Raw genomic sequence first — 239677 nt, forward strand, 5'->3', positions numbered from 1 at the left:
CACGCAGTACACTTTCAGGCCGTTCCGTCACCTCTGGGGCCCTGTCTCTGTCTTCCTAGAATGGAGGAGGCTGATTGGGGCTTCCAAGGCCCCTTTCCACTCTCATCTAAAATGTATGGAGGGAGCCCTGATTTCCATTCATAAGAATCTCATGGGAATGGAACTCTGGTTTTTCATGGTGAATTAAAAAAGGGGGCAAGAGATGGAAATGGTACCTGCAGCTCTAGGGCAATCCAGGCAACTCTCACCTCCTTTAATCTTAATACTCTCCTCTCACGATCACTTGTACCAGGACATTTGGGATACTGCTGCATCTGACAGTTAACATTTGTAAAGCACATAGAATTTGCTAAATGTTTACATGCACACTGGGGATGTAGTCAGTCTTACATTGTGATTAAGGGTTTGGGCTTTACATTTGAACAGTTCCAAAGTATAGAGGAGGAAGAAAAGGTGCCAAACCTGACTAAAATGCTGCAAACAGAAACAGCTGCCAATCTTGCTTACAGATATCAATCCAAAAGTCTATTGATGCATAGGTCTGGTATCATATTAAAAATACTACACCACTGACTGGGCGTAGTGGCTCACACGTGTAATCTCAGCACTTTGGGAGGTCAAGGTGGGTGGATCACCTGAGGTCAGGAGTTCGAGATCAGCCTGGCCAACATGGTGAAACGCCTCCTCTACTAAAAATACAAAAATTAGTGGGGCATGGTGGCACATGCCTGTAATTTCAGCTACTCAGGAGGCTGAGGCAGGAGAATTGCTTGAACCTGAGAGGTGGCAGCTGCAGTGAGCCAAGACCCTGGGTGACAGAGTGAGACTCCTTCTAAAAAAAAAGTTATACCACTAACACAGGAATCAGGAACTTAGCAGGGATGCAACACCAGGAAATTCATCTTAAGAAAACTCACCATATAAATACGATGGATACAAAATTACATAAATACAAACCATGCAAAATTGTATAAATACAATTTACAAATGCAATTTTGACATTACATGATAATCTCGTTTGTACAGAAAATGCTTTTGATAATATTTGACATCTATTCTTGATTTTTCTAACCCTTAGTGAAATAGAAATAGCTGAATATCTCTTTAGCCAACGAAAACATATCTCCCAAATTGTGCTTCTTTGTAAAAGCCTGGAAACATTCTCATTAATATCAAGAATAAGACACGACCGGCTCATGTCTGTAATCCCAGCACTTTGGGAGGCCGTGGCAGGTGGATCACCTGAAGTCAGGAGTTCGAGACTAGCCTGGCCAACATGGCAAAACCCTGTCTCCACTAAAAAAACAAAAAAATTTAGCCAGGCTTCGTGGCGGGGGCCTGTAGTCCCAGCTCCTTGGGAGGCTGAGGTGGGAGGATCGCTTGAGCCTGGGAGGTGGAGGTTGCTGTGAGCTCAGATCGTGCCACTGCGCACCAGCCTGGGCGACACAATGAAACCCCATGCCATAAATAAATAAATAAATAAATAAGACAAGGCTATTTACCATTACAGTATTGTTCAACTGGAATTAGAAAAAAGTAACAAGAAATAAAAAAACTTAAAAGATGGAAGCAAAAACTTTAGTTGCTATAATTGTACCTGAAAAACCCAAGAAAATTGACTTCCTACAGTCAATATGAATAAACCTCAGAATCAACAGATACCGTGCAAGGGCAGGTGACCTCATCGCCCCGAAGGTGGCAGCCGACAGGAGTCGGGGGAGGGGGCGCGGTGGAGTGCGGGAGAGAGGTGCGGGGGAGGCCCCTGCGCTGCCAAAGGTTTGAGGGCACTGGAGCGGCCCTGCAGCTGTCGCCTGAGCCCGGCCCAGTCTGGCGCCCGCCGCAGATGGTGAAACGCAAGATTCAGGCCCTACAGCAGCAGGCGGAAGAGGCAAAGACCGCGCGTAGGGCCTGCAGCGGCAGCTGGATGGCGGGCGCGAGCGAGCGACTCGAGGAAGCTGCAGGTGATGTGGCTGTCCTCAACCGACGCATCCAGCTCGTTGAGGAGGAGTTGGATGGGGCTCGGAACGAGTGGTTACGGCCCTGCAGAAGCTGGAGGAGGCGGGAACGGCTGCAGATGAGCGTGAGAGAGGAATGAAAATGACAGAAAACCGGGCCATGACGGATGAGGAGAAGATGGAGATTCAGGAGATGCAGCTCCAACAGGCCAGGCACACTCTGGAAGAGACTGACCGCAAGTACAAGGAGATAGCTCGAAAGCTGGCCATCCTGGAGGGCGAACTGGCCAGGGAAGAGGAGCGTGTGGAGCTGTGTGAATGAAAATGTGGTGACCTGGCAGAAGAACTCAAGAATGTCATTAACTATCTGAAATCCCCGGAGGCTGCATCTGAAAAGTATTCTGAGAAGGAGGACAAATATCAAGAAAAAATTAAACTTCTCTCTGGCCAACTGAAGGAGGCTGAGACCTGTGCTAAATTTGCAGAGAGAATGGTTGCAAAACTGGAAGAGACAATTGATGACCTGGAAGAGAAACTTGACCAGGCCAAAGAAGAGAGCATGGCCTTCTATCAGACACTGGCTCAGGAACAAAACGAACTTGACTGTATATAACCAAAATGGAAGAGTCTTGTTCCAGCAGAAACTCTGGAGCTCCATGTGTCTTTCTCTTCTCTTGTAAGAAGTTTCTTTGTTATTGCCATCTTCGCTTTGCTGGAAATGTCAAGCAAATTATGAATACATGACCAAATATTTTGTATCAGAGAAGCTTTGAGCACCAGTTAAATCTCATTCCTTCCTTGTTTTTCAAATGGCACCATTTTTTTCAGCTCTATTTTTTTCCTTTAGGTAGCATTTATTCCTAAGGTAGGCAGGGTATTTCCTTGTAAGCATACTCTCTTAAAATGGAGGGCGGCCGGGTGCGGTGACTTACGCCTGTAATCCCAGTACTTTGGGAGGCCGAGGCAGTGGATCACTTGAGGTCAGGAGTTCAGGAGTTCGAGACCAGCCTGGCCAACATGGTGAAATCCTGTCTCTACTAAAATACAAGAATTAGCCAGGCGTGGTGGCGCATACCTGTAATCCCAGCTACTTGGGAGGTTGAGGCAGGAGAATTGCTTGAACCTGGGAGGTGGAGGTTACAGTGAGCCGAGATTGTGCCATTGCACTCTAGCCTGGGCTACAAGAGTGAAACTCCATCTCAAAACAACAACAACAAAATGATAGAGGGTGTTTGGTTCCTGGGAGAACAAGCAACCCCACACTTTGAAGAGCAGAGACTCCAATATCTAGTAATGGATCTATTTAAAACACTGAAGAACATAAACATTTGGGTCCACCATTGGTTAGACTACAGGAGAGACCAGGGACCATCACATGGGTGGGGATTTTTCCATCCAGAGCCGGGAAAAAAAAAGGTGGGCGGGTTTGCTATTGCATAAACCACAGATATTAACCTAAGCATCCTGGCCCTTCTCCACAGCCCACCATGCGGAACCAACATCCTCTCAAGTAATCAGTGTGAGAATGCTTGGGAAATAGTCATAATTACCCACATATTTTCGGGATAGCTCCTTGATGTAATGTTCTTCTGCATATTTATTTCATTCTAAAGTTGTTCTCTGGCTAGGCACAGTGGCTCATGCCTGTAATCTCAACACTTTGGGAGGTCCCAGCAAGTGGATCACCTGAGGTCAGGAGTTTGAGATTGGCCTGGCCAAAATGGCAAAACCTTGTCTCTACTAAAAATACAAACATGAGCTGGGCATGGTGGCATGCACCTGTAGTCACAGCTACTAGGGAGGCTAAGATGGAAGGATTGCTTGAATTTGGGAGGTAGAGGTTGCCGTGAGCTGAGATGGCACCACTGCACTCCAGCCTGGGCGACAGAGTGAGATTTTGTCTCAGGAAAAAATAAAATCAAAATAAAGTTGTTCTCTGAGAAGCAAGTGTCTCATTCTAATAATGACCCATCCACTCAGCAGGAATATGGTGGAGTTCAGTCCAATTCAGGTCAGCCATATTCAGCAGACTACAAGGCATTAATAAATTGAGCAAAAGAGCTTTATTCTATTAGCAGAAAGGGCCTCTCTGGCAGCAGAGATTGAAAATTGGCCCAACTAGGGCATGGTGGCTCACGCCTGTAATCCCAGCACTTTGGGAGGCCGAGGAGGGCGGATCACTTGAGGCTAGGAGTTCGAGCCCAGCCTGGCCAACATGGTGAAACCTCATCTCTACTAAAAATACAAAAATTAGCCTTGAACCTCTGCCTCTCGGGTTCAAGCAATTCGCCTGCCTCGGCCTCCCGAGTAGCTGGGACTACAGACATGTGCCACCACGCCTAGTCAAGTTTTGTATTTTTAGTAGAGACAGGGTTTCACCCTGTTGGCCAGGTTGGTCTCGAACTCCTGACCTCAGGTGATCCACCAGCCCAGCCCTTGGCTATTTCCTAAGGCCACTTCCTGAAATTCTTTTATTTAAAAAAAATTTTTTTTATTTTAACCTTAATAGAATCACTCAGTTTGGTCTGAAATTCTTTAAGGAAAAGGCATGGTTCAACCATGATGTCATCAGTGAGGTAGTGGAGTAGGTTTTTTAATCAGTGGGGAGGCATGAAAGAATGCTCCAGTGGGGCAGGCTGAAGCCAAGCCCTGTTCCTATTCTCTCACTAGGAGTTTGTCCTTCATGTATGTTTCCCCCAAAGTAAGAATATTTATTACAGCAATATTTTTGATATTTGCTTTTTTCTTTTCTTTCTTGTATTTTTTGAGACGGAGTTTCGCTCTTTCACTCAGGCTGGAGTGCAATGGCACAATCTCAGTTCACTGCAACCTTGTAACCTCTGCCTCCTGGGTTTAAGTGAATCTCTGCCTCAGCCTCCCGAGTAGCTGGGATTACAGGTGCCTGACACCACGGCCAACTAATTATTGTATTTTTAGTAGAGATGGGGTTTCACCATGTTGGCCAGGCTGGTCTCGAACTCCTGACTGCAGGTGATCCAACTGCCTCCGCCTCCCAAAGTGCTGGGATTATAGGTGTGAGCCACAGTGCCCAGCTGGAAGACTTATTTTCACTTTTTACCCTTGAGTACATATTTTGATATTGTATATCGTGCAGGTATTACGAACTCTAATAATTGTACAAACAATGTTTAAGGAAATATAAAATGAAGTTAAAATGGAAAAAGGAAGCTTTCGCTTTAACAGGAGTGCCTTATGATCAGATAGAACTTAGTTTGAATTCTAACTATGCCACGTGACAAAAGCATAATTTCAAGCAAGGTATTTCTCCTTCTGAACCTTGGTTTTTCTCATTTGTACAGTGTGAAGAGCAACAACAAAAGCAGCTACTGGATATAGTTTATATGAGAATGAAGTGAGACTTATAAACAACTAGGCAGTGTGATACGATTTGGCTTTGTGTCCCCGTCCAAAGAACTGTGATCCCTATAATCCCCACTTGTCAAGGGAGAGACCAGGTGGAGGTAATTGGATCATGGGCGTGGTTTCCCCCATGCTGTTCTCGTGATAGTGAGTCTCACGAGATCTGATGGTTTTATAAGTACCTGGCACTTCCCCTGCTTGCACTCACCGCTCTGCTGCCCTGTGAGGAAGGTGTCTGCTTCTCTTTTGTCTTCTGCCATGACTAAGTGTTCTGAGGCCTCCCCAGCAATACAGAACTGTGAGTCAATTAAACCTCTTTCCTTTATAAATTACCCAGTCTTGGGCATTTCTTCATAGCAGTGTGAGAACGGGCTAATATACAGTGTCAGGCAAATGTAAAGCATCCAGTATTATTTAGTCACTTAAGCCTCACGAAAATTTTATGAGGCAAGGAGAAAAGCCAACTGTTGTCGTCATAATCATCATGGTTGTTACCCTACCCCAATTTACAAGCAAGGAAAGTAGAGTTTGAGTCAATAGAGTCAAGTTTCCAGATCTCGTTTTCTTTCATTCATACCTGAATCCAGGAAGAAAAAAAATTGTAAAAAAAAAGCTCTTACGATTTGAGGCAGCAATTCCAGTAAAGCTTCTTTCTAGACAGTATGGTTGCAAACTCCAGTTTTTCACAAGAATTCATTATTGCACATTGACATAATAATCTTCCTGCAGAGAACAATCTGATTACTAGATTAAAGCTATTGTATGATGGTGTGTGTAAAATAGCCATAAATTGAGAAAATCACTCACAGGCAGGCTTAAGAATGCTCAGTCCTATTAAATCCACTATAATTAAGAGTGTTGGCTGGGTGCAATGGCTCATGCCTACCAGCACTTTGAGAGGTTGAGGTGGCTAGATCTCTTGAGCTAAGAGTTCAAGACCAGCCTGGGCAACATGATGAAACCCTGTCTCTACAAAAAATACAAGGATTAGCTGGGCATGGCGGTGTTTGCCTGTACTTGGGGGGCTAAGGTGGGAAGATCATTTGAGCCTGGGAGGTCGAGGCCACAGTGAGCCAGACTGTACTCCAGTCTGGGCAACAGAGTGAGATCCTGTCTCAAAAAAAAAAAAAAAGTGTTATGTGGGGTGTGGTGGCTCATGCCTGTAATTCCAGCACTTTGAGAGGCCAAGGTGGAAGGATCACTTAAGCCCAGGAGTTCAAGGCTAGTCCTGGCAACATAGCAAGACCCTGTCTCTACAGAAAATAAAAATAAAAGACTTGGTCAGGCATGGTGGTGCATACCTGTAGTCCTGGCTGTTCAGGAGGCTGAGACAGGAAGATCATTGAGCCTGGAAGCTGGAGGCTGCAGTAAGCTGTGATTACACCACTGCGCTCCAGTCTGGGTGACAGAGTATAACCTGTCTCTTTTTTTAAAAAAAAGTGTTAGACTTGTTTATGAACCAAAAATAAGCAATAAGCATAATAAAGTGCCCCTGTGCCCTCCATTTCTTGGTTCCAGGGCACTACTGTGGTGCCATTATTGTCTCTGGTCTTGTTCAGTTAAAAGCAGTTTCCCAAAGTGTCCTGGGTCAAACTTAGGACATTTTCTGGATAAAAATGGCTGCTTCAAGAAGACAGATTACTTTGTGCCATTGTCCCTTGGTAAATACAAATAAACTCCTCTAGACCAACACCTGCACATTTTGGACAATTTCTTAGCTTTACTTAGTTGGTGGCATAATTAAGTAATCCACTGAGAATAGCAAAGGCAATCAAACTGTTATAAACTCCCAAATCTAGATGGAGCCATTTAAGTCTGTATACTAATAGAATCAGGCAAGTCATCCAAGGACTGATTTGTCATTTGGTAATTGAATATGACAGGTTTTAAAGAAACCAAAGCAAGTCAATCCAATTTGGATGTCACACATTACCAAATGACAAAGGGACCTGCTTTTGCAAACTTCTCTTTTTTGATCTATCCTTTGTAATACTGACTTTTCCAAAACAAAATGTACAGGTTTCTTTTCTTTGTTTTAAGTATTAACTGTTGTTAGTTTTCTGTTTCTTGGAGCCAGAGGCCATCAAAGATGCCTGGCCACTGCATCTTCCTTCTTCCCCTCTGAAGTTCAGAGCCTCACACGTCCCCACCTTTATACAAGAGTTGCTTGGCTCCAGTCATGATTTCCCAGAAGGTGGCAAAGATGATTTAGGATTGGCCAACACACATTTTTCCCCGTTATCTTATGCTTTGATTTGATTAGTATTTTCAAAAATAACATTTAATATGTTTTGTTTGTTTCTTTTGAGACGAGCTCTTGCTCTGTTGCCCAGGCTGGAGTGCAGTGGTGCAATCATAGTTCACTGTAACCTTAAACGCCTGGGCTCAAGGGATCCTCCCACCATAGCCTCCTGAGTAGCTAGGACTACCGATGTGGGCCACTATGCCCAGCAAATTTTTGTATTTTTTTGTAGACATGGGCTCTTGCTATGTTGCCCATCCCATGCTAGTCTCGAGCTCCTGGCCTCAAGCAATCTTCTCACCTCAGCCTCCCAAAGCACTAGGATTACATATGTGAGCCACTTTACCCAGCCAATATATTTTGTTTCTAATTGCAATAATAATAAATGTTCAATATAAAAAATGGAAAATGCAGAAAAGCAAAAAGAGAAAGAAGTTATCTGCAATTTTGCCTTACAGAGATAATCTGTTAATATTTTACTGTGTATATTTCAAAAGATTTCTATGTATTTTACAGTGGGTAGGTAGACACGAGCAGGGCAGAAGAGAGCCGCCCTCCCTCACCATCAGGTGATTGTCAGGCAGTTCTTAACTCTCTCTAAAATAATAATTGGTGGCAGCCAGCCCCAGGGAAAGGCAGTCTCCCAAAAGAAAACACCTGAAGCTGGTGAAGATCTCAGGAACTGGGTGAGTGGTCTCAACCATGCACACTAAGAAGCAAAATGGCTGAGTTTAACTAGCACATGACCACCGTTAGGGAAAACTCGGCAGGTAAGGGACCAGCACCTCAAGTGAGCATGCGCACAACTTCAGTAACCACACTCCGCATGTGGCCCCTCCCAACCGCTGGCAGGCTACTGCGAGCGTGCGGACAGCCCACTCCAAGGGAAGAGTCTGGGGAGAAGGGAGGCAATTCCCAGAAGCATGCCAGTGTATAAAACCCCAAGCCGAAAGTCACGCACTTGAATCTCTCAAGTCACTCACTTGGCCCTCTTTATCCCTGCTCTAAAAACTTTTTTTGTGTGTGTGAGATGGAGTCTCTCTCTCTTGCCAGGCTGCAGTGGCATGATCTCGGCTCACTGCAACCTCTACCTCCCGGGTTCAAGCGATTCTCCTGCCTCAGCCTCCTGAGTAGCTGGGACTACAGGCGTGTGCCACCACACCCGGCTAATTTTTGTATTTTTAGTAGAGACAGGGTTTCACCATGTTGGCCAGGATGGTCTCCATCTCTTGACCTCAAGATCTGCCCGCCCCGGTCTCCCAAAGTGCTGGGAATACTGGCGTGAGCCACAGAGCCCAGCCTAAACACTTTTTAAATAAACTTTCACTCCTGCTCTAAACTTGCCTGGGTCTCTTACTCTGCCTTATGTTCCTCTGTTGAATTCTTTCTTCTGAAGAGGTAAGGATTGAAATTGCTGCAGACCTGTATGAATTTGTCACTGCTAACAGGTATATATAATCTATATTTTTATTTTTACTTATCTAATTATTTTTTATAGACCGGGTCTTACTCTGCCACCCAGAGTGCTGTGGTGTGATCATGGCTCACTGAAGTCTAGCTGGAACTACAGGGGTGTGTCACCGTGCCTGGCTAATTTTTTGTTGTTGTTGTTTTTAGACAAGGTCTTGCTATATTGCCTAGGCTGGTTTTGTACTCCTGGGCTTAAGCGAGCTTCCCACTTTTGGCCTCACAATGTAATAGAAATACAAGTGTGAGACACCATGCCTGGCCCTTATAGTACATATTTTAAAAATAAAATTTGGTACATTATGTGTAATCTATTTGATAATCTACTTTTAGTTAGTGTATTGTGATAAAAGACAATCTATTGTATTAATCTTCCATATAGACATTTTTAGGTTACATTGTATGTTAGAGGCACAGTGATTCACAATCTATTACAGATAGATGTATAGGTTTCATCTAATTCATCAATATCATAAATAATGATGCAAGTGATATCCTCATAAGTAAATCTTTGTTTCTCATAGATAAATTGTCAGAAGGAGAATCACTGAAGAGTGAAAATTTCTTTAGAGTGTTTTGATGTATATTGACAAATACTCCTCTAGAAAAACTATACCGATTTGTGTCCTCCAGCAGTTTATGAGAATCCCTTTCTGATTAGTGTTTTCAATGGTTTTTAGGGCCATATCGTATTTGAACATGAAGAGAACTAATGGAAGTGTTTCTTCCTTCCAGGAAAGCTAGCCTGTGTTGGAGAGAGCCTGGCCCACGTGGAGCTGTTCCTATTTTTATTTTAAAATAAATTATTTGCTCTTTGTTGTTGGGACAGGATCTCCCTCTGTCACTCAGGCTGGAGTACAGCAGCACAGTCATGGCTCACTGCAGCCTCCACCTCTCTGACTCAATTGATCCTCCCACCTCAGCCTCCCGAGTAGCTGGGACTATAAATGTGTGCCACCACACCCCAGCTAATTTTCTTTTTCTTCTTTTTTTTTAGTAGAGATGAGGTTTCACTATGTTGCCAAAGCTGATATCGAACTTTTGGATTCAGTCCCACCTCAGCCTCACAAAGTGCTGGAATTACAGGCATGAGCCATCCCACCCGTCTCCTTTAAATCTTGAGTTATTGAATAGCAGTAAGAATCTAAGCCATAGGTCAATGTGGAAGCAACATGTAACCTCCAGCTCTCCTCCAGGCCCTTGTCTACACAGAGCTGTCTGGAGATCTGACCTTGTTCGTGAACCCTTGATTTTCTTGGAATTCCAGTCCCCTAAATCCAATCGTTTGACTCACTAGGAAACTGATGCCAGCAGGGGGTGCCCCTATACCCAGAGGTAATGACTCTTTAGAAAATTTCCAAAATGTACCTAGTACCAATAAATGACCTTGCCTGGTTCCCTGTCTTTCCCTTGCCACATAGAGGCTTCTGGATAATTTTGGTCCTCAGTTTATTATTGGGAATCTTCTGTAGTACCCACTCCAAGTTAAGGAGATTCTCACAGTGAACCTAAATTCATATGAAAATGCAAGGGACCTAGCGTAGTCAAAACAATCTTGAAAAAAGAACAAAATATAAAACTATAGTAATTAAAACCATGAGTTCCTTGCTAGTCTAGTGATTAGGGAAAAAACTCAAACAACTGTGTGATACTGGCATAAGGACAGACATATAGACCAAGTGTCCACAAATGGACCCTCACATTTATGATGAAGTGATTTTCAACAAGGGCATCAAGACAACTTTATGGGGAAAGAACAGTCCTTTCCACAAAGGTTCTGGGATAACTGTGTATCCACATTGCAGAAGAATAAAGTTGGACCTCTTCCTTAAACCAAATACAAAAATTAACTTCAAATGAATCATGGACGTAAATGCAAGCATTAAAACAATAACTCTCAGAAGATGTAATAGTCTGTTCTCATGCTTCAAATAAAGACATACATGAGACTGGGTAATTTATAAAGGAAAGAAGTTTCAGTGACTCACAATTCCACATGTGAGGAGGAGGCCTCACAATCATGGTGGAAGACAAAGGAGAAGCAAAGGCACGTCTTACATGGCAGCAGGCAAGAGAGCATGTGCAGGCAAACTCCCCTTTATAAAACCGTCAGATGCTATGAGACTTGGAGTTTATTAAAAACTAAGTGAGAAGACAACCCATAGAATGGGGGGATATATTTGCAAATCATATATCTGATAAGAAACTTGTATCCAAAATGTATAAAGAACTCTTGGGCTGAGCGTGGTGGCTCACACCTATAATCCCAGCACTTTGGGAGGCCAAGGCGGGTGGATCACAAGGTCAAGAGATCAAGACCATCCTGGTCAACATAATGAAACCCCGTCTCTATTAAAAATACAAAAATTAGCTGGGCGTGTGACGCACGCCTGTAGTCCTAGCTACTCGGGAGGCTGAGATAGGGGAATTGCTTGAACCCAGGAGGCGGAGGTTGCGGTGAGCCGAGATCATGCCATTCACTCCAGCCTGGGTAACAAGCAAAACTCCATCTCAAAAACAAACAAACAAACAAACAAAAATTCTTATAACTCAACAATAAAAAGATAACTCAATTTTTAAATGGGCAAAGGATTTGAATAGACATTTCCTGAAAGTAGATATACAAGTGACCAATAAATATATGAAAAGACTCTCTAGATCATTAATCATTAAGAAAACACAAATTAAAATCATGATGAAGTATCAGTTCATACCCACTAGGATGATTAAAATAAAAAAGATAATAAGTGTCAGCAAGAATGTGGAGAAATCAGAATCCTCATAAATTTCTGGTAGGGATGTAAAATGGCACAACTGCTTTCAGCAGTTCCTCAAAATTTTAAGCATAGAGTTACCAGATGAACCAGCAATTTTATTCACTTCCCCAGAGAAATGAAAATATATGTCCAGGCTGGGCATGGTGGTTCACACCTGTAATCTCAGGACTTTGGAACAGCGAGGTGGGCAGATTACTTGAGCCCAGGAGTTGGAGACCAGTCTGGGCAACATGGCAAAACCCTGTCTCTACTAAAAATATAAAAAAAATTAGCCAGGCATGGTGGCATGCACCTTGTATTCCCAGCTATGCAGGAGGCTGAGGTGGGATTATCCCTTGAAGCTGGGAGGTCAAAGCTGTAGTGAGCCATCATCATGCCACTGCACTTCAGCCTGGGTGGTAGATCAAGACCCTGTCTCAAAAATGTTCAGACAAAAAATTCCACAAAAATGTTCATAATGGTATTATTCATAATAATCAAAAAGTGGAAAAAACTCACATGTCCATCAACTAAAAAGTAGATAAATACAGTGTGGTAAATTGATATAATGGAATATCATTTGGCAAAAAAAAAAAAAAAAGAAGTACTGAGGCATGAACCTACAGTATGGATGAACCTTTAAAGCATGATGCTAGCCTGGCATGGTGGCTCATGCCTGTCATCACAGCACTTTGGGAGACTGAGGCAGGAGGATCATTTACGCCCAGAAGGTTGAGGTTGCAGTGAGCTGTGTTTATGCCACTGCATTCCAGCCTGGGTAACAAAGTGAGACCAAAAAAAAGAGAAGAAAACATGATGCTAAGTGAAAGAACCAAACACCAATATTGTATGATTCCATGTATATAAAATATCCGGAATAAGCAATTCCTTAGAAACAAAGTGGATAAATAGACACCTTGGGCTGGAAAGTGACTGCAGATGGATACAAAATTTTCCTGGGAAATGATGAAAATATTCTAAAATTAGATTGCTGTAGTGATTGCACAGTTCTGTATATTCTAAAAACCACTGAACTGTACACTTACATGGGTGAATTTTATATGAATTATATCTCAGTAAAGATTATTACTGATAACACCTATCTTCCAAGGCTAGGAGGTTGTAGATTAATGATAATATATGTACAGCATTTATATACAATAAGTATATATATCTTTATAATTCTTTATAAGCCATTCTGTTTAGTTCAGTTTGTGAAATTCCAGGCTTGGTCACTATTCAGTCAATTACAATTTGTTATTATATTTTTCTGGCATACTATTGACATGTTGGACTTCTCTTTTTCTCTGAATTTAAGATGTCATCTGTTTTAAGACACACTCCAGTTTCAGAGACATTAAAATGTGAAATAAGGAGTGCCTTAGAATCAATGAAATAGAGTTGCTCCTGCTACGTGTTGGCCCATAGCCCATTACTAACCCAGTTAATAGGGCTACTCAAAGTCTGATGTGTGGCAATCCCTCCATCCCAAGTGACCGGATCACTTACAGCCAGGCTCCTTTTTTCCAGTTCACCTTAGCTCTAATACCCTGTTATCCTTATTGATGTCATATCAGTAAACACACATCACATTAGGTTTTTTCTGAAAGCAGAGAGAACCACTTCACTCCTGACAAAGAGGATTACACAGGTGGGTGCAGGCTATTTGCAAATTAGGCAACACTGGTACACAGAATAGATTCAGAGTCCAAGCATATGTGCCTGCCATTGGCTAGAGGGCAATCTGAGTCAACATGTCACTGAACCAACGACTGCCCTGTTGGAAGGAGACTTAGTGGGAGCACGTGGAAGAGTCTAGGTTTCTGGAACTCCATGTAGTCATTTCCTGCCCTGTTCTAAAGTCAACAAAATATAAATGCAGAAGAGGCTTTATTCTTTGTTATTGCTTTTCAACATGAATACCTGTTATATGCCAGCTACAGACTAGGGACTGGGAATCCAGAAACAAATAAGATGTGGTCCCTGTCCTTAAGGACTGTATATTTTAATCAAGGAAGTCACAAGCCAAAAATTATAGCACAACGTAATGTTTGTGGAGACATATGCGCTGAGTTCTATGGAAATACAAGGGAAGGACACTGAAACCAGACACAGGGCAAGTGATGGGAAAGGGTTAGAGAAAACGAGGCCTGGATTTATTCTAAAACATGAAAAGGATCAGCTAACCTCCAAGTGGAGGGAGAGGAGATGTTACAAAACTCAGAGGCTTTTGAAAGACTGCACATTGTTGGGTATAACTAGGATGCAGGAGGGGTGCTGGAGAGGAGCAGGGCAGGCAATGCTGGGAAGGCGGGAAACATCAAGGCCTGGTGGGCCTTTGCCACGTGAGGAAGTGTGGGCTTAACTGAGCAGAATGGAGAAGCGATAAAGGCTCTAAACAATGGAAGGAAGGGGCGAGCAAGAGACAAGGTGTGCTTTACCATGAAGAAAGATCATGGTGGCGACTGCGTGATGTGTGCAATGGAAGGGTGTAGAAGATAAATGATGGGAGGCTGTTACCAAGATCTAGGCAAGAATGAGTGAAAGCAGAACTGAGGCCATGGCAGGAGAGGGGAAAAGCAAGGGGCAGCCATGAGTATCAACACAGAAAACTGAGGGCTTAGTGAATGAGTAATCCTGGAAAGTGAGAACGAAGAATTTAGAATGGCTCCTGTGTTTTTGACTTGGGCAATAGGTGGTGCCATTTCCCAAGAGGAGCAACTATGGGGGAAGAGACACTGTATTTAGATTCCAATGGGTTGCATTTGTAGTCCCTACAAAATAGGCAAATGGGGAAATTATCCAAGGCAATAAGAAGATAATAAATACAGTGAAACTATACATAGCACTCTACAGTTTATGCAGAACTTTTGTTGAAATATGAGACACGACTGAAGCGGTGTGTGGTAGAGATGTGGAAGAGGTGGTGGGTTTTAAGGGGAATTTATCTGGAGGGGAGGAGCAAGCCGTTTGCAGAGAACACTGAAAACCCAGCATGGGATGCCCGGTGCGGTGGCTCACGCCTGTAATCCCAGCCCTTTGGAAGGCCAAGGTGGATAGGTCACTTGAGGCCAGGAGTTTGAGACCAGCCTAGCCAACATGGTGAAACCTCTGTCTTACTAATAATACAAAATTAGCCGGGCATGATGGCACACGCCTGTAGTCCCAGTTAATCAGGAGGCTGAGGCATGAGAATTGCTTGAACCTGGGAGGCAGAGGTTGCAGTGAGCCAAGACTGTGCCACTGCACTTCAGCCTGGGCAACAGAATGAGACTCTGTCTCAAAACAAAAAGAAAAAAAACAACCAACTAGATGCAAAAAGTATGGGAAATCCCAGAAGGGTTTTACAAGGCTGTTTAGAGGAAGAAAACATGGGCCAGGAACGATAGGTCACATCTGTAATCTCAGCACTTTGGGAGGCCAAGGTGGGTAGATTACTTAAGCCTAGTAGTTGGAGACCAGCCTGGGCAATATAGTATGGCCCCATCTCTATGAAAAGTTTAATTCTGGCCAGGTGTAGTGGTGTGTACCTATAGCCCCAGCTACTCAGGAGGCTGAGGCAGGTGGATTGATTGAGCCTGGGAGGTAGAGGCCACAGTGAGCTGTGATTGTGCCACTGTACTCCAATCTGGATGACAGAGTGAGACTTTGTTTCAAAAAAAAAAAAACAACACGCGCAAGAATATTTACTCTGGCGGATTCGAGGTAAAGATAGTGGGAAAGGGGAATTTTGAATTCACTTCTAACTCTTGAAACCAACTGAAAACAAAGTGCAAAAAATAAAAAAGAAACACCTACTTTCAATAAACAGGGAAAAGGTTATAAAACAAAATCAAGGAGGGTGACTGCTGATGAACGAAATGAATTTTAATCCAAAATACGCAAGGATTCAAAGCCAACTCATCTTTGTAGAGACTCTAGGAAAGAGATCAATTTCCCTAAGATGAAGTGCCATGCTCCGAAAAATGCATCAAGGATCCTCTGTGGGTGGACTGACGAGGTCTAAGGTCTGACTAAGGGTGGGGCAGACATGGCCAATGTTCTATATCATTCACTCTTTTGTAATGGAACCTGTGATTTTTAGATGGGATAAAGACTGTATTTATCTGCTTCTCTTAAACACAGTCATGGCTGCACGAAAGTGGCATGTGAAATTGTGGAAAGTGTGCCCTTTTTTAACAGCTTTATTGAGATATAATTCACACACCACACGATTCCACCATTTAAAGTGTACAATTCAGTGGCTCTTAGTATATTCACGGAGTTATGCAACTATCACTACACTTTTAGATAATTTTTTATTATCCCAGAAAGAAACTTGGCACCCCTTATCTACCATCTCCCAAATCCCCCAGTGTCCCAATCCTGGGCATCCATGAATTTACTTTCTGTTTCTATAGATTTGCCTATGCTGAACATTTTCTATAAATAGAATCATATACTAAATGGTCTTTTGTGTCTGGCTTCTTGCACTTAGCATAATGTGTTTGAGGTTCATCCATGTTGTCACATGCATATTATTTTATGTCGTTTGGTTGTTAAATTATATTCTGCATTTTGAATAATGCTGCTACGAACATTTGTACAAGTCCTATGTGGACATATGTTTCCGTTTCTCTTTAGTATATACCTAGGAGTAAAATTTCTGTGTGATATGATTATGATATGGTTCGACGTTTAACATTTTAAAAATTGCCAGAACTGTTTTCCAAACTGGTCACACTATTTTATGTTCCTTCCAACAGATGTGTGAGGATGGGAATTTTTTTTTTTTTGAGATGGAGTTTCACTCTTATTGCCCAGGCTGTGGCACAATGGTGTGACCTCAGCTCACTGCAACCTCCATCTCCTGGGTTCAAGCATTTCTCCTGTCTCCACTTCCTGAGTAGCTGGGATTACAGGCACATGCCACCACTCCCAGCTAATTTTTGTATTTTTCATAGAGACAGGTTTTCATCATATTGGTCAGGCTGGTCTTGAACTCCTGACCTCAGGTGACCTGCCCGCCTTGGCCTCCTAAAGTGCTGGGATTACTGGAGTGAGCCACCATGCCCAGCTGGGAATTTTGATGTTAAATATCCTAGCTCCTTTTCTCTTTAAAATCAAAATTCCCATCCTCATACTTGTTGGAAGAAACAGCACTTTAGGAGGCTGAGGTAGGAGAATCACTTGAGCCCAAGAGTTTGAGGCCAACCTGGGCAACATAGTGAGTTCCCCATCTCTACAAAAAATTTTATAAAATTAGCAGGGCATGTTGGTGTGCACCTGTAGTTCCAGCTACTTGGGAGGCTGAGGCAGGAGGATCACTTAAGCCCAGGAATTTGAGGATGCAGTGAGCTATGATTGTGCCACTGTGCTTCAGTCTGGGTGACAGAGCAAGACCTTGTCTCAAAAATAAAAGAGAAGGTGAGCTTCTTGCTGGTTGCTGGAATGTGGACATGCTGACGAGGCTGGAACTGTCTTGGATAGTTGGTGAATGTATGTTGAGACTGGCAGAGCAACAAGCTAAAAGGAGCCTGGACAGCAATGGTCTTGAACTGCCTGATTCCAAACTTCATTATGTGCAACTAAAGAAATAAAGCTACAGTTATATGGTGCTTTCTCTCACTTAAAGCTGAATCTAATCTTAACAGACATAGGTTGTTGGGGGATAGGGAACACCCCTGGAGAATTACAGACCATAGAGAAAGACATTCAAGAAGCCAGAACCAAAAGGGAGGTGGCTAAAGGAAGAGCCAGACTGACATACCATGTTATATCTTTCCAAAGTGTCTGTCTTAGTGAGGGGGGATGAAGGAGGAGGGACTAGAATCATCAGATGACAACACAGAGCACCTGAGTAAAGTGGGTCGTCTTAAGCCACACCAATGTCCTGAACTCTAGTCTCTGAGAAAAGACATAACAGCAGAGCGCCCAAGAAGCATGGCGAGAGGTATTTGAGATAACAACCCTGAACTGGTGCTGGGGATGACCCCTACTCACATTCCTCACTCTGCTCTACCCTATTTTTCAACACAGCATGATCCAGACAGAAACTCCCTCATTTGAAGATGAGGGATAGCCAGAAAGGGAGGTGTGTGGAGATGATTAGGAGTAAAGGAAATACATCACAAGAGAAATTATTCCAGACCACAGAAGAAGAGTTCAGACAAAGAATCCTGCTAAGTCCCAACTCACAGATGTTATGATTAACTTGGGGAAACACTTTAAAAGAGGAGTAAGAGATGAGAGAGGAGATGGTGAGACATCAAAAGGAGGCCAGGCTGAGTTAGATGAGCTCAGGAAGAAAAATAAAAGAAGAAAAACAAAATCATGACAAAGAACCCAGCACAGCATACATTGCAGAATAATTAAACTAATGAACATAGCCATCACTTCACTCACTTACCATTTTTGTATGGTTAGGATATTTAAAATAGACTAAGCAATTTTGAAATACACAGAATGTTGTTATTACGTATAGTCACTGTGCTGTGCAATAGATGGCTAAAGTCTATTTTTCTTTCTAACTGACACTTTGTGTCCTTTGGCCATCACCCTTTTCCCCTTCCCCTACCCTCAGCCCTGGTAACCACCATTCTATTTTCTGCTTCTGTGAGTTCAAATTTTTTAGATTTTATATATGAGATCATGCAGCATTTATCTTTCTATGCTTGTCCTCCAGGTTCATCCATGTTGTCACAAATGACAGGATTTTCCTCTCTTTTAAGGGTATGTAGTATTCCTTTGTGTATATACATCATATTCTCTTTCTCCATTTATCTATTGATAGACACTTGGATTGATTCCATATCTTGGCTATTGTGAATAATGCCACAATGAACATGGGAGTGCAGATGACTCTTTGACACACTGATTTCAATGGCTTTTCCCAAGGACCTCAAAGGTTCTATGAAAACCAATAGGCCTGGCGCAGTGGCTCACGTTTGTACTCTTAGCACTTTGGGAGGCCAAGGCAGGGGGGATTGCTTGAGCCCAGGAGTTTGAGACAAGCCCGGGCAACACAGCAAGACCCTGTCTCTAAAAAAAAAAAAAAAAAAAGCAGACAGAGACACTGGCAACCTTAATTTTTATGGCAGCCTTGGTCAGTGAACAAGACTTACTCTGAAGACCAGACAAATGCAAAGGTCTCACAAAATGAGGATTTTTTTTTCATATTTGAATTATATTTTATGGAGCTCTTCTATTCCTCCTTCTCTACAGATTTTCTGTTTCATATTTAATTATGGGAAACAATAAAATTAGTTTCTCAAAGGAAACAGAGAGAAGAGAAGGAAGGGAAAAAAGAAAAGAAAAAAGAAAGCCCAGTTTTTAAAAAATGATGATAATCTGTCATTTCAAAAAATAAAAGCTAAACAGCAGTGAGAATTATAGACACAGAAATGTTATAATACTGGAAATGTAAAAATGATGTGACTAACATAAATCTGGAGACGTGAGATTGCAAAGGAGGTTTTAGAAGACAGAGCCTATTTCACACCATTCCCCCCATTTAAAGCCCTCCAGTGGATTCCCATTACTCAAGGGTTAGGATCTGAACTCCTTGTCAAGAAAATGAGTTATGCACTCACCTCTTCGCATTCCTTTCATACTCGGCCTCCCTGGTCTCTGAGCTCCTGCACTGGGCAGCCCTCTAGTCCTGAGCCAGGACTGCCCTGCTCTGAGCACGTGTGCTGTCTCTTCCTTCTGCCTGGATGGCTCTGTCCCCAGAGATCCACCTGACTGAATGCTTTGATCATTCAGGTCTCAAGTCAAATATCACTTGCTCAGACAGGCCCTCTCTGACCTGTAACCTGGACCAGCCACCCCGCCCTCCCTAGCCACACACTGTTTTATTTTCTTCATAAATAAAATATGAAAAGATCTTATTCATTATGTATTTACTGGATTGTGTGTGTGTATGTGCTTACTGGATTTCTTCCTGCCCCTGTCACACACACACACACACACACACACACACACACACACACACACCCACCATGAAAGCAGGGATCTTGCCTGTTTTATTATCTGGCACATACATCAGAGATAGATGTAAACTATTCAATATATTTTTGTTTCATGAATGAATGAATGAACAAAAAATCTATTACAGCATGGATTAAATAGACACCATCTAAAGATGAAATGTCTGCCTGAGAAAACATAAAAGCATGACACCCACCATCCTTTAATAATTTCTATGCCCTTTTTCTTAAAAGCCATTAATTGGCAACTATTATTTCACCGTGTGGAGACTTACTTTTTTTGTGAATCTTTTTTAGAGATAGGGTCTCATTTTGTTGCCCAGCCTGGTCTCAAACTCTTGGCCTCCCAAAGTTCTAAGGTTTAAAGGCGTGAGCCACTGCACCTGGACCCAGTACGAACACATTTTTGTAAAAATAAGCAACTTTTTCAGCTTTGTTTCAACTTCTTCTTCTTGTTAAATATCCAATATAATAATTTTTATTTTTAGGCTGGGCACGGTGGCTCACACCTGTAATCCCAGCACTTTGGGAGGCAGAAGTGGCCAGATCACCTGAGGTCGGGAGTTCTAGACCAGCCTGACCAACATGGAGAAACCCTGTCTCTACTAAAAATATAAAATTAGTCAGGCGTGGTGGTGCATGCCTGTAATTCCAGCTACTTGGGAGGCTGAAGCAGGAGAATTGCTTGAACCTGGTTGGTGGAGGTTGCGGTGAGCCGAGATCATGCCATTGCACTCCAGCCTGGGCAACATGAGTGAAACTCTGTCTCAAAAAACAAAAAAATAATTTTTATTTTTAAAGGCATAGAAAGTATGATCTCATCTTTCTCTGCCCTTCTATCTGCAAATTTATTTATTCAACAAATGCTTATTGAGCATCTAGTATGGGCCAGGCATTGTTGTAACCATCAGGGCAGAATAGTGGGTAAAACAGACAGTAATCCTTGCCTTCATGCAACTTTCATTTTAGTGGAGGATACAGACAAAAAACTAAAAAGAAAATAATAATTACAGAGAATGGTTTCAGGTAACGGTAAATATTATGAAGAATAATTGAATCAAGAGGTAGAAAATGATAAAGGGTAGCAGCTGGGACGAGTTTAGGTGGAGGGGTCAGAACCAGCCACTTCAAGGTGTATTTGAGCATGGACTTAAAGGGTGGGAAGGGGAAAGTCATGAAAAAATTGAGAAGAGCATTCCTGGCAGGGAAAGGAGGAAATGTACAGGCCCTGGGGCAGAAATAAGCTTGATATGTTCAAGGAATAGAAAGAAGGACATTGTGACTGCTGTTTATTGGGCCTTTAGGTCAGCATAAGAATTTTTTACTATTTTATTTTCATTTTTGAGACAGAATCTCACTTTATCACCCATGCTGGAATGCAGTGGCATGAGCTGAGCTCACTGCAACCTCAAACTTCTGGCTAAAGGGATTCTTGTACCTCAACCTCCAAAGTAGCCGGGATTACAGGTGCAAGCCACCAGACCTGCCTAATTTACTTTTATTTTTACTTTGTTTTATTGTTATTATTTTAGAGACAGAGTCTTGCTCTGTTTCCCAGGCGGGAGTGCAGTGGTGCAATCATAGCTCACTGCAGCCTCGGCCTCCAGAGCTCAAACAATCCTCCCACCTCGGTTTCCTGAATAGTTGGGACTACAGTGCACACCACCACACCTGGCTAATGTTTTTTATGTTTTGTAGAGGTGAGATCACACTATGTATCTCAGGCTGGTCTTGAACTGCTGGGCTCAAGTGATCCTCCCACCTCAGCTTCCCAAAGTGCTGGGATTACAGGTGTGAGCCACTGCACCTGGTCAAGAAGTTTTAATTCTAAGTATGGTAGAAAGTTACTGAGATATTTTTGATGGGAAAGGAATTTGATTTATGATTTTTTTTTAGACAGAGTTTCGCTCTTGTTACCCAGGCTGGAGTGCAATGGCGCGATCTCGGCTCACCGCAACCTCCGCCTCCTGGGTTCAGGCAATTCTCCTGCCTCAGCCTCCTGAGCAGCTGGGATTATAGGCACGCACCACCATGCCCAGCTATTTTTTTGTATCTTTAGTAGAGATGGGGTTTCACGATGTTGACAAGGATGGTCTCGATCTCTTGACCTCGTGATCCACCTGCCTCGGCCTCCCAAAGTGCTGGGATTACAGGGGTGAGCCACCGCGCCCAGCCCGATTTATGATTTTTAAAACAGTCTGGCTACTGTGTAGAGAATACAACCGATGGGGCAAAAATGGAAGTGGAGAGAATATTCAGAAGGCTAATCCAAGCAAGAAACAGATGATAACCTGGACTATAATGACAGCAAGCAAGATGAAGTTGTCAGATTCCAGTGTGTTTCCAAACAGAGTCAGTGTAACTAGTTGATGTGGAGAGTGAGATAAAGAGAAAGATTGTGGATGAGTCCCAGGTTTTGGCCCAAGCAATTGGATCAATCGTGGTAATATTCTTCAATTTGAGAAGGCAGAGGAGAGAAGAAGCAAATTTTAAGAGTAATCTCTATAAATGTTCACCAATTGATAACAATGGTTATGTCTAGATGACAAAGTGTGGGGTTAATAGTTTATTTTTTTCTTTGTACTTTTCTATGTTGTCTGCATTTTTATAACAAAGATATTTCATTTTTACATAAGCTTATTAAGTGATTTAAAAAACGAACTTTTTAAAAGATAGCCTGAAGAATGCTAACCAGAGTAGAGGCAGTTTTCACAGTGTATGAAGGCTGAACTGAAGGCAGGATTATGGTGCTGTAGAAAGCTCCCAGACTTTGGAGTCAGAAAGCCAATTTAGGCTGGCTGGGTGGCTCACACCTGTAATCTCAGCACTTTGGGAGGCCAAGGTGGGCAGATTACGAGGTCAGGAAATTAGCCAGGCATGGTGGCGGATGCCTGTAGTCCCAGCTACTTGGGAGGCTGAGGCAGGAGAATTGCAGAACCCGGGAGGCGGAGGTTGCAGTGAACTGAGATTGTGCCATTGTACTCCAGCCTGGGTGACAGAGTGAGACTCAAAAAAAAAAAAAAAAAAAAGGCAATTTAATCTCCAGATACGCTAAATATAGTTGTGCCTCTCTTTTTTTGGTAACTTGACTCAGATATAAACAAATATAAGTTATATGATCTGGGTAGATCATTTAAATTTTGGTGGTTCCCACATATGTAAAGGGGATGTACTGGTTTCTCAAGAAAAATGGACACAGTCAGGTACAGTGGCTCGTGCCTGTATCGCAGCAATTTGGGAGGCTGAGGCAGGAGGATTGCTTGAGCCAAGGAGTTCGAGACCAGTCTGGGCAGTATAGTGAGACCCCATCTCTACAAAAAAAATAAATAATAGTTCGCCAGGCATGGTGGTGCCTGCCTATAGTCCCAGCTACTCAGAAGGCTGAGGTGGGAGAATCACTTGAACTCAGGAGGCAGACGTTGCAGTGAGCTGAGATCATGCTGCTACACTCCAGCCTGGGTGACAGAGTGAGACTCTGTCTCAAAAGAAAAAAGGAAAAGAAAAGAAAAATGTCCATAATTTGTATCTGTTGGGCTCTGCTCACCCTGGGGACTGGAGGCAGGTGGGCAGCATTCGGCATGGGTGCCTGTTAGAACCTAGACGTGATGGGAGGTAAGCAGTAGAAATGCAATTTTGGAGTTCAGAGAAGTGGAAGCAGAGAAATACATGTGAGAGTTACCAGCTTATAGTGGGATTTGTAGATGAGATCTTCTGGGAGGTAGGTGCAAGAAAAGAGAAGAAATTCAAGGACACCCTGGCTGATTCCAATAGGTCAGGATGATTAGGAGGAACCACCATGCTCTTCCCTCTCAAAAACTCCCTCCATTCTACCCCAAGCTTCTCTACCCCTTCATCTGCTTAACATTTCCTCATTAGGATCTCAGATCTCAATTCAGACACCACTTCATTTGTTCTTTCATTTATTTGGCACATTGTACTGGGATTAAATGGTGAACAATAGGATAAATTAGTCTTGGCCTTCATTGAGCTTATCTTCTACTCGGAAAGACAGTCCATAAACAAGGAAGCCAATAAGCAAGGTTATTCAGACTGGCAGCCCAACACTGAAATAAGCAGGATGATCAGACAGCATGTCCAGGGAAGGTCTCAGTGTTGTTGACTGCGGTGCTAAGACCAGAAGTATGAGACGGATGGGAAGAGAATTGGAAAGAGCTCGGTATGTCTTGAGGACTGACTTTTCTTGCCCTCCAGACTTGGCCAGCTTCCCTTTGCTATAGTCACTCATAACACTTAAAATCCAAATATCTCTCAAAGAGTGATTGGTGATTTGAACTAAGCTGAACTCTCTTTTTTTCTTTTGAGCCAGAGTCTCACTCTGTTGCCCAGACTAGAGTGCAGTGGTGCAGTCTCGCTGACTGCATCCTCCGTCTCCCAGGGTTAAGCGATTCTCCTACCTCAGCCTCCCATGTAGCTGTGATTACAGGTGCACACCACCACACCTGGCTAGTTTTTGTATTTTTAGTAGAGACAGGGTCTCACCATGTTGGCCAGGCTGGTCTTGAACTCCTGACCTCAAATGATCTGCCTACCTCAACCTCCTAAAGTGCTGGGATTACAGGTGTGAGCCACCGTGCCTGGCCCGAATGCTTGATTCATTTATAGGTGCAGTCAACTAACATTTATTGAGCTGGGTTAAATTATATCAAGACTTCTCTGCAGAGTTACTGCTGGGGATACAAAGAAAGAAATCTTAAAACTGTGATAACTGGAGGTCTGGGTCAAGAAGTTTGGTTCATTTGCCAACACAGGGCTGGCATTCTCTCTCTCTCTCCCTCTCTCAATCTCTCTCTCTCTCTCTCTCTCTCTCTCTCTCACACACACACACACACACACACACACACACACACACACACACCCTCTCCCTTCCCCTCTTCTTTGTCTAGGAAAGAGGACAATTGCCCCCATGTCCCTACTTGAGGATACGTATCCTTCTGCCTCCTTCCAACCCTTTCCAGATTTTAACATACTCTCTTTCCTCACATGCCTGTGAGGAAAAAATGCCTGTGGTGGCTTCCTACCATTGTTCCATATCTGAATTCACTGAAATGCATTGAGCAGGACATTAGGCTAACTGTGCCCAAGTCCAGGCCCTCCTCCATCACTTACTAGTTATTAACTCTGGGGAAATTTCTCCTCTAAAATGGAGTAACAGTATCCTCCTCCTTGGGAGGAATAAATAAGGAAGTAGTTGGTACTCTGTAAGGCAATGTAGAATTATAAAGTGTTATTAATATTTGCCTAAGGCAGAATGGGGCTGCATCTGTCTAGGCGGGAATAACATTGAGGACACTGAGAACCCAGAAAGAAGGAAATGCCTAAAATTAGGGTGAGGAGGAGAAGAATCAGAAAGAACTCTGAAGGTACTATTTGGTCTGGACCTATACAGCTGTTTGCAGGGCTAGCTGCCCAAGATTTGAATCAAGACCCTGGGAGGATGTCAGATGGTGAAGCTTTCTACTCCAGCCTCTCCCCAAGAACCCCAGTTCTGTCTCAGACTTAAGGTATTTGGGGATATATTTGTTTCCTATTGCTATGGTTTAAAAATGAATACAAATGTCTTATCTTACAGGTCTAGAGGTCAGAAGTCTGCAATGGGTCTCATTGTACTAATATCAGGGTGCCGGCAGAGATGTGTTCCTTTCTGGAGGTTCCAGGGAGCATGCGTTTCCTTGCCTTTTACAGTTTTTAGAGGGTATTCACGTTCTGTAGCTTGTGGCACTCCTCCACCATCTTCGGGGCCAGTGATAGCTGCTTAAGTCTCTTTCATATCTCATCCCTCTCTCTCTCTGACCCTCCTGCCTCCCCTTCCACTTAGAAGCACACCCTCCTGGGCCTGACATGGTGGCTCACACCTGTAATCCCAGTAGTACCTTGGGAAGTCAAGGCGGGTGGATCACCTGAAGTCAGGAGTTCAAGACCAGCCTGACCAACATGGAGAAACCCTGTCTCTACTAAAAATACAAAATTAGCTGGACATGGTGGCACATGCCTGTAATCCCAGCTACTTGGGAGGCTGAGGCAGGAGAGTCTCTTAAACCTGGGAAGTGGAGGTTGCAAGATCATGCCATTGCACTCCAGCCTAGGCAACAAGGATGAAACTCTGTCTGAAAAAAAAAAAAAAAAAGCACATTTGTGATTGCATGGGCACACCTGGATAATCCACATAATCACTTCCTATCAAGATCAGCTGATTCGTAACCTTAATTTTTTCTTTTTTTTGAGACAGGTCTTGCTCTGTCACCTAGGCTGGAGTGCAGTGGCATGACCGTGGCTTGCTGCAGCCTTGACCTCCAAGGCTCAAGCAATCCTCCCACCTCAGCCTCCTGAGTAGCTGATACCACAGGCTTGCACCACCATGCCTGGCTAACTTGATTTTTTTGTAGAGATGGGGTCTTGCCATGTTGCCCAGGCTGGTCTCAAACTGCTGGTATCAAACAGTCTTCATGCCTTGGCCTCCCAAAGGGCTGGGATTACAGGTATGAGCCACCATGCTGGGCTGCAACCTTCATTTGATCTGCAAACTTCATTCCCCTTTGCCATGTAATATAACATTTCAGTTTCCAAGGATTAGGGTGTGGACACCTTTGGGAGGGTCACTATTGTGCATGCCAAAGTGGGAGACAGGACTCTAGAAATAATTTAGTGAGTTCCACTCTTGCAGATCCTCAGCCAGCCCTCCCTGGCCTCCCAAAACTAGATGGGGTGAACCTGCTTGGTGGTCCTATGTGGTTACATTCATCACTCATCCCTCCGTGCTGTGCTTGTTTACTTGTCTCTATCTTTTTCACTCTTAATTGTGCCTGTGTCTTCGCTGGAATATAAGCACCACATGGGCAGGATCTTTGTTGGTTTTATTGTAGATTGAAAAGGACATTATATGTAAAGTCTTTGGCGTTTAGTAGTAAAGGCTTTACTAGATTTGTTGAATGAATAACTCTTATCCCCATCATAGCGTGGTCTCTAGCACATTAAGCATCTCTAGATGCTTAACGATGTTGTTGCTGCTATTGCTACTACCACTAATATTTATTGAGCCCTTGCTATGTGCTAGGCACTGTGAAAAAGTCCTTATATACAACATCTTATTTAATCCACACAACCACCCATGAGGGAGACACTAGATTTCCCTATTCCATACAGAAGGAAGCCAAGGTTTAGGGAAGGTAAGTCATTTGCCCAAGATCAAATGGCCTAAGAGAGGGTTTCACTTGGATTTGAAATCATATCCCTCTGACATTCAAGGCCATGCACCTTTTACTTCTAGTTGCTTTGAGAGATGACATATGCCCTCTGGCTTGCGGGCATCACTCTGATACTCTGTGGAATTCCAGGGAAGACATTCCTACCTCATCCCTGATACTTCTCATTGACAAAGGATATTCCCTGTTTATAAGACTCCGCTGTGCAAACAGGTAGAGAGGGTGTATCCCTATCCTAGAGAATGGGATTCATCTGTTTGGCATGAGCGAGGCCTCATAAAGAACCACAGGTTCATCTGGGAGTCACTAAGCCAAGCCCTCAGCAGTGACAGTAGATACTGTTCTAGATCAAGAGCTTAATGTCTGAGGCCTTAGTGATGCCCTGATTCCTACCTTTGCCACCTGGGGTGACATGATCTCCTCAGAAAATTATGGGATTTGAGCTGTGAGTATAGGCAGCAGCTATTTGGTATTGCCAATTTAGTACTTACCAGGGCCAACCCTCTGAGACTATCTGGGCCACCTCTCTGTGAGCCAGATTAACCTGGCCACAGAGTGTTCACCCAATATATCCAAGAGGGAATCACTATCTTCACCGACTGGTTATAAAAACAAAGGATTTCCTTTGGAAAGTTTACTAAAGATGGAGCAGCCGGATGCACGGGGGAAAGTCAATAATGGGTTTGTTCATTCATTCACTCACTCATTCGTTCAACAAATGTTGAGCACCTGTGCCCAGCTCTATGCTGGGGGCTGCAGATCACCCTGGAGAGCAAGAGCAGTCTGCCAGCAGGGCTGCACTCTACCCTGACACCCAACACCTAGCACAGGAAGTGCATAACAGAGAAAGTGATAAGAATTAAAGATACAAAGACTGATTGTAGCAGCAACTACAAAGGGAGGTAAGGAAGACCCAGGATTTGAACTGGATTGAGCTGCCTAGGGAAATAGCATAAGTGAAAGCAGGAAGGCAGGTGATGAGGGCATGCTCCAAAAACATTAGGTGGAGCAACAGTTCTGCACTAGAGTGAGGGACAGGAGGACAAGTCACAACTGGACTTGGTAGGAAGGACGGAAAGGCCATCCGAGGCATTTGAATTTTACATGATAGTACATGAGGATCCACTGAAACTGGTTTTTAAAAGCAAAAATTTTAGGCCGGGTATGGTGGCTCACGCCTGTAATCCCAGCACTTTGGGAGGCCGAGGCGGGCTGATGATCTGAGGTCAGGAGTTTGAGACCAGTCTGGCCAACATGGTGAAACCCCATCTCTACTAAAAATACAAAAATTAGGCAGGTGTGGTGGTGGGCACCTGTAATCCCAGCTACTTGAGAGGCTGAGGCAGGAGAATTGCTTGAACCCAGGAGGCGGAGGTTGCAGTGAGCCAAGATTGCACCATTGCACTCCAGCCTGTGCAAAAAGAGTGAGACTCTGTCTCAAAAAATAAATAAATAATAAAAAATAACAATTTCATTGAGGTCTAATTTAGATACCACAACATTCACCCTTTTTAAGTTTATAATTGAATTATTATTATTTTTTTTGAGGCAGAGTCTCTCTCTGTTGCCCAGGCTGGAGTGCAGTGGTATGGTCTCAACTCACTGTGACCTCTGCTTCTTGGGTTCAAGCAATTCTCCTGTTTCAGCCTCCCAAGTACCTGGGATTACAGCCATGTGCCACCACACCTGGCTAATTTTTGCATTTTTAGTAGAGACAGAGTTTCACCATGCTGGCTAGGCTGGTCTCAAACTTCTGACCTCAAATGAGCCACCTGCCTCAGCCTCCCAAAATGCTGGGGTTACAGGTGTGAGCCACCGCACCCGGCAAGTTTATAATTAAATGATGTTTAGTAAAGTTAGCGAGCTAACCAACTATTACCATCATCCAGTTTTAGAACATCTCCATCACTCCAATAGGATCTCTCTTGGATCCGGTTTGAGTGCTGATTCATCAGTTAGAAAATAAATCCCTCATGCCCGTTCAGTTAATTTCCATTCCCATTCCCATCCTCAACCCCAGGCAAACATTATTTTACTTCCTGTCTGTATAGGTTTACCTTTGTAGGACATTTCATATAAATGGAATTACACAATATGTGTTTTTTTCATTTCTGGCTTTTTTCACTTAGCATGGTGTTTTTGAAGTTCATCTACATTGTAGCATGAAGTTGTATTTTATTCCTTTTTATTGCTGAATAGTGTTCAATTGTGTGGCTATATCACATTTTATTTATTCATCAGTTGATAGACATTAAGGTAGTTTCTACTTTTTGCCTATTATGAATAATGCTGCTATAAACATTCTGTGGGTGAGTTTGTTCTCTTGGGTAGGTACTCAGGAATGGAATTGTTGAGTTGTATGGTAAATTTATATTTTATTCTTTCAGAGGGCTGTACTTATTTTTTAATTCCCTTTTTAAAAACAGCTTTATTGAGCTATAATTTGCATATCATAGAATTCACCTGTTTTGAGTGTGCAATTCAATAAATTGTAGTATATTTATAGAGCTGTATAGACATCACCATGAGCACAATCTAATTTTAGAAGATTTCTATCACTCTAAAAAGAAATTTTGTGTCCACATATCTAATCCCAGACTTCGCAACCTCTAATCTTCTTTCTGTCTTTATATATTTGCTTTTTCTAAACATTAATATGAACTGAAACATACAATATGTGGTGTTTTGGGTCTGGTTTCTTTCACTGGGTATATGTTTAAAATTAATTCACATTGTACAATGTATTAGTACTTCACTCCTTTTTATTGTCAAATAATATTTCATTGCATCGATATGCCATATTTTGTTTATCCACTCAGTGGTTAATGGATATTTGGGTCGTTTCTGCTTTTTGTCTCTTGTGAACAATACTGCTATGGACATTCATGTGCAAGTGTTTGTGTGGATGCACGTTTTCATTTCTCTTGCATAGGTACCTAGGATTAAAATTTCTGTATTATATAATAAGTAAATATTTAACATTGTAAGGAACTGCTAAACTGTTTTCCAAACTGGCTGCACTATTTATGAGGATTCCAGTTTCTCCCTATTCTCACCAACACTTGTTATTGTCTATCTTTTTTTATTATAGCCATTCTAGTGGAGGTAAAGTAATATCTCATGTGTGGTTTCTGTTTGTTTGTTTTTTTGAGATGAGGTCTTACTCTGTTGTCCAGGCTGGAGTGTAGTGGCATGATCGTGGCTCACTGAGCCCCCACCACCCAGGCTCAAGTGATTCTCTGCCTCAGCCTCCCAAGTAGCTAGAACTACAGGTATGCCATCACACTCAGCTAAGTTTTAAATTATTTGTAGAGATGGGGTCTTGTTGTGTTGCCCAGGCTGATCTCAAACTCCCGGGCTCAAGTGATCCTCCCACCTTGGCCTCCCAAAGTGCTGAGATTACAGGCATGAGCCACCATGCCTGGCATCTCATGTGGTTTTAATTTGCATTTCCTTAACAACTACTGACATTGAACATATTTAAATGTGCTTATTGGCCATTTATATATCTGTTTTGGTCAAACCTTTTGCCCATGTTTTAAGTGGGTCATTTGTCTTCTTATTGTATTGTAAGGATTCTTTATGTATTGGGGGATATTATGAGATACATGATTTACCATTGTTTCTCCCAGTCCAAGGCTAATCTTTTCCTTTTCTTAATGGAATCTGTTGAAAAATTTTTGAGGAAAGAAAGGATGAAATACAGCCATGCTTCAGAAAGGTAGTCAGGCAGCAGTAGGTGGGATGGATCAAAAGCGACAGAGAACTCTTTTTGAAAGTTGTAATAAAGGAAACAGGAAGAGGCCAAGTTTTAAAAAATTATCCGGGAATCAAAGGGTTATAAGCAGCTATTTATTGAAGGCTGTTTACAGTCCAGTTAACCAGTAAACCAGAATCAGTGAAACTACCCATCTAGGCAAGTGCAAAAAACCTTTCAAAAGGCTTTTCTGGATTTGGGAAGGGAGTGAGGGAGAAGAGATGAGAGGCTACTCCAGAGCGACATAAAGAATTTCTAGCCTTGGACGGACAGTTGGGAACGACTTCCAGGGGCTGCTGTTTACAGGCGAGGCGGGAAGCTCGGCAGACCTTGGATTTTGGCGGGTGAAGAGGCCAGGTTGTTGCAGGAGGTGGGGCGCGTTTCAGTGGCTCTCTTTGAAAAAGCCCAGCAAGATGTCAGACCTGCTCTCAGTCTTTCTCCACCTCCTCCTTCTATTTAAGCTGGTTGCCCCGGTGACCTTCCGCCACCACCGCTATGATGATCTTGTACGGACACTGTACAAGGTGCAAAACGAATGCCCCAGCGTCACGCGCGTCTACAGCATTGGGCGCAGCGTGGAGGGGAGACACCTCTACGTGCTGGAGTTCAGCGACCGCCCTGGAATCCACGAGCCCTGTAAGTCCTGAACAGCTCTTGAGGGTGTGTGGGCAGGGCCCTTCCCTTGCAAATCCAGTAATTGGGGTGGTTTCTGGGGTGGTCCGTGGACTCCTCCACCTACAAGGAATTACCACTTTCTCAGCCTGTGCTGTTTCCCTCTTAGCCCTCAAACTGCCACTGCCTCTGGGAGCCACAACCCTCATTCAGGCTTCAGCCCTTTCCTCCTTTTTGGGTTCTGTTTGCTCAAAACCTTAATGGTAAAAGATGAGTCTTCTTCCCTGCTCATGTCCCATCCCCCTTCCGTTCCCCCATTACCTTTCTTTTCCCCTTGCTATTATTCTGTTTTTCCTGATCCACTGGCTCAGGAGACATAGGCAGAAACAATGAGCCCTTCTAGTTGTGCAAGGAAACTTAGAAGGGAATAGGGAGATCTCTTCCAGGAGTGACAGTGAAGTGTTCTAGAGAGAGTTTGGGGACTGAGGTGTTGTTTTACTTACCGGATTTTTTTTTTTGAGACGGAGTCCCTGTCGCCTGGGTTGGAGTGCAATGGTGCGCTTTTGGCTCACTGCAACCCCGCCTCGCGGGTTCAAGTGATTCTCCTGCCTCAGCCTCCCAAGTAGCTGGGATTACAGGCACCCACCACCACGCCTGGCTAATTTTTTGTATTTTTAGTTGAGACGGGGTTTCACTATGTTGGCCAGACTGGTCTCGAACTCTTGACCTCGTAATCCGCCCAAAGTGCTGGGATTACAGGCGGGAGCCACCGTGCCTGGGCTTTTTTTTTTTTTGAGACAGGGTTTGGCTCTGTTGTCCAGGCTGGAATGCAGTGGCATGATCTCAGCTCACTGCAGTCTTGACCTTCTGGGCTCAGGTGATCCTTTCCCCTCAGCCTCCTGCTTAGCTGGGACCACAGGCATGCGCCACCACCCCCGGCTAATTATTGTATTTTTAGTAGAGACAGGGTTTCATCATGTTACCTAGGCTAATCTCAAACTCCTGGGCTCAGGTGATCTGCCCACCTCAGCCTCCCAGTGTTGGGATTACAGGCATAATCCACTGCACCCAGCCTGGATTCTTTTTTAGTTTTTTTCTACTATAGAAAGCAGTCCATGTTTGGATTAAAATTTAGAAATTAGATAAGGAAAAAAATAATAAAACCCCAAATCCCACCGCTGTTAACCTATTGATGTATATCCTTCCAGACCTTTTTCTATGCATATTTAAACCGCCGACACAAACACATGTAATTGTTTCTATAGAAATGGACTCGTATTATAACTGCCCTTCTCATTTCACAATCTGTTATGGACAGCATCCATGTCTTCAAGTACAGGTCTTCATCATCGTGGTGTTGGCTACGTAATAGCTCATTGCATGACTGTATGTAACTGTCCATGTATTGATGGACATTCAAGTTGTTTCTAATTTCTCATTGCTTTCCTTACCAATTCCTCCTTCAAATTGTCAACTTCAAATCTCCCTTTACCTCTCCACTTCCACATCCCCTGCCCGAATCCAGACTCCATCACAAGCTGCCTAAATGATTGCACTGAACTCCTAACTGGTCTCTAACTTTTTTTTTTTTGAGATGGAGTCTTGCTCTGATGCTCAGGCCGAAGTGCAGAGTGGTGTAATCTCAGGTCACTGCAACATCCACCTCCCTGGTTCAAGCCATTCTCCTGCCTCAGCCTCCCAAGTAGCTGGCAGGCGTGTGCCACCACACCTGGCTAATTTTTTTTATTTTTAGTAGAGACAGGGTTTCACCCTGTTGGCAAGGCTGGTCTCAAACTCCTGACCTCAAGTGATCCACCCACCTTGGCATCCCAAACTGCTGGGATTACAGGCGTGAGCCACCATGCCCAGCCAGGTCTCTAATTTCTAACTGCTGCACTCTTCGAACCTTCCATTTGGTGCACAGATGCTAGAAAAATTTTCCTAAATCCTTACATAATCCCACTTTCCTGCTTTAAAAGTCTCACACTCAATGGACTGGCTATGAGATTCAGAATATTGCATAGTGGAGGCTCAAAGAAGGCCATGGAGTTACCTAGGGTAATTGCCTCACTTTAAAAAGCTGCACTTTCATAGCAAGCAGCCTGCTGTCAATCAGATCATGTGTTCACTGTGGAAGCTTGCGAGTGTTCATGGACATCATGGCGTTAGTCCCCCAGCACTCCAAGCCTCCTTCTTGGTGCTCTTGTACTTTCTAGCATTCAAAGCCTTCCTTGAAGCTTTTTCATAGGACTCTGGCCCTCACTATTCCCTCTTTTCTCTGAAGCATTGTAACTGCTATTCACTCATTCATTCCTTTCATTCCTTCATCCATTCCACAAATATTTACCAATCACCTACAATATGCAAGCACTTTTGTAGTCTCTGGAAGTACAGCAGAGAATAAAACAATGACCCTGCCCTCATGGACCCAAAATCTAGTGGGGGTAAGACTGACAATAAATGGGTAACTAAGTAATACATATTGCATCGGGTGGAAATAAGTGCTGTAGAGAAAACTAAATCAGGAAAAAGAGATAGGGATGCCATGGAGGAAGACGAGGAGAGGTGCTCAGGAGAGGCATCTCCACTGAGGTGGCTTTGAGGAGAGCTGAAGGATGGTGTGATGGCACATGCCGTGCTGACATTGGGGAGGAAAAGATGGGGGCAGAGGGAGGAGCAAAGGCAGTGCTCTGGAGCATGCTTGGCACATGTGAGGAACAGCAAGGGGGCCAGTTGGCTCTAGTTGAGTGAATGAGGGGAGAGCAGGAGAGGAAGTCACAGCCATGTGATGGGGCCACCAGGCAATAGGACATCATGCAGGGCCTCATAGGCCCTGGTAAACATTTGGGCTTTTACTTTGAGTCAAGTGAGAAGCCACTGGAGGGTTTTTTAAGCAGAAGAGAGACTCGATCTGACTCAAAGTTTTTAAAGATCACTCAGAACAGGGGTCAGCAAACTACAGCCTAAGGGCTAGCCACCTGTTTTGGCAAATGAAGTTTTATGGGAACACAGTCACACCCATTCACTTTTATCTTGTCCATGGCTGCTTTTGCTGGAAGAGTTGAGTAGCTGTGACAGAGACAGCACAGCCCACAAAGCCTAAAGGATTTACTCTCTAGTCCTTTATAAAAAAGTTTTGTCAACCCCTAACTCTGGAGAATAGACTTTAATGGGGCTAGGCAGCTGCAGGGAGACCAAGTGGAATATTTATGGCAATGACCTAATATTGCCAATAGTACCAAGTTTGAGGGTGCAGGGGCTTGACCAAAATGATAGCAGTGATTGTTAGGAGAAGTTGTATTCTAGATATATTGACAGTAGAGGCCAGCTGTAGTGGCTCATGTCTGTAATCCCAGTACTTTGGGAGGATTGCTTGAGACCAGAAGTTTGAGATCAGTCTGGGCAACATAGTGAGACCTTGTCTCTATAACAAATTTTTTTAGAAAATTAGCCTGGTGTGGTGGTGGGCACTTGTGGTCCCAGCTACTCAGGAGGCTGAGTTGGGAGAATGGCTTGAACCAAGGAATTTGAGAGGCCACCTGGAGCTATGATTGTGTCACTGCACTGCAGCATGAATGATTGAGCAAGACCCTATCTCAATAAATAAATAAATAAAGATAAGAAAAGAAAAAGGAGAGCCAAAAGAATTTGATATTAAGCATCTACTAAGTGCATGGCACTGTCCAAAGTTCCATAGGGTAGTGGTTCCCAGACTTATAGATTTCATACAGCAGTTAAAATGTTTTTTTTTTAAATAAGAGACTGGAGATAACTAAAACAGATCTTCCATATTTTATTTTACTGAATAAGGATGTGAAGAAAACTACCTGTCATCTATTATATCCATCCTTTTCTAACAGAAAAGACATTTTAACACCAAGAAAAGTAAGAAAGACATAATCTACAATTTAAAAAAAAATACACTAAGATTAAAGAATACCCACGATAGAAAATCTACCACATGATTCTTGTGGGTTATCAGCATTCCTCTGAGAAAAACTGCTGTAGATATACTAAGATAAATAATAATGGATGGTGTCACAAATTAAAAATTATGTACACTGCTAAGGCCAGGTGCAGTAAAGGAAACAGAACACATACAAAAATAGGTAAAACCCTGCCAGGCACTGTGGCTCACACCTGTAATGCAAGCACTTTGGGAGGCTGAGGCCGGCAGATCACCTGAGGTCAGGAGTTTGAGACCAGCCTGGCCAACGTGGTGAAAACCCATCTCTACTAAAAATATAAAAATTAGCCAGATGTGGTGGCAGACACCTGTAGTCCCAGCTATTTTGGAGGCTGAGGCAGGAGAATCGCTTGAACCCAGGAGGCGGAGATTGTAGTGAGCTGGGATTGCACTACTGCACTCCAGGCTGGGTGACAGAGCAAGGCTCTCGTCTCAAAAAAAAAAAAAAAAGAAAAAAGAAAAGTAAAACCCAGAAAGTCAACAGAGAGCTCTCTCTCATCAAGTAACCCAGGATTACTTCCCAGAGTATCATGTGGGCTGGGCCTAGAAGGGTGGTGAGGAGGATTTGGAAATGAGAAGATGAAGAGGTACAGAACCAGAAAAGTTATGGAGGCAGGAAAGTGTTGGGTGGAAGAGAAATCACTTGCAAGAGCCTCTTCTTTTGAAAGAGGGCAAGAGCTGGGCCCTGTGGCTCAGATCTTTAATCCTAGCACTTTGGGAGGCAGAGGCAGGCAGATCATGAGGTCAAGAGATTGAGACCATCCTGGCTAACACGGTGAAACCTCTTCTCTACTAAAAATACAAAAAATTAGTTGGGTGTGGTGGCAAGTGCCTGTAGTCCCAGCTACTTGGGAGGCTGAGGCAGGAGAATTGCTGGAACCTGGGAGGCAGAGGTTGCAGTGAGCCGAGATCACGCCACTGCACCCCAGCCTGAGCAACAGAGCAAGACTCTGTCTCTAAATAAATAAATATATACATAAATAAGGGCAAGAATGATTTTCTTTTCTTTCTTTTTTTTTTGGGGGGGAAATGGAGTCTTGCTCTGTCACTAGGCTGGAGTGCAGTGGCACAATCTCGGCTCACTGCAACCTCTGCCTCCCAGGTTCAAGTGATTCTCCTGCCTCAGCCTCCCAAGTAGCTGGGATTACAGGCACCTACCACTACGCCCAGCTAATTTTTGTATTTTTAGTAGAGATGGAGCTTCACCATGTTGGCCAGGATGGTCTCGATCTCTTGACCTTGTGACCCACCTCAGCTCCCAAAATGCTGGGATTACAGGTGTGTGCCACCGTGCCTCATCAGGGAGTGATTTTCTTTAGGTGATCCCAGAAGCTTTCAGATCCTCAATTCTCACCTCAAGTTAAACAACATGGCCAGAGAGAAGGCTAAGCAATGGGACATAGCAGGTGCCTTCCTATTCTGTGCCTCTAGACTTGGCCTGCTTGGATTTGAAGGAGTGATTTTAGTTTTCACGTATTGTAGTGGGGAGAATGGAGAACCAGCTCAGTTCTGCCCACAATCCTATTCTTTGTGTAGGTGGGGTGGGAGGGAATGGGGAAGACCTCTACCAGCCCACTCAATCTTAGAGCCATCTCTGGCAGAGCTGGTCACCTCTGCTCACCTGCTGTGTTCTTGTTCAGATGGAGCAAGAAACTTTTCGAGGACCAAGAAAATTAAGTTTTCAACTGGGATCATTAGCAGCTGTTATGCTTAAACCTAGAGTACTTCATGAGAGCAGGTTCTAGGGAAACATCCTTATCCTGAAAGGTTCGTCTCTGAGAAGTAGTGTGCTACTGTAAATGGCACTGTAAGTGCCACCTGGGCTTGGACCTCCATCAGAGCCATTAGCTAGGCAACCTCAGACAAGTTACTTAACCTCCCCCATTCTTCTTACCCTCACCCTGAGGCTTTTACTGCCCACTTTACAGGTTTTCTGTCAAGATTAGCAGTATTAAACATAACTGTCTAGTACACTACAGGGGTTCAGTAAATGGCACTGATTGTTATCCCTGGCATGAATTTTGTAGCCTTTGTCATTGTAATTGGTTAAGAAGGAGCTCAGGGATTATTGCAAAAGACCAAATTTTTTTTGCATTCATTACTGAAAAAGAGAAAAAAGGTCCTTGTGTAAGGCTAGGCATCAATGGCACTTCCAAGCTTTCCCCATCTTTTCTCTTCCTTGCATTTCTTCCTTGCAGTGGAGCCGGAGGTCAAGTATGTGGCAAACATGCACGGCAACGAAGCGCTGGGCCGCGAGCTGATGCTGCAGCTGTCGGAGTTCCTGTGCGAGGAGTTCCGGAACAGGAACCAGCGCATCGTCCGGCTCATCCAGGACACGCGCATTCACATCCTGCCATCCATGAACCCTGACGGCTATGAGGTGGCTGCCGCTCAGGTACGAGGTCCAAGGGAGATGCTGGGGAGAGATGAAGGCCTTCTTAGGAAATAAAGGCAGTGGACAAGATACCTTCTCTGTCCCACTGTAAATGTCACAAATGTTAAAAGACAAAATGGCCGAGAGAAAAAAAAACCCATCAGAAATGTAAGAAAGGATGAAAACGAGGGTTCAGTCCTACAGAACCTTCGGCAATAAACATGGGCTCTCTCTGAGCCTGCATTCCCCCAACACCTTTCCAGATGACCTCAGGATTTTACTGTGAGGATTAATGTGGCAATATCAGTGACAATGCTTTATAACCTGGAAAATACTCAACTGATGTGGAGGGATATTGCAAAATAAAGCTCCTTTCCTGAACTTTTAGCTTCAAACCCTAAATACCTTTCTTCCTTCCACAATACATTCCCATTTGCATTTGCGGAGAAAATAACAAGGACAACAGGCTTTTTCCCCAGAATTGGGGGAGGAGGGGGCTAATTCTAGATTCTTCGTACTTTATTATATTTCCGTAGAGTTGTTTCCTCTACTAGTATAGTACTTAGCCTATTGATTCTATATTTTAGAGTTATATTTAAAGTAGGACCAATAAGAAAAAATGTCTAAGGACTTTAAACAAAAAATTTTTTTGAGATGGAGTCTTGCTCTGCTGCCCAGGCTGGAGTGCAGTGCGTGATCTCAGCTCACTGCCACCTCTGCCTCTTGGGTTCAAGTGATTCTCCTGCCTCAGACTCTCGAGTAGCTGGGACTACAGGTGTGCACCACCATGCCCAGCTAATTTTTTGTATTTTTAGTAGAGACGGGGTTTCACCAGGTTGGTCAGGCTGGTCTCCAACTCCTAGCTTCATGTGATCTGCCCACCTTAGCCTCCCAAAGTGCTGGGATTACAGGCGTGAGCCACCACGTCTGGCAGGACTTTTTACTTTATTTTCTAACATAAATTCAAAATATCAGAGTGCCTAACATTATTATTATTATTAACATCTTGAGTGTTTCAGACCGTTGTGCCTAACTTTAAATCAATGGTTCTGTTTTGTGGCTGTGCATCAGAATCACAAGTGAAGATTTTGAAATACAGATTCCCAGGTCCCACCCCAGACCTACTGAATTAGAATTGTCCAGGGTAAGGCCAGGAATCTCTCTGCCTTACACAATGGAGATGTTCCTTTAACAGCTGTGTTTAAAAGGCAGGGTTTTCTTAGGCAGAGAGTATGTTAAGGCATATTTTAAACCGTCTTGAGGATAGGACTGGGGGGTAAGTAGAGGCAGAGAGAGGAATGGAACCAGGACGTTGAACCAAACACAAACTTGACTCTTGCAGTCTTACCACTTCCTGCTGAAATGACTCAACAAATGAAGAAAGAGAACTTCGTTTCACCGCTGGAAAGTGGGTACTACCTTGATGGTACCCACTACTCTTCCTCGAGACTTGAGTTCCCAAAGAGCAGGAAAATTAGAAAGAGGTGTGGGAGAGAATCCCAGCCTGGCTGATTTCCTTCTATTAGCCCTTTCCTGTATTACAGTGGGGAGAATGGAGAACCAGCTTAGTCCTGCCCACATCCTTTGCAATAGGTGGGGTGGGAGGGAGTGAGGAAAACCCCTGTCAGCCCACTGAATCTTAGAGCCATCTCTGGGAAGCTGGTCACCTCTGCTCACCTCCTGTGTTCTTGTTCAGAGGGAGCAAATCTTGAACCTGAACCCCAGAGAGGACCCATCAGGTTCTCGGACTCTCAGAGATACCTTCCATGCCCCCAGGCAAGTTGTCTGTGTGGCTACACAGAGAAGAACTTCCTGGACACCAGACTTTAAAGTTGCTTGTAGGTAGCCAGAATAATCCCACCAAAGATGTCTACGTCCTAATCCTCAGAACCTATAAATATGTTATGTTATTGGGCAAGGAAGAATTAAGGTTGCAGATGGAACTAAGGTTGCTAATCAGTTGACCTTAAAATAACCTGGAGTACTGTGGGGACGGGGCCCAATGTAATCAATTACAATGATCCTGTAAATGTAGAAGAGGGAGGCCAAAGATCACAGTCAGAGAGAGATCTGAAGATGTTCCGCCGGCTGGCTTTAAAGATGGAAGAGCCAAGGAAGCTCGAAAAGTCCGGGCACAGATTCCCCTAGACTCTTGAAAAAATGTAGCCCATTGACACCTTGCTTTTAGGCCTGTGAGACCCATTTTATTCTTCTGACCTCCAAAACTATGAGACCATTCACTCATGCTGTTTTAAGCCACTAAATTTGTGGTAATTTGTTACAGCAGTCATAGGAAACACAACACTAGTCCTGTTTATGGGAACCTTCTGTTAGGGGAACCCCTTCCTGCCAGCCTAACTATTGACCAGTATGCAGGGAAATTAGCAGAAAATGACCAGAGGTGTTTATGCTGACGGTCAAGAGTGCCTTGATATAATGAGACAAAAAAAAAAAAAAAAGAGTGCCTTGGTATAAATCAGCCAGCAGTGACAAGCTGCTGGAAGCATAAAGAAAATGATTATGTCACAGAAGTGTACACCAAAATGAAAGACCCAATAAATGTTTTCCACTGGAACAGAAGTGACGTAGGAAACTTACAGGAACTTCAAAAAAATGATGTTTTCAATTGAATCTAAAAATAAAATACAAGCAGGGTGCCATGAAAAAAGAGAAATCTGAGAACAATACAGAATTCTTAAGAGTACAAAATTGTTAGAAAAAGTGTAATCTGCTACATTTTATTGGTTAGAAAATAGAAAATTTGAGAGTGGCAGTACATCTGCGAGATTCTAGCTGCCCGGCATCCATTCGTTCACTTCCAGGAACAGCCAACAATTTGGGCTCCACCTTCTCAGTCTACAGGGACCCAGTTGGCACTATTTCCCTTCTCCAATGCCACACAAAACATTAAATGGAATTTCAATTTTGAATGAGGCTTTTAACAATTTTGAATGAGCCTTTGAATGAGATAGAATAGAGATGATGGAATATCTCTATTCTATCACTCTATATATTTAATTATTTATGTATATGTTCATCTCCCATGTGTACTATGAATTCCAAGAAGGCTAGCTGACAATGTCTCACTTATCTCTTTCTCCAGTGTCTATCTGAGAACTCTGAATAGAGAAAGACTTAAGTAAATGTTGGTTGACTACATAGATGGCCTAATGAGTGAATGAATACATGTGCAAATAAATGATAAAATCTGAAATACAGACAGAGAAATTAAGGGATCCAGAAAGTTGATATTGCTTAGAAGAAAGAAGATAAGTAAGGATCCTAAATTTCTTGAAAGGAGGAGTGAGTTTCCATAGTGTAAGCACTTCAAAAAACAGTTTAACAGTTTCTCAAAAAGTTAAACATAAGGCCAGGCATAGTGGTTCACGTCTATAATCCCAGCACTTTGGGAGATGGGTAGATTGCATGAGCCCAGAAGTTTGAGACCAGCCTAGGCAACATGGCAAAGCCCTATCTTTACAAATAATTTTTTTTTTTTTTTTTTTGAGACAGAGTTTCGCTCATTACCCAGGCTGGAGTGCAATGGCGCGATCTCGGCTCACCGCAACCTCCGCCTCCCGGATTCAGGCAATTCTCCTGCCTCAGCCTCCTAAGTAGCTGGGATTACAGGCACGCGCCACCATGCCCAGCTAATTTTTTTTTTGTATTTTTAGTAGAGACGGGGTTTCACCATGTTGACCAGGATGGTCTCGATCTCTTGACCTCGTGATCCACCCGCCTCGGCCTCCCAAAGTGCTAGGATTACAGGCTTGAGCCACCGCGCCCGGCCACAAATAATTTAAAATTAGCCAGGTGTGGTGGCACGTGCCTGTAAGTTCCAGCTACCAGGAGGCTGAGGTGGGAGGACCACCTGAGTCCAGGAGTCTGAGGCTGCAGTGAGCCATGATTATGTCATTGCACTCCAGCCTGGGCAACAGAGTGATACCCTGTCTCAAAAAATTAAAAAAAAAAAAAGTTAAAAATAGACAGCTTATGACTCAGCAGTTCTACTTACAGATATCTACCCAGAGGAAATGAAACATACATCCACACAACGATGTACATGAATGTTCAAAGCAGCATTATTAACAATAACCAAAAGGTGAAAACAACCCAAATGTCCATGGATCTCCCCCTACCACCCCTTGCCAAAATTCACATTCACCTGAAACCTGTGAATATTATCTTATTTGGAAAGACGTAGTCATCCTTTGGTATCCGTAGGTGATTGGTTCCAGGGCCCCTAACCAAGACCAAAATCCTTGGATGCTCAAGTCCCTTATAGAAAATGGCATAGTATTTGCATATAACTTATGCACATCCTCCTATATATTTGAAATCATCCCTAGATTACTTATGTTACCCGATACAATGTAAATGCTATGTAAACACTTGTTATAATGTACTGTTTAGGGAATCATGACAAGAAAAAAGTTATGTACATGTTCAGTACAGATGCAACTATTATAGACCTAACTACATTTTCTTTTCTTTTCTTTTCTTTCTTTTTTTTTTTTTTTGAGACGGAGTCTTGCTCTGTCGCCCAGGCTATAATGCAGTGGTGTTATCTTGGCTTACTGCCACCTCTGCCTCCTGGGTTTAAGTGATTTTCCTGCCTCAGCCTCCCAAGCAGCTGGGACTACAGGCACATGCCACCACGCCCGGCTAATTTTTGTATTTGTAGTAGAGATGGGGTTTCACTATGTTGGCCAGGTTGGTCTTGAACTCCTGACCTTAGGTGATCCAGCCACCTTGGCCTCCCAAAGTACTGAGATTACAGGCATAAGCCACTGCACCCGGCCCCTAACTACACTTTCAATCAGAGGTGGGTTGAATCCACAGATTTGGAACTCATGGATATGGAGGGCCTACTGAGGGTCTTTACAGATACAATTAAGTTAAAAGGAGGTCACATAGGATCAGGATGGACTGTACATCCAGCATAGCTGGTGTTCTTATAAGAAGAAATAAATTTGTGAATAGAGACGTGGACAGACTAGGAAGGAGACCATGTAAAGATGAAAGCAGAAATTAGAGTGATGTGTCTATAAGCCAAGGAACATCAAGGATTGCCTCCAGCCACCAGAAGCTGGAAGAAACAAAGAGGAGAAACAGAGAGTGTGCCACCCCTCCAGTTGACTTGATTACAACTTCTGGCCTCCAGAGAATAAATTGGAGAATAAATTGCTGTTGTTATGAGCCACTTAGTTTGTGGTGATTATTATGGCAGCCCTAGGAAACTAATACAGTTTCCTAATACTAATACTAATAGTATTGAACTAATACTAATACTGGTGAATGGATAAACAAAATATGATAAATCCACATAATGGAACTATTCAGCAATAGAAAGAAATGAAGTTCTGAACATGCTACAATGTAGATGAACCTCACAAACATTATGCCGAGTAGAGGAAAAAAAACCCACAAAAGAACACATAATGTATGACCCACTTATGTGATATGTCCAGAAGAGGCAAATCTAAGGAGACAGAAAGTGATTACCTAGGGCTGGGATGAAAATGAGGAGTGACCGTAAATGGGAATGAGGTGTCTATTAAGGGTGACAGAAATGTTCTAAAATTAGATTGCAATGATGGCTATACAACTGTGTACATATACTAAAATTCATTGAATTATACACTGAAAATGAGTGAATTTTATAATATATGAATTATATCTCAATAAAGCTGTTTATGAAACATTGGGGTAAGCCGGGCATGGTGGCTCATATCTGTAATCCCAGCACTTTGGGAGGCCAAGGCAAGTAGATCACCTGAGGTTGGGAGTTCAAGACCAGCCTGACCAACATGGAGAAAACTCTGTCTCTACTAAAAATATAAAATTAGTCTGGTGTGGTGTCGCATGCCTGTAGTCCCAGCTACCCGGGAGGCTGAGGCAGGAGAATTGCTCGAACCCAGGAGGCGGAGGTTGCGGTAAGCTAAGATCACACCATTGCACTCCAGCCTGGGCAGCAAGAGCAAAACTCCATCTCAAAAAAACAAAAAAAAAAAACTGGGGTTCTCATGATCCTGAAACACCCTACTCTTGTTAGAACTTCTCTTGAGATATGTACCTCTTGCCCATGATCTACAGGGAAACTTGAAGCACACCACTGTGACTTTGGATAAGTTAAAGAAGAAAATGATTCATCTTCCTGTGATGGGAACTAAAGGAAAAAAAAATTCCACATCATTTGATTAAGCGAATATCTAAGAACTATACGATGTCCTTCAAATAAAGGATTCATGGCTGTGTCAGTGGCTCTTGGCTATAATCTCAGCACTTTATTTGGTTTGTTTTTTTTAGACAGCCTTGCTCTGTCACCCAGGCTGTAGCGTAGTGGTGCAATTTTGGCTCACTGCAACCTCCACTTCCTGGGTTCAAGTGATTCTCATGTCTCAGCCTCCTGAGTAGCTGGGACTACAGGCATGTGCCACCACACCGAGCTAATTTTTGTATTTTTTAGCAGAGACGGTGTTTCACCATTTTGGCCAGGCTTATATTTGGCCCTCAAGTGATCCACCCGCCTCCGCCTCTCAAAGTGCTCGGATTACAAGCTTGAGCCACGGCACCTGGCCTCTCACTACTTTGGAAGGGTGCCGTGGGTGGATCACTTGAGCCCAGGCATTTGAGACCAGCCTGGGCAACCAGCTGGTCTCTACAAAAAAAAAAAAAAAGAAAGAAAAAAGAAAAATTAGCTGGTGTGGTGGCATGTGCTTATAGTCCCAGCTACTCAGGAGACAGGTAGGAGGATTGCTTCAGCCCAGTAGGTGTAGATTGCAGCAAGCTAAGATTGTACCACTGCACTCCAGCCTGGGCAACAGAGCGAGAATCTGTCTCCAAAAAGAACAAAAAAAGAAAAAGTTAGAAAATATAGGATTCAATCTGAAACCTTCATTTTTTCATCTTTTCATTTTCCCCTTAGGGCCCAAACAAGCTTGGGTATCTAGTTGGCAGGAACAATGCAAATGGAGTGGACCTGAACCGCAACTTCCCTGATCTCAATACCTATATCTACTACAATGAGAAATCCGGAGGCCCCAACCACCACCTGCCCCTTCCAGACAACTGGAAAAGTCAGGTAGGAGATGAAATTTGTAAACAAAGCAGGTAAATCAGCATCTGGAATTTCTTGCAAAAAGACTGCTAAACCGGCTAGGCATAGTGACTCATACCTGCAATCCCAGCACTTTGGGAGGCCGAGGTGGGTGGATCACGAGGTCAGGAGTTCAAGAGCAGCCTGACCAAGATGATGAAACCCTGTCTCTACTAAAAATACAAAATTAGCCGGGCATGGTGGCAGGTGCATGTAATCCCAGCTTTTCAGGAGGCAGAGAATTGCTTGAACCTGGGAGACGAAGGTTGCAGTGAGCTGAGATCACACCACGGCACTCCAGCCTTGGTGACAAAGCAAGACTCCCTCTCAAAAAAAAAAGAAAGAAAGACTGCTAAGCCATCTTCACATCAACTAACAAGCAGGAATTAAGCATCAACTTAACTCAGTGTTAACCCATCTAGAGCAATAATACCTATTACTTCTGCATCTTTGTATTTATTTTCTCTCCCAGCATAGAGCCCTCCATGGAGCACACACTCACTAAATGTTTGATGTTAGTAGTGATTGTGGTGAAGTAGATGAAAGCAGTTATCATATGGTTGCATGGTTCTTAACAATTTTCCAAAATTATTTCATAGCCGGGTTCAGTTGATCATGACATCATGTGGTGAAATGCATCAAGCAGTGTTATTCATCTCTGTTTTATGGCTATCACACTTAGAAAATAATTTACATTCTCACAGGTAGTAATTGATGGAATCAGGATGAAGATGCAGGCCTTCTGATTCTTATTCCAACATTCTTTTTACTACGCTAGACTGTGGACAGAGAACTCTAGCATTCTATAGAGAAGTCTGTCTTACATGTGATAAACTGTATGCTTATCGACAATTAGCTATAGAAAGAGGTTCAGGCTGGGTGTGGTGTCTCACCCCTGTAATCCCAGCACTTTGGGAAGCTGAGATGGGAGGATTGCTTGAGGCCAGGAGTTTGAGACCAGCCTGGGCAACACAGTAAGGCCCCATCTCAACAAAAGAAAAATATAAAATTTATCTGAGTATAGTGGCATATGTTGTAGACTTAGCTATTTGGAAGGATCCCTTGAACCTAGACGTTCAAGAGTTCAAGGTTACAGTGAACTATTATCCTGCCTGCTCCAGCCCTGGCGACAGAGCAACAGAGCAAGACCCTGTCACCAAAAAAAAAAAAAAAAAAAAAAAGGTTCAGGGAATCTAACCCTTAGTTGTTCCTTTTCCCTTTCTATATGACCCTTGACTCCTTTATCATTACTATACTCTGATTTCCCTTACTCTTCCAGTCGGAGGATCCATTCGATATTCCTAGGTCTCACTCTCCAAGAGGCCTGTAATGAAAGTCCTTGGTAATGTGAGTGGTTTCACCCTGCTGGTGGGCCTGCTCCTGAAAATAACTAGGCATCCTCTGAGCATCACTGCCACCCCTGGTGATCACACTGTGTGGGGTAGTTTGAAACATTCTATTTGTGAATGTCTAAACTTAGAGACTGGGGAAAGCAAAGCAAAGCAGGTGTAAGCCTTTTAATTGGGAGTTTCCAAAATGGAATATCCTGGGTTTTTTTCTCTCTTGAAAATGAAGCAAAGGCCATGCTCGTATGTTAGATTTCAGACAGCAACTATTCTCTTGGTTCAAGTAAATAGTAAATAAAAAATAACTTTGTAAGGCTGGGCGCGATGGCTCATGTCTGTAATCCCAACACTTTGGGAGGCAGAAGTGGGTGGATCAGCTGAGGTCAGGAGTTCGAGACCAACCTGGCTAACATAGTAAAAACCACATATCTACTAAAAATACAAAAATTAGCCAGGTGTGGTGGTGGGTGCCTGTAATCCCAGCTACTTGGGAGGCTGAGGCAGGAGAATCACTTGAACTCAGATGGTGAAGGTTACAGATCTCATCACTGCATTCCAGACTGTGTGACAGAGCGAGACTCCATCTCAAAAAAAAAAAAAAAAAAAACCCAAAAACCAAAAAAACAAAAAACTTTGTGTTAGTCAGCATATCCAGCCAGAAGAATGTTCTGATGTTCAACTTGTTCCTCTAAGTAAAATATGATAATTGAATCAATGATAACTAGACTCCCACTCAATCCTCATCTAAATTTTAGGGGAAAAAGCGATGAGATTTCCCTCACTCCTGATGGAACAGCCTTGAGGAAGAGGAACAGTGAGAAGCTGGCCTTATTCTGATAGACAGAGGCTTATGACACAAAGACAGAACTGCTCCAGAGGGTCTGAGCCCTGGTCACAGACCAAGACGAGTGCCCTCGAAATGATATCCATTATGATTGAGACTCAACCCTATTTATCCAGTCCCCTTGGCATGGAAAAGATGGAGCCTTTAGAGCTGACCCACGGTCCAGGAGGTGCCATTAACACAGTAACACCACAAAATATCTAAGCATGTTCATCCTGAGAGGAGGAGAAACACAGTAGACTGTAAATTATTTACTTATACTGCAAGTCCAAGTGGATTCAAGACTTTTTTTGGAATACTGTCACTAACTAGCAATATAATATGCAATAGAAAGGGTGGAATTTCACTGCTTAGCCAAGACTGGCCCATCTGACAGTATGTCTAACCCATGAAATTTGGATATGACCACAGGAGTGTGTTCTACATGTCAACATTACAGCAGGGAAGGAGGAGGTTGAAGCCATCACTGTAAACTAGCATTTTCCAGCAGATTGATTTATTGGAGTCCTAAATTTCTGCTAAGATGACTTAGAAGTCACTGGAGCAGTGGGTAAAATGGAAACCCTTTTCTAGGGTCTAGAGAGAGGCCAAGCTGGGGCTCTGAGCTCTCCAATCATGGTACCTCTTCATACAGAACTCTTTTTTGGCTGGGAATGGTGGCTCATGCCTGTAATCCCAACACTTTGGGAGGTAGAGACAGGCAGATTGCTTGAGGAGTTTAAGACCAGCCTCTTTGGTTACTGTAGACTTGTAGTATGAAGTCAAAAAAAAAGACTAGCCTCGGCAACATGGCAAAACCCCATCTCTACAAAAAAGACAAAAATTAGCCAGGTGTGGTGTTGCATGCCTGTAATCCCAGCTACTAGGGAGGCTGAGGTGGGAGGATCACTTGAGTCTAGGAGGTGGAGGCTGCAATAAGCTGAGATTGCACCACTGCATTCCAATCTGGGTGACAGAGTGAGACCCTGTCTCAAAAAAAAAAAAAAAAAAAAAAAGAATTTCTCTCTCTCTCTCCCCCTTTCCCCCTCTCCCACCCTCTCCCTCTCCCTCCCTCTCCCTCTCCCTCTCCCTTTCTCTCTCAATAGCTTTATTTTTTTAGCGTAGTTTTAGGTTCACAGCAAAATTGAGCAAAAATTACAGAGTCCTCATATACTCTCTCCCCAACTCTGCCCACCCCACCATCAACATCCCACCCCAGAGTGGTGCATTTATCACTGTCGGTCATGAACCTATCTTGACTCATCATGAGCATTCTGAGTCCATAGTTACATTACTGCTCTCTTGGAGTTGTACATTCTATAGGTTTTGACAAAGGTATGATGATATATAGCCACCATTACGGTATCATACAGAATAACTTCCTTGCCCTAAATGCTCTCTTTTTACCTATTTTGTATATTGGGATTCAACGTAAGATTTCATTTTGAAAAAAGTTCCATACACTCCATTGTTGAAACCATCATTCCAAAGGTCAGCATTTCCCCATCTCCCCTTCTCATATCCAGTGGATGCTCACTGTTCATTCAGACATTTTACCTCCTCAGGCCTCTTCCTGACAGGCTTATTCTAACAGCCATTTGTTTGGTAGCCCCGGTTGCCCCTTCACCACCAACCTCTCGCCTCCTCCCAGGTGGAACCCGAGACCCGGGCGGTGATCCGGTGGATGCACTCCTTCAACTTTGTTCTTTCAGCCAATCTCCACGGAGGGGCGGTGGTGGCCAATTACCCGTATGACAGGTCCTTCGAGCACCCGGTCCGAGGGGTCCGCCGCCCCGCCAACACCCCCACGCCTGACGACAAGCTTTTCCGGAAGGTATGTGGAGAGGCAGCTTGTCCCGCCTGGGGAACCTGGGGCTCAGGAGACGAGCTTAGGGTCAGTAACACAGAACCCTATTCAGTGCGAGTCCACAGAAAATAATTGAAAACACCGCCTGCTTATGAGGTGCTTACGGTCTAGTAAATTACATTTTATTTTGAATGGTAAACCATAGATGCATAAAAAAGAAAATACAAAGAAAGCTTTATAGTAATTACCACAATGCAGAAAATACTTAGGCTAATGATGAGCAAGATATATGCCCAAAGACTAATAGTGTGAGTGTCATTAAATGTGAATTTTAGGGGGGTCTAAATTATAATTTTATCACAGTAAGTCATATTAATGAAAAATAGACTGTGATGGTATTAGGTGGAGCCTTAAAGAAAAACAGAAAAATAGACTACATGAAAAAGGTTTAAATAACAATTCAAAATAGAATAAAATATGTTAACATTAATTTTATATCAATAATATGTAAAATGGTATAATATAATAAATTTGTAATTATTGCCTGGCACGGTGGCTCACACCTGTAATACTAGCACTTTGGGAGGCCGAGGCAGGCAGATCATGAAGGCAGGAGTTCGAGACCAGTCTGGCCAACATAGTGAAAACCCATCTCTACTAAAAATACAAGAATTATCGGGCTTGGTGGCGGGCGCCTGTAATCCCAGCTACTCAGGAGACTGAGGCAGGACAATCACTTGAACTCAGGAAGCGGAGGTTGCAGTGAACTGAGATCACGACATTGCACTCCAGCCTGGGCGACAAGAGCAAAACTCTATCTCAAAAAAAAAAAAAAAAAAAAAGGAATTATTTTATAATAAAATATATAAACTAAATTATAAAAATATGTAATATAAATAAATATTAATATTATTAATCATTAATGAACTACATGGTGAATAGCATGTTGTTTTTTCTCCATCAATCTCACTCTGTCCACTGTTATAAAATAGTAATGAAGGAGAATTATAGAGTTCAAATATATTCCTCTTCCTCCAAAACACACCTCTCACCCCCTAAGTACACATTGCTTTTCCTGGAGAAGTCCTACCTTACTTTCTCCTTGATTTCATTGACAAAATTCAGCTAGAAAATGGCACAACAACAAGGGACCTTCAATATCATCTACTGCCACTCCTCACTTTGCACAAGAGAAAACTCAGCCCCAAGATAGTGACAGAATCAGAATACAGATCTCCTAACTCTAGTCTACCACACATACACTCTCCTAGACACACAGTCACATTCACACACATGCATTCACACATACCTACATACACACAGTCTTACACACACATACACTGGCTCTATCCCTGATCCTATTTTTTTTCACTAAAGCAAATAATCCACTGTTTATGTACCCAGCAGTGCCTCTTGGCTTCACCCTAGTTGTGAGTAGGAGCATTTCCATTTGAGTTGAGAATCATCAAGGTCATTTTCTGCCTGCTTTTCCTCTAGCTGGCCAAGATCTACTCCTATGCACACGGATGGATGTACCAAGGTTGGAACTGTGGGGATTACTTCCCAGATGGCATCATCAATGGGGCTTCCTGGTATTCTCTCAGCAAGGGTAAGTGGAGTCCTGGGAACTGCTCAAGCTGAAGTGGAATAGTGCTCATTTCTCCTTCTAAATTCCCAGTTTTCGCCACTCACGGTGGCTCATGCCTGTAATCCCATCACTTTGGGAGGCCGAGGCGGATGGATCACCTGAGGCCAGGAGTTCAAGACCAGCCTGGCCAACATGTTGAGACTCCGTCTTTACTAAAAATGCAAAAATTAGCCAGGCATGGTGGTGTGCACTTGAGTCCTAGCTACTCGGGAGGCTGAGACAGGAGAATCAGTGGAACCCAAGAGGCTGAGGTTGCAGTGAGCTGAGATCGCACCACTTCACTCCAGCCTGGGTGACAAAAGCAAAACTCTGTCTCATAAATAAATAAATAAATAAATTTCTTAACAGTTTTCTCAGGGAAACAATGGGAATAGCATAGAATTTTGCACTCAACTCGAGATCTGGAAAATGGTGAAGTCTCAGGTTGGCATTTAGTGATCATCTTGTGATTCTTTAAACTAAAGTAGGGACACCTTTTGGTCCTGTAAAACTGGTGGTTTACACAATAGATTAGGGCTTAGGAGGAAAATAATATAGTCAAGTGTGGGATCTGAGAGTCAACTGGGTTGAAACCTGGCTTGCCCATTTACTAGTCATGTGGTTGTGGGGTAATTATTTAATCTCTCTGTGCTTTGGTGTCCTCTTCTGTAATTAAGAAGAATAAGGCCAGGCATGGTGACTCATGCCTATAATCCCAGCACCTTGAGAGGCTGAGAAGGGAGAATCTCTTGAGGCCAGTAGTTTGAGAGCAGCCTGGGCATCATAGTGAGACCACATTCCTACCAAAAAAAAAAAAAAAAAATTAGCCGGGCATGGTGGTGCACACCTGTAGTCCCAGCTAATGGGGAGGCTGAGGTGGGAGGATCACCTGAGCCCAGGAGGTCAAGGTTGCAGTGCAGTGAGCCAAGATTGCACCACTGCACTCCAGCCTAGGCAACAGAGTGAGACTCCATCTGAAAAAAAAAAAAAAAGACAGAGAGAATACTTGCCTCATAATTTTTATGTAAGTATTAAATAAAATAATACACATAAGGCACTTGGAAATGCCTGGCTTGTAAATGTTGTAATGTATTTTAAAAAGTAGCACAGAGGTATGCCTCACATAGCAATGGATGAGCAGAGGAGCTGGTCTGGGCACAACCAGTTCCTCTGAGATACGCTCCCTGGACCCAGCTCCTACAAGCAGGAGTTTGCCATGGACGTTGGCCATTAATAATATAGCCTTGAAGAGCAGAAACCTCTACAAGAGACTTTTGTCTCTATCCCATGGGTCTTCCCCATGATCAGGGGTCAAGATAGAACCTCTGTTTATGAGCCTTCACTGGATAGGGAACTGAAAGATAGAGAAAAGTCTGGAGCAAGAAGCTAGGTTCTTTTAGGAATCATTCTCTAGCATCTGTCTTTCCCCATCCCCTCAAATCTGACCTGGCCATGGACCAGGCAGCAGATTGGTGAGTGCTGAGTTGGTGGCTGGTCCTGTGGAGGGTAGAGAGGTGCAAAACTGAGGAGCTGCCATGTACTGGAAGGGCAGACTGGGGATGAAAACTCGCTTGATGGTCGGGTGCGGTGGTTCATACTTTGGGAGGTCGAGGAAGGTGGATCACCTGAGGTCAGGAGTTCAAGACCAGCCTGACCAACATGGAGAAATCCCGTCTCTACTAAAAGTACAAAATTAGCAGGGAGTGGTGGTGCATGCCTGTAATCCTAGCTACTTGGGAGGCTGAGACAGGAGAATCACTTGAACCCTGGAGGCAGAGGTTGCAGTGAGCCAAGATCACGCCACTGCACTCCAGCCTGGGCAACAAGAGTGAAACTCCATCTCAAAAAAAAAAAAAGTATATAAAAAAGAAAATTCGCTTGAATACAAGGCACAGCTGGGCATAGTGGCTCATGCCTGTAATCCCAGTGCTTTGGGAGGCTGAGATAGGAGGATGGCTTAAGGTGGGAGTTTGAGGCTACAGTGAGCTATAATCCTGACACTGCACTCCAGCCTGGGCAGCAGAGTGAGACCCTGTCTCTAAAAAACAAATAAATAAATAAATAATTTTAAATATTTTTGTAAAAAATTACTTTCTTTAGTTTGTGTTAGGAAAGCAAAATTATTTTTTGCCTTCCAAATTAAAAATAACAAATACACTTTTTCACATTATGCTTGTTCCTTTTCTTTCTTTCTTTCTCCTCTCTCTCTCTCTCTCTCTCTCTCTCTCTCTCTCTCTCTCTCTCTCTCTGTCCTCTGAGACAGCAAGGCCCATGCCTCCACTGAGAATCATTGCCCTAAATTAAGCTGGTACAATTCCAAGGCCATTAAATTTATCAAAATGATTCTTCCAACAGTGTGGTCTCTTTATTAGCATATCAGCATCAGCTGAGAACTTATTAGAAAGGTACATGCACCCCACCTCATTCATAACTACTGAATCAGAAACTCTTGGGGTGAAGCCCAGCAAGCTGTATTTAGCCAGAAGGCTCAGCCTTCTAGGTGATTCTAAGGCATGGAGAGAACCAATTTACTTATTTATTTTATTTAAGCATTTTTCAATTTTTATGGATACATGCAAAGTATATATATTTCTGGGCTATATGTGATATTTTGATACAGGCATACAATGTATAATAATTACATCAGAGTAAATGAGATGTCCATACCCTCAAGCATTCATCATTGCTTTGTATTACCAACATTCCAGTTGTACTCCCTCAGTTATTCTAAAAGGTACAGCAAATTATTGCTGACAATAGTCTCCCTTTTGTGCTATCATTCATTCTTTCTATTTTTTGTATCCATTCACCATCCCTATTCTTCCCACTCCCTCCATCCTTCCCAGCCTCTGGTAACCATCCTTCCTCTTTATTTTCTTGAGTCCAATTATTTAAATTTTTAGTTCGAATGAGTAAGAACATATAAAGTCTGTTTTCTGTGCCCGGCTTCATCCTTGTTTTTGCAGATGGCAAGATCTTATTTTTTTAATGATGGAATAGTACTCCATCATGTATATGTGCCATAGTTTCTTTATTCATTTGTCTGTTGATGGACACTTAGGTTGCTTCTAAATCTTGGCTATTGTGAACAGTGCTGCAACAAACATGGGAGTGGAGATAACTCTTCAATAGGTTGATTTCCTTTATTTTGGGTATATACCCAGCAATAAGATTGCTGAATCAACTGGTCATTCTGTTTTTAGTTTTTTGAGGAACCTCCATACTGTTTGGAGAGAGCCAGTTTAATAGGCTGTAGTTGGTATTCTTCAACTTTCCCCATTCTTTCTGTAACAGCTGCTTGCACTCATCAGCTTAAAAACTGATAATTTTTTTCATCTTTATTGTGGTAAAATGCACATAACGTAAAATTTTCCATTGTAATAATTTTTAAGCATATGATTCAGTGTTATTAAGTACATTTGTAATGTTGTACAATCATCATCAGTACTCATCTCCAGAACTCTTCTCATCTTGTAAAACTGAAACTCTATACCCATTAAACAATAACTCTCCATTTCCCCATCCCCCAGCCCCTGGCAACCACCATTCTACTTTTTGTCTTTATGATTTTGACTGCTCTAAGTACCTCATACAAGTGGGATCATGCATATTTGTTTTTTCATGAATGCCTTATTTCACTTACCATAATGTCTCCAGAGTTCATCCATGTTGTAGTGTTTGTCAGAATTTCCTTACATTTAAGGCTGAACAATATTCCATTGTATGTTTATACCATGTTTTGTTTCTCATTTTTCCACCACTGGACACTTGGGTTGCTTTCTCATTTTAGCTATTATAAATAATGGTGCTACAAACATGGATGTGCAAATATCTCTTTGAGACTCTGATTTCTGTTCTTTTGGATATATAAACCCAGAAGTGGAATTGTTGGACATAAGGTAGCTCTATTTTTAATTTTTTGAGGAACTTCCATACTGTTTTCCATAAAAAACACCACCCATGCACAGGAGTTCCAATTTCTCCACATCCTCACTAACTCTTACTTTGTCTTTTTGATAGTAGCTATCCTAATAAGTGCAAGGTAGTATCTCATGGTAGTTTGATTTGCATTTCTCTGATGATTAGTGATATTGAGCATCTTTTCATGTACTTATTGCCCTTCTTTGGAGAAATGTCTATTCAAGTCCTTTGCCGATTTTAAAAATCAAGTTGTTTGGGGGTTTTTGGTTGTTATTGCTATGTTTTAGGAGTTTTCTATGTATTCTGGATATTAATGTTTATCAGATATATGAATCACAAATATTTTTTCCATTTCATGATTGCCTTTTTACTCTGTTGACATCGTGTTTGTTTGTTTGATTCTGTCCTCACCTATTCTGTCCCAGAGATACTGTCTTTTGATGAACAAAATTTTTCCATTTTCATGAAACTTAATCTGTGATTTTTTTCTTTTGTTTCCTGTATCTTTGATTTCATATCCAGGAAATCATTGCCAAATCCAAGGTCATGAAGTTTTTGCCCTGTGTATTCTTCTAAGAGTTTTATAGTTTTGGGTCTTACATTTAGGTCTCTGATACACCTTGAGTTAATTTTTGTATATCGTGTTAGAAGGCTCCAACTTCATTATTTTGCATTTGGATATGCAGTTTTCCCAGCACCGTTTGTTGACATGACTATCCTTTCACCATTTGGTCTTGCCATTCTTGTCAAAAATCCTTTGACTATATATGCAAGGGTTTCTGGGCCATCTTCCATTCCATTGATCTATATATCTGTCTTTATATTAGTAACACATTGTTTTGATTACTGTAGCTTTGTAGTAAGTTTCAAAATGAGAAATTGTGAGTCTCTAACTTTGTTATTCTTTTTCAAGATTACTTTTGCTATTCAGGGTTGCTTAAAATTCCATATAAATTTTAGGGTGGGTTTTCTAATTTTGCAACAAAGGTTATTGGGATTTTGATAGAGATTGCATTAAATCTGTAGATCACCTTGGGTAGTATAGACATTTTTAAATGGACAATTTTTAACCCAAATGAAATTGTAATGTAAACAACCATCCTAATAATAATAAACATATTAAAAAGTAATTGATTCAACTGAATAATGTAGAAGATCAGAACAAGCAAGTATTTTATAGAAAAAGAAGAAAATATAGCTGTCTTCTGCTTTTTCAGGAGTCTGTTTTTCTGGGATGGGTATTTTCAGATTAATATTATGTTCTTAGGAGAAGGGATGTGAAAGCAAAATATTAGTCTTATTCCTAACCTGCCAGGTCTGAAGAACATTGTAGTTCAAGGAGAAAATCTGTTCTCCTAAAAGCAATTCATGTGCCTAATCAATAGTAAGGCACAGATAATAAGCAGACTTGGGAAATGATAAAAGGGACAAGAAGTAAAATTCAGTCATGAAATGGAAAAAACATAAAGGATGAAGATGACAAAATGGGCATTTATGAAGAGAGGGAACTGCAGAGAGAGAAAGACAGTGAACTGGGAACTTGGGGAAGGGTTTTATAGAGGAAAGAAAGAAATAGAGGTCAAGAGATAGAATAGAAGGTGATGAGGAAAAGAAGGTAATGAAGAAGGTGCTGGATGTTTCCAACACAAAGAAACAATAAATGTTTGGGAGGATGGGATGCTAATTACCCTGATCTGATCACTATACAGTGTATGTATTGAAACGTCACTGAATATGCACATGAATATGCACATATTATTATGTGATATACATGAATATGTACATATTATGTGTCAATGAAATAAATAAAATAAAAAAGTAATTCCCAAATAAATAGAAAATTTTAAAAAGAGAGAGAGATGAGATGGGGCATTGAGTGGGAACCTGGTTATGGAAATCTGCTGCTGCCCTCTTTTCCTTAGGAATGCAAGACTTTAATTATCTGCATACCAACTGCTTTGATATCACGCTGGAACTGAGTTGCAACAAGTTTCCCCCTCAAGAGGAGTTACAGCGGGAGTGGCTGGGTAATCGGGAAGCCCTAATCCAGTTCCTGGAAGAGGTAAAATCTCATTTGTTAACTTTCATGTTTGCAAAAGGAAAAGTGCTTCTCGGTGGCAGGCAAGGTGTTTCACTGGTTTGGGTCTGACTTTTGCTCTGACTCAGTTCAATAGATCTGGGCTGCTTCTTCCAATGAGATTTATTCTTTCAACATTATTGAGCAGCCAGGCACGGTGGTTCATACCTGTAACCCCAGCACTTTGGGAAGCTGAGATGGGAGGATCACTTGAGCTCAGTAGTTTGAGACCAGCCTGGGAAACATAGCTAGACCCCATGTCTACTAAAAAAAAAAAAAATTAGCCAAGCATGGTGGTGTGCTCCTGTAGACCCAGCTACATAGGAGGATGAGGTCGGAGGATCACTTGTGCCCAGGAGGTCAAGGCTGCAGTGAGCTGCGATCATGCCATTGCACTCCAGCTTTGGTGGCAGAGCAAGACCCTTCTCAAAAACAAATTATCAAGCACAATTATCTGTCAGAAACTATACTATATGCTTGGAATTATGAATAAAAAAGAAAATATCCTGCCCATATGGAACTTACCTACTAGTGAGGAGAGACAGGCAGTAAGCAATAAATTATATAACACGTTAAAAGAAAAATGGTATGAAGAAAGTCTTACAGAGAAAGTGACATTTAAACAAAAATCTCAAGGAGATGAGGGAGAGAAACATGCAGATATCTAGGGATAAAAGGGTTCCTTGAAATGGACACAACAGCAAATACAAAATCAACAAAAAGCATATGAAAAATGCCAGCATCACTAATCATTAGGGAAATGCAAATTAACACCACAGCGAGATCCCACCTCAAATTAATTAGAATGTAAAGTGGTGCAGTCATTATAAAAAACAGTTATGGTAATTCCTCACACAATTAGAATTCCTATATGCTCCAGCAATGACACTTTTGGGTATATATTCAAAAGAACGGAAATAAGGGCCTCAAAGAGATATTTGCACACCCATATTCATAACAGCATTATTTACAGTGGCCAAAAAGTGGGAGCAACCCAGTGTTCATTGGTGGATGACTGTATAAACGAATGTTGTATATCCATACAGTGGAATATTATGCAGCCTTAAAAAGGAAGGAAATTCTGATACATGCTACAGCATGGATGAAACTTGAGGACATTATGCCAAGTGAAACTAGCCACCCACAAAAAGACAAACACTCTATTATTCCACTTGTACGAGGTACTTAGAGTAGTCAAAATTATAGAGATGGAAAATATTAATAGAATGGTAGTTGCCAGGGGCTGGGGGAGGGCAGAATGGAGAATCATTGTTTAATGGATATCCGGTTTCAGTTTTTCCAGATAAAAAGAGCTACGCAGATGGCTGGTGGTAATGGTCGCACAACATTACAATTTTTTTTTTAAACAGAGTCTCGCTCTGTCGCCTAGGCTAGAGTGCAGTGGCGCGATCTTGGCCCACCGCAACTCCTGCCTCCTGGGTTTAAGCGATTCACCTGTCTCGGCCTCATGAGTAGCTGGGATTACAGGCACCCACCACCGTGCCTGACTAATTTTTGCATTTCTAGTAGAGACGGGGTTTCACTGTGTTGTCCAGGCTGGTCTCAAACTCCTGACCTCAGGTGATCTGTCCACCTCAACCTCCCAAAGTTCTGGGATTACAGGCGTGAGCCACTGCGCCCGGCTAAATGTATTAATAACATGGAACTGTACACTTAAAATGGTTAAAATGGTAAATTTTATTTTATGTGTATTTTATCACAATCTATCACAGCAAATTGAAAAAACAAAACAAAACAGAAAGCCAGGACACCAACGTGGCTGGACTGATCTCAGAAGTAAGGGAGAGGAAAGGTGGTTGGAGATGGGATCAGAGAGCTAACACGTAGCTTTACAGACAGAGCATCACAAGAACTTTAGCTTTTGCTCAGAGTGCGTTAGGTTTTGAGTAGATAGAATAGTGACATGATTTGAGTCAGGCTTTAGCAGAATCACTCTGACCACTCTAATTGTGAAGAGATTAATTGGGGCAGGGAGAGAGGCAAAGAGACCAATTGGACTATTACCTTCATCTCTGTGAAGATAAAATGCAAAAACATACGAAAAAGGGCTTTGAGACTCTAAAACACCATACAAATGTTTTATGATCATAACTATATACTTGTTCCTGCAGGTTCATCAGGGCATCAAGGGAATGGTGCTTGATGAGAATTATAATAATCTTGCTAATGCTGTCATTTCTGTCAGTGGGATTAACCATGATGTCACTTCAGGTAGGTGGTTACTGCTTAGGGTCAGGAAGGAAGCGTTCACTCCCTCATCTTCTTCAGCATAATCAAGGGACCAGTTAGTAGGCCAGTGAAACCAGCAGGGGTGTCAAGGATGCTGGGAGTCGGGGGATGGAGGAAAGAAGGGCAATGAAAACAGAGACAGTAAATTAAGAGGCTAGATCAAACAACCAAGATGTTTTCATGGAAACTCTTTTGCTTCTGGTGCAAACAATCCCTGGGAGGTCAGGACCAGGAAAGACTGATGTAAATGTAACTTCTCGTCAGCATTCAGGAGTCGCTACCATGTGCAATTTTGTTAGGGGTATTTTCTGGGCTTAAGCCTGTTAATAACTCACATACTGGTATGAAATTGGGTAAAAAGAGGACTGTAAAACGGATAGTTAGCCTTGCCGCTGACTTGGCATTTCCCTACACCTCCACTGGGAAAGTTAGCAAGATTCTTTCCATCATAGGCTTACTGTGGGGCAAGATTGATGGTGGAGGTGGATCTTAGAGCTACCCAGAACCTCCTAGAAGGGCACAGAATTATCTTACCGTAGAATGGTGTTGTAAACTGACTTAGCCCAGTTTGATCATGCACAACTCACAGGGTTTATTGTTTTATTTTGCTTTTAATGCATAGCAGTAGCTACCAATGGTTATGGTTACGGGTAAGTGAGATTTGCCTAACTCTCCACCTTTTTTTCTTTTTTTTTTTTGGAAAGGAGTGTCATTCTGCCACCCAGGCTGGAGGGCAGTGGTGTGATCTCACTGCAACCTCTGCTTCCTGGGCTGAAGCCATCCTCCCACCTCAGCCTCCAAAATAGCTGGGACTACAAGCACGTAACACCATGCCTCACTAATTTTTTGTGTTTTTTGTGGAGATGGGGTTGCACCATGTTGCCCAGGCTGGTCTCTAGCTCCTGGGCTCAAAAGCCTCCCAAAGTGCTGGAGATTACAGGTGTGAGTCACCACACCCAGCCCTCCCCACAACCTTAATACCAGCAAGTCTCACCCAAATTTTACCACACTAACATTTATTATCAAGTAGTAATTTCCCAGTTCCTCGAATCTGTTTAAGCTGGATGAACTCTCAGCTTTCTGTTCTTTAAAATGATCTCAATGCATCTTACATGAAAGGTTCATTCAGGGCGAAGGTAGTGTCTAAAGGCAGAATCCTGTAGCCTCACAGTGAAGTACCAGACAACCAGAGAGTCTGTTTAGCCCAATGTCTGGACATAGGACTGTTGAGGAATCCAAACTCAGGAACCATCCTTTTAATCTGTTTTTGCTTTTTTCTTTTTTTTAAGGAAATGTTTCTCAGTCATAGGAATCATTCTTATGAGCACAGCCTTCTTCAGGGCTTGCTAAATTCTTCTATTTTGTTTTTTTTTTGTTGTTGTTGTTAGACATAAAGCCCAGGCTGGAGTGCAGTGGCGTGATCTCGCCTCACTGCAACTTCTGCCTCCCTGGTTCAAGGGATTATCCTGTCTCAGCCTCCCGAGTAGCTGGTATTACAGGCATGTGCCACCACACCGAGCTAATTTTTGTACTTTTAGTAGAAACGGGGTTTCACCATGTTGGCCAGCCTGGTCTCAAACTCCTGACCTCATGAGTTGCCCACCTCGGCCTCCCAAAGTGCTGGGATTACAGACGTAAGCCACTGTACCTGGCCTCTATTTTTTTTTTTAGGTGGTGAGGTTTCACTATGTTGCCCTAGCTGGTCTCCAACTCAAGCAATTCTTCTGCCTCAGCCTCCCAAATAGCTGGGATTATAGGGTCTCACTCTAAAGCCTGGGCTGCAGTACAGTGGTGCAATCAGGCTCACCGCAGCCTTGACCTCCAAGGCTCACTCGATCCTCCCACCTCAGTCTCCCAAGTAGCTGGAACTACAAGTGCATACCACCATGCTCAGCTAATTTTTTTTTTTTTTTGTATTTTTTACAGAGACAGGGTTTTGCCTTGTTGCCCAGGCTGGTCTTGAACTTCTGAGCTCAAGTGATCTGCCTGCTTCAGCCTCCCAAAGTGCTGGGGTTCCAGGAGTGCACACCTGGCTTTTGCTAGATTCTTATGCTCTGTCCAAGCAAGTGTGGGACTGTCTCTAAAACAGTCTAGCCAGTCACCATGTACTGCTGGGCACAGTGGCTTACACCTATAATCCCAACACTTTGGGATTTGAGTATCTGGAGGTCCAGGTGAGAGGAACACTTGAGGTCAGGAGTTCAAGACCAGCCTGGCCAACATGGTGAAACCCCCATCTCTACTAAAACTACAAAAATTAGCTGGGTGTGGTGGTGTGGCCTATAGTCCCAGCTACTCAGAAGGCTGAGACACAAGAATCTCTTGAACCCAGGAGGCGGAGGTTGCAGTGAGCCGGAATCATGTCATTGAACTCCAGCCTGGGCACAGAGTGAGACTCTGTCTCCAACAACAACAACAACGAAGCATATTAAACACCACTAATTTCTCCAATAAGTGCCTACTTTCACCAACCATTATGTTAATTAACAAATTATTAGACTGGGCATGGTGACTCATGCCTGTAATTCCAGCACTTTGGGAGGCCAAGGCAGGTGGATCACCTGAGGTCAGGAGTTCAAGACCAGCCTGGCCAACGTGGTGAAACTCCATCTCTACTAAAAATAAAAAATAATAATAAAAAAAAAATTAGCTGGGCGTGGTGGTGGGTGCCTGTAGCCCTAGACACTCAGGAGGCTGAGGTAGGAGAATCGCTTGAACCTGGGAGATTGAGGTTGCAGTGAACCAAGATTGCACCATTGCACTCCAGCCTGGGCAACAGAGTAAAACTCTGCCTCAAAAAAAAAAAAAATTCATTTCACCAGTGAAAAAACCCATCGTAAACATTCATATGTAACTTAGCAAAGCATCTAGTTTTGATGGGAGAGAAAGCTAGCTGAAGCCTTCAGAGTAGCTGCATCCGGAATGGGGGCTTTCTGATATAACACTTGCTAACCACTTCAGGATGCAAGTCCTCAGTTAAGCAGATGATAACCCCCGGGATGTCATTTCAGCTATCCAATACAAGTACAATAACACATTGCCTTTGCTGCAGTATTTTAAAGTAAATTACAGACACTATTTAATAGGGGGCAGAAAAAAGACTCTCATTATTGTTTGTCTCAAGGTTTATTGTCTTTATTATTTCAAATATTCATGGCTATATACTTAAAATGAATTTTAAAGTCACTGTCATAATTGAGTCTAAAGGGATGGAAAGTCATTAGCCAAAATGCTCTTTCCATGTTTTAGAAAAACAGGCTTCTTTTGAATTTTATTTTTCCCTTGCCGTACTTTTGAAGGTGATAAAAGAATTTTTTTTTTGTTGTTGTTCTTTGAGACAGTCTTGCTCTGTTGCCCAGGCTAAAGTGTAGTGGGGTGAGCCACTGCACGCAGCCCAGTAGAAGAAATATTAAAAATAGGATTCTCACTGGGCACAGTGCCACACACCTGTAATCCCAGCACTTTGGGAGGCTGAGCTGGATGGATTGCTTGAGGTCAAGAGTTCAAGAGCATCCTGGTCAACATAGCAAGACCCCATCTCTACAAAAAATAAAAATAATAAAATTAACCAGGCACAGTGGTGTGTGCCTGTAGTCCCAGCTATTCAAAAGGCTGAGGCAGGAAAATCGCTTGAGTCCAGGAGTTCAAGTTTGCAGTGAGCTGTGACAGCACTACTGCACTCTAGCCTGGGCAACAGAATGAGACCCTGTCTCAAAAAAAGAGACAGGACTCCTAAAATCGTATCTTTACTGGTCCAGCCTTCCCACTGAATATAAGATTACACCCATACAACACCGCTGACAGCTTTTTGTCCAACCCAGGGCCTCCATGTTCAGTTGCGCAGGTTTTGCACTGTCCATCTGTGTAGCTTTTCCACGCTTCTGATCCAGTCTGTGCTTGAGTGCTCACAATTTCATAAAGCAGACCATTCCTTTTTCTGTAGTTCTGTTTCTTTCAACAGGTTTCTTGTTTGCTTATTTATTTATTTGAGACAGAGTCTTGCTCTGTCACTCAGGCTGGAGTACAGTGGCACAATCTCGGCTCACTGCAGCCTCCACCTCCTGTATTCCAGCAATTCTCCTGCCTCAACCTCCCAAGTAGTTGGGACTACAGGCATGTGCCACCACAACTGGCTAATTTTTGTATTTTTAGTAGAGACAGGGTTTCGTCATGTTGGCCAGGCTGGTATCAAACTCCTGACCTCAGGTGATCCACTTGCCTCGGCCTCCCAAAGTGCTGGGATAACAGGCGTGAGCCACCGCACCCGACCTCAACAGGTTTTATTTCTGTCTAGTAAAGTCTGCCTCCCTGCAATTTAAACCCATACATCTTATTCTTATTTCTTTAGACAGACATCATTTCTTCATAGTGGCCTTTCTAATATCAAAACTGAGGTCTCATGTAGTTTCTTTATTAGGCAAACATTCACAGACCTTTCGGCATTTCCTTTCTCCTAGTATTCCTTTACTGGAGATAAGTTTTTATTAACTAAAGGGTCTAGAATTACACTTAACACTTTCAGTGTAGAGCACAGTAAAACTCCTGCTTCCTAGGGACTGATCCCATACTTCTATTAAGATAGCCCACAAATGATTTAAATCTTTACAGTAGTTTCATGCTATTAAGAAAAGTCACAGGCCAGGCACGGTGGCTTATGCCTGTAATCCCAGTGAGGCCAAAGTGGGTGGATCATCTGAGGTCAGGAGGTTGAGACCAGCCTGGCCAACATGGTGAAACCCCGTCTCTACTAAAAATGCAAACATTAGCCGGGCAAGGTGGTATGTGCCTGTAATCGCAGCTGCTATGAGGCAGGAGGATCTCTTGAACCTGGGAGGTGGAGGTTACAGCGAGCTGAGATCGTACTACTGCACTCTAGCCTGGGCAACAGAGTGAGTCTCTGTCTCAAAAAAAAAAAAAAAAAAGAAAGAAAGAAAGAAAAGCCAGGATGGGTGCAGTGGCTCACGCCTGTGATCCTAGCACTTTGGGAGACTGAGGGGGGAGGATCACTTGAGCCCAGGAGTTTGAGACCAGCCTGGGCAACATAGTGAGAACCTAACTCTATTTATTTGTTTATTTTAAAAAAGAAAAGCCAACGGGCACGGTGGCTCACACCTGTAATCCCAGCACTTTGGGAGGCTGAGGCAGGCAGATCACCTGAGGTCAGGAGTTCAAGATTAGCCTGGCCAACATGGTGAAACCCTATCTCCACTAAAATTACAAAAATTAGCTGAGTGTGGTAGTGTGCTCCTGTAGTCCCAGCTACTCAGGAGGCTGAGGCAGGAGAATTGCTTGAACCTGGAAGGCGGAGGCTGCAGTGAGCCGAGATCATGCCACTGCACTCCAGCCTGGGAGACAGAGCAAGACTCTATCTAAAAAACAAAAGCTTAGAGTCAGCTAAAAACCCCAGCTTATTTTTATATCAAGGTCCCATTTGGTGCAGGTTTTTTTCTCAGCTTGCGGCAACCTCCACCTCCCAGGTTCAAGTGATTCTCCTGGCTCAGCCTCCCGAGTAGCTGGGATTACAGGCACCCACCGCTATGCCCAGCTAATTTTTGTATTTTCAGTAGAGACAGGGTTTCACCATAATGGCCAGGCTGGTCTCAAACTCCTGACCTCGGGTGATCTGCCCACCTTGGCCTCCCAAAGTGTTGGGATTACAAGTGTGAGCCACAACGCCCAGCCTGGGGCAGGTTTTTAATCAGTAGATTGAGTTATATCCTTGTGACTTTCAGGTGACCATGGTGATTACTTCCGGCTGCTGCTTCCAGGTACCTACACTGTCACTGCCAAAGCACCTGGGTTTGACCCACAGACAGAAACTGTGACTGTGGGTCCTGCGGAACCAACATTGGTGAGTTAGGTTGAGCTTGATGGTGCACTGTAAAAATCACTTATAAAGTCTTTTTAGGAGGACAGTGTCTCACTCTGTCACCCAGGCTGGAGTGCAGTGGTGCCGTCATGGCTGACTGTAGCCTCAATCTCCCGGGCTGAAGCAATCCTCCCGCCTCAGTATCCCAAGTAGCCGGGATAAGTGAGTATAAGTGCACACCACCATGCCTGCCTAATTTTTCTACTTTTTGTAGTAAAAGAGTTTCGCTGTGTTGCCCAGGCTGGTCTTGAATTCCTTGGCTCAAGCAATCTGCCCCCCTCAGCCTCCCAAAGTGCTGAGATTACAGGCATGAGCCACCACCCTTGGCCCTTACAAAATCTTAAGTGATTACACACCTCTAATCTTTGCCCAGCTTCCTTCTTTTACTATTTTTTAAAGGATTAATTGCTCGCACATCTTAAGTTTTGGTCTGTCGCCCTCCTATTATATCCTTCCTCACTTCCTTTTGGCTTTTCCTCTTCTGTTTAACATAGCATAGTGATTTAAAGCACTGCCTAGTTCTGAATTCAGCTCATTTGCCCACAGACCTTGGACAAATTACCTAATCTCTCTCCTTCTCAGTTTCTTTCTCAGTAAATTGGTAATAATAGTGCCTCCTTCACAAGAGGCTGAAATGAGAACGTCCACATAAAGCCTTTGGTATGTAGGGGCCAAATCAACTCTCAAAAGGCAGATAAACTAAAGAAAAGGTATACCAATTTATTTAACGTGCATGCACAGGAGCCTACAGAATGAAGACCCAAAGATACAGGGGAGATTGTCCATTTTTATGATTAGGTTCAACAAATTAGATACAGCTAGGTATAAATGCAATTGGACAAAAAAGGTATCAGCTAATGCTGTGTACTGAGTGAAGAAATCTAGCAAGGCCTGTCTGTCCAGATTCTTCTGGGCTCTCTGAGCATGCATTTCTTCCTTCTGGGTATGGTCAGTACCCTCTCTGAGAAGAGGGTCTTATGACCTACAGTCAAACAAGGTAGAGTCTTATGACTTATAGTCAAACAAGGTAGGTTAGAAAGGTTCTCCTCCTCCTCCTCCTTCTCTTCTTCCTCCTCTTCTTCTTCTTTCTTTTTTCTTCTTCTTTCTTCGTAGAGACAGGGAGTGACTCTGTCCCTCAGGCTGGAGTGCAGTGGCACAATCATGGCTCACTGCAGCCTCAGACTCAAGAGATCTTCTGCTTCATCTTCCCAAGTATCTGGAACTACAGGCACATGCCACCATGCCCAACTAATATATATATACACACACATGTATATATATACATATATATATATATATATATATATATTTTTTTTTGAGACAAGGTCTCGCTCTGTTGCCCAGGCTGGAGTGCAGTGGCTCGATCTCAGCTCACTGCAACTTCTGCTTCCTGGGTTCAAGTGATTCTCCTGCCTCAGCCTCCCGAGTAGCTCCTACCACCACGCCCAGGTAATTGTTGTATTTTTGGTAGAGATGGGATTTCACCATGTTGGCAGGCTGATCTCGAACTCCTGACCTCAGATGATCTGCCCACCTCAGCCTCCCAAAGTGCTAGGATTACAGGTATAAGCCACCATGCCCGGCCATTTTATTTATTTTTTATTTTTTGAGATGGAGTCTTGCTCTGTTGCCCAGGCTGGAGTGAATGGCACATTCTTGTCTCACTGCAATCCCCACCTCCCAGGTTCAAGTGATTTTCCTGCCTCAGCCTCCCAAGTAGCTGAGACTACAGGCTTGTGCCACCACACTTGGCTAATTTTTGTATTTTTAGTAGAGATGGGGTTTCACCATGTTGACCAGTCTGGTCTTGAACTCCTGACCTCAAATGATCCACCCTTCTTGGCCTCCCAAAGTGCTGGGATTATAGGCATGAGCCACCACACCCGGCCTAATTTTGTTGTTTTTTGTAGAGACGGGGTTCTCTGTGTAGCCCAGGCTGGAGTGCAGTGGTACAGTCATGGTTCACTGCAGCCTTGAACTGCTGGCCTCAGGAGATCCTTGCACCGCGGCCTCTCAAAGCACTGGGATTACAGTCGTGAGCCACTGTGCTCCTTCGGCCTAGACTGTGCTCTGACTAAATCAGATAAATTCTTTAAGACCAGTTTTTACAGAGAAAGGCAATGTGCTTACATTCTTCTGTGCCACCGGCAAGGACTGCCACCAGAGGGCGCTCTACCATCCGTTCTGGTGATCTGTGGGCCCTGATGCTGCTTTCCACTCAATGCTGCAAAGAGCCAGCTACTCTTCAAGAGTCAACTCTCCAGGGCTTTATTTTATAGATAGGATGAGAAGCAGAGAACTTCTTTGATTTTACAGCCTGGACCTTTTCAATTTTGGTTGTATTAGGACCTCAGAGCTAAAGGAGCTCAGAGATCATGGACACTAATCCCCAGATTTCTCAAAGGAGGACAAAATAATGAGGCAGTCCTACTTAACGGCCGTCTACAGATCTCATTTCCCAAAAGTCAGCCTTTCCTAGGGCCGCCTCATGACTTCTGTACACAACCCTAGAGCTTAGTAGACCCTCCCACCCCCTTTCCCAATTAACATGATGCAGTCAAGTCAAGCTTGTCTTTTACTATTTATTGAATAATTACTATGTGTGACATGCTATGAGAGCATTCCAGCATTGTCTCATTTAACCTTCACAACAACCCTGTGAGGTAGATGCAAGTATCTCCATTCGTGGCTTAGAGAAGATAAAAGAAACTTGCATAATATCACATAGCAAATGGTGGGAGCCAGGATTTGAACCTACGTCAGGCTCTCTGACTGCCTTCTTAGCCAATGTGTTACAGGAACTCATACTAAGTGTATAACCTGTGTTTGTAGCTCCTTATTGTAACACAAGGATCAGGGGAAAGAACTATGCTTTAAATCCTTTGAGAATTCCTCTGGAATTTCCAGATGGTTTCTTCCTCCATCTCCTCCTCCCCCAGTCGCATCTCCTGAATAATGTAAATTACTTCTCCTTACAGTTGCTGGAACAGAGAGTAAATCTTTCACTGTAGCCTATCAGCTGATCCGGGGTCCTCTTTCCTTTTTTTCTTGTTATATCCTAAAATTGAATGACTGGTAGGCAGTTACATATATGAGTCTTGCATTACCAGCAAGTCTGTTCAATGCCAAATTCAAACAACCGCATGTCCTCTTGAGTAGCACACTCTATTTCAAAGGATTTTGCCCCCTTTTTCACATATTCTTTAAATTAACGTAACTCATCATTATGTCAAATATACTCAGAGTAGAAAAGAAATCTGTCATTTGGATACAATTTCCAGGCACAGTAACAACTAAAAATCCATTTATTGATCACAAAGGAATCTGTCTCCCTCCCCAGTCTAAAGCAGATAACCATCTGACTGGGAAAGAAAAAAAGGAAAAAAACGATTGGTCAGGTGTGGTGGCTCATGCCTGTAATCCTAGCACTTTGGGAGGCTGGGACGTAATGTCACTTGAGGTCAGGAATTCGAGACCAGCCTGGCCAACATGACGAAACCCTGTCTCTACTAAAAATACAAAAATTAGCCAGGTGTGTTAGCACATGCCTATAATCCCAGCTACTTGGGAGGCTGAGGCAGGAGAAGTGCTTGAACTCAGGGGGCAGAGGTTGCAGTGAGCTGAGATCGTACCACTGCACTCCAACCTGGGCAACAGAGCAAGACTCCATCTCAAAAACAAAACAAAACAAAACAAAAAACCAGATTGTTTACTACAGGGTTTCCATAGTAGAATTAAGATGCTTTAAAATATCTCAGCCCCGGTGAGGTGCCTCACACCTATAATCCCAGTACTACTTTGTTAAGCTTAGGCTGGCAGATCACTTGAGCCCAGGAGTCCAAGACCAGCCTGGGCAACATGGTGAAACCCTATCTCTACAAAAAAGTACAAAAATTAGCCAGGCATGGTGGCATGCATGTGTAGTGCCAGCCATTTGGGAGGCTGAGGTGGGAGGATCACTTGAACCCAGGAGGTGGAGGCTGCAGTGAGCCATGATTGTGCCACTGCACTCCAGCCTGGATGACAGAGTAAAACCTTATCTCAAAATAAAAATAAAATATCTTCCTGGGCCCAAAATAAAAATAAAATAAAATATCTTGCTTTTTTCCAAGGCCTTCCACATGGCGCCACTCCTTTCCTTTTCCTTGCCTCATTTTCTTGTCTCTCTTCTCTCTCTTTTTTTCTGTCCTAGATTCCTGTGTTACTAAACAGGAACTGGTAAATAAGACAGTACAGTTGGCTCTGATTCTCCCCTCCCCACCCCTGGAGGAACTAGCAGAAAACTTGGCTATGAATTTTTGTGGAAGGAGCAGGAAATAACCCCATAGAGAGGCCTCTCAGTCAGCGGCATGTTTTTTAACTCCCAGCTAGCTTCAGGGCTCAAGCTGTTCCAAGGGTGGGAAAGCCCAGGCATGCCCCAGGGGAGTGTGGTTAGGATATTGTGCCACTCCCTCTCCTTCCTCTTCAGCCTAGGATAGTTCTATGGCTCTTCCACGCCCAGAATGTCCCACATTTGTCAGTGAAAAGTATCTTTCCATCCGCATGCTGTGGCCAGAAGAGAAGTTGCAATGCAGCACTTGAAAGGATGCATTAATGCACATGGAAATTTAGAGTTTAAGAATCCAAGCAGGGTGTGGTGGCATGTGCCTGTAGTCCCAGCTACTCAGGAGGCTGAGGCAGGGAGATCTCGAACCCAGGAGTTCGAGTCCAGCCTGGACAACATATCAAGAACCCATCTCTAAAATTAAAAAAAGGAAAATAAATAAGAGTCCAACCAACACTCTTTATCATCTCTACTATCTATAAAATCAAACAAGTATGGCAGAAGGTTGAGTTCTGAAGCACGGTGACACTTACTGGCATGCCTGAGCATGGCACCTGTGAGTCACCCAGGCAGCATGAAGATTATTACAGTGCCATCAGTCATGGCTCTTGTCCTAAGAAGTGGTAATATTGGTGAAATTGTGATTTGATGTGTAGATATTTTTCCTTTCTTTTCTTTTCCTTTGTTTCTTTTGAAATAGAGTCTCATTTTGTCACCCAGGCTAGAGTGTAGTGGCATGATCTCAGCTTACTGCAACTTTCTGCCTCCTGAGTTCAAGTAATTCTCATGCCTCAGCCTCCCAAGTATCCAGAACTATTAGGCATGCACCACCAGCCCAACTAATTTTTGTATTTTTAGTAGGGACAGGGTTTCATCATGTTGGCCAGGCTGGTCTCTCTAACTCCTGACCTCAGGTGATCTGCCCGCCTCAGCCTCCCAGAGTGCAGGGATTACAGCCACCACGCCCGACCTAATTTTTTCTTTTTAATTTTTATTTTTGACATGCAGTCTCACTGTCACCCAGGCTAGAGTGCAGTGTCATAATCTCGGCTCACTGCAGCCTCCACCTCCCAGGTTCAAGCAATTCTCCCACCTCAGCCACCTGAGTAGCTGAGACTACAGGTGTGCACCACCACGCCTGGCTAATTTCTTTGCATTTTTAGTAGAGACAGGGTTTCACCATGTTGGCCAGGCTGATCTTGAACTCCTGACCTCAGGTGATCCACTGCCTTAGCCTCCCAAAGTGCTGGGATTACAGGCATGAGCCACCAGGCCCAGCCAATTTTTCTCTAATACGTATAAATCAATGAATATTAATTTCATCCAGTCACACCCTATTTATCACAGTGATTGCATACCAATTTTGGGGGAACATTAGCCAGGTCAGGTCTATATGGCACCACCAGTGCTTCTCTGGATCACTGCTATAATAATTCTCAACTAGTACGCAGCCCTCAGAAACCAGAACTATGGCAAAAGATGGTTCAAATGGATCTCCTAGCTTCCGCTTTTTCCCTTCCAGGTTAACTTCTACCTCAAAAGAAGCATACCTCAAGTGAGCTCTGTGGGGAGAGCTCCCAGCAGAAGGCATGGAGTTGGAGCCAAAGCACAGCCCCAGGCAGCCAGAAAGAAAGAAATGGAGATGAGGCAGCTCCAGAGAGGCTCTGCCTGAAACCCAGAGTGCCAGGAAACCCTTCAGAAAGGCTTTGCTCCTGCTCTTAGGTCACATGAAGCATTCTTCCTATTTTATTATCTGTGACATATTTAAATACAAACATATTCAGAGCAATTCAGAATGGTCTTCATCTGTTCCAGGGATAAGCCATCTCTAGGTCATCATGAAAGGAATTAGGGTCTCTTGAAAGCTGATGTGGTAGTACATATATCTAGTGGTGTTTGGTAAGGTTTTTCCATTCTGAGAATCCGGTTTAGGCTCCTTGCTGGTTCACACTACATTCAGAGACTGGTTCTGGCTGGTTGGCAGCTGCATCTCCAGAATCTAGCACAGAGTTTGCAACAGAGTTAGTGCTCAGTGAAGATTTCTGAACCATCACTGAAATGGTGAAGTAAGTGATCCATCATTGATGTTGTTCCCATAGCAAAATTAGGTGACCAGTTCTAAAATCCCAGAGGATCATTTCAGGAACAGAATCTTAATAAGAAAAGAATTTGACATGCAAATACCTAGTGCCATGGCTACCCTTCTTTGTACATGGGCATTTAATAAATAGGCATCTTTCTTTTTCTTTTTTTTTTTAGATGGAATTTTGCTCTGTTGCCCAGGCTAGAGTGTAGTGGTGCGATCTCAGCTCACTGCAACCTCAGCGTCCAGGTTCAAGTGATTCTCATGCCTCAGCCTCCCAAGTAGCTGGGACTACAGGCATGTGTCACTACGCCCAGCTGATTTTTGTATTTTTAGTAGAGACAGGTTTCACCATGTTGGCAAGGCTGGTCTGGAACTCCTGACCTCAAGTGATCCACCCACCTTGGCCTCCCAAAGTGCTGGGATTACAGGTGTGAGCCACTATGCCCGGCCAATTATTTGCTTTTAAACTATTTTGTTTGTTGGCATTTTCACAACATATAAAGATCTTTTTTATTTATTTTATTTATTTATTTATTTATTTATTTTGAGATGAAGTCTTGCTCTGTCACCCAGGCTGGAGTGCTGTGGCATGATCTTGGCTCACCACAACCTCTGCCCCCTGGATTCAAGCGATTTTCCTGCCTCAGCCTCCCGAGTAGCTGGGATTACAGGCATCCACCACCACACCTGGCTAATTTTTGCATTTTTTGGTAGAGACGGGGTTTTGCTGTGTTGACCAGGCTGGTCTTGAACTCCTGACCTCAGGTGATCTGCCCGCCTCAGCCTCCCAAAGTGCTGGGATTACAGGCGTGAGCAACCGTGCCCAACCAGATCTTTTATAAAAAGCAATAAAAATCTTGAAATATTTTCAGAAGCATCTGTACATCAATACTTACTCCTAGATGAGACTAATTCTGGGGACCTCATTTTTTTTTGTTTGTTTTTTTACCTTTTTTTGAGACAGGGTTTTGTTCTGTCACCCAGGCTGGAGTGCAGTGGTGTGATCACAGTTCACTGCAGCCTCAATCTAACCAGGCTCAAGCGATCCTCCCACCTCAGCCTCCTGAGTAGTTACGACTACAGGTATGTGCCATCACACTTAGCTAATTGTTTTGTGTTTTTTGTAGAGACAGGATCTCACTATATTGCCCAGGCTGGTCTCAAAGTCCTAGGCTCCAGCAGTCCTTCTGCCTCAGCCTCCCAAAGTGCTGGGATTACAAGGCAAAACCCACCATGCCCAGTCTGGGACCCTCATTTTTAAATGCACTTCTTGAAATGCAATATTCATTTGAAATGTTGTAATTCTGTATTACTTTTAGTAAGATCTTGCCATTTCTGTAAGTGTTTGCTGCTTCCAGGGCCTAATATTTCTGCTTGAATGGGTCAGCATAGCTGGAAGGTGGAGTACTTAGTTCTTCAGTAGTAAAGGACCCTATTTTTATTTTAGATCTTGTCTTTAACTCTCAGATCCATTTGATTAACTTGGCTAATGGTTTTTTCATACCTAAGTGTGCAAGAAAAAGAAACAAAAAGAATACTACAACACAAAAATCTCTGTGAATTTCTAAAAACTGAAGTTCATAGCCTCTGTACTATTACCATTTACTGCCAGTTTCTCTCTCACCCACTCAGACATCTGAGGCCTCTAACCAGATCAGAGCCAGCTAACTGTTGCATCCAGTGTGATCCTAGACCTAGTCCAGTTTATATCACAACTTCCAAACTGAATTCATAGCAAAAGTTCACTCAAACAAACAGATAGCTCAAAACATAAACCCACGGAGCTTCAGAATCCGAGAGAGAAGACACCCATGATCCCCAGTTGTAAGAGAGAGCAATGGACAAAATGCGTCTGGTGGGTACCTTGTTTGGTCACTCAATACCCCTGGTGGGGACTAGAAGCTCTACTTCAGATCCCATTTCTGACATCATCTATTAAAAAGAAAACCTTAGGCAAGTTAATTTTAACAGAGAGTTTATTGAGCAAAGAATGACTTGCAAATCAAGCAGTCCCCAAAGCAGAATAGGTTCAGAGAGATTCCTGCACAGCTGTGGTCAAAAAAGACTTACAGGCAGAGAAAGTGATAGACAGAAATGGTTGGATTACATTTGCCTTATTTGGACACAGTTTGAATAGCTGGCCACCTTTGATTGGCTTAAATTCAGTGATTGGCACAAGAGTAGGTTACAGTCTGTTTACGAATCCAGTAAGGTTATAGTTCACTATGTATGGCAAGATCTTTACACTGAACTTAAACTATGTAAGGAGGCAACTTTAGGATAAACCTAACTTAGCAGACCTAATAAGAAATATATATTTTGGGCCAGGTTCGGTGGCTCACACCTGTAATCCCAGCACTTTGGCACTTTGGGAGGGTGAGGCAGGCAGATCACTTGAGGTCAGGAGTTTGAGACCAGCCTGACCAATATGGAGAAACCCCGTCTCTACTAAAAATACAAAATTAGCCAGGCGTGGTGGTGCACGCCTGTAATCCCAGCTACTCTGGAGACTGAGGCAGAAGAATTGCTTGAACCCAAGAGACAGAGGTTGCGGTGAGCCGAGATTGTACCATTGCACTCCAGCCTGGGCAACGAGAGTGAAACTCCATCTCAAAAAAAAAAAAAAAAGAAATATATATTTTGTCTTTGTCCCCTGGTGTACAGCTTCTAAAACCCTTGTATAACTTTCTGAATGACAGAGGTGATAGGAGCTCTTTTGTTATTCATAACAAGCCCCTGAATTTTGATTACACCTGAGTTTATGTTAATGAGCTGACTGGTAGCTGAAAGCCCCTAGATAGCTTCAGGATGGGTCTGGTTGCCAAAGAAACCCACCATGTGTTTATGATGGCAGTGGCGGTCCGTCTGGAGTGGCTGCAGCTGGGAGATGCAGCTGGGGCTGCAAGCTCCATAGAGCCACCGGGAGCCAGGGACAAGTGGGAGCCCCGTCACTTCTGAGTTGGGGCAGGAGCTCCCAGGTGCCACTGCAACTCTCCAAGCCATGGCTATGGACCCGGGCATCTCCGTCCTCTTGGAGCCCAGGAGCAGGCAGGAGCCCCATCCTCCCAGGCACAGCTGCAGCCACTCAAATAACAAGCCCAGGAGCCCTGTGGCAGGAAAGAGCCCACCTGATTCTAGCAGCTGCATCTCTTGCACGTAAGGGTGTGTGTATGTGTGCTCAGTTTCCTGATTTATGATCTCAACGTGTGAGAAGTCTAACTCAGCATAGGTCCAAGACAGTGTAGCATCCAAACCACATCGAGTCTATTCATAAGTGAGCCAGTAAGATTCACTTTTTCCATGGTCACGGAAAACACCCCTAAACCCAAACAGCCATCTCAAAAGCAAGGATGTAGAAAGTAGGACAACATGACTTGGTACAAATCTGCCATCAGAACCAGAGAATTTAGAGTTCCCTTGTCCAGAGCGTCATCTTTTCACAATTTGTCTTGTACGCACACTCTCAACACACAGCCTGCACTCCATCATGCCCGCCTCCTGCCTGGAATACAGCTTCATTTCTGCTTTAACACTAACAGCATTCTGGCTTTAACCATGAGTAAACATTCCCCCTGAGCAAATGCCTAAGCAAACACCACTTCTCTCCCTCCTCCCAGAAGTTAAATTCCACCATTTATAAAGCCTTCCCCTACTCCTACTGTCTCTATTCTTTGCCTCACCACTTAATGATCTTCCCCACACTGCCACTCGTGAATCTTTCTTTCTCCCACCTTCATTCTGTTCACATACCTCCTGTACCCCTTCACACCCACCCTACCAGGCCCTGCTGCAGGTGGGGTATAGCATCACTTAAGAAACAGGGCCTGGAACCATTAAGGGATAGGCGGCCAGCAGCCCAGAAAAAGCAAAACAGAAAAAGCATTGCTTGTTTCTGCTGTCACTCTGCCTCCCTCCCCTTGCACAGTCTCAAGGAGGAGGCAAAGAAAGTCACCCCTTGGATCCATGTTCACCCTACAGGAGGAGGGAGAAAAAGCATCTTTAAGTTCCTTTTAGATTGTCCCATGTGAGGCCTTTGGAATGAAGTCCATCCGGGCACTAGATCAAAGGAATTCAGTGAGTTTCCTTAAATCCTTTCTGGAATCAGATGAAGAATAAATAAATGAAGAAATAAAATGACCACAATTTTGTTCTTTTAAAAAATATCCAAATATAGTATTTTATACACACTGTAGTTTATAGAAGGCTTATATTTTACAAGCCAATTATTTTTTTTAATGTCAGACATTGGTATATTACCAATGTTGTAGCAAGGTTTGAGGGAGGTACGTCTCACGCTTGAGCACGAAAACCCAATCATCATGCTTATGACCTACAGAATGACCTAACATTTTTTTTTAAATGGAGGGATAGATAAAGGGCCCATCAACTTTCTTTCTTTGTTTTTTTTGATAGAGTCTCGTTCTATTGCCTAGGCTGGAGTGCCTACCACTATCACAGCTGACTGCAGCCTTGACCTCCTGGGCTCAAGTGATCCTCCTGTCTCAGCCTCCTGAGTAACTGAGACTATAGGCATGTACCACTATGCCTGGGTAATTTTTAATTTTTTGGTAGAGACGGGGTTCCACCATCTTGCCTAGGCTGGTCTTGAACTTCTAGGCTCATGTGATCCTCCTCCGTCAGCCTCCCAAAAAATTGGGGCTACAGGCATGAGCCACCATGCCTGGCTACTTTCTATTTTGGACTAACTTTCTATTAAGGACAATTGGTAAAATACAATTGTTGGCCAGGGCGCAGTGGCTCATACCTGTAATATCCCAGCACTTTGGGAGGCCGAGATGGGCGGATCACCTGAGGTCAGGAGTTTGAGACCAGCCTGACCAACATGGAGAAATCCCATTTCTACTAAAAATACAAAATTAGCTGGGCGTGGTGGCCCATGCCTGTAATCCCAGCTATTCGGGAGGCTGAGGCAGGAGAATCGCTTGAACCTGGGAGGCGGAGGTTACAGTGAGCCAAGATTGTGCCTGGGCAACAAGAGCAAAACTCTGTCCTAAAAAAAAAAACAACAATTGTTATCAACTATCACCATCAATTCATAAATACTCTAATACTAAAAATTAGGAAAGATTTAATCTCAGAATAAAGAAGTCTTGTAAATGAAATTATTTTTCTCATCTTACTAGGAAATAGTAAATCTTTATCTTAGACTTGCTTTTGTGAGCCAGTAGTTAAAAATGAGACCTTTAGTAGCATATAACTAAAAATGTTTATGTAAGGATTTCAGACATAGCTGGATCGAGATGCCTAAGTTAGGTGGTATGGAATCTGTCTCCATTTCTTGATTTCATTGTCTTCAGTAGTGACTTCATTCTCACATAGTTTCTCCCCATGAGGCAAGGTGAACAACTCCTTCAAGCTTATCTTCTATCAGCTATCAAAAGACAAAATTATAATAAATTTAGATTAAAGATCAAATTGGCTTTTATTTGCAATTCTAGTATTGGGCAACAACTCATTCTATAAGATAGAGTGTTCAGATGAGTTGAGCAGAGAAATTTGACTTTATTGGCAGAAAAGGGCTGAAGAATGCAAAAACAGAACAAAAACTGGTTGTTTCAAAGTTACTTTCCTATAAAGGTTAAAGCAGAGGAGATCGCCTCATCATGTTTCTCAAAACAGGCCTGTCTGGGGATTTGGCTATTATCTCTTTATTGCCTGATTTCTTGGAAGGTCAGATAAATAGCTTAGTTTTGGCTTGGCGGAAACTTCAGCATGAGTAACTCCATTTTGGTTTGATCTGTTAAGCCTAGTGCAGGAGCTCAGTTCCACCCAATGGCCTCCTATAAATTTCCTTTAACATAGTCTAGCAACAAACTATTAATTCTTGAGCATGAATCTCAATAACACAAACTGGATCATGTGCCTGCCTCTAAAACTGTCACAGTGACTCTGATTGGTTGGTCTGGGGTCATACGATCACTCCTGGACAGTAGAATGGAAATATGAGGGAATGAGTTATTTCCCATTAAAACAAACAAACAAAAATCACTGGGAGGTCAAGACAGGCAGATCACTTGAGGCCAGGAGTTCGAGACCAGCTTGGCCAACATAACAAAGCCCCATCTCTACTAAAAATACAAAAATTAGTTGGGTGCAGTGGCACATGCCTGTAATTCCAGCTACTTGGGAGGCTAAGGCAGGAGAATCGCTTGAACCTGGGAGGTGGAGGTTGCAGTGAGTGGAGATCGTGCCACTGTACTTCAGCCTGGGTGACAGAGCAAGACTCCATCTCAACAACAACAACAAAAAGAATGATGGTTGTAGGTAGAACAACAAAAGGGCATTACAATTTTGTTGAAATAAATTGAAGCACCTTTTTGATTTTGCTGTGACTTTTTCTGTTTTATTTATTTTGCACTGACATATAATTGTACATATTTATGGGGTACAAGGTATACATACATTGTATAATTAGCAAATCAGAGTAATTAGCAAATCTGTCATCTCAAATATTTATTACTTCTTTGTGGTGAAAACATTCAGAATCCTCTTTTTTAGTTAGTTTGTTTTTATTATTTATTTATTTATTTTTAGACAGAGTTTTGCTCTTGTTGCCCAGGCTGGAATGCAATGGCATGATCTCCCCTCACTGCAACCTCCGCCTCCCAGGTTCAAGAGATTCTCCTGCCTCAGCCTCCCAAGTAGCTGAGATTACAGGCATGTACCACCATGCCCAGCTAATTTTGTATTTTTAGTAGAGACAGAGTTTCTCTCATGTTGGTCAGGCTGGTCTCGAACTCCTGAACTCAGGTGATCCGCCCACCTTGGCTTCCTAAAGTGCTGGGATTACAGGTGTGAGCCACCACACCTGGCTCCGGCTAATATTTTTGTATTTTATTTTATTTTTTGGAGATGGAGTCTTACTCTGTTGCCCAGGCTGGAGTGCAGTGGCACCATCTCGGCGCACTGCAACCTCCGCCTCCTGGGTTCAGGCGATTCTCCTGCCTCAGCTTCCCAAGTAACTGGGACTACAGGCATGCGCCACCATGTCCAGCTATTTTTTATATTTTTAGTAGAGACAGGGTTTCACCAGTTTGGCCAGGCTGGTCTCAAACTCCTGACCTCAGGTGATCCCTCCACTTTGGCCTCCTAAAGTGCTGGAATTACAGGCGTGATCCATCTTCTAGTTAATTTGAAATATATAATACATTATTATAGCTATAATCACCCTACTATCCAATAGAACATCAGAACTTACTCCTGCCATCAAACTGGAGCATTGTACCCATTGACCAGCCTTTCCCCATCTTCCTTTTCCCAACTTCTGGTAACCACTTTTCTTCTCTCTACTTCTGAGTTCAACTTTTTTAGATTCCAAATATGAGTAAGATTATACAGTTTTTGTCTTTCTGTATCTGGATTATTTCACTTAACATAATGTCCTCCAGGTTTATCCATGTTGCCACAAATAACAAGATTTCATTCTTTTTAAAGGCTGAATAGTATTCCATTGTGTATACATACCACATTTTCTTTATCCATTCATCCATTGATGGACACTTGGATTGATTCCATATCTTGGCTACTGTGAATTGTGCTGCAATAAACAGGGGGTGCAGGTATCTCATCGGCATAATGATGTCATATTCTTTACTGTGACTCTTAACTCAGGTGAATGCAACCATTCAATAAAAAGTTATGAGGCACAACTATATGCCAGCCACTTTGCTAGGCAATAGGGATAAAAGAGAAATTCAATAGCCTCAGCTACTGAACTCAGCATCTGTGAAGAGAGGCGTGAGGTAGTCAGCTCTTCACCATAGTGTGCCAGGAGATTGAGATCAGCCCGATAGACTCCAAAAAATCATAATCTACCCATCGTTCAGTTCTCTGCTTTGCTCAGTTGATGTAGACCTGTCACGTACAGTATGAAGTTGGATGATTCATTTCTGTGAAACATTGTACACTCATTTCAAACAGATCACTTGCTCTATCACCCAGGCTGAAGTGCAGTGGCTTGATCTTGGCACACTGCAACCTCCACCTCCTATGTTCAAGCGATTCTCCTGCCTCAGCCTCCCAAGTAGCTGGGATTACAGGCACGCGCCACAATGCCTGGCTAATTTGTATATTTTTTAGTAGAGACGGGGTTTCAGTATGTTGCCCACACTGGTCTTGAACTCCTGGCCTCAAGTGATCCACCTACCTCAGCCTCCCAGAGTGCTGGGATTACAGGTGTGTGATACCATGCCAGCCATGGTCTTTACTTCTGAGTGTAAAAGAATTCTGTTTTCCAGTAAACCAATTCAAGCTTCTCCAAGTAGATAGGAAGAGGTGTCCCTAGGCATCAGTATATCAGTACATTAAGAAGAGCCCTGAAGATGAACACGATACAGTTTTTTCTTTAGAATGCAGAAGCTTTCTTAGAGGGTCTGTTCTCTTCTAGGAAGAACAAAACAAGAACTGGTCTTACTCTTGCCAACTGGGGTCTATCCCTAAATGAAACCAAATGGCCTCTGTTGTCTTCTAGGAGTTGGTCTTGTCCTAGCTCAAGTCCACCAGACAGATGCCCTCTGTCAAATCCAACCTGACTCCTCCCTTCCCTGTGAGATCTGATCAGCAAACTTCTTCTGTCCACCCCCTTTCAACTGGAATTCTCACCATTCTGAACTTTGGCCATGAGACTCCCAGGTACATTCTGTCAACATTTTAATGAATAGTTGTTAGTATTTCCATGTGGCATCTGACATTTTAGGATGCAAACCTATGTCTTCCATATTCTACCACTAGGTTGTTGAATCACATCTTTAATAATAGAAATAAGCATGTATTAACTATATTTTATCTGCACATCTCTTCTCCCCCTACTGTCCCAGAATTGGGTCCCTGGCTATTCCAGGATGAATGGTTAGCTGACACTCCATGAGCAAGGCCAGCTTTGATCAGTTTCAGCAGCTTGCTACTCTCATCAGCTTGCCATTGCAAACAACAGCTTATGGCTGTGACATGGCACATTTTGGGGGAAGCCAGAGGGAGTTGCCTTTGATATAGGGCCAAGACATGCCAAACTGTTAGTTCATGGTGCAGCCCGTCCTAACAGTGATAGAACTTCAGTTACAGTATATCCTGACAGGTTGGATTTCAGTTCAGACAAGAGATCAAAGGATGACACACCCAAATAGTTTTAATCGATTAGATGAATCAAAATGTGAATTGAGCCATTCTGTGTTTTGGTTTATTGAGGATTATTGGCGAGGTTTTAGTTTTAATATTATACATACAGATATAATCCATTTAACTCTTTTGGTTCTTTTCATTTCAGTCCCTTCAGTTGGGGATATTTTAATCATGTCTCAATATATTGAGTTATCACAAAAATCAATCTCTTTACTATGGCCCACCAAGCCAGGAATGACCTACATACTGTTTGTTAGATAGTTATATTTGGCTGGGCGTGGTGACTTACGCCTGTAATCCTAGCACTTTGGGAGGCCAAAGAGGGTGAATTACCTGAGGTCAGGAGTTCAAAACCAGGCTGGCCAACATGGTGAAACCCCATCTCTGCTAAAAATACAAAAACTAGCCTGGCGTGGTGGTGCATGCCTGTAGTCCCAGTTACTTGGGAGGCTGAGGCAGGAGAATCACTTGAACCCAGGAGGTGGAGTTTGCAGTGAGCTGAGATCATGCTACTACACTCCAGCCTGAGTGACAGAGTGAGACTCCATCTCAAAAAAAAAGAAAAGAAAAAAAGATAGTTATTATTATCATTATTTTAAGAGACAGAGTCTTGCTATCTTGCCCAGGCTGAAGTGCAGTGGGTATTCACAGGCACAATCATAATGTGCTGCAATGTTATGAACTCCTGGGCTCAAGTGAGCCTCTGATCTTAGTCTCCGGAGTAGCTGGGATTACAGATGTGTGGCACTGCACCCAGCCCTGTTTGTTTTCTAATCTCATCTCATAATACTGCCTCCCCTGTTCACACGGCTTCTCTTCTGTTTCTGAAACTTACTAGATGGCTTTCTACTTCAAGACTTTGCACCTGCAGTTTCTCCTGCCTGAAGAGCTCTTTACATGGCTGATTCTTTCTCTTTTGTTTTGCAACAGGGTTTCACTCTGTCACTCATCACGGCTCACTGCAGATTGTGGGACTACAGGCTTGAGCCACCACGTCTGGCTTGATTCTTTCTAATTATTCAGGTTTCAGGTAAATGCTACATCCCCAGAGGGAATTTCCCCAACTATCTCTATATTCAGAGAAGGTTCGTTGGCCTTTGTCAGCCTAGATTCCTTTTCTAAACCATATGACATAGAAACCGCGAGGAGCGGATTGTTTTTTTAGTTCTTTCAAGAACTGTGTATAACTTGTACCATTCTGGTTGCTGTTGGGGTCAGGTGAACTTCTTCTTCGCCCTCTGAAGTTTTGCTTAAAAATCAAGTCGCAAAAGGCAGATTAATTGGAGAAAAGGCATACACATCTGTTTGACAATAGTTTTACATGACATGAAAGACCAACCTCCCAATGGGGTGCAAAAGCTTATGTACCATCTTGAGGCCACAGAAAAAAATGGTGGCTTGGATGCTGGCAAAACAGGTTCTGGGAGGGCGAGGAAAAGGAATTCTAGTGAGGGCAATAAATGATTACTAGAGAGAATTCAATGAACTTGAGGAACTTACAATGGTCTGGGACAAAGTCTGTTGGGCCTGCAGACCAGACAATGGTTTGTGACAAAAGTCTGTCTAGGTTTGCTGACAAACTTTGGTCTTCCCTCTTGCAATATGGGTTCAGTTAATAACAACTCAGGAAAGAGACCAGATTCTTTGGTAGGTCGGGACTTTGGACAGATAAGGAAACTTCAGAGAATACTATGATTTCGGAGAGACAGTGAAGAGGGGTAGATGTGGGGAAGTTGAGAGAGACCTTGAGGCTCCTTTTTCAGTTCAACATTTACAAAGCACCATATTTTAGGGTATTCGTTTCTAAGCCCCACCGTTGCTTAGGAGAGAAGTTAATTCATTACGTACAACAAATGCCTAGGGCACTAGGCTTTAATTCTCTACGATCTAATCTATCATGTATCACATCAGCTGGCTTATTTCCTTCATAACACTCAACTACACCTCATGATTATCTGGATTATCATTTGTTTATTTCTTTATTGTCTGTTACCCTCCTCTGGAGGCAAGGATCTTGTCTGTGTTGGTCAGGCTGAATGCCAAACACCAAGCACAGTGCCTGCTGCATCACAAAAGTACAGCAAGAATTCATTGATGAGTGAAAAGTATAAAACCACCTTTGCAAAATTATAACTGAGGAAATTATGAAGTGAAAGAAATCAGACCTAACTGACCCCATCTTGCTTCTAACCTTTAAATTGTCCTTGTTCGTTCCTGGGCATAGGCTGAACTAGCTTTGGGAAGGAATTCAGTTCATGACTCAAACAAAATTGATAAAGATCCCCTTCTTACCTGGGGACCAGTCTGCCTTTTGCAGGACTAACAAATTAGTTACAAAAGTAGAAATTACAGTTGAAAGCTGGGCGCAGTGGCTCCACCTGTAATCCTAGCACTTTGGGAGGCTGAGGCAGGTGGATCACTTGAGGTCAGGATTGAGACCAGCCTGGGCAACGTGGCGAACCCCATCTCTACTAAAAATACAAAATTAGCTGGGCGTGGTGGCACATGCTGATCCAGTAGCTGATCCCAACTACACCGGAAGCTGAAGCAGGAGAATCGCTTGAACCCAGGAGGCAGAGGTTGTAGTGAGTCGAGATCGTGCCACTGGCACTACAGCCTGGGCGACATAGCAAGGCTTAGTCTAAAAAAAAAAAAAAACAAAAACAAACAAAAAAAACCTCTGATCCTCTAATGCTTGGGGAGACTGATTTGAGTAATAATAAAACTCCTATCTCCTGCATAGCCAGTTCTTCGTGAATTACTCTTTCTCCACTGCAATTCCATCTTGATAAATTGCCTCTGTTTAGGCAGCAGGCAAGGTAAACCCATTGGGTCATTACAAATATATTATTTTACTCTTGATGATTCAGAATTGTTCCAATGCCCTAGGGCAGTTATTCTTAAACTTAGTGTACCCACTCTATAATCTATCTCCAAAGATTGAGATTTAGTAATCAAATCATTCCAAAATTGACTCTTTTCGGTGAAAGAAAAAAGTTCAGGTTGGATTGGATGTATGTTAAGACATCCTGGCTGGGCACCGTGGCTCATGCCTGTAATCCCAGCACTTTGGGAGGCCAAGGCGGGTGGATCATGAGGTCAGGAGTTTGAGACCAGCTTGACCAACATGGTGGAACCCTGTCTCTACTAAAAATACAAAAATTAGCCGGGTGTGGTGGCGCATGCCTGTAATCCCAGCTACTCAGGAGGCTGAGGCAGGAGAATCACTGGAACCCAGGAGGTGGAGGTTGCAGTGAGCCAAGATTGAGCCACTGCACTCCAGCCTGGGTAACAGAGGGAGAGCAAGACTATCTCAAAAAAAAAAAAAAAAAAAAAAAAAAAAAAACTGACATAGTTTTATTTTTAAAATGAAATGCTTGATTTTTCATCTTAATTTTATATGGCATACTTGACTCCAAATAACATTAGAAAGGTATATCCACAGAAAACAAAATTGTAGGTAACTGAATAATAAGTTATTACTATTATTTTGGCTAATAACATTATCCAAAAATAAAGACAATAGATTTGCAATGTGAATTACTTTCTTGAGGGAAGAAAAGTCACTGTTTTACAGGCAAATGAAGCATTTGCTAAGAATTTTAACAAAACCCAGAACATTGATATTTTACTACAAAATGTTCTCTTTATAGTGTTAACATGCTTCAAAAAGCAAAGGGAAAAAAACTGTATGGTGGTTCCTCAAAAATTTAAACACAGAATTACCATACAATCCAGCAATTCTTCTGGATATATACCCAAAAGAATTGAAAGTAGGGACTCAGATATTTGTACACCCATGTTCACTGCAGCATTATTCACCATTGCCAAAAGGTACAAACAACCCAAATGTCCATGGAAAGATGGGATAAACCAAAGATGTTATATATATACAATTGAGTATTATTCAGCCTTCAAAAGGAAGAAAATCCCGACACATGCTACAACATGATGAACCTGGAAGACATGCTGAGTGAAATAAGCCACTCATGAAGGGACAATATTGTATGATCCCACTTACGTGAGGTATCCAGAGTAGTCAAGTTCATAGAGACAGAAAGTAGAATGATGGTTACCAGGAGCTGGAGGATGAGGAGTTAGTGTTTAATGGGTACAGTTTCAGTCTGGGAAGACGAAAAAGTTCTGGAGCTGGATGGTGGTGATGATTGCACAACAATGTGAATGTACTTAATGCCACTGAACTGTACACTTAAAAAGGATTAAAATGGTAAATGTCATGTGATGTTTATTTATTCATTTATTTATTTTTGAGACGGAGTTTCACTCTTGTTGCCCAGGCTGGAGTGCAGTGGCACGATCTCGACTCACTGCAACTTCCACCTCCAGGGTTCAAGCAATTCTCCTGCCTCAGCCTCGGGAGTAGGGATTACAGGCACGCACCACCACGCCCACCTATTTTTTTAATTTTTGGTAGAGACGGGGTTTCACCTTGTTGGCCAGGCTGGTCTCAAACTCCTGATCTCGGGTGATCCGCCCGTCTTAGCCTCCCAAAGTGTTGGGATTACAGGCGTGAGCCACTGTGTCTGGTGTGATGTATATTTAACCGCATGTTTTTAAAAAGCAAAGGAAAGGAGAAACGATATGCAGTATGGGATGAGATTTATGAAATATCTATTTTTGTTGCGCATGCACAGTGATAGACTCGCTGCCTCCTTCAGAATCCCCTACGTAGATCCCAGAAACGTGAGGCGCAGCAATTCCAGCAACGCAGCCAAGCTGTGTAACTTCGTGGTCTTTAACACACAACGGGAATACTGCGGGGATTCAGAAACTGACTTGGTAGTTCTCTCAGCCCTGCCCAGTTCTTGCTTTCTGTCATTTCTTGCTCTTAAATTCTCAAAGATGTCCTGAGACACTTTCCTCAGAAAAAAATGGGACGGATAGAGGCGAACCCCAGCTAGTATTATGTGGTATAATAAAGGAAACCGGCTCGGGGTAGCAAAGAGGACAGCATCACACAGAGACAGGAATCGAGCTGGACTTCTCTAAATGGAATTTTGACTTTTTTTCTAGGTTGGAGGGTGGTGTAGGGAGCGGGTGAGGGAACAGCAAGAGGGGAGGAACTTGTCCTCAGCAGGGGCTGCACATAGGGCTGCGAGAGGCCAGGGCTGGACGAGCTGTGTCGGCGCGCTGCGGGCGCTGCGGAGGGGGCGGGCCCCAGTGCCTCAGTTTCCCTGGTAGCCGTGCTCGGAGCGTAGCCCCTCAGACGTCGCAAGGCGAGAAGGGCCGGGCCGGCCGCCAGGGGGCGCGAGCGCGGGACGGGAGCCCAGGAGGTGGGCGCGCTGGGAGCGGATCGTGGTGTTCCCCGGGCCCCGCGGACCGCGCGGGCAGAGGCGGAAGCCTCGGCGGGAGGCGGGGCGGCGCGCTGAGTCACACGGGATCGACCCGCCCGCCGCTTCCAGGGGCGGAGGTGACAGCGGGCCGGGGACGGGCGGCTGCAACTGCCCGCCGCGCCTAGAGACCGCCGAGCGGCGAAAAGCAGGTCAGGGGCTGGGCCGGGCCGGAGTCGGGCCGGAGTCGGGCCGGAGCCGGGCGGGGGCCGGGCGGAGAGCGGGGACCGCGGTCCGGGGTCGCGGTCCGGGGCCGCGGGAGGAGGGGACACGCACCGCGGGGGACGCGCCGCCTCGCGCGGCTGGGCCTGCCTCGGCCACTTCCCCGCGGCGGCGCTGCGCTCGGTGGGCCGGGAGCCCGCAAGGGACAGTGGGGCGCCGCGGCCCCCCTTGCACTCCTGGAATTCACGGCCGGGTCGGGCCCTGCGAGTCCCCGGGAGTTGGAGGGGCGGTCAGAACGATGCGGACGCGGGCTTTTCAAGCGGTGTTAAGCCCAGGGCGCTTTCACTGCACCTCCCTGCCACTCCAGCAATGAGGCGGAATTTTGAGAGCTGGAAAAAGAATTCAGCATTCGTTCAGCCCCCTTATTTTACAGATGCTCAAAGCCTCACGGCATAGGAGTCCGTAATTCTGTGTCAGGGAGACAGGGACAGGTGGCTTCCGAAACAAGGGTTAAACCTGTTCAGGTGGAGATGCAGCTTTGGTGATGGTGGAGTTTTGCAGAAACCCGCGGACACCGCGTTCCTGCTGCAGGCACAGATGTCCACCGGGCAATCAGTGTCTCAAAGGGTGGTGATGCTGTCACTTGAATAAAGGAATATTGAGGTACTAAACAGGCCGGGGCCTGATGCAGATAAGAGATATAGACTTAAATTTTAAGTGCAAAAACAACTTTAAATGCAATCTTATTCTTTGCTGGCTGTCTCATTTGTACTGTAATGAAGGGTAAATATTTTTGGCACTCACTTATTCTGGAATATTGGTAACTTGTCTTTAGGCTTGTTTTATAGTAATTCTTTTACATTAATATGAAGATCTTGTATCAAAACACTTTTCATAAGTAATGATGCTGTAGTATGTGGCAGGCGAGTGGTAACACTAATATTTAGCGTTTGAGCATAGTCTAGCTCTGCTTGTTTACATAGCTGAGTTAAAGGGATGAGCAGGACTGATTAATCTGTAGTAGTTTCTGCAAGACTGAAGTACTTGACAGCATTCGGGCATCATTTTTCAGTTGGTGCTGCGTTTATTACTCTCACAGCATGAATACAATCACGGTGATCAGCAAGTTTATCCATTGCCCATTTTTCTCTAAAATATTGAATTAAAGGATCTCTAAGGGCCTCTTCTGTCTCCACAGTTCTCCGATTTTACATGTTAACTTGAAACACGTCACTCATTGTGACAACAAAAATGTTTTAAGGAAAGTTTTTTTAGAATTCAGCATAATGGGGCATAGCGAATCTTCAAATTCATTATTTTCAGCTCTCTCAGTCACTTTATCAGGATTGGAGTAAAATAACTGAAAAGTGACTTTTTCAAATTGCAGATACTTCCGTGTGAAATTCACTTAAATTCACAGACTGCAATGGAGTGAGTTGTGGAGGGTGGAGAGTAGCTCAAGTCTGGCTTGGGAATGGGGTCTGTGCAGTGCCACTGATAACTTTTGCAACAAGCCAGGAACATTCTGACTCAGAATGTAATAAGTTGACTTTTATACAGTGTTCATATTGTGTATTTTTTGGCTGAGATAATCTTCATAAATGATCTGTTTAAATAAGTACCAGTTATTTATTTGTCTTGCAGCCCCAAAGCAGTGCATTTCCTTCCTCTACTTTCCAGCAATCTCTGCCTCTTTTCTGGCTCCTTTCTTCTCTGAGTGCCCACCTTATCCGAAGAGACCATTTTCACATTTCTTCTTCATCCACGTTACAATTCAGAGCCTCCTTGATAACAAGATAAGTCATGATTCTTGAATCATCCTTTAAGATCTCCTAAAAATTAAGGATAAATATTTACTTTTAGAACACAGACTCTTTGAGGCTTTGGTTCTGAAAAAAGGCTAAGTGGACCATGTTTCAGTTTCTGTCTTTTCTGTGCTTGCAGACTGCAGTATAGGAAGCCTCCAGGGCCAGTAAACGCTTTTACCTCCACTTTAGAAGGAAATCCTTTCTGCACAATGCATAGCGGAGCTTCAATTTCTTTATTACTCCCAGCCCTCCACTTTTCAGTGTTGGGCTAAACATAACTTTTTTCAAATGATAAAAACAATTAAAATAGAATGCAAATAAGGCTTGCATACCTATTGCCAGGTGTAAAATTTGGCTTTTTTTTTTTTTTTTTTGAGAGAGAGTCTCACTCTGTTGCCCAGGCTGAAGTGCAGTGGCATGACCTTGGCTCACTGCAAACTCCGCCTCCTGGGTTCAAGCGATTCTCCTGCCTTAGCCTCCTGAGTGGCTGGAATTACAGGCATGCATCACCATACCTGGCTAATTTTTTGTATTTTAGTGGGTGGGTGGGGTCTCACCAGGCTGGTCTTGAACCTCTGACTTCAGGTGATCCACCCACCTTAGGCTCCCAGAGTGCTGGGATTACAGGCGTGAGCCACTGTGCTCAGCTTTTGGCTTATTTTCTAGGTTTAGTGTTATGCTGTTTCTAGAGTCAGCTAATGGATTACCTACAACATGTATTATTACGAGATTATCTCCTGTGAAATTCTCGAATGTGCTTGATCATCTGCCAAAACATCCTTAGAATTCATTCAGAATACTTCTGGAAAGTTTTGCAACACCAATTCAATTAGTATGAAATAGTTTCTTATTATACTCACTCTGGAAAACATCTGAATAAGCTATTCAAGATTGGTTAACTTAGTCTTGTTGGTCAGAAGTTAATTATGAGATATTAGTCTCTTGCCTGGAAAGGCAGAAAGTTCTTAAGTAGCAGCAGTAAAATGAGATCACAGAGCAGCTCTTTAATGAAAAAACTGTTAAACAAACCAAGGTGTTACCTTTTAGTTATGTACTTTGTCCTCCCTGCTATGAAAGGCAGCTGTGGGAGGTAAAATAGACATGGAGTAGCTAAAGTGTATTATTTCATTTTTAGATTTCTAGATCTTCTGATTGATGGATGGAACCGCTAAGAACTGAACCAGCACTTGAAGGCAGATAGGGCATTGTGCAGGGAGTCTAAAGGCATGAGTTTTGGTCCTTACTTGTTCATTCACTGAACACATTCTCATTGAGCACCTGTGTGTGCCGGGAGGTGGAACACCTGTATGTGCCGGGAGTGGGGGCACCTGTGTGTGCTGGGAGGGAGAACACCTGTGTGTGCCGGGAGTGGGGGACATTTGTGTGTGCTAGGGGTGGGGACTAGTTTGGATAAAACAGACTAAGCTCTCGTGGAATAGAAACGTTCTAATAGGGTAGAGACAGACAAATATGTGAATGGATGGGTCAGAGGATCATAATGCTATAGAGAACTTTAGAGTCAGTAGGAGAGTGTAAGTGAGAGAGAGAGTGTGTGTGTGTGTTTGGGTGTCTGGTAGGGGATTTACTTTTTTTGTTTTTTTTTTTTGAGACGGAGTCTTACTCTGTTGCCCACAGGCTTGAGTGCAAAGGTGTGATCTCAGCTCACTGCAACCTCTGCCTCCTGGGTTCAAGCGATTCTCCTGCCTCAGCCTCCCAAGTAGCTGGGATTACAGCACCCACCACTATGCCCAGCTAATTTTTGTATTTTTAGTAGAGATGGGGTTTCACCATGTTGATCAGTTGGTCATGCTGGTCTCAAACTCTCGACCTCAGGTGAGCCACTTGCCTTGGCCTCCCAAAGTGCTGGATTTTACTTTTTATAATGGCTTCCTCCTCAGTGTAAAGGCCAAAATCCTTACAATGACCTACATTGACTTGGCTTCCCCACTCCCACCACTTCTCATCTGCTGCCACCTCCCCACCACCCACATCCATACTGACCAGCCACCATAACCTTGCCACCCCTCACATGCTAAGCAGGCTCCTGCACCAGGGTTAGTTAGAGGGGTCAGATAAAGCCTCTACTGAGATAACTTTTTTTTTTTTTTTTTTTTGAGACAGGGTCTTTCTCTGTCACCAGGCTGGAGTGCTGTGATGTGATCACAGCCCGCTGCAGCCTCAACCTCCCGGTCTCAAGCAATCCTCCCATCTCAGCCTCCCAAGTAGCTAGTAGCTGAGACTACAGGCATGTATCACAATGACCGGCCATTGTTTGTATTTTTAATAAAGACGGGGTTTCACCATGTTGCCCAGGCTGGTCTGGAACTCCTGGCCTCAAGTGGTCCACCCACCTTGGCCTCCCGAAGTGCTGGGACTACAGGCATGAGCCACCGCACCTGGCCTAACTCGTGATCTGAGACTGGAAGTAATGAGGGACTGAGCAGGTTCCAAACCCTGGTGCAGGAGCCTGCTTGGCATGTGAGGGGTCGCAAGGTCATGGTGGCTGGTCAGTATGGATGTGGGTGTCAGGGAGGTGGCAGCAGATGAGAAGTGGTGGGAGTGGGGAGGGCACTTCAGTGTAGGTCATTGTAAGGATTTTGGCCTTTACACTGAATGAGGAGGAAGCCATTAGAGAGTTTTGAAAAGTGAAGTCGATGATGACTTATGTTTTATAAGGATCACTCTGGCTACTGAGTTGAGAATAGACAGGAGGAGGACAAGGGCTGAATCAGGGAGACCTTTTCAAGCTAGAGCTGTGTGACTCACACCATATTTCTTCCCTGATTCTTTCCTCATCTGTAAAATAAGTGGGCCTCCTCTAGCTCAATAATTTTAAGATTTCAAGTAGGGCATTGTATTTCTACAGGGAGGCAAGAGGATTGCGTAGAAAGAGATTCTGAAAGTAAATCGTTTCAGATGACCTGAAAACTTGACACCAACCTGCCTTTAGCTGAATCATCCCAAATCAAGAGGTAATCAGGTCTTTTTCAGTCAGGTTGTCAGGCCATCAGAACAAAACCACTGTTTCGTAAATATTCTCTGCTGATCCCTTTTGTACTTTGCTGATCCCTGAATTTTCCCTTCCTGATTGAAAAAGGATGAAAAGCTGTTACTCATCAACAGAACTGGCAACCAGAGTAGCTTTTGTTGTTTGGAAAATTGGGAACTTTGGGGAAGGAAACGGTTCTAATTTTGTGTTTATCATAGGTCATTTGAGTTTTTCTTTTACAACACGCAAGGAGTCTAAAAGATTGGTTTCATTTTAGAATTCCCTTGTCCCAGTCACCTCCTGCCTCACAGGTGTTCATTCTAATGCATTTCACGTTTCCTTTTGTTTACATAGGAACTTGCAAAGTGGGAATGTTTGTTTTATGTATGTGTTTTAATTGACAATGCTTTAATTCGTTTTCCTTCTTTTTTCTCTACGTGGTGTTGTTTGTTTCCTTGTGCCCCTCTCCCTGCTCCGTTGCCCAGGCTGGAGCGCAGTGGCATGATCTGGCTCACCGCAACCTCCCCCTCCCAGGTTCAAGCCATTCTCCTGCCTCAGCCTCTTGAGTAGCTGGGATAACAGGCACGTGCCACCATGCACAGCTAATTTTTTTGTATTTTTGTAGAGATGGGGTTTCACCATGTTGACCAGGCTGGTCTCAAACTCCTGACCTCAGGTGATCTGCCTGCCTCGGCTTCCCAAAGTGCTGGGATTACAGGCGTGAACCACCATGCCAGGTTTCTAAGTGTTTTTAAGATCCATCTATGTTATGTGTCTGTCCAATTCTCTGCTTTGCAGTGCTGTGTTGTATCCCATGCTGTGTGCATCCATTGGTTTTTCCTTATCTGCTCTCTGTGTAGTGAATGGATACTCAAGTAGTTTCTGCTTCCTAACACCACAAATATTGCTGCAGTGAACATCTTCCTACATGTCCACTTACAAACTTGTATAATATTTCTGTGGAATTGCTGGATTATAGAATTGCAGGGACTGAATTTGATGAAATAGTGCCAGATGCCAGTGGCTGCCCCAGTCTCTGTGCCTCTGGAAGTATTAATATTTGAGAACTCCTGTATCCTCATGTCCCACCAACACTCACTTCTTTCCAGCTCTCCATCTTTTTAAATCTCATTAGCACAAAGTGATAGCTTGTCATTTTAATTTATATTTCTTTGACGACTAGTGATTTTGAATATCTCTTGGACAGATAGCTTCCTTTGTAAATTGCTTACTCATGTTTTTGGCATTTTCTGGTGGAGTTGATAACTATTTTGTTGTTGCCGTTGACTTGCAGAAGTGATTTTTATAATACAGATGTTTATTCTCTGTTATGTTTAGACTTTGCAGATGTCTTCTCATTTGATCATCTTGTCATTTGGTTATCAAATCTTCCCATTTAGTTGTCATTTTGTCTTTGCCATCCTTTGATTAAGAAATACTTCTAATTTTGATGTAATCAAACAGATAAATTCTTTGACTTGTGGTTTATGTTTTTGGAGTTTTGTTTAAGGAACTTTTCCTGATCCCTAGGTCATGTCTGTGATCTCTCTAGGGCCCACATATTCATGTGTTAGATAGGAATTCAGCCCTATTTTTCTCCATTTAATAACCTAGTTTTTCGAATAGCATCTCAACAAAATTCATGCTTTCCTTTATTAAATTGTGATATCTCTTTCTCATTTATGGTTGCCATGAATACACTTTTCTAGCTCTAAGCCTTTTTGTTCCATTAGTCTGTCAGTTCTTGCTTCATTTTTTTTATTGCTCTGATTTTATTACAGTGACTTTGTAGTATGTCTTAATGACTGGCACAGCAAGCCATTCATTTAAAGTTTATTTAGCTCTTCCTGGACCAAAATTTATTTTTCCCATCTAAAATTTGAAATAAGTTTGCCAGGCTACCCAAACATTATATATATTATATATACATATATTAACCTCCTGAAGTACTTGGATTGCAGGCACAAGCCACTGTGCCTGGCCAAAAAATTATATTTTTGAGGAATTTTTATTGGAGTTTATTGAGTTTATAAATTATTTGGGGGAGGGTTGAGGGTTGACATCTTTTTTTTTTGAGACAAAGTCTCACTCTGTCGCCCGGGCTGGAGTTCAGTGGCATGATCTCAACTCACTGCAACCTCCGTCTCCTGGGTTCAAGCAATTCTGCCTCAGCCTCTGGAGTAGCTGGGACTACAGGCCTGTGCCATCACGCATGGCTAATTTTTGTATTTTTAGTAGAGACGAGGTTTCACCATATTGGCCAGGCTGGTCTTGAACTCCGGACCTTGTGATCCTCCCACCTTGGCCTCTCAAAGTGCTGGCATTACAGGCATGAGCCACCCTGCCCAGCCTTTTTTTTTTTTTTTTTTTTTTAAGACAAGTTCTCCCTCTGTTGTCCAGGCTGGAGTGCCAGTGGTGCAATCATAGGTCACTGCAGCCACCGCACCCAGCTAAACATTTTTATAAGTTTTTTGTCTTTTTTTTTTTTAATAGAGACAACAAGATCTCCCTTTGTTGCCCTGGCTGGTCTCCAACTCCTGGCCTTAAGTGGTCTTCCCACTTCAAAATGTGCTGGGATTATAGGTGTGAGCTACTGAAATAGTAACTCATTCCATCCAAGAGCATGTAATGTGTCTTTCCATTTATTCAGCTCATTTTTCATGACATTTTTATAATTTTGGAAATAATTTAACAGAAGAATTCTAAGGATATGTTTTCTTTGTATGCTTTTTCCCCTGGCCCCTTTAAGTTAATTGTAGACACCGTGTCCCTTTAATGTCTAAATACATGCTTCATCAGTTCATTTTTCAGTTCTTTATTAGAGCTTTAAACTTTTCTTCTTAAAGGCCTATAAGGTACTGGGCATGCTGGATCATGCCTGTAATCCCAGCACTTTGGGAGGCTGAGGCGGGTGGATCACCTGAGGTCAGGAGTTCCAGACCAGCCTGGCCATCATAGTGAAACCCTGTCTCTACCAAAAATATAAAAAATAAGCTGGTGTGGTGGCACACGCCTGTAATCACAGCTACTCGGGAAGCTGAGGCAGGAGAATCGCTTGAACCCGAGAGGTGAAGGTTGCTATGAGCTGAGATCATGCCACTGCACTCCAGCCTGGGCAACAAGAGGGAAACTCCGTCTCAAAAAAAAAAAAAAAGAATGAATCTAAAGATTTCCTATTTCATGTAATGTTTGTTTTAGGTTTTGTATGTAACTTTTATCAAGTTTTAAGGTATTACCCTCAACCCTAGTTTACTGAGAGTTTTCGCCATAAATAGGTGTTAAGTCTTACCAAATACTTTTTCAAGATCTGTCCTTGAGGAAATAAGATGGCATCAGGAAGGCTGTGTACCAAAATCCTAACCCTATGTTGACTTTGTTTCAAGCAGAAGATATTTATGAACCCTGCGTATTTATGGTAAACATCCCAAGATTCCAGTACAAGTTTATTTCACCGTTAGGTCAGCATTTTCCTCCTGGCATTAAGAGTCAGAATTTAAATAGCTGATGTGAAGAACGAGAGAAAGAGCCATATTCAAGATAACTTTTGTTGTCAGCATGATTGTAAATATAAGATATGTAAAATTATAGTTTCCTTACTCTGTGGATCAGTCTTTACTCCAGGCATAAATCTTACTAAATTATATCTCAAGAGGTGGCTCAGTGGTAGAGCCGTAGATAACTGTTCAGCAACCCTAACTGCTAGAGTGTTGGGCAGTGAATTCTCATGGCCAGCTCTTCTCTCTCTTTCTTTTCTTTCTTTTTAGACTAGCCATTTTTTCCTAATTGTAGAAATTATACCTCTTTTTGTAGAACATTTGTAAAATATAGAAAAGCAAATCTATAATCTTGCCTTTTTGCACCAACCTCTGTTAAAATATTGCTTATTTCTCTGTCTCTGTTTTTTTTAGGGGTTGGGGTGGGGGAGGAAGCATGTTGTGAAGGAGGAGAGGGCACTTAAAATTGCACTATATAATTTTGTGTCACCCCTCCTTTTTCAGGGCTAGATCATTAACTCTGGTTCATTTTGCTTTGATTGGCCCTCTGGGGGAAAAATCAATAGAAAACTTATAATTAACTTGTAGCAGTGGGGTGATAGCTTGCTCCTCTCTTGGAACAGGTTATGCCTGAGGGAGCCTCTGTGCACAAACAGCCCAGAGTCATTGTCAGAACTTGGAGCAATCTTAGCCATAAGCTCAACAGACGAAAAACTAGCTTAACAGTGTGAGGGGAGAAGTACTTTTGATGTCTCTTGCTTCTGTTCAGTCCCCTAAGTTGTCACCTTCCTTATCTACACCACACTTGCTTTCATCTTTCAGAAAATAAGTAGAATGGAGAAAATAGTCATTTATTTTCTTTTGACTTTGAAATAAAACCCAGCACAGGCTGGGTGTAGTGGTTCACACTTGTAATCCCAGCATTTTGGGAGGCCAAAGCAGGCAGATCACTTGAGCTCAGGAGTTCGACACCAGCCTGGCCAACATGGTGAAACCCCATCTCTACCAAAAAATGCAAAAACTAGCTGGGTATGGTGGCATGTACCTGTAGTTCCACCTACTTGGGAGGCTGAGGTGGGAGAATTGCTTGAATCCTGGAGGTGGAGGTTGCAGTGAGCTGTGCTTGCAACACTGCACTCCAGCCTGGGCAACAGAGTGAGACCCTCCCTGTCTCAAAAAAAAAAAAAAAGATAAAACTTCATCATAATTGCTTTGTTCCCCTAATCACTTTTTGCTAGTGTGGAAGTGACAAAATTCATAGGTTAACATCCCTATGACGAGGAGATTCAGGTCTACCTGCCTTTCATCCTCACTGTTCATCCCCCTCCTTTTTTTCTTTCTTTCTTTCTTTTTTTTTTTTTTTTTTTGAGATAGGGTCTTGCTCTGTTGCCCAGGCTGGAGTGCAGTGGTGCAATCTCGGCTCACTGCAACCTCTGTCTCCCAGATTCAAGCAATTATCCTGCCTCAGCCTTCTGAGTAACTGGGATTATAGGCATGTGCCACCATGCCTGGCTAATTTTTGTGTTTTTAGTAGAGACAGAGTTTCACCATGTTGCCCAAGCTGGTCTCAAACTCCTGACCTCGTGATCCACCCTCCTCAGCCTCCCAAAGTGTTAGGAATACAGGCATGAGCCACCGTGCCCAGCCCTTTTTTTTTTCAGTGTCCTTTGGTGTTGAAACTGAAACTCCCCATTCCTGTACCCTGCTCTGGTTTTTTTTTTTTTTTTTCTCTGTAACAGGTGTGACTTTCTAAAAATGTGATGGTCGGCCTTCCCCATTTCTCGAGGAAAAAATTCTTCAAGGGCAAGAATCTTTATTTTGTTCCCTGTTTATAACCCAAGCCCACCTCGAACAGTGTCTGGTACCTGGCGTGGCCTCAACAGATGAATACATGAGATGAATCAACCAGTAAGGAGGTCACACTGTGATCCAGAGAAGAGCCATCTAAGGGAGGGGTGAGAGAAGAAAGCTCTCTTAGCTTCCTTTCAATGCATAGGTTCTGCAGGCTAGTAGAATCCCCATTTCTTCATTGTTGTTGCAAGTGAAACCGTCCACCTAGACACAGAGCTAATTTCTCTGCATCTGTTCTAGCCCCTCCTGCAGAGCCTGCATTTTCCCGAAAGTAGCATGTGAATGTTTGTGTTGCTGACAAACACATGGGCTGGGAGAGAATAATCAGCGCTGACATTCTAGCCGTGGGTCTGGGCCCAGCGTGCATTCTGCATTGTTTTCATGAGGTGATTCTCTTAGGATAAATGAGCCTGCCCCATCAGCAGAAAATGTTGCAATGGATGTGCCGAGTTATGCTTACCTCCCCAGCCTCACACCCCAGGTCCCCCTGCTTTCTAGTTGGTTCTTTCCTCCCCTCCCCGGAAATGTGGAAACTTTTTAGCTTTTCTGTCATTTCTGAACAGTAAGTATTCTAATCTGGTTCAGAATTGTCATGATGAACGGTTTTGCCTTGCATACCTGGTTGCTGTATTCTAGAACAAGGCCTCAAATTATATTAATAGCACTATAGAGGATGCTAAAAAAGAAAGCTGCCACAAATATACCATAATGCTGTCCTTGAGGCCAGTGTCACATACCTAGTCTATCCTGTAGAGGCCATTGCTTGGCTTATATTCCTGAAATACTGCTTTCATTTATTATTCTACTGCCTGACACTTACCAGTGCCCACCACCTCCCCCAGTAAATTTTAAACTCTGCTGCCTGCCTGGCCCTCAAGTCTGGTGTAAATCCACTTATATAAAGTAGTCCCCGCTTATCCACAGGGGATGCGTTCCAAGACTTCCAGTAAATGCCTGAAACTGTGGATAGCACCAACCCTATATATACTATGTATACACGCATACCTGTGATCAAGTTTAATTTATAAATCAGGTGCAATAAGAGATTAACAATAATAATAACAAAATAAAATACTTATAACACTATATTGTAATAAAAACTATGTGAATGTGGTCTCTCGTGCTTGCTATCAAAATATCTTAGTATTGTACTCACCTATTTTCAGACCACAGTTGACCATGGGTAACTGAAACTGTGGAAAGTGAAAGCATGGATAAGATGGGGACTACTGTGTGTAACAACAATAATGTAAAAACAGCAACTCATATTTTAGCTAGTTACCATACTACATGCATTCTCATTTAATTGTAAAATGATTTTATGAGGAAGGTGCTGTTAGAATCTTCATTTTATAGATGGAGAAACTAAGGTACAGATTGTAAGAAACTTGCTCTAGAGTTATACCACTGTTAAATGATAGAACTAGAATTCAAACTCGTGTCTGTTTCCCTCCAAAGCCTATGCTCTTAACCGTCTTGCCATAGTGGGCCCCAGGTAAGCGAGTGCCTGAAGACAGTGAGTGACTTGTACAGTCCGGCAGTTACTGAGGTTGTCCTTTTTCAGAGTATGCGAGACTAACTCACCAGCACTCGGTTAGCTGTGGAGGGAAGGGAGGATTTTGTCTGCAGCTGGAATTGCTCAGGGAGCCCCTCTCTGGATTATTTTGCACTGACAGCTGCAGACAGAAACCACGTGGCACTTCAGAAAGGAAAAAGCTCTGAAACTATCCATCCAGGTAGCTTTCTTTGACTTTTCAATCCTTTTCATAATAACGTATTTAAAATGTACAAAAATGAATAAAGAGTAATACACCCGATGTCCATATATCCAGCACTCAATATCTGGAAAGCTGACTTGGTTTCTATATTCCACCTCCATTGCTGTTTTACAGACCTTCTGGTTCTAGTGACTTAAAGAAAAATAGGATTCCCTTTTATTTACATATGACAACAATACCATTATTGCTACCCCTCAAAACAGCAGTAATTCCTTAATATAATCAAGCCTAGTCAGTGTTCACAATTTCCCCTTCATTTCATTTTTTTCTTAAACAACTGACTTGTTTGAATCAGGATTCAAGAAAAGTACCCATGTTTTATTTAGTTAAAGTGTTGCTTTTTTTTTGCTTTGTTTTTTTTGAGACCGAGTCTTACTCTGTTGCCCAAGCTGGAGTGCAGTGGCGTGATCTTGGCTCACTGCAACCTTCACCTCCTGGGCTCAGCGATTCTCCCGCCTCAGCCTCCTGAGTAGATTACAGGTGGGTGCCACCACACCTAGCTAATTTTTTTTGTATTTTAGTAGAGGCAGGGTTTCACCATGTTGCCCAGGGTAGTTTTGAAATCCTGAGCTCAGGCGATCTGCCTGCCTTGGCATCTCAAAGTGCTGGGATTACAGGCATGAGCTACTGCGCCCAGCCATTAATGTGTTTCTGAAGTGGCTTTTAATTTGTGGTTTTCCTTTTTTATTTTAATTTTATTTATTTATTTATTTATTTATTTATTTATTTATTTATTTATTTAGAGTCTCACTCTGTCACCCAGGCTAGATTCCATTCACAATCTCAGTTCACTGCAGCCTTTGCCTCCTGGGTTCAAGTGGTTCTTGCGTTCCACCCTCCCAAGTAGCTGGAATTACAGGTGTGAGCCACCATGCCTGGAATAGATATGTGGTTTTGCTGTGTTGCCCAGGCTGGTCTCGAACTCCTGAGCTCAAGTGGTCTATCTGCCTCAGCCTTCCAAAGTGCTGGGATTACAGGCATGAGCCACCACACCTGTCTCCTTTTTTAAATTTGAATTTTTTGCTTGCAATTTATTTGTTGAAGAAACTGGTCATATATTCTCTGGAGTTTCCCACATTCTGCATTTTTTAAGGGTGTCTGATATAACTTTGCTGTTGTCTCTGTAGTAACTTACCCTTTAATCTGTTGGTCACTGCAGGAGGTTCCAAGTTATTCAGGCCTCCATAAATAGAAGAGATTCACTGGCCCACGTAGTTTGGTCTGGCCCAAAGGTCATTTCTGAGGAGTGTTTCAAAATGTTCCATGTGTCAGGGAATGACATTATCAACAGCAGACCATCTCTAGTCTAAAACATTCTGCCTCAGAAGGAATTTTACAACTGCTACATGGAAAGGCATTTTCATGTTCCCTAGAGTTAGGGGAGAAAATCGTGAAGAGAATAAGTACCCTGGTTTTCTTCTTTTAGACAGTGCTTGTTGCTTTAAGGATTTCTGGGGCTCAGTGCCAGAAACTCCTTGGGATATTATTGTCTTACAGTTTAGATCTGCTTATCAGGAAACGTCTGAGAATCCCTAGAGGGTCAGGGAAGAGGAGGATGAGTTTACATTAAAACCAGACTTTGTTAGTGCCTGCTAAGAGTCCCGTATTCTTGAGCAGCTATATGGGGTGTGGAACATGACACTCATGTTTTTCAAACCCATAGTTTTAATTACTTGTTCTTTTTGCTACTAGTGTCCAGATGTTGTTCAGTGATTACAGTAAATATCTGGACTGCTATAGACATGAAATCCAGTTTTGTTTTATTTTTCTTTTAGTTTTGCTGCCTTGACCTGCTGCTAGTCAGCTGTGATAGTTCTGCAGAGTAGTGAGCCAGTATTAAAGTGAAAAGAATGAAAATTGTTGATGTTTGCAGCTGTGTTTGGATTTATTTAGTGATTTGAAGGGAATAAGAATAAAGTACCTCAATGTCAATACTTTAATTTAAAGTCGAATGGTTAATAAGACAAAATCTAAAGTAGAAAGACATTGAATAAGTTTATTAACTCTAAGCCTACTAATACTTTTATTAGTATTTTACTGGTTGGTTATTTTAAGTAAGGGTTTTGCTTTGATTAAAGACATTGATAACAATAAGTTATGAAAATCTTTTGGGCTGAATTTTTTTTTTTTTTAAATGGAATCTCGCTTTGTCACCCAGGCTGAAGTGCAGTAGTGCGATCTCAGCTCACTGCAACCTCTGCCTCCTGGGTTCAAGTGACCCTCCTGCCTCAGCCTCCTGAGTAGCTGGGATTACAGGTGGGTGGCACCACGCCTGGCCAATTTTTTATTTTAAGTAGAGACAGGGTTTCACCATGTTGGCCAGGCTGGTCTCAAACTTCTGACCTCAGGTGATCCACCTGCCTCAGTCTTCCAAAGTTCTGGGGTTACAGGCGTGAGCCACTGCGCCCAGGCTTTGGGTTGAACTTTATTAGTATGTTCAGCCTTTATTCTTGTAACCTATAGGTGGGATTCAGGCTTGGCCAATATTCTGTTCTTGTGACTCCAAATGTTTAAAAATTAAAATATAATTATAATTCACAGTAAGTGTTAATCAGAGGTGATTTGCTTGTTTACTGATTGTTTTTCCTGCAGTGATCAGTTAACAGTAAAAATAGCACTTCATGTTCATAAGTAGCAGTAATGCGTACAGGAGAGAATGTATTTGAAAAGCAGTCTGTAAATGTAATTGTACTGTAATAATGTGTCCACATGGCCTTGCAGAGAACTGCCCATTGTAGATTGATGCCCACTGTGCCTGACATGTGGCAGCACTTAGGTGACTCCACTGTCCCTTCTGGAAGACAGATGTGCTTATTATTGTGGTGACAGTCACTGGCCCCAAAAGACAAAGGTATTCAGATAGTGTTTATATAGTTGCTTTCCAGATTCAAATTTTCACATTCTTGCAGAATAGTCTGTTTCTCTGTGTGCTCACTTTTATTTCTGTCCATCGTAAGACACAGATACTCCAAGTCACATATCTGCAACTGCTCTGGCCCACCAGTACTTCAAATCTCACCCCATGAAATGCCCCCAACAAGCCTGTTTGGTTATGACTTAAAAAAATTGGATGTCTTTTTCCTAGATTCCCCTGCCGGTATTTTGTGAGGCTAGAGCTGTATATGGTAGGTAGAGAGTGTCAAGAAATAAGGTAAAAACTTGTGTGCAGGGACTAGCTCATGACAAGCTTTGTATGATCTAAAAACAATTTTTAGACACTTTCTACAAGTGATGGATGGGAGAGCTTTTGAGGAACTTCAAGCAGTGAAAATGTTTAAGATTTCGGTTTTGGCCAGGTGCCGTGACTCATGTCTGTAATCCCAGCACTTCAGGAGGCTAAGGTGGGTGGATAGTTTGAGCCCAGGAAGAAACCAGCCTGGGCAACATGGGGAAACCCATCTCTACAAAAAATAGAAAAATTAGCTGAGTGTGGTGGTGCACGTCTGTCGTCCCAGCTACTTGGGGGACTGAGATGGGAGGATTGCTTGAGCCTGGGAGGTCGAGGCTGCAGTGAGCTGTGATCACACCAGTGCACTCCAGCCTGGGCAACAGAGTGAGACTGTCTCCAAAAAAAGTTTGTTTTCAGGCTAGGCACAGTGGTGTATGCCCAGCTACTGGGAGTCTAAGGTGGTAGGATCACTTGAGTAGGAGTTTGAGTCCGGCCTGGGCAACACAGCAAGACCCTATCTCTTAAAAAAAATAATTTTTTTTTTTTTTTTTTTTGAGATGGAATTTGCTCTGTTGCCAGGTTGGAGCACAGTGATGTGATCTCAACCTCACTGCAACCTCTGCCTCCTGGGTTCAGGCAATTATCCTGCCTCAGCCTCCTGAGTAACTGGGACAACAGGCATGGGCCACCATGCCCAGCTAATATTTGTATTTTTAGTAGAGATGAGGTTTCACCATATTGGCCAGGATGGTCTTGATCTCCTGACCTCGTGATCTGCCCACCTCGGCCTCCCAAAGTGCTGAGATTACAGGTGTGAGTCACTGCACTTGGCCAAAATTTGTTTTTTAAAGAAGATAATCCTAGTTGGATGTGATAAATAGGACAAAGGCAGATAAGACTGGTAGGTAGCCATTTAGGAAGCTATTGCAAGAGCCCCAAAGAAAAGATGGTCAGAGTCATAGCTTAATGTGTTTAAAGGATTTAACAGTAATGCCAGTGTTTTTCCTAGAAGTACAGGATATGTTTTAGAAGAGTCAGTAAATTAATTTCATAGCCCTCTTCTGTCCCTGGAAGGCATTTGGCAAAGGCTTTCTTGGACCCATATGCAGGGATCTCGTTTATAAACTGCTGCCAAATCCTTGTGGGTCTGCTGTGAAGACACAGCTCATTTAGAGCTCAGAGTAGAGGGGCATGTCAATTGCTTTTGTCCACGTGACCAGTAACCACAGAGTCACATTACTACTCCTTCCTCTCAAGAAGACCGCAGCAGTTTTGAGAAGCTGGCCCCGCCCAGAGCCTGCTGCCTCATCCCTCTTATTTATGTTCCCCTCAGCCTGGGTGATGATGGTCGTCATCGTCATCACCCGCCATCGTCATCATTACTGTTCTCGTTGCTGACATTTACTGAGTATTGTACCTACCATTTGCCAGGAAATATATTAAATGTTTTTACCTACATTATCAAATTTAATCCTTATACACCCTCCGAAGTAAATTACTGTTATTATCTTCCATTACGTACGAGGAAACTAAGGTTCAGAGGGGTTTAAGTAACTTGCCCAAGGTCACATAGCTTGACAAATGGCAGAGTCAGAAATTGAAACTAAATTCTTTCTCACCGGAGTCTGGGCTCTTTAACTGTTACATAGTTATTACTTAATACAATTTAGTAGCAAATATGACTTCTGTTTTCAAATTTGCTCTTTTATGTAGCATCACCCACCCAGTGAAAGTTCACTTAATCAAACACTGTGTTTGTTACCTACCCTCCATGCCCATCCTATAACGGGCATAACACCCAAATTAAAAATATCTATTAAAACATGAAGTGTAGGAAAAACTTTGTAGGGGAGGGGAGGTGGGTGTGGGTGGCCAAATAGGGAAGCTATTCAAATTTCTTTTCTTTTTTTTTGAGGCAGAGTCTTGCTCTATTGCCCAGGCTGGAGTGCAGTGGCGTGATCTCGGCTCACTGCAACCTTCATCTTCCGGGTTCAGGTGATTCTCCTGCCTCAGCCCCCTGAGTAGCTGGGATTACAGGCGCCCGCCACCATGCCTGGCTAACTTTTTTGTATCTTTAGTAGAGACAGGGTTTCACCATGTTGGCCAGGCTGGTCTCAAACTCCTGACCTTGTGATCCACCCGCCTCGACCTCCCAGAGTGCTGGGATTACAGGCGTGAGCCACCGCGCCTGGCCTAAATTTCTAGCTTTTTTCAAGGCAGAGTATTCATGTATGCCTTCTCTTTTTTTCCTGCCTTCACTGCTACCTCTGCCTCCCGCGTTCAAGCGATTCTCCTGTCTCAGCCTCCCAAGTAGCTGGGATTACAAGCATGTGCCACCATACCTGCCTGATTTTTTGCATTTTAGTAGAGATAGGGTTTCTCCATGTTGGTCAGGCTGGTCTCAAACTCCCGACCTCAGGTGATCCACCTGCCTCGACCTCCCAAAGTGCTGGGATTACAGGCACCCAGCTACCTTCACTATTTTTTTTTTTGAGGGCCTATTGCTCCCCTCAAGGAAAGAGAGGCCACAGTAAGGCCCATCTGAGGTCCTGAGGTCTTTTCTTTCTCTCCTCATTACGAAAGTTACACGGGTGAAGCCAAGTGCAACTACACAGAGATGAGAGAGGCCCTTCACTACTTTTTTAGGCGAGAGAGGCCATTCACTACTTTTTTAAAGACAAGGTCTTGCTCTGTTGCCCAGGCTGGAATGCAGTGGCACGATCACAGCTCACTGCAGCCTCAAATCTCCCAGGCTCAAGTGATCCTCCCACCTCAGCTTCTCAATTAGTTAGGACTATAGGCATGCACCACCACGCCTACGTAATTTTTAATAAATTTTTGTAGTAACAGTCTCACTGTTGCCCAGGCTGGTCTTGAACTCCTGGCCTCAAATGATCCAACCCCCTTGGCCGCCCAAAATGCTGGGATTACAGGTATAAGCCAACACGCCTGGCCTGCCTTCTCTATTTTGTGTGAAGTATAGAGATTTCTGAAAGAAGAGAAACACTTTTAAAAGCTGAGATATAACTCACATGCCATACCTTTTCAAAATATACAATTCAGTGGTTTTCAGTATATCCACAAAGTTGTACACCCATTCACCACTAATTCCAGAGCATTTTCATTGCCCCCAAAAGAAACCTCATACCCAGTAGCAGTCAGTCCTCATTTTCCATTCCTGAGACATTCATTTTTAAACATATTAAATACCAAAATACATCCCAATGCTATGAAAAAGGTTTTGAGTGTCTATCTACAATTCCCCTCTCTTTAATACAGGTAATAGTGATAGCTTACACTTGTGTAATGCTTGCTATTTGTGAGGTACTATTTTTAGTGCTTTACATATACTAATTTCATTACAACCCTATGAGCAGGTTTTATTTTTATTTTTATGTTGACTCAGGGTCTTGCTCTGTCACCCAGAGTAGATGGTGTAATCACAGCTCACTGCAGCCTTGACGTCATGGGCTCAAGTCATCCTCCCACCTCAGCCTCCTGACTAGCTGGGGCTACAGTTGCATGCTACTATGTCCAGCTAATTTTTGTATTTTTTGTAGAGACCAGGTTTCACCATGTTGCCCAGGCTGGTCTTGAACTCCTAGATTCAAGCAATCCACCTGCGTCAGCCTCCCAGAGTGCTGGGATTACAGGTGTGAGCTACCTTACCCAGCTGGGTTCTGTTATTAAACCCATTTTACAGATAAGAAAATTAAGACACAGAGAAGTTAAGTAACTTGCTCCAAAGAAGCAAGTAAGTAATTAAGAAATTGTTCTAATAAAAAGTTTAGTAATTGCTTTAATAAGGGATGAAGCTGGCATGTAGATTTAGGCAATCTGGCTCTATAGTCTGTGCTCTTAACTATTACTTTTCTTGGAGACAGTATCTTGCTTGTCACCTAGGCTGGAGTGCAGTGGTGCAATCTCAGCTCACTATAGCCTCAACATCCTGTACTGTACTATATTCAAGCAGTCCTCCCACTTTAGCCTCCCAAGTAGGTGGGACAATAGGCACATGCCATCACGCCTGCCCAATTTTTGCATTTTTTTGTGTAGAGATGGGGTCTCATTATATTGCCCAGGCTGGTCTTGAACTCCTAAGCTCAAGCTATGTGCCTCTCTCGGCCTCCCAAAGTGGTGAGATTACAGGCATGTGCCACTGCTCCCAGCTTAACTATCACGTACACTTTAAGCTGATTATATTTCTATTTTAAAATGATGTGAAGACCTTGAAAACATTGTGCTAAGAAGCCAATCACAAAAGACCGTATATTGTGTGATTCCATCTATGTGAAATGTCCAAAATAGGCAAATTTATATATAGAGAAAGTAAATTAGTGTTTGCCTAGGGCTGGAGAGGAGAGGGGATGTTGGGGGGAAATGGGAAGTGACTGCTAGTGAGTATAAAATTTCTCAGGCCGGGCGTGGTGGCTCACGCCTGTAATCCCAACACTTTGGGAAGCCGAGGTGGCAGATCATGAGGTCAGGGGTTCGATACCAACCTGGTCAACATAGTGAAACCCCATCTCTACTAAAAATATAAAAATTACCTGGGCTTGGTGGTGCATGACTGTAGTCCCAGTTACTCAGGAGGCTGAGGCAGGAGAATTGCTTGAACCTGGGAGGTAGAGGTTGCAGTGAGCTGAGATTGCGCCACGGCACTCCAGCTTGGGCAACAGAGTGAGACTTCATCTCAAAAAAAAATATATATATGAGGTGTTGAAATTCTAAAATTGATAGTGATAATGGTCACACAACTCTGAATATGCTAAAAACTCATTGTATACTTTAAGTAGGTGAATTGTATAGTATGTTAATTATGTCTCAATAAACCTATTTTTAAAAAACGATAGGAAGAGAAACAATCAGAATAATGGTATTCCTTAGAATATCTTCGTCTTCATCTGGAAAAAGATATATTTATATACACACACTTTCTTTTCCTCTCTTTTTTTTTCTTTTATTTGGGATGTTTAGTCATTTACAACCAATCCTATTTTTTTTTTTCAAGACAGGGTCTAGCTCTGTTGCTCAGGCTGGAGTGCAGTGGCGCAATCTCAGCTCACTGCAGCCTCTGCCTCCTGGGCGGAAGCCATCCTCCCACCTCAGCCTCCCGAGTAGCTGGGACTACAGTTGCATGCCACCATGCCCAGCTAAATTTTGTATTTTCAATAGAGATGAGTTTTACCATGTTGCCCAGACTAGTCTCAAACTTCTGAGCTCAAGTCATCTGCCTGCCTTAGCCTTCCAATGTGCTGGGGTTACAGGCATGAGCCACCATGCCTAGCTAGCCAATCCTAATTGTAACCATTATACCTGCCTACAAAAAAATAATCTTCAGGTGCTGCTAATTGCCCAAAAAACAAAACCCAACCTTCCTAACCTGGAAATAAGTCCTGTGAGATCTCATGTACCTCTGTGGGAAAGAATAGTGTGATCTCTGGGAATGTGAATGCATGTTTTGATGTATAAGTTAAAGTAGTTCAGTATGTTAAATTATTCATCCTGCAATAATGGAGGGCTTTACTTTGTATCAGGCAGCTCTAGGTGCTTGATTGACATCAGTGAATAAATAGACAAAAAGAATCCCTGCCCTGTAGGACATATAGGAAACAGGGATGGATCCGAAAGATAATAGCTCAGATGATAAGAGTTAAGTGTAGGTTTAACAGAAGAGTAGGGTGGTAGCAGTTTAGCTGATCTAAGCTAGACCAGGTTGAATCCTGTAGTCTTCCATTTAGGTTCAAGTCTGTTTTTTCTTTTCTTTTCTTTTTTTTTTTTTTTGAGACAGAGTTTTGCTCTTGTTGCCCAGGCTGGAGTGCAATGTCATGATCTTGGCTCACTGCAACCTCTGCCTCCCAGGTTCAAGTGATTCTTCTGCTTCAGCCTCCCAAATAGCTGGGAACACAGGTGCCTGCCACCATGTCCGGCTAATTTTTGTATTTTTAGTAGAGATGGGGTTTCACCATATGCCAGGCTGGTCTCGAACTCCTGACCGCAGGTGATCCACCTGCCTCAGCCTCTCAAAGTGCTGGGATTACAGGCATGAGCCACTGCACCTGGCCTCAAGTCTGTTTTTCCTTGTCTTCATTTTGGGGCCTAGACTAAAGAGCCAGGAGCTTTCAGGGCATGCTCTTCTAATGACAGATTACAGGAGCACCAGAGGACAGGCCAAACCAGAAAATAATGGCGGAAAACCTGTGCTTATGCCATCTCCACTGCACTCCAGGTCCTACCAAAATGTGACAGGGAAGCATACTCTGCCCATAGTGGGAGGCACTGCACAATTATACAGTAAAGGGTATGGATATGTAATTCTATATTTGTATACTATTAATGATATACATAATGCCATACATTATTATACACATACAACTACACATCTTGTAAGGATGTATAATTCATATAAGAGAGTGAAGATTATTGAATAGCAGTTCAGTCTACTAGAGTATATATTATAAGGATGAGAGCTGAAAAAAGTTTGAAAATAGAAGTGAACAGACATGAGTATAGAAAGGGCTAAAAGTTGGCCAGGTGCAGTGGCTCACACCTGTAATCTCAGCACTTTGGGAGGCTGAGGTGGATAAATCACTTGAGGTCAGGAGTTTGAGACCAGCCTGGACATGGTAAAACCCATCTCTACTAAAAATACAAAAATTAGTTGGGCGTGCTGGCTCATGCTTGTGATCCCAGCTCCTTGGAAGTCTAAGGCAGGAGAGTCACTTGAACCCAGGAGGCAGAGGTTGCAGTGAGCCCAGATCGAACCACTGCACTCCAGCCTGGGTGACAGAGCAAGACTCCATCTCAAAAAAAAAAAAAGTTGTCAGGCATGTCAAGATGTTGCTAGAGGGCCAGGCCTGGCCCACTTTGGGAGGCTGAAGTGGACAGATCACCTGAGGTCAGGAGTTTGACACCAGCCTGACCAACATGGAGAAACCCCATCTCTACTAAAAATACCAAATTAGCCAGGTGTGGTGGTGCATGCCTGTAATCCCAGCTACTCGGGAGGCTGAGGCAGGAGAATTGCTTGAACCCAAGAGGCGAAGGTTGCAGTGAGCCAAGATTGTGCCATTGCACTCCAGCCCGGGCAACAAGAATGAAACTCCGTCTCAAAAACAAAAACATATTGCTAGAGGAGTGGGCACAAATTGTGAATTATGGTGCTCAAATGATTCAGTGATCTTTGTCTTGTTTCACTGTTGCTGGTATGAACTCTATTTTATAACACTATGGTATAAAAACATTAGATATTTACTTATCTAAATCTTATTTTACCTATTCCAAGCTCCCCACTACCTGGCTATTGGAAAATTTAATTTTAGGCATCATTGGAGCCCTTCTTCCTTTCCTGTACCCAGTGGGCCAGGCACGAACAGTGCAAGACTAACCTTTATATACAAATCTGACAAGGACATTTAAAGAAAAGAGAGTTATAGACTAATAACCCTTGAGAGCATAGGTTTAAAAATCTTTAACAAAAAAGTACCAAATTGAAAATTGCAGTCTATAAAGAGGATAATACATCATAATCAAGTAGAATTTATCCCAGGAATGCAAGGTTGGTTTAACATTGAAAATCAATGTAACTTATGATATCAGAATAAAGGGGAAAAATGGTCATCTCATTGGATACAAGAAAAGCATTTGATAAAATTCAACAGCTATTCATGATTTTTTTCTAAGCAAAACAAAACACTGCAGAACTGGAGTGAAGTCATGAACTGTGTACCCTGCCTCTGAGCAGGAATCCCAATGATCAGACATGCTAGCTGCCTAGATGGCCCCGCAAAAGAGTCTGTGGAGTCTCTAGGACATAGTTAATTAATTGACCTGTGACTGTATGCATTTGCTAATTGTTAGGAAGTTAGTAGTCCAGTTTATGTCAACTACCACATGCTACTGTCTCTGTAACAATTTTGTAGTATTATTAAAATATCCTCGTTGCTCTCTATCATAGCAGTCTATAATATAAATCTCCCCCCTGTTTCTTTCTCCCTTCTTTTTTTTTTTTCTGAGATGGAGTCTTACTCTGTTGCCTAGGCAGGAGTGCAGCGGCATGATCTCAGCTCACTGCAACCTCCACCTCTCCCAGGTTCAAGTGATTCTCCTGCCTCAGCCTCCCAAGTAGCTGGGACTACAGGCGCACACCAGCATGCCCAGATGATTTTTGTATTTTTAGTAGAGACAGGGTTTTGCTATGTTGGCCAGGCTGGTCTGGAACTCCTTACCTCAGGTGATCCACCCACCTTGACCTCCCAAAGTGCTGAGATTACAGGTGTGAGCCACTGCACCTAGCCTCTCCCTTCATCTTATCCCAGTTACTATTTGTAATGTTTTACTCCCAGATTCAAGGGTTTTCGTGTGAATATATTATTTTCTTTTTCTTATGTATTTATTTTAGAGATGGGATCTCACTATGTTGCCCAGGCTGGTCTCAAACTCCTAGCCTCAGGTGATCCTCTTGCCTCGGCCTCCCAGAATGCTGAGATTATAAGCTTGAGCCACACTGCCTGGCCTTATTTTCTTTACATATTGTATTATTGCCCCCTATCTCCTGCCAGAGATTTTTTTTACGTGAAGTGAACCTTCCTATTTTGAATTTTGGGATGAGTTCTAACATGCCTCAAGAGTAATAGACTGTTTTTGCTTTCTTGTATTACAATTTCAGCCCCACTTTGTTGCTCATACTCTGGGCCTTGGTGTACTGTATGGATATCCTAACCTCTGAGTATTGTTTCAAGCGTACTTGCAGTTTACTTTCCTTTTTCTTCATCAGATATTATCCTGCATATTGTCCTGCCTTGCAGCTTTATATCTGGGGCTTTGTACTTTTTCTTTTCTCTTTTTCAAAATTCAGCTTAAAGTAATTGGACTCATTTTGGCACATTTCTCAACAAATAAATTCTTCCTTGCTTATGTGAGGGGCAGCTGTCCTTTACCAGAACATATCATTATATATATATAGTTAGTCCCTGAGCTAAATTTTTTTTTTTTTGGAGATGGAGTCTCACTGTGTTGCCCAGGCTGGACCTGAACTCCTGGCCTCAAGTGATCCTCCCACCTTGGCCTCCCAAAGAGCTGGAATTACAGGCACACACCACCATGCCTGGCTAAGAACTAAAATTTTAAATCAGAACTTTAATAAATTAACGTAGGTCAAGATTTTTCATGAAATAACATTAGCTTTACTCATGAACATTCCCATTTACTTTCTTGAATTGATAAGAAAGATGTGTATCCTCTGTGTCTTAGAGAGGGAAAAAAGTCTTGAACATCTAGGACATTGAAAGGCCAGGTGTAGTGGCTCACACCTATAATTCCAACACTTTGGGAGGCCGAGGCTGGTGGATTGCTTGAGCTCAGGTGTTTGAGACCAGCCTGGCCAACGTGTCAGAACCCCTCTCTACGAGAAATATAAAAATTAGCAAGACATGGTGGTGCTTGCCTGTGGTCCCAGCTATGTGGGAGGCTGAGGCAGGAGGATCACTTGAGCGCAGGAAGCAGAGGTTACAGTGAGCTGAGATTGCGCCGCTGTACTCCAGACTTCATTTTCTGACACCTCTACTTTCATGCAAAGGGAAGAAATTATTCATTTAGTCTTTGTATTGTCTTGTATGAGCTCTTGTATTATCAAGGAGAAGAGAAATGTGCAGTTGCTTTTAAGGTTAGATATTCCTACTCATTGCTGGGACTTGAGATTTTTTAAATGGATTCTCATTCCCAAAAGGTAGTGTTTTCTGGAGAGTTCAGTTGCAAGACATAAGGATGCTCATGGAAGTGTATTCTTTTGAAGGAACCTCCACTGAACAGCCCTACAGAAAGGGAATCCCTTTCCCAGCTCTTCCCAGGTAGGCACTCTCCTCTGGGTGGCTGAGTGATACTCTGACTCAAAAATAAAAGGGACATTGAATTCTTTTGATATCGTCTAAAGAATCAAGTACAATTAGAAAAAGGAAAAAGAACCATTTGTTGGGTTTGCTGTGTTGTCGCATGCTGTGTTGTCTGATAGTTCATCTTGAAACTATCAGAAGATTCCATAGATGCATTTTCTTTTCAAGTATAGTGGCTGTAGCTTCTGTAAAAGGCAAGTGATACTGCAATTTTTGTTGATGTTTGTGTAAAGCTGCTAGTCCCTGGTTTTCCATGGTGCTCAAACGTTGGTACTCCTTAAAATGATCTAAAATCACCCCTGCTAATGATCTTAGTTATTTTTAACTCCAATTGGACAGTTTGTTTCCTCCCAGTTTTTCTTCCTCAGAATCTTCAGTTTTCTGAATTCCTTTACTGATTCTTTCTTCCAAATATTAAGAATATTTTATACCTTAAAATAGGTTGAGCCAGGCACAGTGGCTCATGCTTGTGATTCCAGCACTTTGAGAGGCTGAGGCTGGAGGATAGCTTGAACTCATCAGTTCAAGACCAGCCTGGGCAACATGGCAAAATCCTGTCTGTACAAAAAAATTTTTTTTTTAATTAATTAGCTGGGTGCAGTGGCACATGCCTCTAGGTCCAACTACTTGTGAGACTAAGGTGGGAGGATCACTTTAGCCTGGGAGGTCAAGGCTGCAGCGAGCCATGATCATCACTGCACTCCAGGCTGGGCAACAGAGTGAAAACCTATGTCAAAAAAAAAAAAAAATAGGTTGAAGGGTAGAGAAATTCCTCATGTCTTTTTAAATCTTCTGTAGCAGAAACACAAGATTGTGCTTGAAACAGATAAGAAAAAGAAACAAGATGTTTGCCTTGCAGATCTTGCTAACATTTGTCCTCACAACTTGGAACACTGGGTTAATACATTTTCTTAGTGTCTTCTGGAAACTGTCTTAAAAGCTACCTGTTTTTACATGTTTGTTGTGTTCCCGGTTATCTATAGCCACACCCTAAAGTTTCACTTTATAGTTTCACCTTAAGCTGCACTTCTGCAACTGCTATCATGTGTATTACATCTACAGCATAGTGGAGCTGTTCATTTTAATATGTTGCTCAGCTACTTAGCTCAGACATGTCCAATATGTTTAGTGATGAGTCAGTGGTTCTTAAATTTCCACCCATAATTGATATTCATGCATGATTTAAGAAATGTGAATCTGAGAGGATACTTAGGAACTCCTAGGTTAACCCATTTGAAAATATTTATTGAATGTAAATTTCCTCAAACTTTGTAGGTCCTGAGATATTAATCTTCAAACCTCCCTCCACTAGTGCAGTTTCATTAAAAAGACAAAACTGTTATAGAGATATATAAGCAATTTTTTAAAAAAGAACTAAAAAGGGAAGGAAAACAGTCTAATATGGGTGGTGTAGAAGCTGTAAATTAGTTCAAACTATTGTACTGTGAGAGTCAATCCTGAAGCTTTCTTATTTTAAATTCTGTTTTGCGTAAAACAAAAAATTTTTATAAAAGTGTTTGGGTGGTTTAGACAAGGATTGCTCAGTTTAAATCCTGAGAAAGACTGAGGCGGCCTTCCATGATTGGTGGAAACTCTGACATGTATCCTGTTCCATCTGGAGCTGTTGCCTTCCAACTTGGGACAAGTTTGAAATCAGCAAAGTGTTGCAATATAAATTGTTTCAGGCAGAGTATGACAGCAGATTCCTTTACTTTCCTACCCTAGTTCTCTGATCAGCTCACCTAAGCCAGAGCAGGGTTTTCATTTCCAGTTCAACATTCCAGTTCAACATTCTGTAACCTGTGGAACCAGAGTCTGTGTGGTGAGTCAGTGCCACAGTCCTGGGGACACGCAGGGTAGGAGGCTGCTGTTGACAAAGAGCAGATGGCCCAGGCTTTGCTCCTCAGCCATGTGGGAATGCTGTGGCCAAGAGGGGTCCTGCTTTTCCCTCATCTGCTGCTAGTTCTCTGAGAACCTGGCTGTGACTGCTGACCTTCTGTCCAGAGTGAATTCCAGTGACATAAACCATAGGAGGAAGTGCTGTTTTCCTTGCTTCTCTCATTTCCTTCCTTCCTGAAGCAGATTTAGACTTCATTTTCTGACACCTCTCACCCTTTCATGCAAAGGGAAGAAATCATTCATTTACCCTTCATATTGTCTTGTAAGAGCTCTTGTATTGTCAAGGATAAGAGAAATGTGCAGTTGCTTTTAAGGATAGATATTCCTTCTCCTTGCTGGGACTTGAGACTTTTTAAATGGATTCTTGTTCCCAAAAGGTAATGTTTTCTGGAAAGTTCAGTTCCATGACATAAGGATGCTCATGGAAGCATATTCTTTTGAAGGAAGCTCTGCTGGACAGCCCTACAGAAAAGGAACCCCTTTCCCATCTCTTTCCAGGTAGGCACTCTCCCCTGGTAGAGCAAGCAAGCAAGAAAGGAGAGACAGCTGTCTTTTGTCTTTCAGTTAAGGAAACCCCTTCAGAAATTTTGTTCTGGGACCCCACAATTTGAATTCACATTATGGATTGGCAATATTAGGAAAAATCTAGAGTGCATAGAAAACTATAAAAATAGTTTCCTGACCGGGTACAGTGGCTCACACCTGTAATCCCAGCACTTTGCGAGGCCAAGATGGGCGAGACCAGCCTGACCAACGTGGTGAAAGCCCATCTCTACTAAAAATACAAAAATTAGCCGGGCATGGTGGCATGCACCTGTAATCCCAGCTACTCAGGAGGATAAGGCAGGAGAATCACTTGAACCCAGGAGGTGGAAGTTGCAGTAAGCCAAGTTCGCACCACTGCACTCCAACCTGGGAGACAGAGCAAGACTCCTTCTCAAAAAAATAAAGTAAAAAAATAAAAAGCCAGGCACTGTGGCTCACGCCTGTAATCCCAGCACCTTTGAGAGGCCAAGGCAGGCGGATCACCTGAGATCAGGAGTTCGAGACCAGCCTGACCAACATGGATAAATCCCGTCTCTACTAAAAATACAAAATTAGCTGGGCATGGTGGCGCATGCCTGTAATTCTAGCTACTCCGGAGGCTGAGGCAGGAAAATCATTTGAACCCAGGAGGCAGAGGTTGTGGTGAGCCAAGATCTCACCATTGCACTCCAGCCTGGGCAACAAGAACAAAACTCTGTCTCCAAATAAATACATACATAATGTTTCCTAAATCTAACATTCTAAATCCAGTTGAGATAAGCACTGGAGACATACAGTGCTTTTTTTTTTTTTTTTTTTTTTTTTTTTTAAGCAGGGTCTCGCTCTGTCACCCAGGCTGGAGTGCAGTGGTGCTGTTGTACTGGCCCGAGCATAGAAAGTCAACACGAAGACAAAAGTATGCCAAATTGCAGGGTCTTTATTGCCAGCAGCCACGGAGGACTCGCATCTCTCCAACCTGTGGCCCCGAAAGGGGGATGTCAAGACCTTTTATACCCGTAAAATTACTTCGGGAGTGAGGGTGAGGGGCAGGGGTTGGGGTGAGGGGCTTCAGACATTCTGAGGGCTAGTGGATTCTGTAAATCACCTCCTGGGCGGAGATGAGGGTGAGGGGCTCTGGACATTCCAGTGGATTCCTAGGTGAAGATGAGTGTGAGGGGCTCCGGACATTCCGAGGGCCAGGGGACTTTTGACCTTCTGATTGTTACTTAAGTGGTTCACAAAAGTCAAGATAAGCATTTGTTTACACATTATCTGGGCGGGGTGGAAATTACAGTCCTTAATTACTTATTCACATTTGGGTTATAGAGAGCAGTTTCAACAGAAAGCCGTGGTATGGTTGAGGTATGCAGTTTTATGGGGCTTTTGCCATGTCACAGTGTGATCTCAGCTCACTGCAACCTCTACTTCCCAGGTTCAAGCAGTGCCACCTCAGAGCTGCTCCCCCATACCCCTGCCCTGAGTAGCTGGGACCACATATGCTCACTACCATGCCCAGCTAATTTTTACATTTTTGTAGAGACAGGATTTTTGCCATGTTGTCCAGTCTGGTCTCAAACTCCTGGGCTCAAGGGATCTGCCCGTCTCGGCCCCCTATAGTGCCAGGATTACAGGCGTGAGCCACCGTGCCCAGCCGCACCAGTGCTTTTTGAAAGAATATACCTACTAATTTGGGGGAGTACAGGGAACCCAGGCATTAATATTTTTCTAAATTTTTTTTAAGCCTTCAAAATGTATGTCTCCAGTGCTTATTTCTCACCTGGATTTAGAATGCTAGATTTAGGAAACGTTATGTCTATATTTATTTGGAGACAGAGTTTTGTTCTTGTTGCCCAGGCTGGAGTGCAGTGGTGAGATCTCGGTTCACCACAACCTCTGCCTCCCGGGTTCAAATGATTTTCCTGCCTCAGCCTCCGGAGTAGCTAGGATTACAGGCATGCGCCACTATGCCCACCTAATTTTGTATTTTTAGTAGAGACGGGATTTATCCATGTTGGTCAGGCTGGTCTCGAACTCCCGATCTCAGGTGATCCACCTGCCTTGGCCTCTCAAAGTGCTGGGATTACAGGCGTGAGCCACAGTGCCTGGCTTTTTATTTTTTTACTTTATTTTATTTTTTTGAGAAGGAGTCTTGCTCTGTCTCCCAGGTTGGAGTGCAGTGGTGCGATCTTGGCTTACTGCAACTTACACCTCCTGGGTTCAAGTGATTCTCCTGCCTTATCCTCCTGAGTAGCTGGGATTACAGGTGCATGCCACCATGCCCGGCTAATTTTTGTATTTTTAGTAGAGATGGGCTTTCATCATGTTGGTCAGGCTGGTCTCACCCATCTTGGCCTCGCAAAGTGCTGGGATTACAGGTGTGAGCCACTGCACCCAGTCAGGAAACTATTTTCATAGGTTTCTATGCACTTTGCTCCATTCTATTTTTTTTTTTTTTTTTTTTTTTTGAGACAGAGTCTCACCTGTTGCCCAGGTTGGATTGCTGTAGTGCAGTCTAGGCTCACTGCAGCCTTGACTTCCTGGGCTCAAGTTATCCTCCCACCTCAGACTCCTCAGTAGCTAGGACTACAGGCATGCATGAGCACACCCTGATAATTTTTGTATTTTTGTAGAGATAGGATTTCACCATGTTGCCCAGGCTGGTCTTGAACTACTGGGCTCAAGCAATCCACTCTTCTCGGCCTCCCAAAGTTCTAGGATTATAGGCGTGAGCCACTGTGCCCAGCCATCCCCATTCTCTTCATGTGTTGTTCTCATAAATCCTGACCATCTTTTTGGGCATGTATCACTCAGGGGCCCAGCAGAAAACAGAAGGCACACTCAAATTGGGCAATTGGAGGAGGTCCAACTTAAAGCAGAATGGAGAAGTTTAGGGAAAATAACAAAGGAATGTACTGTATGTCTAGACTAGCTGGAGAACCACCCTACTCCTGAAGGGGTCGGGGGATGGGTTGGTTACCTGGGAGAAGAGAAAGCTGTTTTGAGGAGGTCTTCATATGGTAGTTGTGGTGTTAATCGAATAATGCAACCAACTCACAGCCCAGCAGGGAGAAAGTCAAGGGAGTAAATCTCACAGTCTCACTGTCCCTCGCCTTTAGACCTCCTGCCAGTACCACCCATTGGCTGAACCCCACCCATTGGGGAGGCCTTGTACAGTTCTGATGGGCCAGCCTCCGGGAGCACAGAGCAGGCTGGGGCAGATCTGGAAGGGCAGATTTTCAGTATCCTCAGTCTGTGCCAAGTTCAGACCTTGATTCCAAAGGCCACATTAGAAATTACTTATTAAACTGTTTGATATCGGTGTCTATCAGGGTAAAAGTTTATAGTTTGTGATCTCAGGAGGGTTTTAATGAAGTATGTCCAGACTTGAACAAATGTTGCTTAATAAAAATTACTGGCCAGGTGTGGTGGGTCACACCTGTAATCCCAGCTCTTTGAGAAGCCAAGGTGTGCAGATCACTTGAGACCAGGAGTTTGAGACTAGCCTGGCCAATAAAGTGAAACTCCATCTCTACTAAAAATAAAAAAAAATTAGCTGGGTATGGTGGCGCACACCTGCAATCGCAGCTACTCAGGAGGCTGAGGCACGAGAATTGCTTGAGCCCAGGAGGTGGAGGTTGCAGTGAGCCAAGATCGAGCTACTGTACTCCAGCCTGGGTGACAGAGCTAGATTCTGTCTCAAAAAATAAAATAAAATAAAAATTGAGTCCTCCAGGCTTTCTTTCACATTCACATTTTATGACATACCTAAATTTTTTATTTTGGTAAGTGTACATAACATACAATTTACTATTTTAGCAATTTTTAAGTGTACAGTTTTGTGGCATTAAGTAATTCACATTGTTTTGTAACCATTACCACCATTCTTCTCCAGGACTTTTTTTATCTTCCTAAACTGAAATGCTGTGCCCATTAAGCACTAACCCCCCATCTCCTCTTCTTGCCCCTACCCCGTGGCAACCACCATTCAGCTTTTAGTCTCTGTGAATTTGACCACTCTGCGTACCTTATTTGTGTAGTATTTGTCCTTTTGTGTCTGGCAGATTTCACTTATCTTGATGTCTTTTTTTTTCTTTCTTTTTTTTTTTGAGACAGGGTCTCACTCTGTGGCTCAGGCTGGAATGCCCATCTCAGCTTCCTGAATAGCTGGGACTACAGGCACCTGCCAATGCACCCAGCTAATTTTTCCAAAGCGCTGAGATTACAGGCATGAGCCACTGAGGCTGGCCTTAGCTTAATGTCTTCAAGGCTCATCTATGTTGTAGCACTTTACAGTGATACATATTGGGGTTTTTTGTTTGTTTGTTTTGAGATGCAGTCTCACTTCGTCACCCAGTCTGGAGTACAGTGGCATGATCTTAGCCCACTGCAAACTCCATCTCCCAGGTTCAAGTGATTCTTCTGCCTCAGCCTCCTGAGTAGCTGGAATTACAAGCGTAGAACACCATACTTGGCTAACTTTTTGTATTTTTAGTACAGATGGGATTTTGTCACGTTGGCCAGGCTGGTCTCGAACTCCTGAACTCAGGTGATCTGCCCGCCTCAGCCTCCCAAAGTGCTGAGATTACAGACTTGAGCTACTGTGCCTGGCCTTACATTGTAAATTTTATTTGATTTCTGAATATGTTTTCACTGATACATTCACTCTCCTGGCTTTTAAGTTTTACATGTCTAGTCTGATGTCTCACAGATCTGCAAGATAGATGATATAAGAGCACGGACTGCAGGAGTTAAGACATGGCAAATGAATGGACCTAAGCAGGAGAGGTGGCATCATTTGGAGGAAGTGCTCTGGGTGTGGAAAGTGTTTAAATATGTGGGACTGGCCGGGCGCAGTGGCTCACACCTATAATCCCAGCACTTTGGGAGGCTGAGGCGGGCGGATCACAAAGTCGAGATCGAGACCAGCCTGGCCAACATAGTGAAACCCTATCTCTACTAAAAATACAAAGAAAAAGAATTAGCCGAGCATGGTAGTGTTGTACTGGCCCGAGCATAGAAAGTCAACACCAAGACAAAAGTATGCCCAATTGCAGGGTCTTTATTGCTGGCGGCCATGGAGGACTCGCGTCTCTCCAATCCGTGGCCCCGAAAGGAGGGTGTCAAGACCTTTTATACCCGTAAAACCATCTCGGGAGTGAGGGTGAGGGGCAGGGGTTGGGGTGAGGGGCTTCAGACGTTCTGAGGGCTAGTGGATTCTGTAAATCACCTCCTGGGCGGAGATCAGAGTGAGGGGCTCCGGACATTCCAGTGGATTCCTGGGTGAAGATGAGGGTGAGGGGCTCCGGACATTCCGAGGGCCAGGGGACTTTGGACATTCTGATTGTTACTTAAGTGGTTCACAAAAGTCAAGATTAGCATTTGTTTACACATTGTCTGGGTAGGGTGGAAATTACAGTCCTTAATCACTTATTACAAGTCGCAGGGCCAAGATGGCATGGGTTTGGACTGCTTGCCTGTCACATTTGGGTTACAGAGAGCAGTTTCAATAGAAAGCTGAGGTATGGTTGAGGTATGCAGTTTTATGGGACTTTTACCATGTCACAGTAGTACGTGCCTGCAGTACCAGCTACTCAGGAGGCTGAGACAGGAGAATTGCTTGAAACTGGAAAATGGAAGTTGCAGTGAGCCAGGATTGTGCCACTGCACTCTAGCCTGGCGATAGAGTGAGACTCCATCTCAAAAAAAAAATGTGAGACTGACCATGGAGGAAATAAACAGCAGTAAACCAAAAAACCAGTTCTGAGCAGAAAGTGCCTTATGGGAGTTGAGACCATTTTGTTTGAATGGGACTGACCTGAGTACTATTTATGAATGACAGGGGTGGGACAGGGTTACACAAATCTGAAGTGAGACCTGAAAATGGAGTGCTGTGGCCAGACAAGTTTAGAAATGCTGGATTGACAAGGATTCTTGCCAAATTGTCTCAGTCTTGAATATACTGTTTTTTATGTTCCTCTAAGAAGGATTATATGGTTTATAGCCTTCCTGGAGTTTCTCATGATGTTTCTCATGGAGCTCTTGTATTTTGGCACAAAGATTAGTGTCTTTAGAACATGTTTTGGGAAATGGTGGGGACTAAGCTAAATTTCTTGGGTGGGACTGTAACTTACCTCCCACACAACACCTGGCAAGTTCCTGGACACATCATTGGAGCAAAGCTGGATTAATAGGTAACTACCAAATGCTTTAGTCCATAGAAAGTGTTAAAATATCCTTGAGGCACAAAAAAAAATTACTGCAGATATGAGTCTTCCCCTGTCTTCCCCTCCCCCATTGAATGGGTAAGCCTGAGTGTCTCCTTTTGAGATTAGCGCTCAGCCTTTATTTTTTTTTCCTAGTTGGGTAGATACTTGGTGATAGGAGTTGAATTGCTTAGGAAAGTAGAGGAGACTCTAAACACTACTGTCTGCTACCAACAGGATTAGAGAATAAATACTTAGCATGTTGGGTAAAGGGTCATCAAATGATTAGCTTACCAAATTGAGCCAGATTTTTAGCTTGCATAGGGCTTTGGTTGATGCCGTTTGGCTTGATAAATATTCATTGAATATATGAATGAATTATAGAAAATAGGAAGACTTTGTAAATTCTTATCCAACTGAGTCATATGTAAAAATTGACATTTTAGAAAGATTAATCAGGTTTATTGACATTTTAGTGGGGAAAACAGAACTGTAATTCTGTTAAAATTCAGGATTTGTAATTTCTTGGCCAGTAGGAGAGAGGAGAAAGGTACTTAAAAAAACAAACAAAAAAAAAAACAAAAAACTGCTGGCTGGGTGTGGTGGTTTATGCCTCTAATCCCAGCACTTTGGGAGGCCAAGGAGGGCAGGAGGGCAGATCACATGAGTCCAGGAATTCTAGATCAGGCTCAGCAACATGGCAAAACCTCATCTCTACAAAAAATACAAAAAAATAGGTGTGGTGGTGCACACCTGTGATCCCAGCTGTTCAGGAGGCTGAGGTGGGAGGATCACCTGAGCCTGGGAGGCAGAGGTTGGAGTGAGCCAAGATCACACCACTGCACTAGATGACAGAGTGAGACCCTGTCTCAAAAAAGAAAAAAACTAAACAACAAAAACTGCAAATAAATATTGGACTCTAGTTAAGGTATATATGTCAAAGTTTGGTGGGAATGTTCATGGTTTATTTGGAGGTGTATCAAAATAAGTATTTGAAATGTATACAAAAACACAAATTGATAAATGAATAAACAGATAGATGATATGTGATAAAGTAATGCAGTAAGATGTTAATGCTAGAATCAAGGTGGTGGGTGTAAAATTCTTTTAACCTCACCATTTGAAAATTTTCATAGTAAAATGTTGGAGAAAGAGAGAAGAAAATGGAAGTCTAGAAGATGTTGAAGGAAGAACCAATGAGATTTAAGAAAACTGATGTTTGCTGTAAAAAGAACATGGGCATTGGAATCAAAGAGGCCTAAATTTGTGTTGTGGTTTAGCTGTTTGTCAGCTAAAGAGGTTGAGTAAATTGCTCAATGATGGTGCTGGGATTTGAACCCCAGGCACCCCGGCTTTGGAGCCTTCTTGTCTACCTTGCAGTGTCATGAGGATTTAAGCTCCTAGCTCAGTGTCTGATACTTGGTAGATAATCACACGGTAGCTGTTGTTCTTAGTGCACCATCTGCCGTAGAGGATGAAGAAGTCCAAGATATTAATGCTTGACCTGGAAGGTTTCTATGACGTTTCTATGGCACTGTGCCATACATAGACAAGCTGGAAGGTAAAACTTTGTGGGGAAGCGATGGTTAATTTAGTTTTAGATAAGCAGAACTTGAGATTTTGATATGAATAGTTTCATATATTGTGGCAGGTTGGATTATTGGAAAAAAAATTTTTAAAGATAAGAATAAAAAATAGTTTCATATATTTTTCTAAACTTAAATCATTTGTTCACCAAAAATCTGAGAATATTTTATGTGCCAGGCACTGCTGTAGACCAGTGAACAAAACAAATCTCTTCCTTCACAGAATTTACATTTTAAAAGGGTTTGAAGAATTTTCTCTCCAAGAATATTTGTATGTCAAATGCAGAATGACTCTCTAAAGGTGGAAAGACGGGCATTCACCAGCAAGGGAAGAAGATGATGTTTTCAGAGCAAATTTTTCTGGTGTCCCTGAAATCATGCCATATAGGCAGTAATTGCCTTGGCTTTCTCTCAAGCCCATCTGTGTTCTGGTTTCCTCTGCAGTTCTTTTTACTTCCATCTGGAGTTGGTGGAACAGCTTATAGAAGCCATTTATGATTGTTTCAAAATATACGCTCAGGCTTCTATAATGGCAGAGAAGACAGATGAGATTCATCATATTATACACACTTTCTGGTCTCACACATGAATCATGGAATTTAGTGAGGCTGTGACTTCAGTACCCTTCTAGGGTGTGTGCTCCTCAACGATTACGCACTCATTCCAATAGAGTAGGAGGTCAGTCAGTAAAAGTATTTATTGCACCAGATTCTCCTCTGCTTCTGAGTCATTTTCTGGTAGAGTGAAAAGGTTCCCAGGGAGAAGCTTTAACTCTTTCAGATTACCAGAATTACTCCCTTTGTGTAATAGGGTACTTCTCTAAATAATCATATGGGGCTTATGCTAATTCTTGATATGTTAGATAATGAGATATATTTAGTCTGATAGTGAGATGAAATTTGACAAAATGTAGTATAAGAAGAAAAATAGTATCTACATTGGCCCAATGTTAAGGAATTGTTTTAATAACATATAAACGTATTGATGGCTAAGAGGTTTGCAAGACATTATGTGTGGTTTTCAAAAAAAAAAAGACTTAGGACACAACCCTTATGTGGAAATCTGACATCTGGCAACTTCAGTCCTCTGGAAGACAGCCAGAAAGTAAGAAAGGGGCCTCAGTGCACATAAAAATAACAGTTGAAAAACTACCACGAACACGTGTCCTTTCCCACCACTGTAGAGTTTGTTAGCCTCGCCTTTAGGGCTTGTTTACTTTTATTTATCTGGGAACTTTATATAATTTTGATAGTGTGCATGTGGTCTTCCCTCTGTAGCAGATCATAAACAGCAATATAGCAAGGCGGTGGAAAAGTTGACAGAGATACACTGAGAGCAGAGGGTAGGCTGACATCGAAAGAGAAAGGCTTAAAAGTTAGACAGTGCTGGTATTGTGTATCACAGCTGAATACAGTTATGTATGGTCTTAATAACGAACTTGGAGCCATCAGCCAAAGAGTAAATCATGTTCAAGATCTTCTAATAAAGAAGTCAGGGAACTCTTTAGTGTGTCTATTTTTAAACAATCAAAGTTAACCAAGTTTTGACATGTTGAAATGGTAAGTTCTGTAGTGTTTATATGCTTGAAATAGCACATTCTCTGGTGATGTTATATCAGTGACACAAATTTGAGCTTGCCGTTGATTATGGACGTGATGCTTTGTAATGACTAACGTTTATTGAGCAGCTATTATACCAGCCCTGACCTAAGTGCCTTCACACTGTTAGCGTACTGATTAAGGCTTTGGAGACAGACATATTTGGGTTCCCATTACACCTCTGACTTACTGTGTGTCCTTGGACAGCTATCATCTCTCTGATCCTGTGTCCCCACCTGCCAAATAGGAACCAATGACATATGATAGGGTTGTTGTGAGGACTTAGTGAGGGAAGTACATGGTACGGTGCATGTACCTCGGAAGTACTCAGTGAATGTTAGGCACTATTATAACTGTAATTGTCTTGATAATAATTTATGAAAGTATGATTATCTCCACTTTTCTGGACAAGGAAACTGAAGCCCAGAGAGTTTAAGTAAGATGCCCAAGGTGAAATAGCTAAAGTGGAGCTGGGCTGTGGACCTGGGTCTCTCTGACGCCAGAAGCCTAGTGCTTGACATTCATATATGCTGCCTCCTCAGCATGTAATTATAATTAGATTTTTTTGGGTAATACTTAGAGAAAATCTGTTAGTAGCATCTGTGGTTCCCACTTCTCTTTTCTACTGTGGACCCAAGTCATCTTATTATACACAAAAAGTGTATAAGAAGTAACACAAAGATAAACTACTTTTGCTTGACAGAACAAATTAAGTAGGTAATGTTTGTGTAGCATGATTTATTAACATCTTTTAGGTACTTCATATTAATATACTAAATGATTTATTATATGCCCAATATAATAAATCCACATCAGTGTTTTCTTGGATTATAAATTAACAGAGGTCAGGGACGATAGCTTCCACCTGTAGCCTTAGCACTTTGGGAGGCCAAGGTGGGTGTTCCAGGAGTTTGAGACCAGCCTAGGCAACATGGTGAAACCCTGTCTCTACAAAGAAATACAAAAAAATTAGCTGGGCGTGATGGTGCATACATGTAGTCATAGCTACCCGGAGGCTGAGATGGGAAGATTGCTTGAGCTTGGAATATCGAGGCTACAGTGAACCAAGTTCCTGCCACTGCACTCCAGCCTGGGCCTCAGAGTAAGACCCTCATAAATAAATAAAATGAGCAGAGCTACCACCACCTTTTCTTTTTTTGTAATTAGGCACTTCATACCTTTTGATGTGATGATGGTTGTATGTGAGATGGAAGGTAAAGTCCTCATCTCTACCAACACCAAATGAGTACTTGAGATGATTAAAGAAAAATAGACTTGTACTTGGGAGGCTGAGGCAGGAGGATCACTTGAGCCCAGGAGTTCAAGGCTGCAGTAAGCTATGATTGCACTCCAGCCTGGGCAACAGAGCAAAACCCCTCCCTCTCCTCCCCTGCCCTCCCCTCTCCTCCCCTCCCCTCCCCTCCTCTTTTTTTTTTTTTGTTTACCCCCCTACTCCTCTTTTTAGACAGAGTCTCACTCCGACACTCAGGCTGGAGTCAATGGTGTGATCTTGGCTCACTGGAACCTCCGTCTCCCAGATTCAAGCGATTCTCCTGCCTTAGCCTTCCAAGTAGTTGGGATTACAGGCACCTACCACCGCGCCTGACTAATTTTTGTATTTTTAGTAGAGACGAGGTTTTACCATGTTGCCCAGGCTGGTCTCAAAACTCCTGACCTCAGGTGATCCGCCCACCTCGGCCTCCCAAAGTGCTGGGATTACAGGTACAAGCCACTGCACCAGCCCCCAATAGGTTTTCTGTCTAAGCCTTTGAGGCATGGTCCTGCTGTTAGTCTTCAGGTTGTGGTACATTTGTTTGCAGACAGTCTCAGTAGGTAGGAACCAGAATGCCTTCAGTTGGAGTCCTAGCCCTGCTGCTGTGAGCTCTATGATCTTGGACAAATAACATTTTCTAACTACACTGAGCCTTAGTATCCTAATCTTTTAAGATGGTTATGGGGAATAAAATGCCATATTTAAAATCCCTACTTTTTAAAATACTGTATTTTAAAAGTACCGTGTTGTCTGGTACTTTAACCAGCCTGACCAACATGAAGAAATCCCATCTCTACTAAAATACAAAATTAGCCAGGATGGCACATACCTATAATTCCAGCTACTTGGGAGGCTGTGGCAGGAGAATCACTTGAACCAGGCAGGCGGAGGTTGCAGTGAGCTGAGATCGTGCCATTGCCCTCCAACCTGGGCAACAAGAGCAAAACTCTGTCTCAAAAAAAAAAAAAGTTAATTTCCTTACTGCCCTCTTGAGGCATTCTGAAGAGCCTATATTTACTGACTTGAATCTTTTCTATCACTGAGAGGTGTAGGTTTTTATTATTTTAATTCCAGAATTCCTTTGAGGATCGAATGAAAAATATATGAGGAAATTATTTTTAAATTAGACCAGGTGTGGTGGCTCATGCCTGGAATCCCAACACTCTGGGTGGCTGAGGCAGGAGGATCATTTGAAGCCAGGAGTTCAACAGTAGCCTGGGTAACAAAGTGAGACTGCATCTCTACAAAAAAAAAAAAAAAAAAAAAGAGGCCAGGCACAGTAGCTCATGTCTGTAATCTCAGCACTTTGGGAGGCTGAGGTGGGCAGATCGCTTGAGGCCAGGAGTTTGAGATGAGCCTGGCCAACATGATACAACCCCGTCTCTACTAAAAATACAAAAATTAGCTGGGCCTGGTGGTGCACACCTGTAGTCCCACTTATTTTGAAAGCTGAACCCCTAGAATCACTTGAACCCAGGAGGCGGAGGTTGCAGTGAGCCAAGATTGCGCCACTGCACTCCAGCATGGAACATACAGCAAGATTTCATCTAAAAAAAAAAAAAATTAGCCAGGCACAGTGGTATACACCTGTAGTTCCAGCTACTCAGAAGGCTGAAGGAAGAGGATCACTTGAGCCCAGGAGCTGGAGGCTGCAGTGAGCTATGATCACACCACTGCACTCCAGCCTGGGTGATAGAGCAAGACTGTGTTCCCCTCAACCCCGCCTCAAAAAAAAAAAAAAAAAGAAATGAGAAATAACTTTGATATTTTAAAATATGAGGCCAGGTACAGCAGGCCATGCCTGTAATCCCAGCACTTTGGGAGGCCAATGTGGCCAGATTGCTTGAGCTCAGGAGTTTGAGACCAGCCTGGGCAACATGGTGAAACCCTGTCTCTACTAAAAATACAAAAAAAATTAGCTGGACATGGTGGCACGTGCCTGTAGCACAGCCTACTTGGGAGACTGAGCTGGAAGGATCACGTGAGCCCAGGAAGTTGAGGCTGCAGTAAGCCGTGATTACTCCACTGCACACCAGCCTCGGTGATGGGAGTGAGATTGTGTCTCAAAAATAAAATAAAATAGGAAGTACTAACTTATTTGCTTAGCTTTGGCTTCATTTTAAGTATATTTATATGTTAAGCTTTATCATTCTCAAGAAATAGATCTATATTGCAGTGTCTTAAAATTGATGTCTTCTGTTTCTTTTGACCTTCCTTTCCAGGTTATAAAACATGGAGGCTGGCTCAGTGGTTCGAGCCATTTTTGACTTCTGCCCTAGCGTATCAGAAGAACTGCCGCTCTTTGTGGGAGATGTAATTGAGGTGCTGGCAGTGGTGGATGAATTTTGGCTTCTAGGAAAGAAGGAGGATGTTACAGGTAAGTAAGAGACTCATAATGGACCACAGGCCCTGACTTCTTTCTATATTAAAAATAAAGGCTGGCACTGCACTCCAGCCTGGGCAACAGAGTGAGACCCTGTCTCAAAAGAAAAAAGAAAGTTATTCTTATTTGGGTGCGGTGGCTCATGACTGTAATCCCAGCACTTTGGGAGGCTGAGGTGGATGGATCACGTGAGGTGAGGAGTTCAAGACCAGCCTGGCCAACATGGTGAGACGGTGAGACCCCATCTCTACTAAAAATAAAAAATTTGCCGGGTATGATGGCGCATGCCTGTAATCCCAGCTACTCGGGAGGCAAGGCTGGAGAATTACTTCAAGCTGAGAGGCAGAGGTTGCAGTTAGCCAAGATTGAGCCATTGCACTCCAGCCTGGGCAACAAAAGTGAAACTCCATCTCAAAATAAATAAATAATAAAAATAAAAATAAAGGCAGGGAATGGTGGTTCATGCCTGTAACCCCAGCACTTTGAGAAGCTGAGATGAGAGGATCGTTTGAGGCCAAGAGTTCGAGACCAGCCTAGTCAACATAGTGAGACCCCATTTCTATAAATAAATAAATATGAAAGGAAGGGAGGTAGGCAGGGAGGAAGGGAAGGAAAGAAAGAAAGAGAAAGAGAAAAAGAAAAGAAAGCTAGCTAAATGGGAAGCCCAAGTCAATAAATTTCAGAATCCTTTCGTGTTTTCCTTCTGTATTCATAAGTGGTCTCTACTAGTAAGGGGAAGATTTCTGTTACCTTCTATCTCTCTTTGTTAATTCCTTCAAGATGTTACACCGCTGGAAACCAGCTGCCCCAGCTCAGGTTTCTATCCAAGTCTTTCCCTTTGCCCACTTTCCCTTCCCAGGTCGTTATCCTTTGTGTTCAGTGCCATTATTCCTGTTCTGGAAACATGCATTATTCCTTCCTTCAGATTCCTGTTGTTTACCACTGCTTTTCACAAACAGCTTTATCCATGATTTGTGGAACACAAGGTGTTCTCCACTGTGTTTCCTCTGGTTTTTTTTTTTTTTTTTTTTTTTCTTGAGACAGAGTCTTGCTCTGTTGTCCAGGCTGGAGTGCAATGGCACGATCTTGGCTCACTGCAGCCTCTGCCTCCCGGGTTCAAGTGGGCTGTCTTCTTTTAACATTTTCTACCCTTTCATTCTTCAGATCTTAGGCAAAAGACTGAGAAGTGATCTTCTTTCATTTTTTTCAAAGGAGCATGATTCATCCTGTTCACTCCTTCCTGGATCCATGGCTGGCCCAAATTTATTAAAGTTACCCTCTACCCTGGATGCTACCTACCTCCCACATTCCATGCACCTGGTTAGCTTTCTTCAATTCTGTAAGATATATGTTCACTTTGATTTCTTTCATTAATTAGCCTAGGGAAGGGTGGAAGCTTTTCCCACACCACATACATCTGTGTTAATCCAGTCCTTAACTTGCATATATTCATATTTATGTAAGTCTGAGTTGGAGTCCTTAGAGCAGATTCTGTTGACATTAAACTCACATTTGGGAGATAGAGTATTTCCCAGTAGAAATTACATCTCAGCTGAGACAAAAATGATGAGTAGAAGTTAGCAAGGCAAAGATGGTAGGCAGGGAGGATTGCTTGTTGAAGGTCCCTGGAGTATGAGAACACAGTGGACCTAGAGAAGTTTAGTAGGGTGTGAGGTGTGAGGTGTGAGTGGATGAGGGGGAAAGTGGGCTGGAGAGATGAGAAGAAGCTGGATCATGGGAGACAGGGTATGCCATGGTAAAGAGTAAAGGAAATGGGAAACCCTGAAAGTGCTTTGAATATGATCAGATTTGAATTTTAGAAAGCTTGCTGCTGCAGGCCGGGCATGGTGGTTCATGCCTGTAATCCCAGCACTTTGGGAGGCCGAGGTGGGTGGATCATTTGAGGTCAGGAGTTTGAGACCTGCCTGACCAACACGGAGAAACCCCATTTCTACTAAAAATACAAAATTAGCTGGATGTGGTGGCGCATGCCTGTAATTTCAGCTACTCAGGAGACTGAGGCAGGAGAATGGCTTGAACCTGCGAGGCAGAGGTTGCTGTGAGCCAAGATCACGCCATTGCACTCTAGCCTGGGCAATAAGAGCGAAACTCCGTCTCAAAAAAGAAAGAAAGAAAGAAAGAAAGCTCACTGCTGCAGACTATTTTTTTTTTCTTTTATCAAGTTCCCTGCCACTGATCTGTGTCCCAGGTGACACAGATGTGATAAAAATCCACCGGCACTTAAGAAATAGGCCCCCCAGCCATAGCCCAAGGATCACTATACAGAATTCCGTGTAACAGAGAGACTCCAGTGCCCTGACTTCATGCTACTTTCAGCTCTTGCTTCTCCCATTCATTCTTTTAGTCGGCATATTGCTTCTCCATGGAGTATGGAAGTTATCAGCGGTAAAGTTTTCCCTGTACCTTTGTGTGTTTCTAAACAAACCTTAGTATGGTGCACACAGTAGATGTTCAGTAGAAATTACAGTTGACCCTTGAACAAAACGAGTTTGAACTGTGAGGGTCTACGTATTTGCAGATTTTTTCGACCAACTGTGAATTGAAGATACAGTATTGGCGGGATGCAAAACCTATACAGGGAGGGCCAACTGCAGGACTTAAGTATGTAAATTTTGGTACACTTGGGGTTTCTGGAACCAATCCCTGTGGGTGCTGATGGATGACTGTTTTAGCAGACTGATAAGAAACTGGGCAGGCCCCTTGAAAATACCCAAGAGAGTCTGGCAGTGGCCCACCCAGGGTTGGGATGAGAGAGGCTCCCAGTAATGTCTGGGAAATGGAAGGAGGTATTTCCTGGCTCCTGCTTTATTTTATTTTATTTTTATTTTTATTTGTTTTATGAGAGAAAGAAAGAAAGAGAAAGAAAAAGGGGGAGAGAGAACAGGATTCTTGCTCTATTGCCTGGGCTAGAATGCAATCTAAAAATAAGTATTAAAAACCTCTTTTATGCCGATAATTGTGCTTAACAACAGAGACAGGAAGAAATAAGGGAAGAAAATAACAAACAAACAGCCAACCAATATTTCATTTAAGTCTGTGAAATTATATGCAAATGCTGAAGAGTGATTTACTTCCAATTATGTAGTCACTTTCAAAATAGGTGTAATATGATGCTGAGAAAAATGTGTGTTCTTTGGACCTGGGGTGGAGAATTTTATAAATATTCACTAAGTTTACTTATTCCAGGTCTAAGTTCAAATCATAGATGTCCCTATTAATTTTCTATGTCGTTGATCCGTCGAATATTAACAATGTGGTGTCAAAATCTCCCGCTATTATTGTGCGGGAGTCCAGGTCTCTTTATAAGTTATTAAGAACTTGTCTTATGTATCTGGGTGCTCCTGTATTGGGTGCATATATATTTATAATCATTAACTCCTGTTGTTGCATTGATCCTTTTACCATTATGTAATGTCCTTCTTTGTTTCTTTTAGTCTTTGTTACTATTAAAGTCTATTTTGTGAGAGACGGAAGTTACAACTCCTGTTTTCTTTTTTTTTTGCTCTCCATTTAATTGGTGAATCTTCCTCCATCCTTTTGTTTTGAGTCTTTGTATGTCGTTGCTTGTGAAATAGATCTGGATACAGCGTACTGATGGGTTTTGACTTTTTATTCAATTTACCTGTCTGTGTCTTTGATTGGGGCATTTAATCCATTTAAATTTAAAATTAATATTAATATTTGTGAGTTCAATATTGTCATTGAATGCTAGCTGGCTATTTTGCCCATTAGTTGATGCAGATTCTTCATTATAGAGATACTCTATGTTTTGGTAAGTTTTTGAGATGACTGATACTGGTTGTTCCTTTCTGTTTGTAGTACTTCTTTCAGAAGCTCTTGTAAAGCAGGCCTGGTGGTGATGAAATCTCTGAGTGCTTGCTTGTTCGCGAAAAATTTTCTTTTTCTTTCGCTTATGAAGCTTAGTTTGGCAGGATATGAGATTCTGGGTTGAAAATTCTTTTCTTTGAGGATATTGAATATTGACCCCCACTCTCTTCTAGTTTGTAGGGTTTCTGGTGAGAGGTCTGCTGTGAGTCTGATAGACTTCCCTTTATGGGTAACGTGACCTTTCTCTCTAGCTGCCCTTAGAATTTTCTCCTTTATTTCAACCCTAGTGAATCTAGTGATTATGTGTCTTGGAGTTGCTCTACTTGAGGAATATCTTTGTGGTGTTCTCTGGATTAGCTGGAGTTGAGTATTGTCCTGCCTTACTAGATTAGGAAAGTTTTCCTGAATAATATCCTGAAGAATATTTTCCAACTTGGATTCATTCTCTTTATGACATTCAGGTATACCTATCAATCGTAATTTAGGTCTTTTCACATAGTCCCATATTTCTTGGAGACTTTGCTCATTCCTTTTTACTCTTTTTTCTCTAATCTTGTCTTCTCGTTTCATTTCATTAAGTTGGTCTTCGACCTCTGATATCCTTTCTTCTGCTTGATCAATTCGACTGTTAAAACATGTGCATACTTCACGGAGTTCTCCTATTGTGTTCTTCGGTTCCATTAATTCACTTATATTCCTCTCTAAGTTGTCAATTCTCGTTAGCATTTCGTCAAACCTTTTTTCAAAGTTCTTAGTTTCTTTACATTGGGCTAGAACATGTTCTTTTAGCTTACTAAAGTTCCTTATTATCCACTTTCTGAAGCCTAAATCTGTATTGGAACGCACTTGTTCTCCATCAGGCCTTGTTCTCTTGTTGATGAGGAACTGTGATCACCTGTAGAAGGAGAGGCATTCTGATCTTGGGTATTCTCAGCCTTTTTACGCTGGTTTCTTCCCATCGTTGTAAGTTCATCCACCTGTCGTCTTTATAATTGCCTACTTTCAAATTAGGTCTCTGAGTGGATGTCCAACTTGTTGATTCCCAGCGCCGAAATCTGAGCAACCCACTGCGCCGGCCAAAACAGCGGCATTAAGATTCGTGGTGCTTTTCTGCCCGGGAATCTCTGGTCTGGCTTCCCTCTTGAGTCCCTTCTTCAATCAGGTAAATGGGCAACTCTGCCTTCCCGGAGCTCCAAACATCGATCAAAAGGGGACCCAGTCCCGTTTACTCTGCACCAAGAACTGCTGCGCCGGGGCACCGGCAAAACTGTGATGCCAGCCACAAGAGTCACCCTGGTGACCTGTAGGGCTCCTCCGCTGGGAATCTTCTGGTCCGTGGGTAACAAAAATTCGTCTGAAAGTGTGGTGTCCTCTCGTTCTGTGCGCTTTCTCTGGGAGCTACAATCCCGAGCTGCTAGTGATCAGCCATCTTGGATCTCTCCTGCTGCAGACTTAAGAATGATAGAAAGGGACGAAACTGAAGGCAGGAAGCATTTGGGTTGCTACAGTAATACAGGCGAGAGATGGTGATGGCATGGACCAAGGCGGTGGGTCTGGAGAGAAATAGACCCAGAGATGGAAGGTAGAATCAGTCAGACTTTTGGATACTTTACAACTGGCAGGCCCTGTCTTTCTACCATCACCTATTAAAACCTTACCCACCTTCAGATTCAAATGCTGTTGTTTTCATAGAAGTTTTTATGTTCTTCCTGACCTATTATCTACCTTCTCTGAATTTTCATAACACTTTGTGTACTTAGGTTGTGACACCAGATTTCAGGATTGATATGTTATTTATGTCTGAATCTGACTTTTTGTTTGAACTAGGTTTTTACATCTTTTTTTTTTTTGAGACGGAGTCTTGCTCTGTCGCCAGGCTGGAGCACAGTGTCGCAGTCTCGGCTCACTGCAACCTCTGCCTTCTGGGTTCAAGCGATTCTTCTGCCTCAGCCTTCCAAGTAGCTGGGACTACAGGCACGTGCCAAACGCCCGGCTAATTTTTGTATTTTTAGTAGAGATGGGGTTTCACCATGTTGGCCAGAATGGTCTCGACCTCTTGACCTCACGATCCACCCGCCTTGGCCTCCCAAAGTGCTGGGATTACAGGCGTGAGCCACCTTGCCCGGCCGGTTTTTAGATCTTTGAAGACCAAGACTATCTTACTTAGGCTGGGTGTGGTGGCTCATGCCTGTAATCCCAGCACTTTGGCAGGCCGAGGCGGGCGAATCACTAGGTCAGGGGTTCGAGACCAGCCTAGCCAAATGGTGAAACCTCGTCTCTACTAAAATAGAAAAAGTTAGCTGGGTGTAGTGGCGGGTGCCTGTAATCTCAGCTATTCAGGAGGCTGAGCCAGGAGAATCACTTGAACCCGGGAGTCGGAGCTTGCAGTGAGCTGAGATTGCACCACTGTACTCCAGCCCGGGCAACAGAGTTGAGACTCCATCTCAAAAAAAAAGAAAAGACTTACTAATGTTTCCCTCTGCGTTGTCCTTTGCATATAGCGGCCCCCAGTAAACGCGTACCAAGTTGAATTGCATTCTCTCTGTTCTGTGTGCGTCTAGTTTTGTGCTCTATACTTCTTCTACAACAGATTCTCCAGTTATTAGTTTTCACTGAGTTTTCAAGTTAGGGTCTATATGTGGCCTCAGAAGAAAAGTTTTTGTCCTTGTACACAGATAGAAAAAGAAATTTTAATACTAAAATTCAGTATGCTTGCTTTTATATTCAGGACAGTTCCCCAGCAGTTTTGTGGAAATTGTGACTATTCCCAGTCTAAAAGAGGGAGAGAGACTGTTTGTGTGCATCTGTGAATTCACATCCCAAGAATTGGACAGTCTTCCGCTCCATCGAGGTAAGCTGCTCATCAAATAGCAAACTATTTGAAAATTAGATTGGTGGAGTCTGCCCATTTTGACAACCAGATCCTTTTTGAATCTGTGAAGTGGCTTAACCTCTAGAGGGTCCTCGGCAATACCAAAGTAGTGTGGACATAATGATGCCTTAGAGTTTAGTAGCATTTTACAATTTCCACAGTATTTTCTCACAAATATATTCTCATTTGATCCTCAGCACAGACCTGGGTGGTAGGAAAGTCGACATTATTAATGTATTTTATAAATAATGAGAGCAAAATTCAAAGACTATTAGCTGAAGGTGAGACGTCTTGGCCTCAGAATGTGAACTCATTATATTCTAAGACCAGGACTATCTTTCCACTGCCCCGATACTGTAGCCACACTTCAGGCTCAGCCTCTCTCCCTCTCTCTCTCTCTCTCTCTCTTTTTTTTTTTTTGTAGATAGTAGTCTCACTCTGTTGCCCAGGCTGGAGTGCAGTGGTACAATCTCAGCTCACTGTAACCTCTGCCTCCCAGGCTCAAGCAATCCTCCCACCTAAGCCTCCTGAGTAGCTGGGACCACAAGCACATGCTACCATGCTGGGCTAATTTTTAGCATTTTTGGTAGAGGTGGGGTTTTGTCATGTTGCCTTGGCTGGTCTTGAACTCCTGGGTGCAAACGATCTGCCTACCTCAGCCTCCCAAAGTGCTGGGATTACAGGCATGAGTCACTGCACCCAGCCAACTTCAAACGATATTTTTCTTTTTTTCTTTTATATACTGATATGGGGCATGGAGGGAGGGAGAAAAAAAAACTGGATATGGCTTTGCTAATAAGATTACCATTTATTAATGTATAATGGTAGAGCAGGAATTTTGATATGGAAATTAAGAGATGGGTGCAAAACATTCCCATTTTACTGCTCTCTTATCAGAACCAGATTAAAAGGAAGTGATTTAAAACAGATAGCCATAGTTAGCCAGGCATGGTGGTGTGCATCTGTAGTCCTAGCAACTCAGGAGACTGAAGCAGGAGGATCGCTTGAGCCCTGGAGTCGGAGGCTTCAGTGAGCTATGATCACATCACTGCACTCCAGCCTGGGTGACAGAGGGAGACCCTGTCTCAAAAATAAATAATAAATAAAAAACAGGTAGCTATCTCTCATTGATTTTCCAAGTATTTCTCCCCTCTTGCACTCTGATTAGATGAATGAACTATAAACTATAAAACATTTCAACAAGTATCCTTAAGTCCCTACATTCTGCATAAACAGAGAAACCAGTAGTGTTCCATAGACAGAAGCTTCTGATAAATCCAATTTTATGATGACTCAGTCATCAAAATAGTAGAATTTATTAGGTGTGTTATTAATAACATTAAATGCTTGCTCTTTGGCATATGGCACAAAAGGGACAGACTTGGTTTCTTAAATCATGTATACACACACACACACAGACTTGGTTTCTTAAATCATGTATACACACACACACACACATGCACACGCACACAACCTGGCAAACTTCTCTAACCTTTAGTGATTAGAAGTGAATAATGGATTTTGACCTTAATCCTCAAAATCTATTTCGAGAATTTATTTTTAAATTTTGTATAGGCTGGGTGCAGTGGCTCTCGCCTGTAATCCCAGCACTTTGGGAGGCTGAGTGGGCGGATCATGAAGTCAGGAGTTCAAGACCAGCCTGACCAATATGGGGAAACCCCGTCTCTACTAAAATTACAAAAAAATAGCCAGGTGGGGTGGTGCGTGCCTGTAGTCCCAGCTACTCGGAAGGCTAAGGCAGGAGAATTGCTTGAACCTGGGAGGTGGAGGTTGCAGTGAACCAAGATCACGCCACTACACTCCAGCCTGGGTGACAGATCAAGACACCATCTCAAAAAAAAATTTTTGTTTATTTATTTTAATTCTACCAATTTTGTTTTATTTTTTAGGAGACAGGGTCTCACGGTGTTGCTCAGGCTAGCCTGAAACTCCTAGCCTCAAGTGATGATACCACCTCATTCTCCCGAGTAACCAGGATTACAGACCTTACTTACCTTTAAGAAGTATCATTAGGATTAATAAGAGGCTGGGTGCAGTGGCTCACACCTGTAATCCTAGCAGTTTGTGAGGCCAAAGGCAAAAGTATCCCTTGAGCCCAGGACTTTGAGATCAGCCTGGGCAACATGGCAGGACCTTGTCTCTACAAAAAAAAAAATTAAATTAGCCAGGCATGGTGGTGCATACCAGTGGTGCATGCCTATGGTCCCACTACTTAGGAGGCTGAGGCAGGAGCCGAGGCAGGAGGATCACTTGAGCCCAGGGGGTTGAGGCTGCAGTGAGCTGTGTTCACACCACTACACTCCAGCCTGGGCAATAAAACAAGACCTTGTTTAAAAAAAGAAAGGAACCTGTAATCCCAGCTACTTGGGAGACTGAGGCAGGAGAATCGCTTGAACCTGGGAGGCGGAGGTTGCTTTGAGCTGAGATCGCACCACTGCACTCCATCCTGGGTGACAGATTGAGACTTTATCTCAAAAAAAAAAAAAAATGCCAGGTGCAGTGGCTCACGCCTGTAATCCCAGCACTTTGGGAGGCCAAGGTAGGCAGATCACCTGAGGTCAGAAGTTCAAGACCAGCCTGGCCAACATGGCGAAACCCTGTCTCTAATAAAAGAAAGAAAGAAAGGATTAATAAGAGAAAACACCACCACGCCCTGTTGTTTGGGAGTTTCTTGTACTCCACTTTATACTCAGTCTCTACCTCAGTTCTGTATGCTTTCTTGCTAATCAGTGTTGGGAAGGTAGACAGAAATAGATTAAGAGATTATAGCAGGGACCTTATCTGTCCTTACTGATAGGTCTCCCAGTGGAGTTTATAGTCCATATCTGATGGAATAGAAAAGGACAAGAGTGCAGTGGCTTCCACTGAGTGGTGCAGAGGATGTTGGTGGCATGGACTTTTCTTAGGAAGCATGGCCATCCCAGAGATTCTCAGAAAGAACCTGGCATCGTCAGTCACCTGCACAAAGACTGACTCAAGGTCAGGCCAGGACCTGGAATCTGAAGATTTTATCTTGACTACCTTTTAACCAATTAAGCCTAATAAGCTTAAAGATGTAAGTGGAATCCAAAGGAAGAGGATGCAGGGCAGGGGGATACACAGGAAAGAGAGACTAGAACTGAGATGTACTAATTATCCATGATTTTATCTTTTCTCTTCTCTGTGATAATCTACTGCCAGTAAACACACCGAGTAGTCAACTTTCCTTCTATGCCTTTCACATCTTTTTAGCTCTGTCTTTTAATTTGGAAACACAAGCCTTTGAGGATGGAGAAGTTAGGTATACCTATGTAATTTGTCTTTTTCTGGGAAGCTTAGCTTGTGACACAAATGATTTTAATTTCTCTTTTCTATATATGACAAGTCATGTCAACAGGTATTAATTTTACTGGTGGGAAGCAAAATCACTATAAAAAGGAAAGTATTGTTTATCAGACTTGGTTTTGGCTTCCTGTTTTTCAAGTCTAGTGCTTGGATGGTGCTTCTACTTCCTAGACTGAAAATCACTTTTTCCATTAGATCAGTGTCTCTGTAAACAAAATGTTGATGATGGAATATGTCAAGAGGGGATTTGGAAACCTTAAGAGTATGTGGGGCCGGGCATGGTGTCTTATGCCTGTAATCTCAACACTTTGGGAGGCCTAGGTGGGTGGATGACCTAAGGTGAGGAATTCGAGACCAGCCTGGCCAATATGGTGAAACCCCGTCTCTACTAAAAACACCAAATTAGCTGGACGTGGTAGTGCATGCCTGTAATCCCAGCTATTTGGGAGGCTGAGGCAGGATAACTGTTGGAACCCAGGAGGTGATGGTTGCAGTGAGCTGAGATTGCTCCACTGCAGTCCAGCCTGGGCGACAAGAGCAAAACTCCATCTTAAAAAGTATGTAGGATAATGTTTGAGATCTCTTGTGTTTTATCACATGCCTTTTTAGTTCATTGTTATTTATTACCTTTAAGAAGTATCATTCGGATTAATTAGAGAAAAAATATATATGAATATATATGTGATTTATAGATATCTATATGTATTTAGAGCAGGAGTATAGCTTAGGGGATAAGAATTCTGACAGCTCTAAGTTTAAATCCAACTCTACCACTTAAGAGCCGTGACTTTGGACTAGTTACTTAAGTCTCTCAGCCTCAGTTTTCTTATCTAAAAAATGAGGATAATAAAATAATACCTACCTCAGGGCGATTACGAGGATTAGATGAGATTGTACATGAAAAGCATATGGCAGTAGGTAAGCACTCAGTAAATGTTAGCTATTCTTATTAGTCTTAACCTGGGAGCCTGGAATTCGTTGATGTGCTTTGGGTATCTTGTTTCTGGGATAATTCTGTGAAGTTTTGTGTGTCTGTGCCTTTTCTCAGAGAGATTCCATGTGAAATCAGAACCACTGATCTTTATTCCAGCAGGTGTCACCCTTCCTCTTTTTTCCTGAAGTTATGTAATTGTTTTGGACTATTCCTAGTGTTTTGAGTTAAAAAAAAAATATATGGGCTAGGCACGGTGTATCACAAGGTCAAGAGATCGAGACCATCCTGGCCAACGTGGTGAAACCCCATCTCTACTAAAAAATACAAAAATTAGCTGGACGTGGTGGGGCAGGCCTGTAGTCCCAGCTACTTGCGAGGCTGAGGGAGGAGCATTGCTTGAACCTGGGAGGCAGAGGCTGCAGTAAGCTGAGCTCACACCACTGCACTCCAGACTGGCGCATGGCGACAGAGCAAGACTCCGTCTCAAAAAAAGTGTGTGTGTGTGTGTGTGTGTATTTTTTTTTTGAGACGGAGTCTTGCTCTGTCACCCAGGCAGGAGTGCAGTGGCACAATCTCTGCTCACTGCCACCTCCACGTCCTTGGTTCAAGCGATATTCATGCCTTAGCCTCCCTTAGCTGGGATTACAGGTGTGTACCACCACACCTGGCTAACTTTCGTATTTGTAGTAGAGACTGGGCTTCACCACATTGGCCAACCTGATCTCGAACTCCTGCCTTCAAGCATCCGCCTGCCTCAACCTCCCAAAGTGCTGGGATTACAGGCGTGAACAACCACATCTGTCTTTGAGTTATATTTAAACCGAGAAACAAGTCTGTCTCTTAGAAGAAGAATCAAAACAGGTGGCCAGTGCCCCTGACTATCCTAAAAAAAAAACAGAGAGGAGAAAAGAAGGGGTAGGGGTGAATCGGAGCAAAGAACAAAAGCAAAATAAGAGACTAGGACAAGGAAAAGACAGAGGAGAGAAAAAAATTAGTACATATTATGACAAGTGATAGAATATCACTAATAATTGCCTCATATAACACAGAATGCGAATCCCTTGCTTATAACCTCGTGTTTCTAGACCACCTGCCCCCTCAAACGAAAGGCCAATGAAGAATAAATTAAACAGTGGTATTTATCGCTCAAAGCACATGTGTTGTAAATTTGTGATGCCATGAATGTGAGCTCTCAGGATGGAAATTCTGACATGGCTTGTATGGAAACGTGAGTAAAATACTGTGTGTGATCAGGCTGCAAAAAGCACGTAGTTCCCCGGGCGTTTAGAGAGAGCCCCAAAAAGAGTCTGTGAGGAACCCAGGACTGCAGTCAGACTGCTCATATCCAATTCTAAGAAGACCTGCACTCCTTCTTATCATTTTATTCCTACTGCATTTCCTGTTAAAATAAAAAATCCAACCAGAGGAAACAAGCAGTCTGGTTGGGATGAACTGTGCATGAGTCAAAGGCTCAGGCTGACCCTAAGGGTCACCACACTTGTTATTTTTCTGTTCTCAAAATCTGGTCTTGCTATTCCAGGAGTTCCTCATATTGGTATTTCAGAAGTCTGGGAATGACCACTAGTTAGCCTCCTTTCCTAAGGAATCACCTAGGACCCCAGGGGAATAGCTTGCATGACTCTTTCTGATGAAAAAAGAGAGATTTATGCATCAGTAACAGGACTATAAAATAGGGACATTGAGGCAGAGTGTAGTGACCCACGCCTTTAATCTCAGCAGTTTAGGAGGCCTAGGTGGGAGGATCACTTGAGCTCAGGAATTTGAGGCCAGCTTGGGCAACAAGTGAGACCCCTCTCCAAAATTTAAAAAAAAAAATAGCTGGGCACAGTGGCACACACCTGTAGTCCCAGCTACTCAGGAGGCTGAGGTAGGAGGATCACTTGAGCCTGGGAGGTCGAAGCTACAATGAGCAGTGATTGAGCCACTGCCCTCCAGCCTGGGTAACAGACTGAGACCCTGCCTCAAAAAATAATAATAATAAAATGAATTTGAAAATAAAAAGGATATTGAACTAAATAATCTCTAAAGTACTTTTCAGGTTCTAAATTGTGTATGTTTTTGAAGATTCACCTTTACAATGTAGAACCAACCAATGAAATAGCAGTCCATCAGGTAATAAAACTTATCAAAACAGTTACCCTGCTGAAAATAGACAGGAAAACAAGCCTTATTATATGGGTTCATGGGGATCTGGCAAAACAAGGAAAATATCATAATTCTACAGCTTTAAGAAAGCCAGTTCGTTTCAAAGCCAGCAGAGTGGGAGTTACGGCATGCTTTTATTCTTCCCCTTCACCAAGAGGTCCATTGTGTCTGAACAGCAGTCAATCGCCAGTGCATTCCCTCTGTGTCCCTAATGGATGGCCTTAGGGCCAGAAGGGGAAAAATCACTTGTGATTTTTCAGGACCCCAAGCTCTGACCAAGGGATTAGGAATCATAAGTGAAAGGAATGTAGAAATATAGGAACAAGACTCTATTTTTTGGGAACATTGAAGCAAAATAATATCAAATTTGTAAAAATATGTTGGGCACCTCCCACTAAGTCTAAAATCTTAGGTGCTGTATAGTATATAAAAATACAAGTGTCAGCCGGGTGTAGTGGCTCCCGTCTGTAATCCCAGCACTTTGGGAGGCCGAGGAAGGCAGATCACAAGATCAGGAGTTTGAGACCTGCCTGGCCAACATGGTGAAACCCTGTCTCTACTAAAAATATAAAAATTAGCTGGGCATGCATGGTGGTGCATGCCTGTAATCCCAGCTACTTGGGAAACTGAGGCAGGAGAATTACTTGAACCTGGGAGGCGAAGGTTGCAGTGAGCTGAGATCATGCCATTGCCCTCCAGCCTGGGCAATAGAGTGAGACTCTGTCTCAAGAAAGAAAAAATACAAATGTCAGAATTCATGATACAGACAATAATTTCTTTTGTAGGCTACAGATAGCCAAGATGATTGTGAGCTTCTAAGGTTTTTCAGAGAAGCATGCTAAGGTTTCAGATGGAGAGATAGTGTAACATGAGCAGTAAGGCTTTGGGGTTATTAATGATGTGGCTTCGTAACAGTGAAAGTCCCTTTGTGTGGAATAGGGTCTTGTATCATAGGTGAGAAAATACTGGATAGTTGGAGAAGGGGAAGGTTATGACTGGATAATCATGAATGTAAGTTTGCTTTGAGGTGAAAGCCTAAGCCTTTTAGTAGCTCAGTAAACTTCTTCAGAGAGTGTCCAGAACAAATTTATTTTGTGTATATTTTGGGTAATAAGAATAGGATTATTGGGGAAGAAGCCATTGGCAGGAGGCTCCTTGTGCTTCATGGTAAAAGTTTGGCCCCGGGGAGGGAGATGATAAAACCTGGTACATTTGTAAACTTGATTTGTCATGAATCATTTGGTAGACCAGAAGAAATAATTCTGAGGACAAGATTTAAAAGGGTGAGATGGTGGGAATTGGACCAGGGTCATAGCATAGAGCAATTAGTAGAAGGAAGAGGCTGGCACAGTGGCTCACACCTGAAATCCCAGCACTGTGGGAGACTGAGGTGGGTGGATCACTTGATTCCAGGAATAGAGACCAGCCTGGGTAACATAGTGAGACCCTGTCAAAATAAAAATTAGCTAGGTATGGTAACACATGCTTGTAGTCTCAGCTACTTAGGAGGCTGAGGTGGGACAATCATTAGAGCCTAGGAGGTGAAGGCTGCAGTAAGCTGCAATCGCACCACTGCACTCAGCCTTGGTGGAGGGGTGAGACCCTGTCGCAAAAAAAAAAAAAAAAAAAGAAATATTTTGAAAGAAGGAATTAGAAGAAAAACGGAAATTAGCAGCAAAAGTCAGTCTGGAAAGCAGAATGTAATGAATTTATTTGGGAGTTGGAGTTGAAGAATAATCTTCATTAGCAAATGAACATCCAGTACTTGCTATGCAAAAGACATCATACCAGACTCTTAAGATACCAAAGAGAAGGCAGTACCTACCATTAAGGAACCTGTAACCCACTTGGAAAGATAGGGCAGACTTAGTTTTTATTTAATTTTATTTTTTAGAGACAGGGTCTCTCTTTGTTGCCCAGGCTATGGTGCAGCGGTGTGATCATAGTTCACTGTAGCCTTGAACTCTTGGGCTCAAGCAGTCTTCCCACCTCAGCCTCCCAAGTAGCTGAGACTACAGGCAATAGCCACCATGCCTGAGTACATTTAAGTTTTTTTTTGTTGTTGAGATGGAGTTTTGCTCTTGCCACCCAGGCTGGAGTGCAGTGGCGCAATCTCGGCTCACTGCAACCCCTGCCTCCCAGGTTCAAGCCATTCTTCTGCCTCAGCCTCTCAAGTAGCTGGGATTATAGGTGTGCACCACCATGCCTGGCTAGGTTTCACCATGTTGGCCAGGCTAGTCTAAAACTCCTGACCTCAGGTGATCCACCTACCTTGACCTCCCAAAGTGCTTGGGATTATAGGCGTGAGCCACTGCACCTGGCCTAATTTTTTTTATTATTCAAGAGCTTATAAAAATCAAGAGCATAAAAGATAACCCAGTTTCCAATGTGCTTGACTGTAAAATGACTCACAGGATTTTGCCAAGTGCTTTGCTACCCGGATCTTATTTTACCTAGGCCAGGTGCATTCCTTGAACACCTCTGACTTGGGTACTGAGTGAGAAGAAAGTTTTAACTATAAAAGTATAGATAAGATTAGATTTAATCTTAACTGTAAGATTAAAATGGATAATCTACAAATGAATAGTTTATAATCAGATAATTGAGTTTGTTATAAAACAATTGATTATAAAATTATAGAGCAGTTTTTTAAAAACTGAATTTTAATGTCATTTTTCTAGACATGTAAACTGTCCTCTTATCCTTTCTTTACCTCAACTTCTACAATAACACAGATGCTAACTGTTCAGCTTACATTTTGTGAGGATAACCTGAAAATTGGTTATTTTCAGAAACAAAAGTGGTGATTATTGGTATCTTCTTTTAAGATCTCATTATAATATATTTTCAGGATAGGGATAGTTCAAGAATGCCTCTGGAGAACATGATTGAACATTCATTGCCCACACCCTTCACCTCCAACAAAGAACCTTTACTGAAGATTTCTTTTTTTTTTTTTTTGAGACCAGGTCTCACTCTGTTGCCCAGGCTGTGGTGCAGTAGTGCGATCTCGGCTCACTGCAACCTCTGCCCCCCTGGGTTCAAATGATTCTCCCGCCTCAACCTCCCGAGTAGCTGGGAGTATAGGCACATGCCACCACCCCCAACTAATTTTTGTATTTTTAGTAGAGACAGGGTTTCGTTGTGTTGGCTAGGCTGGGAAGATTTCTTTCCATGTTTGATAATGAATAAAATTGAGGGTGAGAAATTAAATTCATGATGAACCCTATTCAAAGGGCTGTATTGGACGTGAAGATATTCTTTTGTCACTTGTAAACTGATCTAGCTGCATGGGCTGTAGTAACATTGTTTCTAGCAGCATTTTTTTTTTTTTTTTTTTTGGTGGTGGGAGAGACAGGGTCTTGCTCTGTTGCCCAGGCTGGAGTGCAGTGGTGCTATCATAGCTCACCACAGCCTCAAATTCCTCTGCTGAAGCGATCCTCCTGCCTTAGCTTCCCACGTAGCTGGAATTACAGCACTCACCACCAAACCTGGCTAATTTTTAAATTTTAAGTAGAGACAAGGTCTTGCTATGTTGCCCAGGCTGATCTTGAACTCTTGAGTTCAGGCAGTCTTCCTCCCTCAGCCTCCCAAAGTGCTGGAATTACAGGTATGAGCCACTGCATCTGGCTTCCCTGTATACTCTTAAAAGCTATTGAGACACCAAAGAGCTTTTTTTGTTTTGGGGTTTTTTTGTTTTTGTTTTTGTGTTTTGGTGGTGATTGTTTTTTGAGACAGTGTCTTTGTCGCCCAGGATGGAGTGCAGTGGCACAGTCATGGCTCACTGCAGCCTTGACCTCCCAGGTTCAAATGATTCTCTCACCTCAACCTTCTGAGTATCTGGGACCACAGGTGGGCATCACCACACCTGGCTAATTTTTGTATTTCTTCCAAAGAGCTTTTGTTTATGGGGGCCGTTTCTGTTGATATTCGTCCTATTAGCTATTACAACTGGGAATTTTTTAAAACTTGTTTATCAGTTCATTAAAAACCCATTACATATTAACATGAATAACATTTTAATGAAAAATAAGTATAGCTTTCCAAACAAAAATATTTAATGAGGAATGACATTGCTTTACATTTTTGTAAATCTTTTTAATGTTTGACTTACTAAAAGAAAACCAGATTCTATTTGCATCTATATTCAGTCTGTTGCAATATGTTGTTTGGATGGAATTATATGAAGAAAATCCAGCCTTACACAAATATGCAATGGGAGACAGGAGAAGGTATTTTAAGTCTTTTCAAATAATTGCAAATATTCATCATTGATACTGCACCAAAATTCAATGAGTGGTAATTTCTACGAGTTAATTGCAGTGTGGGATCTGAAGCTACATTGGTGAACTTTCATAATATTACACTAAAATTCATTAATCTGTCTTGCTTTTGGAATGAACCTTTTAGCCATGAATGATTTTATACCAGCATGCATTTGTCATTTGGGAAATACTGATTCAATTAGCTACTCCATTTTTCCAAATGTTGACCATTTCAAAATACAAAATGAAAAAATCATATTTGTTACTGTCTCATCGGAAGAATCTTTAAGTATGGGAAAGCTGTCCAGCCCGTGGTAGCAGATGCAAGTTTTCCAAAATTCTGATTTTCTCCTGGAAGTTGGAATTTTATCATTGGCAACAAATACTGTCATTTGTTTTCCTTGATGTTTCAGACTCACTTTCATTTTGGAGGAAATCCAGATATCTAAGCCTGAGTAAACATAGTTGTCTGTTATTCATTCTTGCACATAAAATGGTGTTATGTGAAAACAAACAGTTGGTTCAGGCTTATAACTCAGTTACTCAAGTGCTTCTCAGCCAGTAAAAGTGCTTTATGTGTAATTCCTATATTGTCATACACAAGATTACAAAAGAAGAGTTCTTAAGGGTTGAGATTTAACACAACACATAATTTGTATTGCTTCTTAACTGAAACTGGCTTTTTTTATTTTTTATTTTTATTTTTGAGACCAAATCTTGTTCTTGTCACCCAGGCTGGAGTGCAGTGGTGCGATCTCGGCTCACTGCAACCTCTACCTCCTGGGTTCAAGCAGTTCTCCTGTCTGAGCTTCCTGAGTAGCTGGGACTACAGGCATGCGCCACCACACCCAGCTAATTTTTGTATTTTTAGTAGAAGTATGGGGTTTCACCATGTTGGCCAGGATGGTCTCCAACTCTTGGCCTCGTGATCTGCCCTCCTGGGCCTCCCAAAGTGCTGGGATTACAGGCGTGGGCCATCATGCCTGGCCAGCTGGCTTTTTTTTTTAAAAAAACTGAGTACATGGTTGTGAAGAATACAATGACCATACAGTGACTTTTCATGTAATTTTTTGCTACTGCCTTTGCTTATGAATTGCCAGCAGTTTAATTAATTTAATTTATTATTATTATTATTATTATTTGCGATGGAGTCTTGCTCTGTCACCCAAGCTGGAGTGCAGTGGCGCCATCTCGGCTCACTGCAACCTCCACCTCCTGCGTTGAAATGATTCTGCTTCAGCCTCCAGAATAGCTGGTACTACAGGCACATGCCACCATGCCCGCTAATGTTTATATTTTTAGTAGAGATGGGGTTTCACCATGTTAGCCAGGCTGGTCTCTAACTTCTGACCTTAAGTGATCTGCCTGCCTTGGCCTCCTGAAGTGCTGGGATTACAGGTGTGAGCCACTATGCCCAGTTATTTTATTTTTATCTTTGAGACAGGTATTGCTCTGTCACCCAGACTGGAGTGCAGTGGTGCAGTCATGGCTCACTGCAGTCTTGAACTCCTGGGTTCAAGCTATCCTCCCACCTCAGCCTCCCAAATAGTTGGGACTACAGGCGTAAGCCACAATGCACAGCTGATTTTTAAATTTATTGTAGAGACAAGGTCTTGCTATGTTGCCCAGGCTGGTTTTGAACTCCTGGTCTCAAGTGATCCTCCTGCCTTGGTCTCCCAAAGTGCTGGGATTTCAGGTGTAAGCCACTGCACCTAGCTGGCCAGCAGTTTTAATCACCATTGCTTTTTCACAGAGATTGCAAAAGTTAGGGTAAAATATGTAGATAAAGTCTTAGTGTTATTATGAGAATGGTTTTGACCTCACAGATTCTCTGCTAGGATCTTGGAGACCCACCCCTAGGGTTCCATGGATTACTCTGAAAACTACAGATTTATAGAACTGTTCCAATTCAATAAATTGTCAAAATTCTTCATGCTCCTAAAACCCTAGGTGTATATTTGCTTGAATTGCATAGCTGTTTAAAATGAGAGTTTGCACTATTAGTTGTGATAATATTCTGCTGGGTGATAACTGAGGTCACCATCTCTGCTCCTCTTTCTTTAGGTGACCTGGTGATTCTCGATGGCACTCCCACTGCAGGCTGGCTGCAGGGCCGAAGCTGCTGGGGCACGCAGGGCTTCTTTCCGTCTTCGTGTGTCCGCGAGCTCAGCCTCTCCTCACAGAGCCGGCAGTGGCACTCCCAGAGTGCCCTGCTTCAGATTCCGGAATATTCCATGGGACAAGCCCGGGCCCTGATGGGGCTTTCTGCCCAGTTGGATGAAGAGCTGGACTTCAGGGAAGGGGATGTGATCACCATCATCGGAGTTCCTGAACCAGGCTGGTTTGAAGGGGAGTTAGAGGGCCGAAGAGGCATTTTTCCAGAAGGTTTTGTAGAGCTGTTGGGGCCCCTAAGGACTGTGGATGAGTCAGTAAGTTCTGGAAATCCAGATGACTGCATTGTTAATGGTGAAGTGGATATCTCTGTAGGGGAAGAAGAGACTGGGCTGGATGAGGATGAGGAGGAGCCAGGGACCTACGGGGTTGCCCTCTACAGATTCCAAGCCTTGGAGCCAAATGAGCTGGATTTCGAGGTTGGGGATAAAATCCGAATTCTGGCGACCTTGGAAGATGGCTGGCTGGAAGGATCCCTGAAGGGTAGGACAGGCATCTTTCCTTACCGGTTTGTGAAATTATGTTCTGACACACGGATGGAGGAAACCATGGCTCTGCCCCAGGAAGGCAGCCTTGCCAGGATCCCAGAAACTTCTTTGGATTGTTTGGAGAACTCCTTAGGAGTGGAGGAACAAAGACATGCAACCAATGATCATGAGGCCGAGGAGCCTGACTGCATTATTTCTGAAGCACCCACTTCTCCCCTCGGTCATCTGACTTCAGAGTATGAAGCAGACAGAAACTCTTATCAGGATGAGGGCACCACAGGAGGGCCCCCGAGAAGTCCAGGCATGGAGTGGGAAGTGCCTCTTGCCATGGACTCTCCCACCTCTGACCCTGCAGAGGTAGTCAATGGTATTTCCTCCCAACCTCAGGTGCCTTTTCATCCCAACTTGCAGAAAAGCCAGTATTACTCTACAGTGGGAGGGAGCCCCCCACCCTCAGAACAGTACCCTGACCTTATTCCCCTGGAAGCAAGGGCTAGAGACTATGCCAGCCTACCTCCCAAAAGAATGTATTCTCAGCCAAAAACTCTTCAGAAGCCAGTGCTCCCTCTTTACAGGGGCTCTTCTCTTTCAGCCTCAAGGGTAGTCGAACCCAGCCAATCAAACCCTCAGCTCCATGACATTGCAAGGTATGCTAAACAGCACCATACTTCCAGCATTTACTCTGCCTCAGAGAGATCAGAGGTGAAGCCTGGTCCGCAGGCATGGGGGCTTGTTATGGAAGCAGCAACACATTCACAGGGCGACGGCAGCACTGACCTGGACTCGAAGCTGACACAACAGCTGATCGAGTTTGAGAAGAGCTTGGCAGGGCCCGGCACAGAGCCAGATAAAATTTTGCGCCACTTTTCAATCATGGACTTTAACTCTGAGAAGGATATTGTCCGAGGTTCCTCAAAGTTAATCACCGAGCAGGAGCTGCCAGAGAGGAGAAAGGCCCTAAGGCCACCGCCGCCCCGTCCCTGTACTCCAGTATCCACCCCTTCCCATGTGCTGGTTGACCAGAACCTAAAACCTGTACCACCCTTGGCAGTGCGACCCTCCCGCCCGGCTCCGCTGCCTCCCTCAGCACAGCAGAGAATGAATGCGGTATCCCCCAAGCTCCTATCTCGACACCGTCCTACCTGTGAGACCCTAGAAAAGGAGGGCCCTGGACATATGGGAAAGAGTCTGGACCAGACCTCCCCATGCCCCTTAGTGCTGATGAGGATTGAGGAAATGGAGCAGGACTTGGATATGTACAATAGGGCTCAAGAAGAGCTAAACCTCATGCTGGAGGAGAAGCAAGATGAATCATCGAGGGCAGAGACCCTCGAGGATCTCAAGTTCTGTGAAAGTAACATTGAAAGTTTGAATATGGAACTCCAGCAACTAAGAGGTAAGTGACAGGGAAATAATATATACTTGTTTCTTGACACCCACAAGTCCCCAAAAGCATCCTTACCCATGCTTTTTAGGGTTATGTTACCATCCTCGATGGACAAAAAGTGATTTACATTTTCACTACCTAATTCCTTTTTTCTTTTTGAGATGGAGTTTCACTCTTGTTGCCCAGGCTGGAGTGCAATGGCGTGATCTTGGCTCACTGCAACCTCCACCTCCCAGGTTCAAGGGATTCTCCTGCCTCAGCCTCCTGAGTAGCTAGGATTACAGGCATGCGCCACCACGGCCGGCTAATTTTGTATTTTTAGTAGAGATGGGATTTCTCCATGTTGGTCAGGCTGGTCTCGAATTCCTGACCTCAGGTGATCCACCCACCTTGGCCTCCCAAAGTGCTGGAATTACAGGTGTGAGCCACCATGCCTGGCCTCACTACCTAATTTCTTATTTCATCACCATAGATAAGCTCTGTCTTGAGCCTATGACTCTGTCTTGAGTCCTATGACAGTGTAGCCTCCTGATTTCATTTGCTGCTCAGATAAAGAATCTCGGCCGGACGCGGTGGCTCACGCCTGTAATCCCAGCACTTAGGAAGGCCGAGGCTGGCGGATCATCTGAGATCAGGAGTTTGAGACCAGCCTGGCAAACATGGTGAAACCCTGTCTCTACTAAAAATACAAAATTTAGTCTGGCAAGATGGCACACTGAGCACACGTAGCTACCTTCCTCCCTTTTTACTTTAGGTCTATAAAAGTGAATGAAAATAATAGAATAAAAAAATTCCATTAAGAGTATTATTGGAAATCAAGGGATTTTCTGACAGATGGATAGCAGATTGTATAGCAGAAAAAAAGGGAAACCTCTATCCAAAGTATTCTCAGGAAAGGATGGGCAGACTTTATGCACATGGGCAGACTTCTAAAGGAACTGCAGACTCAGAGATGGTGTGGTAGAAGGGGTCCTAGAGCACATATAGTGTGATTGATGAGGGGATAGCTAGGGAGCCAGGCCACTGGGTTGCTTGTACTGAACAGCAGGAGCATTTACCCTCATGCTACAGCATGAAATAGATGCTTAGATAAGTCCTCAAAAAGGTGTTCATTTAATATGAGTATCTGAGCTCCCAAGGGAATGCCAGATACCTTGATTTCAGAGTCTCTGAAAAGGAATTCTGAGGGAACCTTAGCTGGGTGTTCCATTCCCAAAGCCCTAGCAAATTCCAGGATTCTCCATCACTTTCCATACCTACAAGTTTCAAGATAAACCTGTAAACAATTCTTGCATTAGATATTGTATTAGTCCATTTTCACACTGCTGATAAAAACATACCTGAGACTGAACAATTTACAAAACAAAGGTTTAATGGACTTGCAGTTCCACATGGTTGGGGAGGCCTTATAATCATGGGGGGAGGCCTTATAATCATGGCGGAAGGCAAGGAGGAGTAAGCCATGTCTTACATGGGTGGCAGCAGGCAAAGAGAGAGTCTGTGCAGGGAGACTCCTGTTTTTCAAAACCATCAGATCGCATGAGACTTATTCAGTATCACAAGACTTATTCAGTATTACAAGAACAGCACAGGAAAGACCTGCCCCTCCATGATTCAGTTACCTCCCACCAGCTCCCTCCCATAACACGTAGGAATTCAAAATGAAATTGGGGTAGGGACACAACCAAACCATATCATTCTGCCCCAGCCCCTCCAAAATCTCATGTCCTCACATTTCAAAAGTAATCATGCCTTCCCAATAGTTTGCCAAAGTCTTAACTCATTTCAGCATTAACTCAGAAGTCCACAGTCCAACATCTCATCTGAGACAAGGCAAGTCCCTTCTGTCTATGAGCCTGTAAAATCAAAAGCAAGTTAGTTACTTCCTAGATACAATGGGGATACAGGCATTGGGTAAATACAGCCATTCCAAATGGGAGAAATTGGCCAAACCAAAGGGTTACAAGGCCCATGCAAGTCCAGAATCCAATGGGACAGTCAAATCTTAAAGTTCCAAAATGATTTGAATCCTTGTCTCACATCCAGGTCATGCTGATGCAAGAGTTGCATTTTCATGGTCTTGGCAGCTCTGTCCCTGTGGCTCTGCAGGGTACAGCCTCCCTCCTGGCTGCTTTCATGAGCTGCTATTGAGTGCCTGTGGCTTTTCCAGCACATGGTGCAAGCTGTTGATGGATCTACCATTCTGGGTCTGGAAGATGGTGGCCCTCTTCTCACAGATCCACTAGGTGGTGCTCCAGTAGGGACTCTGTGTGGAGGCTCCAACCCCACATTTTCCTTCTGCACTGCCCTAGCAGATGTTCTCCATAAAGACCTGCCCCTGCAGCAAACTTCTGCCTGGACATCCAGACATTTGTATACATCCTCTGAAATCTAGTCAGAGGTTCCCAAACCTCAGTTCTTGACTTCTGTGCACCTGCAGGCTCAACACCATGTGGAAGCTGCTAAGGCTCGGGGCTTACACCCTCTGAAACCATGGCCTGAGCTCTGCATTGGCCCCTTTCAGCCATGGCTGGAACAGCCAGGACACAGGGAACCAAGTCCCGAGACTGCACACAGAACCAAGTCCCGAGACTGCACAACATCCCGAGAAAACACAGCCCATAAAACCATTTTTTTCTCCTAGGCCTCTGGGCCTGTGAGGGGTGTAGCTGCCATGAAGACCTCTGACATGCCCCGGAGGCATTTTCCCCATTGTCTTGAGGATTAAGGCTCCTCTTTACTTATGCAAATTTCTGCAGCCAGCTTTTCTCCTCAGGAAATAGGAATGGGATTTTCTTTTCTATCACATTGTCAGGTTGCACATTTTTGGAACTTTTATGCTCTGCTTCCCTTATAAAACTGAATGCCTTTAACAGCACCCAAGTCACCTCTGGAATGCTTTGCTGCTTAGAAATTTTTTCTGTCATCTCTTTCAAGTTCAAAGTTCCACAAAGCTCTAGGGCAGGGGCAAAATGCCACCAGTCTCTTTGCTAAAGCATAACAAGAGTCACCTTTGCTCCAGTTCCCAACAAGTTCCTCATCTCCATCTGAGACCATCTCAGCCTGGATTTCATTGTCCATATCCTTATCAGCATTTTGGTCGAAGCCATTCAGCAAATCTCTAGGGAGTTCCAAACGTTCCCACATTTTCCTGTCTTCTTCTGAGCCCTCCAAACTGTTCCAGCCTCTGGCTGTTACCTAGTTCCAAAGTCACTTTAATGTTTTTGGGTATCTTTTCAGCAGTGCCCTACTCTACTGGTACCAATTTACTGTATTAGTCCATTTTCATGCTGCTGATAAAGACATACCCAAGTCTGGGCAATCTACAAAAGAAAGAGATTTAATGGACTTATAATTCCACATGGTTAGGGAGGCCTCACAATCATGGCAGAAGGCAAGGAGGAGCAAGTCACATCTTATGTAGATGGCAGCAGGCAAAGAGACAGCTTGTGTGGGGAGACTCCTGTTTTTTAAAACATCAGCTCTCCTGAGACTAATTCACTGTCACGAGAACAGCACAGCAAAGACCTGCTCCCATGATTCAGTTACCTACCAGGTCCCTCCCACAACACATAGGAATTCAAGATGAGATTTGGGTGGAGACACAGCCAAACCATATCAGATATATAGGTGGGAGAATAAAAGTTTCCCAAATTTCAGGTAACAGGAATTTCCCAGTAATGGTACTTTTTAAAATTAATAGTGTTCCACAGAACCGTTATGTCTTCTATGTATAAGAACATTGTGTAGTGTTTTATTTTGTGTGTGTGCACTGTTTTTAAATGGGTAAATGGACTGGTACTACATGATGAAACTGGTGTTCTTTTTTATTCACCAGACCTTCATTTTCAGAATTAGTTTAATTATTCAGCCAGTGTTCTTACTTTTTTAAAAAATTACTAGGCCAGGCACGGTGGCTCATGCCTGTATTTCTCGCACTTTGGGAGGCCAAGGTGGGTGGATTGCCTGAGCTCAGGAGTTTGAGAACAGCCTGGGCAACATGGTGAAACCCCATCTCTACTAAAATACAAAAAATTAGCTGGGAGTGGTGTCATGCACCTGTAATCCCAGCTACTCAGGCGGCCGAGACAGGAGAACCACTTGAATCTGGGAGGTGGAGGTTGCAGTGAGCCAAGATTGTGCCATTGCACTCCAGTCTGGGTGACAGAGCCAGACTCCATCTCCAAAAAAAAAAAAAAAAAAAATTGCTACCTGTTTAGTACTGTGAAAGGCCTGAGTAGGTGGGGGTAGTCTCAACTGGGAAGACTTTGTAAAATTTGAATCCACCAAATACAGTATTGGGTATGTTAATGTTGATTTGATTGATTTCTCAATAGGCATATTGATAATATCTATTGCTAATATGATGAAATTACTTATTTCCTGCAGTGACAGCCAAGTTTTTGTAAGGTCATTTTTTTCTGTCTTCATAAAAGGTATATCCAACAATATAAGCTATCCCTCAAGAGGTGGAAATTAACCAGTTTGAGCACTAGACTTCACTCCTCTAATCTGGTTCCGTATAAGTTAAAATTTTGAAATTTAAGGCCTAAGATTTAAAGAACTTTCAATACAGCATTTATCTAATTGTGGTCAATATTATTTTTAGTTAATATGCTTACTGAGAAGACAGGTTTTTATCAATTATTCAGTGTGTCATTTCCTACACACCTGGTATGATGTTCTACACATAGTAGGGACTCATTAAATACCTGATGAAGAGAATTGAGTTTAACTGAATCTGTTTGAATCGAATTGCCTGCTCTACCTCCCAGAGCTTTCAGAGATTGCCTACTTATGTTGTTACTTTGAATTGGTCTACTTGGGACTTGGGAACTGTCAATACAGAGATGCCAGCCCCCTTGTCAGACCAGTGCTGTGCCAGAGCCACAGTGAGGTTCTTTAGCGTAACTGCTGCCTCTTCTTGAAACTCTGCATGCATGCATGCATTCATTCTTTCATTCATGAGATGGAGTCTCGCTCTTGTTGCCCAGGCTAGAGTGCAATGGTGCGATCTTGGCTCTCTGCAACCTCCGCCTCTTGGGTTCAAGCGATTCTCCTGCCTCATTCTCCCGAGTAGCTGGGATTACAGGCGTGCACTACCACGCATGGCTAATTTTGTATTTTTTTAATAGAGACGAGGTTTTACTATGTTGGTCAGGATGGTCTTGAACTCCTGACCTCAGGTGATCTGCCCATCTCACCTCCCAAAGTGCTGGGATTACAGGCATGAGCCACTGCATCTGGCCAAAACTGCGATTTTGAAGTCATGAGGACTTATTTTCTAGAAGCCCTATTTTTTCTCAGAGGTGATATGTCTTTTTTTTTTTTTTTAAAATAGTTTCCTCTGTCCTATAGGTATCTTTCGGCTTGGTTTTCCTTTCATTTTTCTTTTTCTTTTCTATTTTTTTTTTATTTTACTTTTTCTTTTCTTAGAGTCTTGCTGTCGCCCAGGCTGGAGTGCAGTGGCATGATCTCAGCTCACTGCAATCTCCACCTCCCAGGTTCAAGTGATTCTCCTGTCTCACCCTCCTGAGTAGCTGGGATTACAGGTGTGCACCACCACACCTGGCTAATTTTTGTATTTTTAGTAGAGATGGGGTTTCACCATGTTGGCCAGCCTGGCTTCGAACTCCTGGCCTCAAGTGATCCACCAGCCTCGGCCTCCCAAAGTGTTGGGATTACAGGTATGAGCTACCATGCCCGGCCTTGGGTTTTATTTTCTTTCCATATGGTAAGCATAGCTGTTTTATAGTCTATGTATGATTCCAAATAGTCTAATGGGACTGTTTTTGACGTCACGTGGTTCTCATTCATGTGGTCTACACTGTGTGTGTGTCTGGTTATCTTACTGTTTGCTGGTCACAGTATTTGGAAAATCTTGAGGTGAAGACACCTGAACTCTAGAAAGAATTTGCATTAGTTTCTGTCAGTTGTTTGTGGTCAACTGTTTTCAAATTACTGAAGGATATTAATCTTTGAGATTTGGGAGTAAGAAATTGGAATTCCTCAGAATTCCTAAATTATAACTTTGTTACACAAGAATGTTTTTACTTACACATTCTTGTGTAACAAAGTTACAATGTGTAAAAAAGCTTTTACTTACACATTCTTGAATAGTAGTAGAGGTCATAATCAATAGTGAAGTGTTTTTCTGTGCTAGCATTACACTAAAATTTACAGAGGTTTTATATTTGTATATGAAATAAATACACAGTTTATTGTGAGCAAAAATGTCATGACATGATTATATATTTTAATAACATGTAAAAATATTCTCTGCCTGATATTAGACTTTTTTTTAAAGGACTTGATTTTTGCAAGAGCTGTTTTAGATTCACAGCAACATTGAAAGGAAGGTACGGAGATTTCCCATATCCTGTGCCCCCACACATATATAGCCTCCCTTATCATCAACATCTTAGAAACATTCTTAAATTACTTTGGGAGGCCGAGGCGGTATAATCACGGGGTCAGGAGATAGAGACCATCCTAGCCAACATGGTGAAACCCTGTCTCTACTAAAAATACAAAAATTACTGGCCAGGCACAGTGGCTTATGCCTATAATCCCAGCACTTTGGGAGGCCAAGGCAGGCGGATCACGAGGTCAGGAGTTCGAGACCAGCCTGGCCAACATGGTGAAACCCCATTTCTACTAAAAATACAAAAATTAACTGGGCATGATGGCGGACACTTGTAATCCCAGCTATTTGGGAGGCTGAGGCAGGAGAATCACTTGAACCTGGGAGGTAGAGGAGATCATGCCATTGCACTCCAACCTGGGTGACAGAGCGAGACTCTGTCTCAAAAAAAAAAAAAAAATTAGCTGGGTGTGGCGGCACATGCCTGTAGTCCCAGCTACTCGGGAGGCTGAGGCAGGAGAATCACTTGAACACGAGAGGCAGAGGTTGCAGTGAGCCGAGATCATGCCACTGCACTCCAGCCTGGCAACAGAGTGAGAACTCTGTCTCAAAAAAAAAAACAACAAAAAGAAACAAGAACATTCTTTAAAAAAATTCATTTTTAGACTGGGTGCGGTGGCTCACGCCTGTAATCCCAGCACTTTGGGAGGTTGAGGAGGGCAGATCACGAGGTCAGGAGTTCCAGACCAGCCTGGCCAACATGGTGAAATCCCGTCTCTACTAAAAATACAAAAATTAACTGGGCGTGGTGCCGCACACCTGTAATCCCTGCTACTTAGGAGGCTGAGGCAGGAGAATTGCTTGAACTGGGGAATAAGAGATTGCAGCGAGCCAAGATCACGCCCGCACTCCAGCCTGGTGAAAGAGTGAGCCATCTCAAAAAAACACAAAATATTCATTTTTAAATAGTTTTATATTTATAGAAAAGCTGAAAATAATGGAACTTCCATATCCTTCACTCCAGTTTCTTGTAACCTTATTATCTTACATATCTATAGAAGAGTTATAAAATCAGAAAATTAATGTGATAATATAAAACATTAAAAGAAGAACATTAGTACAAGATAAATGTCAGATAAAAATCTTTTAAAAATTGAAAGAAAATCCCACAAATATTATTTTTAAATTACTCTGAGAATTTTATTTTAACTTTTAAATGTTAGCTTCAGAGAGTATATGTGCAGATTTGTTATAAGGGTATATTGCATAATACTGAGGTTTGGGCTTCTTTTGATCCTATCACCTGTATAAGAGAACATAGTACCTAATAGGCAATTTTTCAACCTTTGCTTCCCTCCCTCCAGGGCCCTGTAGTCCCCAGTGTCTGTTGTTCCTGTCTTTTATTGTTTTTGTTTTTGAGATAGAGTCTCACTCTTTTGCCCAGACTGGAGTGCAGTGGTGTGATCTTGGCTCATTGCAACCTCCAGCTCCTGGGTTCGAGCAATTCTCCTGCCTCAGCCTCCTGAATAGCTGGGATTACAGGCATGCGCCACCATGCCTGGCTAATTTTTGTATTTATTTAGTGGAGATAGGGTTTCACCATGTTGGTCAGGCTAGTCTTGAACTCCTGGCCTTGTGGTCTGCCCTCTTCAGCCTCCCAAAGTGCTGGGATTACAGGCGTGAGCCACAGTACCTGGCCTGTTGTTCCTGTCTTTATGTCCATGTGTACCCAATATGTAACTCCCACTTTTAAGTGAGAACATGAGATATTTGGTTTTCTGTTTCTCTGTTAATTTGCTTAGGTTGGTGGCCTCCAGCTGCATCCATGTTGCTGCAAAGGACATGATTCATTCTATTTTGTGGCTACATAGTATTCCATGGTGTATATATAGCATGATTTCTTTATCCAGTCTACTGTTGATAGGCACTGAAGTTGATTTCATGTCTTTGCTATAGTGAATAGTGCTGGAGTAAACTGAGTGCAGGTATCTTTTTGGTAGAAGGATTTATTTTCCTTTTGACATATACCCAATAATGGGATTGCTAGGTGGAATGGTAGTTCTACATTTAACCCTTTAAGAAATCTCCAAACTGCTTTCCACTGGGGCTGAACTAATTTACATTCCCACTAACAGCGTATAAGCGTTCCCTTTTCTCTACAACCATGCCAACACATCTGTTATATTTTGACTCTAATACCCATTCTGACTGGTGTAAGATAGTTTCTTATTGTGGTTTTGATTTGCACTTCTCTGATGATTAGTGATGCTAAGCATTTTTTTTCATATGTTTATTGGTCCCTTGTATGTCTTCTTTTGAGATGTGTCAGTTCATGTCCTTTGCCCACCTTTTAATGGGGTTGTTTTTTTCTTGTTGATTTGTTTAAGTTCCTTATAAATTCTACATGTTAGGCCTTTGTTGGATGCATAGTTTACATATATTTTTTTCCCATTCTGTAGGTTGTCTATTTACTCTGTTGATAGTTTGTTTTGCTGTTACAGAAGCTCTTTAGTTTAATTAGGTTCTAGTTGTCAATTTTTTTTTGTTGCAGTCATTTTTCAGACCTTACTCTTAAATTCCTTGCCTAAGCCAATGTCTGGAAGAGTGTTATCTAGGTTTTATTCAAGGATTTGTGTAGTTTGACGCCTTAAAGTTTTTAATCCATCTTGAGTTAATTTTTGTATGTGGTGAGAGGTGGAAGTCTAGTTTCATTTATCTGCATATGGTTAGTTTATCCAGTACCATTTATTGTATAGAGAATTCTTTCCCCATTGCTTATTTTTGTCAACTTTGTTGAAGATCACTTGGTTGTAGGTGTGCAGCTCTATTTCTGGATTCCCCATTCTGTTCCATTGGTCTGTGTGCCTTTAGAATTTTAAATACACAGAGCGTTAGTTGCCTTGTCTGATAGTATTGATCTTTGTTTTGTGACTAATATTTCATACATCAAAAAAAGGCTTTTATTTTATGTTGATGTTGGTGGAATTGTTAAGCATATTTTTAAAAGCATTTTTGGAGCTGGGCTTGGTGGCTCACGCCTGTGATACCAGCACTCTGGCAGGCCAAGGCGGGTGGGTCACTTGAGATCAGGAGTTTGAGATCAGCCTGGCCAGCATGTTGAAATCCCATCTCTACTGAATATACAAAAAATTAGCTGGGCTTGATGGCGTGTGCCTGTAATCTGAGCTACTCTGGAGACTGAGGCAGGAGAATGGCTTGAACGCAGGAGGCGAAGGTTGCAATGAACCGAGGTCGCACCACTGCGCTCCAGCCTGGGCGACAGAGCGAGACTCTGTCTCAATTAAAAAAATAAAAAGTCATTTCTGGGTAGGGCCGTTAGGGTTCATATTGTCTCATGAAAGCTCATTTTCTTTTTTAATATTGAAAATATTTTGTCTGCTTGTTCTGATTTTGGCTTTGCTATTGAAATTGATATTGCTTGTGCTAATTCAGATTTTAGATATATTCCTGATTCTGTGTAGGAATATTTCACAACAGTATTCACATCTTCTCTTTTGCATTTCTTCTGTTAAAAAAATTTATAAAGAACTATGATTTATAAATTACATTTATCTATGATTTATAGCAAATATTAAGCAGTAGAAAACACTGGACAAACAGTACTGGGAGGTATTCAAATAATGGAAGATTTGCTTCTCTGAACAAGATTTGGCACTATACAGATTCATGTGTCCGAATTGCTAATTTAAGGACTTACTTTGCTTGCAAAACTTTATTTCTTGGACTAGCCTTATGAGATTTGTGTAAAGCGTACTATACAAGAACGCTTATTAATCTTTATTTGCAAGAATGACTCACTTTTGGCAACACACAGGGCCATGAGCACACACTCTTCTAAACAGATGTATTACATAGCAACAACTATGAACAAAGCTAACTGATTAGGCCCTGGCCCTCCTACCCACTCTTTTTCTCATTCCCAGAAATGTCACTTTTAACAGTTTACTCTGTGTCTCAGTATTCTCTGCTCTTGCTGTCAACTTGACATTGGTGGATTTCTTTAAACCCTTAATGTCTCAGCATTTATTGTTAGGCTTTATTCTTAAAGGAGAATCCTAGTACCTTCTCTTGTTTTCTAGAGTTCTCAGCTGATTTATTTATTTATTTTTATTTTTTTGGATTTAGAAAGACATATATATTTTCTAAGAAAAGCTGAGAAGGAATTTTCACATGGAAACAAACACTAATCATTCTCAGCCCAGGTCCACCTTAAACCAATTTCAAGGCTCAGTGTACCTTATACCTTGGGTGACCAAGGTATCTGAACCACAGCTGTAATTTAGCAAGAGGGCTGGCCCAATTCTGATTTACCCTCAGGAGTTCTTTGAGATCTTAGCCTGTTACAGAAAAGATCTCCTTTTAGATTTGTATTTTGAAGATTTTTTTTTTTTTCTATGAGAGGCTGATCCAAATAATGTAGACTTCAATTATTGGAAATAAAAAGTCCAAAATTAGTTTTAGATAAGCCAGGCTTTCGCTGTAACAGAGAATTAGGAGTTTTAAATTTGGAATTATCTTGTAGAGTCAGGGTAGAATACTAGACAGTATTTATTATTGCTGTGTGTTGGGGAATGAAAATGTCATTTTGTGGGCTTCAATGTGATACTCAGGTCAATCACTCATTCATTCAGGAAATGCTCATTTATTTTTACCATGTGCCAGGCACTGTGCTAAGGGCAGTGTACATAGTGATGAACATTATAGATGTGCTCTCTGCTCTTAAGGAGCTTCCAGTCAAATGAGTTGCTAATGAACAAGTTAAGGTTCAGATCTCGAGCACAGTACCTTCAAGTCTGATGAACAGTTTGACTTCCAAAGCAGTAGAAACATTAAGTGTTGATTCTCTGGCTAGGCGTGGTGGCTCACACCTGCAATCCTAGCACTTTAGGAGGCCAAGGCAGGCAGATCACCTGAGGTCAGGAGTTTGAGACCAGTCTGACCAACATGGGAAACCCTTGTCTCTACTAAAAATACAAAATTAGCTGGGTGTGGTGATGCATGCCTGTAATCCCAGCTACTTGGGAGGCCAAGGCAGGAGAAGCGCTTGAACCCAGGAGGCAGAGGTTGCGGTGAGCCGAGATTGTGCCATTGCACTCCAGCCTGGGCAACAAGAGCGAAACTCTGTCTCAAAAAAAAAAAAGAGTTCTCAGTCTTTCAGGTTTCCCAGTACATGTTATTTTTAGAAGCTCTGATCAGGACTGCTTAGTGGTACCCTATCTCTGGGTGAGGTTCACACACCTGCATTTGAAAAGAGGGCATGCATTCATTTCTTTATTCAGTCTATATTTCTTGAGCACACATGATGAGCCAGGCACTGACTACATGTTAATTTTAAAAACACATAGTATCATTCATATTTATGTGTGTTTGAAACCCCAGTGATCATATTGATATTGACCTCTATAGCTAATTATGCTCTCTCCTGCTGCCTTAGAATCATGACCATGCTACTTTCAGTGCCAGACCCCATTGTTCTAAATCAATGCAGTGGATGCCAAACTGTAGAGCAAGTCAGAAACCTTGCTCCTAAACTTTCCTCTTTCTGGCATTTAACGTAATGTCAAAGGAAGGTTGACCAGGGACTCTAAAAGTAATTTTTTAATGATGACTGTTGCAAATTAAACCAGAATATGTTTTTCAGGAAAATAATATTTCCCTAGTCTGCTGGGTAGTATCTAAGGTCCACTAAAGAGACCCAATAGATTAACAAGCTGGAGAATGACTGATGTGGAACAATAATATCTTTACACTAAAGTGATACATAATATTCTAGGCCGATTTTTAAAATTTGAAAGTATAACTGTTTCATATACAGAAGCAATTTGTCATTCTGCAGACTCCTTGGAATCCCTTAGGTATAAGAGTCCTTCCTCAGTGGGGCATGGTGGCTCATACATATATGTGGTAGCTCACGCCTCCCAGCACTTTGGGAGGCCAAGGTGGAGGATTGCTTCAAGACCAGCCCAGGCAACATGTGGGACCCCGTTCCTACAAAAACAAAAACAGCTGGATGTGGTGGTGCACACCTATAGTCCCAGCTACTCGGGAGGGTGACATGGAAAGATTGCATGAGCCTAGGAAGTCTAGGCCGCAGTGAGCTGTTATCAAGTCATCGTACTCCATACTCCAGCCTGGGTGGCAGAGTGATACTGTCTCAAAAAAAAATGCCAGGCTCAGTGGCTCACGCCGCTAATCCTAGCACTTTGGGAGGCTGAGGCGGTCAGATCACCTGAGGTCAGGAGTTCAAGACCAGCCTGACCAACATAGAGAAACCCCGTCTCTGCTAAAAATACAAAATTAGCCAGGCGTGGTGGCACATGCATGTAATCCCAGCTACTTAGGAGACTGAGGTAGGAGAATCCCTTGAAACCCGGGAGGTGGAGGTTGCAATGAACCAAGATCATGCCATTGCGGTCCAGACTGGGCAACAAGAGTGAAACTTTGTATCAAAACAAAACAAAACAAAACAAAAAAACAGCCAAGAACAAGAATTCCTTCTCAAACTAGTAAGAGATAATAGAATTAAGTAGTTAAATAGCCAAATCATTCTGTGATCTTTTTTTTTTTTTTTTTGAGATGGAGTCTTGCTCTTGTCACCCAGGCTGGAGTGCAGTGGTGCAATCTCGGCTCACTGAAACCTCTGCCTCCCTGGTTCAATAGATTCTCCTGCCTCAGCCTCCTGAGTAACTAGTATTAGAGGCGCCCGCCACCACGCCCTGCTAATTTTTGTATTTTTAGTAGAGATGGGGTTTTGCCATGTTGGCTGGGATGGTCTTGAACTCCTGACCTCAGGTGATCTGCTTGCCTTGGCCTCCCAAAGTGCTGGGATTACATGTGTGAGCCACAGTGCCTGGCCCATCCTGTGGTCTTTCAAGATAATGAAAGTTTAAGTAAAGAAAAGAATAATCTTTCTTTCTAATTTGTCAGTACATAAGAAAAAAGCAAGTATCGGCTGGGCGCACTGGTTCAAACCTATAATCCCAGCACTTTGGGAGGTTGAGGCGGGCGGATCATGAGATCAGAAGTTCAAGACCACCCTGACCAACATGGTGAAACCCCGTCTCTACTACAGATACAAAAATTAGCTGAGGGTGGTGGTATATGCCTATAATCCCAGATACTCAGGAGGCTGAGTCAGGAGAATCTCTTGAACCTGGGTGGCGGAGGTTGCAGTGAGCCGAGATTGCAACACTGCAGTCCAGCCTGGGCAAGACTCTGTCTCAAAAAGAAAAAAAAGCAAGTATCTTCAACTTGCATAACATCTGGTTCAGGGTGTTGGCTCAGTAAAAATGAGCTCAGAGTTACTTCTAAAGGATTTTTAGTGTAAGACAGCAACCATATCAGAACCCATTAATAGGCTATGTTAAGTCAAGGGAGAAACTAATTTCTCCTTTTAGGATGGATGGTTGAATGTATGTCAAGAAATGTGCTTAGAATGGTGAGCTGAGATATAATTGACCTGCGAATCACTGTTATTAGCAGTTTGTAGGAGAGCCTTGTGAACATTTCCTCACTCTCAGCTCCAGGCACACAGTGGAGAAGCTGGAATGCATCGAGGTACTTTTAAGTATTGGTTTCAGATTTCACCGAGGCTTTACAGTACTGTACAGAAAAATAATTCATCTTCAGCTAGCTGTAGACTCTTAGTCGTGAGCATTCCCACCATCACACCCCTACCTGAGCTGCTTGCTGCCTCCTTTTACTGTTCACTTTACTAGATGTAATAAGACCCAAAAGACAGGACAGTCATCAGTCAATCAGAATGACTGAACTCCCACTGTCTTCCACGCAGTGCTCTCGAGTCACAGCAGCAATCTCTGCCCTCATGGGAAGAGACAAGCAATAGGTAAGTAAAACTATAGGTATATTTTTTTGCCTTTTTGTCAGAAGGCAAAACAATCTAGGGAAAAAAGAAATCAGAGAAAACCTTCTGAAAATTAATGTTTGAGTAAGATTGTTGGGGGCCAACCAAGCCATTTTGAGGGGTGGGAGGCATCGTTCCAGACAGATAAGACAGCAAGCACGAGAGTGTTTCAGGTGTTTGAGGAACAGCAAGGAGACCGGTTCAGCTAGAGCAACGGCACAGTTGTAGTTCATCATTTAGGGTAAGAAGAGAAGTTACTGGAAGGTTTTGAGCAGGGGAACAATATGACCTGACCTACAATTTAACAGAAGAGAACAGACAGAAGAGACACAGGGCAGAGGCTGAGACCAGTTAGGAGGCTACTGCAGTGATCCAGGCAAGGGATGGATGCCAGCAGCATGGACCAGGATGGCAGCAGTAGTGGTGATGAGAGGTACTCAGCTCTCAGCATGTTTTGAGTTAGAGCCAGTAGGACTGGCTGGTGTACTAGATTTGAGGTATAAGAGATTGAGAAGAATGGCCGGGCGTGGTGGCTCACGCCTGTAATCCAAGCACTTTGGAGGCCAAGGCGGGTGGATCACCTGAGGTCCGGAGTTCAAGACCAGCCTGACCAACATGGTGAAACTCCGTCTATTAAAAAAAAAAAAAAAAGATTAAAAAAAAAAAGATTGAGAAGAGTTAAAGCCTACATGCATGGATTCATTAAACATTTAAATACCTACTGTGTACCCCATTGTAATCACCCAATGGGTTCTTTCTACCCATTGCACACAAGCAAAACCAATTCACTGAGGCCACTGCATGAAGAAAGAGTTTAATTGACACGCAGCTAGCCACTCCATGTGGGAGATGGAGTTACTACTCAAACCAGTCTAAAAAATTCAGAGGTTTTTCAAGGAGAGTTTAGCGGGTAGGGGGTTAGGGGAATGGGTGCTGCTGATTGGTTGGGGATGCAATGATAGGGGTGTGGACAATGGTCTTCCTGCACCAAGTCCCTTTCTGGGTGGGGCCACAGAACTGGTTGGCAGGTCCAGGTGGAGCTATCAGTCCTCAGAAATGCAAAAGCCTGAAAAGATGTCTCAAAAGGTTAATCTTAGGTTCTATAATAGCCGTGTTATCTGCAGGGGAAATTGTGGAGGTTGCAAATCTTGTTATCTTCTGAATAATGGCTAGTAATCCTTTATGTCTACATCATAGCAGAATTAGGCTCCTGTCATTCTTCTGACTTGGTGATCTTTCATTAGTTTTACAAAAGTGGTTTAATTTTGTGGAAGGGTTATTTCCATTTCAACTATAAACTAGATTTCTCCCACAGTTAGCTTAGGCCAACCCCAGGAATGATTAAGGGCAGGCAGTTTGGAGGTTAAAGACAAGATGAGGGGCCGGGCGTGGTGGCTCACGCCTGTAATCCCAGCACTTTGGGAGGCCGAGGCGGGTGGATCACGAGGTCAAGGAATCGAGACCATCCTGGTCAACGTGGTGAAACCCCGTCTCTACTAAAAATACAAAAAATTAGCTGGGCATGGTGGCACGTGCCTGTAATCCCAGCTACTCAGGAGGCTGAGATAGGAGAATCGCCTGAACCCAGGAGGCAGAGGTTGCGGTGAGCCGAGATCACGCCATTGCACTCCAGCCTGGGTAACAAGAGCGAAACTCCGTCCCAAAAAAAAAAAAAAAAAAGGACAAGATGAGGGTTGGTTAGATCAGATCTCTTTCATTGTTATAGTTTTCTCAGTTTCAATTTTTGCAGAGAGGTTTCGCCATCTACAGAGCTGTGCTAGAGATAGGACAACAAGTTATATCTTCCTTACCCTCAAGGAACTTTCAGTATAATAAAAGGAGATATGCAAGTATAATGAAGTAATAACATAGGTTAGCCAAGACAGATATTTGCGAGGTGCTCTGGAAAATAGCAAGAACTATAGGAATCAGAATGTCACTGCAGAGTCCTAGAAAGTGAGGAGTTGTTGACCATCAGACGGGAGGACACCATGGGCAGTCGCAGAAGAATCCACAGAAGTTGAGGGAGTTACATATTCTTGCTCCTTTTTTCTGTTTTGTACACTTTTCTCCCTTTTTTTGCCTTTACCCTTCCTCTACCTTCTCTCTCTCTTCTTACTTTCCAAATCCTACTTCCCCATCTTCACTTTTAGAATAGGTGGCAGTCTGTCTATACACAGGTAATCATGATAACCCACCCGCTTGGTGCAAACAGCAAACATCACAGTGGGGCGGCTGCTGAAAAGAGCCAGTGGAGTGTGACGGTTGTATAAAGTGAGGGGGGTGCCGATGGAGGATGGCTGTCTACACGGTTCTTTTTCACCAGCAGTCCTAGCATTGAGAAACGTAGAAAAGTCATTCTCCCCTTTCCCTTGGCCACATTTCTCTGTACACAGATTTCCTACTCAAAAATGGCAACCCATTCGCAGCTTTTGTTTAGATCTGGGTCATAGTAGTGTGGAGGTAAAGCTGAGTGAGTTTACCTCTTTATGAAAACTGCTTATCTTTAATGTCCTAAAGGCAATCTGACTTAGAAAAGGAGGGGGAAATCCCCTTATGTAACCAACTGTGCACTCTCCACTTGGCCAACTATAATTTCTTTTTTTCACTTTTTGAGACAGTCTCGCACTGTTGCCTGGACTGGAGTGCAGTGGCACGATCTCGGCTTACTGCAACCTCTGCCTCCCAGGCTCAAGCGATTCTCCTGCCTCAGCCTCCTGAATAGCTGGGATTACAGGTGCCTGCCACCACGCCTGGCTAATTTTTGTATTTTTAGTAGAGACGAGGTTTCACCATGTTGGCCAGGCTGGTCTCGAACTACTATGTTGGTCTCCAACTCCTGACCTCAAGTGATCCACCCACCTGGGCCTCTCAAAGTGTTGGGATTACAGGTGTATACCACTATGCCCAGCCAATAATTTCTTTTTATGACTAGGATCCTTACCTATAATTTAGTCCTCTATTTTTATCTCTTCTCTTGGTTGATTTACTAGGTGTATTTTTCTTATCTTGCTACTTTTATCAAAGATACCAAGTTGCTAGAGAACTTTGTTTTCCATAACAGAGAAAGATTAATCTTTTAATTGGATTAGAAATAAGTGAGATCATAGAATTTTAGATTTAAAGTGACAGAGAAACCATTAATGTCTTCATTTTCCACACAAGAAAGTGGCAGCCAAAGAGGGTAAGCATATCTGCAAACTGGTTATTAGAAGAAATTGAACTTCTAGAAGGCAGGTGTCATTTCCTCATCGGATCTCCAGTGCTCTCCCTGTTACACTGTTGCTCTGTTCTAACTTGTGGTGAAAGCTACCCTCCCAAATAATGTTGTCTTCTTATTGGTTTGGTGAACCAAGTCGCAATCTTTATTGGGTTTAGGTGATAGGTTATAGCGATTGAGTCACTCAGTGCTGGGCTCTTGTGTGTCACTGCTATTCTGTGTGCTCATGGTGGTTGGCTGATGAGGCCCAGCACAGGGCAGGGTTGGTCAGCCAGGACTGGAAACAAAGAGGGAATGGTGGTGTTGGGGTGTACGTGGCTTCGTCAGTGGTGGTCCACTTTTGAATTAGGCCAAGATATCGTCTACTTGTTTGTTCACTTGGTTTGAGGGAAATTAAGATTTACTGTTTTGAGATATTTGTCTTAGTTTAGTGCCATGAAATCAAACAGATCTGGGTTTAAAATGTGGGCCTACCGTGACTGGCTTATGTGATCTTGGACAGGTCATTCACACTCCCAGATTGTTTCTTTATCTGTGGTAAAACAAATATGATAAATACGCTCCTAACCGCCTAGCCAAGTGTGGTGGCTCACGCCTGTAATCCCAGCAATTTGGGAGGCTGAGGCGGGTGGATCACAAGGTCAGGAGTTCAAGACCAACCTGACCAATATGGTGAAACCCTGTCTCTACTGAAAAATATAAAAATGAGCCAGGCATGGTTGCAGGCACCTGTAATCTCAGCTACTTGAGAGGCTGAGACAGGAGAATCTCATGAATCCTGGAGATGGAGGTTACAGTGAGCCAGATCGTGCCACTGCATTTCAGCCTGGGTGACAGAGGGAGACTTCATCTAAAAAAAAAAAATAATAATAATAATAAAAGAAGGTTTGACAATCTAGAGGTTCATTCAGACTGGGCATGGTGGCACACACCTGTAGTCCCAGATACTAGGGAGGCTGAGGCAAGAAGATCCCTTGATCCCTGGAATTCAAAGCTGCAGTGAGCTTTGATTGTACCACTGCACTTCAGCCTGGGCAACAGAACGAAACCCTAACTCCAATAAATAAATAAAGGTTCATTCAGTAACAATCAGCAAAGAATCCACAAGGCACCTAATAGCATGTCAGGTATTTGAGAAAAGGAAAAAGAGTTGTGAGGGAAAATAGAAACATGGATTGTTAAAGCTGGCGGGGCTGGGTGCAGTGGCTCACGCATGTATTCCCAGCACTTTGGGAGGCCGAGGCAGTTGGATCACCTGAGGTCAGGAGTTCAAGATCAGCCTGGCCAACATGGTGAAACCCCGTCTCTACTAAAAATACAAAAATTAGCCAGGCATGGTGGCAGTCACCTGTAATCCCAGCTACTTAGGAGGCTGAGGCAGGAGAATCACTTGAACCCGGGAGGTGGAGGTTGTAGTGAGCTGAGATCTCACCACTGCACTTCAGCCTGGGTGACAAAAGCGAAACTCAAAAAAAAAAAAAAAAAAAGCTGGGGGAATTAGAGGCGTCATTGTGGCCAACTGCCTCATTTTATTGATGGGTAGATTGAGTCCCAGAGAGAATTAGTAGTTACCCATGAGTAAACATCTAATTATTAACAAAGCATGTAACCCAGTTCTCCTCAGGGTTCTGGATATTATTTCACAAAAAGGGATTAAATCAAGGGATCATTCCTGACATCCAATAAATGACCAGACTGCTGAAAGAGGAATCTCATTAAGGCCTGCCTCTTAGCATGTGTTTCCCCTGCTCAAAAACCTCATGACTCTTTGCTTTCCATTGAATAATGTCATGACATCCTTTGGGGTCTACCCCAACCTACCTCTTCAGACTCCTCTCTTATTTTCCACATATTATATCCTTCAGACGATTCCCTGTTTCTTAGTGCTCCATATGTGAAGTCTGCAGAGATCCTGCTTCTTGAAGGCACTGTTCACATCCGACCACTTCCCTGAAGCCTCCACTTGCCACACCAGGGACTTTGCTGCCATTGCCGTTTGTGTTTGCTCCATAGCACTTATCACATTCGATCTTTCTTTACAGCATGTTGCTTCTGCATTGTAAGAGGCAGGGACTAACTTGTTCGCCTTTTTCTCTTCCACAATGCCTCCTATGTAATAGGTAACCATCTAATGTTTGTTGATTTAAATAGCCATTTACCTGCCTTTTTGATTTCTGGCCTCATTTTCCACTTCTTAAATATGTTGTATGAATTAACTAGAAAAGAGATTTAAGAAATGAATGTTTTTGATGCTTCTCTGGCATGACAAGTATCTGGGAAAATGTGAACGCATACCTAACTTCATTCTGGGAAGAGTGTTTACACTATAAATCACCCACTCACCAGATCAAAGTAAAAGGAAGTACTTTTCCTTCCTTCAGTCATATGACTAACTGTCTGCAGGTGGGAGCTTGAGAAGCTTCTGATTGGAGTATACACTAACTGGTGACATGAATTCCAGAAAAGCAAAGCTCTCAACGGAGAAGAGTTCTGCCTCTAGGTTAAGGGATGAAGTCCTGAAAGGTTTTAGATGTTCAAGGATTAGAAAGGTGGACTTGGAGGATGAGGAATGGAGGTCCAGCTCGAGCTGCACAGGAAAGCATTTATTTATACTCCTTGTGGCTTACTAAAGGATTAAAGAGGCAGGGGAGACTGATAAATGACCTGACCTGGGCTTCTAAAGGGGGGCTGTTTCCCTTTCACACGACTTTGCCTGCAAAACCTTTAGAGCACAGAATGCCTCTATCTTCAGCAAGTAAAGCAGCCAAGCCGGTTTGACCAGCTTGAGGGAAACACCAAACAAAGCTGGCAACTCCAGTCTCATGCATACTAGTTACTCATTATCTTCTGGCCTCTGGAAAAAGATAGAGTAGCTCCCTGATTGGATCCCGAGGTTGAAATAACTCCACATCTCTCTGTCCTCTGACCAGAGCAACAAGAAGAGTATCTGGAATGCTTGGGAGACATTTTAAGCAGGACAAATCCGGCCTTAGGCTAGACTGCACCTGTCCACAGCCCAGCCCAGACCCATGGAAAAGAAAAGTAAAACCTTTGTCTTTAAGCACATAAAATATGTGTGAAACTCACAAGGCTGGAAAAGAAAGGGAAGTGGAGGACAAAAGGCACTGGGACTCTAGCTGGGAGCCTGAAGACTACGGGAGTCTACGGAAAAGGAACCTTACGGTGCTGTACGGACTCTACAGAGAAAATGACTTGGATCCCAGGTACTGGGCCAAAGGGCAGCATCGGCCCTACAGAAAAAGGGATTGTGGATACTGGGATTTTGAGCAGAGTGAACCAAACTATATGGACTCTGGGGAAGCACACGAAAGTGAAATGGACTGTGTGTACCACAGAGGTCATGATGGTTATAGGAGTCCAGAAAATGTAGATGATGAGAATCCCAGCCCTGGGACAAAGGATAATTCCCCTATGGGAAGCCCAGATGTGACCTGGAAAGCTAGCGGATACGGAGAGGCAAATGGCTACCCAGATTGTAAGAGTCTGAATTATAATCCTGAGGACTCTGAAAAGGCTAAACGGTGGACTGGCTGTAGGAGTTTGGATGATTCTTCAGCGAACTTAGTTCGACCTCAGTTGTGGTATATAGACCATAGGAATGTTAATTATAATCTTGAGGATTGTCATGAAACTAATTTTTATTATAGAGAACACAGCGATTTATATCATGTTCCTGGGAATTATCCTACTGGTAAGTCTGTGAGCTTTTCAGATTTGAATGGTGCCAATGAAGATAAAGAATTTATCAAATACCATGAAGGGGACAGTAATGTTTATCAAAATGACAAAATCTATCCCAAAGCAAAGACTCATATCATGGATCAGGGTAATTTTGATACAGAAAATAAAGGCTATGATGTTTTATTTGCAAACTATGTATGTGAAGCTCGTAATTCCAGAGGAACAGATTCTCTCCATCAAATGGAGAATTTGGAGTATAATGGCATTGACATACCAAGAATGAAGGCATGTGGGGGCAGTGGGATCCTCCCGGATGGCCTCCAGACTCAGTGTACCAGGGGAGACCAAGGAGAATGTCGTTTGAGGATTCCTCAGAGCTCGTCATTAGAGAAGAACATCTGGCATTTAGAGGAAGAGAGAAAATTAAATGGCCCAGAGACTTGGAGAAGGAATAGTTGCCTCCGCCGCACAGCACCCAGCACCCTGAGACGCTCAGAGTTCGTGCAAAACAGGAAGAAAACCCAAGGTATGAACTCAGCCAACCTCCTTAGGATAAAGCATAAAAATGATTTAAAGGGTGGTTATACCAGCTAGTAGGAGCTCTTGTGTTCTTAAGGAACCTGGGCCCTGAACTTCTTATCAAGTGCACCTTGAGTGAGAACAACCTTAGAGATTTAATTGCTTTGGAAGGCGTTGTACAGAGCAAGAGTATATATACAATGCTGTAAATATGCAACATTCAGATAGTGCTCTCATGGGAACTTTTATTTACTCTTCTTGGTTTTTTTCATATGTCTCTAATCTCAGGTATCTTTCCTTTCTTACTTTCATGTTTATGTTCATCTCGTGCAGGCAGCAAGTTTATTATCAGGGCATCAAGCTAAAATTCATTTTCCCAGCATGTTTTTTTCTCTCAGTCCCTACACTTCTTTGGACAGTAATGGAAAAGAAGACTTCCTTTATTTTTTTTTTATTTTATTTTTGAGACAAGATCTCACTCTGCCCCCGCAGGCTGGAGTGCAGTGGCATGGTCATGGCTCACTGGAGCCTCAACCTCCTGGGCTCAAGAGATCCTCCCACTTCAGCCTCCCAAGTAGCTGGGACTTTGGGCACATGCCCCCATGCCTGGCTTATTTTTCATTTTTTAGGGGCAGGGTTTATTATTGTAAGGGCAGGGTTTATTACTGTAGGGGTAGGATTTTACCATGTTTCACAGGCTGGTCTTGAACTCCTGGGCTTAAGTGAACCACCCACCTCTGCTTCCCAAAGTGTTGGGATTACCATGAGCCACCATTGCCAGTCCTTAATTTAATTTTTTTTTTTTTTTTTACTGCTCCTTTCAGAGCAGGGCTACCCCGTAGGCAGTGTGCCCAGAGCAGCCTTGACTTGTTTTATAGATTGTTCACTCCTTGACATTCAGGAATCTTAAGTGAATGCTGAGTACTGACACTCTTGTGGAATCCGGAAGATTACTTCTAGCCTTCAAATCACTTCATCTCACTGAGCCTTAACTATATTATCTGTGAAATGGGAATATTAGGAGTCTTTCATCATGTAGAGATTCTTTCTTTCTTGCCATTATGTCTTCTCTTCTTTGATTCTCATAAGTGAACTTTATTTCTACTGTGTTATTTTTATAATTCTTGGACTTCCTTGTTAAACCTTTTGTGTGGGTGTATGTTGTATGTTGTCTTCATGCCAAGCAGCCTTTCTGGTTCTGGCCAACTTGGGGGTCCAGATTGTGACCAGAGGATAAAGATTAGTCAGAGAATGTGAACGATCTAGAAAATCCATCTGATCTGACTACCCTCCTTCCACTTCTGACTAAGTAGAAAGTTTCTCATCTAGGTTTCCTTCAGAATGGGCTGGCTGGTCAGATTTGTACTAGGGGCCACCACAGACTGAAAAGATAAGCCTGCTGTGGCCCTGGAATGGCCAGTGGTTTACCTGCCATTCCTCCAACACGGGGTTGACTTAACTTGAATTTCCAGGGCACCATTTTGGACCTAACAAACTCTTAACCTGCACCTATAAAGACAAAAATGGAACCAAACCCAGCTTTCATTGGGAGGCCGAAGTTTTTAGCAGCTAGTCATTTTTTCCTAGGTGCATTTTCTCTCTGAAATGATAGGGATTGGATAACTTCCAAATTCCTCCCAGCTAAAAGTCTGATTTTACGATTCTTTATATTGGTTTTTATATTGTTCCTTTTCCCTCCCCCGTCTGTTCCTTCGGTGAACTTTGTTTCCTATCTTTAGTTCCTTATTGTATTAAGCCTCCCAACTGTAATCAAAGTGTGTTTATTCTGTTTGACTTAACAGGAGTCAAACGTTTCTCTCTGCAGTGTTGTAATGTGCCCTCTGATCTCTCTGAAACCAGCTTGGTTCCACCCAATACCATTTCCATTTCTACAACTCTTTTTATCTTTGAGGATTTAATTTTTGAAAGTATATTCATATTTAGTTCACCCCTTTTTATACCCCTAATATCCTCCTTGACCTGTAACAAAATCTTTTGTTTTCACTAGAAATCTTTCAGCGTTCTAACATTCTTTGTTAGCTCTCTCAAGCCATCACCGTTCCTGAATGTTACAAAATGTTACAAGGGAACACTGTGTAATTACACAAAGGAGCAAGCATCAGAGTTGGTCTGCCTCGAGTTCAAATCTCAGCTCCACCATTTACTAAATGGCCTTAACTTTAGAAAAATTACTTAAACTCTTGGAGCTTCAGATTCTCAATTTGTAAAGTGAAAATAATAACACCTGTCTCATAGTGAAATAGAAAAATAAAGCAATCACATGTCCAGAACATAGTAGGTGCTCACAAATGGCCATTTCTTTGTGTTTTATCCACCCACCTCCCTTCCCCTTTACAAGTTGCCCCACCCACCTGTCACTCCAGGGTTTCTGCCTTGAGCTCCAGATTGATAGTCCCTGCTCCCCATTGGACATCTACCCTGAGACTGTAAACACTTCAAGTTTAATTGTCTAAGTGGAATGCCCTGTCCCTTCCTCCTCTCCCGTCTTTCCCTTGCCACCCCTCCTCCATCTGAGACAGAGCTCTGTTCATTGGCTGCTCCCCAGCCTCTCTCCCAGGCAGGGAGCCAAGTTTTCCCCCAGGCTTTCCTTCTCACCTGCCTGATCAGTCCTTCTCCTGAGGTGGCCTCCATCTGAGGTCTTTTAATGCAGATCTGTTAGGGGTTTGTTCTTAGTCCTTGGGTGTGGCCCCTAGTCCTGAGAGGTGGTCCTTACTCCTTAGGTGCTGTCCTTCTGAGGTTTCGGCAGAAAACTGGAAGTGCTTATTGAACCTCCTAACTTGGAGGGACTCACACTACAAACTCTGGCTTCCCAGCGCCAGACAGTTGCTGAAGGTCTGCTGGGCTCTTCTGGCCTGCAGCTTTCAGCTGGGTTTCTTGGAGTCTCATCACCTACATGCACAGTTGAAGGACTGAGAGGCATTTCTGGACAAATCTGGGGGCTCTCCTCTCTGTGGCTTACTGTTTTCCAGGATTTCTCCCTGAATAGCTAATGTCTTCAGAGCCCCAGACTGGAACCTTTGGCTGCTCAGCCCAGTAAGCTTGCCCCTTGTGAGCTTTCTTCTTTTGCTTTATTTCCCAGCATGCTAAAAGGCTAGGGAGTGCCCTGTGGGGAGGACTGGAGACAGGTGGATCTCACCTGGTTTGCTTCCCTTGTTTTGAGTCATGTCCCCTCAAGGTTCTGCCTACTTTTGATTACTTTTCAGTGCTGCATATAGTTATTTTTAAAAATACCTGTCAGAAGGCTGAGGTGGGAGGATCACTTGAGCCTGGGAGGTCGAGGCTGTAGTCAGCTATGTTGACGTCACTGTACTCCAGCCTGGGTGACAGAGTGAGACACCTCTCTAGAAAAATAAAAGTAAATAAATAAAAGTTCAAAAAAAATCTTGTAAAGTGTTTTTGATTGTTTATCAGTAGGGAGGTTAGAACAATGTGAGCTACTCTGCCATTACTAGACCAAGTGTGGGCACTAAAGTTTTGCACTTGCCAATAACATAGTAGTTATGACAGGAAGTGAACCTGATGTTTCAAATTCCACGTTACCTGTTTTGAATGTAAGTGATATTAGGATATCTAAATGAAGTGATCTTACAGAGAAATATGAAACGAGAATAAAGATGAGAGTTAGGGCTAAAGGTTCAGGGTTGGAAGGCTGCAACATAGGAGCCTCTTAAGTTATTACTGGAAGGAACCTTGGGTAGCCACAAGTCCTGTGTTTTTCTAAATAATGGGTTGCCACTCATGATTGGGTCTTGAAATCTGTTTGGGGGTTGCAACCAGCAGTTCTGAAAAATAAAAGTAAATAGAAAAAACTTTCATACTACATTTTATGTACTAAAAGTAAGCGTGTGATACATTTTATGTACTAAAAGTAAGCGTGTATGTGTAAGTGTGTATATAGACATAAATGTATTATGTAAATGTGTATATATAGAGTTGCAACCTGAAGTGTGGGTCAGGCCGGGCACGGTGGCTCACGCCTGAAATCCCAGCACTTTAGGAGGCTGAGGTGAGCAGATCACTTGAGGTCAGGAGTTTGAGACCAGCCTGGCCAACATGGTGAAACCCCATCTCTACAAAAATACAAAAATTAGCCAGGCATGGTGGCGCGTGCCTGTAATCCCAGCTACTCAGGAGGCTGAGGCGGGAGAATCATTGAACCCAGGAGGTGGAGGTTGCAGTGAGCCAAGATTGTGCCACTGCACTCCAGCTTGGGCGACAGTGAAACTGTCTTAAAAAAATCAAAATAAAGTGTAGGTCACAGTAAAAAATGTTTGGAAAACACTTAAATGCAATCCATTCATTTTAAAAATGAAGAGACAGAGCTCGGAGAAATTGAAATGTGTTTCCAAGGTAACTGGTTCAAGCATTAGATCAGGAATAGAATCTGGCCCTCTTGGTACCCAGACCACCACTTTTCCAACATCACCACATTTGAAGGCAGAAGTACAGCCATAGGTTTATTTTGAATAGATGAATTTAGAAGATCAGAAAAGTGTTACGTATTTCTCTGGAGAGTTCACAGAAAGAAAAATAAATGTTAGGAAAGTCAGAGGGGTGGCTGCCAACAAAGGGTGCAACTATGTTATATACAGCAGAGGTACAAGAGAGGATGTGGACCTGGGAAAGACTTTTGCATCTGGTAAGTTGGTGGAGCGTAGGAACAGAGGCATAGAGCATATGACAGGGAGTTTAGGAGGGAAGTGGTGATAAGGATATGAAATCAGTCCCTTAAAAGTTGGGACAGTAATTGCTGTGGAGCAGGAAAATCTTCTGTTTTGTTTTTCTCCCAAGAAAGGAGGAGGCAGTAAGAGGTTTGGGGCAAACATATTGGAGGAGATCAGGAAGAAGTCAGAAATTTTTTTATTTTTTGAGACACTCACTCTGTTGCCCAGGCTGGAATGCAGTGGTGTGTTCTCAGCTCACTGCAGCCTCCTCCTCTGGGGTTCAAGTGATTATCGTGCCTCAACCTTGTGAGGAGCTGGGGTTACAGACATGCGCCACCATGCCTGGCTAATTTTTGTATTTTTAGCGGAGACTGCTTTTCACCATGTTGTCGAGGCTGGTCTTAAACTTCTGACCTCAAATGATCCACCTGCTACAGCCTCCCAAAGTGTTGGGATTATAAGCATGAGCCACCATGCCCAGCCTGGAAATCAGAGAATTTTAAGAGATATAACCAACACTTTCAGTTGCCATGGGGAATCAAGGAGAATGCCATTGAATTTGTTGAGGAGGTTATTGGTTGACTGAGAAGACAATTTCACTTCTGAGTGAGTATACAGAATTAATTGCAGTTTAGGAGGAAACCTGGGGAATTATGTCATAGAGGAACAGTGTGCTGACCTGTGGTCTAAGACCTTTTGCAGAAAGTAAGAATGAATGTAGTTGAAGGGGCACAAAGTTGAGCAAAGTTTCCATGTGTTTACCTTTTTTTTTTCCTTTTTCTGAGATGGAATTTCACTCTTGTTACCCAGGCTGCAGTGCAATGGCATAATCTTGGCTCACTGCAACCTCCCTGCAACCTCTGCCTCCCAGGTTCAAGCAAATCTCCTGTCATAGCCTCCTGAGTAGCTGGGATTACAGGCACACACCACCACAGCTGGCTAATTTTTATATTTTTAGTAGAGACAGAATTTCACCATGTTGGCCAGGCTGGTCTTGAACTCCTGACCTCAGGTGATCTGCCTTCCTGGGCCTCCCAAAGTGCTGTGATTACAGGTGTGAGCCACCGTGCCTGGCGCATGTGTTTACTTTTTACAATCAGGATGTCTTTGTTGTTGTTGTTGTTGAGACAGGGTCTCTCTCTGTCACCCAGGCTGGAGTGTAGTGGTGTGATTTCGACTCACTGCAACCTCTGCCTCCTGGGTTCAAGCGATTCTCCTGCCTCAGCCTCGCTTGGGAGTACAGGTGTGCACCACCACACCTGGCTAATTTTTGTGTTTTTAGTAGAAATGGGGTTTCCCCAAGTTGGCCAGGCTGGTGTCGAACTCTTGACCTCAGGTGATCCACCTGCCTTGGCCTCCCAAAGTGCTGGGATTATAGGAGATGTCAATGTCTGAAGCTATTTGGTATGCAACAAGATCCTCAAAGTGTCAAGAAAAAGGAAAGGAAAAAGTATTGAAGATAAATGGGGTGGTTAGGAGGCAGAGGAGAGGGAAAAAGTAATTATGTGGAGGCCAGAGGAAATAAATGCAGGGCCTTATTTATTCAAGAGTTGGGAGATAATTGAAGCTTTTGAGTAAATTAGGCACTCCTCTTCTGAGATTAGAATGGTCCAATCCAGCCAACTCTCATCCAGTCTTGCTTCTTGGGATCGTGAGTTGTATTCTCAAAAAACTAGATAAACAAAATTAGCCGGGCGTGGTAGTGCATGCCTGTGCTCCCAGCAGTTCTGAAGGCTGAGGTGGTAAGATTGCTTGAGCCTGGGAAGTTGAGGCTGCAGTGCAGTCAGCTATGATCTATCACATCACTACACTCCAGCCTGGGCAAGAGACTGAGAACTTGTAGAACAAGCAGCAGAAGCTAGGTTATATGTTTTCTTTCCAATATTATTACCTATATTATTTTTACATAATGTTCCATCAACAATGAAGGAATGTTGGTCTCGGGAGATCCCAGGTTTCTGTAAAAGTGAGAGAGATTAAGGAAAGGCAAGATACTGAATTAGGATGGGAAGATGTACTCTTCTAGGGTATCCTCTTTCATATGGGCCTGAAGGTGTTAAGGGGTGCAGTGGGAAGGGGGAGTGAATCAAAACAACTAACTTGCAATGTCATGGCATGCCCAGGTGGGAGCTCAGATCTCCGACTCACCTGCCCTGATACCACAGAGTTTTCCAATTTGATATTTCCTGAGAAACCAGGGAGTGCTCATTGCTATACATAAATATCAGGCCAACAGGCTACAGGGGTGTGACAGCACTGGTAGTCATATTTGGGAGGAAGATGCATGTTTGTATGCATAGTTGCACAGCAGACCTGGTTTCACAGTGTCAAGACACCCCTTTCTTCTCATCGTAAGCTGAGAGGAAAGAAATCAATGCAATATATTGCATTTCATTCCATCTAAAACATAATAATCATAGCAGAGTGATGCTTGGGGGTAGTCTGCAAAGTAATACTAGTTGCTGCTTTTTTTTTTTTTTTTTTTTTGAAACAGTCTTGCTCTGTCCCCCAGGCTGGAATGCAGTGGTGTGATCTTGGCTCACTGCAACCTCCACCTCCCAGGTTCAAGTGATTCTCATGGTTCAGCCACCTGAGTAGCTGGGACTACAGGTGTGCATCACCACAGCCAGCTAAGTTTTGTTTTAAGTAGAGACAGGGGTTCGCCATGTTGGCCAGTCTGGTATTGAACTCCTGGCCTCAAGTGATCTACCTGCCTTGGCCTCCCAAAGTGCAGAGATTACAGGCATGGGCCACCGTGCCTGGTCTTAATTGCTGCCATTTATTAAATGCCAGTTGCTATGCTAAGTACTGTAGGTTGAGTGTATACGAGGTACGCAGGTCTAGTAGAGTCTAAGTTCCATGACAGCAGTGGATGAAGATGATGTTTCCAGAATCTAACATAGTACTTGGTGTATAATAGATGCTCAATAAATAGATGTTGTCAAGTGAAATATTCTACTTTGGGTCCCTGAATGTGTATTATCAGAAGCTAAATAGTGCCAGATGCAGTGGCTCACACCTGTAATCCCAGCACTTTGGGAGGCCATGGCAGGAGGATCACGAGGTCAAGAGTTTGAGAGCAGCCTGACCAATGTGGTGAAACCCCATCTCTACTAAAAACAAAAAATTGGCCAGATGTGGTGGCACGCACCTGTAGTCCCAGCTACTCAAGAGGCTGAGGCAGGAGAATTGCTTGAACCTGGGAGGCAGAGGTTGTAGTGAGCCAAGATCATGCCACTGCACTCCAGCATGGGCAGCGGAGTGAGACTCCGTCTCAAAAAAACATACAAAAAGTTAAATAGCAAGGAGAGGTGCTGGAGAGGTGAATTTCGAGGAAAGAGCAATCCAAGGACTAGAGAAAGTGTTATGGAGAAGTTGGGACTTGAGCTTTAAAAGATAAGTGAGCAGAAAGGATGGAAAAGGCCCAGAGACCAGCTAGGCTTGTCATGTTCAAGGAATAATAAGAAAACAGATCATTAAACTTTGTTGTTTACAGGTTTAATAATAGTATCAGGTACCTAGTTCTCTGGGCTCACTGAGAGGAAATGACTAATTGGATGATTAGAAAGAGGCCTCCCACAGTAAGTGATCTTCCTTGCGGAACTGGTTAGAGGCTAGTGCGCTCACACCCAACTGAGAAGAGTAAATGAAGTCAAAGACTGGGAAGGCCGGGCTCGGTGGCTCACGCCTGTAATACCTGCACTTTGGGAGGACTGGGTGGGTGGATCACGAGGTCAGGAGTTTGAGACCAGCCTGACCAACCTGGTGAAACCCCGTATCTACTAAAAATAAAATAAAATAAAAAATTAGCCGGACATGGTGGCAGGTGCCTGTAATCCCAGCTACTCAGGTGGCTGAGGCAGGAGAATCGCTTGAAGCCAGGAGGCAGAGGTTGCAGTGAGCCGAGATCGAGCCACTACACTCCAGCCTGAGTGACACAGCAGGACTCCATCTCAAAAAAAAAAAAAGACTGGGAAGTCCGCTGGGCATGGTGGCTCACGTCTGTAATTCTAGCACTTTGGGAAGCTGAAACAGGAAAATCGCTTGAGCTCAGGAGTTGGAAACCAGCCTGAGCAACATAGTGAGACCCTGCCTCTACAAAAAATAAAAGAATTAGATGGGCATGGTGGCTTGGTCCCAGGTACTTGGGAGGATTGCTTGAGCCCAGGAGGTCGAGGCTACCATGAGCTTTGATTTCGCCCCTGCATTCCAGCCTCGGCAACAGAGTGAGACCCTGTCTCACAAAATGAAAAAGACTGAGAAGTCATGTCAGAGTTCAGAGTTCCGAGCTGAAAGTGACAAAGAGGCCCAACCCCTTTGTTACACACACAGAAGCAACGGCCCAGAAAGGTTGTATAACATGTCCAAGGTCACACAGGTAGGGAGGCAGGGCGAGGCCTTCTGAATTGTTCTCCCAGTGCTTTCTTCACCACACCCACACCTGTTGCTCTCCCAAGATCTAGGAGCAGCTCCACATATATCCCCAAAAGTCGAAGACCGGGAAGAGATAGGGGAATGAAGTGACTTCACCCCACCCATATCCTAGGTTTAAGCAGATTTTACCATCAAAATGTTGGAAATATAGTAATCCTTATTTTAAGAGATTAGGTTCACCTTTTTAAATAAATAAAACCTAAACACTTACTACCTAGGTTTTTTTTCTATTTTGTCTTATTCTTTTGTTCCATGAGTTTATATCTGGCTTGTTAGACTAGATTCATTCACTCAAATGGAACTAACTTCAAAGACCATCTGGTTTAACTCCACTTGTTTTGCTGTTCCTGAAGTTCCAGCAGATGAAACGACTTGCCTGAAGCTACAGAATGCTTTAGAAGACATTTCAGCTTTCCATATCCTTGCAGTGGCACCATCTTGCCTTCTGGGTTCAAGCAGTTCTCCTGCCTCAGCCTCTTGAGTAGCTGGAACTACCGGCTCACGCCACTATGCCTGACTAATTCTTGTGTTTTTAGCAGAAATGGGGTTTTACCATGTTGGCCAGGCTGGTCTCAAACTCCTTACCTCAGGTGATCCGCAGCCTCCCAAAGTGCTTGGATTACAGCATGGGTCACGGCACCCAGCCTGTAATTAACACTTTAAGCGATTATAATTTAGATCAACTGATTTTGGTGGGGGAGAGGGGATTGTTGTAAAAGATATATAAATGTTATGAGAGCAAGTGGAAGGAATAAAACTAAACAACCTAATTAATATAAACGGAAGAAAGTCTGATTTTATAGAGTAGGAGAGAAAAATAGCCAGAGGGTTATGTAGTTGAGCAAATTTTGAACCATCACAGTAGTGTTAATGGAAATTTAATGCAGGAAACGGCCATGCTTTTATCAGGAAGACACAAAATGCAGAACAGGCCTTGACGTTTAATGGAGAGCACTGGCTTGGGAGGCCAGTTTTGAATATGCTGTTTATGAGCCGTTTGATCTTAAACAAGTTATTTCGTTCCTCTGTGCCCGTTTCCTCATTTTTAAAATGTGTGCACTATTACCTTGCCTCAAGAGCCTTAGTAAAATAGAACCATCGTGTGTGTGTGTGTGTGTGTGTGTGTGTAGAAAATAGAGCTTTTCATGTAAAGTTTTGTTGACTGACATAAAAATTTGCTTAGTAAACAGTGACAATTTATTTTACAAAAATTATCTTTGCCCTGTTGATTATTTTACTTCTGCTGCCTGAAGATTAAAAAATAATCTCGCAGTTTTAAGCTCAACAGCATACCTCGCTAGGATTTACTTGTATTTGGTGAGTGTTCAGAAATGGTGTTTGGGTTGCTCCTAGTATTAATCTCACTATCCTAGCTGCATAATAAGTTGCAGACTATTGTGATTTGGGCTCTTGACCCTCATTTGTTGTTCTGTTGGCCTAGATAGGGACCTGGAGAAGAAAGTGGGAAAGGGAGGCTTTCAGCTAGGTCTGAGGTGGAATTTCTCCCGGCAGGGATTTTACTTCACACTACTTGACAAAATAGGCTGGCATTGCTGAGCAAAGGCCACTGGGAACATTTTTCCTGTTGCTGTTGAGGTTTAGGACTTAACTGTATAATTGATTCACCTCTGAAGTTTGGTAATCCAGGAAGTCTGCTATGAGCCCTGCAGCTTTGGAAGTTTTACATAGAGCAGGATAAAATTTCTCCAAATAGAAGTAAAGTAGGTGCTAGAGGAAAAGCAGTGGGGGCTGGGTGGGCTGGCCCGAGTGATGTGGTAACACAGAAAACCAGGGTTTGTGATTCCTGCAGGCAGAGCTGGGGAGGTACGTGTACAGAGAAATTGCCTCCTCTCAGGGTTTGCTGAAAAAAGACTGCTTCTAGATGCATTGCTAGGCAGGCAGTTGTGTATTTGCTTTTTTTCTTTTTTGTATATTATTTCAACAATGTTTTATTACCTTTTTTTTTTTTGTGAGACAGAGCCTCACTTTGTCGCCCAGGCTGGAGTGCAGTGGTATAACCTCAGTGCAACCGCGGCTTCCCAGGTTGAACCAATTCTCCTGCCTCAGCCTCCTGAGTGGTGGGACTACAAGCTTGCACCACTGAGCCTAGCTATTTATATTTATATATATATATATATATATATATATATATATATATATATATTTTTTTTTTTTTTTTTTTTTTTTTTAGAGACGTTGTTTCACCATGTTGGCCAGGCTGATCTCGAACTCCTGACCTCAGGTGATCCAGCTGCCTTGGCTTCCCAAAGTGCTGGGATTACAGGCGTGAGCCACTGCCCCCAGCCTATGTAAAGGACTTATAATTTATGTTATATTGGGTGGCATTTTATAAATACAATCATATTAATATGTGCAAATATGCTTAAATGTATCATTGTTCACAGTCTTATTGTGGGCAAACTGTGGCTCTAAATATTAGGTTAAATTGTGCTCTGGAATTGCCACTTTGTTATTAGCTACCAGCTGGCTACCAAAACCCAGAAGTGGAATTCCAGGTTACAATGTATATGATTTGCCTGCCTGGGAAAAATACTGGAGACGGAATAGCTATTGGTCAAGAACTTGGACTCTGGAGCTGAGGTGGGTTCAGATCTCAGCTCTTCCACTCACTGGGGCAGTTACTTAATTTTTCTTCCTTCTTTATCAGTAAAATGGGGACAATAGTAGGGTGTTATGCAGATAAACTAATATTTATAAAATACCTAGAACAGTGCATGACACACATAGTGCCACATATATATTTGTTTTCTTTTCTTTTTTTTTTTTTTTTTTTTTGACACAGGGTCTCCAGACTGTGTGCAGTGGAGCTATCACAGCTCACTGCAGCTCCAACCTCCCAGGCTCAGGTGGTCCTGCCACCTCAGCCTTCCGAGTAGCTGGAACTACAGGCACGTGCCACCACACCCGGCTAATCTTGTTTGTTTTGTAGAGACTGAGGGTCTCACTGTGTTGCTCAGGCTGGTCTTGATCTCCTGGTTTCAAGTGATCCTCCTGACTCCATCTCCCAAAATGCTGGAATTACAAGTATGAGCCACGGTGCTCAGGCAGTATGACTGTTTAAAAAAAAATTACTTTGTTCCTGTGAGGTTAAAAAGTATTGGTTAAGCTCAGGTCCCCACTGATCTCAACTTCTACCCCAAATCCTAGGTCCTTCCCTGAGACAAGCTCTGGGATGAATTTGGAATGTTTTCCTTCGAGACTTTTCTCTGTACACTTGTATATTATATGGAGTTTTGTTTGTTTGTTTTGTTTTTGAGATGGAGTTTCACTCTTGTTGCCCAGGCTGGAGTGCAATGGCTCCATCTCGGATCATTGCAACCTCCACTTCCCAGGTTCAAGCGATTTTCCTGCCTCAGTCTCCCAAGTAGCTGGGATTACAAGCTGCACCACCACGCCCAGCTAATTTTTTTGTATTATTAGTAGAGATGGAGTTTCACCATGTTGGCCAGGCTGATCTTGAACTCCTGACCTCAGTTGATCTGCCCACCTCGGCCTCCCAGGATGCTGGGATTACAGGTGTGAGCCACTGCGCCTAGCCTTTATGTTTATATAGAAATATGTATGGGTTTTTGTAGATTTTCCTTTCTTTCATCTCTTTTCCCTGTTCTCCATTTTCTTACAAAAGTGTGCATTTTCTTAAAAAATTGTGGCATATTTTTGTGCACCTTTCGTCTTCCCTGGTTCATTTAAGTGTAAATGTTTGCACAGTTTGAGCAGGACTTCCAGTTCCTGTGAATCACTCCTGCCATCCCAGTTCTTGCTGTCCTAGGACCTCCCAGCTGAAATCTGCTCTGTGATGGCTTTAGGGTTCATTGCCTAAAGGAGGAGATTGTTTGGGGTCCCTTGGCTAAGCTCTAGATGAAAGACTGCAGAAAGAGAGGCCCAGGGGCAGACTAAACCCACTTTACAGTTCTGCCCCTCATCACTAGAGATGGCTGGGCCTTTGGAATTCTTCCCTGAAAAGGGCATTCCCCATTCCCCACCCAAAGCAACAACAAAAAAGCTTGTAGTAGAAAAGAAGAGATAATAATCTTAGATTCAAACTCCAGGGGTGGAATTTCGAGGGTTTCAGGACTAGGAAAAAGACAGCAAATAGAAAGGAAGATGTTGATCCCAAGCAGAGCTGGGCCGGCTGGTGTACCTCTCACTCAGTCCAGTATGTTCAGGGTTCCAGCTCCATCCTTTAGGACAAGCCCTGCAGCGATAGCCCGGGTGACTTGGGTGATTCATATGTAAATGTGGGAAGCCTGGGGGAAATGCCGACCCTATTCAAAGGATTTTAGGGGGTTGTGGTGCATTCCAGAGCTCTGGGAAAACTCTGCCCTGCCTGCTTACTCTCAGGCCCACACCTCCACACACAGCCAATTCTGGGTGCTGCAGGTAGGTCCTGGGGTGTGGGAGCCAGCACAGAAGGAAGTGGAACAGGCAGCCTCTTCTACCCCGCTCAAGGGCACCTGGGACCTGGCCCGGAGCTCAAAATTTTCCCCATTAGAGATAGAGCCAGTTTTCCAAGGCAAGGGAAGCGTGCCTGGCTCTGCTCTTTAACTCTGAAGTGTGTGTGATGGAGTTGTGGGAAGCCGTGGGCTAATGACTCCCTTTCTTAGAACCTGAGGAAGTGAGCCTGGTGATAACGTACTAACCGGAAAGTGGTGGGGGTGTCTTGAGAAGGAATGGAATCAGGATGGGATGGGGGTTAAGCCACAACCACTGAAAGAACCCCACAGCTAATTGTTGTAACACAGGAAGTAAATTTGTGTAACGTTTCCAGCTCCTTTTCACCTGCAGGGCCACCCTAGGAAGAAAGTGAGAGCTCATCTGCACATTTTATTGTCCTTATAGAAAAGTGGAATTTTAGAGTCTGCACAGGGCACTTTTCTTCTTGGTACATTTTACCAAGTGCATTTACCATCTATCAGGTGCAGATGGCATATTCTGGCCCATTGTGAGAAAAGGACTAATGTTTGTTGGGTTATTACCTTATTCAACTCCCTCAACTAATCTGCAAAGCGAGTATTATTTTCCTCATTTTATAAGATTGGGAAATTGAGGCCCAGAGATAAAAGTGGACATTTCCAGGGCCCCCCAGCTACATAGTGGGGAAGTGCAAGATTCAAAGCCACCACAGCTGGCTGAGGGTGGAGGCTGCTTTCTCCCACTTTGTTATTTGAGATACTAAACATTTTATTTTTTTAGAGACGGGTGTCTCACTATTTTGCCCAGGCTGGTCTCGAACTCCTGGGCTCTAGCAGTCCTCCCACCTCAGCCTCCCAAAGCTCTAGGATTACAGGCATGAGCCACCACACATGGCCTAGATACTAAAATTTTAGGGCAGATACTTTTATTAGAATATATGTGGCACAGAGGAAAAATAATTTTTGCACTTACAGTCATTTCAAGCCAGACTTTAAAATTTGACTTATCTTTTAAAACTCTCCAAGTGTTAATAAATATGTTTGTGTCACCTGAAGGCCACCTGTATCTTAAGAAATACCTTGGCTGGGCGCAGTGGCTCAAGCCTGTGATCTCAGCTACTCAGGAGGCTGAGGCAGGAGAATTGCTTGAACCCAGGAGGCGGAGGTTGCGGTGAGCCGAGATTGTGCCATTGCACTCCAGCCTGGGTAACAAGAGCGAAACTCCATCTCAAAAAAAAAAAAAAAAAATAGAAATACCTTGGGTTGCCAGGAGCAGTGACACGCCTGTAGTCCCAGCTACTTGGGAGGCTGAGGTGGGAGGATCGCTTGAGATCCCCAGGAGTTTGAAACCAGCCTGGGCGACAGCCCCTCCTTTAAAGAGAAGAGGAGGAGGAAGAGAAAGAAACACCTAGGGTTTTATTAAAATTGTGGATACCCGGGTCCCACCCAGATTTGCTGAATCTGAATCCCAGAGGTGGTGTCCAGGAAACTGCATTTGCGTGAAAACATCCCACAGGGTTTTTAAATCACACACAATATATTTGGGGTTTTAAAGGCTGCTCAAGAGTTTATAAACCTTGGCCAGGCGCTGTGGCTCCCACCTTTAATTCGGGAGGCGGAGGTGGGTGGATCCTGAGATGAGGAGTTCGAGACTAGCCTGACCAACATGGTGAAACACCATCTCTACTAAATATACAAAAAAATTAGCCGGGCATGGTGGCTTTCACCTGTAATCCCAGCTACTTGGGAGACCGAGGCAGGAGAATCGCTTGAACCCAGGAGGTAGAGGTTGCAGTGGGCTATTGCGCCACTGCAGTCCAGCCTGGGAAAGAAGAGCGAAACTCTGACTCAAAAAAAAAAAAAGGTTTATAAACCCCGTCTATGGGGGTGCAGGTGGGGAAAGGCATGCTGATAGTTTAAAAGAATTGTTATTGTTTTTTTCCGTTTTAAAGAAATAAAAATCTAATATATAGGCTGGCTGGTTTCTGATTGATGAGTAAGTGCTTGCTGGTACTTTGTGCTTTTAACCACTATAAGTAGAATTTTGATTCTTAGGAGAGTACACAGTAGTTTCCAGGGAGTTTTTAAGATGTGAAGCAAATAAGCCCCTGACCTTTTTTTGTTGAGATTCCAGGCTAGGGAAGCCAAATGGTGCAGGATTAAATGCACAGGATTTGGATTTAAATATATTTAGGTTCTAAATCCACAGCTGCCATTTACTCACTCTGTAACCTCAGCCAAGTTTGTCAGCCTCTCCAAGCCTGAGTTTTACTATCTATTAAATGGAAGTAATAATACCTACTTAAAAATTCTGATGTGAGTTTTTTTTTTTTTTTAAGAAAAAGTTTATTTTTATTCATTTATGCAAAGACAGTATCAGCAATAGGTAGTAGAAACTATTTCTAAGTTTAGAATTAATTTTCCAATTTGAAAGGTTCAGGACTTTATCTCTTTTACTTTACTCTTTTAAATACTTCACTCCAACAAAGTAAAAGACAAAAGTTTATTTGCTTACTTTTCCTTAAGGTCATGTAATACTGGAGTAATTAGAATTAGCTCTTTAGAATATAGGTATCGTTATAAGACTTCAATAAAGCTAACTATATATTGAGTTCCACTGATTAAAAATTCAGTTTTAAAAATTCCGCTTTTGTGGCAAATTTTTAGAAAAACGATGGTTAGATGCCACGAAGTAGGTGGCAATGCCTTAACCGTATGCGTGTTGTCAGGCCCGAGGGCCTCTTCCATCCTTGTCAAGGGGAGTACTAACCTTCTCTCCTTTCATACAACACAATCCTTTCTTTTCTTTTTTTTTTTTTTTGAGATGGAGTTTCGCTCTTGTTACCCAGGCTAGAATGCAATGGCGCGATCTCAGCTCACCACAACCTCTGCCTCCTGGGTTCAGGCAATTCTCTTGCCTCAGCCTCCTGAGTAGCTGGGATTACAGGCATGCACCACCATGCCCAGCTAATTTTTTATATTTTTAGTAGAGACGGGGTTTCACCATGTTGACCAGGATGGTCTTGATCTCTTGACCTCGTGATCCAACCCCCTCGGCCTCCCAAAGTGCTGGGATTACAGGCGTGAGCCACCGCGCCCGGCCTCTGATGTGATTTTTAAATGAGTTGAGATATAATCTGTAAAGAACCTGGCATGTGCTAGGAAATGTTCTCCCTCTCCAGAGCTTTTTAGTCTTGTATTTAAAATGAGTTTCTATTTTCACCTTGGCACTAATAAGACCATATTTGGGACTGAGGGTCTGTTGCTCTGAAGTCACAAAAAAAATTTAAAACAAGGCTATTAAAAATAAATTTTACACTTAACACAATGAATTTAGAATCATAGTTTAACACTGATGAAATGAGGGTTATGCTTAAAGTTTTGCCATTCATTTCCAAAAAGTTTCAAGAAAGATGTTTTTCCATTATCTTTTTAAATTTTATTTGAATAATATCAAATATACAGAAAATTGTACTAGTACAATGAAACTCCAGTATACGTTTTATACAAATTCACCGATATTTGACATTTTTCTGGTTTTTTTGTTGGTGGTGTTGTTTTTGGTTTTTGTTTTTTTGAGACTGTTTTGCTCTTGTTGCCCAGGCTGAAGTGCAAATAGCGTAATCTCGGCTCACCACAACTTCTGCCTCCTGGGTTCAAGTGATTTTCCTGCCTCAGCCTGTCGAGTAGCTGGGATTACAGGCATGCGCCACCATGCCCAGCTAATTTTGTATTTTTGGTAGAGACAAGGGTTTCTCCATGTTGGTCAGGCTGATCTTAAACTCCCAACAGGTCTTTTACCCAGGCTGAAGTGCAGTGGCACAATCTCAGCTTACTGCAACCTCTGCCACATGGATTCAAGCCATTCTCCCACCTCAGCCTCCTGAGTAGCTGGCGTGCCAGCCATGCCTTGCTAATTTTAGTATTTTTTGTAGAGATGAGGTTTTGCCATGTTGCCCAGGCTGGTCTTGAACACCTGAACTCAAGTGATATACCCACCTTGACCTCCCAGAGTGCTGGGATTACAGGCATGAACCACCATGCGTGGCCTAAAATGGTGATTTTCTGATTCCATCATTTCTCCTCTTATTTGCCAACTAACATTATCCCATAAGAAAGAGCTTTCTGTTCTCCCCCATTTATTTATGTACTTATATATTTATAAATTATCAATATAAACTCACAGATTCTCATTTAACAGAATAAATCATTGCTGTGCTTTTTCATTTATACTTAAATTGTGCCAGATTGGCCAGTGGGAGCCCCCTTCAGGCTGGCTTCCATGCCCTTTGACCCATCCCTACTATGTTGTTGAATACTTCTTCACTTTCTGCCTCATATTCAAGCTCAGCTATACCTTCTCTGCCCCAGCCCCGGAATTAAACATTTCTCCAAAGAACCCTGCGTCCTTTTAGTGGAGAATGGCATCTAGAAACCAGAATTTGGGTTGCACTCTTAAACACTGGAATTCCTCACTTTTTTTTTTTTTTTTTTTTTTTGGAGATAGGGTTTCTATCTGTCACCTCGGTGTATTGCAACCTCCACCTCCTAGGTTCAAGAGATTTTCATGCCTCAGCCTCCCAAGTAGCTGGGATCACACGTGTGTGCGACTACACTCAGCATTTTTGTATTTTTGTATCCCATTGTAGAGATGGGAGTTCCCATGTTGACCAGGCTGGTCTCCAACTCCTAATCTCAAGTGATCCACCAGCCTTGGCCTCCCAAAGTGCTGGGATCACAGGTGTGAGCCACTGCGTCCGGCCCAGAATTCCTAAATTCTGAGATAAAGCAGTGTGGGAGATTTTTTTGGAGAATAAAATCTGCTGTGAAGTCAGACTTTCCATAAGTAGTTTAAACACTTGTGTTTTTGCTTCTTAAATCTGGGTTAAAATATTCCTGTAATTGTACTCAGACCTACTAGTGTATTTACATACCAAATTTGTAGTTGTTTAATTGGATCTTAAGGAATTTGATAGAAGCTCAGCAGACTGATTGTTTTACTGTTGAGTTCTTTTCCATTGCTTATTATCGTGTTTAACGTTCATTTTAGATGAGCAAGTGCAGTTATATGTTTATAAATAACTCTCATCCTATGTATCTAAGTAATAGATAATTATAAAAGCTAATGACAGGATACATATTTGTTTTAATTTTTAGAATCGTGCTGTTTAGTTCTTAGAGATTCTTATATTTGAAAATACCATTGATGAGTTTCATGTTTATAGTAAGTTTGTATCTACTAGGATATTTGAAGTAACAAAACCTTCCTGTGAGTTTTGGTTAAGGTTTTCATAGGGAATATCTCAACAATTTTTTACCTATTTCATTATAGGCTAATGTTAATCCACTATTACAGTGACTGGAAAATGATAGGTGCTATAATTATCCAGATCTCAGATGGATAATTTCTTGTTATTATTTTAGCCTTAGTTGGCATTGTTTTGCGTTCCCCATAATATTATGTTTAATGTGCTACATCTATATATATATATATATATATATATTTTTTTTTTTTTTTTTTTGAAACGGAGTTTTGCTCTTATTACCCAGGCTGGAGTGCAATGGCGTGATCTCGGCTCACCGCAACCTCCGCCTCCTGGGTTCAGGCAATTCTCCTGCCTCAGCCTCCTGAGTAGCTGGGATTACAGGCACGCGCCACCATGCCCAGCTAATTTTTTGTATTTTTAGTAGAGACGGGGTTTCACCATGTTGACCAGGATGGTCTCAATCTCTTGACCTCGTGATCCACCCGCCTCGGCCTCCCAAAGTGCTGGGATTACAGGCGTGAGCCACCGTGCCCAGCCCCTACATCTATATTTTTAACTTCCAGCTTGGTATTTCTGGTGCTGTGATCATGGACCAGATTTTTTATCTGATTAAGTGAAAGCAAGTCTTGATAACGCCAGACTCCTCTAACCTCTTTTGCAAGGAGCTTGTAGACATGCTTTGTTCACTTAAAGTGGGCTAGCTACTTCTTTTTAGGACACATTCTCAAAATGGTATTGCACAGGTTGGAGTTCACTCTGCAGTGATGACTTTCTCAGCTTCATCTGTCCCTGTTTAGAATGGACATGTGCGATCAGATTTCCTGAGGGTTAACAATAGTGAGACCTTTGGTTCTCAAGGAATTGGTTCTGTTTGCCCTCAAACTGTGGAAGGGTCCTGCTTTTCCCCCAGAGCTGTTGACCAGTTCTCTTTTCCCTTCTAGAAATGACGCTCCTCTCCTCCCAGTCTTCATCACTGGTGGCCCCTTCTGGGTCTGTGTCCACTGAAAACCCAGAGCAGAGGATGCTGGAGAAGAGAGCCAAGGTCATAGAAGAACTTCTTCAGACAGAGAGAGACTACATTCGGGATCTGGAAATGTGTATTGAGCGGATCATGGTACCCCTGCAGCAGGCACAGGTGGGAACTGGGAGGCAGTTAGAGTTAGTTTGACCTTCAATGTGGTCCTTCAGTCAGAAGCATTAGGATATAGGAACTTTCACCACAGATCTATTGGATTTTAAATAAAAACTGTGACTGTGAATGCTGCTGCTCTTAATCAAGGGCCTCATCATATGTGTGTCATCAGCTTAAGCCTTCAGCTTCCTGTCACTTGTCAAGTCTACTGTTAACCTACTGGACACTGCAGTAACTCCCAGGACACTTCCTGTTTCTGTGGCTCCTGAAAACAGTTCCAGGAACTCTGAATCGTGGCCCTGCTGGAAGGCCGAGTGATGATATAACAAAGCCTGGTGGGGAGGGGTTACGTGGCTCTAGTACCTGTTGATACAGTTTATCCAGGAAACCCTGACTAACATGTGAGTAAGCTAGGAACTTTTCTAGATGCTGGAGGTAGTAAGAAAAGGGTAACAGTGTCCTGGGGTTTATGGTCCTTACTGCTTGTAACTTGACCACCTGGGCTGGGCTTGGGTTTACACCCTTGGAGCATTCACTCTCAAGTCCTTCTGTAGTAGGTAGGCAGTGCCACGGGATGTCGGGCACTGGGTGGGAATTTGTATCCCAGTACATTTGTAAACCAAATTGGTTCCATTGTCACTTTACTAAAGTGCTGGTGGGAGTGGCAGAGAATAGTTGGATCAAGGACAAAGGATGACACTAAAGATAACTTTGGATGTTTCTGTTCTGGAAACTTAGTGAAAGTGAGTAAAGAAAGTGACATTGAGCTGTTCCTAAGATGAATGAAATTTCATTAATCTCATTTCCGTGCATCTTTATGTTGTATTTCCTTCTCTTAGGTACCCAACATTGATTTTGAGGGCCTTTTTGGAAATATGCAGATGGTGATTAAGGTCTCGAAGCAATTATTGGCTGCTCTGGAAATCAGCGATGCTGTAGGTATGAACTCCTGCATTGTTTCAGAAACAGCTTTTTAAAAAAACTTCACGGGCAGAGCGAAGGGGCCTCCCTGATACTGAGTAACTTTGCCGCTGGGAAGATACAGGTTTAGGCACTTAGTTCAGAGGTTATTTGTCCCCTGCTTTCCTTCTGTCTCACCTGTAATCCCAGCACTTTGGGAGGCTGTGGGAGGAGGATCACCTGAGGTCAGGAGTTTGAGACCAGCCTGGCCAACTTGGTGAAACCCTGGCTCTACTAAAAATACAGAAATTAACTGGGTGTGGTCATGGGTACCTGTAATCCCAGCTACTTGGGAGACCAACGTGGGAGGATCGCTTGTGCCTGGGAGGTTGAGGTTGAGGCTGCAGTGAGCTGAAATTGCGCCACGTGCCAGTATGCTCCTGCCTGGGGGGACAGAGCAAGGCTCAGTCTCAAGGAAAAAAAAGAAAATATTAGAATGCACTGTAAGTAATAAGTTTACCAATTTTTGAAACTTATCTTTTTCTTTTTTTTTTTTGAGACAGATTTTTACTCTTGCCCAGGCTGGACTGGAATGCAGTGGTGTGAATTCAGCTCACTGCAGCCTCAACCTCCCAGCCTCAAGCCATCCTCCCACCCTGGTCTCCCACGTAACTAGGACCACAGGCATGTGCCATCATGCCCAGCTAATTTTTGTAATTTTTTTTTGTAGAGACGGGGTTTTGACATGTTGCCCAGGCTGGTCTCAAACTCCGGGGCTCGAGCAATCCACCCACCTCGGCCTCCCAGAGTGTTGGGTTTACAGGTGTGAGCCACCACATCCGGCTGAAACTTTTATTTTCATTTCACACATATGTGTACTGAGTCATAATTTAAAATATATTTATGTGGGACATTGTCAAAAATGTTTTTAAAACATTCATCTAGTTCTTATAAACAAGGGAACTTACTGGTTATCCATTGCTCTGTAACAATTGCACTGAAACTTAGCAGATGAAAACATTAAACATGTATTACTTTGCCGCTTCTGTAGGTCAGGAATCTGGAGGTGGCTCCTCTGGGTGGTTCTGGCCTAGGGTCTCATGAGGTTGGAATCAGTTGTTGGCCTGGGCCACTATCATCTGGGGCTCAGGGATCTGCCTCCAAGAAAGGTCACTCAGCTCTTCAGGCCTCAGTTTCTTGCCATGTGAGCTCTCCTTTGGCTTTCCTCATAACATGGCATGAGTCATGAGTCACCCAAAGTGACCTGAGAGAGAGAGAGAGAGAGAATGAATGAGAGAGAGCAAGCAAGAGCAGGCATGCCTGAAACAGGAACCACTGTCTTCTATACCTTGATCTCAGAAATGACATGGCATCCCTTCTGTCATATTCTGTGGGTCATACAGAGCATCCCTGGCACAGTGTGGGAGGGGACATCCTATCATTTTGCTGCTTTATTGGAATCCTAATTACAAGAGGCTACCCCATGTCCAGCCATAACACTATACACAACATCCAGCAGAAGGAAGGCGTGACCCCTGTGTCATCTTAAGAGTTTGCAAACCTTTTCCAGAGCTCCCTGATCAGAAATCTTCTTGTTTATCATTGGCCAGAAGTGGGTGATATGCATGCAGCTAAACTGATGGCTAGAAAGGGGAATGGGGTCATGACGCTGGCTTACACTAGATGGTATTTACCTGACTCACCTCGGAGAAAAACAGACACAGGAACAAAATCAGGGTTCTGCCACCTGAAGGGAGGAGGAAACAGCTCTGGGATGTTGTAGCATTAGCATGGTTAATGTTTCCTGAGTGTTTCTCTCACCACATACTCTCTCAAGATAGGATCTCAGTTCTCTACAATAGACAGCCCTCTGAGGTTTAGGTACTATTGTGCCTTCTTTTTTAGACAGGGTCTCACATTGCTCACTACAGCCTCAATTACCCAGGTCAAGCAATCTTCTTATCTCAGCTCCCTGAGCAGCTGGGACTATAGGCATGCACCGTCAGTGCCAGCTAACAGTTAAATTTTTGTAGAGATGGACTCTCACTATGTTGCCCAGGTTAGTCTTGGACTCCTGGCCTCAAGTGACCTTCCCTCCTCAGACTCCCAAAATGTTGTGATTATAGGCATGAGCCACCACACACCTTTTTAAGACAGGGTCTTGCTCTGCTACCCAGGTTAGAATGCACTGGCATTGTCATGGCTCACTGCAGCCTCGACCTCTCAAGCTCAAGTGATCCTCCCACCTCAGCCTCCCAGCTAGCCTTTTTATTTTTAGTAGAGATGAGGTATTGCTCTGTTGCCCAGGCTGTTTGAACTCCTGAGCTCAGTCCTCCCACACTGCTGGATTACAGGTGTGACCCCCTCTGCAGCTGGTTTAGGTACTCTTTATCCTATTTTACAGTGAGAAACCAACACTTAGAGGGAAGGCAGTTTGCCCAGGTCACATGGCTAGTAATTGATGGGGCTGGCATCCAAACTCAAGTCTTTCTGTCATGCAGGCAAATGCCATTAGCCTCTATACAGAATACAGCTGTGTCTTTCACACTTTCTGGAACAGTTAGAAAAACTGGAGCCTGAGGTTCTTGCCCTTAGTGGACCCGGAGAGGTCAGGGAAGTTGAGGAAGGAGACACGCATTGAGTTGAGCAGAAGGAAGTCACTGTGACCCAGTTTTAGTGTGATGGTGAAGCATAAACGCCAATGTATACGATTTTATAAGGCACTTTAAATAAGTATTGCTGGGTCATTTATTTGAATTATGAAAGAAATGAGATAAAGTTGGCTGGTATCTAAAAAGAATTAATTATAAATTAAGTGGTTACTCATTTTTCTTGCATTTTATTACCTGTTATCATGCCTAGGGCTCCCAGCTGGTTGGAGTTAACCAGCTTCCACAAGGCACCTTCTCTCCTTGGGTCTGATTCAAACCTGAAATGAGAGTCTTAGCATGTGTCTCTTACAGTGTACTATTCCTTACTTACGACAGTAAACTGGGAAAAGAAAGCAAATATCCATAACTCCACCTCCATAAGATGGCACCCGCGTTTATTTTCCTTCTTCCCTTCACTTCTTATCCAGTCACACAAGGAGTTGGGTAGCAGGCCTCGATGTGTTGAAGACACCGAGAAGCGGTGGAGACGACTTGCCGCTGAAAGGCTGAGACCTGGGCCCAAGGACTAACTTCCCTGAGGAGGGATGGTGGGTGGTGGGGCCTGAGGGAGCCAAGACTGAGAGCACCATGCCAGTAGCTCTAGCAGAAGCCAGGCGGTGCCTTCAGTCGGGGACTCACAAAGGACAAACGAGGTCTGAAACATCCGATGAGGGAAGGCTCTGAGAAGTCTGTGAAGGGCAAGTTAAAGCCTTGTGGAGGCACGGGCAAAGGGCAGATGGCCGAGATAGAGGATGATCAAGCAGTGCCAGGAGACTCTGGGTACGTGGTCATAGGTGGAAAGGACTGGCCTTATGTGATTTTAAACACGTCCCATGGAGAGAGATGTTGTCCATAATGACCCAGGATTTGTGTTTCTATGTATGACTGTGCTTAGTTTTACCATGTCTGGCGTTTTTCTTTTTTTTCTTTTTGAGACAGTCTCACACTGTTGCCCAGGCTGGGATATAGTGGTACGATCACAGCTCACTGCAGCCTCCACTTCCTGGGCTCAATCGATTTCCCACCTCAGCCTCCCTAGTACCTGGGACTACAGGTGTCTGCCACCACACCCAGCTAATTTTTACGTCCAGTGTTTTCTGATATTTTCTTTTCCATTCCATTTTATCAGCCAGGTGTGTTGGCTCATGCCAGTAATCCTAACACTTTGGGAGGCTGAGGCAAGGTGGGCAGATCATGTGAGCCCAGAAGTTCTAGACCAGCCTGGGCGACATGGGAAAACCACATCTCTACAGAAAAAAAAAATCCATTCTGTCTCATCAAAAAAGTGCTGATCGTGACCTGTTAAGTAGACTTCATGACCCAGAGTTTGAAGGAAATTAAGGTGTAGCTTTGCTAGTTTGTAATTGATGTGGAATAGTCACTATCAGGGAATTTGAAGAACAGCGAATTGAGAAGTGTAAATAATCATCAGGCTGGGTGGTGAAGGTTTTAAGAATGCAAGTAGGGAAAAGGGCTGTGAAAAGAAGGCAGACTAATGTAGAATGGTGAAACCACATGAAGACATAGGTGGCTTAGGGATTCCAAAGTGGCCATGAAGGCCAGGCACGGTGGCTCACACCTGTAATCCCAGCACTTTGGGAGACCAAGGTGCGAGGATTGCTGAGCTCAAGAGTTTGAGACCAGCCTGACTAATAAGGCGAAATACCATCTCTACAAAAAAATACAAAAATTAGCCGGGTGTAGTGGGGCACACCTGTAGTTCCAGCTATTTGGGGGACTGAGGGCAGAGAGTTGCTTGAGCCCAGGAGGTCAAGGCTACAGTGAGCCCCGTGTTCATGACACTGGACTCCAGCTTGGGTGACAGAGCAAGACCCCGTCCTTAAAAAAAAAGTGGCCGTGAAGATCAAAAAGGAGCCAGGCCCCCTCCCACTGCTGTGACTGGTGGGTTGTAGGATTAGGCAGAAGAGTATGAGCCAGGCCCAGTGGCTTATACGTGTAATTTCAATAGTTTGGGAGGCTGAGGCGGAGGGATTGCTTGAGCCCAGGTGTTGGAGGCTGCAGTGGGCAGGGATCATGGCACTGCACTCAGCCTAGGGGACAGAGTGAGACCTTGTCTCAAAACAATTTCTTTTTTTAAAGTAGGGAGGCTTCCAGTGAGAAAGGGCAGTATGAGGTGATATGAAAAAAATTAAGTTTCTTTTACAGAAAGGAGCTATAATTAAGAAAACTGACTTAAATAGGAACTTTTTTTGGCCAGGTGTGGTGACTCAGTGCCCATAATCTCAGCACTTTAGAAGGCCGAGGCGGGTATATCACTTGAGCCTAGGAGTCTGAGACCAGCCTGGCCAACATGGCAAAACCCCGGCTCTACCAAAAATGCAAAAATTGGTCAGGTGTGTTGGCATACTCCTTTAGTCCCAGCTACTCAGGAGGCTGAGGTGGTAGGATCACTTGAACCCAGGAGGTGGAGGGTGTAGTGAGCCAAGATTGTGCCTCTGCACTCCAGTCTGGGCACCCCAGGAGACTCTGTCTTAAAAAAGAAAAAAATTTTGTTCTGCACCACAAGAACAGGGACTTCCGTGGGACACAACAGCGAGAGAACAGAGGTGACTCCACAGAAGCAGTGATGGGCTCCCTGAGGGAGGGGTTCGTGCCTGGGTAGCTGGTAAGAGTGGTTGGTTGTAGGGAAGCGGTAAGTAGCATCATATTGGAGGGAGGAGAACAAGGATGAGAGGTCTTTTTTGGTGGAACATGAAGCTGAGGAAGGGAGGACCAAATATTCTGAGAAGAGGAAATAAGGGCAAGCGGAAGAGTCATCGTAGTAAGCCAAGGACGCACACATTCAGGCCACAGCTCCAAGGGAAATAGTTCTGTGGAAGTTTGTTTAGGAATCGTCCCTGTGCCTAACTGGCTCTGGAGATAGGGGAAAAAAATGACATCTTTATTTTTTTTAACTAATCTCTAACTGAAATATAGCATTTATTTAAAGTATGAATGTAGGGAATAAACCACATAGTATCAGTAGTAGCTGTGACTTTGTCACCAAAAGAAGTCATATGTTCCTATCACATTAGGCTGTTGCAATTATCTTGAAATTTCAGTAACCCTCAGTCAGAAGCAGCCAATGTTATCAGCATGTGTCACTCCTTAGACTATGACAGTATGGGGATTATTAGACTCAGTGCTACATTTGGTTATTTAATGCCTTATAAAGAAGTACATAAAGCTGAGGCTCACACCTGTAATCCCAGCACTTTGGGAGCCCCAGGCAGGTGAATTGCTTGAGCCCAGGAGTTTGAGACCAGCCTGGCCAACATGGCAAAACGCTGTCTCTACTAAAATTACAAAAATTAACCAGGGATGGCGGCACACATCTGTAATCCCAGCTGCTCAGGAGGCAGAGGCGGGAGGATCACTTGAGCCTGGGAGGTGGAGGTTGCAGTGAACCAAGATTGTGTCATTGCACTATAGCCTAGGCAACAGAGTAAGACCTTGCCTCAAAAAAAATAAAAAATAGGCTGGGCACGGTGGCTCATGCCTATAAATCCTAGTACTTTGGGAGGCTGAGGCAGGTGGATCACCTGAGGTCGGGAGTTCGAGAGCAGCCTGACCAACATGGAGAAACCGCGTCTCTACTAAAAACCAAAAATTTGCCAGGCATGGTGGCGCATGCCTGTAATCCCAGCTACTCGGGAGGCTGAGACAGGAGAATTGCTTGAGTCTGGGAGGCGGAGGTTGTGGTGAGCTGAGATTGTGCCACTTTACTATAGCCTGGGCAACGAGAGCAAAACTCCATCTCTAAATAAATAAATAAACAGGCCCAGTGTGGTGGCTCACGCCTGTAATCCCAGCACTTTGGGAAGCTGAGGTGGGTGGATCACCCGAGGTCAGGAGTTTGAGACCAGCCTGGCCAACATGGCGAAACCCCGTCTCTACTAAAAATCCAAAAAATTAGCCGGGTGTGGTGGCGGGTGCTTGTAATCCCAGTCTACTTGGGAGACTGAGGCAGGAGAATTGATTGAACCTGTGAGACAGAGGTTGTAGTGAGCCAAGATCAAACCATTGCACTCCAGCCTGAATGGCAGAGCAAGACTCTGTCTCAAAAAATGAAAAAAAGAAGTACATAGGTTACTATTTCATAAGTTGGAGATTTATCATTAAAGATATTTTAATGTAATAAACTTTATTAATACTCTTATTTATGCACAAAAATGTTAGAAACTGCTGTAGTTTCTACAGTAAATTTTCCTGGAGATTAGAAAGTGAGAGGGACCAGGCGCAGTGGCTCATACCTATAATCCCAGCACTTAGGGAGGCCAAGACGGGCAGATCACTTGAGGTCAGGAGTTCAAGACCAGCCTGACCAACATGGTGAAACCCCATCTCTACTAAAAATACAAAAATTAGCTAGGCATGGTGGTATGTGCCTGTAGTCCCAGCTACTCGGGAGGTTGAGGCACAAGAAGTGCTTGAACTGGGGAGGCGGAGGTTGCAGTGAGCTGACATGTGCCATTGCACTCCAGTGTGGGAGACAAGAGTGAGACTCCGTCTCAGGGGAAAAAAAAATAAAGTGAGGGGTCCTTATGGGGTTCTCATCACATCCCTACATGGAGAGTGCTCTTAGATACCCAAATCAGCCCGACTGCAAAGGGACTGGAGGCTCTGTTTCAGAAGCCAGTTTCACACGTGTGTGTGTGTGTGTGTGTGTGTGTGTGTTTTCTAAAACAAAAACATGAGTCTGGGCAACATAGCGAAATCCCCTCTCTACCAAAGATACAGAAAATTAGCTGGGTGTGGTGGCATGCACTCGTGGTCCCAGCTCCCCAGGTGTCTAAGATGGGAGAGTCACCTGAGTCTGGGAGGTCAAGCCTACAGTGAGCTGAGATTGTGCCATTGCACCCCAGCCTGGGTGACAGAGTGAGACCCTGTCTCAAAAAAATAAAAATGAATACATACATACATGGATGATATGGCTTTCTAAATTTTGCTTTAAATGATTACAACTTCAAGCTGTTAGATGGAAGTTTCTTACTATTTGATGGATAGTCTTACTATCATTTCTTGTAATAGGTACGATTTAGCTGGTACTAAAGTTTGGCCATGTACTTTACATTTAGGATACTGAGAAGAAAGTTACTAAAAACACTGTATGTTTGTGTATATTCCAAAGGACCTGTGTTTCTTGGTCACCGGGATGAGCTTGAGGGAACATACAAGGTTTACTGCCAGAATCATGATGAGGCCATTGCACTGCTGGAAATCTATGAGAAGGATGAGAAGATCCAGAAGCATCTTCAGGACTCCTTGGCAGATCTGAAGTAGGAGTTTTGACCACTTAACTTCCACCACAGCTTTTTAGTTCTAAGTTATACCTGTGTATATGCCTGGACCTGATAAGATATCCATGATATATATCATTTAAGTGGCCTCTTGCTTTTTTGTCCATGTGAATCACATTTATCTATATATGTGGATTATTATGTTAGAATTGGTCCAGATGAACAAGAGCATAGGTGACAAGACTAAATATGGGTTTTTTTTGTTTTGGGACAGAGTCATGGTCTGTCGCACAGGCCAGTGTGCAGTGGCACAGTTTCGGCTCACTGCAACCTCTCCCTTCCCGGTTCAAGTGATTCTCCTGGCATGGCATTCTCCAAATAGCTGGAATTATAGGTGTGTGCCACCATGCCTGGCTAATTTTTATTTTATTATTATTTTTTTGAGGCAGAGTCTTGCTCTGTCGCCCAGGCTGAAGTGCAGTGGCGTGATCTTGGCTCACTGCAACCTCCACCTCCCAGGTTCAAGTGATTCTCCTGCCTCAGCCTCCTGAGTAGTTGGGATTACAGGCGTCTGACGCCACGCCTGGCTAATTTTTTATATTTTTAGTAGAGATGGGGTTTCACCATGTTGTTCAGGCCGGTCTCAAACTTCTGACCTCATGATCCACCCGTCTCAGCCTCCCAAAGTGCTAGGATTATAGGCGCGAGCCACCACACCCAGCCTGCCGGGCTAATTTTTGTATTTTTAGTGGAGATGGGCTTTCACCATGTTGACCAGTCTGGTCTCGAACTCCTGACCCTGTGATCTGCCTGCCTCAGCCTCCCAGAGTGCTAGGATTATAGGCGTGAGCCACCACGCCCAGCCTGCCTGGCTAATTTTTGTATTTTTAGTGGAGATGGGGTTTTGCCCTGTTGGCCAGTCTGGTCTTGAACTCCGGACCTCAAGTGATCCACCCATCTCGGCCTCTCAAAGTGCTGGGATTATAGGTGTGAGCCAAGGCACCCAGCCAAGGTAGTCTTGACATCAGGTGAGACTGTCCTGGTCTTACAGAAGCAAGGTGTAAAGATATAATATATGGATAAGTAGATCAAAGGGAAGTTACAGGCTTACTAACATTTTTTAGTAGACTAAATATGCTGCCATAGATATTCATAATTTTTTGTTTCACATGATTTATGTTCTGAGAAGAATGTGAAACTCAGGATTCTCTAATAACTGTCTCTTTTCTTTTCATGCCCACTGCCTTATAGGAGCCTATACAACGAATGGTAAGTTCCATTGTGGCTTGATGTATGTGCTCATTTCTTATGTGGATTTTTCCTAATCCTTTATTTTCTTCCTTTATAGACAAACCTAGAGGTAGACTAACCTTGCTGTATTTTTTTTTTAATAGCAGTTATCCGCAAGTGAACACTTCATTTATCTGTTTATTGCCTATCTTCTCCTACCAGGGCAGGGACTTTTGGGATCACTGTTAAATCCCCAGCACCTAGAACAGTACCTGGTGTTTATTAGATGAATACACACTGAATGACTGAAATTGGAAGGTAGGGTAAAAGAACAGAGAACTATATTTAGGAATAACAAATCCTGCCCACAGGCATATATTATTATTTAAAATTTTTTTTTTAAAGATGGGGTCTCACTGTGTTGCCCAGCCTGGGCACTATATTATTGATAGCTTGCTAAAGTCTTTTTTCCATCTCTTACAGGGGATGCACAAATTATATTAACCTGGGCTCCTTCCTCATCAAACCTGTACAGAGAGTAATGCGTTACCCACTGTTGCTAATGGAGTTGCTGAATTCCACCCCAGAATCTCACCCAGATAAAGTGCCTTTAACCAATGCAGTCCTTGCGGTCAAGGAAATCAACGTTAACATTAATGAATATAAACGGCGAAAGGATCTGGGTAAGAACAGCATAATTGCTGAAAAGGAGGAATGCCCTTTGAGAATGTTTTTCTTCTCAAAACAGTTTATTACTTCACTAGAGTTGGACAAGGCAGGTGGTGGGTATAATAGGGCTGTGATGAAGAAATGGTGGTAGAATTTGAGGGAAATGTGTTTTGGGTTTTTTTTTTTTTTTGAGACAATCTTACACTGTTGCCCAGGCTGGAGTGCAGTGGTGCAATCTCAGCTCACTGCAACCTCCTCCGCTTCCCAGGTTCAAGCAATTCTCCTGCCTCAGCCTCCCGAGTAGCTGAGATTACAGGCACCCAACCACCACGCCCAGCTAGTTTTTTGTATTTTTAGTAGAGATGGGGTTTCATTATGTTGGTCAGGCCGGTCTCAAACTTCTGACCTTGTGATCTGCCCACGTTGGCCTCCCAAAGTGCTGGGATTACAGGTGTGAGCCACTGTGCCCAGCTGGAAATGTTATTATTTTTTGAGATGGAGTCTTACTCTTTCACTCAGGCTGGAGTGCAGTGGCACTATCTCAGCTCACTGCAACCTCTGCCTCTCATGTTCAAGTGTTTCTCCTCCTTCAACCTCTCGAGTAGCTTGAACTACAGGCATGCGCCACCATGCCCAGCTAATTTTTGCATTTTTAGTAGAGACACGGTTTCACCATGTTGGCCAGGCTGGTCTGGAACTCCTAACCTCAGGTGATCCGCCTGCCTTGGCATCCCAAAGTGCTGTGGTTACAGGTGTAAGCCATTGCACCTGGCCCAAAATGTGGTATTTATTAAAGGCAGAAGTGATAATAAAAGTACAACTATGGTATATTGGAAATAAAACATCTATAATAAAATGTATAGCAATAAGAACCTTTCCCAAGAAAGATGAAGACAGTGGAGATTGGGTGATGGGAAATTTTATTCAAGCAGGGACAATTTCCTCCTCGACTCATTTAAGGAGCTACTCTGGAGTCCACGCATAGACTTGTTTTCTCTATGTGTCTAACTGATGTCCTACAGCTTCTACTAAAGCTAGGACTTCTTGTCTTTTTAGAAAACCCCAATCTGCTCACCTTTCTGGTCCTATCATCCCTGCCCAGTGACCTCTCCGGGTTGAGTCCTTCATTTTCCTTCCCAACACAGGCAGTTGCCCACCCACTCCTCCTTCATAACACTGAATGCACTCATCAGGTCTCTTGAGGCCCTAACTTGAGCATTCAGTGAATATATATAGCACAGTGACTGTGCTGAGCTGATTTATTATTCATATCCTCAAGATATCTATAATACAGTATAATCTTTTTGTCTTTCCTTTCTTCTCCACACTTTAAAGTTATCTAAAGTCATTCTCTGCCTTCTACTTCAACTGTGTCACCCTCATTAGGAAGGGATGTAGACTGTGGCTTCTAAAGCTCTCTGATGCTCCAGCCCTTTCCCTTGGTTCCTATCTCCTAATGAGATGTAGTCTCCAACTTCTACAACAACAAGTTATCCTTTTTTGCTGCCACCCAGTCTTCCCCTTGCTACCTTTCTACTTTTATCTCTACACTTTTCTGGCCTAATGTTTAACATGGTAATTAATCAAATTACTGCCATATAGCATTTTACTATGGGAGACCATTGGATATCAGTATCTTATTTGCGTATGACACCATTTAAGATGGCCTTAAAGACAAGGCCACATTGCTTTCCACATTTTATTGAAGAGGAAATGAGACTCAAGGTAAAAATGACTGATTTAAGGCCATACCTTGATTAAATGACAGACCCAAGCATTGAACTCAGATTTCCTGAGTTCTCTCCCTTATACCTCTGCTACTTTTCCTCCTGTCTCTCTACTGTGCTTCAGATATCATGTCTGTCTATAAATCATCATTTGGATTAATATTTTGTTACAAGTTCATTGAAGACAAGCACTAGCTGCCATTTGTGGCTCATTCTGTGGTATGTCCATGCTGACAAAAGTGCTTTTCTGACTTACTCCTTAGTCCTCAAGTACCGTAAGGGTGATGAAGATAGCCTTATGGAGAAGATTTCCAAACTGAACATCCATTCCATCATCAAGAAATCCAACCGAGTTAGCAGTCACCTGAAGCATCTCACTGGCTTTGCTCCTCAGGTGAGATCCCCATCCTGGAAGGCTTAGCACATCTTTGACAGCTTTTCAGGGCTTCATGAGATAGCCTGCCTGGCATCAATTGACGTGGTTCCCTTCCTCGGACGTCCTCTGGTTTTGCGAGCTGGTGAAGATGGCCCTACAGCTGCCAGTTACAAAGGCAAATTAGAGGGTCAGATCAGTTGACATATAATAACTATTGTAGTTTTCACCATCTCTAAGGGTCTTATTGACTTGGCAGGACAGAACTACAGTGGTAGACTTACTAAGCTAGCAGGAATTTAAGAGATCACTTAGCTGGATACATGATGTTACAAAGAAGGAAACGTGAGATTGAGTGTGTTGAAAAACAGATAGTTTATCAACCATGCTGAAAGTTGACCTGAAGTCTCCAGACATCATTCTGCTGTACTATATGTACAAAGTACAATTAATGGAAAATATAAGCCAGAAAATAGTCTGTTGCTAGGTTTTATACTTTGTTCTCCAAATGCCGTAGTATTTTAGAAAAACAGGAGTTCAGCAAGAGCAAGAGTCATATTGGCCTGAGCCTTATAGGAAGGGGGCAGGCATGCTACAGGGAGGGAGAGGACCTGCCAGGCAGGGGACCCTCAGGACGGACAGTCCTAGGATCAGCAGACATGGCAGTGCTGGAGTGAAGAGGGCAGCCTGGCCAGAGCAGAGGGCTTGCAAAGAAGGTTTAAAGGAGGGCCTGTGTGTATTTCGGAGTCTTTTGAAATCACATGCAAATGTTCAAGAAAGCTACTTTTGGCAGGGCGCAGTGGCTCATACCTATAATCCCAGCACTTTGGTAGGCTGAGGTTGGTAGATCACCTGAGTTCAGGAGTTCAAGACTAGCCTGGCCAACATGGTGAAACTCTGTCTCTAGCTGGGCATGGTGGCGCATGCCTGTAATCTCAGCTACTCGAGAGGCTGAGGCAGGAGAATCGCTTAAACCAGGAGGTGGAGGTTGCAGTGAGCCGAGATCACGCCATTGCACTCCAGCTTGGGTGACAAGAGCGAAACTATGTTTAAAAAAGAAAAAAAAGCGACTTTTGCCAATAAGATAGATCAAAGGAGCATCCACATTTGCTAACAGCATTTGTTTATTTTTGAACAGATAAAAGATGAAGTATTTGAAGAAACAGAAAAAAACTTCCGAATGCAAGAAAGATTGATTAAGTCTTTTATCCGAGACCTGTCTCTCTACCTCCAGCACATCCGGGTGAGCATCAACATCACTCTAGTTAGACTCACATACGATGTAATTCTGTCTCCTTTCCTGCTCACTGAGCATATTGTTTAATGAATGTGGAGTAATCTGGACTCAAATCACTATTATGGCCTTGCATACTTTTGTTGAGATGCCAGTAAGTTATGTAACAGTTAACAGCATTTAGATCAATATTGTCATATTCATTTCACAGAGGCCCAACTTTTTCCTCCCTCTTTTTGGTCTTCATCACCCTTCATCCCACACACACCTTATTTATTTTTGTTTACTTATTATAGTTCATTTTGTCAAAACCAGTTTGAAAATCAAATATTGAATACAAAAGCTAGGAAGCTATAAACAGGAAACATAGACAAGAGAAAGAAGCAGCAGTGAATAGGAGTAAGAGAATGTTCCTATGAGGTATGCTTTCTGATCACTCCAGCTCCCAATTTATTAATATTCAGTTGCTATAAGGCCTCTAAAGGTATTAGAGCCATAAGTAGCTTTGAGATCTAGAGAAGCAGGAAGATCAGGTGAGCCTAGGTCTTTGCTCGGCTCAAGCAGTGTTTCCTTCATGAGGTGAAGCAGGAGCAACACGCTTTCTATTCTTGTCTCTAATTTCTCTCTCTATTGATTTAATATAAGATGTTGTGAGTGTACTCAATATTCCTGTCTCTCTGATCTTTTTTGTTTTAGAGACAGAGTCTCTCTCTCTCTCTCACCCAGACTGGAGTGCAGTAGCGCCATCGTAGCTCAGTGCAGCCTCCAACTCCTGGGCCCAAGTGATCCTCCCAACTCAGCCTCCTGAAAAGCTGGGAACACAGGTGCACCCCACCATGCCTGGCTAATTTTTTTTTTCTTTTTACCTGTACATGTCAAGGAAACCTGGCTAATAGTTTTAAGCAGAGATGAGGTCTTACTATGTTGCACAGGCTGGTCTTAAACTGGCCTCCCAAAGTGCTGGGATTACAGCATGAGCCACCATGTCCAACCTGAACATCTGATCTTATACAGGAATTTCCTTAAAAGGGATCCTTAACCTTTTAAAAAATATTTTTTTTAAACTAACTGGTATAAAATTTGAAGGTACCAAAAGACTAAGTAAAAATAATTATTCCTCCTATCCTGTCACCTGGTCATCTTCTGTAGAGGCAGTCACCACTCACCAGGTTCTTCCCTCTTATCAGAGATTGTGTGGGTGTAGGTGGGAGATAAACTAGCATCTTGAGTTTCACACTTTATTAAATCTCAGAAGTGATGTTGTAGCCATACGCCGAGGGCCGTCGTTCTTTACAATTGCATAGTATAGCATTCTGTGGACATGTCATAATACATTTAACTAATCCCCTATTGGCAGATATTTAAATCGTTTGTAGTTACGAAAGATTAGAACTAGTCATACAAGGAATATCCTTGTAGGTACATCATTTTCTGATCTGTGTGAGTCTAAAGGCCAGTGTACTTCTGACCCAAATGGCAAATCATACGGCAGTATAAATCTTGTCAACTATTGTTAAATGTCATAGATGCTGTAAAAGTGAAAAGTTCTACAAGCAATATCGCTTGCTAACTCAGTGTTATCAAAACCAGTGGGTTTTATCTTTGCCTGCAAGAGAGGTAAAAAAGATTTCAATGTAGTTTACATTGGCATTTCTTATATTATGAATGGAGTTGAGGATATTTTCATATGTTTACATCATATTTTTCTGTCACTTACCTATATTCTAGCATCTTTATCAGTTTGTGGATCTCTGTATTTATTAGAGGAAATAGTCCTTTTTTTCTGACATGGTTTGCAGTACCCTCCCCCGACCTCAGTTTGTTGACTTCTGAGTTTGTTCTCCATGGAAAAGAGTTTAAACGTGCATTATATGACCTCTTAGTTTTGTGTGATATGTAGAAACTTTGCTATTCCAACATTTAAAAATCTCCTGTTTTAGTACTTTTATCATTCCATTGTTTTAAGATTAAATCCTTGCTGTCTGGACTTTAGTAAATCAGGTTAAAGCAGGGATTCAACTTTATTTTTCCAGCTAGTTACCCAGTGGTCTATCATTTATTTAGTTGCCACTATTTTACGTAGCAAACTTCCTCCCTTGTGTTTTAAAAATATAATTAGGTAGGCCAGTCGCAGTGGCTCATGTCTGTAATCCCAACACTTTGGGAGGCCAAGGGGGTTGGATCACGAGGTCAGGAGTTAAGAGACCAGCCTGGGCAATATGGTGAAATCTTGTCTCTACTGAAAAAGACAAAAATTAGCCAGGCATGATGGCGCACTCCTGTAGTCCCAGGTACTCCGGAGGCTGAGACAGGAGAATCACTTGAACCCAGGAGGCTGAGGTTACAGTGAGCCAAGATTGCACCACTGCACTCCAGCCTGGGTGACAGAGTGAGACTCCATCTCAAAAAAAAAAAAAAGGTAATTAGGTAAAAATTAGGGTGAGAGGTTTGACAAAAATATTGGGGCATAGTGCCATATACCTGTAGTCTCAGCTACCCAGGAGGCTGAGGCAGGAGGATCACTCAAGCCCAGAAGTTGGAGGACAGGTTGGGCAACATGCAAGACCCTATCTCAAAAACAGACAGGCAAGGCGTGTTGGCTTACGCCTGTAATCCCAGCACTTTGGGAGGCTGAGGCAGGCAGATCACTTGAGGTTAGGAATTCAGCACTAGCCTTGCCAACATGTTGAAACCCCGTCTCTACTAAAAATACAAAAATTAGCCAGGCATGGTGGCACACCCCTGTAATCCCAGCTACTTGGAAGGCTGAGGCAGGAAAATCTCTTGAGCCCAGCAGGTGGAAGTTGCAGTGAGCCAAGGTCGTGGCACTACACTCTAGCTTGGGTGAGAGTGAGAATCCATCTCAAAAAAATAAAAAACAAAACACACAATATTGGGGTGACTACTGAGTATGTTTGTCTTGCTGCTTCATAGGACTTTCCCCTAATATCCTTCTCATTCTGATACCCCTCTACTGGCCATTTTCTTCCCAGGTTTCCTAAAGTGTGGCGCTGTATACCTGAGCCCCCAACCCTTAAAAGGCTCACCTCCACAGCAGTGACTGATGATAGCATTTTGGGTTGGGATATATGTAACGTTGAGAGCCATCTGATGGAAGAGATCAATTTGGTTCTGACTGCTGACAGAAATTGAGAGAAAATGTTGAACAGTTTTGTCATGCCACAAAATGAAAAGCCTGCCAAATAATAAAATTAGATAGACTGACTGGCAAGAACATAAGCTGAGGGCCATTGACTGCATAATTTGGTATCTACGTTGGCATATGGGCTGATATTTGGGGACTTTACAGCATTCCTTTAAAAGAAAACAAGAGGACATCATGTTTCACATTAGATCTCCCACTCGAGAGGAATTAGCAACATTCCCTGGGTTAGCTTACTGACAAAACACTGGCTTTATATGCACACAGATATAAATATTAAAGACAAAAGGTCTAAAAGTGTTATAACGTATCAAACCAATGTATGAGGCATGGATGGTTTTTGCTTAGGGACTTTGTTTGCCCTTGAAATAGACTAATGGAGTATTTAGTCTGTTTGGGTTATAGCCTGGCACTGTAGAGATGGGGTTTCACCATGTTGATGAGGCTGGTCTCGAAAGAAAGCCAGGAAAACCAACCTGGGGTTCAAACTGTCACTATCAGGAGGAGTTGACTATGTGACAGTGGAGTCAGCAAACAAAACAGACAAAAGTCTCTGCTTTTACGGAGCTTGCATTTTCACTAGGAGGGTGGGTGAGGGAGATCAGGACAGTAAGCAAGCATTAGTCAATTCTAGTGCATATGAGGGGGTATTTTTCACAAAGAAAGAAAGGAAGCAGCACAGCAAGAGATATTGGGAATGCGAGTCGGATGGGAAACCAGATCGTGATGATCAATAGGGTACCAGGGCAATTGGCTTTGAGATGGTGACAGCATGAACCAAGACTTCAAGAAGGAGAGGTGACTGATTATTATCCTAACACTATAGGAATCGTCTTGGTTCTAATTTGATAATTTACTTCTTGGTAAATTAAGAAACCCTATTGGGGCTGGGTGTGGTGGCTCACACCTGTAATCCCAGCACTTTGGGAGGCAGAGGCGGACAGATCACCTGAGGTCAGGAGTTTGAGACCAGCCTGCCCAACAGGGCAAAACCCTGTCTCTACTAAAAATACAAAAAGTTAGTGTGGTGGTGGGCACCTGTAATCCCGGCTACCCGGGAGGCTGAGGCAGGAGAATCACTTGAACCCGGGAGGTGGAGATTGCAGTGCGTCAGGATCACGCCACTGCACTCCAGCCTGGACAAGAGTGAAACTCAGTCTCAAAAAAAGCAAAAAAAGGAAACCCTACTAAGGACATAGGGGAATGCTAAAGAGGTGATAAAAGCCCTCACCAGTTTTTTAATAATTAAAAGTCTTAGACTCTTCTCTGTGCCCCATTAGTCATAGTTTATGAAAATATGCTTATTTCAAATCTAAAATACCAAAGTAGTGAGAAAATTTCAAATTATGGAACTCATTTTTCCCAGACTGCTATTCTGGGTGACGGATGACAGGCTGGAAAGTTCGGTCTGTTCTGACTTGTGTCTGTCCTAACTGGCTCTAGGAGTCGGCGTGTGTGAAAGTGGTGGCTGCCGTGAGCATGTGGGATGTGTGCATGGAGAGAGGACACCGAGACCTCGAGCAGTTTGAGAGGGTGCATCGCTACATCAGTGACCAGCTCTTCACTAATTTTGTAAGTAACCTTTTCTGCAAAAGTTGGCCCCCTTCCCGAGGTCAACTCAAATACATCAGCTCATGCAAAAGTCAGTTCCACAGACACAGGCCCTGGGCACCAGGCACATTAGTCATCCTTTAGCTATATTTGTATTGGGGTTGGATATTCACGACATGACTTTCAGTTAGAGGGAAACGTAGGACCTATGTCTATACAAACAGGTTTTTTAAAAAATAGCTTGTGATTAATTTAGTTACAGAGAACAGAGGAAGACTAGGCAACTAGATTAACTCTGATCAAATAAAAACAACTGGCCAGGTGCAGTGGCTCATGCCTATAATCCCAGCACTTTGGGAGGCCGAGGCGGGCAGATCACCTGAGGTCGGGAGTTTGAGACCAACCTGACCAACATGAAGAAACCACGTCTCTATTAAAAATACAAAATTAGCCAGGCGTGGTGGCACAGATCTGTAATCCCAGCTACTCAGGAGGCTGAGGCAGGAGAATCGCTTGAACCCAGGCAGCGGAGGTTGCAGTGAGCCAAGATCGCACCACTGCACTCCAGCCTGGACAACGAAAGCGAAACTCTGTCTCAAAAATAAATAAGAACAACTGTAGGAGTAATAACTTGAAGAGGGGCCCAGCGAGTTGTTTATGCCTGTAATCCTAGCACTTTGAGAGGTGGTGGCAGGCAGATCACTTGAGGTCAGGAGTTCAAGACCAGTCTGGCAAACATGGTGAAATGCCACCCACCATGGTGGGTGCCTGTAGTCCCAGCTACTCAGGAGGCTGAGGCCAGAGAATTGCTTGAACCCAGGAGGCAGAGGTTGCAGTGAGCCTAGATCACACCACTGCATTCCAGCCTGGGAGACAGAGTGAGACTCCACCTCAAGAAACCTTGAAGATGAATATTTAGGAACATAGTTAATATGTTACCAGAGATTTGAGATGGTAAAAACTACTTTATGAAGAAAGTACTAAAGACCAAATTTCTTGAGAAATTCTAAATCCATATATGTTGGATTGTTTAATCCCTAGTGGAAGAAACTGAATGGGGTTTGATAGTTTCTTGGGATCTATGGGTGGCCTGAGGGTGAAAAAGACATGCCCACCTGGGGAGCTGACAGGTGTTCTAAGTGTCCGTTATTTTTAATAAGATGCTACTACACACCTGCTTATGTTCTTTTGTTTTGTTTTGTTTTTGAGACGGAGTTTTGCTCTTGTTACCCAGGCTGGAGTGCAAGGGGCGATCTCGGCTCACCGCAGCCTCCACCTCCTGGGTTCAGGCAATTCTCCTGCCTCAGCCTCCTGAGTAGCTGGGATTACAGGCACGTGCCACCATGCCCAGCTAATTTTTTGTATTTTTAGTAGAGACGGGGTTTCACCATGTTGACCAGGATGGTCTTGATCTCTTGACTTCGTGATCCACCCGCCTCGGCCTCCCAAAGTGCTGGGATTACAGGCGTGAGCCACCGCGCCCGGCCCACACCTGCTTATGTTCTTTATGTATTCATTGGCCTACCCTTAATATCTGTCCCCTAGAATTAAAGAGAAAATTTTTTTTTTTTGAGACAAGTCTCACTCTGTCACCCAGGCTGGAGTGCCGTGGTGTAATCTTGGCTCACTGTAACCTCCACCTCCCAGGTTCAAGCAATTCTCCTACCTCAGCCTCCAGAGTAGCTGGGACTACAGGCATGTGCCACAACACCCAGCTAATTTTTGTATTTTTAGTAGAGACTGGGTTTCACCAGGCTGGTCTCGAACTTCTGAACTCAAGTGATCCGCCCATCTTGGCCTCTCAAAGTGCTGGGATTACAGGTGTGAGTCCCGGTTCCTGGCCAAGAGAAAAATTCTTTGGAAGATAAAAATGGATATTACTTGGTTATGATTAAAGGTTTATGAGTATATAAAAGTTACTCTATTCCAGATTTATATAACAACTAAATCTGCAGTTAAATTTAAGCTATATAGACATGTACACATAATAAATGTTACCAGATAAACTATCACGTCTGATTTCTAATGCGCACATCATATCAATGAGCAGCTTAACATTTATCAACTCAGGGAGCTCAAGTGAGATTCGCATATTTTGCATACTCTTTGGTGTGGGAATTGTTGCAGTATCAAGTAAGAAGTCTTGTGGAGTATTTAAGTAGAGGCTAATCACAAATGTGGGATACTGTCCAACTGAGCAACGTGCCTTTCTCGTCCCTACAGAAGGAGAGGACAGAGCGGCTTGTCATCTCCCCCTTAAATCAGTTACTGAGCATGTTTACAGGGCCCCATAAGCTGGTACAGAAACGCTTTGACAAACTCCTGGACTTCTATAACTGTACAGAACGGGCAGAGAAGCTAAAGGACAAGAAGACCCTGGAGGAGCTGCAGTCGGCCCGGAACAACTACGAGGCCCTGAATGCACAGCTGCTGGATGAGCTGCCCAAGTTCCACCAGTACGCCCACGGCCTCTTCACCAACTGCGTCCACGGCTATGCCGAAGCCCACCGTGACTTTGTGCACCAGGCTCTGGAGCAGTTAAAGCCACTGCTTTCAGTGAGTTTCTTACTCCTTCAGTGGGATAATCATCTATGGCCTTCACCCGGTATTTTTCTGGGAAAAATGGTAGCATGGTTTGAAACATCTGAACTGCATAAACTGAATGTGTCACTAGTTCAGTCCTTTCAGGAATTTTTTTTTTTTTTTAGGAGACAGAGTTGAGCTCTGTCGCCCAGGCTGGAGTGCAGTGGCATGATCTCGGCTCACTGCAACCTCTGCCTCCTGGGTTTAAGTGATTGTCTGCCTCAGCCTCCTGAGTAGCTGGGATTATAGGTGCCTGCCACCATGCCTGGCTAATTTTTGTATTTTTAGTAGCGATGGGGTTTCACTGTGTTGGCCAGAATGGTCTTGATCTCCTGACCTCGTAATCCATCCACCTTGGCCTCCCAAAGTGCTGGTGTTACAAGAATAAGCCACCGTGCCCAGCCAGGAATTCTTGATCCCTTGATGGTGCCATGAAGCCTGTGGCTTCTGAAACATCTCTTTCCTTCTTGAGCTGTTTCCAGAAGAGTCAGCCAACCTGGCCCGCAGGCAGTGCCCCAGAGAGCTTTGTGTCTTGCATCAGGCTACTGTGTCGGTAGCTCAGAGAGTGAGCTGCAGCTGAACTTCAGCTTCCAATGGTTCTAATGAGACTTTGTCAGTCCTGGGATCTTTCATCCGTGTTTCTTCTTTTCTCTATCTCGGCTCTTCCCACGGACTCCAGTTACTTAAAGTGGCCGGCAGGGAAGGAAACCTGATTGCCATCTTTCACGAAGAGCACAGCAGAGTTCTGCAGCAACTCCAGGTTTTCACCTTCTTCCCCGAGTCACTTCCAGCCACCAAGAAACCGTTTGACAGGAAAACCATTGACCGCCAGTCTGCTCGAAAGCCACTCCTGGGCCTGGTGAGTAGGGAACTGAGAGGAGCTGCCCAGCCTGGGGGTGAAGAGTGGGAACCCTGCAGCCAGGCCCCGGGCCCAGATCCCACTATTGGGGTTTCTGTATTTCATAATGAATGGAGAATAGTGGTTGCATTCTCACCTGTCCTGGACTCCTGCATTCGCCAAGTATAACTCATTAGTCCATTAATTCAGGGAACTGATTCAAGGGCATATTAATTCAGCCAGGCCTCCTTATTTTTGATCATGTATTCATAAAAGTAATACAGCTAAACAGTTAATGGTTGCCTGCCTTTTTTTACCTGGAGTTAGTCTTTAACTCAGTTGTTCTATAGTTTAAAAATTAGGATAACACACACCAGATTATATGGGTTCAGTCTAGAGGACTGCTGATACGTCTTTGCTTTCAGAGTTTTTGCCCCATATATGATCCCATGGACATTAATTCTTATTACTTTAAAAGGGAGAATTGAATTATAATTTATTTTTTGAGACAGAGTCTTGCTCTGTAACCCAGGCTGGAGTGCAGTGGTGACATCTTGGCTCACTGCAACCTCCACCTCCTGGGTTGGAGTGATTCTCCTGCCTCGGCCTCTGGAGTACCTGGGATTACAGGCATGCATCACCATACCTGGCTAATTTTTGTATTTTTAGTAGAGACAGGGTTTTGCTATGCTTACCAGACTAGTCTCGAACTCCTGGCCTCAAGTGTGCTGGGATTACAGGTGTGAGCCACTGCGTCCAGCCTGAATTTATCATTACGTTTATTTTTTCTTACGATTTACTTGCTTTCACAGATGGGGAACTCAAGATAGATGAACCTAACTCAGAATTTCCCTAACAAAATACAAGACCTAATGTCACTTAGATATTTTGATTTTTTTAAAGTGGCATTTTAATTACAAGTTACAAGAAAACAAATGTAAGAATAGGTGTGTGTTAAATTTTTTATCTATAGAGGCATCGAACATTGCCTAAGGGCTCATGATTTTTACCTAGCTGCATGGGCTGGCTTCATCACAGACACATCTGATGGCAGTGGTGGGTCAGTGACTGACTGTTTCTGCCTCATTTCTGAGACTGGCTGCATGTTGGGATTAAATATGGCTGCTGGGGTAATGGCCATTGAGAGATTTTTGTTGATATATCTCCTCTTGCTTTTCAGCCAAGTTACATGCTACAGTCAGAAGAACTCCGGGCCTCCCTCCTGGCCAGGTATCCCCCTGAAAAACTCTTCCAAGCAGAGCGGAACTTTAATGCTGCCCAAGACTTGGATGTCTCACTTTTGGAAGGTGACCTGGTGGGTGTGATTAAGAAAAAAGACCCTATGGGCAGTCAGAACCGCTGGCTGATTGACAATGGAGGTAAGAATCTTAAGCAGCAGGTGAATGTAACTATTTTTTAAAAAAGATTTGGCTACACCCAAATCTTGACTGGGCCAGAAAAAAAAAAAAGTGGCTTTGATTAAGGGGAAAAATAACCTTAACCTTCTCTAGAGAGTGAAGATCATTACTGAAACAAAACCTGTTTTTGTTTTGACAAATTCCAGAGGAGACGCCGTTGCTTATCTTGCAGGCTCTTTCCGTGTCTTCAGCACTTACAGGCAGGAAGTCCTGCCTCACGGAATCCTATTCCTTCTTAGCCTGTTCCCAGTATGCCACAAAATAAGCTGCCCTCTTCCAGTTTTTTTTTTTTTTGAGCCAGTCTTGCTCCGTCGCCCAGGCTGCAGTGCAGTGGCACAATCATAGCCTACTGTGACCTGAAACTCTAGGGTTCAAGGGATCCTCCTGCCTTAGCTGGGACTACAGATGTACCATCATGCCCCGCTAATTTTTTAATTATTTTGTAGATATGAGGCCTTGCCTTTTTGTTCAGGCTGGTCTCTAACTTCTAGGCTCAAGCCATCCTCCTGCCTTGACCTCCCAAATGTTGAGATTATAGGTGTGAGCCACTGCACCCATCACCTCTTCCAATTTCTGTGAATTTGTCTTGTAGAAATTAAAAACCTGTGGGATTTCATTTGCTTTTTTCTCCCTATAACAGTTTTACCTCATGACTATTTAGGGAATTACTTTAAAAACAGCTCACAGCTTTTTTGGAGAGGGAGTGATTTATAGAATTTAAATAAGTGTACAAGGGGTAATACTGACCTGTAATCTCTTTTTCCACAATTCCAAAATCCAAATAGCTCTAAAACACAAGGATTTTTTTTCAGAACACTTTTGCCAGAACCTGAATGAAGGTGATGTGTGACTATAATTGTAACTTACCCCTTTTGGTGTAAATAGTCATGTGTGTATATTTTTCATTTTTATTATTTTTTGAGACAGGGTCTAGCACTGTCACCCAGGCTAGAGGGCAGTGGCACGATCTCAGCTCACTGCAACCTCTGCCCTCCAGGCTCAAGCAATTCTCCTGCCTCAGCCTTGCAAGTAGCATACACTACCACACCAGGCTAATTATAGAGATGGGGTTTCACCATGTTGGCCAGGCTGGTCTCCAACTCTTGACTTCAGGTGATCCACCCACCTTGACCTCCCCAAGTGCCAGGATTACAGGCATGAACCATAGTGCCTGGCCTTATTTTTTAAATGCTTGATTGCAATCTGATTCAGCCAAGAGGTTGGTCACATCATGGATAAGTAAGTACAGCTCCAACATAAATAACACAACATCAGAACTTTCCCATTTGCAATGATGCGAGATACTTAAGGCTTTATTTTGTTTATAACTGACACACACTTGTTCATATCTATGGAGTATGGTGTGATAATTTTTTTTTTTTTTTTTTTGAGACAGGGTCTAGCTTTGTCATCCAGGCTGGACTGCAGTGATGCAATCTTGGCTTACTGTAGCCTCCACCTCCCAGGCTCAAGCATTTTGAGAGAGAGTTTCGCTCTTGTTACCCAGGCTGGAGTGCAATGGCACGATCTCGGCTCACTGCAACCTCTGCCTCCTGGGTTCAAGCAATTCTCCTGCCTCGGCCTCCCAAGTAGCTGGGACTACAGGCGTGCGCCACCATGCCCAGCTAATTTTTTTGTATTTTTAGTAGAGACGGGGTTTCACCATGTTGACCAGTATGGTCTCAATCTCTTGACCTGGTGATCCACCCGCCTTGGCCTCCCAAAGTGCTGGGATTATAGGCGTGAGCCACCACGCCCAGCCCATTCTGAATATTAACAGAATTAATTATGGAGTACTGACTCTGCTGGGGGGTTTTACAAAATATGTAATACAGGTACGTGACTACTTTCCCACAATTAAAATAATCTGAATTCCAAAACATGTCTGGCCCTAAGCGTTTTAGATAGGGCTTGTGGTCCCATGCAATAGACATCTATGTACTTGCCACCCAGAACTGAAAAATTGCACACTTCTTGGTTTCTTTAAAAGCATCTCGTGAATTTTTTCTCCCCAATTCTGCTTATCCAGAACAAGATATTAGAAGTGGGAAAGGAAGGACAGAGGATGGAGCCTATTAGAATGACATCAGGTGACAGCTGCTGATGGGGTCAGAGACAGATGGACCCCTGTAAAGGTCCAAGCTGTTTAAGAAAGTGCTCCATTCTTTGGTTTTTATCTACTCAAACTTGAGTAGCGGTAGCAAGAAGCCCACAGTATTCAGATCAGCTGTTCAACCCTCTCCCCTTCCGGTGTCCCCAGGGCTCTTCTCCATTCATACAGCAGATGTCTGTGGAGGGTCTGCTGTGTGTGTCTTTTCAGGTACAAGAAATGCATCAAAGATCAAGAGAGTGATGGCCCTTGTTCTCATGGAGGCTACATACTCTGGGTCTGTGCCTTGACACCGTTATGAAAACTTGTCATGTGAATCCTCACACAATCCCTAATTTATGCTTAAGTTTTAGCTGAAAGCCCCCTTGGTCATCATCTTGGGCAATTTATAAACATGAACACGTGCAGTACATGTTACATGTATATTCTAACATAAACTGCTTCCTACGTTAGAACATCCTCCCAGTATAGCCAGACTCCCAGAGCAAAGGATTCAAGTGTCCTGGAGGGAAAGAGGGCAGGGAGGCCTGTGGAGGGGTTTCTTGAGCTGAGACTTTTTTTTTTGAGATGGAGTTTCATTCTTGGTGCCCAGGTTGGAGTGTAATGGTATGGTCTCGACTCACTGCAACCTCCAGCTCCTGGGTTCAAGCAAGTCTCCTGTCACAGCCTCCCAAGTAGCTGGGATTACAGGCGCCCACCACTATGCCTGGCTAATTTTTTTTTTTTTTTTTTTTTTTTTTAAGTAGAGACGGGGTTTCACCATGTTGGCCAAGCTGGCCTTGAACTCCTGACCTTCGGTGATCCACCCACCTCAGCCTCCCAAAGTGCTGGGATTCCAGGCATCAGCCACTGCATCTGACCTTTTAATAGAGATGGGGTCTCGCTGTGTTGACCAGGGAACTGGACTCAAAAGATCCTCCCATCTCACCTTCCCAAAGAGCTGGGATTACAGCCCCTGCACCCGGCCGAGGCTGGTTCTTAACTCTTGCCCACGCTTGGTATATTTGCACATAGGCTTAGTGAAGTCTTCCTCTTAGGCATGATCTAGGTGTCCTATGACATTCTCTTCCCATGCCCATTCCCACACATATGGTTGTTTTCATTATCGTCGTCTTAGCTGGCCACGGGCCTCCTGGGCACGCATCTGCTGTGAGGTTATGACATGAATGAACCAGTAGGCAGCTACAGCTCTTCATCTCTACCTACACACATCACATCCTGGGACTGAGTATTCCAAGGTGCTTTGGCACTAGGCATCTTATTTTGTGTCTCACTATTGGCCTGGCTTTTAAGTTTTTGTTTTACTCTCTTCATTTTACAGATGAATGACCTAGCTTTTAGACCAGTTTTTTCTCTCAATTCCCTGCTCCCTCCATCTGTCCATCCTTCTGCTAAGAGTTCTTGTTTATATTTCCTGTTTCCTTTGTAGTCACCAAAGGCTTTGTGTACAGCTCCTTCCTAAAGCCCTACAATCCTCGCCGCAGCCACTCCGATGCCTCCGTGGGCAGCCACTCCTCCACAGAGTCTGAACACGGCAGCTCCTCCCCCAGGTTTCCACGCCAGAACAGTGGCAGCAGTCTGACCTTCAACCCCAGCAGCATGACTGTGTCCTTTACCTCAGGTGCTTGCCCAAAGCAGCCTCAAGATGCATCTCCACTGAAGGAATGTGACCAAGGGACTCTTAGTGCATCCCTGAATCTGGGTAATTCAGAGAGTGGTCCTTCCAGATGCCCTTCAGACCCAGACTCTACTTCCCAGCCAAGGTCAGGGGACTCTGCTGATGTAGCTAGAGATATAAACCAACCCGCTGCCACCCCGAGGAGCCACCGGAACTTCAGGCATCCAGAAACGGTTGGCTACTCCGTACCAGGACGAAATGGGCAAGGTCAAGACCTCATAAAAGGATGCGCAAGAGCAGCCCAGGCTCCTGAAGACAGAAGTCCAGAGCCAGAAAGCAGTGATGCAGAAGGCAACCAGGTGAGTGCACGCCCGGCCTGCCACCGTGGCCCACGTGGCAGCAGGTGTGTTGTGGGTACAGGCAGGGGTGAGGCAGAAGCGGCTTGCCTGAGGCCTAGGGTGACCCGAGATGAGCTCGCAGCACAAGGAATTTCAAGGAATCTTTGACGGCAGAGCCTCTGAGCACCTTCCCTGGCTAACACTTCACAGGCTATTCCTGGACCCCTCTGTGTCGCTTGGCATTTAAAAGGTGCCATAATGAAAACTATTACTCTTCCAGTTCACTAATTCTTCAATTGTACAATGTCTGTTTACTCCACCTGTTTGGTTTTTGATTCAAGTAACTGTATTTTTATTTCTGGAATTTAGAAATGAAATTCTGCCCATTTCAGTTTTTCTTTTTGAGATGGACTCTGTTACCCAGGCTGGAGTACAGTGACAAGATCTCAGCTCACTGCAACCTCAGCCTCTTGAGGAGCTGGGATTTCAGGTATGCACCAACACATCGGGCTAATTTTTGTATTTTCAGTAGAGACAGGGGCTTCACCACGTTGGCTAGGCTGGTCTTGAACTGCTGGCCTCAAAAGTGATCTGCCCACCTTGGCCTCCCAAAGTCCTGGGATTACAGATGTGAGCCACCATGCCCAGCCTGTTTTTCCTGTTCTCTTTGTAATGGCCTGGTCCTGTTTATAAATTTGTAGTCTTTGTATCTTGAACATTTGGGTTTTTTTTTGTTTTTTTTTTTTGTCGCCTAGGGACGGATTATCTTGGCTCACTGCAACCTCTGCCTCCCAGGTTCAAGAAATTCTCGAGTGGCCAGGCATGGTGGCTCACAGCTGTAATCCCAGCACTTTGGGAGGCCGAGGCGGGAGGATCACAAGGTCAGGTTATGGAGACCATCTTGGCCAATGTGGTGAAACCCTGTCTCTACTAAAATACAAAAAAAATTAGCTGGGTTTGGTGGCATGCACCTGTAGTCCCAGCTACTCGGGAGGCTGAGGCAGGACAATCACTTGAACCTGCAAGGAGGTGGTTGCAGTGAGCTGAGATTGTGCTACTGTACTTCAGCTTGGCAACAGAGTAAGACTCCGTCTGGGAAAAAAAAAATTCTCCTGCATCAACCTCCCTAGTAGCTGAGACTATTTAGTAGAGATGGGGTTTCTCCATGTTCGCCAGGATGGTCTTGATCACCTACCTGACCTCTTGATCCCCACCGTGGCCTCTCCAGTGTGCTGGGATTCCTGCTGTGAGCCACCACACCTGGCCGTATCGTGAACATTTTAAACCTGCATGCTTTAAAGCCACTTTCAGATTCGTAGCTGCAGAGTCTCCACTTCACCTTTTGTTGCCATTGCTCGCTCTTCAGCGGAGCGTCTTCCTGTGTTGACGGTCAAGTTTGTCTGTGAGCTCATCTCCAGCAGGATTTGCCCTCATGAGAAGGCCCAGTTGCGTCCTGGGTTGTAGAGGTGCTGCCTCTGCCAGTGTCTGGATTCAGAGAGGCCAGTTGTTACCCACTTTCTCAGTTCGAGCTTCCCACAGCACATTCCTCAGTGCCACGGCCGACCTTCGTGCATGCTTGTGTTTTTCTGGCGATTTCTCTTACTACCCGTGGCAGGGGTCAAATATCTCCATTCTGGGCCTACCAAGTGGACAGTTATTTTATACACATCAAGCGGGGAGAAAAGGACCTTTCTTAGATTCTGACTTTGAGCAGGGAATGTAGTTGTAGTCTCAACAGCTCCTGTCCCCGACCAGGTCCTAGAGCCCTGGCCCTGGGTTTGTGTCCCTCCTTGGGCCCCCATGGGCCTCATGGCTTTTCCTCCTAATCGCTGGGCCCCTCCCTTTGCTGGGCATTAGACCTTTATGGCACCTAGAGATCAACTTTTCTTTCTTTGAAGTTGGCTGTGGTTTCTGGGGTTTTTCAATTCAGAATTTGTGTTTGAGGTATGGAAGGGTATGCTCATCTCCTACCCTTTAAAGCAACTCTGAAAAATTGAAAAGGTGTGATTTTTTTTTTTTTAGATGGATTTTGCTCTTGTTGCCCGGGCTAGAGTGCAATGCGGTAATCTCGGCTCACTACAACCTCTGCCTTGTAGGTTCAAGTAATTCTCCTGCCTCAGCCTCCAGAGTAGCTGGGATCACAAGCATGCGCCACCACATCTGGCTAATTTTGTGTTTTTAGTAGAGATGGGGTTTCTCCATGTTGGTCAGGCTGGTCTTGAACTCCCGACCTCAGGTGATCCACCCACCTCAGCCTCCCAAAGTGCTGGGATTACAGACATGAGCCACTGCACCTGACTGAATTTTTTTTTTAAATAAGTATAGTCTTGTTCTGTTGCTCAGGCTGGAACGCAGTAGTGCAGTCTTGGCTCACTGCAACCTCTGCCTCCTGGGTTCAGGCAATTCTCCTTCCTCAGCCCCCAGAGTGGCCGAGAATCACAGGTACTTGCCACCAAGCCCAGCTGTTTTTGGTATAAATGGGGTTTTACCATGTTGGCCATCTGGTCTGCCCACCTTCGCCTCCCAAATTGATGTTTTCTTTAAATCATCCTTATTATGGTAGCTATGATCCATATGTACCTATTTAATGTTCGTTAAAATTAAGTAAGATGAAAAATTGAGTTCTTCTGTCTCATTAGCTGTATTTCAGGGGCATGTGGATGTGGGACCCTCCCCTTCACTGCATGAAGTTCTCTTGGATGGCGTTGTTCCCAGCAATTTCCCATTTTCTCTCTCTCCCTCACACAGGTCTATTTTGCTGTCTACACCTTCAAGGCACGAAACCCAAATGAGCTGAGCGTGTCAGCCAATCAGAAACTCAAGATCCTCCAGTTTAAAGATGTTACAGGAAATACAGAGTGGTGGTTAGCTGAGGTTAACGGGAAGAAGGGCTACGTTCCATCCAATTATATCCGCAAAACCGAGTACACCTGAGCCCGTGCTGCCCGCCACCCAGCCTTACTGCTTTGTCTGCCGAGGGTTCTGGCGGCCCACCAAGAGGGCGCCTGCTCCTGAGACACAGGCCCTGTCTGCGTTGCTTAACTGTGGCATGGTGGAGCACACCACAGATCTTGTTCTCCTCGATTGGGTTGTTTTAACCTTGATACTCACTAGAATCTCTAGAATTTGAAATGGACCCTGGGGCTTTGCAGATGCCTTAGTGACCATGAGAAGAGAGACAAGTCTTGGAGCTGGGCTTTGGAAAGGAGAAGCTTGCAAGCAGGAGCCCAGTGACCTGTGTATGCAGGAAGCTGTGCTCTAGCAATAGACAATGTTGGCACTGGTCATGCTGTACTGCGTTTGGGGTGGCCCCATGTTCCATGCTCAGACACCAACTCAGATGAAGAGAAAAATTAATGGCTCTGGGCACCCCACCAGGCAGTGCTTGCACGTGGCCAGGAGTTTGTTGGGATTGAACCAAACTTAGTGCTTCAAAGCTCCTGGGACACCTCCAGTGCCCAGCACACATTCTCATATACGTACTCCCCCTAATTTCAACACTACCTTCTTAATGTTTCTTTCACTCTATTCCCAGATTGGTTATGCAAAATTCAACTGCCTTCTACTTTTAGAAGTGTTTAGGGTCTTTATTTTCTGTTGACCCTTCATCTGAAAGATTCTTTTCCCTTGTTAGATACAATCACTGACAGTTTTTGAGATGGGGTCTTGCTATGTTGCCCAGGCTGGTCTTGAACTCCTGGGCTCAAGCAAGGCTTGTGCCTCCACCTCCCTGCTGGGATTACAGGCATGAGCCATGACACCCCAGCCTCAATGACACCTTTCTGATGGCCATCTTTTCTTTACATAGTCTGTGTGTAATGTCTGGTGGCCCCCTGCCCTGGGCTCAATAACCAATAGATTTTCCTGGAATAACAGTATGAGAGCTCCAGCCATTCCATTAAAAGTATTACTTCTGCCTCGAGCTGAAACCAGTTGAGCCTAGTGGAAAACTGGATGTCTTTCTCCTTCATCCAAGCACCCTACGACTGTTTAGTTACATTTGTAGATGCAGACAACGGAACACATGTGACTTACTTGAATTGGGATAAGGCGTTCCAGAAGTAGCTTATCCTAGACTTGGAAATGAGATTTTCTTTTTCACCACTAAATTCTGTGCTTCAGAGATGACATTCAAAGCCAGATTCCCAAGTGCCTGATCATACCTCCCAGTCTCAGGAAGATACTTGCTACCCCTTAGACCAAGAATCTTACGATCTTCCCCAGCTATGAAGCCTATCTTGGAATGGGAAACCATGAGTTTTGTCTTTTAAAAGAAAGGGAAGAAAGAATAGCCCTACAGCCCCTGCCCCTCCAAGTGCACATTTAGCCTTAAATCCTGGGAGTCTGGGGGACACCATGGAGTCCTTACATCCACAGCGTCTCTGCTGGTCATGGTCAGAAGGCAGTAACGCGAGTCCTTTTGTGAAGAGTGTTTCTATTTAGAGGTGTTTATATTTAAGTAGTTCTTTTATAAATAAAAGCATTTCTAATGGCCATGGATGTTTTCTTGTCTTCTCTCCACGTTTAAGCTGAAAGATTCTCCTGGGCTTCTGGGGATGCCTTCTTGACAATGAGTGATGCCCAGATTCTGGGAGAATGGGAGAGTTAACTGAAGAAATCCAGGTCCAAAGTCATTTTTTCAAATATGTCAACAGAATCTGTATATACTCAGGCTGGGTGCTGTGGCTCACACCTGTAATCCCAGCACTTTGGAAGGCCAAGGCAGATGGATCACTTGAGGCCAAGAGTTTGAGACCAGCCTGGCCAACATGGCAAAACCCTGTCTCTAAAAAAATTTTAAAAATTTTTAAAGTAAAATAAATAATAAATGAATGAATAAAAAGAAAAAAGTAAAAGATTCAGGCATTAGGGAGCCACTCTCTTCTTGCTTTACTGTCCTATCTCAACATCTCTATGCATCCAGAACACCTTCTTAAAGCAAAAACCTACTTCAAAAGCCATGAAGTATAGTACAGACCTTTACTGAAGATTTCTTGTGGATATGAAAGAAGACAACCTCACCTATGACAAGGCAAAACCTCCTGTAAATATTCCTTTCAACATCTCGATACAAGACTTCTACTTCCAGGGTCGGTCCAACTCGCTGTCAGTATTCCTCTCCCCCCACTTTCCTCCTGCCAAGCTTTCCTCTTCTTCCCTGTTCTCCTCCCCTTTTTAGGTCAAAGGACTGAGTTTCTTGCCCTGGCATCTACCCCAAGTACTAACAACATCACACCAGAACAAAGGCCTCATGGCCACACAGTGCAAAGAAATAGAAGACTCTTGGAATATGAGGGGATGGCCAGACGTTTATACTTAGTTATTTTGCATTACATATGATGCTGATATGAGTGCCTTGGTTCCAAGGAATATCCCATGGCATACAACGTCCTCAAGAGAGTCTGAAAGCTTTCTGGGAAGCTCAGGGGTCTGTCCAAAACAGCATCTTCCACTCACTGAGCCAGGCACTGTGCCAAGGCTTATGCTGCATTATCCTATGTCGCCCCCCAACCCCCCACAAAAGAACACTACAAGGTGTGTAGAAATAACTGATACTCAGAGCCCAGCAGGTCGGGGCTGCAGGAAGCCATGATCGCACCACTGTACTCCAACCTGGACAACAGAGTGAGACCCTGTCTCAAAAACAGAAATAAAAACTCATGTTCAGAGGATAACAACCAGGTTTGCCCAGATAGAAATAGTAAGGCTCAGATTTCAATGCCAGCCCTGACAGCAAAGCTCGTGTATGTAATCCGTTGCTATACACCCACTTGTGAGCACAGCAGCTCGTGTGTACAACCCAAAGGACTTTGGCCCTAAGCCATTGAATGGGCCTCCCTAGTCGGTTCTGTGGGAGCATTCATCTAAAACAGAGAACACTGGTCCTTTAAATCTCGGAAGGATTGAATAGCAGTAAGAGTTTAAACCAGTCTCCATTGCTTTAGGTCAATGTGGAAGCAACACGTAACCTCCAACTCTCCTCCAGGGCCTGGTCTACATAGAGCAGTCTGGAGCCCTGCCCCTGCTGCCTCTTCCTTAACCCTTGGTTTTCTTGGAATTCTAATCCTCTAAATCCAATCTTTTGACTGAAGTATTTGGAAACTGAGGCCTGCATGCCAGTACGGCGTGCCCTCACCCCCGGAAGTAACAACTCTAGGAAATTTTCAAAATATACCTAGTACCAATAAATGGCCTGCCTGATTCCCTAATTTTTCCTTCACCATGTCTGGTAATTTTGGTCCTCAGTTCACTATGGGGAATTTTTTTTTTTTTTTTTTTTGAGATGGAGTCTCGCTCTGTCACCCAGGCTGGATGGAGTGCAATGGTGCAATCTTGGCTCACTGTAAACCTCTACCTCCTGGGTTCAAGCGATTCTCTTGCCTCAGCCTCCAGAGTAGCTGGGATTACAGGCACCTACCACCACACCCAGCTAATTTTTTGTATCTTTAGTAGAGACAGGGAGGGTTTCACCATGTTGGCCAGGCTGGTCTTGAACTCCTGACCTCATGATCCACCCACCTCAGCCTCCCAAAGTGCTGGGATTACAGGCATGAGCCACCACACCTGGCCTGGGAATCTTATGTAGCATCTACTCCAAGTTAAGAAGATTCACACACTGATCCTAAAATTTATATGGAAACACAAGGGACCCAGTGTAGCCAAAACCATCTTGAAAGAATAACAAGATATAAAACTACTGTAAGTAAGGCAATATGAAACTGGCATAAGCATAGACATAGATTGAGGGTCTAAAGTAAACTTCGGCCAGGCACGGTAGGGTCACACTTGTAATCCCAACACTTCGTGAGGCTAAGGTGGGAAGATCGCTTGAGCCCAGGAGTTTGAAACCAAACTCCTGGTGAAAATCCGTCTCTACAAAAAAATACAAAAATTAGCTGGGCATGGTAGTGCATGCCTGTAATTTCAGTTACTTGAGAGGCTGGGAAGTTGGGGCTATGGTGAGCAGTGATCATGCTACTCACTAACCTGGTGACAGTGTGATACCCTGTTTCAAAAACATAAAAATACATGGGCCGGGTGCAGTGGCTCACGCCTGTAATCCCAGCACTTTGGGAGGCTGAGGTGGGTAGATCACGAGGTCAGGAGTTCAAGACCAGCCTGGCCAACATGGAGAAACCCCATCTCTGCTAAAAATACAAAAATTAGCCAGGAGCGATGGCATGTGCCTGTAATCCCAGCTACTCAGGAGGCTGAGGCAGGAGAATCGCTTGAACCCAGGAGGCAGAGGTTGCAGTGAGCCAAAATCACACCACTGCTCTCTAGCCTAGGTGACAGAGCGAGACTCTGTCTCGTAAATAAATAAATAAATAAAATAAAAATAAGCCTTTACATGTATGGTCAGTTCATATTTGACAAAGGTGTCAGGACAACTTAATGGGGAAACAACCACCTTTTCCACAGATGGTGCCAGGACAACTGGATATCTGCATGCAGGAGAATGACATTAGACCTCTTCCTACACGACACACAAAGACTAACTCCTAATGCAGCACAGACCTAAATGTAAGTGTTGGAACTACACAATTCTTACTACAGGAATACATTTTCACAATCTTGGGTTAGGCTTTAGTTTCTTTAAATGACAACGAAAGTGACAAAAAAAAAAACACCATAAATTAGACCTCATCAAAATGGAAAACTTTTGTGCTTACAATAACACCTTTGGCCAGGCAATGGTGGTTTCTTTTTTGAGACAGAGTTTTGCTCTTGTTGCCCAAATTAGAGAGCAATGACATGATCTCAGCTCACTGCAGCCTCTGCCTCCTGGATTGAAGCAACTCTCCTGCCTCAGCCTCCCAAGTAGCATGGTGGCTTACACCTGTAATCCCAGCACTCTGGAAGACCAAAGTAGGAGGATTTCTTGAGCCCAGGAATTTGAGACCAGCCTGGGCAACACAGGGAAAACTCATCTCTACAAAAAAATTTTTTTAAATTAACCAGGCATGGTGGTATAGTCCCAGCGACTTGGGAGGCTGAGGTGGAAGGATTGCTTGAGGCTAGGATATAGCAACTGCAGTGAGCCATGATCATGCCACTGCACTCCAGCCTGGGTGACAGAGCAAGACCCCATCTAGAAACAGAAACAACAACAAAAAACACTATCCAAGTGAAAAGACAACCCATAGAATAGGAAAAAATATATTGCAACTCATATATCTGATAAGGGAATTGTATCTAGGATATATAAAGGAGTCTTATAACCCATTGATAAGAAACCAGATGTCCAATTTACAATTGTCCAAAAGGACTAGTCCTGTTAGCTCACCCCTATGATCCCAGTACTATGGGAGGCTGAGGTGGGAGGACTGCTTGAGCCCAGGAGTTCCATACCAGCCTGGACAACATAGAGACATACCACCTCTGCCAAAAAAAAAAAAAAAAAGTAGCTGGGTGTGGTGGTGCCTGCCTGTGGTCCCAGCAACTTGGGAGGCCAAGTTAGGAGGCTTCTGCCTTGAACCCAGGAGGCAGAGGCTGCAGTGAGCTATAATGGTGCTACCATGCTCCAGTCTGGGTAACAGAGCAAGATTTTGTCTTAAAAAAAAAAAAAAAAAAGCCAGAGCAATCAGGCGAGAAAAAGAAATAAAGGGTATTCAACTAGGAAAGGAGGAAGTCAAATTGTCTCTATTTGCAGAAGACATGATTGTATATCCAGAAGACCCCATTGTCTCAGCCCAAAATCTCCTGAAACTGATAAGCAACTTCAGCAAAGTCTCAGGATACAAAATCAATGTGCAAAAATCACAAGCATTCCTATACACCAATAACAGACTTAAAGAGAGCCAAATCAAGAACGAACTGCCATTCACAATTGCTACAAAGGGAATAAAATACCTAGGAATACAACTAACAAGGAATGTAAAGGACCTCTTCAAGGAGAACTACAAACCACTGCTCAACGAAATAAGAGAGGACACAAACAGATGGAGAAACATTCCATGTTCACGGTTAGGAAGAATCAATATCGTGAAAATGGCCATACTGCCCAAAGTAATTTACAGAATCAATGCTATCCCCATCAAGCTACCAATGACCTTCTTCACAAAACTGGAAAAAACCACCTTAAACTTCATATGGAATCAAAAGAGAGCCTGCATAGCCAAGTCAATTCTAAGCAAAAAGAACAAAGCAGGCAGCATCACACTACTGGACTTCAAACTATACTACAAGGCTACAGTAATCAAAACAGCATGGTACTGGTACCAAAACAGATATAGATCAATGGAACAGAACAGAGGCCTCGGAGGCAACACAACATATCTACAACCATCCAATCTTTGACAAACCTGACAAAAACAAGCAATGGGGAAAGGATTCCCTGTTTAATAAGTGGTGTTGGGAAAACTGGCTAGCCACGTGCAGAAAGCAGAAACTGGACCCCTTCCTGACACCTTACACTAAAATTAACTCCAAATGGATTAAAGACTTCAACATAAGACCTAACACTATAAAAACCCTAGAAGAAAATCTAGGCAAAACCATTCAGGACATAGGCGTAGGCAAGGACTTCATGACCAAAACACCAAAAGCATTGGCAACAAAAGCCAAAATAGACAAATGGGACCTAATCAAACTCCACAGCTTCTGCACGGCAAAAGAAACAGTCATTAGAGTGAATTGGCAGCCAACAGAATGGGAAAAAATTTTTGCAGCTTACCCATCTGACAAAGGGCTGATAACCAGAATTTACAAAGAACTAAAACAGATTCACAAGAAAAAAAACAAGCCCATTCAAAAGTGGGTGAAGGATATGAACAGACACTTTACAAAAGAAGACATATATGAGGCCAACAAACATATGAAAAAATACTCATCATCACTGGTTATTAGAGAAATGCAAATCAAAACTACATTGAGATACCATCTCACGCCAGTTAGAATGGCGATCATTAAAAAATCGGGAGACAACAGATGCTGGAAAGAATGTGGAGAAATAGGAACACTTTTACACTGTTGGTGGGAGTGTAAATTAGTTCTAGAAACAGAAATTCCATTTGACCCAGCAATCCCATTACTGGGTATATATCCAAAGGATTATAAGTCGTTCTACTATAAGGACACATGCACACGAATGTTTTTGCAGCACAGTTTACTATAGCAAAGACCTGGAACCCAAATGCCCATCGATGATAGACTGAACAGGGAAAACGTGGCACATATACAGCATGGAATACTATGCAGCCATCAAAAACGATGAGTTTGTGTCCTTTGTAGGGACATGGATGAACCTGGAAACCATCATTCTCAGCAAACTGACAGAAGAACAGAAAATCAAACACCACATGTTTTCACTCATAGGCGGGTATTGAACAATGAGAACACATGGACACAGGGAAGGGAGCATCACACACGGGGGTCTGTCGGGGGGAAATAGGGGAGGGACAGTGGGGGGTGGGGAGTTGGGGAGGGATAGCATGGGGAGAAATGCCAGATATAGGTGAAGGGGAGGAAGGCACAATTCACACTGCCATGTATGTACCTATGCAACAATCTTGCACGTTCTTCACATGTACCCCAAAACCTAAAATGCAATTAAAAAAAAAAAAAAGCCCAGCACAACTAACCAGATAAATGCAAATTTAAACCACAACGAGATATCATCTCACTACAGTTAAAATGGCTTTTATAAAAGAAAAACAGGAAAGGTGGGAGGAGCCAAGATAGCTGAATAGGAACAGCTCCTGTCTGCAGCTCCCAGTCAGACCAAAGCAGAAGGTGCGTGACTTTTGCATTTCCAACCGAGGTGCCCAGTTCATCTCATTGGGACTGGTTAGGCAGTGGGTACAACCCATGGAGGGCAAGCAGAAGCAGTGTGTGGGTGTGGGTCACTTCACCCAAGAAGTGCAAGGAACCAGGGGACCTCCCTCCCCCAGTCAAGGGAAGCCATGAGGGACTGTGCTATCCTGCCCAGATACTACGCTTTCCCCACGGTTTTTGCAGTCTGCAGATCAGGAGATTCCCTCATGTGCCTACACCTTCAGGTCCCTGGGTTTCAAGCAGAAAACTGGGTGGCTGTTTGGGCAGACACCAAGCTAGCTACAGGAGTTTTTATACTCCATTGGGGCCTGGAACCCCAGCAAGACAGGACCGTTCACTACCCTGGAAATGGAAAGCGGGCTGAAGCCAGGGAGCCAAGCGGTCTCGCTCAGCAGATCCCACTCCCATGGAGCCCAATAAGCTAAGATCCACTGGCTTGAAATTCTCACTGCCAGCGCAGCAGTCTGAAGTCAACCTGGGATGATCAACTTGGTGCTGGGAGGGGCATCTGCCATTACTGAGGCTTTAGTAGGTGGTTTTCCCGACAGTGTTAAGGAGGCTAGGATATTTGGACTGGGTGGAATTCACCATGGCGTTGTAAAGCAGCTGTGGCCAGACTGCTTCTCTAGATTCCTCCTCACTGGGCAGGGCATCTCTGAAGGAAAGGTAACAGCCCCAGTCAGGAGCTTACAGATAAAACTCCCATCTCCCTGGGACAGAGCACCTGGGGGAAGGGGCGGCTGTGGGTGCAGCTTCAGCTGATTTCATCGTTCCTGCCCGCCAGCTCTGAAGACAGCAGCTGTCCTCCCAGGAGGGCTTCTCCCAGCACAGTGTACCAGTTCTGCTAAGGGACAGACTGCCTCCTCAAGTGGGTCCCTGACCCCTGTGCCTCCTGACTGGGAGACACCTCCCAGCAGGAGTCGACAGACACCTCATACAGGAGAGCTTTGGCTGGCATCAGCCTGGTGCCCCTCCGGGATGAAGCTTCCAGAGGAAGGAACAGGCAGCAATCTTTGCTATTCTGCAGCCTCTACTGGTGATACCCAGGAGAACAGGGTCTGGAGTGGACCTCGAGCAAACGGCAGCAGACCTGCAGAAGAGGGCCCTGACTATTAGAAGAGAAACTAATAAACAGAGAGCAGGAACATCAGCATCAACAAAAAGGACCCCCATGCTAAAACCCCATCCAAAGGTCATCAGCCTCAAAGATCAAAGGAGGTAAATCCATGAAGATGAGGGAAAACCCAGGGCAAAAATGCTGAAAATTCCCCAAACCGGAATGCTTCTCCTCCTCCAAATGATCACTCCTCCTCTCCAGCAAGGGCACAAAACTGGACTGAAAATAAGATTGACAAACTAACAGAAGTAGGCTTCAGAAGGTGGGTAATAACAAACTCCCGTGAGCTAAAGGAGCATGTTCTAACCCAATGCAAAGAAGCTAAGAACCTTGATAAAAGATTATAGGAACTGCTAACTAGAATAACCAGTTTAGAGAGGAACATAAATGATCTGATGGAGCTGAAAAACACAGCTCGAGAACTTCATGAAGCATACACGAGCATCGATAGCTGAATTGATCAAGCAGAAGAAAGGATATCAGAGACTGAAGATCGATTTACTGAAATAAGGCATGAAGACAAGAATAGAGAAAACAGAATAAAAAGAAATGAACAAAACCTCTAAGAAATATGGGACTATGTGAAAAGACCAAACCTATGATTGATTGGTGTACCTGAAAGTGATGGGGAGAATGGAACCAAGTTGGAAAACACACTTCAGGATATTATCCAGGAGAACTTCCCCAATATGCCAAGACAGGCCAACATTCAAATTCAGGAAATAGAGAAAACACCACTAAGATACTCCTTGAGAAGAGCAACCCCAAGACACATAATTGTCAGTTTCTCCAAGGTTGAAACTAAGGGAAAAATGTTGAGTGTAGCCAGAGAGAAAGGTCAGGTTACCCACAAAGGGAAGCCCATCAGACTAACAGTGGGTCTCTCTGCAGAAACCCTACAAGCCAGAAGATAGTTGGTGAACAATTGTCAACATTTTTTTTCAACAGCATTTTGCTCTTGTTGCCCAAGCTAGAGTGCAATGGTGTGATCTCAACTCACTGCAACCTCCGCCTCCCGGGTTCAAGCAATTCTCCTGCCTCAGCCCCGAGTAGCTGGGACTACAGGAGCATGCCACCACGCCTGGCTAATTTTTATATTTTTAGTAGAGACGAGGTTTCACCATGTTGGCCAGACTGGTCTCCAACTCCTGATCTCAGGTGATCCACACACCTCAGCCTCCCAAAGTGCTGGGATTACAGGTGTGAGCCACCATGCCCATCCTCAACATTCTTAAAGAATTTTTAACCTAGAATTTCATGTTCAGTCAAACTAAGCTTCATCAGTGAAGGAGAAATAAAATCCTTCACAGGGCCAGGCATGGTCCCTCACGCCTATAATCCCAGCACTTTGGGAGGCCAAGGGAGGCAGATCGCGAGGTCAGGAGTTCGAGACCAGCCTGACCAACATGGTGAAACTGCATCTCTATCAAAAAAAAACAAAAATTAGCTGGGTATGGTGGTGCACACCTGTAATCCCAGCTACTCAGGAGGCTGAGGCAGGAGAATCACTTGAACCCAGGAGGCAGAGGTTGCGGTGAGCCGAGATCATGCCGCTGCACTGACAGAGCAAGACTCCGTCTCAAAAAAAAAAAAAAAAAAAATCCTTTACAGACAAGGAAATGCTGAGGAATTTTGTCACCACCAGGCCTGCCTTACAAGAGCTCCTGAAGGAAGCACGAAATATGGAAAGGAAAAACTAGTACCAGCCACTGCAAAAACACAACAAAAATATAAAGACCAACAACACAATGAAGAAACTGCATCAACTAATGTGCAAAATAACCAGCTCGTATCATAATGACAGGATCAAATTCACACATGACAATATTGACCTTAAATGTAAATAAGCTAAATGCCCCAATTAAAAAGACACAGACTGGCAAAGTGGATAAAGAATCAAGACCCATTGGTACGCTGTATTCAGGAAAACCATCTCATGTGCAAAGACACACATAGGCTCAAAATAAAAGAATGGAGGAATATTTACCAAGTAAATGGAAAGCAAAAAAGAAAAAAGCAGGGGTTGCAATTTTAGTCTCTGATAAAACAGACTTTAGCAAAGATCAGAAAGGACCAAAAGGACATTACATAATGGTAAAGGGATCAATGCAACAAGAAGAGCTAACAATCCTAAATATATATGCACCCAATACAGGAGCACCCAGATACATAAGGCAAGTTCTTAGAGACCTGCAAAGAGACTAGACTCCCACAAATAATAGTGGGAGACTTTAACTCCCCACTGTTAATATTAGACAGAGCGATGAGACAGAAAATTAACAAGGATATCAAGGACTTAAACTCAGGTCTGGACCAAGTGGACTTAATAGACATCTACAGAACTCTCCACCCCAAATCAACACCACATAGCACTGATTCTAAAATTGACCACATAATTGGAAGTAAAACACTCCTCAGCAAATGCACAAGAACAGAAATCATGACAATCTCTCAGACCACAGTGCAATCAAATTAGAACTCAGGATTAAGAAACTCACTCAAAACCACACAACTACGTGGAAATTGAACAACCTGCTCCTTAATGAGTATTGGGTAAATAACAAAATTAAGTCAGATATAAAGAAGTTCTTTGAAACCAATGAGAACAAAGAGACAAATGTACCTGAATCTCTGGGACACAACTAAAGCAGTGTTCAAAGGGAAATTTATAGCACTAAATGCCCACATCAGAAAGCTGGAAAGATCTAAAATTGACACCCTAACATCACAATGAGAAGAACTAGAGAAGCAAGAGCAAACAAATTAAAAAGCTAGTAGAAGACAAGAAATTAGGATCAGAGCAGAACTAAAGGAGATAGAGACACAAAAATCCCTTTAAAAAAAATCCATGAATCCAGGCACTAGCTTTTTGAAAAGATTAACAAAATAGACTGCTAGCTAGACTAATCAAGAAGAAAAGAGATAAAATAGATACGATAGAAAATGATAAAGGGGATATCACCACTTATCCCACAGCAATACAAACTACCATCAGAGAATACTATAAACACCTTTCCACAAATAAACTAGAAAATCTAGCAGAAATGGATAAATTACTGGACACATACACCCTCCCAAGACTAAACCAGAAAGTAGTCAAATCCCTGAATAGACCAATAAGTAGTTCTGAAATTGAGGCAGTAATTAATAGCCTACTAACCAAAAAAAGCCTAGGACCAGATGGATTCACAGCAGAAATCTACCAGAGGTACGAAGAGGAGCTGGTACCATTCCTTCTGAAATGATTCCCAACAATAGAAAAAGAGGGACTTCTAACTCATTTTATGAGGCCAGCATCATCCTGATATAAAACCCGGCAGAGACAACAAAAAAAGAAAAATTCAGGCCAATATCCCTGATGAACATTGATGTGAAAATCCTCCATAAGATACTGGCAAACTGAATCCAGCTGTACATCAAAAAGCTTATCCACCACAGTCAAGTCAGCTTCATCCCTGGGATGCAAGCCTGGTTCAACATACACAAATCAATAAACATAATCCATTACATAAACGGAACCAATGACAAAAACCACATGATTATCTCCATAGATGCAGAGAAGGCCTTCGACAAAATACAACATCCCTTCATGCTAAAAACTCTGAATAAACTAGATATTGATAGAACGTATCTCCAAATAATAAGAGCTATTCATGAGAAACCCACAGCCAATATCATACTGAAAGGGCAAAAGCTGGAAGCATTCCCTTTGCAAACCGGCACAAGACAGGGATGCCCTCTCTCACCACTCCTATTCAATGTACTATTAGAAGTTCTGGCCAGGGCAATCAGGCAAGGGAAAGAAATAAAGGCATTCAAATAGGAAGAGAGGAAGTCAAAGTGTCTCTATTTTCAGAGTACATGATTGTATATTTAGAAAACCCCACTGTCTCAGTCCCAAAACTTCTTAAACTGATAAGCAACTTCAGCAAAGTCTTAGGATATAAAAATCAATGTGCAAAAATCACAAGCATTCCTATATGCCAATAATAGACAAGCAGAGAGCCAAATCATAAGTGAACTCCCATACACAATTACTACAAAGAGAATCAAATACTTAGGAATACAACTTACAAGGGATGTGAAGGACCTCTTTAAGGAGAGCTACAAACCACTGCTCAAGGAAACAAGAGAGGACACAAACAAATGGAAAAACATTCTATGCTCATGGATAGGAAGAACCAATATCATGAAAATGGTCGTACTGCCCAAAGTAATTTATAGACTCAATGCTATTCCCATTAAGCTACCACTGACTTTCTTCACAGAATTAGAAAAAACTTTAAAATTCAGATGGAACCAAAAAAGAGCCTGTTTAGCCAAGACAATCCTAAGCATAAATAACAACGCTGGAGGCATCACACTACCTTACTTCAAACTATACAACAAGGCTACAGTAACCAAAACAGCATGGTACTGGTACCAAAACAGATGTAGACCAATGGAACAGAACAGAGACCTCAGAAATAACACCACACATCTACAGTCATCTCATCTTTGACAAATCTGACAGAAACAAGCAATGGGGAAAGGATTCCCCATTTAATAAATGGTGCTAGGAAAACTGGCCAGCCAAATGCAGAAAACAGAAACTGGACCCCTTCCTTACACCTTATGCAAAAATTAGCTCAAGATGGATTAAAGATTTAAATGTAAAACCCAAAACCATAACAAGCCTAGAAGAAAACCTAGGCAATACCATTCAGGACATAGGTATGGGTAAAGACTTCATGACTAAAACACTAAAAGCAATTGCAACAAAGCCAAAATTGACAAATAAGATCTACTTAAACTAAAGAGCTTCTGCACAGCAAAAGAAACTATGATCAGAATGAAAAGGCAATCTACAGAATGGGAGAAAATTTTTGCAATATACCCATCTGACAAAGGGCTAATATCCAGAATCTACAAGGAACTTAAATTTACAAGAAAAAAAAAAAACAACCCCATCAAAAAGTGGGCAAAGGATATGAACAGACACTTCTCAAAAGAATGACATTTATGCATCCAAAAAAATAAATAAAAGCTCATCATCACTGGTCATTAGAGAAATGCAAATCAAAACCACAATGAGATACCATCTCCCACCAGTTAGAATGGCCATTATTAAAAATTCAGGAAACAGGCTACAAGGCTGCGACCTGGGGCCGGACGGGCGCTTCCTCCATAGGTATGAACAGTTTGCCTACGATGGCAGGATTATATCGCCCTGAATGAGGACCTGAGCTCCTGGACTGCCGCGGACACTGCGGCTCAGATCACCCAGTGCAAGTGGAAGGCGAACAAATACTCAGCGCAGATCCCCCAAAGGCACACGTGACCCACCACCCTATCTCTGACCATGAGGCCACCCTGAGGTGCTGGGCCCTGGGCTTCTACCCTGCAGAGATCACACTGACCTGGCAGTGGGATGGGGAGGACCAGACCCAGGACATGGAGCTTGTGGATACCAGGCCAGCAGGGGATGGAACCTTCCAGAAGTGGGTGGCTGTCGTGGGGCCTTCTGGAGAGGAGCAGAGATACATGTGCCGTGTGCAGCATGAGGAACTACCTGAGCCCCTCACCATGAGATGGGAGCCGTTTTCCCAGCCCACCATCCCCATCATGGGCATCGTTGCTGGCCTGGCTGTCCTGGGAGCTGTGGTCACTGTAGTTGTGTTAACTGCTGTGATGTGGAGGAGGAAGAGCTCAGGTGGAAAAGGAGGGAGCTACTCTCAGGCTGCGTGCAGTGACAGTGCCCAGGACTCTGATATGTCTCTCACAGCTTGTAAAGCCTGAGACAGCTGCCTTGTGTGGGACTGAGATGAAGGATTTCTTCACACCTCTCCTTTGCGACTTCAAGAGCCTCTGGCTCCTCTTTCTGCAAAGGCATCGGAATGTGTCTGCATCCCTGTTAGCATAATGTGAGGAGGCGGAGAGACAGCCCACCCCCGTGTCCACCATGACCCCTGTCCCCACGCTGACCTGTGTTCCCTCCCCAGTCATCTTTCCTGTTCCGGAGAGGTGGGGCTGGGTGTCTCCATCCCTATTTCAACTTCATGGTACACTGAATTGTAAACTCTTACTTCTCTACTGAAAATAAGAATCTGAATATAAATTTCTTTTCTGATTTTTGCCATGAGAGGTTGATGGGTTAATTAAAAGAGAGGATTCCTAAAATTTGAGAGAGGAAATAAATGAAAAACCTGAGAACCTTCCGGGAAAAAAAAAAAAAAAAATTCAGGAAACAGATGCTGGTGAGGCTGTGGGGAAACAGGAATGCTTTTACACTGTTGGTGGGAGTGTAAATTAGTTCAACCATTGTGGAAGGCAGCATGGCAATTCCTTAAGGATCTAGAACCAGAAATACCATTTGACTCAGCAATCCCATTACTGGGTACATATACCCAAAGGATTATAAATTATTCTACTATAAAGACACATGTACACATATATTTATTGCAGTATTATTTACAATAGCAAAGACCTGGAACCAACCCAAATGCCCAACAATGATAGACTGGATAGAGAAAATGTGGCACATATACACCATGTAATATTATGCAGCCATAAAAAAGGATGAATTCATGTCCTTTGCAGGGACATGGTTGAATCTGGAAACCATCATTCTCAGCAAACTAACACAGGAACAGAAAAACCAAACACCACATGTTCTCACTCATAAGTGGGAGTTGAACAATGAGAACACATGGACACAGGGAGGAGAGCATCACACACCAGGGCCTGTTGTTGCGGGGAAACAAGGGGAGGGAGAACATTAGGACAAATACCTAATGCATGTGGGGCCTAAAACCTAGAGGACAGGTTGATAGGTGCAGCAAACAACCACAGCACATGTATACCTACGTAACACGCCTGTACGTTCTGCACATGTATCCCAGAACTTAAAGTAATTTTTTTTTTTTTAAAAAAAAAGGCCAGGTGCAGTAGCTCATGCCTGTAATTCCAGCACTTTGGGAGGCCGAGGCGGACAATCACCTGAGGTTGGGAGTTTGAGACCAGCCTGACCAACATGGAAAACCCATCTCTACCGAACATACCAAAAAAAAAAAAAAAAAAAAAAAAAAAAAAAAAAAAAAACTGGGCAAGGTGGCACATGCCTGTAATTCCAGCTCCTCGGAAGACAGGCAGGAGAATCACTTGAACCTGGGAGGCAGAGGTTGCAGTGAGCCAAGATTACACCATTGCACTCCAGCCTGGGCAACAAGAGCGAAACTCCATCTCAAAAAATAAAATGATTTAAAAAAGGGACACACAACTTAAAAAAGAGACATGAAATACCAGATGCTGGCAAGGTTGTAGAGAAGGGGAATCCCTTGTACACAGTTGATGAGAACATAAATTAGTACAGCAACTACAGAAAACTATATGGAAATTCCTCAAAAAATAATAGAACTATCATATTATCTAGCAATTCCACTACTGGGTATATATCCAATAGAAAGGAAATCAATATACCAAAGGGATCCCTGCATTCCCATGTTTATTGCAGCACTATTCACAATAGCTGAAATATGGAATCAACCTAAGTGCCTGTCAATGGATGAATGGATACAACAAATGTGGTACAGGCCAGGTGCGGTGACTCACACCTGTAATCCCAGCACTTTGGGAGGCCAAGGTGGGCAGATCACCTGCGGTTAGGAGCTCGAAACCAGCCTGGGCAATATACTGAAACCCCAGCTCTACTGAAAATAAATTAGCCAGCCATCGTGGTACGCACTTGTAGACCCAGCTACTTGGGAGGGTGAGGCAAGAGAATTGCTTGAAACTGGGTGGCAGAGGTTGCAGTGAGCCATGATCGTTCTACTGTCCTGCAGTCTGGGCAACAGGGCAAGACTGTCTCCAAAAAAGAAAAATTTGGGAGATATATACGCAACGGATTATTCAGCCGTAAAAAGTATGGCATTCATTTGCAGCAACATGATGGCACTCCAATCATTAAGTGAAATGAGGCAAGGACAGGAAGACAAATATTACATGTTCTCACTCATATGTGGGAGCAGAGACAGTAGATCTCATGAAGACAGAGACTAATGTTTACCCTTCCCAGAGGCTGGGAAGGGTAGGGGGAAAAGGCAGGTGAAGAGAGCCTGATTCATGGGCACAAATATACAGTTCGATAGAAGAAATAAACTCTAGGGTTTGACAGATTGGCAGGGTGACTATAGTTTATAATAGTCTACTCTAGATTTCAAAATAGCTCAAAGAATGTGGAGAAAAGGAACCCTTGTACACTCTATTGGTGAGAATGTCAATTAGAGCAGCCACTATAGAAAACAATATGTAGGTTCCTCAAAAAATTAAAAATAAGAATACCGTATGATTCAGCAGTCCCACCACTGGGATTCCAGAGGAAAAGAACTCAGCGTGTTGAGGAGATATCTGCACTCCCGTGTCCACAGCAACATTATTTGCAATAGCTGAGATATGGAATCAATCTATGTCCTTCACCAGATCAATGGACAAAGAAATCATGGTTCATATACACAATGGGATACTATTCAGCCTTAAAAAGAAGGAAGTCTTGTCATTTGCAACAACTTAGATGAACCTGGAGGATGTTTTATTAATTAAAATAAGCCAGGCAGGGCAGCGTATGCCTGTAATTCTAGCACTTTGGGATGGCTTGAGCCCAGGAGTTTGACCAGCTTGGGCAACACAGCGAAACCTGTCTCTACAAAAAAACAAAAACACAGAAAAAAACCTCACAAAAATTAGCTGGGTATAGTGTTGTACGCCTATAGACCCAGCTGCTTGGGAGGCTCAGTTGGGAGGATCGCCTAAGCCCCAGGAGTGAGGCTGCAGGGAGCTGTGATTGTGCTACCACACTCCAGTCTTGGGTGACTGAGTGAGACCCTATCTCAAAAAAAGAAGAAAAAAAAGCCAGGCACAGAAAGACAAACATCACAAGATGTCATGTATATGTGGAATATAAAAATGAACTCACAGAAGCAGAGAATAGAATGGTAGTTACCATGTGCTGGGGGAGTGAGGTGGGGGTTGGTAGATATTGGTCAAAGAATTTAAAATTTCGGTTAGACAGCAGGAGTAAGTTCAAGACATTTATCATACAACATGGCGACTATAGTTAATGTATCATGTTGAAAATCGCTATGAGGTTAAGTGTTCTCACGACAAAATAATAAGCATATGGGGTTAATGATAAGCATATCTATGTTAATGAGCTCAATGTAGCTATTTTACAACATACATTTTAAGACTTGTACACACCATCCTGGCCAACATAGTGAAAACCCGTCTCTACTAAAATATAAAAATTAGCTGGGCGTGGTGGTGTGCGCCTGTAATCCCAGCTACTCAGGAGGCTGAGGCAGGAGAATTGCTTGAACCCGGGAGGGGGAGGTTGCAGTGAGCCAAGATCGAGCCACTGCACTCCAGCCTGGCACCAGGCGACAGAGCGAGACTGTCTCAAAAAAAAAAAAAGAAAAAAAAACAACAACAAAAAAACCCTTGTACACAAATATATACATTTTTTGGGTCAATTAAAAAAATAATGCTACAACATTGCCTGACGCAAACAATACATTGGAGAGGTTTGAGGTCCAAATGAATTTAGATTTGAGGTGTCAGGTAATAAACTCCCACAGGTTTTAAGGAGGATGGCCTGTTTTAAGAACGCTAAATAGCAACAGGTTGCTGTGGAGGGAGAACAGATCAAAGGCAAGAAAAGCCAAAGAACGGGAAAATAAATCAACCGATTTGGGCATAAGATTGAGAATGGAAAAAAATCAGCATCTATCGAGAATATGAAATTGAAGAAATAATGGAATCAAAGGCAAAAGGAAGATAATTGGGATGGGAGCTCCTGCGAGTCTTGGTAACTTTAGCTAAATGTAAGTATTCCAAAGTACTGTGAAATCTATGTAGTTACTTCATCTCAATAAATAAATCATTTTTGATAATTAAAAAAAGATGAGTTTTGTTTTAAATACTAGATGTCTTCTAGTATTAATATGTGACCTGCAGAGCCAGAAACAGTGGCTCAAGCCTTTAGTCCCAGCTGCTTGGGAGGCTGAGGCAGGAGTATCCCCTTCAGCCCAGGAGTTCGAGGCTACAGTAAACTACGATGGGACTACTGCACTCCAGCCCGGGCAAAAGCAAGAACCCGCCTCTTAAAAAAAAAAAAAAAAAAGTAGTCTCCAGGCCAGCAGCATTACCATTACCACCACCGGTGAGCTCACTGAAACTGCAGGGCCCACCCCCGCAGCATTACAGAATCAAAGTCCATTTTAACAAGATGCTCAGGTGACTTGCGTGCACATTAAAGCTTGAGAAGCACCTGTTTAGACAACTTTTTAAAGTAGGACTTTTTAATTCGAATAAAAGTAGAATTTACAAAAAGCAAGGAAGGAAAGGGTGTCAGGTGTTTCAGACACTCTAGCAGGAAATGTTGAAGAAAATTCTGAAATCCAGCTCGCTGGCTTACCTCCTGATTTTTCTCCCCTGTCTGGAAGTAGCTCTTCAGTTGTGCTTTCATCCAGGAATCCTGAGGCAGGGGCTGATGGTGGGAACCTATCATGTGTACATGTAGATATCGGGCCTCCTCTCTGATTATTGTATGTAGCTATCTGTTCCTCTCAAGTTACTGTGAAACTCCAATGAGATGATGTCCACAAACTTTCATGAAACATGAGCTCCAGAGAAGCTCAGTTTCAGTAAGGATTGAATTTTGTGTCACCCCATTTTAATTGTGAAGCTTGGATTCTGTTGATGTGGGTTATTAGTTCAGGGTCAGGAGTACAAACCGCCTTAGAAGGAAACAGTGGTGCTCTGAATTGTGTTTCACTTGCAGAACCTTATGCCTGAGGACCGAGAAATTTCCAGCTTTATTTATTTATTTTTTGAGATGGAGTTTTGTTCTTGTTGCCCAGGCTGGAGTGCAATGGCATGATCTCGGCTCACCGCAACCTCTCCCTCCCAGGTTCAAGCAATTCTCCTGCCTCAGCCTCACGAGTAGCTGGGATTACAGGCACG

The 239677-nt window shown here is 43.3% G+C and overlaps 2 protein-coding genes, 3 non-coding genes and 1 pseudogene across 7 annotated transcripts; 3 read left to right on the forward strand and 3 right to left on the reverse strand.

Moving 5' to 3' along the window:
• The first annotated feature begins 30890 nt into the window (after positions 1–30890).
• On the forward strand, positions 30891–70624 carry CPN1 (carboxypeptidase N subunit 1). Of its 2 annotated transcripts, XM_012439643.2 has the most exons (9): positions 30891–31381; positions 37523–37719; positions 44627–44782; positions 48618–48800; positions 50271–50382; positions 56244–56383; positions 58531–58630; positions 64381–64499; positions 70364–70624. In XM_012439643.2, the coding sequence occupies exons 1-9, from the start codon at positions 31159–31161 to the stop codon at positions 70511–70513; spliced, it is 1380 nt and encodes a 459-aa protein (XP_012295066.2). In that variant the 5' UTR covers positions 30891–31158; the 3' UTR covers positions 70514–70624. The 2 variants fall into 2 exon arrangements, with proteins under 2 accessions (XP_012295066.2, XP_064229734.1); XM_064373664.1 differs by lacking the exon at positions 44627–44782.
• Positions 70625–75163: 4539 nt separating this feature from the next.
• On the reverse strand, positions 75164–75269 carry LOC135274098 (small nucleolar RNA U13). The gene has a single exon (XR_010341909.1). It is a non-coding gene; the product is annotated as a small nucleolar RNA U13 (small nucleolar RNA).
• A 10189-nt stretch (positions 75270–85458) lies between these two features.
• DNMBP (dynamin binding protein) lies at positions 85459–221282 on the forward strand. 2 transcript variants are annotated; one of them, XM_021672947.2, is made up of 17 exons: positions 85459–85568; positions 125864–126018; positions 132602–132724; positions 145520–147511; positions 188953–189146; positions 189983–190082; positions 197826–197973; positions 199186–199203; positions 199648–199847; positions 201824–201954; positions 203072–203176; positions 207774–207902; positions 210105–210437; positions 211144–211323; positions 212483–212681; positions 216260–216807; positions 219535–221282. In XM_021672947.2, the coding sequence occupies exons 2-17, from the start codon at positions 125874–125876 to the stop codon at positions 219718–219720; spliced, it is 4731 nt and encodes a 1576-aa protein (XP_021528622.1). In that variant the 5' UTR covers positions 85459–85568; positions 125864–125873; the 3' UTR covers positions 219721–221282. The 2 variants fall into 2 exon arrangements, with proteins under 2 accessions (XP_021528622.1, XP_021528623.2); XM_021672948.2 differs by lacking the exons at positions 85459–85568; positions 125864–126018; positions 132602–132724; positions 145520–147511 and adding an exon at positions 167223–169199.
• On the reverse strand, positions 103164–103294 carry LOC135274075 (small nucleolar RNA SNORA64/SNORA10 family). Its single transcript, XR_010341886.1, has one exon. It is a non-coding gene; the product is annotated as a small nucleolar RNA SNORA64/SNORA10 family (small nucleolar RNA).
• LOC135274087 (U6atac minor spliceosomal RNA) lies at positions 185411–185536 on the reverse strand. Its single transcript, XR_010341898.1, has one exon. It is a non-coding gene; the product is annotated as a U6atac minor spliceosomal RNA (small nuclear RNA).
• Positions 221283–233775: 12493 nt separating the features above from the next.
• On the forward strand, positions 233776–234657 carry LOC105708125 (patr class I histocompatibility antigen, B-2 alpha chain-like; annotated as a pseudogene).
• The last annotated feature ends 5020 nt before the right edge of the window (positions 234658–239677 follow it).

Source organism: Aotus nancymaae, unplaced genomic scaffold (assembly GCF_030222135.1).
Source record: "Aotus nancymaae isolate 86718 unplaced genomic scaffold, 86718_ANA_hifiasm-v0.15.2.pri h1tg000010l, whole genome shotgun sequence".
Lineage (NCBI taxonomy): Eukaryota > Metazoa > Chordata > Mammalia > Primates > Aotidae > Aotus > Aotus nancymaae.

Bases quoted from the DNA above. Each gene is read 5' to 3' on its own strand.
- CPN1 (XM_012439643.2), top strand. From the start codon at position 31,159: ATGTCAGACCTGCTCTCAGTCTTTCTCCACCTCCTCCTTCTATTTAAG. The intron at 50,383-56,243 runs GTAAGTGGAGTC...TCTTTTCCTTAG, and splicing joins CTGGTATTCTCTCAGCAAGG to GAATGCAAGACTTTAATTAT. The intron at 64,500-70,363 runs GTGAGTTAGGTT...TTTCCCTTCCAG, and splicing joins GTCCTGCGGAACCAACATTG to GTTAACTTCTACCTCAAAAG.
- DNMBP (XM_021672947.2), top strand. From the start codon at position 125,874: ATGGAGGCTGGCTCAGTGGTTCGAGCCATTTTTGACTTCTGCCCTAGC. The intron at 199,848-201,823 runs GTAAGAACAGCA...CTTACTCCTTAG, and splicing joins TAAACGGCGAAAGGATCTGG to TCCTCAAGTACCGTAAGGGT. The intron at 201,955-203,071 runs GTGAGATCCCCA...ATTTTTGAACAG, and splicing joins TCACTGGCTTTGCTCCTCAG to ATAAAAGATGAAGTATTTGA.